This window comes from Scleropages formosus, chromosome 17 (genome assembly GCF_900964775.1).
Source record: "Scleropages formosus chromosome 17, fSclFor1.1, whole genome shotgun sequence".
NCBI classification, from domain to species: domain Eukaryota; kingdom Metazoa; phylum Chordata; class Actinopteri; order Osteoglossiformes; family Osteoglossidae; genus Scleropages; species Scleropages formosus.
Window position 1 is genome coordinate 2,189,188 of NC_041822.1, and position 263,544 is coordinate 2,452,731.

At 41.9% G+C, this 263,544-nt stretch overlaps 3 protein-coding genes across 8 annotated transcripts; 1 reads left to right on the top strand and 2 right to left on the bottom strand.

Annotated features, from left to right (window-relative positions):
- The first annotated feature begins 5,860 nt into the window (after window positions 1-5,860).
- mamdc2a (MAM domain containing 2a) lies at window positions 5,861-33,436 on the top strand. 3 transcript variants are annotated; one of them, XM_018759969.2, is made up of 14 exons: window positions 5,861-6,830; window positions 7,163-7,276; window positions 12,168-12,418; window positions 14,052-14,136; window positions 14,249-14,386; window positions 14,538-14,797; window positions 20,381-20,474; window positions 22,203-22,349; window positions 25,385-25,650; window positions 27,058-27,154; window positions 29,339-29,494; window positions 30,177-30,436; window positions 30,551-30,641; window positions 31,703-33,436. In XM_018759969.2, the coding sequence occupies exons 1-14, from the start codon at window positions 6,614-6,616 to the stop codon at window positions 31,762-31,764; spliced, it is 2,238 nt and encodes a 745-aa protein (XP_018615485.2). In that variant the 5' UTR covers window positions 5,861-6,613; the 3' UTR covers window positions 31,765-33,436. The 3 variants fall into 3 exon arrangements, with proteins under 3 accessions (XP_018615485.2, XP_018615486.2, XP_018615487.2); XM_018759970.2 differs by having other exon boundaries at window positions 14,541-14,797; XM_018759971.2 differs by lacking the exons at window positions 30,551-30,641; window positions 31,703-33,436 and having other exon boundaries at window positions 29,339-29,490; window positions 30,177-30,258.
- A 6,625-nt stretch (window positions 33,437-40,061) lies between these two features.
- Window positions 40,062-43,698, bottom strand: klf9 (Kruppel like factor 9). The gene is made up of 2 exons (XM_018759958.2): window positions 42,905-43,698; window positions 40,062-41,015 (listed from the first exon to the last, which is right to left on the bottom strand). The coding sequence occupies exons 1-2, from the start codon at window positions 43,296-43,298 to the stop codon at window positions 40,735-40,737; spliced, it is 675 nt and encodes a 224-aa protein (XP_018615474.1). The 5' UTR covers window positions 43,299-43,698; the 3' UTR covers window positions 40,062-40,734.
- A 17,077-nt stretch (window positions 43,699-60,775) lies between these two features.
- trpm3 (transient receptor potential cation channel, subfamily M, member 3) lies at window positions 60,776-224,195 on the bottom strand. Of its 4 annotated transcripts, none has more exons than XM_018760069.1 (26): window positions 223,844-224,195; window positions 122,806-122,885; window positions 121,178-121,379; window positions 118,409-118,622; window positions 117,950-118,074; window positions 114,763-114,934; window positions 103,183-103,357; window positions 102,727-102,850; window positions 90,224-90,296; window positions 88,119-88,219; window positions 87,245-87,379; window positions 85,439-85,489; window positions 83,257-83,292; window positions 82,998-83,138; window positions 81,806-81,835; window positions 80,613-80,905; window positions 79,892-80,120; window positions 74,952-75,155; window positions 72,375-72,515; window positions 70,739-70,867; window positions 67,958-68,209; window positions 67,201-67,375; window positions 65,624-65,774; window positions 64,441-64,634; window positions 64,126-64,258; window positions 60,776-63,593 (listed from the first exon to the last, which is right to left on the bottom strand). In XM_018760069.1, the coding sequence occupies exons 1-26, from the start codon at window positions 224,018-224,020 to the stop codon at window positions 62,117-62,119; spliced, it is 5,214 nt and encodes a 1,737-aa protein (XP_018615585.1). In that variant the 5' UTR covers window positions 224,021-224,195; the 3' UTR covers window positions 60,776-62,116. The 4 variants fall into 4 exon arrangements, with proteins under 4 accessions (XP_018615585.1, XP_018615587.1, XP_018615586.1 ...); XM_018760071.1 differs by lacking the exon at window positions 223,844-224,195 and adding an exon at window positions 190,203-190,636; XM_018760070.1 differs by lacking the exon at window positions 83,257-83,292.
- Window positions 224,196-263,544: the final 39,349 nt, after the last annotated feature.

Here is a 263,544-nt window from a genome sequence, read left to right on the forward strand (position 1 = left end):
GTGTGTGTGTGTGTGTGTGTGTGTATGTTTAGCAAACAGCAGGGCTGTTGTTCTTGCAAAGTTCAGTGTCCATCATACCTCTCTACTGCTATGAACAAATACTTTCTTGAAGACAAGAACAAATCAGAAGACTTGTTTTAGTATGATTTTTCGAGCATTTTTTGCTCTTACAGACCTTTGATTTTTTTCTTGGTAACCAAGGTGTTGGGGAATGAGCTCAAAGACACACCATGAGAAAATTACACAAACATTTCCAGTCTTTGGTTCTAAAAAAGTCAAGCAGTCAAAATAAATAAACCTTTGGATCAGAGAAGCTTTTAGCCCCTTAGAAGAGGATGGGGACATTATTACATCAGAAAACACAGGTGAACAAAACAAGTCCAAATCACTGCAAGTTTTTTGCAACAGTCTTGACACGCAATGAATCTCCACAGACATCGAGTGATTGTTTTTCCTTAGACATGACATAACTGCTCCTGCTGCACTGTCCAATTTAAAAGAAGCATTTGTCTGTTAATGGTGGGTGCTGAGGTGATGGTGTAGCTGGAGATGATCAGGAGTAATAGGTGGTTGGAGTGGTCTCCTGCTGGCACCCATAAACCATGGAGTGGCTGACGGGTTTGTCTGAAGGGGATCTGTTATATATAGCTTTTTCTCTCTTTTTCTTTTGTGCTTTATACTTCTCTGGGTCACTTCTTTCTATTTTGTTCTCTTGTTAATATTACTGTTTCACTGATGTTACACCATTACTTTGTGGTAAAATAAAATATATATAATATATATATATATATATATATAATATATATAGAGAGAGAAATTAAACTATTTAGTGTTTCACTTAAAATTACTGCCTGGAATGTCAGTGTAATCACCAGAAAGAGGATGTTATCATTCTTTAAAAAATTCTATTGCACAACTTCAAGAAACACATTCTTGCTCAGTGGGGCATTTTACACTGAAAAGTGACTGGACTGGTCAAATTGACTTTCCTTCTAGGACTTCTTTCCCTGAAAATGACGTTACTTTTGCCTTTGACTTGTGATATTTACTTACATGTATTTGCATGTTTTGGAATTCTAATTCAGTCTCTTACGTTGTGACCAAATTCGTTTTTTCTAAACGAAAAAAAAAAAAAGAAATCACAGTCTATGAATGAATATAATTCAAAATCACTGTGGGAACTCTGAAAATGAGTTACTTGTGCATCCACAGGATGAAAGAGAAAGGAGGCTAAAGAAGCATGAGTGACACCAATATTTTATATATACATCAGCTGGAGGTTTGTTCCTCGCTTGGTGCAGCACTAAAGGAAAGGAAAGGGCTGGAGAACCAGATGGGCTGAATGGACCTAGGCCACAATTTGGTTAGGGAGGAGCATGATGGAGGTCCGCCAAGGGCCAGTAGTTGCAGCTCATACAAACTGAGGGCACATGGGGTTCATTATAGCTGCATAAAGAAACTAGTTTTCTGTCATTAGATCAGTCAGCAAAATGAGGTATAAAGAAAGAAAGAAAGAAAGAAAGAAAGAAAGATAACTGAACTTGATTTGTACTCTCAAACAAGGCTGTATTTATTAATTTGTTCCTCATTTTTTATTTTAGTTTTGCTTCTGCATGGGGAATGTGACAAAGGTTTTTTTAAACTTGGATTTCAACATTTTTTACTAATTTTCTATTAAAATATTTTTTTAGATGTCTTCTCTTTCTATGAACAATGTACCTACTTGGAACAAACTGTTATTTTATTGCCAAAGAGAAAATAAATATTATAGGAGCAATGTTAAGATACAGATGTTTGACAACAATTCTTAACCAAATGAGTTATTCATGTGAACTGTATTCATAAACTGTTTTGTCAAAGTATACAGTGCAACTCTTTAATCATAATTTCCTCATCCTACTTTATATACTTCTGGTTGGGCATCCAGTACTGATACCTCCAATTTTACTGATCCACACCAGACGAGTCCAATATTCCTTGAATGCCTTTACTGGCCTGACCGACCGCTGTGAAGTTCTTCCACTGGGAAAACAATGACTATAATAAGAACGCATCTGTGATAGATCTATCATTTATTAAGACAGTAAAATTCCTTTTCCCAGGAGCATTTTATAATGTCATTGCTATCCTGGTTATATGGTCACTCTGTCTTTCTCATGTAAACTTGTTTATATTTCCCTTTGCTTTTCATTCCCTTGCCTGAGGTACACTCTGCTTTGGACAGTCCTTTTCTGGCCTGCCAAGCCCCTACACTTCCCAATGTTCTGGTGAAGCAGAAGAGTGACATCCAAGCCAAACACTTTGTTACATAAGGGGCGGGTACAGTTAGTGTTAACTGTGCTTCCTGAATGAGGGGAAATTGAAAAACTGGTGTCCAAAGCTGTGCTCCCTGTGGCAGAGGTGATTTTGGCTGGCTGGTTGCGTAGCTGACTCATAGGATTGCTGGCTGATTTGGGGGCAGGCCCACATTTGGCTCATTCAAGCCCCATGCCCTGCATTTTTTACTTAAAAGCAAATAAATGTTAAGAGAACCAGTGGACTTCTAAAAAATAAATAAAAAGAGGATGCTATGCCCCCTTCTCCTCTGTTATATTCCATATAGCTAATATAAAGACTGTTAACTCTGTATTTAATTGTGTTACTTGTCATGATTTATGTGCACCACAATTGAACATGCTGGTAAAATAAATAAAATATATTGTGTTTTAGGGACGAGCAGTTTCTGACGACGTGTGTCTGTATGTGTGTGTATTGTGTTTTATACATTCTATTAATTTCCTAGTCTTAGTGGAAGATTTGACAGTTTTGCATGTTAGATAAAAATGCATCTCAGTACACACTGAAAGCTAAATCTTTCTTTGTTCCTTTGTAAAATGTAATACTTATGGCCAATTACATAAAATCTTGTAGAAGGAGCTTGTACTTCTTCATTCCACCTCACTGTATGTGACTCTCTCTTCCTCAGCTGCTGCCATAGTGCATGAGCAATAATGGAAAATGTCATGGTTTGCACTGATTTATTTATTCTACTCGGACACCCTCAGTTGCTAAACTTGGCATGGAGATGCTGAAAGGAGCTCAGGATGAGCCAGGCGCAGCGTTGCTCAACTTCTTCCGGCTGTTCTCACAAACATGATCGCACAGCTCAAAGCAAATACACTCACACGGAGACACATGAATATGTACACACACTCATGGAAATCTGGCCAGTTAAGAGGCTGTAAAATCTGCAACAGACAAAAAGACAGACATTAAATGCATTACATCATTTCCCTGAGGGAGAATTCCTGAGAAACAGCTTTAAAACCTGTCTAATAAGTGGAAAAGCAAATAAATGTTCGGAGAAGCAGTGGACTGCTCATGTGGGTCATGGTTCTTCTTGGAGTGTCTCACCATTGTTCTGGGGGTGTCTAGGGGCAATCAATCCAGGGCCTAAAGGAATGAAGAGTATACAGCTGCCTTGTGGGAAAATGTCTGCAAGAACATTCTTTTAAAAATCTCATGTGTGTAAGTTAGTCCACCAAGATCCAGGAGGACCATCAGCTGTAGGTCAGCTGCGGCGAGTCTATATTTGTGCCTGTCGGACTTGTCACAACAGCATGTTCATTTCACCTCGGCTGGACGAAGCCTCTGGGCACTGTTTATATTGTCAGAGACAGAAGGCTACAAGCTTGAAACTCAGATAAAACATCACTAATGTAACAGACCTAGGAGCTTCCAGATGGGACAAGGCTAGGACATAAGGAAGACTTATCCCATCCCAAGACCAGAGACATTATAAAGGTCTACACAGGTGCCCTTGTGTATGTCCTTTCGTACTTTCAGCCCACTCTGTCTGAAGAAAGCAGGGCCCAACTCTATAAAAAAGACAAGATACTTAACCCATCATTTCCTAGCCTGTTAGTAAGAGGTCCAGATTAGCATTTAAGTAGTGGCATTTAAAGCTGCAGTATTTTTCCTTGGTACTTTCAACACCTGTTTGTAATTTTTAACAGAAAAAGGTAAATGACTATGTTAAAACCTATACATAAACATCTCAATTATTATTCACACCTGAAAACTATTAACTGACTGCCAAGGTTCTTGGATGTTTAAACAAGCTTCTGATGTACTGTAACAGCAGTACACAGTCACAAGGAGATCATGAACACATTATGCCCCATCAAATAATGAACCTTCATGCCCTATTATTGAGAAGAAACAAAAAAAGACGGAGATGGGCCAGGGCTCATGTAATGTGTTACTTCAGCATGGATCTGGCAGTCCGAAGAACAATCTTTATTTGACAGCATTCACTCGAACACTTTCAGGAGCAAAAAAAAAAAAAAAAAAAAAAAGTGTACCGTGACAGTTTACATAAAAACTTTCTTCTTCTTTCCCTGTAGTTACAGCCAACAGAACCACTTTAAACTGTCCATTTAAGAGTTTCTTTCTGAACAGGGTTAGTCTTGGCAAGGCCATCGTCAGGGTCACCACAGAGCTACTAAATACACCTTCTGGGTCTTACTATGATTGTGCACCGCCCCTGATTGAACGCTTGTTAAAGGAAACTGCATTCTCAAGAAAAATCTTATTTTCTTAGTTTGACAAAAGCATAATGTGAGTAAAGCACACTGGGAAAACACATAGCTCTCAGGTTTAAATTCCTTCTCAAAAGACTCCTTCAACATGGATAAATGGATAAAGCCCTGTATCATGTTCTTTCGGGTAAAAAAATGCTTTTATTGATTTCTTGGAAACCATACATGAGCTGCCTTGATTGAAATGTAGAATGCAGAAATGTGGAAAGGCTCTCAATCGCACTGGCCTTACAGGTTTACTGCAAAAAATGAGATGCAGTTTCTCATTCTAAGCATGTTTTTTGAAGACTGCATTAAGTAAATTGTGCAATAGAGAGTGCACTTTTGCCTCATCCTCAAATGGATCATCTATCTAAGAAAGGATTATAAAATGCCCCCACACAAACCCCCTGTTAAACAGAAGCAATGACGTGGCAGCATTTTTCAATGTCCTGTATTGGTGTATCTGATGATCACAGATATACATAAAAATGGCCTTTTACAGGTGGCACAAAAAAACCCATAGCCATACATGTTGCACATTGTTCATATATTTATTAAAAAAAGAGAAAAAAAAAGATCCCTCACTGGTAACTGTTTATGTTACAGTTGGACTGTGGCAGTCCAGGGCCTATCCAGTAAACACAGAACACTGGGCTAAGCATGGTACACCCCGGATGGGACACCAGTCCATCACAGCATAGTCTTTCTCTCTCTCATGCACACACACTACAGGCAATTTGGAGTCACCAGTCCACCTGAATCACATTTGCATCATTTGCACATTTGAATCATATACATTTGGACTGCTGAAGGCACTTGGAGGAAGCCTACATAAACACTGGTTGAACATACAAATTCGACACAAACTAAGCTGTGCTTGAACCTTCAGCTGGTTGCACAGTCCAGGTATAGGAAGACACACAGCATTGTTTTCTTGTGAACTCATTGGAAGGACAGTCCCATTTCTATGGGCTAAACTTGTCTGAGGGCAAAATAAAATTTCTAGTTTGAGATGCAACTTTTCATTATGTGGTTAATCATAGACATTTTCCCTACACTACCAAAAAAAATTGACCTCAACACAAGAGTGTCTCACTGCAAAAGTATGGCAAGACCATTGACCGCCATTAACTACTGTACTATTTGTTGACTAATGTTTCTAAGTCAATTACATTCATATACTTCCTATTACCAAGAGATATGTCTACTGAAGTGGGCAAGCCATATTTTCTTAAAGGAAAATAATGACATCTTTCTGGTGCTAACACCTGATGATCACAAAGGTAGAAATACAGGCCCAGGCCATCATGGCCTCAGGTTAGTGAACGAGGTCACATATGGTTTTGGAATGGACCATGAAGTGACGGCTGCTTTCCCAGCATGCATTGCGGCGGCACAATCCCGTTAATTATCGCGTTGCTGTTACATTTTCGCTTTATTACTTTATTAACTGTGAATACGGAGTGCTTAAACAGAACAGATTTACACGGTGCTCACTGGTCAGAAGGGCAGTCTTTGTGATTAAGTGTCCCTCCCTGCCGTTACATAAGAAATTTCTTAAGAAAGTCTTGTTTCAGTTGGAGAACCTTTTCTGCTTCTGATGTACAGTACTATTATTAATTTGAGCTGTGTAGTTCGCTGAGTCCACATGTAATGACAGTTAAAGCGACATCCATTGTGTCGCACGATCATATTTTCCATTTCACGCGTGAATAAGTTCTACATCTAGCGAATAAGCGCAAGAAATCCTCCCTGTTCGCCAAATACAGGACAAAGACTAGGCTTGAAAGTTGAAAGTAACCTCACATACAATAATTTGCGTATCATCCTCCACGACCACGTGTATGTGTGGATGTTTAAAAAATAAAACAATAACTCTGCAGACAAGTTACTGACACCAAGAAAGGCGGGGGGTCAATAATCTTTGTTACATGTTAAATAATATGCATCGCGAGAATGGCTTTCTTTGCAGCAGCGAGCGGAGGCTGTTCTGCATTACGAGTTGAGTCCTCCTCTTTTCCCCCGTGTGTTAAACGAGGCCAAGAGCTGCGATGAAACAATGGACCGGTAGCACAAGAAGTGCAGAGGAGCGCTGTTCCCCTGCTGTCACACACAACTGTGCCGGGCGACCGAAGCTGCGGTACCGTCCGCCCGTTTCCCCCTCGTCCGAGTCTCTGCTTCGTTCACTCGAGCTGCCTGTTTCTGCCTTGAGCCTCCCACACAGTCGCGCTCCGCAGATGTCCGCCTTCTGCCTCCTCGCCCTGCTTGGTAAGTCTTCACATTTGTCTCCGAATCATCTCCGTGCTCCTCACGTGTTTTTTTTTTCTTTTTACATTTTTTTTAAACCAGGGAAAGATGCGACAGACACCATTATTAATATGTCGGCGCCGCGTACAGCTTCTCTTTGCTCTTCGCGTTCGCGCAGCCCGTGGACGATGAATTCGTTTCGCATTGCAGACATCCTCGCGCTGGGGCTCGTGGCGACGTTCCGCGCAGCGCAAAGCGACAAGCCGGTGTTTTCACGGTGTGCGCAGTGTCAGTGTGCATGTGTATCTCAGACTCTGTGTGTAACTATGTACATATCGCCGACTTCCACAAAGCGCTGCCGACCGCCTGGGCTCAGCAGCTGCTGCCTGGATCTTGCAACTTCGAGCACAATACATGTGGCTACTCGTCCGATCCAGCGTATGCCAGATGGACCATAAACGAAGAAGGTAAGACAATAAATGATTTAAACCGTAACTGACACTTTCCCGTGTGTAAAAACCTTTTTGTGCTTTTTATTGTGCAGGAAAAGAGTGAAAAGTGCTGAAGCCCCTCCAGATGCCCCCTTGTTTATGTGACTTACTTTGTATTCATCAGCTGACACTTTTCTCCAATGCAGCTCATATATTGAGATAACAATTGTTACAAGCTTACAGTTATATCACTGGAGCACTTTACAGTCAGAACCTTGCTCAAGGGTATTACAGCTAGAGGTAGGATTTGAACCTACAGCCTTTGGGTCCAAAGGCAGCAGCACTAACCACTACATTACCACATTCTGCCCATATAGCTTTATCAAGTCGGTTTGTTTGTCTTCACTGTTTCACATGCAGCTGCAAGCTGTGGTTCTTGACGGGATGCTGCACTTTCCTTGAATAGCAGGGTGTGCTTCTTCTCATCCAGACATTTTTTTTTTTTCCTCAGCAAGTTGTGGAATGAGCTCCAAAAAGCCTGGTGTCTTCATTCCTCGCTTAGCTGAGCTATACAAGTCGGTTGGACCAGCGCTGTGGAGTCAAGTACACAAAACCTCTGACTCCAGTAACCCAATAATTGCTTCCAACTCAAACTCCATGGCATGACTCCGACTCCACAGCACTTCCAAAAAGTTGCACATTATTTTGGGGGTAGACTTATGTGGCGAATATATAGGCCTAAACCTATATTACACCTCTCATTTTTGGGGGTCAACTTATACGCCTGATCGACTTATATGCCGACATATATGGTATATTTTTACCGACTTCAGTAACCCAGTAATTGCTTCGGAGTCCACAGCAGTGTTCAAAAGTTGCACATTATTTTGAGGGTTGACTTATCTGGCAAATATAGGCCTAAACCTATATTACACCTCTAATTTTTGGGGGTCAACTTATACGCCGGCATATATGGTACATTTAGTCGGAGTCGGTACATTTTTACTCACTCCGGCTCCAGTAACCCAAGAATTGCTTCCGACTTTATGACTCTGACTCCACAGTATTAGGTCAGACAAATCAGTTGACAAAATTTCACTGTAAAACTCTTTCAGAAGAGCGCACATATTTTTCTTTCCAGACACATGTAACACAAAATGTTATGATTAAGTTAGCAGATATCATTTGTGTTGTGTGCCACGAACAGCAGATGCCTTTAATTAAAAGAATGGTAAAATGCAGTGGCGAAGCTCTTACAGTGGCGAAGCTCTTTTGCATCTTTAAAAAGTTGATATGGAGGACAGCTTTACACCTTTTTTTGGCAGCTTATAGAGTGCCATTAAAGCAGCGATAACACATATGAGCTTGTTGATGGAAAGCCAAGAAGGAAGGGTCTAGAGAAAGAGAGTAGTCGTTCTGTTGGATTTGATGTGCAAAGTTTTGTGGGTTGACTTCTTGCAGTGTTTTTGTCTGAACGTTCAATGTTAGCTATTGTAGTTAGCAAGAGGACAATTTCCAAACATCAACAGTTAATTTTATCATTCGCTTCCAAAGTCTACAGTGCTAGCTAAAAATAAATGTGTCTATTGTAAAACCTCTTTCCCTCATCGTTGAAAGGTAAACTTTGGCTGTCAGTTTGCCAGCAAGCTCAGCAGGTGGCCATGCTCTGGAGGAACTGGGGAAGACACACATCTGCAAATGGAGGAAGGAAAAGGTTTAGGTGGCACAGCGAGTAGCGCTGTTGTCTCACCATGTCTGGGTGGTGTGAGAGGACATGGGTCGATCTCCACTCAGTCTGTGTGGGGTTTGCATGTTCTCCCTGTGTCTGCATGGGTTTCTTCTGGGTGCTCTGGTTTCGTCCCACAGTCCAAAAACATGCTGTTCAGGTTCACCCATAGTGTGTGAGTGACAGAGAGAGTGTGTTCCACTGATGTATGGATGAGTGACCCATTATAAGTAGTGTATCTAGCAGTGTAAGTCACCTTGGTGAATAAGGTGTGTGGGCTGATAACACTACATAGAGTTCATTGGAAGTCGCTTTGGAGAAAAGTGTCTGTTAAATGAATAAATGTAATGTTCACGGTCAGCTTTAAAACATGCTAAGAACATGTGCCAGATAAATTCCACAGAGGCTGCAGTGAAAGAACATAGTCAGTGTTTGACACCGTTGTGCGGATGTCAAGCGATGGTCCACATTGCTCCCAACAGTTCCATAAATCTAGCTGTCAAGCCACAACTGGGTTAAGGCAATGTTTTCTGTTTAGTTTCTCTAGCAACGCAGGGCTGTCAGCACAAAGGAACTTTGTAGGGAAAAGCACATGAACATCCATCCTTATGGTTATTTTTGTACTATGGAGGTATGACTGGTAAAAGCAAGAACTACATATGCAGAGCTCTTTCATCCCTTGTATCACAAGACACCACCAAAAAAGATTAATTATAAACAGGTGTTGGCCTGTTTTGAACCTTTATTCCTCACTGTTAGGATGAGAGATGGATTAAGTTTGTTGCTGGTACCAACTGGCTACTAAGACTGCATCATTCTCTGGATGGAAAGTTTGGTTCAAAAGCATTTGTGTACATGTTTCCCCACACTAATGTAGGTGTTTTCCTTTTTCCAAAGATCTAACTGCATTGGTTATTCTCATTGAAGCAGCTAAAATCCAGTACAACTCATAAAGATCCACTTAATGCAGTGCACTTCATTTGACTTATTGCCTTTTGTCTCAATAGCATCTAAGTGTGTACACTTTTACAAGCTTGTTCTCTTAGCAAGCACAGCCTGCAAGAAGGACATAAAAGGAACACGTGGAACTATAGAAGTCACAAGCTCACATCAGGCAGATTGAGTCAACAAATTGTAACAAGTTAGTCTTGTTATAGAAAAAATTAATTCCGTACCGGTTTGACAAAGTGGGTAGGTAGGTTTATTTTTTCCATTTTTTCCATCTGTTTTCTGGGTAAGAAAATCAAATATATTATTATTCAACAGAAGAGATATTTACCTTATGCAATCACAGAAACACACAGATATTTCTTTGCAATTTCAGCTTGGCAGTAATTGAGTGTGCTTATGATGGAAAGTAATCAATCTAGATTTATTTTGTTGCCTTTAGCTGTACACACACACACACACACTTCCAGAACCGCTTGTCCCTTACGGGGTCACGGGGAACCGGAGCCTACCCGGCAACACAGGGCGTAAGGCCGGAGGGGGAAGGGGACACACCCAGGACGGGACGCCAGTCCGCCGCAAGGCACCCCAAGCGGGACTCGAACCCCAGACCCCCCGGAGAGCAGGACTGCGGTCCAACCCTCTGCGCCACCGCACCCCCTCCTTTAGCTGTATTCCTCTTCAATACCGCAAATTAATGACTGAAATGGGTTTACTAAGTATTGCTGAAATGCCGAGCCAAGACACACTGTGGCCATAAATAAGCATTCCATTATCAGAGACCTCTGGACAGACATGCATTGGGTGGAACATATCATAACATGGGAACTTAATAAAGGAAGCTGCGTGTAAGAGAATGAGACAGCAAACTATTGTTCCTAATGTGATCATCATTTACAATTAGATTTATTCATCTAACAGACACTTTTCTCCAGAGCAACCTACTGCTCTTAGTAAACAAAAGTACATTTCAGCAACAGACAGAGAGATATAGATGCAGACACAATTATTCCCATCAGAGAGAAAAGTGGTAAGGTACGGTAACCTGTTTTTTTCAATTATTTGAGAAATGGCCTTGCATGGGTTCCCTGGGTCACTGCAGTTTTCTGAAGCCAAGTGATTGCATTTCATTGCTATGGCGTCAGCCTTAAATACAGTGACTAGATTACTACCATACTGCCATCAGTGGGATTAGACCTGTCACACATGTTCCTTTCTGCTTATTTTATCTAATGACTCTGTGGCTGAATAACTTAAGAGCAAGTGTTTTGAGGGGGGATTTCTTCTTCTCCATCTTTAAGACATCTGGAGAGAGAGACCTTGGAAGCGACAACAATATAATAAAACGTTTATGTATTTCCAAACCCTGCAACATGTCTTGCATATAGTGCATGTTGATTTAGTTTTACCAAAAAAGCTTAATAAGCATGCTCTTATTCCATTTTATGTATAAAGATCTCACAACAGTACTAGTTGAAGCTGTTTAGGCTTTTTAAACAACAAATCTGTTAATGGCCTTTTAAAACGGGAGGGATTTTCCATGTAAAGCTGTGTCTGCAGACGGGAAAAGAGTAGGAATTTTTTCTACCACAATAACTTCTTTTTCCACTGACTTCACAGTCCATGGTTTAGTGAAAAGCTAGAGTACATCCATTTTTTTTCGTGTAGCACAGACTCTGGGATTTCAGGTACTAGGACATTTGCCCTCTGCTGTAGTGCATCAGTGTCCATCATTTCCACTGATGGACAATGGATCCACTGTCCACACAAACAATGGTCCATCAACACCTTTTCTGCTTTTACTGCAGTGCAACTGTACTCTGTACCAGTACAAGGATGTTCTGTCTCGGTTTCATTTTTACTCACATTAAATCTTACCCAATGGATTTTTAAGGCATAAAGGAAGTGGTAAATACCTTTTCACTCTTGTGGAACTTTCAATAACAAATTAATTCTTCTGATATGCCTTTTTCATTTCTACCACAGGCTCTGGGGTTTGTAACCAAACTCCAATGAAAATCATTCGATAACTTTCTCCAGCATCTGCCGCACACGAAATGGCTCATGGTATTTCTGTCAAAGCTGAAATCTTTACTGATGTACTTATATGTCTGTGATGTTGTTCATACCAGTTTTGGTTTACTAATAAGTGCCCCTCCTATGTTGGTATTAATATTTGGTGGACTCATAGATGCCATCACCATGTTGATGTCTGCTCCTTATGTTGATACATATGTCCTCTCTCATTGCCAGGTCGTTTTATCACTGTGGACACATCTTTCATGGATGGACAGGAGAAAGCTTTTCTGTTGAGCCCAGAACTGGACCTGGTGGACTGGAGCTGCTTGAGGCTGGTTTACCAGATCACTGGAACAGGCTCCTTGCAGGTGCACCTGCGCCCTGAGGACGAGAGCTTTGATTATACCCTGTGGACTGCCAGTAAGCCTTCTGACAGCTGGCTGATTGGCAGTGTTGACCTCCGGAATGCGTCTAATTCCTATAAGGTATGATGTACAAGCATATGTGTGTCAATTGTAACGCTCCAGTATGCTAATTTGTTACCCACTGGGGTCAAAATTATAATGAATGTGACTGTGTGTGGCTGCCCTGCAGTGGACTGGTGTGCCATCAAGGTGTACCCCGATTCACTGTGTCACTGCGTGAGAAGAGCGCTCTATAAAAATACATTGAATTGAATTGAATTGAATAGCCCTGCACCCTGTGCTTCCGGGATAGGCTCTGGACCCCTGAGATTCTGACATGGAAAAACAGTTAAGCAAAGTGATGCAAATGCATACAGGTACTGGTGAAATACAAGGGGAAAAAGTTACAATTTCAAGCAGGATTTGCAGTACAAGAAGAGTACTCATTTGAGTTGTTTCAGCTGTATTAAGGCATTTCAATGGAGACAGCTGGTTGCAAAATGGTTAGTGTTATTCCCTTTGGATCTGAAGGTTGTAGGTTTGATCCTTCCCTCTAGCTGTAGTACCCTTGAGCAAGGTACTTACCCTAAAATTGATCCAGTAAGATTACCCTGCTGTATAAATGAGTAAGCAGTTTTAAGATTGGAATAACTGTAACCTTAACACTGTAACTTGCTTTGGAAAAAAGCATCAGCTAAATGTAAATATTAGTTTACTTCTGCTTTTTTTCTTGTGCAGAGAAGTGAATGGAACTGCGAACAATAGGGCCACTCAAGATAGATTGGACTGGATCAGCAATTGCATATTGCTAAACACCTTTCTAACATTCTTGTGCAGAACTTTGCTCAGCATTCATATTGATATCCAGACATTTTTGTGTTGAAGTTAGTGCTTTAAAACCAGAAAGTCTCCAAAAAATTCTTGAGGTTTTTACTTAAGATAAATAATTGTGTGGGAAAAATCACAGTCTCTGTGTCATTCATGCATTCCTTAATCATTTGTCTGAACCACCAAGAAATAATTGTCTTAACTTGCTGTGAGGAAGCAGCTCATTCTGAATCACATCCTATTTGTCTCCTTGCTTGAAAGCTAACAACCAAACAACATAGATATAACGTTGGGAGGGCCTTGTCCACCTCATGCAAGCTTAATGTTTCCCTGAATATTTTTTGCTGCTGTACCAGTTACTGCCAAATTAAGTGAAAGAAATCAGGGCATGAAATACAGATTGTCAATGCAAATGTCAGGTAAGAAACTGCCTAAAAAGGAGCAAGAATTTCACAATAGAGTTAGAGTTATTAATTCTCGTCTTGTTGATTTATTGCAGTATTTATCTTAATTGAATAAAATATTCTGCAGTTTCTAAAATTTCTGCAGTTGCCTTGGTAGACAGCTGCCTAGCAGAAACACCAAGACATGAAAAGGACTCTGTCCCAAATGCATATTTTACCTGTGAATCATACGTGGAACATTTAGTGGCGCAAATTTGGAAATACAGCTAGCTTCAACACTTAATGAAGGGAAGGGTTGAAAATGAGATTTGTTTGAGGCTACAGTCTGAGAGTTCTCATTACACCTCCTCTTTGCAGGTTGGCTTTTAAAAGCTGTAAACAGTCCGATCCCAGGAAAACTATCAATAAGATGTGCCCCAGTAGATTTTCAAGAGCTGTGTGCGATCTTCAACATGTTTCCTCTCTTTCTGTCTACTTTTCAGATTTTAATAGAAGGCCGACCTAGTAAAGAAGCTGGAAGCAGCGTGGCCATTTTTGAAATTCATGTGGTACCTGGCTACTGCATAGGTCAGTGAGCTCAGATGTGACAGGCTCTATTAGTTATGTAAAATCTTTTGGTTAATTCTGTATCCATTAGCAATATTTTTTTGCTCAGTGACTGGTGACATTTCTTTACCAGAGTGTAACTTCGAGGAGCACCACCTGTGTGGCTACAGTAACCACTGGAACCCCAATGTAAACTGGTATGTGGGAGGCAGCATCGCCCGGGACCCACGGTCCAACCTGCCTGATGATCACACCCTGAGTAATGAGGGAGGTATGGCATCTCCAGACCTCTTTCACAGACCAGATTCTGCTTATGCTGTCTTGGAATACCTGCACACTCCTGCTGCTCCATCCTAACCTTTTTTACCATTTTTTCCAGTTTACAATCAATAAAATTTACCTCTACCTCTTCTTTCCCCAAGCAGGTCACTACATGTATGCAGATTCCGTTTATGCTAAAAAATTCCAGGAAGTTGCCAAACTCTCGTCACCTATGACAACCACACCAATGGAAGGATGCTTATCCTTCTACTACCAGCGAGACCAGGCACGAGGAAACATATTCTCAGTCTTCACCAAAGATCAGCTTGGTCATTATGAGGAAATTTGGAGGCCAGAGGCCTATGCTGCTTCAACATGGAGATTAGTACAAGTTGACATCAAAGCCCCCCATCCCCTCGAGGTCAGTGTAGTTCCATTTCAAGGATTGTGATTCGACAACTGTAGAGGGTACAGAGAGATTCCATACAGAGTAACAAAACAAAGCTGCAGTGACAAACAAAGAAGCCGCAGTTCTATTTCTATAATCAAAACTGCAAACAACCTGAGGGACTGTGGAAATGATGCTCAAGCTATGGTTCCGCCAGAATACTTCAGTTGTTTTGGTGAAACAAAACATATGGCATCCCGAAATGTTCTCCTCCGAAAAGTCCATATCGGAACTGACTAAAATATTCTATAAACAATGTGGCAGAGATATGAGCTCTTTCCGCTAACTGAGCAGACAGTTTACCTCATTTAAAGAGCTTTGTATCTGTGTTAAACTTGCAGCTGTTTTTCCATCAAGGAGTAATAGGTTAGTATTTTCCTTTACAGTTTCCTGGATAATTTAATTCTATTTATAATGTCCCTTTCCTTTTAATTTTCTTTTTCCAGTGGGTTTTGTTTCTTTGACTTAAAATGGATGCTGAAGCCAATTGTCCTAAAAATAGTAATGAAGAAATGTGTTACCTTGAAACTGCGAGTACAGAGTGGAATCATTTATATCACACTCTCTGCATGCATCTCGACTTGTGTTTCTGCCAAAATATCCTTTTTTGTAAAAGACAGCACTGGGAAAATATGCTGGCACATGTGTATAGAATGTAAAATTGTATTATTGGCATACATTATGTTTTAATAGTACTCAACGTGGGCTTTTGTGTTTCTTTCACAACAAACCTGCAACTTGGAGTGGAGATTAGAGCTAGTCACTAGGATCACTGATGGCAAGTGTGTTATCCTGCTTGTTTTGGAAAACCTGTTCTTTGAGCATCCCAGACCCCTGCTGTGACAGCAGTATTAGCTCTCTGTAACTTTTCACATAAGTTGAAAAGTGCTATAGTATTCTGCATGTTTATCACTAGGCATATGAACCGAACAAGGCTGGAAAAAACTAGCTCTCCTTTACAAGTGTGAAACACCATAATGGTTTGGTTTACATGTCATATGATACAATAGACTGTGATTGTGAACAGGTTTAGATCAGTGTTATCCAGCAACATAGACTATTCGTGACAATGCGAATACCTTAGTGGCTAATTAAGGGTCTTGGTGAAGAAGACTTGATGACATAGGATGCTTTCAGTGAAATGCTTGACCTGTAGCATTGTCTTTACATGCACAGTTGCTAACTGAGCAGTGGAGAAGTGGCAGATCTCTACTGATGTGACACATTAACCCATGCAACTGCATTATATTACCAGCCAAAGGCTGTCAGTTGCATTCTTTCCAGCTAACTGGTATACAGAGCATGTTGCATTTGAAATTCCAAGTGCATTATGGAATACAGGATATTCAATATTTATTAAAAGTCGTAGATCTATTAATCTAACTTAATGTACATCTAATGTAATAACTCACATTATGCTAATATTATGAGTTAGGGAGATTTTTCATGGTTTCCAAACTGCCACATTTATTAATAGTCATTAAAATTTTATGCCGTTTTTTTATTTGAAAGTGCCGTTACAGTTTAGCTGAGATGGTAAGAATAGCTTTTTTTTTGGGATCTTACTTACTGAGGACTCCTCCGTGAACCGCCACCTTATCGTGGTGGAGGGGTTTGAGTGCCTGAATGAGTCCAGGAGCTATGTTGTCTGGGGCTACATGCCCCTGGTAGGGTCTCCCATGGCAGACAGGTCCTGGATGACAGACGAGACAAAGCGCGGTTCAAAAACCCCTTATGACAAAAAAATCAAGGCGTCCGTTTACCCCGCCCGGTATGGGGTCACCGGGGCCCCACCCTGGAGCCAGGCCTGGGGGGGGGGCTCGCATGCGAGCGCCTGGTGGCCAGGTCTATGCCCACGGGGCCTGGCCGGGCTCAGCCCGAAGCCACAACGTGGAGCCGCTCTTCGGTGGGCTCACCACCTGCCGGAGAAACCATAAGGGGCCGGTGCGTTGTGATTTGGGCGGTGGTCGGGGCCGAGTGCCCGGCCGACCCGAACCTCGGGCGCCAACTCTGGTTTTTGGGACTTGGAATGTCACCTCACTGGCGGGGAAGGAGCCTGAGCTGGTGCGGGAAGTTGAGAGATACCGTCTAGATATAGTCGGGCTCACTTCCACTCACAGCTTGGGTTCTGGAACCACTCTACTCGATCGAGGGTGGACTCTCCACTATTCTGGCGTTGCCCAAGGTGAGAGGCGGCGGGCTGGTGTGGGCTTATTAATAGCCCCCCAGTTCAGCCGCCATGTGTTGGAGTCTACCCCGGTGAATGAGAGGGTCATCTCCCTACGCCTTCGGGTCAGGGAACGGTCTCTCACTGTCGTTTGTGCTTATGCGCCTAGCGGCAGTGTAGAGTACCCGGCCTTTTTAGAGTCCCTGGGGGGCGTGCTGGAAAGCGCTCCCACTGGGGACTCTGTCGTTCTACTGGGGGACTTTAACGCCCACGTGGGCAGCGACAGTGATACCTGGAGGGGCGTGATTGGGAGGAACGGCCTCCCTGATCTGAACCCGAGCGGTGAGTTGTTATTGGATTTCTGTGCTAGTCGCGGTTTATCCATAACGAACACCATGTTCATGCATAAGGGTGTCCACCAGTGCACTTGGCACCAGGACACCCTAGGTCGGAGGTCGATGATCGACTTTGTAGTCGTTTCTTCTGACCTTCGGCCATATGTCTTGGACACTCGGGTGAAGAGAGGGGCTGAGCTGTCAACTGATCACCACCTGGTGGTGAGTTGGATTCGATGGCGGGGGAAAAAGCTGGACAGACCTGGCAGGCCCAAACGCATAGTGAGGGTCTGTTGGGAACGTTTGGCGGAGGCCCCTGTCAGAGAGGTCTTCAACTCCCACCTCCGACAGAGCTTCAACCAGGTCCCGAGGGAGGTGGGGGACATTGAGTCTGAATGGACTATGTTCCGCTCCTCCATTGTCGGTGCGGCTGTTCGGAGCTGCGGCCATAAGGTCTCCGGTGCCTGTCGCGGCGGCAATCCCCGAACACGGTGGTGGACACCGGAAGTAAGGGATGCCGTCAAGCTGAAGAAGGAGTTCTATCGGGCCTGGCTGGCTCATGGGACTCCTGAAGCAGCTGACGGGTACCGACGGGCCAAACGGAGCGCGGCTCTGGCAGTCGCCGCGGCAAAAACTCGGGCTTGGGAGGAGTTCGGTGAGGCCATGGAGGAAGACTTTCGGTCGGCCTCAAAGAGATTCTGGCAAACCGTCCGGCGACTCAGAGGGGGGAAGCGGTGTTCCACGAACACTGTTTACAGTGGAAGTGGTGCGCTGCTGACCTCAGCTGAGGATGTTCTCGGGCGGTGGAAGGAGTACTTTGAGGATCTCCTCAATCCCTCCGACACGCCTTCCGTAGAGGAAGCTGAGGCTGGGGACTCGGAGGGGGACTCGTCCATTACCCTGGCTGAAGTTGCTGAGGTAGTCAAAAAACTCCTCGGTGGCAAGGCTCCGGGGGTGGATGAGATCCGCCCCGAGTTTCTCAAGTCTCTGGATGTTGTGGGGCTGTCTTGGCTGACACGCCTCTGCAGCATCGCGTGGAGTTCGGGAACGGTGCCTCTGGACTGGCAGACCGGGGTGGTGGTCCCTCTTTTTAAGAAGGGGGACCGGAGATTGTGTTCCAACTACAGGGGGATCACACTCCTTAGCCTCCCTGGGAAAGTCTATGCCAGGGTACTGGAAAGGAGAATCCGACCGATAGTCGAACCTCGGATTCAGGAGGAGCAATGCGGTTTTCGCCCTGGCCGTGGAACACTGGACCAGCTCTATACCCTCACTAGGGTGTTGGAGGGTTCGTGGGAGTTTGCCCAACCAGTCCATATGTGTTTTGTGGACCTGGAGAAGGCATTCGACCGTGTCCCTCGTGGCATCCTGTGGGGGGTGCTTCGGGATTATGGGGTTCGGGGCTCGTTGCTACGGGCTGTTCGTTCCCTGTATGACCGGAGCAGGAGCTTGGTTCGCATTGCCGGCAGTAAGTCAGACCTGTTCCCGGTGCATGTTGGACTCCGCCAGGGCTGCCCTTTGTCACCGATTCTGTTCATTATTTTTATGGACAGAATTTCTAGGCGCAGTCAGGGAACGGAGGGTGTCTGTTTTGGTGGCCGCGAGATCTCGTCTCTGCTTTTTGCGGACGATGTGGTCCTGTTGGCTTCATCAAGTTAAGACTTGCAGCGTGCACTGGGGAGGTTTGCAGCCGAGTGCGAAGCGGCGGGGATGAGAATCAGCACCTCCAAATCCGAGGCCATGGTTCTCAGTCGGAAAAAGGTGGATTGCTCCCTCCGGGTTAGGGGGGAGTTGCTCCCTCAAGTGGAGGAGTTTAAGTATCTTGGGGTCTTGTTCACGAGTGAGGGAAAAATGGAGCGGCAGGTCGACAGACGGATCGGTGCGGCGTCTGCAGTAATGCGGTCATTGTACCGGTCTGTTGTGGTGAAGAGGGAGCTGAGTCGTAAGGCGAAGCTCTCAATTTACCGGTCGATCTACGTTCCTACCCTCACCTATGGTCATGAACTCTGGATCATGACCGAAAGAATGAGATCGCGGATACAAGCGGCAGAAATGAGTTTCCTCCGCAGAGTGGCTGGGCGCACCCTTAGGGATAGGGTGAGGAGCTCAGTCACCCGGGAGGAGCTCGGAGTAGAGCCGCTGCTCCTCCGCATCGAGAGGAGCCAGTTGAGGTGGCTCGGGCATCTGTTCCGGATGCCTCCTGGACGCCTCCCTGGGGAGGTGCTCCGGGCTTGTCCCACTGGGAGGAGGCCTCGGGGCAGACCCAGGACACGTTGGAGAGACTATGTCTCCCGGCTGGCCTGGGAACGCCTTGGGGTTCCCCCAGAGGAACTGGAGGAGGTGTGCGGGGAGAGGGAGGTCTGGAGTACTCTGCTCGGACTGCTGCCCCCGCGACCCGGCCCCGGATAAGCGGAGGAAGATGGATGGATGGACTTACTGAGGAGCAGTAAGATGGAATACGAGGATTGTTCTTCTAGGTATAGTGTTATCAAAATTATGACTGTTGAAGCCTCTTCCCTCCCTCATTTTTCAGCAGATTTTCCATCCATCTCACACAGACCACCATCACCACAACCATCCCTCCTACCTGCTGCAGTAACATAAACATGCATTTTTCACTCTCCCTGTCTCTCACACACAAGCATACACGCTGTTTGAGTTGCTTCAGCCGTCCTTGGAAAAGCCACTGTAAATAAACCATGTGGGATGCACAGGTCGCCTGGAGTGCTTCCCAAAACAAAATGCTTTATTATTCTTGGTTCATTTCTGAGTCACAAAGATTATTAGAAAGAAGGAGTCATGAATTTCATCAGAATTACAGCAAGCCTTGTACTGGCTATCATCAGAAGTCAGTGATGTGCCACCAGTATTCCATAGCCTATTTCATATACCTTCTCCCCTGTATGGCAACCAAGTGGGCATCATTTAGGTTGAGAATGTGTCATTAAGGTATGAGAATGTGTATGTTTGTCAGTGTACTAGACAGAGTGTACTGACAGTGGTCTTTTGTCATGGATGGTAAGTCAACCTGTCCTCTGTCTTTGCATGTACCAGGTCACTTTTGAAGCAGCCTTCAACAGTCCCCGTGGAGGTTATGTGGCTTTGGATGACATTTCTTTCTCCCCAGAGTTCTGCCACACAGAAACAGGTGAGGGGATGGATGGCAGAGTAATACAGTTACATTCTTATTAAACAAAGTGCATCCTGTTTTAAACAAAGCCTCCACCGATAGTAATTTTGCTGTCATGTCAGAGCTTGAGTATCCCAGGGATTCTGAAATCCACGTTACCTGGAGGCTTGTGTTCAGTGTTGGGACACATTTGACCAATTATTCAAAGGTGAGGAGCCAGACAAAAACTGATCCAAAAAACAGGCTCCCATGAAAGTTTTACGTTGCATTTAGTAACACTTTTCCAAAGCAGGGGGGGCATGGTGGGCAAGCAGGTTTGGCCAGGTCCTGCTCTCTGGTAGGTCTGGGGTTTGAGTCCCGCTTGGGGTGCCTTGTGACAGATTGACGTCCCGTCCTGGGCGTGTCCCCTCCTCCTCCAGCCTTGTGCCCTGTATTGCCGGGTTCAGCTCCAGTTTGCTGCGGCCCCACTTGGGACAAGCAGTTTCAGTCAATGTGTGTGTGTGTTTTCTCCAAAGCGACTTACAATGTTAAGCTACTTTGCAATTATTTACCCATTTTTACAGCTGGGTAATTTTTACTGAAGCAATTTAGGGTAAGTACTTTACTCACTACAGCCAGAGGTGAGATTCAAATCAGTGACCATTGGATCCAAAGACAACAGCTCTAACCATGAGGTGACCACCTTCTAAGTTTCAAATAATAATTGGAATGCCTTGGCTATATTTGAGTTGTTGGGACCTATCCCTTGAGCCAGGCCATTTGCTTATTAGGGTGGAGGCTGGGTGACATGTCATGATTGGTGAGACAGTCTGAAAAGGCTATGGAGAGCCATCTTGTGGGCTTGTCACCTGCAAGGTGGGATCATGAGCCAAATACAATCTGTTGGGCAACATGCAGAGACAGGAAAAATCAGGACAGCTGAGTGTAACGCAAAGGCAACTGGCTCCTGGGACATGGGATGCCACTACACTGTAGGGAAGGAACCAGACTTCTTGATAAGTGGTGATTTCTCCCTTATCTGGAATTGCCCCATGGGAGAGGCTTAAGGTGCAGGGATACTTGCTAGCTCTCACAGTTGTGCAGAGTATTAAGCCTTTCCAAAGAAGGTACCCAGTGCAGCTGTTTCCTGAGTACTTTAGGCCAAAGGTCAACGATCAGCTTTGTTGTAATGTTATCTGACCTGAGGCAGTATGTTTGGGACACCTGTCTGACAAAGGCTGCCTAGTTGTGACTTGATGGCCACCTCATGGTGAGCTGGATGTGACAGCTGGGGAGATCACTGGAACAACAAGGAAGGCCCAAGAAACTAGCAAATGTCTCCAAAGAGGGTATAGCAGAGCCTTTGGTTTGTGATGAGTTTAACTCACTTGTCTAAAAGATGTTTTGTATTTAGAGAAGACACTGGAGGTCAGGAGCAGTGGGTAAGATTGTCAGACCCTGTCATGGCGGTAAATTAACAATCTGTTAGTGGATGGTAATGGTGAAAGAAGCTCTCAGGTTGAAGAAAGAAGCCTATGAGGCATTACAATCACAAAAATCTCAAGGTTTGGTTGAAAGGTACCAACTGCATTCTCTACCATGTTTTTGTGACTGGTCTGATCTACGATTTAAAATCACCAAAAGAATATAAAGCATGTTAGACTTTAAAAAAGCACTGGCATCAATCCAATGTGTACAGTATGTGTACACCTGCCAAGTTAAACGTAAAAGCTGAATATGACTGCTGGATGGTGCTGTTTGTTACAGAGCCGATGTTTGACCCTTCCACTGCAAGCTGTGACTTTGAGGATGGATTTTGTCAGTACTACCAGGAACGTGCCGAAGGATCAGTATGGAACAGAGTGTCAGTGAAGCCCAATGCCTACAGGCTTGGAGATCATACCACAGGTTCAGGTAAGTTAGCTGGAAAAGGCTGCAACAGTATGTATTCTGCTTTAGCTTACATGGTAATGTTGGCAAGTTGGGGAATTGTGGGCAAGTAGAAATACTAAGTGATATCATTCAACACTACAGTTCAGTTTTGATACTTTGGTACTTCAGCTTAATATTGTTACGTACAGTACATATATACTGTGCTGTGGAGAAGTATTTACCCCCTTTCAATTTTCTCTATTTTGCAGCTTTTCATTACAGACATGAGCCGCTTAACGATGGGGCTATGTTCTGAGAAATGCGTTGAAGGGCGATTTCGTCGTTATGTGAACATTATGGAGTGTACTTATACAAACCTAGATGGTATAGCCTCGATCATAAAGTGTACTTATACACACCTAGATGGTGTAGCCTCTATCATAGAGTGTTCTTATACAAACCTAGATGGTATAACCTCAATCACACACACACACACACACACACCTAGATGGTATAGCCTTGATAATAGAGCGTTCTTATACAAACCTAGATGGTATAGCCTTGATCATAAAGTGTACTTATACACACCTAGATGGTATAGCCTCGATCAAAGGGTGTACTTATACAAACCTATATGGTATAGCCTTGATGCAGTCAAGAGACACAGTAAACATGAGATTTATGATGCTGCTGCCGGCGTAACACAGCAAACTGTTTTACAGTAAACTTTTTTATTAGTACAAAGAGTACACTGTAAAATAACGATAAAAGTATAGTATAGTAAATACATAAACCAGTAGCATAGGTGTTTATTATCATTATCAAGTATTATGTACTGTACATTATTGTATGTGCTATACTTTTATATGACTGGCAGCGCAGTAGGTTTGTTTACAGCAGCACCACCATGAACACGTGAGTAATACGTTGCGCTACGACGTTGCTAGTTGATAAGAATTTTTCAGCTCCATTATAATTTTATGGGATCATCGTCGTATGTGTGGTCAGTCTTTAAGTGAAACATTGTCAAGCAGCGCATGACTATTAAATTTGATTAGATCGCTTTGTCAATTTTAATAGTATATGAATGGAATGTCAGAGAGAAAAATTCAAACAAGTATTGTTTTGTGTCATTTCCTTGCTGTGGAAGAGTGTGAAACGTGCAGTCATATGCCTGAAAAAAGTAACCTTTAGTCAGTAAGTGGTTTCTCCGTCTTTAACTCCAGCTAAACGCTTCCTGTAGCTGTTGCCCAGGGCCTCACAGCACTTTGGATCAGCTTTGTCCCACTCATCCGAGCAGAACTGCTTTAGTTCAGCAGCATTTGCAAGTTTTTCAAGCATGAACAGCTCTTTTCAGGTCTCGCCTCAACATCTCAGTCAGGACTTTGACTAAACAGCTCCATAACTGTAATTTTGTTTTCTGCAGCCATTTTTATACTTGTTTCAATGTATGTTTGGAATCATTGTCACTTAGCATGACCCAGCTACACTTAAGTCTTCAGGCATAACGGGGTCCAAGGCATCCAAAAAGTTCTACTTTTGATTCTTCAGACCACGGAATATTCTTCCAGAAGTCTTGAAAGACGTCTAGGTGGCTTCTACATTTATTCATTTAGCAGACGCTTTTCTTATCATCGACTTACAATGTAAGCTACTCACAATTATTTACCTATTTATACAGCTGGGTAATTTTACTGGAGCAGTTTATGGTAAGTACCTTGCTCAAGGGTACTATAGCTGGAGGTGGATCCGAAGACAGTAGCTCTAACCGTTACACTTCTAGCTGTCTCTGGCTTTTGGCAAACTATTGATATAAGTGTGTATCCCATTTTTGTACAACTTGTGAATTTTCTTGTTGTGGACTCATAAACACTGACTAGGGTTTAGGCAAGAGAGACCTGCTTTCTTGGTTACCTCTATGTTGTGGCATTCTTTTTGAGCCCATTAATGTTTTTATGTCTTGCTCATGGAGAAATTTTCCAAGGATGGCCACTCCTAGGTAGGTTCAGTGAAACCCAATGTCTCATGCCTTCTGCTGGTAAATGCTTAGGTAGTTGAAAGTTTTATTGGACAAAGCTGCCCAAATCAGGCCTAACTGTAGCTGATTCTAATTACCCTGACATTTACATTTACATTTTCATTTACATTTATTTATTTAACAGACACTTTTCTCCAAAGTGACTTCCAATGAACTCTATGTAGTGTTATCAGTCCCCACACCTCATTCACCAAGGTGACTTACACTGCTAGATACACTGCTTATAATGGGTCACTCATCCATACATAAGCAGTTCATACCCTCATCATATCCTTGTGATTTGTCTGAGTAAAATTAGGGAGCAGTTGCTTTTTCCTCCCTATGAATGTACATTTAATTGTCTTCCACACTAAGGAAATGACATGAAAACAACACTGATATAATAATCTTCATTCATGTATTACTAGAGGGGATGCGGTGGCGCAGTGGGTTGGACTGCAGTTCTGCTCTCGGGTGGGTGTGGGGTTCGAGTCCCGCTTGGGGTGCCTTGCGACGGACTGGCGTCCTGTCCTGGGTGTGTCCCCTCCCCCTCCGGCCTTACGCCCTGTGTTGCCGGGTAGGCTCCGGTTCCCTGTGACCCTGTATGGGACAAGCGGTTCTGAAAATGTGTGTGTGTGTGTGTGTGTGTGTGTGTGTGTGTGTGTGTGTGTATTACTAGAACTGACAAAAATCTGATCCAATTTAATGTCAAGAAGTTACAAAAGAGGAGAAAGTTGGAAAGGGTTAAACACTTCTTTACACTACTCTATACATTAATTCCTATTAAGTTCTGTGTAGGAAAAGTTTTACCCCTTATTAGGAATTTCAAGGTACAAATGATTTTTTTTGCAGAATCCTTTTTAGTTTCGTGCATGTTCCAATACTCTGAAATACCAGTTCCTTTTGAGAGATGTAGTTTGCTTTGCTTTGACTTTTCAGTTTAATTCATCCCGTATAACTATTGCCCAGATGTACTCAAACTTTTGATGGGTATTCTAGAAGTCTGTACAACTGGAAAGAGGAATGTGCAAAGTGAAAATTGTTGTCCTCCCCAACACAGGCTCCTTCCTATTGGCTAATACCCGCTTCACCTCCAGACCTGGCTACGTGGGCCGCCTCCATGGACCATTCATGCCTGGGAACCTGAAATATTGCCTAAGGTTTTACTACGCCCTGCATGGTTTTGTCAAAATAGACAACGCCCTGTCGGTCTACATCTATGACGAGAACAACATAGCCCAGGAGAAGATCTGGACTGTATCTGCAAGCGCAAAAGATATCTGGTTTGAAGTGGATATCACCTTCCAGAAGCCCATGCCCACCAAGGTATTCAGTCTGGACAAGTTCAATAAGAAAAACACACCAAAAGTTCTAATTATAACAAAAGACTCTGTCATTAGGAGGAATACATTTGCTGCGCATATGTTTTCAAAGATGTCCAAGACAAACTGATGGGGTTTCACATCAGACAGGAATAGAGGGACCCTTGGGGTACACATTGGCAAAATATGATCCAATCAGAAGCAAAATCAAAATCAAATGAAGGTATAATAGATGCCAGATTTCAGATAATATAATAGCTGATCTCCAGCAGCGTTATAAAGAGTTTTATGTTAGGCAATATCATAACTGCGGGTTGGATTCATAACGGCATAGTGGCACAGCACCTGGGTGGTGTGAGAGGACATGGATTCAATCCCCGCTCAGCCTGTGTGGAGTTTGCATGTTCTCTCCGTGTCTGTGTGGGTTTCCTCTGGGTGCTCTTGTTTTCTCCCACAGTCCAAAGAGATGCGGTTCAGGTTCACCCATAGTGTGTGAGTGACAGAGAGAGTGTGTTCCACTGATGTATGGATGAGTGATCCATTGTAAGTAGTGTATCTAGCAGTGTAAGTCACCTTGGTGAATAAGGTGTGTGTGCTGATAACACTACACAGAGTTCATTGGAAGTCACTTTGGAGAAAAAAGCATCTGCTGAATGAAGTAACATTATAACAGGCTGCTTTGTAGTTCAGTATTGTGAGAATGGAGTGTGTGTGTGGACAGAGGTTAAAGCCTTTGAACCGTAAACAAGCAATCAAAGACATGAAGAAACTGCTGTTTCTGGAGTCTGGAGCTGCTTTTCGGCAAACAGCTGGCTTTTGTGGGGAGGAAGAAGACAATAACAAATACTCTCTTACACATAATCTGTTGTATATTTCTGATGTTCTTTAGATTGTTTTCTTCCACTCATGGGTCAGGTTTGTGGTTTACAGTTTGTCAGTGCATCAGTGTGGTGTGGTGTGCATGGGATTTTTGAAATTCAGATTCCCTTTGGTGGAGAACTTGTTATTAATAGCATCTGCTGCTGGGTCGCTGCACACTAAGCTACATATGCAGTATACAATAATTTCTCTTATCCAGATGTAATTGCACATTCCCACATTTTTAAAACAGTTCTTAAAATCAGTTTTTCTCCTCATTTCAACCCAAAGTAGTCAGCTTTGGCCAAATGTTCTTCACTGAGCATTTTGGAGCTATGACTATCACTTACTCCAGGGAATGATGATGAACTGGGTAATGCACAGCTCCCAAACTTGGATATAAAAACAATTATATCTGATATTTAGGTGAGACAGTCACAATACATGAATGATTATGAGCTAATGGAATTAATAACGGAAATTGCAGTGGGCAGTGAAATTTGAAGTGTGTTTTTGGGATTCATGCACAGGATGTCCCCATCCTGTTCTCCAGGTGGTGTTCGTCAGTATATGTAAGAACTTCTGGGACTGTGGACTGGTGGCTCTTGATGACATCACTGTGGCACTAGGGGACTGCCGTATCGCAGCCGGTAGGAAAAATTTTCACCTTTGTGGGTGTGGAGTTCAGCAATGGCACAAAGAAAGCATTATTCAGTTAACTGATGCTTTATCCCCAAACTACTTATAATTATTTATCCATCTGGGCAGTTTTACCAGAACAATTTAGGGTAAGTACTTTACTCAAGGGTAATACAGCTGGAGGTGGGGTTTGAATGTGTGACTTTTTGGTCCAAAGGTAGCAGCACAAACCCCTACACTACCAGCTGTCTCCATGTTTACATTGATCGCTCTTTAGAGGCTCAAGCTGTTCTTCCATCAGAGGCCAAAGGACTGTATTCTGCACCGTTTATCCCCAGAGAACGAAAGGGAACAAGGAACGGCTATTTCAAGGCAGAATGATTAAATACAGGATGTTGCAATGAGTTTCCAAGGAATAGATTTTCATTTCCTCCAGAACCCTTAACAGAGAGTGATTATTTTCTGCTTTGTTTTTAGCGATTAGGTTCAGTAACATTTGAAAGGAAGGCTAAGCCCGTGTGACGTGCACAATTATTATCGTCACAGGCAAAAAGATGCTAAGAAGGGGGTCAAAGGCTCAGCTCAGTTAGAATGCAGAGAAATCAGTGAGCAGTTACTGTGTGTATATTGTGTATATATTATTGTAGCAAGAGAAGGGGCCGACACGGTCTGGTGAGTGGCAGGTGAGGGATTTTATTTCTTTGTGTTTGTCACACAGGGACTAGTGAGGGGAGGGAACGGGGGTGCAGGGAACACGTGCAGATCAGGAGCGGTTGGTGAGGGACGTGAAGAACAGGGTCGCTGTCGCACTCGGCATCAATCGCTGCCTGAGGTCGTCGCCCCCAGGAAGTCCTCAGACTCTCTCTCTTCACTGTTGGAGGCCGGGAAAGAAATAGAGGTGTCGATTATTCTCAGCTGTCCCAGCTCCGCCCCCTCTTCAGATTGCCCCGTCGTGCTACAATTATATTACTATCCGAGTAAACGACAAAGCAACTTATGCTCCAGAATGGGAAGATATGAGTCTGAACATAATGTGTAAAGTACAGTCATCACTTGAGTCAGACTTCAGAAACAATAAGATCAGAGAGAAAAATTACAGTATGTGCCTTGTTACAGTGGTGTCACGAGGGCTGGTGTCACCCAGTGTGGTAACTCATGGTGTCACCCCCCTGCCCATGGACCTCCTCCCATATCAGACCATACAGAATCCTTAGTAATGATTTTTGTACTAATGTTACTTGTAAATCGTAATTCCCCTATATCACTGAATTAAATGGCAATAGTAGTGGCATAAACAACTAGCAAAATTAAAATTACACCTTTAGATTACAATAATAGCACAGCCTAAATGTATATATGTATATACATATATATGTATATACATATATACATATAAATGTATTATACATATACATATATATGTATAAATGTATATATGTTTATGTATAAATGTATATATGTATATAAATGTATATGCATTTACATACTTTCATGTGCTTAAAGTGAAAATTCGGTAAGAAAAAAATAGAATTTAAAGAAAAACGTTTAAGAACTACATCAAAATTATGCTTATTTTAACATTATTGATATATGTTCACAAATACTAATTACCACAATATTGTAGCTAAAACACCAGAAAATGTGACGAAATCAGTGACTATAAAAACAGCAGCGGCGACGAAAACAAGAGCGCGTGTTTGTAGCGCGCGGAGACGAAACCACGTGATTCGAAGCATCACTTAATTGAGTAATAATGAGATCTCTGAGCGGAGCGCATTGGAAGGTTCGAAAAGTAAATGAGCACCGAGTTTTATCCTTGTAGGTATATTGAGACATGTCAGCTGGGCTTTATTATGAAAAATGTTTCTGTTCTTTTGACTAACTACAGGGATATTTTTATAAAAAGTAATACATTTCCCCTGAAACACAGCACAAAAATTTTATAGACAGTCATTTTGGTATCACCCGGTGTAACCCAGACCCTAATCTAACCCTAACCCCCCGCACCCCCCTAGTGACTCCATTCTCTTGTTATACTAGTGCAAATGAATTGCTGTATTTTCACTGGATGACGTTCGCCTTTCAGAATGTTTTCCTTGCTGGTAGCTGGAGAAATTGAGGTCGAAGTTAGCATTGAGAACATGTGACATGGTTGTCAGGTCTCCCACGGTGAAGTGACGCTGGTCTGTTCACAGGTCTGCAGCAGTCCCTTACCAGGCAGTGCAGCTTCGAGGTGGACGACTGTGGCTATACTCAGGACAGGGAGAGCGACGCGAGCGACTGGGTGCGCATGCGAGGCCATACGCCCACCTCGTACACTGGTCCGAGGGGGGACCACACCACAGGGGTAGGTAAGTCAACAACTGGCTCACTCCCCTCCTCTCTTATTGCTTTAAAGCACTTTGAGGCGTGTGAAAACGTGAGGACGACTTCTTCGTCAGAGCCAGAACTTGAGCCTTCAGATCATTTCAGTTCATTTGAGAACAAGATCTCCCTCCTGAAGTGGTGATGTGTCCCATGAGGCCTCTGCTCAGTTATTACATCCGTTATTACTGTCCTGTGTTGCCTCCCCTGGTGCCATTAGTAAAGGACTGATGGGTAAAGGACTGGTGCGACGCTGGGCATCTTAGCAAGAGGCCAGTAAATTGAGTGACTGCCACCTCAAGGACATTTTTACGCCTCTTTGTTGATTTGCTTTTGATGCTCCAATGGAACCTCAAGAAACAATGTTATTTTCCAAATAACTTGCAAAGTTATGTGTTCCTGGTCTTTTGCGGAGTATGTTTTCTGTCCTTTCTGTCCAGCTTCTCTAAATGCCGGCACACTGAATTCAGGTTTAAGCTTCATCCAAACTGTTGGTGTCAGAACATCTTTAAAGGGTTTGTGTGCAAACACAATCATTCTTAAAGTCGTAGATGATTTGCGGAGCCTCGGCGAGATTCGTGCAAGTTAACACATGACGCTGCCAACAGTCTGTAGTTTTTTACCTTTTAAGGAAATGTACTAGATGAAGTTTACATGTGTCTTCCAAAGGCTACTTCATGTACATAGAGGCCTCCCATATGCTCCCTGGTCATTCGGCCCGGCTGCTCTCCACCGAGCTGCGCGGATCCACTGGGCCCCAGTGCCTCGTTTTCTTCTACCACATGCACGGGTCTGGGACGGGCCTGCTGAATGTCTTCCTGCGGAGGGTGGACAGAGAATACGACGCGTTGCTCTGGAGACGCAGAGGAGAGCACAGCATATCCTGGATGAAGGGCATGGTCGAGTATACATGTAAAACGAGACACCAAGTGAGTGACATACTCATTACAGCCAAAGTATAGAAAGTCCAAGTCAAGGCTTTACTAAAACATGATGGGGGGACAGCGCTGTCACACTAACTCTTGACATCTGTTCTGTTGCAGATTCTGTTTGAGGCCATTAGAGGACCATCAATAAGAAGCGATATTGCGATCGATGACATAATATTTAAAAAGGGGCCTTGCAAAAACACAGGTGTGTTCCTCTATACAAGTTTGCTCACTGTGCTCAAAAGTAATGCAGTTTTAACATTACATTTCTTGAAACTGTCTAACAAACTGTGATAAAGTGAGAGTATTGAATTACCATAGCTATCCAGACTGGATACCGGTTATCGTCACCGGGGTGTGAAAAGAGAGCGCGAAGTTTAACTTGTGTTTGCAATGACAACCAATGTTTTAATGTGTAGATGTGATATGTAAAGCAATTGGAAGTGTTTTTAAATATTTGTCATCCAACCCGGACAGTCTCTGGCAGACATACAAGGCCTTTTATAGCCCAATTAACCCTGAAAGAGTGACATCATTTCCTTTTTGCTGATTCAGGTCCCAAATGTGCAGTAGTGTGTGTCTGTTACTAGAAAGGGGTGTAGAAATGTGTGGCCTCAGTAGTGTCTCTTCCTGACACCCTGTAAAAGACCATGTGGCTTTAATCGGTGATGGGGTGTGGACTGGCAAGATGTGCAGATCCTGCCGCTGACTCAGCATCCCCCCTACCCTAAAGTACGCTGATGCCAGCATGTAAACGTCTCTGGAGCCAGAAGAGTGTGTGTGGCTTTCATAAGTGACCTCAGTCAGTCAGTCGCTCGCTCACACACTCACTCACTCACTCACTCACTCACTCACTTACTCAGGCATTCAGTCACTCACTCATTCACTCAATCAGTCACTCACTCAGACATTCAGTCGCTCGCTCGCTCGCTCACTCACTCAGTCGCTCGCTCACTCAATCAGTCAGTCAGTCGCTCTCTCACTCACTCACTCACTCAGATATTCAGTCTCTCACTCATTCACTCAACCAGTCAATCGGTCAGTCACTCACTCACTCACTCCCTCGCTCACTCATTCACTCACTGAGACACATCCAGGACCTGGTTCTGCTGTAAGATCTTCAACAGACCTGGCTTATAAACCCCCATTTTTTGGCAAAGAAGCCATTTGAACCCGTTTGAAGGTGCAGAATTTATGTTGCATATCTAATATTCCATACGGAAAAGGCACTCAAGCCAACTAGCACCTTGTTTTCTCTCTGTGCAGGCGCTGTGGACAACATTCCGTACTCCGGCTTCTCCGAGAACTTGAACGAGGTTGAGTACTGAGCGTGCTGCTGCTCTCGACGTGTCTGCATGGAGGGGGTGGAGATGAAAGAGTTGCACACTAAAGTTAAATAGAGTAAAGCAGTAATTATGTTTATGTTTATGTATGGAGTCTCGTGGGTGGACGGAGACGTTTTTATTACAAGCCAACTCAGACAGAGAGTATCCAACAGTGCACTGGGGTGGGGTCTCGAGGAAGATGCGGCCATTTGAAACATCCCAAAACTCTCTGTTTGGTGCTTTATATTCTAGGGAAAACATCATTTTACGATTAAGGGAAACAATTTAGGGTGGAGAAAGGTCTGCTGAAGGATCGCATGCTTTTCATTGGGTTATAGAAGAATCAGCCAGCTTTCCTCCCACTCATACCGGAGACTCATAGTATGCAAGAATCGATTTGGGGTCAGTAGTTCCCTGATTTCTTTCTTAGATCTTCTTCTGTCAGCATGGATTCCTCTAACGTTGCAACGTTGCAACGATGCCATAGTTCCCTGACTTGAGCAGTTCTCCACTCCCTTCAAAAAAGCCGTGATTGGGGTTTTCCTGGTTTTTATACACAATGTCAAACCACCAGAATTCCGTATCTCAAATGACTGAGTAAGGACTGTATTTATGCTTTGGTGGATGGAGACCCTTGTATGAGATGTGTTCTTCTCTAACGCAGGATTCCTTTGAGTTCAGATATTGTTGGCTCCCTCTTGTGGCCAGAGATCCACATTGCAGGTAAAGCCCAAGCACTGTACATGTGCTATGGGAGCAGCACAGAAAACAATAAACAGTTAACCAATTAAACAGTTAATCAAACATCAGTTTAGAAAGAGCACTGCCTTTATCACTGACTCTCCTGCATCTGATTGCATTAATTATGAATACAGTGTTTCTGTAGAGTTTCCATAATTTCAGTCAAGACCTGCCCAGTTGTGACCAGGGATGTATGGCCAGTCTTAAAGGTTTTAATCTTGTGGATTAATTCTTAGTGAAAAGTGATCATTTCAGATCACTTTGAAGTATTGATAGGTTGACAAGTTAAGCTGCAAGGACAGCAAATGCTTGTGGGTCAAGGCTAAGTTATTGATTAGCTCAACCTCTTTTAAGCATTATAGAAGCAGGTAGAATACTCTGCTACCAGAAGGTTACCAGTTTGCCCCATGTGTGGCCCCATTATAATACCTTTGAGTAACTTACATATCATGCATTCCTCCACTGGCTAGATATTAAGGTTGGCTATGCAGCTTTAATTTCTGCAATCGCAGTAAACCGAGAGCAGGCACAAAGTAACGTGGAAAGAAACAGAAATATCTGTAAGTGGACACATGGGGTTACTGTGGGTAATGAGTTTTTTTGTAATCAAGAATTTGACAAGATGACAGTTTGTCTTCAACATTTTGAGGTATATGTAGAATATTCTGCACGTTTACAGCACAGATATTTTACCGACAATGTGCTGATGCTTGATTTGCGATAAATAACCCTGCTACCCTTTACAAGATCAGCCAGTTTGTACAATTTCACAACGGATCTACAGTGTGCATCATCTTAACCCACTGTGTTCTAGCAGTAGTAAGAAAATTCTTACCCATACATTTATTTTGTTTTGATTTTCTTCTTTATTTTAGCCAACATATACTGCAGTTTGTAGGATTCCTATTTAATAAAAGTTAAATATTGTGGTCCAGCTTGTGTTGTAATTAATGTTCAGTCGACTGGCACAACTGCAAAAGCACAAGAAAAAGGTCATTACTTTTGGAGAAAAAATATACGTATAAACGTCTGTTCATAAGAAACCACGACACTGTACCTAAAAAAGGCCACAGTGGATGAATTTAATTTAAAGGTTATGTTTCTGAGTATGTTTTACCGCAAAACATACCGTGTACTGGTGTTTTACTGTGCCTTGGCTGTGTGTTTGGCTGCAGGTTCGAATGTCTCTTCCGATGTGGATGGTTTACCCTTAAGAGCCTCTAAATTTAACTTAACAAATGTCACCCACACACTGTAAAAAAAAAGTTTATTTTAAACTCGAAATGTTACTTTTCTGCCTTTCATTTAAGCCTCGATTGAACGTATTTCTGTACCGGATCAGAAATTTTATAAAAAACATTAGACACCACTTATATTTGGCTGTACAGTTTTTCACAACTGCTTAAACCCATTTCCTGGATTTACACTACGTTTTCCCCAAAATAAAAAGAACAGAATAAAAACATCACCCTGCACTTTTTAAACCTCAGGCTTCTCAGGCAAAATGGACGACTGATGCAGAAACATGTTAGAGCTCAAAATGAACCTTTGCTTCCAGGTGAGACGCAAAGCCATTTAGCACACAGAATACACACCCTACTTCGGCATCGTGTTTCTGGGCTGGGTCCGGCTACACGACTCCCTCTGCATTACAGGCAATGTTCTCCATTCCCCCTGGCCAGGCAGTGCTGCAAATACCCCCCAGTGTGCCGAACCCACCATGGTTCCACTCCACAGCTATAGTTCCACAGCTGGTAGAAGACTGTCCCTGTCACGGGGTTTCCCTCCTATGCTTTCCAGCACCATGCTGAGAAAAATTCTCCCATGGGCTTGAGGAGAAGGTAGCAGGTGAAAGAAGAGATCTGAAAATCGTGGGCTGTCATTGACTCTTGCTGAGTTGCGCTCCAGTGGCACATGGTGCACTTGTGGTTCTGCTGAGGGATGCGACCAGTGTGGAAATGCTGACCGCATTAATACCTCAAAAAATGTCGTCCTCCATTACTATGTCTCGCAGCTGCATAACATCGCTGGCAAGAGCCGTGTTTACAGTAAGAGTTTCTCACACAAGTCCGACCACCATGCTGAGCTCTGCAGAAATGCAATATGGTTGGCTACCATTTATTTGCATTTACATTTATTAATTTTGCAGACGCTTTTCTCCAAAGCAACTTCCAATGAACTCTATGTGGTGTTATCAGCCCACACACCTTATTCACCGCGGTGACTTACACTGCTAGATACACTACTTACAATGGGTCACTCATCCATACATCAGTGGAACACACACTCTCTCTGTCACTCACACTGTGGGTGAACCTGAACAGCATGTCTTTGGACTGTCTTTACCATGGTCCATTTTCACAAAATATAATTGTCTTTAAGTTCATACATTTTCACATCCCATTTATTGACACAGTGGCATAGTGAAATATACTGCCTTTACATGTATTCATTTTTCAGATTACAGACTACAGAAAACCCCAGAAAGCTCAGTAACCTGTTTTCCTCTCCAAAAAATCCTGATTACAGTCGCTCAGATTTGGTTGGATCCTTTGTCCTTTTTCTCTCATTGTGACACCATGGACAAGAACATAGTGGACTGTCATAGCATGTATCTCGCCAGAAATCGATGTTCTTGCCCTTCGTCTCCCTCCTTCCCTGCCTGATCTCTCCTGTTTTGTGATGCCTTCACTCGTGTGTGAAAACTGAATGTTCGCATGTAAGTTGCATGACCGACACTCAGATAGCAATGAGCATGAAGGACACTGCCGCGATCAGGCTTCCAAACAAGCAGGACTTCTCAGTGGGACAGAATTCCATGGGGTGCTGGTTGGGTTCATCTTTCAGAGAGAAAACCCTGGATTTTCTGTGAACTGCACGGAGTCAGTACAGCAGATCGGTCTTTGTGTGGTATACTAACGGAAAAGGAGGCGTGGGACTTCTTCAACCCGCCTGCAAGGTACCACCAAGCTTGTTGTCTTGGAAAAAGCCATGGCATGTACGCCCATCACTGCATGGGGCAAAGTGCAGGATCATCTGAGATTGGGAATGAAGTCAAATCCCACTTCTTTCCCAGACCCCTGCAGGCTGTAGCCCATTCAGGTATAACTGAGGTGTAACAATAAAGCAGTTTCATTACAATAATATGAGGGTTTTATCTTTTTTGTGTCCATCTCCGAGTTTCTGAACAGCTACTAATGGGTACAAGAAGTGATGTAGTGGTAACACACACACTGTCTACAACCGCTTGTCCAGAGCGGGGTTGCAGTGAGCCGGAGCCTAACCCGGCAACACAGGGCACAGGGCTAAAGCGGCAGGGGAAATGCCAGCGACAGGACGCCAGTCTGCCGCATCGTACCCCAAGCAGGACTCGAACCCCACACCCACCGCACAGGAGGACCCACCGAAACACACTGCACCACCACACCCCTCTAGTGGTAACACTTGTTGCATTATATTCATAGGACCTGGGTTGGAATCCCCACTCCTGTAGTAGCCTGCCTTAAGCAAAGTACTCACTGTCAATTGATGCAGTTGTAATATCCTGTAATACTCTATAAGGGATTGTGAAGTTGATTGATATACAAACCTAATGCTGGTAAAACTCAGAAAAAATGCAGTTCATTGCAGTTGAAGCACCACAATATATTATGAAAATCTGATGTGGAATATTTTATGGCAGTTTTAAGTCTAAGCCACCAAAATTATTTCACAATTCTAAAGGGGAAAAATGTGTCACATTTTCCAATCCCACAAAGCTTCTAGTTGGGAAACCGCTGCCTCCAGCGTGGCTCTGGGTGCACTGGTGTTTCCAGTCAGTAGGTGGCGCTATTTCCTTTCCGACACTCACAGCAGTAAACAGCACAGGGCCTGGTAATGATTAAGTGAAGGACACACAGCACTGGCTTCTTCACTTGACCACATTGTAAAATCTCAGTGTGCAAAGTGATGCCTTGAAGTCTGTATAATTCATTTGCTTTTATTTTTTAAATTTTTCTTAATGTTACTATGTTCATACGGGACTGGGTCCCATTCTCTGGTGGGTCTGGGGTTCGAGTCCTGATTGGGATGCCTTGCTGGTTGTGTCCCCTCCCCCTTTGGCCTTACGCCCTGTATTGCCGGGTTAGGCTCCGGTTCGCCGTGACCCCGCTTGGGACAGGGTGTGTGTGTTTGTGTGTGTCTACTACGTTCATTGTGTGTTGCTATAACTGCACTTTGTTGTTATGTGTCATGTTCAGCTGCTCTGCATGAATTTCCCTGCAGGAATTAATAAAATATTGTCCTATCCTGTCCAATTCTATCCTACCCTGTCTTGTCCTGTCCCGTTCTGTCCTATAGTACCCCATCCTGTCCTACCCTGTCATTATCCTATCATACATTTAAAATCCATCCATCCATCCATCCATCTTCCTCCGCTTTTATCCGGGGCCGGGTCGCGGGGGCAGCAGTCCGAGCAGAGTACTCCAGACCTCCCTCTCCCCGCACACCTCCTCCAGTTCCTCTGGGGGAACCCCAAGGCGTTCCCAGGCCAGCCGGGAGACATAGTCTCTCCAACGTGTCCTGGGTCTGCCCCGAGGCCTCCTCCCAGTGGGACAAGCCCGGAGCACCTCCCCAGGGAGGCGTCCAGGAGGCATCCGGAACAGATGCCCGAGCCACCTCAACTGGCTCCTCTCGATGCGGAGGAGCAGCGGCTCTACTCCGAGCTCCTCCCGGGTGACTGAGCTCCTCACCCTATCCATAAGGGTGCGCCCAGCCACTCTGCGGAGGAAACTCATTTCTGCCGCTTGTATCTGCGATCTCATTCTTTCGGTCATGATCCAGAGTTCATGACCATAGGTGAGGGTAGGAACGTAGATCGACCGGTAAATTGAGAGCTTCGCCTTACGACTCAGCTCCCTCTTCACCACAACAGACCGGTACAATGACCGCATTACTGCGGACGCCGCACCGATCCGTCTGTCAACCTGCCGCTCCATTTTTCCCTCACTCGTGAACAAGACCCCGAGATACTTAAACTCCTCCACTTGAGGGAGCAACTCCCCCCCTAACCCGGAGGGGGCAATCCACCTTTTCCCGACTGAGAACCATGGCCTCGGATTTGGAGGTGCTGATTCTCATCCCCGCCGCTTCGCACTTGGCTGCAAACCTCCCCAGTGCACGCTGCAAGTCTTGACTTGATGAAGCCAACAGGACCACATCGTCCGCAAAAAGCAGAGACGAGATCTCGCGGCCACCAAAACAGACACCCTCCGTTCCCTGGCTGCGCCTAGAAACTGTGATATTCATTGTAAAAAGAATCCACCACCCCAAATAAAAGCTTCAATATCATAAATATTTTTTTTTTTATATTTTACATTTAAAATATTTATGATATTGAAGCTTTTATTTGGGGTGGTGGATTCTTTTTACAATGAATATCACAGTTGATTTAGTTTGTTTTGAAACTCAGTGCAGAACATAGCCAATATTTTCCCACGGATGTGCAAGGAGTCTGCCACGCCCACACCTCCGGGCCAACACGGAACACCTGGGACGCAACGCAGACTACAGCATAAAAGGCTGCGTCAGACCACCAGCTGATGCGGAACCTTGATCTGCCTCCTCGTTAGCGACCTTCTCTAGCCATTTCCTGTTCCCGAACGCCTTCCCCGGACCCGTCCCTTATTCCCCCGATCTACTGCCTCCTTCGGATCATCGACCTCTTGCCTGCGTACTGACTTCGCCTTTTGGATCCTCCCTGTTACGACGTTCGCACCTCGAAGATCCTTTGCCCGTCCTCTGACCTCCTCTCTTGGATTTCCCCGAAGACACCACCACGATTACCGCTCTGCACTTGGGTCCACCGCTTCCCTCAGACCCGACCATGACAGAGTCCATATATTACACATTAATACAGGTATATCTTTTTTAAACTTAAATAAAACTGAACGAAATAACTCATGCATGTACAAAAAAATCACATTAATATTAAGATGGAAAAAAATGTTTAATACTGGTAAACTGAATGGGAAAACAGACATGTCAAGTACTATGAAAAACTACATTTAATCTTTTAATAACAGGAACACAGTGCTGAAAGCAATAAGAGTGCTGAAAGCAAGAATACATGTATTCTATCCCAGTCAGGAACATCTGATTTTTTTTTTTAACAAATCTGAACCATTTAACAGGCTGTCTTGTAAATAATCAAACCTAGTAATCTTTAAAAATTCATTAAAAAATGGCAAAAAACATATCAAAATATGTAAATGTAAACAAAGTTTATATTTACAGAAATGTATCCAGTGGCTGTATGAAAAGGAAGTTGATTAATGGGGTTGAAAGTGCAGTGGAAAATTCTCATCGGAAAGCAAGTCATACAACGATGGAAATTTCTGGTGGAAAAGCTGTAAAACAGAGCGAATTAAACCCTGAGGTGGCAGAGTAGCGGCAACAAATTTCCCACACTTTTAGTGTTAGAATACATCATTTCCAAAAGGCTACACACACACCAGAAAAATGAAACAATCACACTGCTTGTAACATGTCAATAACTGTTGTAACTGCTATACTGCTACACGAGACAGGATACATTAAATTACTTATATGTAAAATAATTAAAAAAAATAAGGCTCAAGGCAAAATAGAAATCTGTACCCCATTTTAAGGCTCAAAGCATTAATAATACATACCTGTAGTGACGGGAGACAGTCTTACAGGTCATGAGCCACAGCTTACGCGGCCGCATCCAGCAGAGGTAGACCGTGTCACCAATTCCTGTGCTTTGCAAGCTAAATTAAGGCAATCAGAATTTTCTTAATTGTTTTTTTTATGGCACATCAGGTGTATTGATTTCCATAATTTTACTCTGAACCAAAAATCTCTAGTTTAGTACAGGAGGCCTTATGATTTTCCAAAAGCTTTATATGATGAGCGCAAAATATAATAAAGATATTTCACCATCTCAAAAAAATATTTGAAAATCACAAACAAAAAAAAAATTTCTAACGCAGCAGGCCAAGGGGATATATGTATATACATATATATCCCCTTAGCCTGCTGTATATATTATATAATATATACGTTATAGACATACATGACTATGTTTGTATGTCGATAACATACTGGGAAACGGGTTCACGCATTTTCTGTTCACTACAACAATTTGTGGCCAGAAGAAATAGCAGCACCAACTAACAGCCATTCTGTGAGCCTTTGGCCACTGCGTCTTCCCAGGGTGAGATACCAGAGATGTGTTATGTACTTCCCACCCTGTTCTGGAGATCTGGGACCATGGTTCTATGAAGACTTTCTCTAAGTGTCTCTGAAGCATTTCCTTACTACACACAATGTCCCAGGTATGCACAACTTGAACCCCTGCCCTCCCCACAGCAACAGCATTCCACATAAAGAACTCATCAGATTAAAAAAAATGAGACACAACTCTTTGGTACCAGTACCGACATTGTCTAGTCAAAAAACACAAGTTGTTTGCGCAATCAGATGCAAAGCTTTGATTGTGACTGAAAAGTATTGCATTTAAATATCCGACTGAAAGCCAAAAGGTCTATTCCCTGAATTCTGAACAGTGAAATTCAATATATCTTCCACGCATCAATATAAAAAAAAAAGGTGTTGAGTGGTTACAACAAAATCAAGTAGTAAGCAAAGTTCTTAGTTCTTTTATATTTGGTTTCCTGTTGGCATAACCATTTTTATTCTTGCAACGTTTTAAGTGATATCGAGCAAGAACGTCCATAAACATGCAACCGAAGTAACAGAAATGATAAAATTACGATAAAGTGCAAGATCCAAAAAGGCCCTGAACTTTTAAATTATGTTAAACCCCTAAATATTACCTCCCATCATACTGTGTTTCTTTGCTTTTTATTTACACGTCAGCTTTCAACAGCGCTACATCTTCAAGCTCTACGGAAATCACTTTCTTAGCCGATCCCAAGCAGGCGCTTCACCGATGGTCTCTGGGTCTAAACACAACGCCTACTCAGGTGTTCCAGGCTGTTTTGTGCTCAGACAAGACAAGATAAAAAATATATGTGCGGTGCAAGAGGGCATCGAGCATTGTAATGAAGAGCTACATCCAGTGTGAATGCATTTATTGTGGCAGGACCCAAGCTGATGCAGTGTGCTGAGCATGATGGGACAGCGCTGTGTGGAGCTCTCGGAGTGGTCTGCTGGGCCGATCCTGGCGCTCTGCCTCCTGACGCGTCTTTCCGCAAAGTCACCCTGGCATCACACAGCCGTGGAGCTCTGGTCCCCTGAATCGGAGGAGGACATGGATGCCGAGGAGCGCTTCCTCCTCCAGCCCGATGTTCTCTCAATCATGCTGGGATGGAAGCTGGCGTGACGGCGGGCGTGCTTGGTCAGGTGGTCACTCCTCATAAAGCACTTGTCACAGAGCGGGCAGGAGAAGCGCTTCTCCCCCGTGTGGGTGCGGTAGTGTCGAGTCAGCTCATCTGAGCGGGAGAACTTCTTTGTGCAGTCAGGCCAGGTGCACTGGAAAGGTCTTTCACCTGAGAAAAGCCAACAGCGGAGGTCAAAAGGTCATGTCATCATTTTCTGCTCAGATATTATTTCCAGTAGGCCACACACACACACATGCACACACCATGTACCTTTTTCCCAAGAACAATACATATACATTCAAGATACACAGGAAATGATGTTATACCCCATGCGTATTTTACAAGGGCTCTACACAAGGACCCAGTGCCAGTGCAACCAACATTGCCATGAACCCACAGAGAAGAACATCCAACATTGCCAACATACATCTTCATGACTCGAGACCAAGAAGCTTAACCTCCTTCCCTACCCAACACAACCACAGGGTACCAACATGGATATTTCATTGAGGTTCTCAAGTGGGCACCTCCCTTCGTCTGTGTTCCGTTGAATTAGGCCCACGACACCTCCGGAAGGCTTAATATATGAATATACTGTATATATGTATTTACTTATATACATTTTTTGTATTGATGTATTTATTTATATACATATATATGCATGTATGAATTTATTTATTGTCTTGTGCTATGTTCTGTGTCGCACCACGGTCTCCGAAGAAGCGACATTTTGTTCCACTGTACACAAGCTGTACAGAGGAATGACAATAAAAACTACTTGAACTTGATATATATATATATATATGACCAGGATAGTTCTATATCAGCTGATGGGTGTAAGTGGTGTTTAGATCTCTTCAGTTGCAATATAAAAGCGTGGTTGGTGTGTGTGCAATATAAAAGTTTTGATTAAATTCCCTTGATCAAGGTATTTACCCTGAAGCGGTACAGTGAAATGACCCTGCTTTATAAATAAATGGGTGAACTGCTGTACATTTATTACCTAACACTGTAATTCACCTTGGATAAAGGTGTTCGCTAAATAAAGAATAATCACAGAGCATTAATTGGTGTTAAACTGGAATGTAACTCCTCCTTTCACATATAACATTTGGACATTTATTTACTTTAATTTAAACCTTTATTGGTTTTCAAAAACGACCAGTGCGGAGCAGTGCTTTTCCAGAGTCTATCCTGGAAACTGGTGGGTCAGTCTCTCATTCGGAAACATGCTGGGGGAAATTCGGAGTCATCTAGTCACCTGACGTCTGGCCTGCGGGAGGAAACCGGAGCAGCTGGAGGAAGCCCAAGGCAGAACAGAGAAACTCCACACAGACTATGGCCCCAGTGGAAAAAAAAAGAGATGAATGAGACCTAAAAGTGGGGCTCCGAGCGCCGCGATCCCCAGGGCTTCTCTTCACAAACGTCATGAGTCATGGAATCACAAAGCATTTCGCAACCACTCAGCACATGCTGTTCCTGACACTCCGTTCGTCAACAAAGTCGTGCGCAGCCCAACCCCCCCCCCCCTCACCCCGCAGTCCAGCCCACTCCACTCCACCCCCCATCGTACCGCGGGGCTGCTCCTCGTGGCCCGTTCGAACCCGGTTCGACCAGCCGACCGCCTCACCCCTCAGAGGCGCGTGCCGCCTACGTGATCCCTGCCCACGCTTCAATTACACAACTTTGTTTTGCAGTCCGGTGTACCTGCCTTTTCACCGTGATCCGTCTACACACGTGACGGGCCTCGAGCTCACGTCCACGCGTTATTATTGGCCGCTCAAAGGCGTACATCACACACGAGTGACAGGAAACACTACGGGGGGGCAGGTAGTGCAGAGGCTCAGGCGGGTCAGTCAGTGGGTGCCCCGCAATTTGAATCCTCTGGGTTCGAATCCCTCTCCTGCTATCGCCACCTTGATCAAGTTGCTTACCCTCACTCAGTCAATACGGAAAAAATAATGTGGGTAAATCGCTGTAAATCGACTCAGACTAGGGCCAGCGGCGCGTGTGTGTGTGTGTGTGTGTGTGTGTGTGTGTCGCTCCGCCACACTCACCGGTGTGCACTCTGAGGTGAGCCTTCAGGTGGGACGACTTGCCGTAGCTCTTGTCACAGCCCGCAAACGGACAGCGGTGTGTTTTCCCCGGCGGACTCTGCGCCTCGGACCTCCTGCGGATCGTCTGCTTCGGAGCCGCTCCTTTCCCGACCCCCCCCGAGTCCCGAGCGCTCCCCCCCGGGTATCCCGCACCGACTCCGCTTCCACACAGCTGTGCCGTGGCCGGGTTGCACTTGTTCAAGTCCAGCAGAATCATCGCAACCATGAGCACGGTGCCCTTCTCCTGGTTCTCCAAGGACACGTCCTGCGTGGACATCACGTCAGGACACCGCTGCGTGGACACCCCATTTGAGATCGAAACCAAGCACTCTGCCGCAAAGTCAACGTCCGACATCGTTCCTGTATCCGAAAAACTTGAATTCCTTCCAAAAACAAAATGTTACGTCCTTTAATAAGAAAGGTTTGTCAGGAATCAACACCGAAATGTTCCGCTAGCTAGGTGATTCTGAAAACATGTGCGTGGCTCGTGCCCCCCACACGTGTTTTCTCCTGCAGCTTTAAAGTATCGGCACTACGCCTATATTTAACAAAACAGACAAATTATTCAAAATCGAACGGGCAAAATAAATAAAAAGTGCAAAGTTTCAGAAGGCTGCGATAAAAAATACTGACATACAACATGCCTTACGAGCCACACGTTACTGTAAGTCACACATGCGCGCCTGCGGTTCCAACTTGCTGAATTTCAGCGTGTCCTTCTCCGAGAAACAAGTTCGCGGAATTCCGGGGTGTCATAATAAATCTCATCTCTAATTGGCTACCACTGTCTATGACGTGTACGCGTCTCCGCCCCCCGCGTCACTTTTGTACTGACTCAACAGAACGTGCCATGATCCAATCAGAATAAAGATATGTAAAGAAGGCGGGACAACATCACCATTAATGTTCAGTTTTGCTGAATAAGAAAGCGCTTCATAGTTCGTGTGACTTTGCACAAAAGAGGCGCAGACTGAGAGCGGAAGAAAGCGTAGCGGCACCGCGTGGTGTCTTATTTAGGACCGTTATTTTACAACGAAATCCCACCCGTGTGGTAACGAATACAGTAAAATAACCTGCTGTATAAATAGGTACAAACTGAAAATCACTGAATACAGGACAGGGCTGATAAGAAAAAGATATGCCGGATGGTACAGTCCCTGGCTGGATTACGTACGAGTACCGTTCCTAAATCCGTCTTTAAATCGAAATTGTACGTAAGTCGGAACAGTTAGGTACCTTTCGTATCTTACCTCAGTTAGTCAAATGAAACATTTGAAACATTAAGACAAAGTCTTAATATACAGTGCTGTAGTTGCTGTACACATGAACCGCTGTAGACATGCAATTTTGATGCATGTTGCAAGTAGAGCATAATGAAAATTGAATCATATGGTTGAAAGAAACAAACTAACTACTACACTTAGTCATGCATCTGTATCTGAGTTTCTCTTCCTAATGTAATGTACACGTTGTATCTTCTATGAGATGTACGTCGCTTTGGAGAAAAACGTTTACTAAGTGAATAAATGTAAATGTAAGAGCCATTGCTTGTAACTCAACTGTTAACATACTAGGCATTACAGGGTGGTTCGTAAATACGGGTTGTACATAAATCGGATGTTCGTAACCTAGGAACTGCCTGTGTAGACCTGTAATGTTCAGAGAAATATCACAAATGAAATACATAATGACACGCACACACACACACACACACATTTTCAGAACCGCTTGTCCCATACGGGGTCACGGGGAACCGGAGCCTACCCGGTAACACAGGGCGTAAGGCCGAAAGGGGAGGGGGACACACCCAGGACGGGACGCCAGTCCGCCACAAGGCACCCCAAGCAGGACTCGAACCCCAGACCCACCGGAGAGCAGAACTGTGGTCCAACCCACTGCGCCACCGCGCCCCCTACATAATGACATTAGTTTGAATATAAGAAATTTCATCTTTGGTTCTGTACAATCAATGCAAAACAGCACATGTTATATATGTAATAGCAAATCATATAGACGGAATTACAGAGAAGATACAGCATTTTAAAAGTACTGGAAACTAGGAGATTTCATTAGTGACCGTTTCCCAAGTGTAGCAATAGTAAGGGGACCCTCTCCTCACATATTGTTACATTTTATTTAATTTTTGTACTGTATATTACCCCCAAACTCGTGGAATATGACAATATGAATAGATATGTTTTGCAATGTTCCACTTCAACAGTGTATTGTTAGTTTTGGAACTTTCTTTAATAAAATATCCTAACCTGTTAAACCTCCTACCTTTCCCAAAATATTTGCCATGTGCTATCTGTGATGCCAGTGTAATTAAGCTGTCACAGTCAGGGACGGCAGGTAGGTGGTTGAAACCCAAGCGCGGGTGAGGTCATCCCGGCTCCAATCCAACACCAAGAGGCAAATGAAATCGGTGGTCAGGGACAGGCGTAGGTCGAGCGAGGTGCAAACGTCTTTTGGAGGGCAAGACAGTACTCAGAACAAGGGAAAGCAAGCAGAGGTCGAAAGCCAGGTAGACACAAGAACGAGGAACAGGGTACAAGGCCTGAACCGCTGAATTTTCAAGCCAGGGCATTGCAAGATTCCGCAACCTTGTGCCGGGACAGCGCTGCCTTTATCCCTGGCCTTGATTACCGTCAGGTATGGCTGCTTTGCTTGTAGGCGTGACAAAAGCAATAAAGCGTAAAGTATTGAAACCTGAATCATCCTTCTTGCTAACACAGCTGTCATATGCTTTGCTATTAATGTTGTAAATGATAATAGCAGAAATTCTTGTTAAATGACAATAAAAAAATCTTGTGGGGCACAGAGGCATTTTCTGATAAAACTGCCGTTTTAATGTATTCGCCCGGTGCTTCTCAGGGATGGTTGTTACAAATGTGAACCATTGAGCGTTTATGAACATAATTCCATCTATAATGCTGGAGTTTGGATAGCGAAGAAGAGATTCCTGTTATTTATGGCAAAAAAATGGGTCCATTCCTGGACCTTCACAGGTTCACATTAAATGACCTAAAACATTCACAGCCATGACTAACATTAATCAACGCTGAACATTATTCTTATAATATTACTTGTACAGTATTCTATGATGCAGTGTCCTCCTCGTACCTCTCAAGACCATGCCTGCACCTCAACAAGCAGCACCTGGCTCCGATTAAGCACCTGGCTTTAATCGGAGCATTTGGCTATAAAAAACACCACTCAACTACTTCCCAGTTGTGGAATCTCACTCGAGACAACTGTACCCTCTATGCTCTCAAACCTATCTTGCTTTGTTTTTCACAAGTACTGTTCCTCATCGGGGGGCTGCGGTGGCATTGCAAGTTTGGCCAGGCTCTGCTCTGTGGTCGACCTGGGGTCCTGTCCGGGGTGTGTCCCCACCCCTTCAGCCTTGTGCCCTGTGTTTCCAGATTAGGCTCTGGCTCGCTGTGACCCCACTCAGAACAAGTGGTTGTAGATAATGTGTGTGTCTGTTCCTCATCGTTCCCCAGTCCTGCTCCACATCTCTTTGGTAACGACTGCCTGCCTCATCCCCCAACCATGACTTCAGATCCTCACCTCTGTTCAGTTTGCCAATCGACTGACCATTTGCTCGTAACCCTTTCGTTCTGAATTAACAATCCTACACTTGTGTCCAGCCTCCTCCGTGTCCTCTGTTCACCATGACAGAAGATTCCGCCTTTAACATGGACCCAGCAAAGATCGAGTAACTGCTGCAGGTTGTCTCTGTTCAAGGAGCAGTCCTCGGATCCTATGAGCAGATGCTGAAACAACTGTCAGACTCCATATGTGAGGTCTTAATTCTGCTCCGACAGAAGAGGGATTCAAAGACCGAGATGACGGCTGTTCCTGTGCCAGAACCCAAGTCATCGTCAGGCGCTGTCCCAGTTCCAGCGAATGACCCCCCGGCTCGCCGCGCCCAAGTCAATGGTAATCTGGAGAAGTGCAAAGGTTTCTTGCTGCAATGTGAGCTGGTTCTCTTGAGTCGGCTGCATGTCTACCACGCTGATTCCAGCCATATAACCTACCTGGTGTCATTGCTGATGGGCTCTGCCCTTGACTGGGTTACGACAATTTGGAGGCATTGTGCACCCGCCTCGTATGAACAATTCAGGAAACAATTTGAGGCCGTCTTCGACCACCCTGCTGCCGGTAACACAGCCAACAGTTGCTTGGTGACCCTGCAACAGGGTGACCAGTCAGACTCTGACTACGCCCTACAGTTCCACACCCTTGCCACAGCAATGCAGTGGAAAACGGCAGCGCAGCTTGTGTGCTTACAACAGGGTTTTGAATCCTGGAATCCAAGCTGAGTTTGCCTACCAGGCTGAAGACTGGACCCTGGACCAGTACATGGAGAATGCCATCGCCCTGGATAACCTTGCCTGTGAGTGCCTGTGACACCCTCGGGCAGCATCAAGCAGCCCTGAAGCCCTCTTGAACACCCCAGAACCCCTGCAGGTCTGCCGAGGGCACTTGACTCCCACCAAGAGACAGCGGCGACTCCTAGAGGGCCTTTGCCTCTATTGCGGCTGTTCCAGCCACTTCAGAGCAACATACCCTGAGCGGCCATCCTCAGGAGCCCCCCAAACACGGCCCTCTGTGAGTGACCCCTTCCATCCAGCCTCACAGCTCACAGTTCCGATTGTCCTGCCTTGGGGAGGGGTGCCAACCAGATAATTGTGTGCATTTGTAGACTCTGGAGCAGCCGGTTGTTTTATGGATACCACTTTTGCTAGCTTGCAAGACATTCCCACGTGAGAATGTGATGTAGTGTTACAGATCAGTGCACTCGATGGGCAACCACTTTAGAAAGGTGCAGTGGTCTCTCGCACCTAGACCCTAGGACTCCAGGTAGGGGCTTGCCATAGGGAGGCTCTCTCCTTTCTTCTTATTGTGTCCCCTGACAACTCAGTTATCCTAGGGTACATCTGGCTGGCCCAACATGACCCTGTATTTTCTTGGAACACGGAAGAGCTGCTTTCTTGGGGAGAGCAGTGTGCCTCCTCATGTTTGCCCTACCCTGTAAAGCCACATCTGTCGAGAGCCTTGGGTCAGCATAGCCTCTGGCTGTGCCGCAAGAGTACAGAGATGTTGTGGAGGTCTTCAGTAAGGCCCGAGCATCTGCCCTGCCCCCATGTGGGACTGTACCATTGACCTCCCCTCCGAGAGGCCATGTATATCTGTTATCACTACCTGAGCAGAGGGCCATGGAGGAGTATGTGACCAAGGCCTTAGCCTTGAGCATTATCAGACCATGTATCTTGCTGGCCTCTGCAAGCTTCTTTTTTGTAGGTAAGAACGATGGCAGGCTGCATCCTTGTACAGACTATTGTGATCTTAATGAGATAACGGCAAAATACCCCCATTCCTTGCCGTTGATCACGGCGGCACTGGAACAGGTTCATGGAACGCGGGTTTTTACCAAGTTGGACCTATGTAGTGCGTATAACCTGATTCATATTAGAGAAGGCGGCAAGTGGAGGGTGCCATTTAGCACCGCCCTGGGTCACTATGATGATGCCGTTTGGACTGGCTAATGCTCCCTCCATTTTTCAGGCCTTCGTGAACCACATATTGGGGGATTTGGTGAACAAGTGTGTCCTGGTGTCCCTGGACGACATACTGGTGTTCTCGCGTTCCGTGGCTGAGCATGTGGAGCACGTACGTCAGGTCCTTCAGTGTCTATTGGACAATAGGCTCTTTTTCAAGAAGCATGTGGCCTTCCTTGGCTTCATTCTTGACCTGGACGGGGTAGCAATATAACCGGCTAAAGTTCGGGTTGGCCCTGTCCTACCTCTGTATAGGCTCTACAGAAGTTTTTTAGGGTTTGCAAATTTATACATTTACATTTTACATTTATTCATTTAGCATACGCTTTTGTCCAAAGCAACATACATCTCAGCAAAAGTACAATTTATGCATTACACTAAGAGAAAGAGACATAGCTGCAGACATGAAAGTCTCAAGTAAACCTAGTTTGTTACCTACCACTTGCTGCACTGAGGTTCATCGTTTGAGTAGGTGCATAAAACAAATCCTGATAATCCTCCCACCAATTTTTTTTTTTAATAAATATTCTAAGATACCCCCTCCGTGAACCGCCACCTTACCGTGGTGGAGGGGTTTGAGTGCCTGAATGACTCCGGGAGCTATGTTGCCTGGGGCTATATGCCCCTGGTAGGGTCTCCCATGGCAAACAGGTCCTGGATGACAGACGAGACAAAGTGCGGTTCAAAAGCCCCTTATGAAGACAATCAAACTAAGGCTTTTGTTTACCCCGCCCGGTATGGGGTCACCGGGGCCCCACCCTGGAGCCAGGCCTGGGGGGGGGGAGGGCTCGCATGCGAGCGCCTGGTGGCCAGGTCTATGCCCACGGGGCCTGGCCGGGCTCAGCCCGAAGCCGTGACGTGGAACCGCTCTTCGGTGGGCTCACCACCTGCCAGAGAGACCGTAAGGGGCCGGTGCGTTGTGATTTGGGCGGTGGTCGGGGCCGAGTGCCCGGCCGACCCAAACCTCGGGCGTCAACTCTGGTTTTTGGGACTTGGAATGTCACCTCACTGGCAGGGAAGGAGCCTGAGCTGGTGCGGGAGGTTGAGAGATACCGTCTAGATATAGTCGGGCTCACTTCCACTCACAGCTTATTAATAGCCCCCCAGTTCAGCCGCCATGTGTTGGAGTCTACCCCGGTGAATGAGCAGGTCATCTCCCTGCGCCTTCGGGTCAGGGAACGGTCTCTCACTGTCGTTTGTGCTTATGCGCCTAGTGGCAGTGTAGAGTACCCGGCCTTTTTGAAGTCCCTGGAGGGCGTGCTGGAAAGCGCTCCCACTGGGGACTCTATCGTTCTACTGGGGGACTTTAACGCCCACGTGAGCAGCGACAGTGACACCTGGAGGGGCGTGATCGGGAGGAACGGCCTCCCTGATCTGAACCCGAGCGGTGAGTTGTTATTGGATTTCTGTGCTAGTCACGGTTTGTCCATAACGAACACCATGTTCATGCATAAGGGTGTCCATCAGTGCACTTGGCACCAGGACACCCTAGGTCTGAGGTCGATGATCGACTTTGTGTCGTTTCTTCTGACCTTCGGCCATATGTCTTGGACACTCGGGTGAAGAGAGGGGCTGAGCTGTCAGCTGATCACCACCTGGTGGTGAGTTGGATTCAATGGCGGGGGAGAAAGCTGGACAGACCTGGCAGGCCCAAACGCATAGTGAGGGTCTGTTGGGAACGTTTGGCGGAGGGCCCTGTCAGAGAGGTCTTCGACTCCCACCTCCGACAGAGCTTCAACCAGGTCCCGAGGGAGATTGGGGACATTGAGTCCGAATGGACTATGTTCCACACCTCCATTGTCGGGGCGGAGGTTCAGAGCTGCGGCCATAAAGTCTCTGGCGGCTGTCGCGACGGCAATCCCCGAACATGGTGGTGGACACCGGAAGTAAGGGATGCCGTCAAGCTGAAGAAGGAGTTCTATCGGGCCTGGCTGGCTCATGGAACTCCTGAAGCAGCTGACAGGTACCGGCGGGCCAGACGGAATGCGGCTCTGGCAGTCGCCGCGGCAAAAACTCGGGCCTGGGAGAAGTTCAGTGAGGCCATGGAGGAAGACTTTCAGTCGGCCTCGAAGAGATTCTGGCAAACCGTCCGGCGACTCAGGAGGGGGGAAGCGGTGTTCCGCCAACACTGTTTACAGTGGAAGTGGTGCGCTGCTGACCTCAACTGAGGATGTCCTCAGGCGGTGGAAGGAGTACTTTGAGGATCTCCTCAATCCCTCCGACACGCCTTCCGTAGAGGAGGCTGAGGCTGGGGACTTGGAGGGGGGCTCGTCCATTACCCTGGCTAAAGTTGCTGAGGTAGTCAAAAAACTCCTCGGTGGCAAGGCTCCGGGGGTGGATGAGATCCGCTCCAAGTTTCTCAAGTCTCTGGATGTTGTGGGGCTGTCTTGGCTGACACGCCTCTGCAACATTGCGTGGAGTTCGGGAACGATGCCTCTGGACTGGCAGACCAGGGTGGTAGTCCCTCTTTTTAAGAAGGGGGACCGGAGATTGTGTTCCAACTATAGGGGGATCACACTCCTTAGCCTCCCTGGGAAAGTCTATGCCAGGGTACTGGAAAGGAGAATCCGACCGATAGTCGAACCTCGGCTTCAGGAGGAGCAATGCGGTTTTCGCCCTGGCCGTGGAACACTGGACCAGCTCTATATCCTCACTAGGGTGTTGGAGGGTTCGTGGGAGTTTGCCCAACCAGTCCATATGTGTTTTGTGGACCCGGAGAAGGCATTTGACCGTGTCCCTCATGGCATCCTGTGGGGGGTGCTTCGGGATTATGGGGTTCAGGGCTCGCTGTTACGGGCTGTTCGTTCCCTGTATGACCGGAGCAGGAACTTGGTTCGCATTGCCGGCAGTAAGTCGGACCTGTTCCCGGTGCATGTTGGACTCCGCCAGGGCTGCCCTTTGTCACCGATTCTGTTCATTATCTTCATGGACAGAATTTCTAGGCGCAGCCAGGGAACGGAGGGTGTCTGTTTTGGTGGCCGCAGGATCTCGTCTCTGCTTTTTGCGGACGAATGTGGTCCTGTTGGCTTCATCAGATCAAGACTTGCAGCGTGCACTGGGGAGGTTTGCAGCCGAGTGCAAAGCGGCAGGGATGAGAATCAGCACCTCCAAATTCGAGGCCATGGTTCTCAGTCAGAAAAAGGTGGATTGCCCCCTCCGGGTTAGGGGGGAGCCCCTCCCTCAAGTGGAGGAGTTTAAGTATCTCGGGGTCTTGTTCACGAGTGAGGGAAAAATGGAGCAGTGGGTTAACGGACGGATCGGTGCGGCGTCCGCAGTGATGCGGTCATTGTACCGGTCTGTTGTGGTGAAGAAGGAGCTAAGTCGTAAGGCGAAGCTCTCAGTTTACCGGCCAATCTACGTTCCTACCCTCACCTAGGGTCATGAACTCTGGATCATGACCGAAAGAATGAGATCGCGGATACAAGCGGCAGAAATGAGTTTCCTCCGCAGAGTGGCTGGGCGCACCCTTAGGGATAGGGTGAGGAGCTCGGAGTAGAGCCGCTGCTCCTCCGCATCGAGAGGAGCCAGTTGCGGTGGCTCGGGCATCTGTTCCGGATGCCTCCTGGATGCCTCCCTGGTGAGGTGTTCCGGGCATGTCCCACTGGGAGGAGGCCTCGGGGCAGACCCAGGACACGTTGGAGAGACTATGTTTCCCGGCTGGCCTGGGAACGCCTTGGGGTTTCCCCAGAGGAACTGGAGGAGGTGTGCGGGGAGAGGGAGGTCTGGAGGACTCTGCTTGGACTGCTGCCCCCACGACCCGGCCCCGGATAGCGGAGGAAGATGGAATTGAAAAAAATTCTAAGATACACAAATAAGCTCCAACTGGTAAGCATCCAGGTCCGATAGAGTTTTGGATTCATGCCATCTTTGCTCTCCAGCCCGCAGTTTGGTACGTAACGTATCAGACAGCCATGAGGTAGCAATGGGACATGCTGGTCGAGAAGACAAGGGAGAGAGAGTCAAGGAAGGAAGATAGGGCAGAGAGGAAAGTGTTAGTCTCATCATCTGTAGATAGATCTGAGAATTGTGCAGCAGAATGGAAAGTGGCCAGAGTAGCAGAGGCAAAGCGGGAAGGTGAGAAAGATTTTAAGTCGTGGCGAAAGGTGACAACGGTTGCAGAAAGAGATGAGGAGTTAGTGGTGAGGGAGGGTTGAAAAGAAATGAAAAAATGGTCAGAGACATGCAGCGGAGTGATAGAGAGGACGGGCCAGCCACAGTTGCTGGAAAATACAAGGTCAAGACAGTTGCCTGCTTTGTGAGTAGCAGGAGATTGGGACAGGGAGAGATCAAAGGACTGTAGGAGCAACAGAAGGCCGCTTGCATGAATGTCATTGACATGCAGGTTGAAGTCACCCAAGAGAATCAGCGGAGAGTTGTCCCCTGGCAGAGAGCTCAACAAGATGTCAAGGTCATCCAAGAAGCAGCCAAGAGGGCCAGGAGAGCGATAAAGGACAACCACAACAAGAGTGATTGGGGCAGTGATAGAGACAGCATGCCATTCAAAGGAGGACAGATCATGCAAGTGAAGAGGAAGAATAGAGTATTCCCACCGGGGAGAAATGAGCAGGCCTGTGCCTCCACCTCTGCCAGAGGAACGGGACGTTTGAGAGAAGGAATAGTTAGTAGAGATTGCTGCAGGTGTGGCTGAGTTGTCTGGGGTGAACTAGGTTTCAGTTAGAGCCAGGAGGCCCAGTGTGAGATGTGAGGCATAGGCAGGCATGAAGTCAGCTTTTCTCACAGCGGACTGGCAGTTCCAGAGTCCCATGGAGAAAGTGAAGCAAGATGGAAGGTTTGATAGGTGAGGATAGACCAGGTTGCTGTAACAGCGAGAGCACCCAGGTCTCCGGCGGTGGCGAAATCGCATTGCTTGCTTACGGTAGAAGACTTTGATGGCCAACATGTTGGACGCATGATCACTTGTGGACAACTGTACTGGTGGGTTCCTTGGGACTCCCACAGGTACACTCCCTTGTCTTTGCACCCCGAGTCTTTGCACCAAGAGGCTGCCGCTACGGATCACCAGCCGGTACTTAAACCAGGCTACTGCCTATCAGCTGACTTCCTAATCGAAACCGAAACTACGCCAACAATGGTGACCAAAACAAACAACCAACCAGACATGATTAATCGAACCACGGAGTCACACCCACTCCCGCTATGGGACACAGAAATGATCCGGAGAACAGTCATCCTAACAAACCACAAAATACTATTTAACAAACAAAATAATTACAGTGCCACGCAACACTACACAGACACACAACCGATTCTATCTATCAATCTGCACAGCTACGCAACACAGATGCATAATGGGAAAACGCAGTACCAAAACACCTACACTTACCTGAAACACCACGAACAGCAGCAACGCACCTCCAACGCAAAATATAATGCACAAAATACACTGCCTGGCCGAAAAAAAAAGTCACACTCTAATATTGTCTTGGACCGCCTTTTGCTTTGATTACGGCATGCATTCGCCGTGGCATCGTTTCGATAAACTTATGCAATGTCACAACATTTATTTCCATCCAGAGTTGCATTAATTTCTCGCCAAGATCTTGTATTGATGATGGGAGTGCCGGACTGCTGCGTAGTCTTCTCCAGCACATCCCAAAGATTCTCAGTGGGGTTAAGGTCTGGACTCTGTGGTGGCCAATCCATGTGTGAAAATGATGTTTCATGCTCCCTGAACCACTCTTTCACAATTTGAGCCTGATGAATCCTGGCATTGTCATCTTGGAATATGCCTGTGCCATCAGGGAATAAAAAATCTATTGATGGAAAAACCTGATCATTCAGTATATTCAGGTAGTCATCTGACCTCATTTTTTTGGGCACATAACGTTGCTGAACCTAGACCTGACCAACTGTAGCAACCCCAGATCATAACACTGTCCCCACTGGCTTGTACGGTACGCACTAGGCATGGGTGCATCACTTCATCCGCCTCTTTTCTTACTCTGATGCGCCATCACTCTGGAACAGGGTAAATCTGGACTCATCAGACCACATGACCTTTTTCCATTGCTCCAGAGTCCAATCTTTATGCTCCCTAGAAAATTGAAGCCTTTTTTTCCGATTAGCCTCACTGATGAGTGGTCTTCCTAAGGCTACACAGCTGTTTAGTCCCAATCCCTTGAGTTCTCTTTGCATTGTGCGTGTGGAAATGCTTTTACCTTACCTTCACTATTAAACATAGCCGTGAGTTCTACTGCTGTTTTTTTTTACGATTTGATTTCACCAAACGTTTAAGTGATCTCCCATGACGATCATTTGAAATTTTTTTCTGACCATATTTGTTCCTCAAAGATGATAGTTCAACGCTATTGTTCAAGGTTTTAATAATGCATTGGACAGTTCTTGGGGGTGCGGTGGCGCGGTGGCGCGGTGGGTTAGACCACAGTCCTGCTCTCGGGTGGGTCTGGGGTTCAAGTCCTGCTTGGGGTGCCTTGTGACGGACTGGTGTCCTGTCCTGGGTGTGTCCCCTGTGTTACTGGGTTAGGCTCTGGTTCCCCGTGACCCCGTATGGGACAAGTGTTTCTGAAAATGTGTGTGTGGACAGTTCTTAACCCAATTTTAGTAGTTTCAGCAATCTCCTTAGTTGTTTTCTTTGCTTGATGCAGGCCAGGAATTTGATCCCTCTGAAACAGAGTAACCTCTTTTTCACGACCACGGGATATGTCTTCCCACATGGTTGTTTCAGAAATGAGAAACTACTCACTGCATCAGTTAGGGTTAAGTAACTTGTTGCCAACTGAAACATATTCAGCACTGCAGTAATTATCCGATGGAAGGCTCTTACCTATTTACTTAGTTAAATCCAGGTGGTGACTTTTTTTTTTGGCCGGGCAGTGTGTAATGTACAAATTTCTACCACTGATTCATTCGTGGCTTCAGTAGTACTGCTGCTCCCCTCACTTCTATGCTCAAGGGAAAGGGGTCCGGGCTTGGTTGGCAGCCAGAGGCCCTGAAGGCATTCCAGGAGCTCAGACAAAACCACCCCAGTTCTCAGGCACCCCGATCCCTCACTGTCTTTCGTTGATGAACTGGGTGCTTCGACCTTGGGCGTAGGGGTGTGTCTTTCACAGAACCAGGGAACTCCTGCAAAGCTCCATCTTTGTGTGTACATCTCCTGTAAGCTGTCACCCACCCAGTGCAATTACAACATTGGGAATAGGGCATTACTGGCCATTAAGCTAGAGGCAGAGGAATGGAAGCACTGGTTGGAAGGGGCCATTCACTTGGTCCTTACAGACAACCGGAACCTGGAATACCTCAGAACAGCTTGTTGATCAAACCCTTGACAAGCCCATTGGGTTCTCTTTTTCACCAGGTTCTGGATCAACGTGTCGTTTTTCCCTGGGCTTGAAAAACACCAAAGCCGATGCCCTGTCCAGACTTTACAACAAGGACCCGGCCCCTGTCTCGCCGGAAACCATTCTACCAAAGTCCTGCTTTGTGGCTCCTGTGCGGTGGCAATTTATGCAGGATCTCCAGAGGGCCTAAGAGGAGGATCCAGGACCAGTGGCCACCCCTTAGGGCAAGAAGTATATCCCAGTGAGGATGCGATCACAGCTGCTCCAGTGGGTACACCATGACCCATTGGCTGGCCATCCAGGGAGCTGATGGACTCTTTCCCTGCTAGAAAAGAGGTACTTGTGCCCCTCCCTTCGTGAGGATGTACAATAATTTGTGGAGGCCTGAGAGGTTTGTATCCAGGCCAACACCCTGAACCGAAAGCTCGGAAGATGCCTCAGTGTCCTGTGTTCGCCATAACAGTATCCTTTGGGTGTGCACAACATGGAATGTACATGTCAGGACAGACTGCAGTATGATATTCCTTGCTTACAAAATTGTAATTTTTTATTTGAATATTTATGCTTTTATGTAAAATGTTTTAAACTGTGCCATCATCAAAAGTGTTTACATTCAATTGTTTCTGTCAATTGCTGGCAAGGCTCACATGCACATTTCTTTATTTAGCTGACGCTTTTTTCCCAAGGCAACTCACAATGTTAATCTACCTGCAATCATTCACCCATTTATGCAGCTGGGTAATTTTTACTGTAGCAATTTAGGGTAAGTACCTTGCTGAAGGGTACTACAGCTGGAGGTGAGATTCGAACCTGCAACCTTTAGATGCAAAAGCAGCAGCTCTAAGCACTACGCAATGGCAATAAGATGGGATCTAATTAGCAACATCATAAGCAAATGGGATCACATTACAGAGCATCTTTCTATTTAAATTATTGGGCACCAGAAGGCCTTTTACTGTAATAATCCATGAAACAACAACATTGTTTATATACTCATTTTTATTTAAAAATGCATGCTAAACAATAGCCTATGCACATTAAATAATACATAGTTGTATTTGCATTCAGATAGCATCATATTAATCCTGAAATAAAAATCTCTGTCACTTTCTTGCTCTTACTCATGTGTTGTTATACAGAATGCATTACAACCCCGGTGGAAGATCTGCATGCATTTGTACACACAAAATAAACTCTTGGAAGGTAAGTTGCTTTATTTAAACTACACTATTATTGCAAAAAACGTGTGCTTAGGCTCCTCATTAGCATACAAGTGCTCACCAACAATATGAATAATGTAAAAAAATTAGACAGAGTTGTATATAGTTCACGAAACTGTATTCTACTGTATAGGAAAATACTTAAAAATACTGTACAGTAAGTTCCATTGTATCATTGGCACATAAATCTAAATTTTTGTGAACAGTTTTGGGAGCATCAGTAAGACCTAATCAGTTTAGTGTACACTCACTATCCTTTTAGGACTTTCATTCTGAGAGATTGTTATTATCTTGCCCTATGACACCAGGAACAAAACATTAACAAAACTTAGAAGTGTGAACGTACTTTGTGTGCTTTTCAATACATTTTCTGTGAATGATTTGTTTAATTGAACCCAGTTGTGCTTAAAAAGTAATATTTCAATATTTTCATTTGTAATATTTATTCAGCATTCAGTTTGGAAAAGTAAATTAAACTTGTTTACCAGTTTACTACTTATTAAGAGCTATTAACAGCAACCAGAATATGGGCTTTTTATTTAGTTCAAAGATCCATTCTCCAGAAAGCCAATCATTATAAACTGGTGTCTTACATTGTCATTGTTCATTAACATTCAGAATGATTTCTTGATGTTTTTCAATGTAATGATAAATTGTCCTTATTTAACATAATGCTTTTCTATTTTAACCAAATATTTCACAGTGTGCTTAATACTAAAATGTTGAGTATGTCTATTTTTAGTTTTAGGAGTACACCTAAGTGCACAAACTTTTATTTGCATTTGAGTGCAACCCTATACATTACAGGCAATTTATTCTTTTAATTTGAAAATTTGGATTTCACAAGAAAGTACAAGTTTGCCACACACATTATTTCATTCTTAAACTGAACAAAATCTGACACAAGTACTGTTCATACATACGCAAAGCCAAAGAAGGTGGCAGAAGTAAATTAAGATACCAGCAGCTGTGCCTTTGTGTATGTTAGGGTTGGTGGCATTAATCACCTTGTAATCAATGCAGAATGTTTTTCTGTCTTTGTGTGGCCTAGGTTCATGCCTTCCCTGGCTTAACTGGCAAAGGTCTAGACTACAATACTGTTTAAGAAATTAGGGCAGGCATAAATAATAACTGGTATGAAATTTTTGTTTAGTTTTCACATGGTAAGTATTCATTTTTAATAAGGAATGCATTGCTGAAAGCTTTAAACTAATGCCCTTTTAGCTGGTATCCTATGTGTCTTTGTACTTTTAAAGAAAAACAAATAACGCAATTCCAAAATAAAGTAATTGACTCAATGCAATAGTGTATATTGGGTATAGTGCACAGTTTTGCTATATCTCTTCACTGCTGTTGTAAGATAATTTTAAAATAATATAATAAATATTTTTGTTTGTTTTCAAATATACAATCAGTCTTTACAGTAAGTACATAATATATGCCTTGAAATTCATAATCCCATCTGTTTTATATACATAGAGCTTCCATTTTATCATTCCGAAGTAACAATGAAAACCGTGTAAAATAGCATACTGAATCAAATACAAATATTTAAACATACAATAAAGCAGATAATTATAAACCGCTAATCATATATAAAATAAATGTAATCTAATTAATTAAAACATACTGAAGTAGAAATAAACATATTTTCCAAGAACCACAGAGTATAAATTAAGTAATTTTTGGAAAATAAATAATTAGTTTGATAAGCCCCATATAAACAGGGCCTCCAAGAAAGACCTCTGAAGCACTAAATTCTGCTTACTGCTATCTCAAAATAAATGCTTTCATTATAATGAAATGTAAAAAACATCAGACAACACGAAGCTGATAGTAAGTAAATATGTACAAAATCTGAACAATATCATTAAAATAACTGAAGACATCTGTGTGATGCATCTGCGACGCATAAGGTCATAACAAGCCTGGGAGGGTAAGGACAAAAAACAAAACTGTTAACAATTGTTAACAAATATCTAGCATGGACAGCATGAAGAGGTTCTCCTGGCAAACTTTTGTTTATTTTTAATTCCACAACTTCATACTATTTTGGTCTCTTTAGCACCACTGCAAGACATAAATTTTCCAGCATTTCAAAAGCTGGTAATCCCAATGTTTCATTCTGATCTCCCACAAATAAATTAAAGATTGTGCACAGTGGTCATAATAAGATTGGATTAATCACTGAATGAACGGCAATTTAAATGTGCATATTTCAAAGAATTTTATGCTCTAAAGTGCAGCAACCTCCACATTTAGCATATGACTACATATAACTTGCATAGCAAGTGCTCATACTATAACAAATTTAGAAGCACAGATGGAACATAATTTTTAGCAATATTATATAATTTACATTTCGTATAGTTTTCAGGCATCAATAAAGTCACAATTATTAAAAAGTTCTAAATGTGGCACAAAATTTGGTAGTAAAAGTTTTAAGACACAAATCGTACAGTTTTGGCCAAACTGGGACCCAGATGTTCTACCTTGTTATCATGCAGTTCATTTGACCTGTGAATTAACACAGTGTAAGATAATAAATACAAAAAGAAATGGTCAGAGTTTGTGAACATGCCTAATGATATACTCCGAAAAGCAAAATTATACACTATAACGTTTTTGTTGATCCGTTGTTTTGTAAACACAAAAATTAATGGGTCAAAAAGTGAGATTATCAGATAATCACTGTGGCTCATTTTGGATTTTGTTATATTTATATTTGTTCTTGCAACTTTGGATATATTTGTACAGAAATTTTAATTCTCAGGTTTCACATGACTGACAACAGTGAACTTTTGGAAAAGTAATAAAACAATTGCTGTAGTTGTAAGCCCTGTTTCCATGGCTGAAATGTAACTGGTTCTGCTTGCATGGTGTGTGTAAATGGTGACATCGTGAATATGGAGCTGCAGTGAAAATAATCAAAGTAAACAAAGCAGAATTCATTCAATATGCTGAATGTGATTATGACTTAATGCCGTTCATCTTTGCAAATCACCCTACAGGACTGTAATAGTTCAGTGCCAAAAAAGTGGAAGCATATCAGAGTCTGAAGAGTAAATAATCTGCATTTTCAGAATGGTAATATGGACGAGAGAGGATCTGGCTGCAGCTTTAACAGTGAAAAGATACATTTTTTGAACGTCCATTTCTCTCAGTTACGTTATTGGATTGTGTGCTGGAAAGCAAGTCACACATGCTTTTAGAAAGATGTTGCATGTAAAAAGCATCTGAAATGTTCAAAGTGCTATTAAGTTCATAGTCCCATCACTACTCTAAAACTTAATAATGGAATGTGTGGAGTTTTCCTTTGCAAAACACTGAAAAGTACAGTATAAAATCACATCAGTATGTCTGCCTGTGTGTTGCATACAAACTTCTAAAGTACATGTGGCAAAACATTGTTGTTTCACAAACATGGGAAGAATTTCAGTTAATATTTTAGAATTCTTTACACATACAGAACCTGAAATAACAATGAGTGAAGTAACAATAATCATATTATTGTTGTCTAGTTTATTTATAATCTTTCTTCTTAAAATGAGCAATCAGAATGTTTTGTGTCTGGTTATAGACAAAAAAACAGTTAACATGAAGTATCATTTCATTGCTCAATGTTTGGAGATCCTCTTAATTCATTTATAGTTTTTACTTGTAACGTTGCATGCAAAAAATGATCATATTAGATCACTTTTTTTTTACACAATTATAGTGCTTCCTTCTAAAAATACACTAATATTTAACTTGGTGTAACACACATTTGAAACAGAATTTTAAATTCATCACAATCTTTCTTAAATCCAAAATTTTGTTAGACTTGCAAAGCATAACTCAAATTCCCTTACATTTAAAATAGAATTTTTAATCCCTGTCTTTTCATCGGAACTAATAAGCACTTTGCATATGAAATATTCACACGCATGTAGGCTTACTGTTTGTCTAACTAAATGCTTTGAGTTTAACATACAAACATTGATTTCTCCTATTCGACATTCAAAGTTAAACAGTAAAGTGATTAAATAAGAAACAATTAGAAAATCTCTTTTTAAAAAGAGAAGAGAATGGCAGACTGTGTTCAATAGCTACGGATTTTTTTTCAGTTTTGAAAACTTTTCTCTAGAATATAATTGTTATGTCTTCACAATACTGCAACTACTTTACAAGCCATCTCTTTTCATCATGTAAGTGAACATGAATAAGTGACATATTTGGCATAAATATTGGATTTGAACATTGTAATTGCCATTTTATTTTTAAATGATCAACATCCGTCGACATTCCTCCATTCAATAAATGCTGCAGTTTATCATCAGCCAAATCCTGTGTTTCTTGTGAAACTCTATTCCAATTAATTCAATCTAAAGAGTGTTATCAACACCATGCAAAAAAGTAGGTTCACAGCACTGAGTGCAGTGTTGTATGTATTGAACACAGCCTTGCTTTTGCTGCAAGGGGACACTGGGCAATTTCTCTGACACAGATGCTTTGTTTGAAGAACTAAGCCTGGTTCAGCTCTGCAAAAGGCATAAAAGACAAGAAGTCCAGTCAATTCTGCTGAAGATCCAAATGTTTATGTTAATGATATATTAAAGTAGCATATTTGGAATTTTAAGTATTCATGGAATTTCCCATATGATCAACCAGTTTGTTTTTACACAAAGACTTTCTAGAGAAAAAACCCCAGGACAAGGAAATGGTTGAATACTTTCATGAGTGCTCTGGTTAAACTATCCAAAAAAAAAACACAAGTGTCTATGGTACGCAACATATTTAACATACATATGACAGATGAAATAAGATGATGTTCTTGAAGGGACGTAATTCACTCAATCAGCAGTGATGCTTATTTTGTTTCACCTAAATATCTTTTTTGGCTTGGTGTCTGCCCTGTCACCAGATGATATGTATCTTACACATTGCAGTTTACAGCAGTGGAGTAAACAAACTTTGGACAGTCCACAGACAATCTAATTGCTTCATTGATGTAAAAGGCTGTTGCCTGAACAGAACGGGGTACAGGTGGAACTATGATTTTCCTTGGAGGACTAATGGAATGACCCACTACGTGTAATTCTGTCTGCTGTCAAAGCTACGGAAGGCAGAGGGCTTAGTCATCTTCCTCGTGGTGAGGCTGTCTGTCTTGCTGTCTGGCTTTGTCGTAGACTTGCTCCTTTGAAAAGGGTTCCGAGAGTATCGCTGTCTGTCCATCTTCTCACTGAAGGAGAAAGTCTTATGGGCATGGGCGTTGGCTGTGTGTGAATCCTCAGACGAGCAACTGTTGGTTCGTTCCAGGCGGGAGAGTGGGGTACAGAAGGGGCCCGTGGCACCTGGCCCCCCTTGGTATGCCAGTGTGGGGCCTGTGGTGGCTCTGCGGGCCTCGGACAGTGCCTCGGGCTCCTCGGGGTCGGATTCGGCATGGCTGAGCTCAGCTTCACGTTCGGGATGCGAGGTGCCTAGGTCCTGGGGCTTGTCGAAGAAGCAGGAGCTAGGTGACTCCGAGCGCTCGGGTGGGGCATGTGGGGCCGAGACACAGCGGGTGTCAATGCAGTCGGTGATGCTTGTGTACTCAGCTGCCTTCACCTGCACCCCCAGGCCACCGTAGTAGCCACGTGGTGTGAACATCAGGCTGTGAGACTTCACCAGAGGTGGGTCCTCCAGGAAGAATGGCCCACCAGCAGATAGGTAGCGACTGCTCTTGGAACGCTCCAGGGGCACAGGTGGCTCCAGGTCCCAGGGTGTCAAGGTGTCGGGCAGCAGGTGGCTGGAGCACAGTGACAGGTCAACAGCGGCACTGTCCTCAAACACAGCCGTGCCTTCAGAGAGCCTGTCGCCTCCAGCTCCTGCTCCTGCTCCGATCCCAGCCCCAGTGTAGGAGTCTCCACCATGCATGGCCTCTAAAATGTCCGAGTGCAGGGAGCAGTCCCGCTGAAAAGGAATCATCCGCAGTGAGTCAGGTTCAGCTACAGGCGGGTGTGCCTCCTCGGATGCCGACACATAGATATCGATGCAGGAAGAGGGCCGGTGCTGGTGGCAAACAGAGAGTGTGTTCAGGGGGATGGGCTTGTGGTCCTTTGGAGTGGCAGAGGCCATTGACTGTGAGCTGTTGGCACGGTGCAGGCTCAGGGACCGTTCTTTGAAAAAGCCTTCGATCCTGTCTGTCCCTCCCCTCTCCCGTGACCCCCCCACATAGAAAGAGTGGCTCCTGGCTCGGGGGGCCAGGATGGTAGGTGAGGTGGGAGAAATGGACTCTTCTCCGCCTTGCTCCAGAGCCTCCTGGATGCGGTATGCATTACCCTCCTGGCTGTTGAAGCTGCTCTGTCGCAAGATGTACGCGGTGTCTGTGCAGTCGGAGGACGTGCGGGACCGGACCTTGCTGACCTCAGCCCGTTCCACCCCCGCCACTCGCTCCAAGGCCATAGTCATGCGCCCGATGAGCTCCTCCATCTGTGCCAGACGGATGTCCACAGTCTGCAGGGAGGCCTTCATGAAGTGCTCCCGCTCGTTTACCTCCTCCAGACGCATGGCCATGTTCTCCACCCTAAGAGGAAGAACCAGAGAAAGGGGCTGAGAAAGGGGACAGAAAATGTAATGGGAAGAGAAACACAAAGAGTTTCTGTGCTCTTCATGGTGTGATCTAGTACTCCTGTTTTTTTCATTGACAAAAATTTTCCTATGCTGTCATAATGCAATAAAAATTGTTGTAAAACCAACAAACCTCTTAATCTCACATCTGTAACAAAGAATCACTTTTTTTTGTACTAGAAGTATCTCAACAAACAGTGTTTTTGTTTCACAGAATGTGTATGTTTACCTGACACTTTTTTCCAAAGGGTCTTACGGGGTGAAGTTACTTACAAATTATTTACCCACTTACACAGCTGGGTAATTCTACCAGAGAAATTTAGGGTAAACAGGTTGCTCAAGGTTACCACAGGCAGTGGTAGGAATCAAACCTGCAACCTTTGGATCCAAACCACCACGCCACCGTCTACCTTACTGTTTAAGGGTACATCTCTTTAAATACAGGCCTGGAAAGCTGTTAAACTATCGACTTGTCTAACTTGCCCAACCTCTCAGATGTTACTCTGATCCTTTCATCGTTGGAAGAGTTGAAGCGGTCATCCTTTTCCCTGAAGTACTCTTCAATGCACTGCTCTTCAAAGTCATGCACCTTCTTCAGCTCATCTTCTGTGATGAAAAGCTCTGTGAAATGGGAAAAAAATATGACATTTCAAATGGACTCATAGGAAAATTACAGTGATTTTCTCTGTCAGTTGCAGAGCTTGTCAAAGTCTGTTGTAAATTCATCGGGTTTTATTGAAGAGTTAATTTATCACGTTTTTCTCAAACATAGAGTTAGACCTCATCAGCCTGTGGGCACTCACTCAGCCCATAGTCATGTTCGTCGTCATCATGCTTTCGCCAGCGACAGCACAGGTGCTTCAGGAGCATGGTCATGTGGCTGAAGATAATAAGTGGCGGGGGCAACACGGGCCTCTCGTGGAATGTCATGATCAGCTGGTATCGCTGAAACTTCCACACTTGGTTTGAGATGGATTTCACTTCAAAAAATGTATTACTGCAAGAAAAAAGAAACAATGAAAGCCACAAAAAATAACATGTGACGTGGGCCCACACAACAGTGGACTATGATCTACACATTCAAGAGGTCTGTCAACAAACAAAATATCTTCTGACCCCCTGAGGAAAGCGTCCCAACAATTTCGGAGATAATAATCATATCAAATGCGCTTTGACAGTTCCAATAAGACTGGTTGGTTAGTAAAGCAGGGGACACTTTTTGAACCAGGTAAATTACCAGGTAATTAAGATGATGGGACTGAAGGTTGTGTATAGAAAGAATGCACTAAACTCCATGTAATACATGTCTAGCTGTGAATCTGAAGAGATAGGCTGGATGCAGGGAAGGGGAACCAGCTGGTGTGACCATCACTCTTTTTACTTCACCTGAGACTGTTTCCTGTTGAAATAGCAGGTCTCCTGTCTATGCTACCTAAGGCACCAACATATTGTCACACAGTGTGCTCTGGGCTCAGATAGGATGAAGGACAATGTTCATTGCAAATGCTTATTAGAACACAGTGAGAGATATTTGCACAAACACAAGGAAATAATGGCCTCAATCCAGGGACCCCTTATCCTCAAGGACCTGCACCTCAAACCAGCATACTTAGTACCCCCAGGCTGTCCTTTCTCTTTCATGCCCCAACACACTCACCCCCTTATAGGCCCCGTGAGGCCCTACAGCGGTTGAACACAATTCCATTTTACCCACAATTCAACTATTTATAATGAACCCATTTTCCTGCTCAAACTCCTAGTAACGTGGGTCGTTACAATATCATTTAGGGGCCATAAAAGGACAGTGCAGTGGACACACTGGGGACTCACAGAGAAACAGTCTAGTATCCTGAACAATTCACACTCCCGCCAATTAAAACAACCTATTGTGTGGGTCTATTAAAGTACATTGGTATACCATAACTTACAGAATTGGAGCAGAATTACAAATCACACCCAGATAGACAGAAACAGATTCCAGCTTACTTGAATACGGCTATCAAGAGGTTCACCAAAAGGATGTTGGCGACTAACAGGTAGCAGGCCATGATGGCAGGCACAATCCAGGCCCCAGTCTTGCATGGCGGGAGGGCTATGATGGCACCATCTTCGGCTGTGGTGTTCTGCCCACATGGAGCTATTCACCAAACGGGAACAAAGGATCTCTGCTTTTTAATTTTATAAATCGCACTACCCAGGCATACATGTTATGCTTCTAAAATGGAAAAAAGCATATGCATTGAAATGAAAATAAAATGTTCATAAAAACATATCTGTATAAATAACTTGCATCCCCAATATATTTAAACAGAAGTTTAAAATATATTGTAAGTGTATGCACGCAAAAAGGAACCTTGTTAAATATGTTGGATATCAAATGAAAAAAAAAATGTATTGAGAACACATCATTCGTTTTTTCCATCTGGAATGGTTCAGTTGCTGTGGTTTGCAAAGAGACAACATTCCAGTATCACTGATTTTGGGGATAAACACTTGGGAAATCTTTCTGCAGCGAAACACACAGGGAAGCCCAAAGGGAGAGAACTGAAACAACAAGTATTACTGTTGGCAATGTCCTGCCTTTTAAATGAACATGATTAGTCCAGAAACTCTGACAACTGAACCAGGTGAAAAAACTCTTATGATGAGGGGACACTGAGGTACACTGGGACTTATCATTCCCATTACCCCATCTCCCCATGCTGCTGTTGATGGGGTAGTCCTGGTAAAAAGGTAAGGATTTTTTCACATGCTCTGACTTAAATGTCTTGGGTGACAGTGATGGCGATGGTTTGATGCTGAGTTTCTATGACTTTTTCCAGTATTTTTGGGGAGAAACGTAACATGGAGCAAAGCAGGAATGTCCAGCCAACACGAAGATTGGCTCTCACACTTCCTTTGAGGCTTTACTTTGTAACGTAAAGTCTGTCATTGATCACAAAATTAAATGTCGTGCAGGGCACTGAACTCTCTAATGATTTGCACATGAATGCTGGGGATGAAATGGCAGTGGAATGATGCAGTTTAATAATTGCTGTGCTGTATGGACCATTGTTACGCCATGTTCCTTGAGTTCGAAAGTTATTTTCAACCAGCCAGAGTTTTTCATTCAGCCTGTGCTGTAGCTTCCTACTATTCATATCTGAAACAAAGAATGACAGTATTATTTCAGTTCTCTTTTTGGGCTACCTTTTCCTAAACACACTCACCGTCACACACATGTGCAAAGCACACACAGTACACACATACAAGTTGAAGTGATCTAGCAATAGCTACTTTTAGACACATACACATACATTATGTTAATTGGTTTAAAGGTCTATTATCCATGGAAGTACAAATTGTTTTCTTTTGAAAAGAAAATTATAATTGCAGTTTGACAGGTTCATCTCATTGTCAGGTATACTGATGGAGCACCTGTAGTGTGTTTCAGAAGAATGTAGGCAAGCCTGAGTTGTGACTGTCTTTATTAAACAAACTGCCCGAGGAGGATTCTACTTCAGTTGAGACAAACATGTAAGCCAACTTTGCTCTTTAGTGTAACTTCATGGCGGGCAGCTTACGGTCAATCTGGTCAGCAAACACCTCTCCGTAGATCATCCAGTAGGGCATGAAGAAGATGTTGCGTGCCAGCATCCATGATGGGTCCTCATTGGGATTCAGAATGGCTTGTCGTGCCACACCAAAGCTCATTAGTACTACCAGCATTATGATGACAAAGTACATCATGTCAATCATCTGTGGACAGAGATCCAGACCAGGGGTGAGATAGAGACAATAAAACAATGAAATAACTGCTGAACAACAAACTGAATGCACATCACATCATCTGCAACCTCTTGTCCCATACGGGGTTGCAGGGAGCCAGAGCCTAACCTGGCAACACAAGGTGTAAGGCCGGAGGGGGAGGGGACACACCCAGGATGGGACGCCAGTCCGTCACAAGGCACCCCAAGCGGGACTTGAACCCCAGACCCACCGGAGAGCAGGACCCCCAAACTGAATGCATTAATTGATAATTTAGCATCATCAACTACCGAGTTTCAAAGGAATTTCTATTACAGTATGAAGTTGTGAGAAAAGTTGTGTAATTGGCCTCCAATGTCTAAAACCAGTCCATACAGTGATCCGGTCAACCAAGTCGAAAAGTAATGATTCATTTGGATGGTGAGATGAGAGACAAATCAAGCTGCAGTGTGTTTGTAGAAAAACTGCATGGATTTGGCTGCATACCTGTAGAAACTTTAAAATTACAATACTGCTCACTTGCACACACCTTATACAGGCTGAATAAGACTCAGAGTTGTGTTTATCACTCACCATCTTGCCTATCATCATGACGTAAGGTCCCAGATACTTGTTGACTCCAAAGATATCCAGCAGGCGGATATACCAGTAGATGATGTTGACACAGTAGATGACCCTGCCATAGCTCATGAATGGCGGGTCCTGGAGGCGCAGAACCATGCCCACAGAGAAGATGAGGATGGCCATGAGGTCAGTGATGTTCCAATACTCCTGCAGCCACACCTTCACCTTCTGCAGCAGCTTGTCAGGCTCTGACATCAGGATCTGAGGTCAAAAAAACAGGCATCAAAATAAGGACGTACCTGGTAACAGTCCGAGCTGGTTGTGAGACACAGCAGTGAAGATCACTACTTGCTAAATGTGTTTCTAATTTTGTATTTGTAATTGCACTTCATTAACCTTATAGTATTTCCATGATCACTTGTATGCATTTCAATGTTAAATCTTAGGATATCTATCCATAATCATTAATAATATAACCATGCTGGTCTGAAGTAAGTCAAGGGGAGCCCATAAAGTGGAATATACCTTTTAAAGGACTTCAATAAAGGTGATTTTACCAGTGAAAACCAAACAGAATTATTTTCACAATGCAGAAACAAAGAAAAAACAAAAAGGACACCGACGTAGGCAAAGAGAGATTATTCAAATTCGGGCCAAGTAACCATGGTAACTGTGGAGACACCAAACCACTTGATTTTATACAAACTTTCTGATCAAGGTTAACTCATATCTAATGAAAATCTTCAACCACAGACAGAAAATTCCCCAGACATGACTACTGGCATATATCTCTTTTATTCTCAACACGTCCTCAGTAAAAATATTCTGTTTTTCTCAGAGTGTAAACAAACAAATCTCTACAAGTTTCTAAACTTGCAAAGCCACAAACCACTCCTTATAGTTTCATTTACGCCGATCAGCCACAACATTAAAATCACTGAGAGGTGAAGTGAATAACACTGATTATTTCGTTCCAATGGCACCTGTCAAGTAGTGGGATATATTAGGCAGCAAGTGAACAGTCAGTTGTTGAAGTTGATGTGTTGGAAGCAGGAGAAATGGGCAAGCGTAAGGATCTGAGCCACCTTGATAAGGGCCAAATTGTGATGGCTAGACGACTGGGTCAGAGCATCTCCAAAACAACAGGTCTTGTGGGGTGTTCCTGGTATACAGTGGTTATACCTACCAAAAGTGGTCCAAGGAAGGACAACTGCTGAACCGGTGACAGGGTCATGGGCGCCCAAGACTCACTGATGCTCGTGGGGAGTGAAGGCTAGCCCATCTTGTCTGATCCCACAGAAGAGCTACTGTAGCACAAATTGCTGAAAACCTTAATGTTGCTCATGGTAGAAAGGTGTCAGAACACACAGTACATCGCAGCTTGCTGCGTAGCCGCAGAGTTCCACCGCAAAAAGCGTCTACAATAGGCACGTGTGTGTCAGAACTGGATCATGGAGCAATTGAAGAAGGTGGCCTGGTCTGATGAATCATGTTTTCTTTTAGATCATATGGATGACTGGGTGCGTGTGTGCTGTTTACCTGGGGAAGAGATGGCAGCAGGATACACTATGGGAAGAAGGCATTGTAATGCTCTGGCCAGTGTTCTGTGGATGTTACCTTGACACATACCACCTACCTAAAGATTGCTGCAGACCATGTACACCCTTTCATGGTAACGGTATTCCCTGATGGTAGTGGCCCTGCAACACTGCAAAAATTGCTTAGGAATGGTTTGAGGAACATGACAAAGAGTTCAAGGTGTTGGCTTGGCCTCCAACTTCCCCAGATCTCAATCTGATCGAGCATCTGTGGTCAGAAGTCTTGTAGAGTACATGCCTCGAGGGGTCAGAGCAGTTTTGGTGACACGAGGGGGACCTACACAATAGTAGGCAGGTGGTTTTAATGTTTTGGCTGATCAGTGTATGTTGTGTAGGCAGTTAGAAATATTAGACAAAAACTATTGTATTTTTCACTGAATCTTATTAACAAAATTACTATATTATTATGAAAACTGAGAATTTAGATTTCTCTTATGCTTTTCTCCAAAGCAACCTATAATGTTAACGTACCTACAAATATTTATCTTTTTATATTGCTTGGGAACTTTTATGGGAGCAATTCAGGATAAGTAACCTTGCTCAGGTGTTCAGCAGCAGGAACCTGTGTCCTGGGAGGCCAAATGTGGCAGTGCTAACAACAATACTGTCTCTAGCTTTTAAGACATTCAGGCTTTATATGCATATATGAACTATATGGGGGGTGTGGTGGCGCAGTGGGTTGGACCACAGTCCTGCTCTCCAGTGGGTCTAGGGATTCGAGTCCCGCTTGGGGTGCCTTGCGATGGACTGGTGTCCCGTCCTGGGTGTGTCCCCTCCCCCTTCAGCCTTACGCCCTGAGTTGCTAGGTTAGGCTCCGGTTCCCTGCGACCTCGTATGGGACAAGCGGTTCCGAAAGTGTGTGTGTGTGTGTGTGTGAAGTATATGCTGCACTGCTGTGAGATATGTATGTCAGAGGGAGAAAGAAAAGCAGAATTTTGCCAAGTTAGGAAAATAAAGCTAGAAGTGAACCTCAAGTTTATAGAATGGAGAGGGCCTAATTATACCTGCAGGGGGCAGTATAAGCCTATTCAAAGGAGACTGGGGCTTGCAATGTTGCAACAAACTAATAAACATATACAGAGTTGAGACAATATAACAAAAGAAATTGCATTCATCTTAAAGTAACCAGTTGAAAAGATTATACAGTCCTTGAGGACGATCAGTCCTTTGCGTGGATCTGTGGGCAACCTACCTCTCTCATTTTCTCGATGCCGTTGGTGAAGATGTATGCAATGACGATCCACTCCTGTGGTGAGGGCCACAAGTCCATCTTGACCAGCACGATGTAATTGAAAAGCATGAGGTATCCGACATAGGCCATCTGGAGAGCACAGGCAGACAACGGTAGAGCGCATCTTTAACCCAGGTCTTATTAACACCTGTTGAGGCTCTCAGGAGGTCCACGGTGACAGTGTGAGGTGTCAGTGGGCTCCATCGTGACACAGAAAACACATTCCATCTGTCACTCCACACTCAACATAGATGCCGCTCAGGCTAAAAAAATCAATTCAAGCTTCTGAGCACTGCTGAACCTCTCCGCACAGGATTTAATATTTCCTGCATTAGTACACCCTCAGAGAGCTTCGAGAAGAAGAATCAGAACAATTCTGCATATGGAGAAGATTGATTTTAATATCAAGCTCTGTCCCGCTATACCTCAGATTGTTGTGTGGTATTATATCTTTTGTTCACCATAGGCAGTAATCTATCAGATTCAGTAAACAGCAAACATTTTTAGTTGTGAAATTCAGTCCCTGGTCTTGGGTGGGTCAGTGTATGTTGCGTTCATTCATTTTTTGATTCAAAATTGAAAAACAAAATGCGAATTATGATGCCTCCATTCATTTTTTGATTGAACACTGAAATGCAGAAAAATTAGAAAAATGGCTTTTTCATTGTTTCTGAGCACACAAACAAAAATAAAAGGACTTGTTTATTAATTTTCTCTTTTTGTTTAATCATACAAAGTGTATAAATCAAAATCTCACAACACCAAAAATGATGAATGCCCTAAAGTGCACAATATTTCCAATCTAACAAGTAGCCTAACCTAGAACTAGAACCTAGAACTTCATGGTGCTTTTAACACCTACGCTTAATTAGTAATAAGATCCTTAAGAAGTATCCTGCCAATTTTTCAGTGGACATGGCATCTTCCCTTACTGTCACTGTCTTGCTGCTTATGAAAACCACCTAGTGATCTATATTAACTTATAGTTCAATCACTCGGAGCGAAGCCAGTGTGTTCGATGAAGCTACTGATGGATTATGCATGGTTTCGATAAGTTTACCCCTGGGTTGTTCAAAAATACCACAAAACGAAATAACTCATAGTGAAAAAATAAGATGGTAAGAAACAATAAATGAGGCAGATTTTAAATATTTTACATTCTGAGCAAAAAATGGTTTTTAAACATAGTTAATTCATAATTTGTTTTTAATTTTTAAAACAAAAAACGAATGAAGGGATCATAATTCGCATTTTGTTTCTCAATTTCGAATCAAAAAACTAATGAGTGCAATATACACGGTGACAGACCTGGGTGGCTCCTATGAGACCTGTAGATGTAGATTAAGGACAGCACAAACTGAGTTTCATACAAAAAGCAAAAATTACTTTATATCTAGCCTTGGACCGCTATCAAAATACACAGTAACTCAGAAAGTTGAAATTTATTTTTATAAGTACCTGTGAAAAAAATCCTACTCTAAAGCGTGTGTGATTCTTTCACACAGCTTAGAGAAAAACAAAAATCAAGTGTGACAAAACTGGGCCGATATTTTCCTTAAATAACTCATAACTCAAGGTGTAGAAGAGAATGACTCACAGTGTGGAACCAAAACTTGACGATTGGCGCATTGTAAAACTCATAGATCTTTCGTCCAAACGGTATAAACCTATGTCTGTTTTGGACTTCTTCCACGTCCTTCTTATGGGATGTTTCTGATGTTACTTTCCCCAACATAGCCTGGAAACAACACAGGGGAAGTCAAACAGAGGGGGGAAAAAAGGGTGAGAAAAGATTACGAAAATTAGTTTTGTCCCGAAACACAGATATTACACAATGCTACCAGAGAGAGGGATGTGAACTGATCTGGGTTCAGTTTACCCGAGACCACAGACAACTCTGACAGACTCGACGCTGCATTCATTCTCATGTCAGGCATAAAGCAAGATCTTGCTGAAAATGTGCTCTCACACTGTTGAACGTCAAGGGCCGAGAAGCCAAACGCCACACAGTCCGATTCACAGTGCAATGCAGTGAACACACATCCTAAAGAAACCATGAGTGGAGCAACAGATCTTGCTGGTGGATATAACAACTCACTCGGGAGAAATAATCTCATTGTATTGCAGTGACCATCTTTGCTTTGCTTTGATCGTGGTGCCGCTGAAAACAGTATGGTTTTGAACAATACATTAGTGTTGTCCACCTGTACCTCCATGCCTCTCTTTCACCTCCAGAAAGTAAATTTCATACGGAACTTAGTTATAAAAATGCAATATTAAAAACAACACATCAGGTGTATTATGTCACGTACACCACTGAAAACAAAATGAATCATACAGTACCTTCCTTTGGCAAACATAATTTTACCTGGTTGACAGCCCTGTTTGGAGGGGCAGACAACACTGTAATTCTATAGATATGATCTCCTTTGTAAATGTCCAGTACAAGAGAAGCTAAAGTTATATTACATTTACATTTATTTAGCAGATGCTTTTATCCAAAGTGTGTTGGACCGGGTCCTCCTCTCTGGTGGGTCTGGGGTTCGAGTCCTGCTTGGGGTGCCTTGCGGCGGACTGGCGTCCCGTCCTGGGTGTGTCCCCTCCCCCTCCGGCCTTACGCCCTGAGTTGCCGGGTTAGGGTCCGGCTCCCCGCGACCCCGTATGGGACAAGCGGTTCAGAAAATGTGTGTGTGTGTGACATCCAATGAACTCTATGTAGTGTTATCAACCCACACACCTTATTCACCAAGGTGACTTACACTGCTAGATACACTACTTACACTGGGTCACTCATCTATACATCAGTGCAACACGCTCTCTCTGTCACTCACACACTATGGGGGAACCTGAACAGTATGTGTTTGGACCGTGGGAGGAAACCAGAGCATCCAGAGGAAACCCACACAAACATGGGGAGAACATGCAAACTCCACACAGACTGAGTGGGGATCAAATCCATGCCCTCGCAACACCCAGACACTGTGAGACAGCAGTGCTACTCGCTGTGCCAGTGTGCCGCCTCAAATGTATATCCCAAATCCTGTTACAATTTAGTCCTTTTTGAAAGAACTGAATGTCCTGAATGAAAGGATAATGTTATACAGCCATGTGCAGAGAGCAGGTCTGATTCTTGTCTGTATTAAAACTTGTTTGACACAAATCTTGTGTCTCCAGCAGCATGCCTGGGGGTGTCTCATATTTGTCTTATCTTGGAAGCTCACAAGCCAGTAGAGCCACCAGTCATTCAGGGTTCCAGGAAAATCAATTATGCAACAGCTTGTTCAATCAAACTTGAGATCAACACAAAGATTTAATTTATTTGATTTGAAGCAACAGATTATGAAGACCTTTTTCAAAAAGCACATAAGCAAAGCAGAGGAGCAATACAATTTCTCCTTGGTGTGAAGTTATACAGATCTGTGCAAGATTAATGTTTTTGTGTGGGTTGTGCAGGAAGATGCAGAGACCTGGGTCTGAGAAGCTCTGACAAATGCATGAGTTTGATTTGACCTGGGATGATGGATGCTTGTTTCTGGTTTTTGTTGCATAGATGGAAGCATTTCTCTGGAAATGAACAGAAGTGCACTGTATGCATATCCACTCGTATACAATACCGTACCTCTGTTGAAACGGATCAGGCTAGAACTTATCAAAAGGAAGAGAGACAACAGACGAAACAAAACTACAGCAAATTGTACAAAGGCATTGCCGTTCCATTCTGATGTTCTGTTGCGGGCGGGGTGCTGCTCTCATCAATAAAGCTGTCTCTCTTGAAGATTCAAAGTTCTCTTCTCACCCGAGAAATGCAGAAGTGTAGCAGTACTTAGTGCAGGTGAAAGGGAAAATTACACTGTACCACGAACACGTGTTTGTGAAACCTGAGGGGGGCGTCACGGTGTTTTAGTGGACCTGGACTGTACATGTAAAGCAGGGTTAACGAGGAACTTCAGCTGGATGGTTGGACCTGGAGCCTGAACGGGAAGGGTTGTGGTGGAAGAAAAGACTTGACAGCAAAGTACAGGGCAGACGGACATAAGGGATTGGGTCACTTTGACAGTCTGTCATAGGGAGGAGGAGGATTGGGTTGCATTGTTCGGAATGAACTGGGTTGATATATGATCCTGCAGGGGCCATGGCACAAGGAGGGGGAGGGGGCTGATGTGGGTGCTCTCACCACAGAGTTGTACTGCGTCCCACAGTAGGACCTTACTGTGAACTCCATGTCCTCCTCCTCTTTCTCCTTGACCGGTTTCTCGGGCTCCTCTACGTCCTTCTCCTGAAGGTAGGTCTCCTGATCCTGGGGCATGTAGGACAGCTCATCCTTGTTCTTAAATTCCAGACTCAGGATGGATGGTGGTAGAAGCAAGCCCAGTATCACCTGTGCAGGTAATGTAACATGAGGAAAACAAAAGCGGGAGTAAGTTGTGTAGCTGTTAGAACTGTGGTCTTCCACTTGAAGGAGCCAGGACTGAATCGCACTTCCTAAAGGGGTAAATCATTATAAGTAGTTTAACAATGCAGGATGGTTTGAAGGAAAGTATCTGCTAAATTATTAAATGTAAGATGAAAGTGTCATGCAAAATCTGTGAAGCAGCCATGTTACTGACAGTATAATTATAAACGTGGTTTTTCAAGAAAAAAATGTACATGTGTTACTAATCGAAAAGTGTAATGATTTAGGGGAAAAGAGCTCATTCTAATTTTTCCAAAAATTTGATTTATGTTCCCTCTTTGAAAGCCTCTACAGTATTTTCATACTCAGTTAATGATGTCTGAATGAATCCACCATAAGAGGCAATTAAAAACGGATTAGTTAAGACAATTGAACTGTGGCGTGAAACAGGAATGATAATGGTTATTGCCACATTGATAAAAAGCTTGCCATCTGACAACTGCTGAGATACCTTAATAAAAAGCATAGCTTTAATGGTTACAAAATCAGAATGAAAGCAAAAGTATTTCAAATAATGTCTAAGGAATTTTTAATTCTGGGGTTCCAAGCTTTTTAGCTTCAGCTCCAGGTTTAATTTCCTTACAGCAAAAGGAAATCATCCACCTGGAAGCATCCTGGGAAGGGAAACGTTGGACTGTTGAATGTTGCACTGCACTAAACAGTGAACCAGTGATGACTATTTTTCAAAAGACATCTTGTTTTGTAAAATCCCAGTGCTGAATGAAGTTCTGAAGCTAACAGAGGGACTTGGTGTTAGATCAGTTGATTTATGGCTGAAGAGTGAAGCACAGTGTGTTTGTTAAAGGGAGCTATGGCCTCTGAAAATCAATATTTTTTTGTATAGAAAGCAGCAGATGGATGGAAAAAGTGAACATGCTAGTTGGTCAAGGACTGAAACCAAAATGTATTTTGTGTCCAGAAAAATACATTTCTGAGCTCTTTCTTACTGAAAGTCAGAGCAACACAGTACCATTTTTTCTTAGCGCTGATGGTTCCCTGTTATGGTCATACCTTTATTCATTTAACTGACCCTTCTTTCCAAAGCAACCTACAATTATTTACCCATTTATACAGCTAGAGCAATTTAAGGTAAGTACCTTGCTCAAGGGTACTACAGCTGGAGGTGGAGATTGAACCTGTGCCCGTTGGGTTCAAAGGCAGTAACTGTAACCATTATGCTAGCAGCTGGTAAAAGACAGGGTTAGGGTAGGTGCCATGATGTGAAAGTTTACGCTTTAGAAATCACCAAGGTGGAGGAGGGTATGCAGTTTACCATTGCTTTCTTATATGCACACTTTTGGATTGTGGGAGGAAACCTACAGAAACACTGGGAGAGCATACAAACTCTACAGAGGTGGTTTCAATCCCAGACCCAAAACCACACAGGACAAGAGCTGTAACGGACCCTTGCTACCTGCCGTACCACGAATGCGTACCTATTAGGGCTAAGAGGTTGTAAATTTGAATGTTTGGAAGGAAGTCTGATTGAAGATACGCTCATTAAAAAGAGACTCTATTAGGGATTTCAACATAGTGCAGAAAAACATCACCAATTTACTGCTCTGTTACTTCACAGTGAGACTGAAATACAGATGCTCATTCTGATAAACCCATCGTAAGTAGAAAAGTCGTAAGTCGAAAAAGAATACAGTATCGCACCTACCGAACATCATAGCCTAGCCCAGCCTACCTAAAATGTGCTCAGAACACTTACCAAAGCCAACAGCTGGGCAAAGTTAAGCAAGAGACACACATGAGCATTTAGTAGACATGATGGGATGCAAAATACAAAATAAAAAAATGCTTTCAACACTGTATTGGTTGTTTACACTTGCGGTTGTTTACACTCGTTGACATGATCACTACAGAGACTGCGAGTGTGGTTGAGTGGATGATGAGGCTCGCTGCCACCGCCCAGCATCGGGGTAGAGTATTGTACTGCATGTCGCAAGTGTGGAAACAGATCGAAATTCGAAGTACGAATTCTACTGAATGCATATCGCTATTGAACTATTGTAACTTTGAAAAATCATGTCGAAACATCATAAGTAGAGGAGCATCTGTAAACTTTAAAAAAATTGTTCCAGAAGTTAGGCATTGAATTAAATAATTTAAGGCCACTGATACTACACAGCTGTTGGCTTAACACCTCTGGAACCTGTCTTAGCTTTGTGTCTGTTGGTATGAAATGCTCAAAGTGTAACACACTTCATGCCTAAACTCTTTTTTGTGGATATAGCAGCTTTCCATAGGTCAGGCTCTTTGTCACCTTTCTGTTTTCCACCTTCTTCAGAGGCGTGCTGGAATCCTGCAGGCCATATAGACTGGCTTAGCTTTTCACTTTTGTGTAAACAGCATAGCAGGGTTCTTCCTCCAACAAGTCCTGACTCTTCTCTGCACACCAGATTCCCCTCAAGTCATGAAGGAGGAATTTGAAAAAGGAACCGACTCACTCAGGGTTTGTCTTAGTCAGTGTGCCCTCACTCACCAAGCCTCCTCAAAACCAACCAGTCAGCTCTCACAAGTGCCCTCATTCTCTCCTATGTATATTGCCCCCAGAAAATTCATCAATCTCTGTAAATTTACATTTATTTATGTAGCAGACACTTTTCTTCAAAGTGACTTCCAATAAACTCTATGTAGTGTTATCAGCCCACACATCTTATTCACCAAGGTAACTTACACTGCTAGATACACTGGGTCACTCATCCACACCTCAGTGGAACACACACACACAATGGGGGAACCTGAACAGCATGTCTTTGGACCTTGGGAGCAAACCCACACAGACAGAACATGTAAACTCCACACAGACTGAGTGGGGATCAAACCCACAACCTCTCACACCACCCAGGTGCTATGAGACAGCAGCACTGTGCCACCGTGAACAAACTCTGCACCTCTATCCACCACCATTCTTTGTCCACATATTGATTAATGCTATACTGAGCACTAATTTTGTGGACTTTTGTGACATTTATATTACTATACTACTACTATACTACTTTCTAATTTCTAATTTCTGAACACCCTGAATGTAATTTTTCAATTTCAGAGTAGAGCAGTTTTTTTTCCACTTTAGTTTGGTCCCTCTGTACAGCATGCATCATTGGAAACAACAGTCTCATTACAGTCAGAATCAAAAAGCAAAAAGTGTGAAAGTGCTTTCATTCTATGTGCTTCTACAGATCATATCTGGTGCTCCTGATTAGAGCTGTTGCCTTGCACCTTCCAGCTGCTAAACTGAACAAATGATTGTAAGTAGCTTAGCCTACAAGCCTGTAAGTTGCTTTGGACAAAGGTTTCAGTTCACTGACTGTCAAAGTGGTCTTTCATTTGTTTTATATGACTGTTTGATCAGTCTAATTGACAATATCAAATTTTATTCCCACAAGAAATTGAATTAATCCAAAAAGATACACAGATGCTCCTCTGCTTACGATGGTTTGACTTATGATTTTTCAAAGTTATGATAGCAATACACCTTCGGTAGAATCCATACTTTGAGTTTTGAATTTCAATCTGTTCCCGCGGTTGCGATATGTGGTACGATACTCTGTCCCGATGCCGGGCTATGGCAGCGAGCCGCAGCATCCACTCAACCATGCTCACAGCCTCTGTAGTGATCACGCCAACAAGTCTAAACAACCGATACTGTGTTTAAAGCATTTTTTTTTTTGTTTTGTGTTTTTACATCCCATCATGTCTACTAAACACCCATCTGTGTCTCCTGCTTAAATTTGCCCAGCTGTAGGTTATGGTAAGTGTTCTGAGCATGTTTGAAGTAGGCTGGACTAAGCTACTATGTTCAGCAGGTGCAGTACTTTTTCGGCTTACGATTTTCACCTCGTACGATGGGTTTATCGGAATGTAAGTTGAGGAGAATCTGTTTTGATGTATTTTCTCCATGAGTTCAAACTGTACTAAAGATTGATAGTGTTTCAGCACTTTAAAAATCCTAATCTGAATCAAAACAACTTGATCCCTGACTTGTTTTTTGACCCCAAATACTTTTTTTTTTTTACTTTGACTTTACTAGTTGAAGAATACTTTACTTTAGAATTAAAACAATGGTTTCACTTGAGAATTGTTTTGGACTCCTCACCTCTGATGGATTTCTACAGAACCCTAATGATGCATATTTTGTAATAACAATGTATGTTCATATTCCTTTTTCATGGTTTAATTCATGTGGGATCATGCGATATTTTTTATTAGTTTTTGATAGAGAGCTGTGTTCCAGGGAATTAGGGCTCCACATGAATCATTATGTGATTTTTAATAATTACATTTGACTTACTATTTGTAAGCATATTACTTGCTCTGGGTTATATTTTTCAGCACTGTTAGCCTGGGTAGCTTTATCCAGCTGTGCACTGATCACACACAACATCTCCCACAGCTGCCTGCTCCATGCCCACTCGTCACAGCAACCCGTGAAACTGATAGGCCTATTTGCTGTTGGAAAAGGTCATCTCGGTAGGTGCTGAGAAATTCACCAATTATTTCAGATCATGCTATGGCACATTTTCTACATACTGTGAGATGAACAGTTTACCTGAAGTTTAGGACTTAACACACCCTGGGTGATTGTTCTGCTGGTGCTGATGTTCAACCTCACAGCAGTAGCTATGAATATGCGATGGCGGGATAGCTGTCACCTTGAGCCCAGAGTTTTTGCGCATGCGCAGGCGTCCCATCCACATGTCGGTTAGCAGCATTTGACTGCAGGTGTGAGCAATGAAGTCTCGGTGCTTGGCAGCAACAGCCAGCTGCAGGCATGTGGCATTGCTCCAGTTCTTCAGCTCGTAGGTGAGCAGCTTCATGGCCATCTGCTCATCTTGCTTGTAGGACTGGTCCAGCAGCTCGACCGCCAGCTGGCCAAACTCTCTGAGGAAACACATTTACACCGTGATAACAAGCACAAATACACACACACACACACACACACACACACACACACACACAAATTGGGTTAAACTGCATAGAGGAATGAGGATGAACTCTAAATCAATATAGCAACATAGTGAAAAGAATGCATATGCATTTACAGATTATAAATTTTTTTCAATGTTTTACATGTACTACAACACACATTGACATTGTTTGTGGAGCACAGACTCCCAATTAAACTTAAATGGCCATGATTTCAACACAGTAAAATTACACATATTTTGATGTCAGTTTTTGTACACGAGTGTAAAATTTCCACAGAGAAATATTATAGCAGAATATTTGGAAATCCAAGCAAACATGGGAGGAATCCATGAGTGAGGGAGAGAAGCATTCAATAGGACCAGTCGGGATCTTCACGCTATCAGTTTTCTGCATGTCAAGACCATTTTGGTCTTTAAGTTGTGAGCAGGTGTAGGATAGAAGCACCTGGAGTTGTGGTTGAGCTCCTGTGAGATGTCGTCCACCATGTCATTCTCGGAGGCCTCATGCGCCATAGCCTTGCACAGCTTGCAGGCCACCAGTGCTTTGGCCATGGCCTCCTCACCATGCTGCCAGAAGAAGAGTGCCATCTTCTGTCGCTTCAACAGAACTGCCCACACCATTAACTCATGGAACGGAAAGGGAAAATGGTTGATCTCAGGATCATCTAGATCAATGTCCACTTCCTCTTCCCTCTTCCTGGTGGTCTTTTGCCTGCCTCTCCTGATTGGCATATCGTCCTACGACCGGATAGAGCAGATCAGAGCAGAATCGTCAGTTCCCATTCATTCGTAGGAATTGCTGTCTGGCTTCATGATAGTACATTTAAAAATGTTAGAGAAGAGTATAAAATATACTGAGCTGATTATTACTATACATTAATAACACAGTATCAGTCATTTACAGAAATCCAGCTGATCCTATTATCTATGAAATTTTATTAAGAAGAGCTTTACGACAAAGTTTAGGGAAATATGACAGGAGATTTGCTATCACAATGATTGTTAGAAGATATCAGAAATACATGTTGCAGATTCTGATTCTGAGAGCAGAATAATGACAATTTGCAGAGCTTATAAGGTTAATTTCACCTGGATCCATAAAAAATGAAGAATAAAGGCAACTATAGTATATGGCATACTGACAGTTCTCAGTTCTGTGTAGTTACAGTACTACTGTCCATTTGAATACCAAACACCATTTGAATGGGGTTTCGCAGAAATTTATTCATATGGAATAAATTTAATTTCTGAAAATTTAATTCCACCTAGTGTCATTTTTCAAAGGATTCAGAGGGAAGTGCTATGTCATTCATTCGTACTCAAGATTATTAAAGCTCAATAGAACTATTGAACATTGAGAAATATGAGAAATAAAAAAATAGTTAAAATTTCAATGTAAATCATATGACTGCAAAACAAATTAAAAATCTATTTTTAATATAAGTAAGTGTTTTAAATTTTAGTTCAATTAATAAATGATACTGCACATGTAATATACTCTTACTCAAACATCAGAGACAACTTCTCTCAAAAGCTTTTTCATATTATTATGGCCATTTACAAAAAACATTTCCTGGCTTAGATACTATAATACTCAGCAGTGAAAGCTGGTGTCAGGTTAATTTAATCATTACCTACCTCCATTCCCAAGAGCTTTAATGCTTTTGGCTAGAAAATGAAAAAGTACAATCAGAAAAAAAAGATCCACAGTGTATTGCACATTCAGAAATTAGTGCCTCGAAGCTACAATTACAGTCATTTTACATGATAACAAACACCCTTTATCTGTTTAAGGGGAACAAAGTGTGTGCTGTTGAACCAAAGCGCTCCATTACTCCATTATTCCCATAAACAGGTAATGGTTTAACTTGGGAAATTAAATAAGGGGATGCTCCTGGAATTCTTGCAAGCTTCCTTAAATCCAAATCTACTCAAAGGCTTGTTCCTGCCAGCAATGGTGTGTGTCAAAATCAAAGTCTGGTTTTAATCACATTAATTGCCATCATTTGCCTGAATTATGTCATATCCGGTAGCATCTCCCTATCTAGTACATGAAGGAAATGCCATTGAGGATCCAGCTTTTCTGAGCTGAAACAGGACACACAAGGTTCTCACAAAAAATCAGTTATTGCTCTCATGAGTCCAAGCCCACTTGTGTGCTCCAGTGCAGTAGCACTGTGGCAGTGAAATAGTCACTGCACTGCTGAACAGCAATAGTAAACCATCTGTGTCCTGAAACATGTGTTTCTCTTATCTTTTAATTTTACTCCTGACCATTATATTCAGTGTAAGCTAATTAGCATTTGTCTGAAAAAGAATAAAGACCTTTTAAGTTCCAAATCAAAGAATACTGGCAACGACCCAAAGTATAATTTACATCTTTGGGAAGTGTAAAATGTACAGCATGGGGATGATTTTTAAAGTTCTGGCCAATACATTGGAAGAATAATTATTAGAATCAGCTAGGGATCTGTTTCCCAAAACCATCATGACATTAAAATGATCATAATTTCTTTTACTTTCTACTGAATTACAATCAAGACAGTGCTGCAGTGCTTTGGAAAAATGGACCTCAAGTCAATGAGGACAATTATTAAAGTCATGCTAGTTTAACTGTCCCTGAATATATAACTGGAAACCTTTCCTACTAAACATCCATAGACACATGCAATGTGTTTATAGTGATAATTATTGTGACTCATTAAATCAGATCATTATTATCAAACAATAATTATCATAATGAAGCAATTATTTCATATAAATCCCACCAATTAGAAGCAACCCACAACTATCCTTCAAACATAGAAAAAAGAAAGCATAACCCACTCACTCTCTTGGGGCCGAAGAGATTGTGATAAAGAGTTCGAAACCTTTTCCTGGTGTAATTGCAGCGGTAGGCTCCTCCCATCAAGTACTCAATCACCAGGCCGATGTCAATCAAACTGATCCGATAGTCTGGCGGGAGGTTGCCCTGGAAACCAAGAGTTCATTCAAAGATGCTGGACCCTCACAAGGGAAAAGTCCAAAGATGAAAAAAATCAAACAAATGGTAAAGCTAATCTGAAAGGAAATGTTATTAGCTGATTCACCTTGAAATAGATCCAACTGAACCCTGGATATTCTTGCTTGGAAAGAACACACAAGGTCAGTGAGAAACAACACATGGTGTGGTAAAAGGAAGGTGCTGAAATCCCTCTAAGATCCCCTGTTTAAGACAGGTGTCAAACATGACTGTTACTAGAGAAATCCTGTGGCCTTATCACTCTACGTAAACAAATGCCCTCCCTTATAGTTCAGGTTGTCCTTGTCAGGATTTCAGCGCTTAAAAGTCAGCAGCCGAGAAGCATACAGGTGTAAAAGATTGATGGATTTTTTCTAACTTAAAACAGTACCTCAATGGTAAACAGCCTTGGCAAAAACAACAAAAAACAAAGAATAAAGAGGTAGACAGCAGAAATGACATGTGATGCCATCAGTGACAATTTCATTTTTCACTAGAATGCTTGTTGTGCCTTTATATGAGTAGAAATAAAAATGCTTTGTTGTGTTGCATCAGTAAAATGTCTTCAGTTAATTTTACCTCACATTAATTCTTGCATGAAGCAGAAGCTTGAAACAAATTGCTGTAATATGCTGACAGTCCCAGCTTTAGCAACTAATTGTACTGGTTTGAAGTATCTACTAAAAGCAGGAATCAATATTTCAGAGATCTTCCTTCCTGGTGGCAAATTATGGAAGTTTTATAATATATAAATTTATACATCATAAATTCGCAAAAAAATAATGTTCCCTTTCAGGGTGAAAATAAGTGCCAGGGTCAGTTTTAATGCTTAACATGTTTTTTTTTTTTTTGTCACCGTTGCATGCTAATAATTGACACAGAAATATTAAACCACCTACTCCACATGACAACTGTAGGTTAACGTAAATTTTTTTACTTTAGATTTGGGCCCTTGTGTGTGGGTCCCTTCTGAACTCTTACTCGCTCAGCCTTGTTTGGGGCTGTGATTACTTTGTTCCATTTCAGTTGTGCCCAATTAAATATGAATTAAGAATTCCAATTTCTAGTACATGCTGGTATATTGATTAAACCAAATTAGTATTAAACAAAGAAAAACTATATTAAAGCTTAAAACGCATGTTTTCCACCATAAAAGGAACATTAATATTCCTTATTAAAATTAATCAGTGGCTGTTTAATCATTCCCAACCCTTGAACAACTCAGCACTGAAAGACTGATGGAAGGAACACTTTTGCAAGACAGATGCACATACCATCAGTCAGAATCCTAAATAAAGGTGAGTAATTAAGAGCTCAGCTGGAATGATAAACAAACATACGCTCCGGCATGTCAGGACCAAGGTTACCTATCCTGATGTAAAAATAGATGTGGCTGAGAGCTTGGAAAAAAGATCAGAAAATGCTGCTTTGAACATCACATTTTTATGCCACAGCTCAAGACATAGTCATGAACCCAAGGCACTACCAACATACCAGTGAATGAGCAGAAAACACCCCTACAGAGTACACACACATAAACCACAGGTAAAGCAAGCAGCTGTACAAGGCAAAAAATGGCAACTCTACAGCAATCTGTAACTCCCACACACAAGTGCAAGGACACAAAAAAAAAAATAAAACAGCATGTCAAAACAAACATCACTGGAGTATAACTCCGAATGTGACATGTGAGAATCGTGATGATGGTGGGGGGTGAGGGGAACCAGGCAGGTTCTGAATCCTCCAATAAGGTGGGACTTGTATGTACTCAGATAATTTATACACTGCTTTCACTGATCTCATCAGGTATGCCGGAAAGGCACTGAATTTCTTTACTTGCCACATAGTGAATAACTTGGTGCACCTTGTTAGACAGGTGTAGACAGGTATTCACATCATTATATACACTTCCAGTATATAAGCATTTCTACATATGAAAGTGCAGAAAAAGTCAGTGAGGTAACAGGATTTAAGAAAAAGATGGTCATGGAGGTCACCATGCTGGGTTTTGAGGTCATGCTCATGTAAGCTCATGAGATATTCCCCTATTTAATGGAAAGAAAAAATGATCTCAGTGCCAAGTAAAAGTATGGATATAACACATGGGATATGAGTTTTCCAGCAGTTTTAGCAACGACCTGAACAACAGTTACATTCAAAGGCAGTCACACCTATAACATCGCAAAAATTTCCCACACTAAAGCAGCAAAAGAAAAACTAAGCAACGCTAAAAGCACAAACGCACAATACAAACGGGAAAATAACAATACCTTTTTGACATCTCTGACCAGATGGTACAATGTGTTTGAAGGTCCATGTCTCTGATGAAGAGAAAAAAAATAAAAATGAACACAGGACTTAAAAACAAGTCTCATCTGAAATAAATCATCATATGTGATTCTCACAGCCCATAAAACTGTTCTAGCGCTGTACATCCAGAAAACATTGCAAGTCAGAGAAATTTTATATATGATAATTAATTGTCGCATGGAATAATTATGCAAAGAAACATAAATTTTAGATTCAGGGCAAGTGTTAAATATGTGATTTGGAATGTAATGAGGTCTGAAAATGTTGTGCTTGTAGACATCACCCTTAACTGTCACTATCAACCTGGAAGAGGGAGAAATAACCTGGTTTAGTTTACACTTTTAAATAGCTCTGCATTTTCATTTGCTAAAAGGGTTAAAGATCTGGTTTTATATTCTTGGCAATTACTAAGTCATTCATTTCTTGTCAGCATTGCATAGCAGTTATGCTAAGTTCTGCCTTTATGAAAATATTTCCAATCAACCAATTAACAAGTTACCGATATTGCAATAAGGCTATTTACAGGTGAACAGAACACACACACACACACACACACACACACACACACACACACACACACACACACACACACACACAGAGTCTCAAACCACTTGTCCCAAGTGGGGTCACAGTGAACCGGAGCCAAACCCAGCAACACAGGGTGCAAGGCTGGAGGGGACATACCCTGGACAGGACACCAGTCTGTCGCAAGGCACCCCAAGCAGGACTCGAACCTCAAACCCACCTGTGAGCAGGACCCAGTCGAGCCCGTTGCGCCACACACCCCCCCAAATTAAAAGTTCAATACAGAGATCAAACCCTAGCCACAAAAACTCAGTTTAAGCTTGGCATTCCTTTCCTCCTCCAAAAAGAGAGAACAGGTAAAAGAGGCTATGTGACATATTCCAGATTCTCTGATTTAAATTTTTTCCAGTCTTCACTGTCTGAAATGAAGTTTCACCATGATGAAGGCCATAGTACAGATGGTGCTTCACACATATCAATTTGTCCATGTCTTAGAGACAGGTAGCACCTGCGTGCAGGAAGCACCTGTGCATGGAAATACTGTAATCATCATTGCAATCTTTAGCACTAGTCAACAAAGGCAATCTGTTTCTTTTAGCTGGACTCTTCTTCCCCCAACTCACACTTTCTAAAAACAATTGAATCTCACATAAGCAAGTTTGCATGACACTGATTATGATGCGCTAATAAAATAAAGGAAGGTGACATTACACTATGTGGTAGCATGGATTTTTATCGGATTCAAGGGTAAAATTTATGAAAAAAAGTTTGTTACATGTGGTGTTATACTGGAGAATAAAGTTATTTTTTTCAGAAAGACGACGGCGGAAGTTTTTCATCTGATTTGGAACTGCAGTTTGATTACAGTAAATTAAACAAGGCAAAAGTTCCTCCTTGAAGTAAAAGTTGCACCTTTTAGTTTATCAAAGTTTTTATCAGAAGACCCAGAATAATAACTGAGATATTCGCAAACACGAGCAAAGAAACAAACAAATAAATGGGAAAAAAAATTAAATTAAAATGCAGAAATTAAAAAAAGAATTCTGAAAACACACAGACACACACACACACACACACACACACATTTTCGGAACCGCTTGTCCCATACGGGGTCGCGGGGAACCGGAGCCTACCCGGCAACACAGGGCGTAAGGCCAGAGGGGGAGGGGACACACCCAGGACGGGGATTCTAAAAACATAAATAACATATTGTTTATAGAATGAAAGTCAAATTTATCTACCGTGTTATAAAGCTCCTCCAGTCTGGAGAGGGTCAAGAAGCGGTGCATGCTGACCCCATTCTCAATCAGTAGCTTCACAAAGTCCACTCTGTCCAGCACCAATGCGTCCAACATGGCCTGCTCCAGGGATCCTACCTGCAAGCCAAGAAAAAAGGAAGGGAAATATCAGTACCCATCAAATGACATAGACTCTTCCGAATCCACACATGCACTTTCAGGGGCAACACCCTTTACTTGCCATTCTGAATTTGTCCTCCATCTGTATATCTCCTGGTACATGAATGTAGTCTGATATTATTATGGGAAGGACTGGAGTGTGCTATAACTGTCTGGTGCTTCCTGTTCTTTGTCAAACTTAATTTTACATGAAATGAAGGTAATAAAGGTTTTTGGACCAAACTAAAATACAAACGGAGAAAAAAGACTTTGTAACATCACTCAGCAAGGCACATTTGTGTTTTCCATTCAGTTTTGTCATCTTGAAAAACATGTGCTTCAAATAGAAACTACTCTGTAGAACAGAGAATTAATAATTTTTGTTTCCAGGGCAGGGGGGGTGCAGTGGTGCAGTGGGTTGGACCACAGTCCTGTTCTCCAGTGGGTCTGGGGTTTGAGTCCCGCTTGGGATGCCTTGCGACGGACTGGCGTCCCGTCCTGGGTGTGTCCCCTCCCTCTCCGGCCTTACGCCCTGTGTTACCGGGTAGGCTCCGGTTCCCCGCGACCCCGTATGGGACAAGCGGTTCAGAAAATGTGTGTGTGTGTGTGTGTGTGTGTGTGTGTGTGTGTGTTTGTTTCCAGGGCACCATTCTTTGCAGTTCTTGGGTGTCTATGGTGACAAACAGTCAGAAAGTGGTATGGTAAGACATTAATTTACCGGCCATTGCTGCCCGTAGATAAAAATCTGACTTCTGGCAATGTCCACCCTATTCCACGCCAAGGCCAGACTCAACTGGTCAGGAGCTGAAGCATTGGTTCCTATGAAGAAATAAAGTGGAGTGGAAAGAATTCAGAAAAAAAGTGACCGGTACTATCCAGATACTGTAGTCATTTTCACTTGGCATTATATTAAGAGTTTTGAAGGATCTGAAAAAAGTCATTTATCCACTATTGGTGGGAGTTTTGGAATTTGAGCTATGAAGACAAATATAAATGTGTATGAAATAAAGTATATACTTTATTTAATCTGCACGGTGAGAATGATTTGGTCATGGCTGAGAACACCTCACACAAGATTTCTGTACTTCACTTGGTTGCTTGACAGCCTACAACTGAAAACTCTGTCTTGGGGCTGTACTAATGAGAACAACCTAATGACCTTTCATATGCTTGTAACGCTACAATTTCATTTTTATGACATTTCTGCTTTTCTCTTGCCAGAACATCCCATCAGTTATAGAGAGCTCAGATCTGCTACACATATTACTGTGAAAGGCTCCCAGTTACAATACTGTATTGCTCATGTGTGAATATTTGTTAAAGAAGTATATTTGAATAAAGGCCCAACAATTTCCTGATTTTTTGGTGATAACTGTCCACCTTTACTGTTTATTTTATACTCTATTTTGATCACCTTTATCAAGGGTAACTCTGCCATTGCCAGTCCTAAGCCTGGATGAGAAAGGAGGAAGGTTGGGCGCAGGGTTAGCAACCCTTCCCTGTAAAAAAATGATCTCGCTGCAGAAACAAGTGCAATAAACTGAAATCAATCTCAGCGGAGGAATGCAGGGCAACTTTTGATGACGGCAGTGAACCAAACCCGAAAGCATGTTCAGCACCTGTTGCGACCACGTATTCTCAATGCAAAAAATGTTAGTTGAATGACGAATGTGACCAGCAGGTCACATTTTACGACTTCCTGACCAGAGACTTCCAAAGGGTGCCACCAAAGGGAAAGCACAAGCAGGGTTGACCACCGAAAACGTGGCTTTCCACCTTTCGAGAAGACCTCAAAATCATAAACATCGAATGGACAGATGCTGAGATCATTGCTGGCAACAGACCCCATTGGAGAACACCCGTTGCCCAATATGTCAACCGATGTGGGAGGAACTAACTTATCAAGGGTGCTAAGAATTGTGGAGGCAACAGTGAATAATAAAAATGTGAACTTTTTATGTTGTGAAAAGCATACAACCATTGAATTGTGAGCAAGGAGAATCAGTCAGTGGACAGGCAGGTTTATCAGACTAGCAGCATTAGAATCAGCTCTGAAAAGAAGTACACGGTGTGTCCAAAGGCAAAACAGACTTTCAGATTTGCAGATCTGTGACTACTGAGATTTTCTCTTTCAGTCAGTAAAAGTCTCCTTCAATTCAAGCTTCATATTGTTAAAATGACTTCGGCTGCCGTGCCCGAGGGATAGTTGGCTGAACATTTATTCTCCATGCCGGTCAGAAGGAGAAGATCTCTGTTATTCTAAATCCCTTGGCTCTGCTTGGCCAAAGGTGGCGCCACAGCCCGATGGACAGGCAGCACGCAGTGGGACCGCCACTATTTGAGCCAAGGTGTACAAGATAAACCCGGTGGGGGGTATCAACAATAATAAATATATTGGTAAGGACACAACCCCAGAAGGCCTCCTTCCTGCACCTCAGTCCTAAGGCAGCTGTCAGAAGTATTCTTTGCTGCAGAAAAATATTAGGAGGGATAGAGGCAAATGCCAGATCACAGCAAAGGATTCCACAGTGTCCTGGGTTCTCTGGGTACATCTCTTAGAGCCATGATGGATTTTAATAGTCATATGGGCTGAAAAGAGTAGAGATGAAGAGGGGGACCTTCAGGTACACTGTACCTTCACTTCATGTGTATATGTGAATGTAGATGGAAAGAGGTTTCAACAACATTTACATAGACAAAGAAAAGCTTTTTAAAGTTTGTGCAGAACCTTCCTCTGTCTCACAATATTTAAAAAGCATTTTTAAAACGCAGTGCGGTATGCAGTTCTCAAGGGAGGCTAAAGAGCTGACTGAAACCCATTACCTTTCAGAAGAGCAGTGAGGATGGCCAAGTCTATGTCCTGATGTCCCTCGGACCCCATTCTAAAAACTGTTATCTGGAATTGCAAAGGAAAAAACGCGATTCATCATACAACACATAACAAAACAGAATACTGGGTAACTGCTGTATCAACCAGAAAAATCACCCAGAATCCTCAGCTGAGAAAGATAGCACGTAAATATAGAGAGTGAATAAAATAACGTGGGTGGAGGCTGAACCACATTTATATTAAATTTATGCTATGCTGTGAAGATGAGTATTTTGAATGAAGTAAATATTATTTATTAAAGCTGCAACGAAATGAACCACAGGAGCCGAGCAGCTGTTCCGATAGCTGATTATGACTGCAGTGGTAATAATGATGATGATAGAAGTGTGTGTGGATTCAAAAGGCAGGTTCCTCTGCAGACTCTAACTGTGCTTTCACACAGAGCCATTGGAGAGAACAAGTAGCATCCAGAACAGTGGAAAACAATGAGATGCCAGAGCTTCTGTCGACTGAGCCCGAGGGCCATGGGTTCCCTGTGAATTAGGGTGCTTTCAAGAGTTCCATTTCCTCTTAGAATTTAGGCAGCAAAATGAACTAAATATTCAAAGGTCTGCTGGAGGAAAGGATTCAGAGAGAAAACCTTACTAATGTGACAGGGAGAAGTCTCCAGTCCTTAAGGCACACTGAGCACTGACATTCAGTGTTTGTCAATTTAAGCTCACTTGAAATAAAAGATTTTAACTGTACTGCTCTTTTGCTTAAAATAGGAGAATATCCAAAGGATAATATTTTTGGTTAATTATTTTTAGTCGGGGGGGGAGGGGGGGGGGGGTGCGGTGGTGCAGTGGTGCAGTGGGTTGGACCGGGTCCTGCTCTCTGGTGGGTCTAGGGTTGAGTCCTGCTTGGGGTGCCTTGCGATGGACTGGCATCCTGTCCTGTCATGAGTGTGTCCCCTCCCCCTTCAGCCTTACGCCCTGAGTTGCTGGGTTAGGCTCCGGTTCCCTGCGACCCTGTATGGGACAAGTGGTTCAGAAAGTGTGTGTGTGTGTGTGTGTGTGTGTGTGTGTGTGTGTGTGTGTGTGTGTGTGTGTGTGTATTTTTGGTCATAAATATGTCTTTCTGGGGGAATAAACGTCATTCATCCACATGCGTTGCCGAAGTGTTAAGAACATGTTATGAGATTGCAATATTGTTTCTGTTCATTCACCCATGCGGCTCACATTTAGTGTGATTAATAGCGTGTGTCTGAATAAAAAAGTACCCACACAAATTGGAAAGTGAGACAAGTAGATGTTTTGAGGGCATCCACACAAATCACACACACACACACACACTGTCTGAACCGCTTGCCCCATACGGGGTCGCGGGGAACCGGAGCCTAACCCGGCAACAAAGGGCGTAAGGCTGGAGGGGGAGGGGACACGCCCAGGACGGGACGCCAGTCCGCGGCAAGGCACCCCAAGCGGGACTCGAACCTCAGGCCAACCGGAGATCAAAACCAGGTCCAACCCACTGCGCCAACGCACCCCCCCTCCACACAAATCGAAATGGCTTTTTTAAAGTTTGTGGGACTTCATGTGTTTTGTGAGACTGTGCATCAGAATGTGTGTCTGGGTGTGTTTTTCCAAGGCTTTCTTTCTTCCTTTTGGCTGGACCACAAAGGACCCAGTATGTAATATTCTGACCTGTGCTCAGTGGAAATCCACATGAAAAGAAATCAATAACATTTAATTAAAAGACCTTCAGAGATCCACATGATCTCGATGATGTTCAAAGTCAATTTAAACTGAAAATGACTCACGGGGTGACTGAAGCATAACCACAATCCCCTCTGCATGATGCACTGCTCACTGTTCACACTTCATACTAACACTGCTTAGCTCTACTTATCCACAGGAATTGATACAATATTCATATTTCTAACTGAAGTTAAATGGTATCTGACAGATCCTTCATAAAATGCCATATCCTGGGATTCCAATTATGCCAAAAGTGAAAATGCAAAAAGGAATTTTTCCAATTTGAAAATGACAAGAGCTAATAAAAGATGACAAGATTATAACCAAAGAAAACAAGTGTAGGTAAAGTTTTACCCGTTACTATCAAAGAATGAATCACAAAATTCAGCTAATTGCAAGAACTTTTCCTTTTTACTGCAGTATCAAACTGCTCCACTTTCCACTGTCTAAGTGCTGAACAATATCTGCCATGTGCTTACACTTCCACTTTACTATCGTCTTTAGTCCTTTTGTTTATTGAAACTTGTCTGGGCCATGAACAAATTATGAAACTGAAAAGTAGTTTATTCTGTATTTGTGTTTGTACAAATTTCTGAAAAAAAAATTGTGGAATTAGAAGAAAGGTTTGGAATAAATTATTCACAGTATTCTGTCAGCCTACAAGTGCATGATGCTCCAGAGCCAACCGGTCCACTAAATCCACAGGGCACTTCAGCTGATCTTCATATCACAGTCATATTCATTAGTCACACCGCTTAACCTCTTAATTTTACCAATATAAAAAATTTTTTCTTGAAATGTCCAGAGACACCATAGTTTCAATATTTAGACCATGAAACAAATCAAACCAGAGGAATCTAACTGTGCCAAAAAAGATCAGAATGTACTCTCTTCTGTAATCCTTGACATTTCATGTAGTGCCAGGGCTCTTGGACGTGTTTGCTGTGTGTCCATATTGTTCAGGCCCTGAGACAAAGGAGAAGCATTACAGCCCCCCCAAGAGAGAAATGGGAGGGTTAAGGTACCTTGCGTCAAACTGCAATGTGACGCCACCTTCAGTGGTCCTTTCCAAGGGCATCTTCACATTTCATGTATGTCTGCCATGTCTCGCTGGGCATGCTCAGAATGAGAAAGTGCGCTTTCATGGACCGGATAAGCGCCGCAATCCAATTTATTCCGCTTCTCTCTGTTCAACCCCCATCCCTGTAGCAAAGCCCCTTGATGTTCTGGCCCCTCCGCAATCTATCATCTCAATGGACTTATGCATATGCATACTTCTGAATATGCACAAGTATGTTTTTTTCCCTCTTCACAACCCAGTTAAACTGAGAAAACATTATTCTACGTGTAATGTAAAATGTGTAGAACTAAACAAATGGTTTCTTCACTCTTTGCAGATTGTACAAAATGACACAACAATGCTGTATTGAACACAATTCACACTCTCCCCTTATTGTCAGTGTCCACACTAAAGCTCATCCCAGGTGACATAGTGTTTCCTGAGCTTCAGATTTTAATTTTTTATTCCTTGCACTGTATAATGCAAGTCACTTTATGCACATTACATCAGATAGACTAAATGTAAATTATCAGAATTAGATATTCAATCAGATACCTTACAGTGATCTAATTATTTGTATAACGGGATCATTTTTGCTGCAATCTAGGGTAAATAGGTTGACCAAGAGTTTTACAGCTGGAGGAATTCAAACCTGGGTCCTTTAAGTACGAGGCACAAGCTGTTGTCATTATTCTAGAAGCTGTTGTTTGACATATCTATTGAAGCGGAATATGAGAAGAATGATAAAGTATCACAAAAAGAGGAGAACATGGGCCAGAAGGTGCTCATCCAGAGGTGAAAATGAGTCTGAGGTGAAGAATAACCTTAGCAAAGATAATGGGACCTAAAGGAACTGACTACCGGGTCATGTGCTCAAGAAGAGAGTGGACTCTCGCCTACTCATGTTTTTGTTTCATACTTCATCACTGCAGTGAGAGTAACTGCCCACAGTGAGCGAAGATGAAATGGCAACTCATTTCTGTGAGCTGTGAATGCTGGGACATTTCTGTACCTCAGAATAACATAAAAAAATCAGTGTTACTCTTGGCCTCAACACATGTAGGCATTCTGTGCATTAGTTCCTTATCAAAAACCAGATGATGGAAAAAAGCTTACAAAAACAGCAATAATAATAATAATAATAAAAAGAATAATAATAATAATAACAATACGCAGAGGATCACATGATGGCACAGCAGGTTTGGCCGGTGCCTGCTGTGTGGCAGGTCTGGGGTTCGAGTCCCTCTTGGTGTGCCTTGAATGCACTGGTGTCCCATCCGGGGTGTTTCCTCTCCCCCTTTGACCCTGCGCCCTGTGTTTCTGGGATAGGCTCTGGCTCACCATGACCCTGCTCGGGACAAGCGGTTGCTTAGATTGGTTGGATAAAATAATCTGGGTGATTCACAACAGCTACATCCAGCAGGAGATCCCTGGGGGTGGAGATGGACGTGTGGCGCTTGAACTTTCTGCTCACTGCAGGTCCCTTACTGGTGATGGGATGCTGAGAATCCTGCAATATATTGCATGTCAATTCATTGCTGTCATATCGCCTCATCTGATTCAAAGGCCACATTAACAGTCAGCCTCTGGACATATCCCCATCACCTACAAACACCCCTGTTACTGCTGTTTAACCCTGATAAATATTTAAATTTTGAGTGCTTAAAATACACAGTACTGCATGGCCTAGTTGGGCTAAGAAAAGCCATTCATCTTAATTTAATTGGAGGAAATTTCCTGTCCCTGCCTCTCCTGGCGGCATGCTGTTATTGAAGGTGCTCGACCCAGTTCAGGGCTCTGCTGTTGTGTTGAAATCGTTTCTTTTTAGCCTAATTGCGTCAACACGTCCCTCGCGCGTAATTTAACTTTTTTTCTTCCTGGAAATCACTGGAGAAAGACACTGATACCGCAAATCGCAGCTGGCACATAGGTGCTGAAGAACATGATTATTATTTATGATACATGGTGATTACAGCTTATTGCTGTGGTTAGGATACGATAACAATTCCATGACTGCTGAAGGGCACTGAATGTTATTTCTGTACAATACTTTCCTTCTTCATCCTTCTACACCAAGTTCCCTGTGAACCATCTGAACCCATAGAGAAAGTATTCTAAGCTGAACACTTTGTCATGTTATGGTGATTCAGTTAAACAATTCTTAGATTTCTTCTCAAATCTTGAGGGAAGAATGATAAAGTATCACAAGAAGAGGAGAACATGGGCCAGAAGAATTGATGAAAAGAAAGCAAAATGCCTTAGGATATTTTAAATCACACATACATGCATCTGAGAAAACGCTGGAAAAGATGTTCATACACTGATGTATGTGTGTTTGTAATTTTCTTTGTGCTTTGTGTATATATGGATGGATGGTAAATATACTTCTATCTCCAGGCTGTTAAACTCTAACAGTCAAGCAGCATCAGAGTTCAACAACTCTTTGGTTTTCCTTAAATAGTTTTACCTGTTTCAGAACCTCTTGTCCCATACAGGGTCACAGGGAACCAGAGCCTACCCGGCAACACAGGGCATAAGGCCGGAGGGGGAGGGGACACACCCAGGACGGGACACCAGTCCATTGCAAGGCACCCCAAGCAGGACTCGAACCCCAGACCCCCTAGAGAGCAGGACCCTGGTCCAACCCACTGTGCCACCACGCCCCCGGTCATTCATCCATTCATCACATATGTAGTATTTAAAATGTTATAAGATGTTCTCTCTGATTCCTCATTATTGAAGTTTCCACCTGAAAAATGAATGGCAACCTGAATAAATTCTGCACCTCAAATTTCTGGTGTCGATCTTGGTTGTATGACCATCTCGGTTGGGTTCCACCTTAGGCACTGTCCTCAGCACATATGATTTGAGTGTGCAGTTTTGTAAGGAGATGCATAGTAATCAAATTCATACATCTTCAAATTACTGTAGAGCTGCACTATGACTCTCCGTATAAGAATTGGACTGAAAATTGAAATTGTGTCATATCACCAAATACATTACATTCATTGCCTGCAGTTTGTAGACAGAGATACACTTGTGACTGAAATAAAAAAAAAAAACCCAAAAAAAGCTGGCATTCCCTTTTCTCCTGAGATGTTTTCTCATTTTAACTGAAATGGGTGGGTTTTGCATTAATTTTGATTTTAAAAAAATGTTTGCAGTATTTTCATAATTGCAATTCTATAACCAAGCAAGTTGGAACATGGAATCACACACACACACACACTTTCAGAACCGCTTGTCCCACATGGGGAACCAGAGCCTACCCGGCAACACAGGGCGCGAGGCCAGAGGAGGAGGGGACACACCCAGGACGGGACACCAGTCCGTCATAAGGCACCCCAAGCGGGACTTGAACCCCAGACCCATGGGAAAGCAGGACTGCGGTCCAACCCACTGCACCACCACACTCCCCCCCAGAACATGGAATCATCTTCATTGAAATATCAGTTCTATTTTTCAATCAGAAGAAACAATGTACACTGCAGGTGAATAATGAATATGTGTGTTTTCACAGCTGTTCCACTCCGACACTCCAACTTCACTGCAAAAACGCAGATGTTTGTGTCCTGAAGGTAACCCTCACAGGTTGCTGTGTCACTCTCTGCACACCACCCGTCATGTCACGCAGCTGTGTAGAGAAATAAAATGACTGTTATAAAAAGACAGACAGGGAAAGTACTAGAAACTGGTGCCTGGAAAACATACAGGTAAAGATGTATAATAATTAGCCTATTTTTAAGAAAGTGTTATGTACGGCAAGAATTTCTTTTCATGTTCACAGCTTAGTAAGACTGTAAACATTGCATGTACCTGAAATTTTTTTTTTTTAAATTATTCAACTGATTCAGCTAAATGAGCCAAGCCAATATACAAACAGAATCAAGCATAGACTGTTTTAAACAAGCTCTGACAGATGAATAATTGCCCAATGAGGATTTGCATGGGCATTACATCAGCTTGTGGAAATCTGAACATCCTGCTAGGTATCCAGCCAAAGACTGATTAAATTCTGGTGTCTTACATTCTGTCTTATCTCAGAGGGTTTCAGATGGTGCACACTTAATGGTCTTCAAAAAATACAGGTTTAAAAACTGCCATGCTGCTAGATATTGAGCAAGAGGTGGCATGAAAAAGCCATTTAAGGACCTACCTTATCGTGCATTGTTTAAACATAAGCTTATCTGCTATTCACAGTTAACCTGAGAAAAAGGTGGGTATCGCTGCCAATAGACTACACTCATTTCATTCAGATAAGATTTATATCGTCTTCATGTGGAAGTGTATGGAAGAGAAATCGGTGATTTGATAACCTGACTTTGTGACAAATGTATCTCGGAAAAATAATTAGGTTGGCAAAGCAGATTAAAGTATTTCAAAACCAATTAGTCCAGAGGTCTGGAGTGGAAGCTCACGCAGAACGAGAGAGATTGCTGTTAACTACTTGACTAACCATTATCATGAGTGGTGTGAGCAGCTTTTACAAGGAAGCACCCATCATTTTACATGTATTTATTTAGCAATAAAAAGAGACTTCCAATGGATACTATGTAGTGGTATCAGCTCACACACCTTACTCACCAAGGTGACTTACAGTACTAGATACACTACTTACACTGGGTCACTCATCCATACATCAGTGGAACACACTCTCTCTCTCTGTCACTCACACAGTATGGGTGAACCTGAACAGCATGTCCTTGGACTGTGGGAGGAAACCAGAGCACCTGGAGGAAACCTTCACACATGGGGAGGACATGCAAACTCTACACAGACTGAACGGAGATCAAACTCAAGTCCACCACCCAGGCGCTGTGAGACAGAGTGCTACTCACTGTGCCAACATGCCACCCATCCAGTCATTATTAGCAAAAATTGATCCTGGTCGAATTCTTTTTCCACGTAAGGGAATAAACGTTCTTTCTTTAACAGTGAACTAGGATAAAGAAGTATGAAAAGGAATGGAAGTATTAAAGAAGTAAAGCACCTTTTGAAAGCCACTTTAACCAATCACTTCCATTAACTCTTTGTCAGGGTTGTGATGGTCTGGAGCCTGTCCAGGAATCACTGGGCATTTGGCCATAAGGGGTACAGTCCATTGCAACATTCTGTAGTCACAAAGACACACATTCACACACTATGGGCAACTCACACACACACATTTTCAGAACCGCTTGTCCCATACGGGGTCGCGGGGAACCGGAGCCTACCCGGCAACACAGGGCGTAGGGCCAGAGGGGGAGGGGACACACCCAGGACGGGACGCCAGTCCATTGCAAGGCACCCCAAGCAGGACTTGAACCCCAGACCCACCACACAGCAGGACTGTGGTCCAACCCACTGCAACTATAGGCAACTCATTGTTGTCTATTCTGAATCATGATGCAGTGTGCCGCTGCCCCACACTTCAGCACTTCTGTTCAGAGCTAAATATAAGTTTATATCTACAGGTTTGCTTAATAATGAAGAATCAAAACATCCATGCAAAAAGATTGGATTTACCTTCTCTTATAATTGCTCTGTTAATTGAATACATCTGCTTGCTCCATTTTAGGGAAAAAGAAATCAATAGTTATAAATGCCACATATGAAAAATTCCTTGAATTAGATGCAGATTTTTTTTTTCTGCTGTTTTATACAGTTCAAGCTATTTATTGAAAAGAGTTTATTCTGACTGATATCACACATTATATGAATGGCACCTATCATATCATGTAATAAATTATGTTGGATGAAAGCTTGCTCAAGATTTAGAGTGATTGTGACCAGCCCTTGCACCATGAAGTGTGTTTGGGAGCAGTCACACTACACACTGTGTTCATTTCCTTCCCAGCAGGCCTCCATGGTTCATGAGAAAAAAACAAATAAGCTGTGATCAGTAATCTCAGCAGCCGCTGAGAGAGCAGTTTCATAGCAAGCAAAGACCTCAGCATTTAGAACACAATGCAGTCCAAGGAACAGTTAATGGGAACAGCAAACAGCAGCATAATGAAATTGACAGATCTTCACAAAAAGACTGCTGATATAATTTTCTTTCACTATTTCAGATTTTAAATGCCATTATACCCAAAAGTATTTGTTACCAATAAATCTCTAATATGCAAGTCAGAGAAAGAAATAGGAAAGTTTAGTTATAGTTACAAAATAAATACAGGTGGTCCCTGACTTACGACGGGGATACGTTCTGTGAATCCCATCGTAAGTCAAAAATATCGTAAGTTGAAAACGCATTTAATACACCTAATACACACCTCTGCATGACAGACTGGAAGATGCAGATCGCTGCTGCTGCCCAGCATTGCGAGAGAATATCACACCGCATATTGTTTGCAGGGGGTGCAGTGGCACAGTGGGCTGGACCACAGTCCTGCTCTCCAGTGGGTCTGGGGTTCAAGTCCCGCTTGGGGTGCCTTGCGACGGACTGGCATCCTGTCCTGGGTGTGTCCCCTCTCCCTCTGGCCTCACACCCTGTGTTACCAGGTAGGCTCCGGTTCCCTGCGACCCCCCTTGGGACGAGTAGTTCTGACATATTGTTTGCAAAGGAAAAAAATCAGAATTCAAAGTGCAGTTTCTACCGAATGTCTATCTCCCGCTCACCATCGTAAGTTGAGGAGCATCTTTTGTCACATCCATTTGTTCAGCTGATGCTTTTCTCTAAAGTGACTTACAGTACTAAGGTACTTACACCTATTTACCCATTTATACAGCTGGGCAGATTGTTACTGGAGCAATTTAGGGTAAGTACCTTGCTCAAGGGTGCTACAGCTAGAGGTGAGGCTGGAACCTGTGAGCTTTAGGTCCAAAAGGAACAGATGGAACCACTACACTCCCAGCTTCCACTGTCATTGGGATACAGAATATTTATTCTCATGCACCTTAAAGGACAGACGTTTTGCTGGTTTTTGAAGCCTAGTCAGTGAAATCATTTCGTAAAGGTTGGTGCAAATGTGGGTGAGGACTCAGTAAATGTGTTACAGCATTTAGAAGTGTTGCTTCTTCTGTAACAGCAGCCTTTAGTGAGAACCTTATGTTGAACATTTGTTACTGTTCTTTAATGTGCTTTTTTGCATATCCTAATCCAGTCTGTGTCACCGATTCTCTGGGGCATTCAGGGAAAAAAGAGCATAATTTTTTTGTTCCTACAGTGCTTTTGCCCACCTTGTTGGTAATTTAAAGCTGAAGGGAGAATACACAGTCTCTGCAACTTCTAAAAATCCAACGATCTTTGTATGTTTATTTGATTTTATATTCAGTTTGGGATGCTTGACAAAATAAAGCACCCCGCCCTCATCCACCCCTGCCAGAATCTATTAGAGTCAAACTCCTGCCATAGAAGTAAGAGGTACCTGAAGACACCATATGTTAACACAATCGCTTTGTAATGGAAGTACATTTACATTTGCATTACATGTATTCAATTAGCAGATGCTTTTCTTCAAAGTGATGTACATCTCATAGAAAATACGATGTGTTCATTACATTAGGAGAAAGAGACATAGCTGCAGATGTGACTCTTAAGTAGAGTTAGTTTTCTTCACCATATAAATCAACGTTCATCACACGAGTAGCTGCGTAAAACTTTATCAGAATATCCATGAATCCAAATCACCTTCCTAGTAATAACTTTTTTTGAGATACATGTAAACATTTACATTACATTACAGGAGTAGCTGCGTAAATGTTTATCTGGGGATGATCTTAAAGTTATAGTGCAAGTATAACAATGAAAGTACACTGAGAATAAACATTGAGTTACATTCTATATCTTGAAATAACTAAAAAACAGACATTAAAAGGGAATATGTTCTTTCGTTGGTTTATATATCATAGAGGTAAAAATAAGATATTATTTTTAACATGGAACACACTGACTGGAAACCTTTTATTGAAAGCAGAGCAGTGAACACTTTACCCTCATAAATGTATAATCTATAGTAATTAAATGATCACTAAGCTGCTCCCATTCCCCGGGAACACTGTGCCACTGAAGGGAAGAGATTTGCATTGCGCAGTGCTTTGGGATGGCGTGAGAGGCTTCTCTGTTGACAGAGCTGACAGCTCCCTCAGGCCCTAATTGTACAGAGACAGGCTTTCCTGCTTCAGTGCCGGTGGCATCGCATGCGCCTTCCGCACCTTGTCATCAAACACCGCCATGAATGTAGGCAGGGCTACAAGTGGCACACCTTATTACGGCAGAACTAGGACTTAGCAACTTCCGACAAAAATTATCCAGATGAAAAGGCTTGACGGAGTGTTTCATTTTGCATTTCAGAGAATTTCCCCAATAGGAGTTCTGGGGCGCCAAGCTTACTGCTGCTTTTAATAAACAAGGATGCTCTTCATATAGACAGGAGAAAGAGGAAGTCAAAGGAGTACATGTTGGAGTTTGACTGCCTTGACTACACACCCCTTAGCTATCGGCATCACAGTGTCATAGTCTTCTTTGAGGTGTTTAAAACACACACACACACACTTTCTGAGCCGCTTGTCCCATACGGGGTCGCGGGGAACCGGAGCCTACCCGGCAACACAGGGCGTAAGGCCGGAGGGGGAGGGGACACACCCAGGACGGGACGCCAGTCCGTTGCAAGGCACCCCAAGCGGGACTTGAACCCCAGACCCACTGGAAAGCAGGACCATGGTCCAACCCACTGCGCCACCGCACCCCCCTGTTTAAAAAACAGTCTCGACCCACCTTGCCCTTACATCATTGTGGCAGCACAACAGTGCGTTTTGTGTGTGTGTGTCTGTCTGGGGTAACTTCATTAAATGTGTGTATAGTGTAAAATATTATAGAAATACAGCACCTAGCACAGCATTTTGTAGAAATGGCTGCCCAGAAAATGTTTTTATTATAGTACAGTCTAAAAGCTTAACATAGAACTGCATTATGGACTATTTTAAGGATTCTCCCCACTCAATAAATGTCATTTGTGCTTAGCAGTAAAAAAGAAGCTTAACTAATTAAAAAAAATAGTTTCAAAGCATACAACATGTGAAAATATAAACAACAAAATAACGCATATGCACAACACACAGAAATGTATTATTCAACTACATGAACCGAAAAAATTATCTGAATAATTAAACAAGACAGAGAGAAAGAAACACAACAAAACAAAGACTCATCAACTATGAAATATATTTTGTGATTTAATGTGAATAAAAACAGGGTTGTAAAATACATTTAAATGGAAAACAAATACTGGCTGCATGAGGACACTGATGTCATTGTAAGTGCAAATGTAAAAGACAATGAATATATCCAAAGACACTGTTTCATAAAAAACTGGGGGATTAAAGGGCGTCTTGAAAAAGTATCACATTTTACATAGTATGGTGCAGTAACTGGCTAAATTCTCTATTTAGACAGTAATTACTGAAATGTAAACCATGCTGTATTCAGAATGGATATATATTGTAGTTCTCCATGATGTAACAGATTATGTATTGAACTGAGAAATAGAAATATGTTATACCTAATGGCAAGATGGAGACGGCTGTTTTTAAGTGAGGAGTTGGTTTTTTTCCCAAAAATTTGTCATTATGCAAATTCATAGTCTACCTGGAACTTAACTATACCACATGTAACACATGAAACTATTCATACTTAGAGTATTGAATTTTCCAAAATCTCAGAAAAACTGTAATGTCACGTGGGAGTTTTTCCAGTAAGGCACAACATCCCACTCACCAGCTCCTTCTTCTTCATGCACTCCATAAGGATGATGAAGAGGTGCTGAGCCTGGGTCCGACTGTAGTTGAATGTCTTCTGGATGGTGACAAGAAGCTGGTCTCTCAAAGACTCATTAATAATCCTGAATGGTGACAAGTGTACAGGGTACAGGGTAGAGTTATGGGTGTTAGGATGACAGGGTGAGGGAAGGGATAGGAGACAGAAGGGAAAAAAAGAGGTCTAAAAAATGAAACACTTTTCAAACAGGAATCATTAAAAGCTGCATTTTCATCCTTCTCACAGAGATTCCCAGGCCTATATATGCTAATAGACAATGGCCATAGTTCATATGAGTTCTCAGTTGTTATGTAAAAGAATAACAGAATTCTGGTAGGACTTTTTGTGCTCGAAATGGATTTTATTTGCACTTTGATTGCTCACTGAAGCAAGTATTGACTTATCTGTCCAACGTACCCGCCTTCCTCCGAGTACTTGTGCCCAAATGCCAGGATGTCTGAAGCTCGGCCACTGCCATCACACACCACAACAGGCACAGGTGGCGTGTCCCTCAGGTACTCCAACACAATAGAGATGACATTGGGCCCACCCTCCACTATGAGTGCAACTACAGGTACCCCCTGCCCGATTCCTGCAGAAGACATGCGAGGAAATACTGTGAGATAGATACCACCCAATACCATCAACACTCAACACAGGGCTTCTTCAAAACACTCCTGCTCTTGAAACAGACCATGGAATAACTGGACCACAACATGAAAATAAACCCTTGGTGGCAGATCTTGATTGGAAAAAGCTCCAAAAAATAATGACAAGAATTTGTACAATTTTTTGAATGGTCAGATTGCAGCAACCAGAGTACTTCATGGATGCATAGAGATGACCAGACCATATCATAAACGTCTGGTCCAAAAGACATCTTACAGTGAATAAAAAGTCTGCACATCAGTGCTTACCTTTTATTACATTATCTCATGAGTAAGAAAAGTTCACAGTGAATAATTTAAAACTGACTTTGCATTCTAATTGATTAACATGTAAACTCAGAAAAAACTGGACTGTGTAGGTACAGTCATTATATTGGGTGTGAAAGGGGTCTAAATTGTTAACAGCAGTAATCAATGATCTATGATTTTTATTCCCACCAGGCACAAATGCAAATCCCATATTTTTCAGGTGAAACAGTTTGACAAAAAACTGGGGGAAAAAAAAAAACATATATATATAGTGAGGACGTTGAAGTCAATATGTCAACGGACTGTTTCAAATTAATCTTTGGAGCACTATAGTACGTGAACACTTTACATAACTAATCATCTAGGGACCACTGTGTGGATTTGGCTTTAGGAAGCTTTCACAGTCATTCGTCTCATTACAGAACCTCAGCAGTGCCAACACACTTATCTTTAACTGAAATAACCAACAGTAATGTACCTAAAATAGTCACAGGACATGTTTTATTACCTTGTTCGATATATTCCTGGGAAAGCGTATCATGAATATATCATGAATGCTGTAACATTTTGAAAATTAAACTGAGCCAAATAATTACTTTTGCATAACCCTAAAGATTGTAAGGAAGTATCGTTTCGTCGCACAACCTAAGCACACAATTTTAAATAGGTACTGCCAGCCACAGCCTCACATGACACTTATCGACACCTGCAGTCTCACTAAGATTCTCTAATGCCGCCCCATCATTCGTTCCTGGTGTAATTGGACAGCAGCACGTACACAGTTTTCCTGTGATTCTACAGAAATGTCCCAGCCAAAAACACCCACTTTGGCATAAATAATTCACTTTGGTGGCAGCTGGAACAAGGTGGGCTGCATCACTTCTAACATGTGCTGTCATTGTGCCTCAGAACACATGGTTATATAAACGGGACTATTCTGGTTCTTACCCACTTCAAAGTTGCGTCATCCTTGAGCCTAGTAACTGGGGTAAAAAGCTCCTGCTCATGGAGGTGAACCTGAGTAATATTTATTTTTCTTTCCCTCTGTATATTTCATCTGTCTGTCCATCATGGTACAGGGACTGTAAAAAATGTGTAATTTTTCTGGTGGTAGTAAGAGCACCTAGGTACTGTACAGTTTTCACAGGGGTGGATAATCAGGAAGCACACAAATAAGCTGACAATTTCCATCAACATGGTTAACAAATCATACCCACATATCAACATCATAACCACTGATCAGTGCTGCTCTCCTACTCTTTATGGGTGCCTCGATATCCGTATATATACAATAAATTTCTGGAATTTCTGTTTCCATTTACTGAAATATTGTGACTGCTACTCTAAACATGGACCTTGATTTATGCTCGGTGAGAACGAGAACGGATCCATGAAATTTCAAGGAAGGTATCGAATGTGCTCTTTAAAAGCAGCCTATACAGGTATTTTAGTCACGAAAGAACATGAATGACTGACGTAGAAACAATACATGATTTTCAGTAAACCCTTGCTTCTATATTTAGATTAGGAATAAGAAGCAGATAAGCAGACACATGTAACAGGATTAAACAAATCTATTTATGCATGGAATGACTCATTAGAAAGACACTCGGGCTGGAGCACAAATGCTTACTTGTAATACTCTTGTATCACCAAATGCTGCCTGTGTACTAACGTAACACCAAATGTACCCACAAAGCAGTGATGACTATCATCATAATGAATGCTACTTTTTCTTCTTTCTGGAGGAGTTGGAACATTAAAACTAATGGTTATATCAATTTCATGATCACCAACTAATCATGCCTTTACTTCACTTATCATCTTTTGTTTCGTTAACAGCAAATTTACCTTCAGTTAATGTTCCATGAAGGAAGTGTCCATAAAAATAGACTCATTAAGAAAATGAAATCCAACTTTTTGTGTTGGGGATGATTGAAAGCTATATAACTTTTGACATTTATGAAGGGTCTAAAAGCGCATATCTTTTGGGCCACTTCTTTCAGGATTTTGTTACTGCTCTACAAACTTACATTTAAATGTATTTCTTTAGCAGATGCTTTTCTCCAAAGCAACTTCCACTAAACTCTATGTAGTTGTCACGCCCCCCACAATTGCGCAACAGGAAACACCTGCTTCGAATTAGCAAGCACAAGCTTAAAAAGGGGCTGCAGAACACAGGCCGATGTGGAACCTTGTTCAGCCTTATTGATCACTTATGCTCCTCGAGCCTCGTTCCTCGCTCCCTGTCCTGCTCCTCGTCTCCGACTCACTGGTTTGCCTGATCACTCGCCTGTTTCTTGGATTACGGTTCTTGGATTTGCCCCTTTGGATTCTGTTTGTACATCGGTGACCCTTTGCCTGTTCCCTGACGATGTCTACTGAACCGCCCCTTGACCAAGCTTCTTGTGCCCCGCACTTGGGTCTGACGCAACCGTACCGGGGAATAACATAACAGTAGTGTTATCAGCCCACACACCTTATTCACCAAGGTGACTTTCACTGTTAGATACACTACTTACACTGGGTCATCCATCCATACATCAGTTGAACACACTCTCTTTGTCACACACACACACTATGGGTGAACTTGAACTTGCATTGAATCAGCTTTCACAATCACCACATTATTTCCTAATAGTCTATAGGTTGTCACTTGTGTAGTGTGAACAGTAAAACTGGCAGTATTGAGGAAACTGTTTCTGCTTTGAGAACTGCATGTCTGTATGTATAACTCTTCGTCTGTTCTGTATAATCCAAGATGTTGAGAGAAATTCATCTGCTATATGAATAAATGTAAACGTCAATGTAAAAGTCATAAACCCAGATGCTGTACAAATACAGTATTCCTTTGCTCTGTTAAAAAAAAAAAGTCAGTCTTTAGAAGGAATTTATGGTGACAACTTTTTAGGATTTGTAGAGAAAAGTACTTGACCTGTTTTTTATGTGCATAAAACCTCCTGTCTAATATAAGTGTGCTGTGTATCAACTGTGTCATTTTAAGACTGGTAGCTATCATTCTAAGATGGACAGGTGTCATTTTAGGGCTGGCAGGGACGCATTTTGAATCTGGGAGGTAAAATCAAAACCAACTGCCAGAATTATTGGATAGGAACAATTTAATAGATTCAGTACTGAGGAGGGAAAAAAAAACAGACTAAACATGTGTAGGCATTGGATTTTGCATTATTTTTAAAAAAATTTAGTCTTAATTAGATGGAATCATTCAGGCAGTACTATGTAACCCTGTTGTCAAAAACCTTCTACGAATGTATTGCTGATATTTTTTCAAGATTGACTGTAAATTTAAATTGGGGTTGCTCTGAAATATTCATATTAATGAGCTGTAGTCTAAAAGGCTTTAATAATAATATAAAATTGTTTAAAAAAATTAAGAACATCAATGGGATGGATTTCATCCAAAACATAACAGCTGGGGATAGCTGATAGAGTAGTGGTTAGCCCTGCAGCCTTTGGATCCAAAGGTTTGAGGTTTGAGGTTTGATTCTCCACCTCTGGCTGTAGTACCCTTAAGCAAGGAACTTACTCTAAATTGTTCCAATAAAATCACTCAACTGTACAAATCGGAACATAATTACAGCTATACTAATGCTGTAAGTGGCTTTGGAAAAAAGCATCAGGTTAATGTAAAAATAACCCATTACTACTGGAGCTATTAATTCAAGTTCCTATGACAGCTGTACATTATACCAAAATATTGAAAAATGCAGATTTTATTAATAAAAGAGTGAAGCAATTGCAGTCCTTAATATAACAATTAAAAAATTAATACTTAGGAGGACTCCACATTGTAAAAACACTGTACAGTCAAACCTTGGGTTTAACTTTCGCGGATTTGATTATTTGCGAGTTTGCCATCAATAATTAAATGGGGTTTTGTGGGCTGCTGTGGAAAATCGCAGACAATGTGCATAGACTAGAAAATGTAAAGAAAATTTTAAAAAGTTTAGTAAGTCATAAATGCATAAAATATACGTATTTTTAATCAATTTTATCATTTACAATCATAAATATATACACAAATTTATTATAAAATAATAAATTTTGTAAAAAGTGTGCTAAAGAACTGCGGACTACGCACTCTGTTTGGGTATGGCCAACATATGACAACAATACTGTTGCAGTGCAGTGTATTGTTTTACTTTTTTGTGTATTAAACAGGGTCAACAGTATTAAGAGTTAAGGTTTGGGGGGCCTAGAGATATTCATGGTTTTTCCACTTTTGCGGGGGCCAGCTGTGTATTTAAAGTACTTAGAAATACTAGTATGGTGATGTGCTTATAACTTCACACTGCTTATAGTATAAGTGAGACAATAGTCTATGCAGAATATCTTGAAAATATATATCTTGAAACACAGCAAACAATAAATCTCATGTTCATTAAAACATGGTATACATCATAATAATCTGGTGTCTTATTTTTTGCCTTGTGTTTCTCAGTGTTATCCCTTCTGCAGCAGTCAGACAAAAAATGTGTATGTCCTTCACTGGAAAAAACTGAGAAGAAGGAGAAAGCTGGAAGAATGAAAGACGGAGGATATGGAGGGAGTGGAGTAGAGGATGTGGACAATGCACATGCTGCGTTCAGAGGTGGAGCAAATGGCTTGGAAGGGGAGATGCTGATGATGGCAAGCAAACGTCCCTTTGCCTTCCCAGCCCCCATTTTATATCCTCAGGCATAGGATGACAAAGGGAAGCCCACAGGCCACATGAGCAGATGGTCAGATTGTTAGCTCTCCTCCTGCTACCTGCTGTTGTCCCACCCGCTGATATATTTCTATAACTGCACTCACACTAAAGACCCAAGGAATGTGGACACGACGCTGGTCATAAAATTGACAGTTTTAACAATGTCAGATATTGTGCATTGCGATTGCCGGAACACATTTTTTTATCTGCTATGAGACCCATGAAAATAAAAATTGTTCAATTTCATGGTCAAACACTGAAGAACAAAAAAATCCCCAAGAGTTACGAGATAAAAAATGGAACTGAGCAACGTTGTTTATGCATGTGACTGTGGTAGTCACATAGTATGCATACTGCATGTGTTTTGGGAGGGAGCCTTTTGTACTGAAAATCTGGATGATTTTCATGCAAATCCAGTGCAAATGTTTTTTGTCTTAATGAGTTTTTTCTTAATGAGGATATACTTTATCTTCCATCCCAAGCACTCCCCTGTCCGTGTCGGGAACACAAACATTACAGAGAGGTACCCCAAAGCCTCTGGCACTTGTCATTACTCTTCTGGCTCAGTGGCTATTCTGATGCTGTTATGCATACAGAAATCACAGCAAACTTTATTACAGCTTCTTCAAAGAGGTTCATACACAACACTGTGGTGTAATACAGTATATCTTCATTTCAGCAGAGAACCATACAAAAAACATTACAGTACAGTTTTTTTCAAATAGATTAATAAGCAATCAATTAAATTCTACAATGTGTACCTTCAGTTAAAACTTCATTTCCTCATTCAAATTATTCTAGTACACATTGGAATAACTGAAATGTACTTAATAGCTACACTGCGTGATCATAAAGAGAAACAAAAAATCTTTTGACTTCTTTTGAATCTGTCAAGTTCATTGCCTTGGTAATACATTTATCATGATCCACACCGAAATTGTAACCCTGTCATTGAATTGGTTAAATGTCTGTGGTGAGTTACACTATGTTTTTAAGTAAATATGTTAAGGTATATTTGGGTAAATTTATGTTAACACTATGCCCAAAAGAATGAGTTTCAGAAGACAAAACAGCAGCACTCACTGAGTTTATACGAATAACTGATAATCTTAGTCTAGATACACTGCTTTGTGAGCTGAGTTTAGAAGCAGGTACACTAATTAAAAAACAATACTCCAATAAACATACTGTTACATTAAAAAAGGTTACTCAAAGTATCTGTCTACAACTCTATTTGAATTCACAGTGAAACAATGTCAGGTCAAAAAGTACTCAAGTAAATTATCATTATTCAAATTTACTTTTCAATGCTGTCATCCATTAGCAATATTAATAACATCAATATATGATTTTAACCCATGGGATAAATATATCTTTACATGTTTTAAAGAAATTACAGGTGGTCCCTGACATACCATGGGGTTACGTTCCATGAAACTCATCATAAGTTGAAAATATTGTAAGTTGAAAAGGACCACAATCGGGTGGCTAACAACCTGGTTAGTCTTAATCGACCACTTGCTTCAGAAGTCACATTCAACATTAACTTACAATAAATTGTAAAGAAGTAAATAGAATCAATATGGAAAGATTATTACAACATTATAATAGTTAACGTTTGACGCAACACTACCCCAGATGCAAGTTTTTCATAAGGGAATATGCAATGTCCCACCCCTGTGAATGAACCAGTTTGTCAAGGATGGATGAAATTCAACACTAAACTCTGATTGGTCAGCATTAACTGTAATTGGTCAACGTTAAACTCTAATTGCCCCTCCGTGAACAGCCACCTTACCGTGGTGGAGGGGTTTGAGTGCCTGAATGACTCCAGGAGCTATGTTGCCTGGGGCTATATGCCCCTGGTAGGGTCTCCCATGGCAAACAGGTCCTGGATGACAGACGAGACAAAGTGTGGTTCAAAAACCCCTTATGAAGAAAATAAAAGCAAGGCTTCCGTTTACCCCGCCTGGTATGGGGTCACCGGGGCCCCACCCTGGAGCCAGGCCTGGGGGGGGGGGCTCGCATGCGAGCGCCTGGTGGCCAGGTCTATGCCCACGGGGCCTGGTCGGGCTCAGCCCGAAGCCATGACGTGGAGCTGCTCTTCGGTGGGCTCACCACCTGCCGGAGAGACCGTAAGGGGCGGGTGCATTGTAATTTGGGCGGTGGTCGGGGCCGAGTGCCCGGCCGACCCAAACCTCGGGTGCCAACTCTAGTTTTTGGGACTTGGAATGTCACCTCACTGGCGGGAAGGAGCCTGAGCTGGTGCGGGAAGTTGAGAGATACCGTCTAGATATAGTCGGGCTCACTTCCACTCACAGCTTGGGTTCTGGAACCACTCTTCTCGACCAAGGGTGGACTCTCCACTATTCTGGCGTTGCCCAGGGTGAGAGGCGGCAGGTGGGTGTGGGCTTATTAATAGCCCCCCAGTTGAGCCACCATGTGTTGGAGTCTACCCCGGTGAATGAGAAGGTCATCTCCCTGCGCCTTCGGGTCAGGGAACGGTCTCTCACTGTCGTTTGTGCTTATGCGCCTAGTGGCAGTGTAGAGTACCCGGCCTTTTTAGAGTCCCTGGAGGGTGTGCTGGAAAGCGCTCCCACTGGGGACTCTGTCGTTCTACTGGGGGACTTTAACACCCACGTGGGTAGCGACAGTGACACCTGGAGGGGCATGATTGGGAGGAACGGCCTCCCTGATCTGAACCCGAGCGGTGAGTTGTTATTGGATTTCTGTGCTAGTCACGGTTTGTCCATAACGAACACCATGTTCATGCATAAGGGTGTCCATCAGTGCACTTGGCACCAGGACACCCTAGGTCTGAGGTCGATGATCGACTTTGTAGTCGTTTCTTCTGACCTTCGGCCATATGTCTTGGACACTCGGGTGAAGAGAGGGGCTGAGCTGTCAACTGATCACCACCTGGTGGTGAGTTGGATTCGATGGCAGGGGAAAAAGCTGGACAGACCTGGCAGGCCCAAACGCATAGTGAGGGTCTGTTGGGAACGTTTGGCGGAGGCCCCTGTCAGAGAGGTCTTCAACTCCCACCTCCGACAGAGCTTCAACCAGGTCCCGAGGGAGGTGGGGGACATTGAGTCTGAATGGACTATGTTCCACACCTCCATTGTTGGGGCGGCGGTTCGGAGCTGCGGCCATAAGGTCTCCGGCGCCTGTCGCGACGGCAATCCCCGAACACGGTGGTGGACACCGGAGGTAAGGGATGCCGTCAAGCTGAAGAAGGAGTTCTATCGGGCCTGGCTGGCTCATGGGACTCCTGAAGCAGCTGATAGGTACCGACGGGCCAAACGGAGCGCGGCTCTGGCAGTCGCCGCGGCAAAAACTCGGGCTTGGGAGGAGTTTGGTGAGGCCATGGAGGAAGACTTTCGGTCGGCCTCAAAGAGATTCTGGCAAACCGTCCGGCGACTCAGAGGGGGGAAGCGGTGTTCCACAAACACTGTTGACAGTGGAAGTGGTGGGCTGCTGACCTCAGCTGAGGATGTCCTTGGGCGGTGGAAGGAGTACTTCAAGGATCTCCTCAATCCCTCCGACACACCTTCCGTAGAGGAGGCTGAGGCTGGGGACTTGGAGGGGGGCTCGTCCATTACCCTGGCTGAAGTTGCTGAGGTAGTCAAAAACTCCTCGGTGGCAAGGCTCCGGGGTTGGATGAGATCTGCCCCGAGTTTCTCAGGTCTCTGGATGTTGTGGGGCTGTCTTGGCTGACATGCCTCTGCAGCATCGCGTGGAGTTCAGGAACGGTGCCTCTGGACTGGCAGACCGGGGTGGTGGTCCCTCTTTTTAAGAAGGGGGACCAGAGATTGTGTTCCAACTACAGGGGGATCACACTCCTTAGCCTCCCTGGGAAAGTCTATGCCAGGGTACTGGAAAGGAGAATCCGACCGATAGTCGAACCTCGGATTCAGGAGGAGCAATGCAGTTTTCGCCCTGGCTGTGGAACACTGGACCAGCTCTATACCCTCACTAGGGTGCTGGAGGGTTCGTGGGAGTTTGCCCAACCAGTCCATATGTGTTTTGTGGACCTGGAGAAGGCATTCGACCGTGTCCCTCGTGGCATCCTGTGGGGGGTACTTCGGGATTATGGGGTTCGGGGTTCGCTGCTACGGGCTGTTCGTTCCCTGTATGACCGGAGCAGGAGCTTGGTTTGCATTGCCGGCAGTAAGTCAGACCTGTTCCCGGTGCATGTTGGACTCCGCCAGGGCTGCCCTTTGTCACTGATTCTGTTCATTATCTTTATGGACAGAATTTCTAGGCGCAGCCAGGGAACGGAGGGTGTCTGTTTTGGTGGCCGCGAGATCTCGTCTCTGCTTTTTGCGGACGATGTGGTCCTGTTGGCTTCATCAAGTCAAGACTTGCAGCGTGCACTGGGGAGGTTTGCAGCCGAGTGCGAAGCGGCGGGGATGAGAATCAGCACCTCCAAATCCGAGGCCATGGTTCTCAGTCGGAAAAAGGTGGATTGCCCCCTCCGGGTTAGGGGGGAGTTGCTCCCTCAAGTGGAGGAGTTTAAGTATCTCGGGGTCTTGTTCACGAGTGAGGGAAAAATGGAGCGGCAGGTTGACAGATGGATCGGTGCGGCGTCCGCAGTAATGCGGTCATTGTAACGGTCTGTTGTGGTGAAGAGGGAGCTGAGTCGTAAGGCGAAGCTCTCAATTTACCGGTCAATCTACGTTCCTACCCTCACCTATAGTCATGAACTCTGGATCATGACCGAAAGAATGAGATCGCGGATACAAGCGGCAGAAATGAGTTTCCTCCGCAGAGTGGCTGGGCGCACCCTTAGGGATAGGGTGAGGAGCTCAGTCACCCGGGAGGAGCTCGGAGTAGAGCCGCTGCTCCTCCGCATTGAGAGGAGCCAGTTGAGGTGGCTCGGGCATCTGTTCCGGATGCCTCCTGGACGCCTCCCTGGGGAGGTGTTCCGGGCTTGTCCCACTGGGAGAAGGCCTCGGGGCAGACCCAGGACACGTTGGAGAGACTATGTTTCCCGGCTGGCCTGGGAACGCCTTGGGGTTTCCCCAGAGGAACTGGAGGAGGTGTGCGGGGAGAGGGAAGTCTGGAGGACTCTGCTCGGACTGCTGCCCCCGCGACCCGGCCCCGGATAGCGGAAGAAGATGGATGGATGGATAAACTCTAATTGGTCTCAATATACAGAAAAATCACTAATCCTTAATTAACACACTGCTTATCTGGTTGTAGGTTACACAGGATTTGTAATAGTGTAGTTCCTAATATATTCAATTGTATGGTTATGGAACAAGGTAGCAGATAATGACATAAACTGCAAATTGTCAGTTCAAACCCTGGTCGTGTCAATGCTGCATTGCCATTTAACAATGTGATTTTCTTGAAATGTTCAAGTATGAAATTCCTTTTATGTAAATTGGTTTATATAGTTACTATGAGAATAAAGACCCGCTGAACAACTAGCGAATGATATAGCGAATGACTAGCGAATGATATTTTTTATTAACATACATGGTAACTCTTCTGTGGCTCTGAATCAATGAGAAAACTGACTGAACACTAACAATAGCTAGTAAAATCTACAGATGAAATCACTTGACAACGATGAGCTATTACTAATCGAAGTTAAAACATGAAATGCAAAAAAATTCATACGTGACCAGAAGTTGGAAAAAATGCATAGGGAATTTTTTTCTTTAAAAATACCGTAAATGTTAAAACATATTGTTGCTAAAAATTCTCTTTAAAAGTACAATTTCTCCAGAAACATTAAGTATAAGTAGTAGATATTACAACGCTAGCATTGTTAACATTTGTTGCAACACTACCCCAGGTGCAAGTTTTTCATAAGGCAATATACATGCAGATAAACTGACAAAGTTGAAGTTAACCTAAAAAATCAAAATCTACACATTGCCTTACTATACTATCAGTCTCATTTATGAGGCACATGAAATTAGCGTGTTACACACACGCACATTTTCAGAACTGCTTGTCCCATACGGGGTCGCGGGGAACAGGAGCCTACCCAACAACACAGGGCGTAAGGCCGGAGGGGGAGGGGACACACCCAGGACGGGACGCCAGTCCGCCGCAAGGCACCCTAAGCGGGACTCGAACCCCAGACCCACCGGAGAGCAGGACTGTGGTCCAACCCACTGCGCCACCGCACCCCCCTTAGCATGTTAATAAACAGATTTATTCAAATTAATTAATAGAAATTTGTGAACTCCCTAGAACTCAGTTTAAATGTGACTGTCTACCTCTGGAGGAGTCTGTGGTTGCATGAAACAGTTCTGGCCTGTGATCAGTAGATTCTGTTCCCAGGATGTTAGTGCAGGCCAGTGGTTGGACACCTATGTTGCCATGGGCTTTTGCCAATGCAACCATACTCACTGGTGTTGATCTTCTGCAGGGAGATGTGTTTCTCCAATTGCCTGCGCAGCTTCACCTCGGCGCCATACTTCCCGGTAGTACCATTGTCAGCCAGGATGAAGTGGGAATGGAGGCTGTTCAGCACTGTGAGCTTGCTCAGCGGGTTTGACATGGTCTGGTACGGCCTGACCACCTGGACCATGAGCAAATGTCACAGTGGCTAAAGAAGCATTCATCACCATTGCCACAATATTTCCTTTTCATATACATTTCTGACACTCTGAATAACTAAGAGAAAGAGACCAATCCTGCTCAAGATTTCATATAGTAATGTGAACATTTCAAATGATGCCATACAAAATGAAATCTACATTTTACGGAGAGGGGGAGACCACTAATACTCACTTTGAGACTGAGTACAGACAGGTGCGGCTGCTGTCCACTAAGCAATTACAAAAATTTAACTCTTCCCTAATTTCTTTTGTGCACCAAAAGTAATCACACATTTGACTGGTAACTTAAATGAGCTCAACTGAACACCATTCCAGTCCCTTTGCAATTCTTTTTGCAATTATGTTTACATTTTCACAGGATTTATTATTATATTTTAGTATACTTTTTAATTGTCTGTATGATAATACATTATAATATATAGTTATATTCTCTTTGATGTATCGCCATGGTCCTGCTGGAACATTGTTTCTTTTCACTGTGTACTGTACCGACTGTAGATGGTTGAAATGACAATAAAGCCACTTTGACTTGACTTTGACTTTGAAATGGGGGTTATAGGCATGGACACCTCGGGGCAAAAGATAATTTCCATCCTTCCACTACACTTTACAAGTTTTCTCAGTACATTTGGGTTTGAGTATGAATACTTGATTTTTCTCCATTTCACTATCTGCTCCACTGCAGTGGTAACTCAATAATTAAAGCCTCAATCAGGGTGAAAGCCAGATGTCTTAAGATCTGAATTTATAGTCTCCTGCTGTCAGTTACACTGCCTGGAAAAAGGACTTTTGACATTTTTTTCTCATTATCAAATGTGACGAAGGTGGAACATGATGTCTTCATGGTGAAGAACTTTTAAAGTTGTAGCAGCAGTTTCTAAGGTGGTATTTATATAAGAATGGATCCAACATTGCTGGACATTGATATTCAGAGATATTACAGGATACCAGAAAAAGAAATATTACACTTTACTGTGTTATTTATTACTGTAGATTAAGAATTTGGTCAGCCTACAGGATAAATCTTTGAGAAAGCAGCAATATTCAAGTCAAGCCTGAATGAAGTTTCCCCCACTGTGGTATGTCTGCTATAAGGGGATGACTACTGAATTCCTTTTGAGTTTGTCCCTGAACTGTAATTAAAATCATTGCTATTATACTATTAAGGTATTTTAAGGATACATTACAAACTCTGATGTGCCCTTTTCTATTTGATTACGGTACATGATTTATGAAGCATATAGTGTCATACTAATTTATTGGGAAATAGTGTGTAGCTGCACTATCAATGTCATGGTTGGTTTTCTATCTTGCATTCCAGTTTAATGACAGGTGTAAGAAAAAAATAAAATGAAACAAATGCAATCGTTTCAATGGAACTGTTGTTAAAAATTAGCAGCATTATTGACTGCAGTCTGTTTATTAGATGCACACTAAAAATGGGCCTAGAACAGATCCCATGTTGATTTAAATGGGTTTACTTTAACTAACAAATAGGGGTGCTAACCAAAATCTGTGGAGTTTTGTACTAGTTACATTAACCCAGATAAACACTTTCCAGTTTGAAAGTTTGTGCATCCTTTGCTATTTTATTTCAGTCTTAAACTTAAAATAGTTGGAAAGGTTGTGACTGGAATAACAACTACTCTTTAAAGTAGATAAACATATATACATTCTAATTTAACTTGTAATGAAGTGGTACAAAACAATGATTAAGCAAGTTTTTTGACTAAATTTCAGAATTTTTTTCATGAAAAGATGTTAAAGGTTGTGAATAGTATACATAATAACATACAGTTGGACAAGTCAATATTTGCATAGTTACAGCACATGAACAGAAATTTTAAACATCTAGGTCCCAAAATGTATCTGAATTATATTATTCATATATTGTGAATTATAGAGAAAGATCTTGCAGCAGATGTTTTATGTAACATTTTGCATAAGTACTCATTACATAATGTCTATTCACAAAACTGCAATATATTCATAAAGCAATTCGGGCTTCCTGCAGCAAGCGTCCCTGTCACATGTCTCCATTTTTGAAACCTCCATGAGGAAATACGGTCTAAATCCCCTTTTTTCATTTTTCACTTGCAACAGCCAGTGAAATGGCTGATGCAATAAAGGGAAAAAGGAAAAAAAAGAACTATGAACAACCGTTCCTTTTTAAAAGAATCAGTTGTATTCTTAACAGTAAACCAAAAAAAAAAAAACATTGTTCATACCACATAAACGATTTCAAAGAACCAGCGAGCAAAACACTGTATACTGTTTGGAATTTGTGATGTTTTGATTGAATTATATATAAATAAGAGTGTATATTTCCCAGACTCTGCATCACTGTAATTACTTATTATTAAGTCATGGATTGCTGCTATATAGTATAGAATACGGTATATAGTAATTTTCAGCCACTAACATACTGAGTCATTGGCCAGCCGTGTTACACTCACACGTTTTTGCAACAACCTACTTTTGTTTCCATAAGCCTTTCAAGGTTCAGAACTGGAGAGGCTGATCTAAGCTGAGACTGAAGACACAAGACTTACATAACCACTAAGTGAGTCAGATATGCCTGGTAGTACATAGTAATGCAGTACATCACGTCTCTTTTATTCATAGAGTTAGTTCTTTTTATTATCTTTTCTTTCCCAACATTGTCCTAGTGCACACAGATATACCATCCATTCTCAATATCATTTTATTCTATGGTGGTAACCAAATGTGTAGCGAATAGATTCAGTAAAATTTTATTGTAAGTATGAAGCTGATTACCTGCTAATTACTCAGTCAATATACATAGTATACAGGATGGAAAAAGAGATTTCAAGTTTCTTATTGTTATAACTTGCTACTTTAAATTCTCTAGAATGTATCAGGTAAGCATACAATTAAATAAAGTGCTATAGTCTTTAATGTAAATGTAAACATTGGAATTAGACATAGAAACCAAAAGATGAACAAACACATACGTCTTTGCCAATGAGGTCATCCTGGTTTTCCACAATTCCCCACGGAGCAATTCCAATGGTGCAGATCTTACCCCTGGATTTGGAGGCGTGGTCCTTCAGTGCATCACCTACATGCCGGATGACCCCTGCAGTGGGCCGCACAGATTTACACTCAATTAAAGACATGGTCTTATGGTGTAAAAGTTCAAGCCCCACTTTCTAACACCAATGTAATACCACTGAGTAGATAGTTACTGTAAAATGTTACAGTAAAAACATCAATTTGTATAAAGTAGTCTAATACTGTGAGTCACTTTGTAGCATCAGCCTGTATGGACATAGAAACTACCCTACATTAAAAATCACTGATTTGATCAGTTTTCACCTTGTTTAGGTTTAGTACTGTAACTATGCATATGTCAGGACATGGTGTCTCCATGTCATTGACTGTAGAGATCTTAGTGAGAACCATTCTTTCACCTGTGTTCACTCCTCCAGTGAAGATCCAGGCACCTGTTGTCATGGCAGCCTTTATGAGCCCCTTGCCAAAGACCTGCTTGAGTTTGGGTTGCAGTTCAAAGTTCTGCAGGCCACCGTGGACGGAAATGAGGAGCTTGGGGAGGTCCAGCTGCCACTCCTTGGTCATAAGGTGCAGGAGGAGGTCAGGTTTGGTGTCATAAGACACCCGGACATACTGCAAGAGCACCGAAACCCAGGAGAACGGTTATATAGTTCTATTTTATATGTCAGCTCTGCAAAGAATTTGTCAAAGACAAAAAAAAATACTGTATTTCTCTATGTGAATGAGAAAAAGACCAATTGCCTGTAATATTCAGAAATTAAACATGAGCAGTACTGTCACATGCAAAATAAGAATAAACATGAATAAATATTAAATTCTGCTTCATTCAGGTTTCAAGCCAACATTTAAGTACCAGGAGGTACAGTTCAGCTATTACTATAAAAACAGTAATTAGAGTAACTATCTGATTGAGGCGCTGATTTTCTCAAATTATCAGTGTCTAATCAGCAAGATTTTATTAGGTAAAAAGAAAAAATAACGTGGTCTTGGGTGACCTCAAGATCAAATCCCTCAATTAGAATTTTTTCAGTATTTAAATTTTGATGTGAATACAAAAGAATAATGTATCAGTATAAGACACAGTAAACAATAAAAAGTGAGCAATAACACCAGACGCGCAAGAGCCCCTTTTACTATGAAACACATAAAATATCTTTATAAATGTCTTAAAAAGGTGAAACCTATTTACTCAATTCTAACTTAGATAAGTCTAAATTATTAAGAAGAGAGGTATTGCAGTACCCCCAACTTTATGTTTTTATTGCTTTATGAGCAGAGGGGGGTGCGGTGGCGCAGTGGGTTGGACTGGGTCCTTCTCTCTGGTGGGTCTGGGGTTTGAGTCCCGCTTGGGGTGCCTTGCAGCGGACTGGTGTCCCGCCCTGGGTGTGTCCTCTCCCCCTCCGGCCTTATGCCCTGTGTTGCCAGGTAGGCTCCGGTTCCCCACGACCCCGTATGGGACAAGTGGTTCAGAAAGTGTGTGTGTGTGTGTGTGTTTTATGAGCACCCTCAGGAAATGTAATTACAGATGTTTGTATTCATTGTGATGTGTTTGCATTCAGCACATTTTAACTGGCTTGTGGTATGGCATCTCATTTACATTGACATGTATTCATTTAGCAGATGCTTTTCTCCAAAGTGACATACATCTCATAGAAAATGCAATTTGTGCATTACATTAGGAGAAAGAGACATAGTTGCAGACGTGTGATTCTTAAGTACAGTTAGTTAGTATCCTTCATCATATGGACTGATGTTCATCACACAAGTAGCTGCATAAAACGCTCATCACTCATGTTCATCACTGTGACCTCAAAGTTCCATAGTTTGTTGCCCGGAGTTGAAACTTTCTTTGGGCAAATGTTACATGTTCAACTAGTGTTCATTCCAGTGTTGTTCCAGCGTTCTACTCAGTGTAAATCCAGTGGCTGCCGGCTTCAGTCTGATTCTATATGGATGAAGAGTTATGAATTGATTACCTTGACATGACTATCAGTGAGGCTTTTTTGCTTGTAGCTTAATGCTTGAGTGCCTTGTTATCATTTCACTCAGTGAAAGGTCTCAGACTTAAATTTCATTGATTTTAGCAATTCTTGGGTTCAGAAATGTTATGTCTGAAAAGGTTGATATGGTTGCATGGTCCATATGTAACCTTTCTCCACAGAAAACAGATTGGTTAACTGTTTATGCATCAAAAAATCCCAAACTAGTTATATGGCCATGTCAATGAGTAATTGACTGAGGCTGTGTTATTTTTAATCAGTGCCTTTTTATATGGCTGTGCAGATTTACAGTTTTTCCTTTATAATCAGATATGGTATTGGCACATTTTTGGCTTAGACTCTCTACACCGGGCTGGTGTAACCTATAGGTTAGGGTTAGTCTCCCTGCACTGAACCTCAGGATGGCACTGTTGTGTCTGGCTGACATGGAATGCGATCTTCATGGCTCACTCACCAGCGGTGTCAGTAGGGGGGTAAATTAATAACTGTCTATAAAATTTTTGTGCAGTGTTTCAGAAGAAATGTATTATTTTTTATAAAAATATCTCTGTAGTTAGTTATAAGAACAATAACATTTTTTGTAATAAAGCTCAGCTGACATGTATCAATATACCTACAAGGATAAAACTCTGTGCTCATTTACTTTTCGAACCTTCCAATGCGCTCCGCTCAGAAATCTCATTATTACCCAATTACAGTGACACTCTTGTTTTCGTTGCCACTGTTGTTTTTATAGTCACTGATTTTGTCACATTTTCTGGTGTTTTAGCTACAATTTTGTGGGAATTAGTATTTGTGAACCTATATCAATAACGTTAAAATAAAATGTTGATGTAGCTTTTAAAGATTTTTACTTTGAATTCTATTGTTTTGTTACCAAATTTTCACTTTAATTACACAAAACGATTTAAATGTAAATACATATTAGGCTGTGAGTATGATATTGTAATTTAAAGGTGTGATTTTAATTTTGCTACTTTGTTTATCACTACTATTGCCATTTAATTCAGTGATATAGGGGAATTACGATTTACAAGTAACATTAGTACAAAAATCATTACTAAGGATTCTGTATGGTCTTGTATGGGAGGAGGTTCATGGTGGGGGGTGACACCATGAGTTACTGCACTGGGTAACACCAACCCTAGTGACGCCACTGCCACTCACCATTGCTTTGTTGGAGTGCCCCCCTCCCTGGAACTCAATGGTGCCAAAGGCATCTGTGGGGCTGATCTGTGTATGCTTGCTGATGGACCACTTCTCCAACAGGCTGTCATTTTTGGTGAGTCGCTCGCTCTTATCATTCTGGCTGGAGGAGATGCTGGGGGGCAAACCGACATGCTGGCCAATCAGGCGTCCGCAGCAACACCTGTGAGAACAGGAGATCGCACATTAGTTTCTTTCGTATCAAAATAGGAAGTGACAGGGCAAGCCAGCTCACTGTGAGATAGCAAGTGACAGACACACAAAAAACAGTAGTCTAATATTTGTGATATAGGTGTGGAAAAGCAGAGTTTGGAAAAGTTAAGTTTTGGTTTGTGTTTGGATCCTTTATGGGGTGAGGCTTTTTGAAATGATGCATGTTTTAAATAATCACCAATTAGTAATTTGCAATTATGGGTGTTTAAATAAATAAAAATTTAATTAGTCTTAGATTACAAGGGATTACATGACTAATTTATTTTCAATTTCATCAGGTTGTAGGATGGGAGTACTGTATGTATACACTAGTTATATACTGTCAGCTACTATGTAGTGGTAGTATCATATTATACATAGTTGAAAACATTAATTAAACAGACAAACATATTAACTTTACAGGTTTTTTCCCTGAGATGACCTCAGTATCAGGTTACACTATAACCGATTTCTTTCAGTTAGAAAGCTAGAGCTATCGTTACAACTTGTAGTGCTCTGCAGTTTTATTTCAAATCCAAGGACTAACCTATGTGCAGACAATCAGTTATGTAATCATGCCTTGTTATTATGTGAGTGATGAACAGTGGGGTTAATAGTCCATAATTTAACAACTAATTGCCCTCTGCTGGTGCTGTTTGCTGTTCAGTGTTTTTACGCAAAAAACAAAACAAAAAAAAAATTCTAATTTTAACAGCAATCAGATGGAACCAACCTTTCAAGAACGCTATCTTCTCGGCAAGATTATAAAGACAACTTGTCAAATGAAGCGTGGACAAAAAATATTCTGCGTGAGGGCAGATGGCCACAGACACACAGTTGATTTCCATTCCGAAGGTCAAACTGTGGTAATTGAAGCTTAATTCAGATTTCGCAGTTCTCTCTATTAACGAGCCTCAAATGAAAGTCTGTCTGAGAGAACATATTACAGGCACACTGTATGGCATTTCAACTAAACCCATCAGAGTACTGTCGTGGCTGTGAGGTTCCTAATGAATATTTTATTGGCTTTTCCTCATTAAGCCGCCATCATTCTGCACGCCATTAATTTGTTTGTGTGGGACTGTTCCTTCAAGTCGTATCATTGCGTCCTTTCCATGCGCAAGGCTTCTTTCATTTTCCCTCCACATTGTTGTTTGAATAATGGAAGAATTGTAGAAGTGATGTGTTAACTGCAACAAATTAATTAAAGTCAAATAGAATATGCTTTGTCTTACATTTCAGTTCTGTATAATTACATTTAATAAAGCAAATCTTCAACTAAGTTTTGTTTCTCACTGTCTCTTTTGCCAGGGGCACAGCATATTTATTCAGGTGGTCCGCTGTGCTGTTCTTTTGGAATCCTTCTAGTGCACCTTTACAGACAACTCAATTCTCACCTGTGGTGGTCTTTCGTGCTCACGATGACATGGACACATTCCCGCTTACTGAACGCTCTTTCTATCCAGGATTTCTGTGCCTATGGACACAAGAGTGATAAAAATTCTCAGTAATTTCAGTTGGGAAAGTGAGATCTGACAAAGGAGAACAAGTCACGAGATCAAAGACATAGAAAAGGACAATAATTAAGAAAGAACCAAACTGCATACACTTTATACATCTCCCAAAAAAAAAAAAAAAGTAAGACAAACTGGTAGTGGAGGGGTTAGAGCTTCTGCTTTTGGACCCAAAGGTTGCATGGTTGAGCCCTACCTCTGGCTGTAGTACCCTTGAGCAATGTACTTACCCTAAAAACTGCTTCAGTAAAATTACCCAACTGTATAAATGGGTCCATCTCTTTCTCCTAATGTAATACACAAATTGTATTTTCTCTGAGATGTATATCGCTTTGGAGAAAAGTGTTTGCTAAATGAATAAATGTAAATGTAAATAATTGTAAGCTTGTAACTGTAATACTTGTAACCTTAACAGTGTAAGTTGCTTTTGAGAAAAGTGTCAGCTAAATTAAGAAAAGTAAATGATCGGTATCATTCTCAGCATCTCATTCATGAATTTCTTTTTGGACCTCTCATGTCTGGTGAATGTAATGCAACTGAGACCCATTAAACATCATAAATCTCAAGCAAAACTGCCATTTTTCTTGTTCCTGCTGACATAAGGAAGCCAAATTATATAAATGTGCTTTGTTGGTGTAATGTTGGCAAAACATGTTCATCAGTGCTGATCCAGGGCCAGTTTAAGTCTTCTAGTATTTGCAAGAGAAGATCATATTAATTTATTTTCGAACAGCATAAAATACAACATTAATTCCTGCTTTTACAGAGGATTTGTTTATTGGTTCTGTTTTTCTATGTGTAAGACTTTAAGGCATCAGCTCACTTTTTCAAAATTTTCTGTCTGCTCACAGTTCCTACCTGTGGACAGTGATACATTTATTATGCACCTGATGGCAAAGCCCTCATCCACAGAGAAAAATAACAGTTGGAAACAGGAGGGGGTTTGAAAAATAACAAAAATATTTTAATGAAAGAAGATTCAAGTCTCTTTTGTATTTTGAAAGCACAGCAGTCATTCACTGGAATTTTCACTCTAATTATTGAAATTCTCAGTGCTGTTGATGGGATGGTTGATAGCGTAGTGGTTAGTGCTGTTCTCTTTCAACCCACAGGTTGCAGGTTTGATCTCTATTTCTGGCTGTAGTACCTCTGTGCAGGGCATTGGATCAAAGTGTTGCTGTATCATTATCAGAGGATGTAGAAGAAGCTAGAAGTAATAAGAGAACTTGTTTTTCTATGGAGTGGAGAAGCCAAAGTCCAGAGCTCCAGCAAGTTAGAGTAGATTACAGGTGATGTGAGTGACTAGAGGTGGTGAAGTGGAAGTTCTGCGATTGTACACTGCTGAATGTCAGTGCTAGTAAATACAGTAATTGGACTAAACAACACAGAGGCAAACAAGTTCAGCAGTCAGATTATGTCTGAGAATATTGAATGCCTCAGTCCTATGAGAACATGATACAGGGCAGCATGCTTTTATTGCATATTTCACAATTAAGACATGGCTTTTTATATCTAAGTTTGCAAAAGCTGTTCAGCTCTGCAAAGGGACACGTAAAGAGTAAAAGAAAGAAGCTGCAAGCTGGTAGCGTTATTGGCCTTTCTTTAGTAAAGAGGCAGTCGGTGGTGTTCTGCTTTTTGATGTGACATAAACTCGTGCTCTCTATGCGGCTCTGTGGCTCAGTCCTGATGGCATCGCATTGCCTCAACACCTCTCCCCTACACTGTTGTGTGCACTTCCGCTCAAAGGAAACTACTGTTTAAAAAAGAGTGACCGTGTCTCGGATCGCCAGGCTTTAGTGACTCAGTGCTCCGAAGCAGCTGTCCTCCACGATGCATTCAAATTGTTAATGCACCAGTGCACACAGGGAAAGTGACAATGTTCCTCCAAAGAACAACAGCACTGAAAGATTCACAGCAGAGAGACAAGGTAGTGACATGATTAAAAGAAAATAATATTTTTTAAATTATTAACTACAAGGATAAGTCAAAAAGTATTTGTGGATAATCAAAAATTTGTCGATGATCATGCATTTAATATTGCAAATTCTAGGGAGGGCTGGTAGTGTAGTGGTTGGAGCTGCTGCTTTGGGACCCAAAGGTTGCATTTTTGATCACCACCACTGGGATAATACCCCTGAGCAAGGTACCTACCCTAAATTACTCCAGTAACATTACCCAGCTGAAGGGCTAAATAATTGTAGGTAGTTTAATATTGTAAGTTGCTTTGGAGGAAAGTATTAGCTAAATGAATAAATGCAAATATATTCAGATTTACCCTCCTACATCACATGGTTACTGTTAACAAATGTTCTGACACCACATGACAAGAACACTGGTGTCTCGCTCTGTTTTCAGTGTTGTCTTTTACATGCATATATCAGACAGTATTAATTAATTTTAATAATGTAATTTGTTGGCTAAACAACATGAGGATATCAAGGAGGAAGATATGTCATGTTCATTGCATTTTAAGGATTAATAAGCTGCTGTAATATACGGTATAAAATAATATATTCCGGAAATATGATGCTGTAAAATGTAATGAGAGGGTTTTTCTGAAAATGCTGAAAAAAATTCTGGCTCTGTCAGCATCTGTCAAGAGCAAAAGACCATGAGAATAAAAAGGCAAAAATTGGTGGATGAATTGGTGGAACAGTACATTTTTCCACCATTAAGTCTTGTTGATGGATTCTGACATAGTTTCATGGTACGAGTACTGTTGACAGCCTGGTTTGTGGTTCAGATTTATCATAAGGGAAGCCTTTTTCATGGCAACCCGCCACGTTGGCAGTGGGGTGCTGCCTTTTGCAGGCTTGAATATGCTTGATTTGTTGCAGAATCTGTATTTATGCTCTTCATAGACACGGAATTATATTAGCTTTATAGTTCATATTAAGAGTCCTGCTGATGGGAAAATATTTGAACTGTAAAAGCTTCAATGCCACTGCCCCTTAGAACTGACTTCAGCCTTATTGAATTGTCCTTTCTATTCTATTTTCTTCTTCCGAGAAGAACGTCTGAGCTGAAGTATACTTCTTTCCATTCTCATGACAGAACTATTTACTCACTGCACAATAATGGCAGCAAAGAAAACATTTGTTTTGGAGGAAGTTTCTCAAATCACTGACCACAGTTTAACATTTTAAACTGTAATTTAATGTTGAAAAGAAAACAATCAATACACCAATACATTTAGCCCAGTGTGAAAGGTCCAGAAATGTCCTCTTACAGCAAACATAATTCCCGTACCAGTCAAAAGTTTGGGTACACTGGTGGAAAGCAATTTTTTTGTTTTCCACATGACATTCTTTCATCAAGTATGAGCAAGACATGTCTTTCCTGCTCTTCTGCAACAACTTTCCCAGAGATGTTGGACACCTGTGGGTTGCTTTGCTTTCACTCTTCTCTCCTGTTTATCTCATACAACTTTTTCCCAGGTTGACCTGGTGAATTCAAACTTTTGAGATATACTGTACCAGCAAAATAAAGTGCTGTAGACACACCCTTCAAGTAAGAGTGAAGTTCTCAGAAGCAAACAAGCAGCTGCAATTTTGCAGAACAATTCATACCTGTCCTTACGTCCCATTCTGCAGGAAACCCTCATTGGCGTAATGAGTGTGTTGCTGTTGGTGCTCCTGCTCCAGGGCTAACTTCACTCATGACTGGACAACCAACAACTTGTCCATTCAGCGGTCTGGCTGGGAAGTTTAAAGCTAGCCCAGCTCTTGGGCCCCATTAGGCACCTGGAATGCGCTGCTGTGGGATTAGCCTCATTAGATGGCCTGGGCGCCCTCACCGCAGGGCCAAAACAACGAAGTCCGGTCCAGGACCTCTAATCCGACGCCCAAACAACAACAAATCCCTTCAGCTCCGATCTCACTGGCACACGGGTGTTGCCAGGTTCCACACTCCTTCTTAGAAACTTGTAAGTTTAATTTCAGCTCCTTTGTGTCTTTTAAATACACTCAAGTACACAAAAAAACTAGCTTCTGAATGTGTATGATAAAATGGCAATTGTAAAAAATTCCATGTTTACATTCCATAGTGAAGAGAAGAGAAACCACCAATTAATATGTGCCAAATACATTTAAGAATGTATGCCGTAAGTGCAGTAGGTGGAAAGGGAGCCTCTTCTCCAGACTCTTTGTACCTGTAACCCTCCTTCATGCTCCATAGACTTTGTATATTTCAAAGCTCAAATTTCAACTCTGGGGAAAAAAAAAATAACTTCAACTATAATTTCTCAACAGTGGCGGAAGAATCATTTGCTTCTGAAATGCAGCTAACTGACATTTCTAAGGAATTTTTAATGTTTAGGAGGTGAGTGAAACTTAGTGAGGTTTTTGTCTGTGAGATGTCAAATGGAGGGTGTTGGACTCACAAATCAGGTTTAAAAACAGTGATGGTTGAATTAAAATCCTCAAGTTAGACACAGTCCCGTTCGCGAGCTGTCCCACGTTTTCTCCTGTATCACAGACAGGACTACTTCTTGAATCGGTAGTGGACACTGATGCAATCTGATGCAAGTGTTGTTGTTAGATTTTTGGCAAGAAGGACACTCTGAAAAACACCTAAAAAAACGTGACTTGGCATAAGATGCTGCTTTTAGTTTTCACATATCTGTGATGGACTTTCCACCCCAAAACTTGCTAAAATAAAACAGCTATGCCAAGCACTGCAAAATGGAATATAGTGTTAAAGTTATTTGGATTTAAAAGACTAATAAGACATTAATAAGAGGCACTTTGGCTGAACACATCACAAGAGCAAGCTCATGAACCAAACATCTATGAACACCAACACATGAAACACACAAAAATACTAAGTGGTATGAAAGCAATTAATTATTAAGGGCACCTGTTAAGTCAAAAAACAAATATAGCTTGCGTGAATTTAAGATCAACAGGGTTTAAGAAAGCTTTCAATATACTGCAATATATAAAGGATTGCAACTGATGAGTGAACATACAGCTCAGTAAGGATTCACATACAGATAGAAATGACTACACATTGGAGTGTAGCAAATGAAAATAGAGTATGTGATGACAAAATTAAATGTAAAGGAATGGATCCAATATAGACAATGTGTATCTTCAAGGAATATTGCATTTTTTCACATGCCACTTATACCATAAAAACATACAGTATCTTGTCAGTTTGCAAAACCTTAAGGAAAAATGTGTGAGAATGAAACAATTACATTTATTTATTTAGCAGACACTTTTCTCCAAAGCACCCACACACACACACACATTTTCAGAACCGCTTGTCCCATACGGGTTGCGGGGAACCGGAGCCTGCCCAGCAACACAGGGCATAAGGCTGGAGGGGGAGAGGACACACCCAGGGCGGGACGCCAGTCCGCCACAAGGCACCCCAAGCAGGACTTGAACCCCAGACCCACCGGAGAGCAGGATCCAGTCCAACCCACTGCGCCACCACGCCCCTCTTCTCCAAAGCAACTTCAAGTAAATTTAATGTAGTGTTATCAGCCCACACACCTTATTCACCAAGGTGACTTACACTGCTAGATACACTGCTTACACTGGGTCACTCATCCATACACCATTGGAACACACACACTCTCTCTGTCACTCACACACTATGGGTGAACCTGAACAGCATGTCTTTGGACTGTGAGAGGAAACCAGAGCACCCAGAGGAAACCCACACAGACACAGGTAGAACATGCAAGCTCCACACAGACTGAGCGGGGATCAAGCTCACATCTTCTCACACCCCCCCGATGCTGTGAGACAGCAACCCTATTTGCTATGCCACCATGCAGAACATGCCACTAGAAGATTATTTTCTGAATAATATTACACATTAACACATTTGCCAGGAGAAATTCTGTTCACCTCATGAAATATGCTAAACCATTAAAACAAATGACTACATAATATATGTCCTTGTCAAGAGAAGTGTATTAGTAAATACCATTTTGTACCGTATACGAAGAAAGGCTATAGTAACAGACAATGGGAGGAGAGTCAGATGGGTAGAGATTTAACTTCAACAAGTCTTATGATGAAAAGGCTGCAAGGAATTACAACTGCAATGTCTGATGTGGTACTTAAAGCTCTTGGGGTTGATTTTCTAGACAGAAAAGTTAGTGCAAAAGTTGTACTAAATTAAACTGTCAGAGGAAATTCTCCATTAAAAATCGTTTTCAAGCTGAGACTAGGACTTTATCTCCACATTGAAAACTGATCCTTTATTTCAGTTGATTTGTCTGCCAGAAATAACAAGAAGCTAATTTAAGTTCTTACTGCCTTGGCCTGTTTTATTCCCTTGTGTTTACTTTTTGTACCAATGAACCAGCGTAACTAGTGTTTGCCAATTTTTATGTGCAGCAATGTAGTTTGTTGCTTAAATGTTATATAATTACCCCTTGTATCTTCTGCTGGAATGCATTGTATTCAAACAGAAAAGTCAGGGATAGTACATAGAGACACAGCCCAGTTAAATGAGCAACGAGACACAGCAGCATTAGTCAAATATTTCTTGGAAAGAACCAGAAACAATTTTTTCGAAGTGGGAAACCCTTCGAGATGCCAGAGCAACAGATAACAAATATTTCCACAACACACTTCCCAAATGGTCTGACAGCTTCTTCCCACACAATTCAGCATTCTTTGTGAGGGCAAAAGGAGAGTTACTGAACCTGTTTGCAGGAACCCCCAATGGACAAGACACTCATTGCGCTAAAAGCTGGATCGCAATTCATTTTGCAGCAGGAGAAGTTGACAGCTGAGAAAATGCCTGGAACATTCAATGCTGTAATAGATACCATGCGCAAATTGAACCAAACATGTCCGTTTCTGTCAGTGAGAAGTTGCAAAAACTCACACTGAAATAACTTCTCAGAAATAGTGTATGAGAGGAAATGGAAAATTATATACAGAGTAAATCTCAGCTTGATCATGCTTTGCAATGTATTAAAAAATTCACAGATATTAAAGGATACTCAGTCAAACACAACTTTAGCAACAGTCTTTTTTTTCTGACGTAGATTTGATTTAACAGCTTTCACAGCTCTGAGAGTTTGTGGTAAAATTGCATGGAAGGAAGAGCCACCCTGCCTAGCATCACTTATTCCCAGAAGGGTTTTAAAAGCTTACAGTGACTTTTATTTGAGCACTATTCTCCATCATCAACACCTTCCTTTTAATCCTATCCTACAATCCCCAAATGACCCTGGCTGCTCTAAGTAAACCATGAGACAGGAGAAAGACATTCACAACTGATATCTATTTCAGTGAGCCTGAGCTGCTCACTGAATTACTGTGATCAGCATAAGGAAAAAATGTGGTGTTGTTAAATTTTTTATTTTATTAGGATGCCATTCACCACCCTTGTCAGAATGACAGAAGCAGGTATCTGACTTTTTAATGATCATCACCACCCATACAAGACCTGTTATAATACTGTCTTACCATGTCATATGAAAAATGTTTGACATAATGAACAATTGAAAGAACACACCAACCAGCCAACCAGAATACTTTCACTGGACACCTACACAAGGTGCTTAATACCTTTTATAGCTCAGCGCTTGTAGTGTGTCCTGACACTTCAGTTATACTTTGCGCAAAAATTAAAATATAGTTTTTATAGGGTTTGAATGGTGGCACTTTTCAGCACTTTTTGTTTTTGTTTGTCTTTGTGTCCATATTCATCTAAATGTCACGTCATTGTCCAAACCACTTGTCCCACCCGGGGAGCCAGAGCCTAACCTGGCAACAAAGTGTGTAAGGCCGGAGGGGTAGGGGACACACCCAGGACAGGGCACCAGTTCGTCACAAGGCACCTCAAGCAGGACTCAAACCCCAAACCCAGCGAAGAGCAGGACCAGGACCAACCCACTGTGCCACCATACCCCCTCTATATTTAGCTACATTTAGAGGGGAATTTCCCCCTTTTCATATTTGACATTTTTAACAATCTTGAACATTTGTCAGCACCTCACTTTCATTTTTATTTTTATTTAAGATGCTCAGGAAATGAAATCTCTCAATAAATGCTGCTTTACTCTCTCATGGGTGTATGCCAGGTATTTTATGCTGGTTTTATTGTAGAGCAGTCTGACCTCCATGCATCGAACCCCTTTCTTTCTGCATAAAAGTATTGCAGGAGGTCTTGCAAACCCAGAGCTGTATTGATATGCTTTCTTTGCTGACTAATATACTGTGAATTTACATTTACATTTATTCATTTAGCAGATGCTTTACTCCAAAGTGACATACATCTCAGAGATACTTCTATACTTTTCCAAAGGCCTGCCTACCTTAGACTAAAAAGTTTCCTGTTTCTTTTCCTTTTTTCTTCTCTTGTTGTAAAAATTTTGCTCCAGCTCTTAAGATTCTTGCATATCCTTCAGCAGAATAAAATCATTTTGAAATCTAGCAAGGAATACTATATCAAGGCATGATGATGTCTGACACAAAGTGCCAACAGACAGGACAAGAGTAGAAATGCAAATCTTTGATCTAACCAACATTTTTGGGACATCTACTGAAATCTTTTACATTTATTCATTCAGCTGACACTTTTTTCCAAAGCAACTTACAATTATTCACCCATTTGCACAGCTGGGTAATTTTACTGGAGGAATTTAGGGTAAGTACCTTTCTCGACAGTACTATAGGCAGAAGTAGGGATCAAACCTACAACCTTTAGATGCCAAGGCAATAACTCTAACCACTACACTGCCTGTTGTCCCTATCACCCACACTGTACTTCAGTACACTTGGAATTTCAAAGAAAAATCTGCCTACTGCAAACTTCTGCTTTTATCTAAAGCTAGCAATTACATAGAGATATTGCTATATTCTTGCTATTTCTTTATTTCCTGTGCTGCAGTCCCTGCTTTATTCCACCTCCTTTTGAGCAGAATATGACAATGGCATGGTGGCATAAGGTAGCATGAAGTGGCCTTGAGATTCATGAGGACTAAAGACAGCTAACAACAATGGACATCTTGCATTATGACAGTAGAGGACAGAGAGAAGATAGTGGAACTGGTTTACTATGGACATGTGGGAATGGTAAGCTGAAGGACCACCAAGCTGGGCACCTGTAGACCAGGTACATGCTGGTGTCCTGGTTTTGCATGCCTTTCTCTGAAATTTCCATTGGAAGGTCTATACTAGACGCTTCATAGCAAAGCTTTCTCAGCAGAAGCAAGTGCTGCCCCAAACAAAATCTAGAGTAAGACATGAGCGGTGTTGGTGGGTATTGGGAGCTGTGTAGAGGAATGTGATTACATGGCATTCCTCTACATGGCCTGCACCAGGCACCGGCAAGTAACACGCTGTGCCCCCATTGCCGGTGCATTGTTTCACTGACACATTCTTCCAAAATTTCATTTACACAAGATTATGTAGTTTTTTTTGCTCACAGCTCTAGATAATTAAAGCTGCTCAAATTTGCTAAAGACTGTTTATCCAACTAGATTAGAACCGAGTGTCACAATGGCTACCAAAGGAAAACACAAAGAGCTTCTTGTGTACTTGCTACTGAGCAATAAATTCTCTCTGTGCTGAACAAAGTTGTTTTACATCAAGTGATCAGCCTGGTTTAAAAGTGATGAAGATTAGGGGCTCCAAAAGAATTCAGGTCTCTTTTTGTAATTATACTGTTGAGGTCATTGATGATTCAAACTGCATGTTAATTTAACAATATTTCCTGAGTATCATATTATATCAGTAATTGTTATATAAATGTTCAGGAACTAATCAATCCATCTTCTGTATCTGCTAACCTAACTAGGGTTCTGATGATCCAGATCAAATCCTAGGACGGAGTGAGTGTAAGGTGAGGTACACCCTGCACAGATGACCATTTTATTTACAGTGCCATCATACACAGAAATGCTCTGTCATGTTGACCAGTCCTCTGAGAAAACTGAATTAAATGTAAAAAGAACCAGTCTGATTTGAACTCATAACCCTGAAGTAGGAAGGGAAAAACCACAACTCAGTGTGTAACCACAGATCATAGAAACATTGTGAGTTTCATGCTGCAGTGACACCACTGTTCATGACAAAAGAATTAATTTTCATTGTTGACTTTTATTGAAATGAGTGACATCAGTGAAAACTATAAAGGGGACAGATGAGAGGGGATAAAGAGGAGGCTTTGTTGGTATGAAAATCGAGTTTGTCTATACACTGACGCCAGTCTGAAAATGCTAGTTAACAGCTGAAATCTAAATCTTTGCTTTACTTTAACATAGAGCCAAAGGAAAAAGTCTTTTATCTTTAAAACTGTAGCAGGGAAAGGACACCTAAACACCTGGAATCCAGATTGTTAAGAAACCAAATACCCAATGTAACCTGCACTATATAAACCGAATATGGAAAACTGCAGCTAACATTAAATCATCTGGTGTGAGACAGAAGCATATTGTGGTTTAAAGGAAATTGAAATTGTAACTAGGCAGTGACAGGTTGAAATTTACTGGAGAGATGCACTGATAAATCATACTAAATTATACAGGCCTCTCGAGGGTGTAGAGGACCCCAGGGCTCCAGCGCAATTTTGCTCTTTTTTTTAAAGCTGCCAACAAATTCCATCATTCTCGCAATTCAATGTGGAAGAAATTGTTTTCATATTTGGATGTGATATTACAGTTTGGAAAGAAATGAGTTCATATGAGTACCATTTGTGGCATTGACTAATTAGCATTGTCTGAAACACACTAATTTTTAAAATATTCAGAATCTGAAATGTCAAACAAGAGGAATATGAGAGTATTACTAATATGGCTGACACTTATGCACATGGGAAGGGTGTATCAAGTTCAAGAGACAGAGAATTCATTTCTCTGTGTTCCTTTTACGCAAAGAATTGCTTTAATGCTGTATCAGAGAGCAGGTGAAGTCAGACATCGTTACTCACCTGAAAATTACAACTGAAAAAAAAATTGTAAATAGATGAATGTGAAATAAATGTAAATGTATATGTAAATGTAAAATACAAAAATACAAATTGAAACTAGCCATGTTATAGCCATCACAACTGAAGTTCATACTTAAACATGCACCGATCAACAGAAAAACACACACATCACTGGTTAATTTCTAAATTACAATTGTCACTTTAAATACTGATCAGTCTCAAAGTCTCAATATAGGGAATTTAGAATATTACTGTAATTGTATTGAAATACAACCAATATTTTCAGTATTCACATGCTGAATTTCAATTGTTCCATAGTCATTTTTAGATATGTTGGATATGTTTTTGATGAAAATGAAAGACTTTGTCCCTGCCATTTTTAACAAGGAACTACTTGTCGTATGATTACATTTTTATATTGCATTTTCTATTGTACTACTACTACTAATGCCTACTACCCCTCTTGGGGCATAGGCCGTCAACAAGGGCTCTCCAGGCATCTCTGTCCTGGGCCAGTTTTTCCAGTTTTCCCCAGGTGTGGCCCATCCTGTTGGTTTCTGCATCCAGGTGGCGTCGCCATGTGTTTTTTGGCCGGCCTCGCTATTTTCTATTGTAATTAAGAAAAAAACCTGAACTCCAGCAACACTTCAAAGTAAGTTCTGATAATTATGAAATTTCAGTTAAAATTCCTTGTAAACCGTAATTAAATGCCTTAAAATGAATGGGCAAGGTATTTTTCCAAAGACAAAAACAGTTGTGGCTGGTTGTGGCGTGGAGGTGAACTTAAAACAGAGTTTATCTAAAACCAAAAGAACCCTTTTGGCCAACTTGTAAAAATCAAGAAAAGCACTTTCAAAACATTCCTCCCCATAGTCATCAGACCAGCTGCTTTAACTTCCCTCCTGATGCCGCTCAACTGCTAGCACCTGGTCCTCAATGAGGTAAGACAGGGGCAGGCAGTGGTGCTTTATCTATCAACTCAATCCCATCCCTGCCAGGGCAGTACCTACCAGCTCACACAATCTTCCATTTCATTTACTTCAAATGGATTTAAAAGCTATTATGCAAACTGAACTTATGTACAAAGTTTAAACATATGCCTCCATTAAATTAATCTGTTCAAAATAATTAGTTTTCTGAATAAAAAGACATGACAGTTCTTCTTAGCTGCTATCCAATTGGGGCTTTTTGGCCTCAAGCATATTTGAAACCTCCTGAAACCTTATGTTAGGCTTCAGACATGTTCATATTTACTCAGCTGACACTTCTCTTGAAACCAATTTACAATGCCAAGTTACGAACACTTACACATTTTTATAGCTGGGCAATTTAGGAGAAGTACCTTAAGGGTATTATAGCTGGAGATCGGATTTCAACCTGTGCGTCCAGTGGCAGCTGCTCTAACCATTACACTACCAGCTTTCTACACTTGAATACTCACTGTTCAGGACAAAAGCTTACATTCAGTCACATTTGTACAGGCATTCTGAAGACCTTTCTACACATTTCAACATGTAATTAGACAGCGTTTTTCCAAAAAATGAATAATTTTCACTTTTTTTCTGGCGTTTTTCTCTTTTTTTTGATTTTTAAGCCATAAATTTATTTAATCAATTGATTATCTGTATACTAAATTCAAGCACTCGTTTTCACTTGCCCTAAGTCTTATGAAACAGCAGCAAACACTCAGTAGTATTACAAGGTCGCTATCAGAGGGGTATTATGGGAAAAGCTGAAATGTACAATAATATTAACCACTTGAAAAAAATTACCTACATAAGCTTCCACAGAGTTTGTGTGTAACAGTACCTGTGTATTATAGATTGTATGTATATTATATTTGTTTATGTGTTCTGTTGTTGCTGATTCATTTATACATGCATCTGCAACAAACTGGAAAGTCGACTTAATCCAAGCCTCTGGCAATATGACAACCAGCATTCACTGGTTCTACAAATCTGCATCAAAGTTTGCCATGTCTGCATTATGCATGAGGCATCAAAGATACATCAGAGTAAGTAAATATCCTTAGTGAGTGTAGAGTTAAGGTTAGTACCAATGAACGTGCTCCTCGATGTCAAATAACTGTACTCTAAGAGACAAGGATGTAATGCATAATGATGTAGTGCTGGGGACTGATGGGAGGTTGGGGATGGCCTTGATATAAGCTAAGAAGTAAATAACTCAGAAGTTGTAACTGGAGAAGGAAGGATTATGTTTTTATGAGTTATGAAAGCAACAAGCTAGCACCATTCTTCTACTGTTCAAGTTATGCAAAAAAAAAAAAAATCTAAATTGCCACTAAGCATCGTCACTGCAAAGGTAGAATGATGGTATGGGAAACACAACACATTAAACACCCCACACATGCAATGCAAACTACTGTCAGCAGTCTGATGAAATACCAAATTATTGATGATTACTACTTATAATTATTTGCAGGAAAAGTAAAAAATTTGATAACACCTGGGCAAACTGGCAATACTTATATGGGATGACCTGGAGAGAGTAAAAAAGTGAAAGCAAAGCAACCCACAGGTGTCCTACATTATGCTGGCTCTCTGGCTAAACTTCAACTTCATTATTTTAGAAATAAATAAAACTAATGCCCAGCAATTGTGTTCCAACTTTTGACTGGTACAATATCTCAATGCGCATACTTTTCTTTAATGGTAACCAGTGAATATGAGGCAAGTTCAGGGTTAATTCACTTGAATTATATTACTGAAAAATGTCACATTTACTCTGGTCTGACAATTAAAGTGGCAAAAGTTAAGCTTTAAAGTCCCTGTCCTTAGCATTAGCCCTGCCTGTCAGGCAGATCCAATAAAAGTGTGACCTTGAATATGATGGTCAGTCCCACTAGCTTCATAGTGTTGATATGACATTAAGACAAAGCAAAACATGGTACTGGCAGTTTTTTTTTTTCTGAAGGGCTCAGGGAAATACGTGGTGTCAAGTGATGTGGAAGTCCAGTCTACACCAAGAAGGTCCAGAGAAGCTGAGGGCCATTTCAAAATGTTACACGAAGGAAAAATCATCTCAAGGTCAAAGTGAAACTACACTGATGTTCTTTGGACTGCCATATTTCCCATTTACAAGTATTAATTTAGCAGACACTTTTCTCCAAAGCGACGTACGTCTCGTAGAAAATACAATGTGTTCATTACATTAACAGAGAGATACATTTAGATGCAGACGTGTGATTCTTAAGTTCAGTTAGTTTATTTCTTTCCACCATATGAACCAATGTTCATCACACATTATGGTTAAGTGAGCCCGGAAGAGATGAGTTTTAAGACCCTTTTTAAATGTGCACAGGTATTCAGTTGTTCTGCGTGAGAGGTTGAGGTCGTTCCACCACATCGGAGCCAGAACCGAGAACCTCAGTGCGTTTGCTTTTGGACCTTTTGTGCATGGGACCACCAAACAGGCAGAGGTGGAGGAGAGTAGCAGTCTAGCTGGGGAGTAGAAGATGATCAGATCTCTAGATATCTGGGAGCAGTTCCATTGATGCTTTTGAGGCCATAACCAGGGTCATATAATTAAACCCTACATACACATCATACATCTATATTTATAATAAAAGTATTTACCCATGACAGAAGAGTTTTCATTTCAAGAACATGATTTACTGTTGAATTTTTGAAATGAGACTTTTGATCAATGTTGTTAATGAGTTATGGTTATTAAGTTCTCAGAACCTGTGAACGTTTTTAATGGGAGAAAAGACCTGCAGGAGTCTTAGGAGTTATTTTAACGACAATTTCCTGAAGCTAATGGAAGGGTTATGATGTTTGCCAAAATAAGGCACCCAGGGTACAGAGCTGTAACTAACTGCCTAACTGAACTTATCCTGTAAACATTGCATTAGAGCAAATACATCAATGGTGGTCATCAAGCGTGATAAGTGCAAATGTTATTTAAGATTTTACATGAATGCACTCCGTTTTCAAGACCTGTCTGTGATGTGATGGCTAGGGATCCTTCACAGAACCACCACTACGAGTCTCTTCAGTGTTCTGTGTTTCTGCCTGTAGCAGCGCCCTTTAGTTCAGCCACCAGGGAACCAGAAACAAGGAACAAGGAACAGGGACACAAGAATGATATTGACCAGAGACTACACTCTTCATGAAAGGCAGTAAACCAGGAGCTGACATACTGAGAAGTCACCTGCACTTAGTGCTGCATATCACTCACTTCTAGTTTAAATAATATATGAAGCAGTCAGAGCTGACTCACTGGAAAATTCCTACTATAAGCACAGAAGACAATGTACATATATTTACTTGCAAATGCATATGTTGGCCTCAGTGAAAAGTGGAGATGATTCATTCACTGAGAAATTAATTTAGCTAAATTAATCCTGTTTCAGATATAGACATATCTGTTAATTTATGTTATATGACAATACGCATAATTTAATTTAAGGTTTCCTAGCCCCAATCGAAGTGATCAATAAAGCCCCTATTAGCCTTGTGACTCAAAATATAATGTAAACTGACATTTTGATAGCCTTGGCTATTACTGTACATCTCCTGTCCTTCTTGTGAATGCTTGCTAATCCTGAGTTGTGTGGGCAGAAATCCACAAACAATTAAACTGATCTCACACCACTGAAAAAGTGACTTCAAAGTCATTGAGCATATACAAAATTTATGCAGCAGCTATAAGGAGCTAAAGTGGATTTAAAATTAGAGCCCTCCCAAATGGTGCCTCTTTATTGATGCTGGGTGGGAAATCCATAAACAAAGCCTCCAAGTTCTCAGTCTGCTTGCCTCAGCACACTTCAGATTAACTAAGGTTTACGCTCCAACGGACAGATACCAGAACAGAGCAGTCACTCCTCTTGTGGAATGCAAGAAGGGTGTAATCAAGGTGAGCACAGACAGAAAGCCATTCCAGCTGAGCATGTTGCATCTTTGAGTGGCTTGGGGGTTTTATTGTGTTGTTTAGATGGATTTTTCATTCTAATTCTGAGCATCTTACCATTCGCCCTTTAATAATACTGATGATTATTTTTACTGGAGAAATTAAGGTTGAGAACGTTGCTTAAGCGTGCTGTGACAAGCCCTTTTATGAGATTATGAGTCTTTTCTCTGAACAATGACAGAGATTTCTTTTTGGAAACAGAAAGAACGTATTTAAGAACCTGTGGAAGGATAACGTAATCATGTAATAGGATTTAGACCCACAACCATCAGGTGCAAAACACACTGTATCTTCCAATGGCTCCAAACCAGTGCAATTTAACTGATTTAATCACAAGTTAATTTGCTGGAGCTTAGCAAACAGAAATTATATTATAGCATATCTAATCATTAAGACAAAACAAATTACACCTAAAGGAGATGACATCTGAAGATAACATACATTTATTTAGCAGACACTGTTCTCCAAAGTGACTTCCAACGAACTCTTTGTAGTGTTACCAGCCCACACACCTTATTCACCAAGATGACTTACACTGCTAGATACACTACGTACAATGGGTCACTCATCCATAGATCAGTGGAACACACACACTCTCTCTGTCACTCACATACCATGGGTGAACCTGAACAGCATGTCTTTGGACTGTGGGAGGAAACCAGAGCACCTGGGGGAAACCCATGTAGACACGGGGAGAACATGCAAACTCCACACAGACTGAGTTCAGACGTGATCAAATCCACATCCTCTCGCACCACCCAGACACTGTGAGACAGCAACGCTATTCGCTGTGCCACTGTGTCACCCACCATGATAGTAATTTTCTATAGTTTGTGCTGCTAGGCATAGCATTATGAACTGGAATTCTTGATGTCCGGAGATATATTTCCAAGCTTGTCTCTTGTACTTAACTTCTACAGCCTCTCTGTAACTGTCTAGGAGTATTGTCTAGCAATGCTGTCTAGCAGTATTGTTCTAATATTGCTAGATTCCATTTTTCTGGCAACCCTTCTGCATTGCCTAGAAATCCAGGTGTGCATGGAGGAAATGTACCTTCAAAGACATGTTGTATTTTGAAGGGATAACAATAGGTTTCCTACAAACTCTTTGTAGTTGTCAGCTTTGGTGTTTCCAAGAAAATTGGTTGCCACTGACCGGAAAGCATGCCACATTGTCTTCTCATTCCTGTATATGATATGGTCAAACTCTTCATATTTCAGAATTTGTTGGGCCATCTGTGATTTTTGCTTCACTAAGCCTTAGGGATTTGCCACCCTTATCCATAGCCTGAACAAAGTCTTTCATGATTAGTGGCATCACTATGGGGGTGCAGGGGGTGCAAATCGCACCAGGTGACACCATCAGAGGGGGTAACACCAAAATCACCAAAATCACACACACACACACACACACACACACACACTGGCTGAAACTGCTTGTCCAGAGCAGGGTCATGGCAAACCAGAGCCTAACCCGGCAACACAGGGCAGAAGGCTGAGGGGGAGGGGACACCCGAGGACGGGACACCAGTCCATCAGAAGGCACCCCAAACAGGACTCGAACCCCAGACCCACCAGAGAGCAGGCAACACCACAATGACTGTCTATAAAATTTTTGTGCAGTGTTTCAGCAGAAATGTATTCTTTTTAATAAAAATTTCCCTGTAGTTAGTTATAAGAACAAAAACATTTCTCGTAATAAAGCCCAGCTGACATGTATCAATATACCTACAAGGGTAAACTCTGTGCTCATTTACTTTTTGAACCTTCCAATGCACTTCACTCAGAGCTCTCATTATTACTCAATTACAATGACGCTTCGAATCACTTAGTTTCGTCTCCATGTGCTACAAGCACGCACTCTTGTTTTCGTCGCCGCTGTTGTTTTTATAGTCGCTGATTTTGTCACATTTTCTGGTGTTTTAGCCACAATATTGTAGTAATTAGTATTTGTGAACCTATATTGATAACGTTAAACATAATTTTGATGTAGTTCTTAAACATTTTTACTTCGAATTCTATTGTTTTCTTACAGGAATTTCACTTTAACCACATGAAAATATGTAAATGTAAATACATTTAGGCTGTGCATATGATTTTGTAATTTAAAGGTGTAATTTTAATTTTGCTAGTTGTTTATGTCACTACTTTTGCCAGTACACTGAGTGATATATAGGAATTTCGATTTACGATCAACATTAGTACAAACAACATTACTAAGGATTCTGTATAATCTGGTACGGGAGGAGGTCCTGGGGTGAGTTACCACACTGCGTGACACCAACCCTAGTGACGCCACTGTTCATGATTCCCACTTTGATATGTCAGGGCGGTACCAGAATCTTTGTTTTGGCTACTGGAGGATACAAAACATTTTTGTTCCAGGTTCTACTGAGCATCTGAGTGGCTAGTCCTTCTTCACATAGTGGGAATTCTTGTCACAGCTATCCCATTCACAAAGCAAACAGCTATACATGGTGGAGCATGTCTGCAGCCCAAGATAGCAACAACTTTCAAGTAATCACCAAACTGCCACTGATGCCAAAGTTGCCACTTCTCATATTTTATATAGTTCAAAAGTAGTTTCATGTTGTTTCCTTAATCTAGGCTGCAAAACCAACTGGAATTGATGGCACCTTGTTGCCAGTATGCAACAACATGGCTTTTACATCTGTCTTCGATGAATCAATGGACTCTCCACTTTTCAGAACTATGATTAATGCCGAGGGTTTCCATCAAACCACAGATGTCATTGTCAGCTACAAGTTCACCTTCCATGATGAAAAAGGAGTCAAAACCTTTTTGATGATCACGAAAATTGCACACTGCAACACCTGAGAAAGAAGATTCTGCTGCTGCAGTCTGGAGGCCGAGACTTTTGCCTTACACTTTGGCAGTTCAGAGTTCGAGGTCATTTAGTTAGTTTTGCGTTGTGTGGTTTAGAAGACGTGAAGTCAGGAAAAAAATCGGGGTCTTTTGAAGTATAAGGCTCACAAGTTTCAGTGGTTCCATCATCCTCCTCATCCTCTGACTCCAGGGAAAATGAATCTGGAGGCTCAGGAATGGATACTCCTGCACTGTGAGTATAGGGCTGATATCAGAGGGTATGTTGGGATACAGTAAAGTCTACATTGTCATTTTGGAACATCCTTTCCAGGCTAGAGGCATAAGGCAGACATGGCAATTCCCGACCTGATCTGATAGCTAAAATATCTCAATCAAAAGTAGTACAAGCATCAATTTCCTGAAACTTATCCTATGCAGAGTCACAGTGGTCCAAAACTAAGCATAGAAATTATAAAATGGGGTACACCTCATATGGGATGTACCACACAGTCACATACATACAAATATACTAAGGGTAACTCACACTGACAAATTTCGCTAAAATACTTTAAATTTTGGGAGGGAACTAGAGCGCTTGCAGGAAACCTAAGCGAATATGAAGCGAACATGCAAACTCTGCACAGACAGAGCTGGATTCAAACCCGGGTCCAGTCCCTCAATCTAGGCACTATGGTGTTGCAGACACATTTAGGACTAAATGTCTTTCATGTCAGAACAAGTGTCTGCAAATACATTTCCTCAGTCACTTAAAATTGATATTGCACATGTTTTGGTTGTTTTTAATCCTAAAAAATCTTTTTGGACTCGAAAACAAACACAAAAAGTGTTTTGATTAGCAAAATTTTAGTCAGTTTTAATCACCTTTAAGCACAAGTTCAGAAGGTGGGTGCAGGGGAGTAGGTTATAAGAAGAGCTTTAAGAAGGTTTTTTTCTTTTTTAAGCGCTTTTAAAAGCAATGCTGACTCACATGATAGATTAAGGTAGATTTATCCCCATGGCACACAGTGTATTGAGCCTCCTACTTCCCTGTATGGAAGGCTAGGACAGGAAATGCTGGCCCAGGTCCCCCCACCCCCAGGGCAGCAGGAACAATGGCACGGTCACAGAAGGACGAACGTACAGGCTGGAGCTGGACTGCCAGGCTGTAGTCACGGTGCTTGTTTTAGCTGTGTCGCTTTCAATGTATCGTGGCCTATGGAGCCATGCTTTTTCTGCACGGCCGCCGAGCGCCTTTTCTGCACGGCCGCGACGCATTGGAAGTGACACGGCTGAAGCGAGCTCGGGTTCCCACAGGCCTCTTCAAAGCCGTCCGGGGCGCCCCCTCATCCGTGGCCTAATCGATTGTGGCACAGCCATTTGTGGCTGGAAAGCCAGCATGATGTTACATTTGAAAACATTAGCGAGGCCTCATCCTGATGGAGTTTTTCTTTTTTAAGTCACAAAAAACTTTTCAGAGTAAGGTGTAACCGTTCTTTCATTTATCTTAAAAATGAAGTGTCCAGAAACATGAAAGTATGATATAAAAAGGAACATATGATACTAAAGCAAACAAGTGTTGAATAACTGCTGCTTGTAGGATTGTGCTGTTATAGTCTCATGCTTGTTCTAGTTTTACGAAAATGACAACAGTCTGGTTTGTTGTGTACTAATTAATAATCTTCGAAGAGTTTCAACATGCTTTCAGCCTTGCTCAATAAAAAATGCACAGCTGATGGAATGGGAAAATAATCTGCACTTGGCTGAGTATCTTGAGAGGTTTAGTAATGCATTAAAGGGGCAAATTGCAATGCCAGTGCCCTATATTTCACATTTTTTAAATTTTTTAATATGTAAAAATATTCTGAATGTTTAAGTGTGTTTAAGTACACAGAATGCTGTAGTTTTGAAGGTTTTGAGTGCTGTTTGTTCAGGGTTGATTTGAATTTTCACTGATGCATTACATGCGTTGCATGATTTGACAGTGTTTTTATCATGCCAAACCAAACTAGACAAAATTTTGGAATAACTAACAGAAAAGAGAAAAGACAAAAAATTAATTTGATTTGATGTGTCCCTTAAAACAAATAATAATATTGGTTATTTTAAATACCGGTCAATAATACTTTGTTTATGAACTTTAATAGTGGAGATCTATTGCTTGAAAAATGTAATCTTTTAAGAAAAATGTGTTTTTTTATTTTCTGCTTTAGTTTATTAAATTACAAAGTATATATTATATAGTTGTATGCAGTTTCATTTAATGCTTTTGAAAATCAACAGAGTTGTTATTAGCCAGCCAATATCATTTAAATTTAACATGTGTCCAGTCAGAATTCCCATCAACACAGACCAGCAAGACCATTGCTGCTTGTCTTGAGCTGCATGTCACGATACTTATTATCCTGAGTTGAAAGCAATTTTTGCATTTTTCATGGTCCAGAGTATGTTGTCATTATTGTTTTTTTTGTAATAAAAGATGATATGATGAGGGTGTATGATTTAACTGTAAGGAGGAAAGGAATGATTTTAGGAATGAAAGAATGTCACATTTCTGAGTCCTTAGGTCAGTCATGTGGCAGCCAGTGAAGAGTTAACTCAAGATGTCAGATAGGGATACTTGTTTCTCTACTTCAGTGCTTTGTAGCCACACTGTTCTGGTGTTATTTTTCCCTGTTATAATAATACCAAAAGGTGTACTTTATCTGTCACACTTTCACTTGCGAAGGTCAGGATGACACATTGTGGGAATAGGTGTAGATCTGCTTGAATGTTCCACTAACATTTTAGAGTGTTGAGATCTAATCCCACACCAAAGAATAAAGCAATGGAACACAGGCAAGCTGCAGATACGCACACGACCAATGCATTACTATAATTCACCTTCCCTACTCCTTGGGTCTGTCTGTGAATATCTGGATGACCATAGGTGTGTTAGTTAGGCCACTTCCTAAGATTAAGTGTTAACCACAGTCAAAGGCTAAGGATTGTGAATTCTAAAGAAATCTGTTTCAGAACAATTTAACCAGTTAAAAAGTGCTGAGATGATACTTGTGATATTGGATTAACATAATCCTAACATACACCAGCACAATGAATTAATGGAAATTACTTAAATTACTGAAACAGTTCAGACATTTGCAGACTATAAGATAGAATTCTGTCTGCGCTGTGGAAGTTTTTGTCATCAAAACAAATTCCTTGTATGTGTAAACATACTTGGCAATAAAGCTCATTCTGATTCTGATTCTGATTTTGAACTGTACATATCATGTCTGGGTATAATTCAGTTTGCAACTGTTTGATGTAGTCATTTACTGGCTCACACGCTAGCCATGAATGACTTAAAAAAATTAAATTAGAAGCAACACGGTGTTACCTGTGTAAATCTAGTAACTGCTCTTGATATACTGCTAATTCCTGCTGTATTTGTGAAATTTATGTCATATTTTTCATCAGCCTGAGATCCAGAAATTGTACAATAGACACACAAAATAATAACACAAAAATAATGTAATAACTGAACAGTCTTATTGGAAAAAACAGAAAATTTTACATTGAAATGCAGAACATACTTTTACTTTATTATTATTATTATTATTATTATTGTTATTAAGTATTAGATTACATGATGTAAAAAGTATTTGTGCTCAGGATTTCTCTAATGTGTTTAACACCTTCTCATCTCAGTTTACTAGAATACTCAAACGGCATTTTGATAAACATATAAAACTGTATGCTACCGGTGCCTGCAGGGTTTGGCAGAAGCTTAAACTTTGTTCATTTCCTCTCTCCAAATTTGAAGGGAAACATTTTAATGAGTCACATTTCACCTTAGGAATGCACACTGAATTTCATACATGTCTGCAACAGAAACAAGACATTCTTTGGATCAGGATGAAAAAGTGACAGGTTCGAACTTGTTTCAAAATTAGTCGACTTCATTAAAAGGATTACAAGCTAGAAACTAAAAAGCTCATTTTTTTCATTTTTTTTAACAAAATTTAACAAATCACTTTCATGAAACAGTTGTTAACAGAGCCATTTACCTCTATACTTTATATCTTAAATCAAAGTGTTACTAAGAAAAACGATGCCTTGCATTTAACTGTGGGCACATTATAATCATGTCAATGAAACAGTAAATATCCAAGATTTGTATTGTTATGGTATACTGCATCCATAGGACACAAGTCTTACACAAATAGATAAACTAACTGGTGAGAAACTTTAAAATTTGCAACAAACTTAAACAAATGTCTGAAATTCAAAACAGAAATGATATCTTTTAAAATTATTTTTTAAATTTTATAAATCAATAATTTATATAATCATACCCCTACTTTCATTCTGCTAGTTAGGTCATTCATGGTTAATGGTTCCATACCCATTTCATAAATTTTAGAAACAGAAACATAAAGCATCATCAAAAATTTTTCTGAAAAAGTTTTAGGTTAAGATCCCATTAGATTCATCATTAGAGTCAAACTTCCTCATTCCTCTAAGGCTGGGCATGTTCTACAGCATATATTTGCTTGGAAATGGAAATACATAACTGCTATAATTTGCCATATTTCATCCTTAAAACCCTTTCCCTCATATAGCTTCTTAGATTCTCATTTGCATTCTTTAATGTAAAAATACTTCTGCTGCCCAGGAGGTTAGTGGCAATGTCACTTGGGAGATCTGATTTCCAGCTGAGAAGAGTCATGGAATGCCAGGCACCAGGACAGAATGTAGCTGCGAAGAAGTCCCTGCACTAATTCATTTCCTTTGCAGTGAAGCACTGAGAATTTATTAAAGGGGTGCTGTTTCCCTCTCTCTCTCTCTCTCTCTTTCTCTCTCTCTCCTGCTCACAGAGCTGAAGTAGCAGCTGCCAGCTCCCCTTGCCTGGCACACAATCAGCAACTGCTCAAATGAGATTCAGCCTTGCAGACATAAAACAGAACCTTTGAAACTCACTCACTCACTCACTCACTTACTCATTTACTCACTCACAGCATCTGGGTGGTGCAAGAGGACATGGGTTCAATCTGCACTCAGTGTGTGGAGTTTTCATGTTCTCCCCATGTCTACATGGGTTTCCTCCCACAGTCCAAAGACATGCTGTTCAGCTTCACCCATAGTGTGTGAGTGACAGAGAGAGTGTGTTCCACTGATGTATGGATGAGTGACCCAGTGTAAGTAGTGTATCTTGCAGTGTAAGTTACCTTGATGAATAAGGTGTGTGGGCCGGTAACACTACATAGAGTTCAAGCAAATAAATAAATGTAAATACATACTGTCATGAAAAAAACACAAACAAACATCTGAAAACAGCCTAAAGTCCAGTAGTCTCTGAGGGGAGATGGAAAAAAGCTCAGTAAAGAATCAGATAGAATGATCTGTCATTTCAATGACTCTTCTTTCTCATAATCTGTGGCATGAAATCCAGTTTCATGTTTACTAAAACAGAATGTGCTTTGTTACATTCATGTCCTCTCAGGTTTGAGGTCAATGTCCTCTTTCAGGATTGTGAGTGTGGTATAAATTAGTTTTGCATATTAACTGTTCTATGAATAATGGACTGAGGTTTTATGTATTACCACAAAAATGCAGAGTCTAAATTTAAAGTACACTGAGTTCTTGAGCGGAAACTTTCCATACTGAGAGAAAGAGAATACATAACATTTATTTCATTCATCACTATTATATTAAAAGGTATCTTCAATAAGAGGGTATAATTCAAATTCAGAGTACCAAAGAATGCAACTGAGGATCATAAAAGTAACCTTCTGATTTGGAAGCATATGCTGTAAAATTACAATCAAACGGTTTCAGAATATTTTCTTAAAGAATGAACAAGTTTCCAATAAGCGAGTTTTGATATATTCCATTCTAGTCTGATATAATTTATTTCTTCACGGCACACTGCAAACTCCTCATGAGCAACTGCCGGGGGCACTATTTACACACTTTTACTTTCAGCCAATGCTATTTCCCCATTTCCTTCAAACATAAAGAGTCAATCATTACTGTGTTCCATGGCATACAAACTGAATTACACATATATCTTGCTTCCACATGCAAAAGCGCCCCCAGTTCAAGAGCTATACTGGGGAAGGAGGCAGACTGTTAGGGGAATGGTTCCCTCCCCACCATCTGCTTGGTAAAGCAACCCTGACAGTTTCACTTCTGATCCATAACTGGGAGTTGCACAAGAGCGGGCCGCGTGCCATCCCTACAGCAGCGCAAAGCCTTATGTGAGACTCTGTCCCTGGCCTTTGTCAAGAAGAGGTAGCGGTGCATCTGTCCGTCCTCAAACAGTGAACAGGTTTGTGTGATTTCTTACAGCTGAGATATGCATTCATGTTGCCGCTATCCATATTTTCATTTGTGTTTTTGTGCAAAATTGTAGAAGACAACAGTTGTTTGCCATGGATGCTAATCTTGGGTAGAAGCAATAAAGACAACAAACTGAAATGAACTGTTTTTTACAGTGCTATGGTCTATAAGACTAATGACTGAAGCGTGTGGCATTCTTTCATCTCAGTAAGACACCCCATGAAACATGGTAAAAAAAAGCCGGTGGACACAAGGAGTCAGGCCGGATTATGTTACATCCTCTCTTATGTAACCCATGGGTGTCTTGTGCCAGAGAGTTGGGCTCCTGGCTTATGTCAGGTTGCTGTCAGCCATTTCCATGCCATGGATTCTAAAAAAATTAGGAGGCACTATTATGTCTCCAGGCTATATTGAAAATGGGCCACTGTATCTCAGGAGCATATATCTTAAAATATAGAATCCCAAATTTAGACTCATCTGTGCAGTTTTTTTGATATCCCAAAAATGAGGCAGAGGATTTGAATATTCAAATTAATTTGCGACTGTAGTTAAAAGTTATAGTATTTTATTTCTTGGCTCCAGATGTGTTTAAATTTAAATTTGAATTATATATGCTTTTAAATTACAAAAATTACAGGTGAATTGGGGTCAGTTAAATAAATTCTATTGCTTGGATAATGCCATAAGGAAATTGACCATATGTTTCGTCAGTGTTTGGTGAAGTATTTATTTTTTGTTCTTATATATCTTACATTTACATTTACATTTATTCATTTAGCAAACACTTTAGTCCAAAGCAATGTACATCTCTGCAAAAGTACAATTTATGCATTAAATATCTTATAAATATATTATGGAACAAGCTCACCCTCTCACTCATAACTGCTGAATCTTTGTCCACACTTGAAAAGGGTCTTAAAACTCACCTCTTCCAGACTCACTTAGCCCATGATCTCTTAATTTCATATAAGATGTAAATGTTCATGCACTATAACTTTAAGTTCATGCCCAGATAAACCTTTGCACAGCTACTTCTGTAACGTTATGTAACTGTTTCTATATATCTCAAAAAAAATATATTTATTACTAGGAAGGTGATCAGTAATCGTCGATATTCGGAAAGTTATAATGTAATGTACACATTGTATTTTCTATGAGATATACGTCGCTTTAGGGAATAGCATCTGCTAAATCAATAAATGTAAATGTAAATATATACCAAAAGAGCAGGACTGATCATGATTATATAGACTCTCAATAAACCAAAACATACACCCTAACCCTCATATATAAAAAATATAAAAGATATAAAAAAAAGTGATAATATATGTATTACAGAACGTTTGATATCAACCCATAGCAAATGAACCACTACTGTCAAACACTGTACAGTTAATTGTCTGAATGGTTGCAATCCATAAAAGTCCAACAAATATTTTATCAGGACAATGAATGGTTCATCCTTGCTGTTGCTTTGCTTTAGTTTAAATAGTGATACGACATTGCCAAAAAAAACGCTGAGCTATAATTTATCATCTGTCCACTGGGTATCAAAGCTGTCACTCCGTTATTGCTATTTGTTTACTTGGACATGGACATTATGCTTTAGTTGCGATCTATTAATTTTTATTGTTCGCCAAAATTCATCATCATCAGCAGTACTGCAGCAAACACATCATCCTGCTCATTTTCTCATGAAAAGTAAGCCATTGCACTTCCTTGCACAGCTCTCATCAGTGGCCTGTTTATCAGTGTGGGCTGCAGAACCGAATGGTGCGCTGACTGAGGTTATCAAGCAGGAGAGAACTGCTTATGATCCACTTTTATTTCCCGTCCACGAGTTATACGCGTGCAAACCATTCTTAGCTCTACTTCCTTCACCGATTACCCAGCTGGAGGACTGCCTGACAGATTGCGAAACTGTCCGCACTTCAGTGACAGCAAGTAATTAAAACATAATGCCATGTGAACGCTGGAAATATCTGTCTAATGAATAGGTAATGATTGAAGGTGCCATTGATTCAACTTTCAGAGCCTTGTTTAGCTAAAAGAATTGGGTATAATTTTGCCCCAGTGTTTGTAATAAAGCTAAAATAACGGAATTCTACACTGGCAGGTAATTGCAGTGCTGAATGATAAATTAAAAGGTAGAGTCAGTCTGAAAAGTTTCAACAAATTCTTGCCTTTCAAATTTTGGATCACAACTATTTCTAACTTTTTAATTATGCTTCCTATGCAAATCGGTAAACAATATTTAAATACACACACACACACACATTTTCAGAACCGCTTGTCCCATACAGGGTCGCGGGGAACCGGACCCAACCCGGCAACACAGGGCGCAAGGCCGGAGGGGGAGGGGACACACCCAGGACGGGATGCCAGTCCATCGCAAGGCACCCCAAGCGGGACTCAAACCCCAGACCCACCGGAGAGCAGGACTGTGGTCCAACCCACTGCGCCACCGCACCCCCCTATTTAAATACAATTTATATTAAAAGTTATTGAAACTGTCAGTCAGTTTCCCCTTAAAGCTTTAAGAGGTTTTTCTTCATTTCGATACCGGCAGTCATACACTTGATGCTATAGCTGAGACAATCCTTTCTGGAAAAAAATTGTCAGCTGAGTGTAAGAATTAGTGCTGACCAGAAAACTGCCAAAAAAACAAATCCAAAAACAGGTGAACAATTCTAATAGAGCTTTTATGGTACAGTTTTTCTTTAAGATAATGGAAGAAAGACATTAATAAGTATAACTGGGTCCTAGATGTAAGGATTCATGCTCTCTGAACAGATTGTTGCTCAGAAAGGATGACAGGCTGCTTGTCCCAAACCTACAATGCCTGGATGAGATACCAGTCTGCTACAGAGGATATAATCATACTTTGCAGTGCTGGGTATGAGAAACAACGGATAATTATGAATTGTACTAAGGCATCCATCTTTTGTTTTCAAGAGCAATTTATCCATTTAGTTTCACGGTATGCCAGAGAATATCCTGGGAAGTGCAAAGAATACAGTTGGGTTCATCCTGGACAGGATAGCACTATCTCAGTCTGACCATTTAATTTTTATTCCCTTGCACACATATAGATAAAACTGAATATTTGAATTCCCTTTAGGAGAGAAACATTTTTTAAAAAAAACCTCACTACAGGTGGTCCGTGACTTACGATAGGGTTACGTTCCGCGAAACCCATTGCAAGTCGAAAATATCGTAAGTCGAAAATGCATTTAATACACCTTACCTACGGAACATCATAGCCTAGCATACGTGTAATGGCCATTATGAGCTTGCCGCCTTCATGCTGGGGAAATATCTTGAGTTTCTCCTCAAGAGTAATTGCCCTCCACTTCTTCTTCTCACCAGTAGCAGGAGACACTGATGGGTGTTTCTGTGACATTATGGATGCACAAAACACAACCACGTGGCAGACTGGGAGATGAGGATTGCTGCCACTGTCCAGCATCGTGAGAGAGTATCGTACCGCATATCGCTTGCCAGGGAAAAAATCAAAATTCAAAATTCGAAGTACGGTTTCTACTGAATGTCTACTGCTAACACACCATTGTAAAGTTGAAAAATCGTGAGTCGAACCATTGTAAGTTGAGAAACATCTGTATTCAAAAATGAAAAAAAAACAGCAGTGAAAAAGTGAAAAATTAGAAGAGAGCATAATGTTACGTAGATGGTTAGTACAAAATGGTAGAGAGGAAATATACCTTTTTGCAGTGTATGGCTTTTTTATGATATGATAGAACTAATGTGCAAAGTGAGTTTTACAACTACTGCCTCATGAAAAGGTCTCCCTGTAGGACTCATGGTCTCGTGTTGACAAAAACTGCAGTACTAATTAGTTAGCAGTTTGACATTTTCCATGTTGTTTCTAACTTTCTCGCTAATAGTGCCTATAGACTTCATGCCAACATTGCCCTTTAGTTATAGTAACCACATTTTCTGCTTTATACTGGACTACTGTAAATCAAATTAGACCATTCTGAGCGTGACGAAAGAAAGAAAGACTGTCATTGATGACCCTTCATTGAGAACATTATAGAATGATTAAATGACAACTGTATAAGTAGAGAATGGGATGTGAACTATTTTGACCAAAAACTGTAAATCAAAGTTTTGTATTTGTTAACATTTTCATGAATAGAATGTGAGTTTTTAATCAAAGGAACAGATTTCCACTGTAACTCCAAATGTCCTATTTTGTATTGGCAATAAAATGACTACAGTACCCCTTATCCTTCCATCCTTACTGACTTTCACAGAATAAAAAAAAACTACTAAACTAGAAAGGTTTCTTTTCCAACTGTAGTGATGATCTGGCTATTTTATGGTCACATCTATACGGACAATTGGTAGCGCAGTGGTTAGAGTTACTCTGTTTGTTGGCAAAGGTCACACGTTGGAGCCCCACCTTCAGCTTTAGTACCCTTGAGCAAGGTACTAACCCTAAATTACACAGCTGTATAAATGGGTAAATAATTGTAGCCTTAACACTGTCAGCTACATGTAAATCTAATGTATTTACTTCCACATTATCCTGGAAACAGTGACTGCTCATGCACATGTAGTATTGAAATGGTCACCGGTGTCTGTTCACTCCTGAATTTCTCAGTCATTGACTGAGGCAAAAATAACTTGCAACTGAAATAGCATGTTTAATAGATTTTAGAAATAAGCTAGAAACATTTAAACATTGATTTTGTAATTTAAGTGTTATTCATAGCTTTTATAGGCCTGTCTCAACAAACAGCACAGGTAAAAGATCCTTTGTGTTTTGCTAGTGCTGTTTCTGCCATCGAAGGTGTACCATTCCTTGTGCTCTATGCTTTCAGGAGAGTCCCCCTGCATTTGGACAAACATAAATCATAATTAATTGATAGATTAATTAATTAAAAATATAACATTAATACACAAGACTTTAGAAACATATTAAGTTATTGGTGTTATCATTGTGGGGGGGTGCGGTGGGGCAGTGGGTTGGACCACGGTCCTGCTCTCCGGTGGGTCTGGGGTTCGAGTCCCGCTAGGGGTGCTTTGCGATGGACTGGCGTCCTGTCCTGGGTGTGTCCCCTCCCCCTCCGGCCCTACGCCCTGTGTTACCGGGTAGGCTCCGGTTCCCCGCAACCCTGTATGAGACAAGCTGTTCTGAAAATGTGTGTGTGTGTGTGTGTGTGTGTGTGTGTTATCATTGTCATACACAGAAAAGATATTTTGACTTTTTGGTAATACATTTTTCACCCTGGAATTTTTTCCCTAAGAAATAATGTCTTCAATTCACCTTAAGCAGGTATTCTCCTAAAGAGGTGATTTCATGCAACAGATTTACCCCAATGTGTGAGAACAAAGTATATATGGAAAGACTGTCTTCTCTATTTAGGACACCATGGTAAAAGCCATTTGTATCAATAATACTTTGTCACCTTTTGCATCAGTAATTCTACTTACAGATATTACTCAAGTATTCAGCATTGTTGCATTACTATATTTTTAAAAAAATGTTGAACATGTGGTGGAGTGACGGGATTGGGGGAAAAATGGCTGCTCCTTCTGACGTTCCACCGCCCAGATGGAAAAAAATACATGCGTCATGCAGCCATGTCAATGGTCAGGTGTTGAGATAAAAAAGAGAAGGAACAGGCTCAGTGGAAAAAAAAAAAAAAAAAAAAAAAACAGACTAGAAGTCTTCATATAAAATAATGTTGTGGCAAGCATTAGAATGCAAGGGCATGACGATATGAATATTCCTAATATTTTTTATATATTCTTTAGTGATTAAATACACACACACACACACATTTTCAGAACCGCTTGTCCCATACGGGGTCACGGGGGGAACCGGAGCCTACCCGGCAACACAGGGCGGAAGGCCAGAGGGGGAGGGGACACACCCAGGACGGGACGCCAGTCCGTCGCAAGGCACCCCAAGCGGGACTCGAACCCCAGACTCACTGGAGAGTAGGACTGTGGTCCAACCCACTGCGCCACCGCGCCCCCTTGCTAGTGATTAAATATTTTTTATATTTTAATATTAATCCAAAAAAGGGCTGTATTTGTTCAAATCGTGGCAAAAGTAAACAAAGTTAGCTAAGAGGCATCACCTTGTGTGTCCTGCAGGAAGCAGTAGTGCTGTTGAGGATGACAATGGTGAACACACACACACACGATCTGAAACTGCTTGTCCCAAGCAGGGTTGTGGCAAAACGGATCCTAACCCAGCAACACAGGGTGCAAGGCTGGAGAGGGAGGGACACACCCAGGATGGGGCACCAGTCCATCACAAAGCACTCCAAGCAGGCTTCAAACTGCAGACCCGTCAGAGAGCGAGAACTGGCCAAGTCTGCCGCACCTCTCCCAGTGGCAAACAGAAGAGAGAATATGCATCTTGTCCAAGCCTATGCTGAAGGGTGAACTACTGTTATACTTATGTAGGCTCCCAGTAGTGGTCCTAGATGGTTACAGTTGTGAAAGGTGCTTATTCCAGCAATTTTTAAAGAATCAATTACATTTAGTTTTGAAGATAATAGTTTTGTCTGAAATGTGAAAAGTGTGTCACATTTCACATGAATGGGGTCAGCTAAAAAGGGCAGAGGGTGGTGTTGTGGCTGGAGCTGCTGCCTTTGGGCCTGCAGGTTGCCAGTTTGAACCCCACCTCTGGCTGCACTGCCCTTGAGCAAAGTGCTTGTCCTGCAATTGCTCTAGTACCTTCATCCAGCTTTGTGCCTAGGTAGCTAGTTGTGGCCCTGTGATGGACTGGCATCCCATTCAGAGTGTACTCCCTACCCCTTCAGTCCTGCACCCAATGTCTGTGGGATTGGCTTTGGCTCAGCATGACCCTGCTTGGTATAAGTGGTTATGGAAATTGATTGGTTGGGGTCAGTCAATATACAGGTCTGTGTTCAGTCTTAGTGGTGACAACAACATAAAGCATAATATCTGAGAAGATATGGGTGGGAACAAAGGTAGAAGATGAGGGCTGGTGAGCACAGCTGTATTTGTCTGCTCTCTTTACAGTAACATATTCTGGTGTTTAATCTATTCCATATTTCATTTCATGAACAGAATTTCTGAGTGTGACTGTAAAATCAGAAACAAAAAGTGCATACAGGACTGGCCACAAACTATTAAGGCTGTTAACTGTCATATTCAAAACACCTGGAAAAATTTTAAAAAATGTTGACTATCGGTAATAAAAGTGAGGACAGGGATGTCATGCTGAACCCTTTTTGAGGCTAAACTCAAGGCTTTTCTTTCATTTTTAGTAAGGTGGTACACATCAGTCTCATACAATAATATATTCTGTTCTTTAAATCCAGGCATTGCAGAATTCTTGAGAAAAATACTCACTCCCACAATTCCCAAGACCACTGTTTGATTCACTGGGCATAGATATAAATAAAGGGAAGTCAATTATTATGTAACTATTAAAATCCTGAGATATTCCCTTATTTTTCTTGTATTTAGATCAGTGATAAAGCCTTATTTGCTTTGTGCAGAAAATTCACAGTGAAAAAGTTTGACCAAATTCAAAATTTACCGTCAGCTATTTCTTTAACAGCTTCATCTGTACAGTTGTCTTTACTGAATTGTCAAGAAACCCAGTTATTGTCATGTATAGCTCTATACTAATGATAATATAGTACAGGCAGTCCCCAGGTTACGAATGTCCGACTTACGTACAACTCGTAGCTACAAACCACCTCTCACAAAGCCTACTACACAAAAAATTTTAGTTACATACAATATTCGTAACCCCTCCGTGAACCGCCACCTTACCGTGGTGGAGGGGTTTGAGTGCCTGAATGAGTCCAGGAGCTATGTTGCCTGGGGCTATATGCCCCTGGTAGGGTCTCCCATGGCAAACAGGTCCTGGATGACAGACGAGACAAAGTGCGGTTCAAAAACCCCTTATGAGGAAAATAAAATCAAGGCTTTCGTTTACCCCGCCCGGTATGGGGTCACCGGGGCCCCACCCTGGAGCCAGGCCTGGTGGCCAGGTCTATGCCCACGGGGCCTGGCCGGGCTCAGCCCGAAGCCATGATGTGGAGCCGCTCTTCGGTGGGCTCACTACCTGCCGGAGAGACCGTAAGGGGCCGGTGCATTGTGATTTGGGCGGTGGTCGGGGCCGAGTGCCCGGCCAACCCAAACCTCGGGTGCCAACTCTAGTTTTTGGGACTTGGAATGTCACCTCACTGGCAGGGAAGGAGCCTGAGCTGGTGCGGGAAGTTGAGAGATACCGTCTAGATATAGTCGGGCTCACTTCCACTCACAGCTTGGGTTCTGGAACCACTCTTCTCGACCAAGGGTGGACTCTCCACTATTCTGGCGTTGCCCAGGGTGAGAGGCAGCTGGCGGGTGTGGGCTTATTAATAGCCCCCCAGTTTAGCCGCCATGTGTTGGAGTCAACGCCGGTGAATGAGAGGGTCATCTCACTGCGCCTTCGGGTCAGGGAACGGTCTCTCACTGTCGTTTGTGCTTATGCGCCTAGTGACAGTGTAGAGTACCTGGCCTTCTTGGAGTCCCTGGAGGGCGTGCTGGAAAGCGCTCCCACTGGGGATTCTGTCGTTCTACTGGGGGACTTTAACACCCACGTGGGTAGCAACAGTGACACCTGGAGGGGCGTGATTGGGAGGAACGGCCTCCCTGATCTGAACCTGAGCGATGAGTTGTTATTGGATTTCTGTGCTAGTCATGGTTTATCCATCAGTGCACTTGGCACCAGGACACCCTAGGTCAGAGGTCGATGATCGACTTTGTAGTTGTTTCTTCTGACCTTCGGCCATATGTCTTGGACACTCGGGTGAAGAGAGGGGCTGAGCTGTCAACTGATCACCACCTGGTGGCCAAACGGAGCGCAGCTCTGGCAGTCGCCGCGGCAAAAACTCGGGCTTGGGAGGAGTTCGGTGAGGCCATGGAGGAAGACTTTCGGTCGGCCTCAAAGAGATTCTGGCAAACCGTCCGGCGACTCAGAGGGGGGAAGCGGTGTTCCACAAACACTGTTTACAGTGGAAGTGGTGCGCTGCTGACCTCAGCTGAGGATGTCCTCGGGCGGTGGAAGGAGTACTTTGAGGATCTCCTCAATCCCTCCGACACGCCTTCCGTAGAGGAAACTGAGGCTGGGGACTTGGAGGGGGACTCGTCCATTACCCTGGCTGAAGTTGCTGAGGTAGTCAAAAAACTCCTCGGTGGCAAGGCTCCGGGGGTGGATGAGATCCGCCCCGAGTTTCTCAAGTCTCTGGATGTTGTGGGGCTGTCTTGGCTGACACGCCTCTGCAGCATCGCGTGGAGTTCGGGAACGGTGCCTCTGGACTGGCAGACCGGGGTGGTGGTCCCTCTTTTTAAGAAGGGGGACCGGAGATTGTGTTCCAACTACAGGGGGATCACACTCCTTAGCCTCCCTGGGAAAGTCTATGCCAGGGTACTGGAAAGGAGAATCCGACCGATAGTCGAACCTCGGATTCAGGAGGAGCAATGCGGTTTTCGCCCTGGCCGTGGAACACTGGACCAGCTCTATACCCTCACTAGGGTGCTGGAGGGTTCGTGGGGGTTTGCCCAACCAGTCCATATGTGTTTTGTGGACCTGGAGAAGGCATTCGACTGTGTCCCTCGTGGCATCCTGTGGGAGGTACTTTGGGATTATGGGGTTCGGGGCTTGCTGCTACGGGCTGTTCGTTCCCTGTATGACCGGAGCAGGAGCTTGGTTCGCATTGCCGGCAGTAAGTCAGACCTGTTACCGGTGCATGTTGGACTCCGCCAGGGCTGCCCTTTGTCACAGATTCTGTTCATTATCTTCATGGACAGAATTTCTAGGCGCAGCCAGGGAACGGAGGGCGTCTGTTTTGGTGGCCGCGAGATCTCGTCTCTGCTTTTTGCGGACGATGTGGTCCTGTTGGCTTCATCAAGTCAAGACTTGCAGCGTGCACTGGGGAGGTTTGCAGCCGAGTGCGAAGCGGCGGGGATGAGAATCAGCACCTCCAAATCCGAGGCCATGGTTCTCAGTCGGAAAAAGGTGGATTGCCCCCTCCGGGTTAAGGGGGGGGCACTCCTCAAGTGGAGGAGTTTAAGTATCTCGGGGTCTTGTTCACGAGTGAGGGAAAAATGGAGCGGCAGGTTGACAGACAGATCTGTGCGGCGTCCGCAGTAATGCGGTCATTGTACCGGTCTGTTGTGGTGAAGAGGGAGCTGAGTCGTAAGGCGAAACTCTCAATTTACCGGTCGATCTACGTTCCTACCCTCACCTATGGTCATGAACTCTGGATCATGACCGAAAGAATGAGATCGCGGATACAAGCGGCAGAAATGAGTTTCCTCCGCAGAGTGGTTGGGCGCACCCTTAGGGATAGGGTGAGGAGCTCAGTCACCCGGGAAGAGCTCGAAGTAGAGCCGCTGCTCCTCCGCATCGAGAGGAGCCAGTTGAGGTGGCTCGGGCATCTGTTCCGGATGCCTCCTGGACGCCTCCCTGGGGAGGTGTTCCGGGCTTGTCCCACTGGGAGAAGGCCTCGGGGCAGACCCAGGACACGTTGGAGAGACTATGTCTCCCAGCTGGCCTGGGAACGCCTTGGGGTTTCCCCAGAGGAACTGGAGGAGGTGTGCGGGGAGTGGGAAGTCTGGAGGACTCTGCTCGGACTGCTGCCCCCGCGACCCGGCCCCGGATAGCGGAGGAAGATGGATGGATGGATGGACAATATTCGTAATAACAAATGGCACTACTTTGCGACGCACATCAAAACATTACGCATCTACAGCAGTTCGTCAGCCTGTGGGCCCGAGGTAGGACTAAGACTTTATTCTTTTCAGTCGGGCCATGTTACAGTTAATAGTGTCTCATGTGTTACTGTATTTGCTTTTAATTTTTTGTTTTAACCTTCGTAACCGTGATACCAAAGCGTAAATGTGATATAAGTGATGGTGAAAATAATCACAACTGAAACTAAAGTGGAAATAATAAACTGATCGGAGAAAGGTGAAACGCCAACAAACATTGGAAAGCAAACAAAGTTTCTTTAATGTTTTTTATACACACACACACACACGCACACACACACACACACACGCACGCACGCATGCACGCACGCACACACACACACACACACACACACACATTCTCTTCCTCTTTTCTTGCTCTCTCTATTATAAATATTGTACATTTATTATTATTGTTGTTCTTATCCTTATTATCATTACATTGTATTATTAAGTTATTGTTATATTAAAGATGTTTTAGTGTATCCATAAGTGTTTTGGTGTAGGGACAGCTGGTAGCATAGGGGTTGGAACTACTACCTTTGGACCCAGAGGTTACAGGCTTGATTCCCACCTGCAGCTGTAGTACCCTTGAGTAAGGTACTTACCCTAAAATTGCTCTGGTAAATTACCCAGTTGTATAAATGGGTAAATGATTGCAAGTATAGAGTAATTGTGACCTTATCAGTGTAAATTGCTTTGGAGAAATGTACAAGTTGAACAAATAAATTTAAGTGTTCCTTCAATGTTTTTATGCATACAAAGGTACACAATATGCTATATTCTGAGACAAACATTTGACTAACTGACGTTAGACAAAAACCGTACCTAACTGTTACGACTTACGTAGAAAGTTACGTAGAAACTTAAAGACAGACTGAGGAATGGAACTCATTCGTAATCTGGGGACTGCCTGTAATTACAGATAAGGGAGCTGATAGAACTGATTAAGAACTGATGTTATACTGGAAAAGCTTAAAGCTGATATTGCCAATGGGAAAAACGGCAAAGTAAATTGATAGAAAAGCAAGCATAAAACGCTAAGTGGAATGGTATTACCTTTCATTATATAGAAACAAAGAATGAGCTCAAGTAGTTTTCCTCACATCACATTTCCCTGAATATGAACCTGCCTTCTACAGTCTACCACCAGCCCTTTGTGATAGTGCGAAGTTTACAGGGTCGCTTCGGTATTTTTGGCTACATGATTTACATCTTTGTGAGGCTACAACCTTGGAGCATACCTATGTATTTTTTCTGCTAAATGAAGTATATCTTGGTTTCAATTCTGAAATACTGATTTTTACATTGCTTGCATTTAACATACTGTGGTCTGTATTTATTTTTTGTATTTATTGTTCAAAATCAGTGGCTGCCACAACCTTTTTTTTTCTGCTGGAAGGTAATAGAATTAGTGCTCTGGGGTCCACTCAGTTCACCCAGCTAAAACATAGTAATGACTTGAGCTTTAAAAGTTTTTTTTTTTTTCCAGGGAGAAGTTGATATGGTATTTGGAGAACCAAAAAATGTCAGCAGTCATACTGAGATGAGTTATACATAGGCTTGCATGAGCACTGGGAGATGTCCTTTTTAATCACCAAAACATTCAATTTGAACCAACTCTGCTGGCTCCAGAAACTAAACTATGTAGGAATTTGGATTAAATAATTAATGTGAGTGTTGATGCATGAGGCCTGCAAGAGCCATGCATAACCCATGAGAGATGAAACATGATTTGAGCTTTATACTGGCCTCTCTGTAGCATCATAACATTGAATACATTGAAAACATATCTGCTCTTACTCTTTAAGGGGAATGCATCCATGCTACATATACTCCACAAACAGCCCAAACACTCACATCAGTTATTTAATTCCAGTTTCATAGTCTAGTCTTTGGACAGTTCGGTGTTGGATAAGATCCAAACCTGGCCCTGCCTGTCAAAGGGGAGATATGTAAAAATAAAGAACTAACATTAAAAAATCATTAATGTCTTAAAGCCAGTTTAAGTTTTTTTGTTAAATTTTCACTGAACATTCATGAAATATATTTAGGAAATCATGGCCTGTCAGCTATTTCTTCTCCATACTTTAAAGGCTTGAAAATTTGGACATATTAGTACGTTGCTTGTATTACTTTTTATAGGCAGTCTGGCAAAGTACTGAATAAAGAGTCTGAATACTTATGGAGCCGAGAGATTTCAGTTTTTTTTTTTAAATTTACAAAAAATGTTTTAAAAATGAGGGGGTGCGGTGGCGCAGTGGGTTGGACCGCGGTCCTGCTGTCCGGCGGGTCTGGGGTTCGAGTCCCGCTTGGGGTGCCTTGCGGCGGACTGGCGTCCCGTCCTGGGTGTGTCCCCTTCCCCCTCTGGCCTTACGCCCTGTGTTGCCGGGTAGGCTCCGGTTCCCCGTGACCCCGTATGGGACAAGCGGATCTGAAAATGTGTGTGTGTGTGTGTGTTTTAAAAATTTGTTATTTTGGGGTATAGTGTGTTGATTGATGGGAAAAAAAAAAGGATTCAGTTCAATCTATTTTGAAATAAGGCCATAACACCACAAAGTCTGGAAAAGTGGAGGGGTCTGAATACATTCTGAAGGCATTATACATATTTAGTCACTCTTTTTAGTTTAAGCAATGTGATTCTTGGCTATACCTTTCAGAGACCTTTTTTGCTTTTACAGCTTTTGCTTTTTCATTTAATTAATACAAAGTGCGGAATATTAAAAAGAAAGATTTTTTCAGCCGCTGGCTAAATTGTCCTTGGTAGCAAAAGCATGGTTTCTATAATAACTCTGACCACTGTACAATGAACACGGCTCTTTTCCAAAGTGACTACTGAACCGTTATTATAGCAGTTCCAATATCACTCAAGCAACTAGACAGAATAACACTTTGAGCCAAAAGCTATATCAGAAAAGAAGCAGCAGCTCTGGGGAAGTTGAGCAATAAATGAATTTAAAAGTTCTCCCGAAGAGGTGTTTGCATTGCATGTAAAACTCGATTTGACAATTAGGAAAACAAAAAGCTTAAATACAATCTGACTGTGTGAATTGAAACAATAAAATGAGGATCAATTACACTGAGGTCAAGTCTTCGGACAATATAAGACAGAAATATCTAAGCTACGCCTACACAGTATCTCACACTTGTTAAATAAAAACACAGTGGCTGTGGATTAAAACGCATGATTTTTAGATGACAGAAAAAAAAGCTAATACATAGTCATTAAAGGTGTCATGTGTCTTCCCACGCTTACAGAAGTGTGACTAAAAGACATTTTTTCTGGGCCAGAATTATAGAATGTGTGATGAAGAAAAGCATAAAAGACATTATTTGAACTTGTAGTTAATTGCATGAGCTGCAACATTCATACACCATGCAGGACAAACAACTAATAAACAATAATAAAATGCACAGTGGCACTGTACACCATTTACCACAGCATGTCAATTACACTCTCACAAGTCATTGGTGTAATCTTTCTGTTATATTTATACTTTTACCCTCTATATCACTGGTTTTTAATGTCTGATCAAGTGTAGTACCAGAAACTTTGCTGTTTAATATAAGAGCAAAGACACTGTGGATTTTGCAAAGAAAAATAAAAATTAAATCCTCGTGAATTTATTTAGCATAAATATTGCATTTGTAAATAATTGTTCAGCATTTTTTTAATCAGATAAAGAAAATGGTAAATGGCTCTGCCTATATCACTGACAAATTAACTTAAAATTTTATACAATTTTCAAATGTATTTCATTTATTTACTTTGCAGATGTTTTTCTCCAAAGCAACTTCCAATGAACTCTATCAGTGTTATCAGCCCAAACACCTTATTCACCAAGGTGACTTACTATGCTAGATACACTACTTACACTGGGTCACTCATCCATACATCAGTGGAACACACTCTCTTTCTACAAGTGAACCTGAACAGCATGTGTTTGGACTGTGGGAGGAAACCCACACAGACACAGGGAGAACATGCAAATTCCACACAGACTGACCAGGGATCAAACCTATGTTCTCTAGCATCACACAAGCACTGTGAGACAGCAGCCCTAATCGCTGTGCCACCGTGCCATGCATCCTCAGTTTCCTACACTTTATCAATAACTAGTTATGTTTTCAGCTACAGACAAATGAACTTATTGCTGTGTAAAGTTCAGCTTTTACTTTTTCGAAAAGGTTATAGCAGCTGGCTCTAACCATTGTATTTCAACCATACCATACACTGGCTTCAAAGTTCTTGTGCAGTAATATTTCAGTGGAAGGGTACATAGTAGTGCCTAGCAAGCATACAGTTAACTTTTTAAACATTTACTAACTCCATGGATTTCTTCCTGTAATTGTGTTGCTGACAAATTAGCAAAAACAAGTTGAAGTTGTTGTGAAGGGAAATTTTCTTGCAATGTAGTACAATTATACAATTATGAATCGATGTTGCAAAAGCAGTTAAAAAAAATCTGATTCATTTTCCTACTGTTACTTTTTTGAAAATGTCATCATAACTAGCCATAAAATCCTATTCTGTCGTTTTTTGCCTTAATGTTTTTGTTTTCTGGCTCGTATTCACAAATCGATCATTGCAAAATAAAGTACCATCCACTTTCCAGTAAATGAAATTGACCCTCCCTCCATACTGACAAAATGTCTCGGCACAAAAAATCCCTTTCTCAGTATGAGCTGCATGCATGTTAAAAGTGTGAAACTGGTTATAACCAGATATGAGACAGGTGGAATGAGTCCTAGACTTGGATGGTTCAGAAATCCTCCTAGGGCTCTCTGGCACTTGCGAGCAGCCCTGGGTGCAGTTGGGTTGCATCCCACAATGACTGTTATGTGACCCTCTCCGGTCTGCAGTACTGGCCAAGATACATGCCTTGTTGTCTCGCTGGGTAGGTAGTTGAAATAGGAAGTGGAAATCTGTCCTCTGATGTATGCAAGTAAGAAAAAACTTTGGATCTATTTAATCTCTATTATATTCTATTTCCATTTAAATTTGAATTAATCTATTTAATCCTGCCTCAAAATTTTGATGGGTCATCCAAACAATTGCCTGATTTCCATTAATCCCTGCAATTTATTATGTTTTTAGTACTTATTCAATAAAAGCATTGTGTAATCTTAAATTTTAAAAATGTGCTGTTATTAAATGATCAGATGTAAATCAGCCTTAGAATATTAACATTCACTATTTTGTTTGTCAATTATAGCACTACTGTGGCACATTGCAGTCTCACAGTTCCTGGGTGGTGCGAGAGGATATGGATTTGATCCCCACTCAGTGTGTGTGGAGTTTGCATGTTCTCCCTGTGTCTGTGTGGGTTTCCTCTGGGTGTTCTGGTTTCCTCCCACAGTCCAAAGACATGCTATTCAGGTTCCCCATAGTGTGTGAGTGACAGAGAGAGTGTATTCCACTGTTGTATGGATGAGTGACCCATTGTAAGTAATGTATCTAGCAGTGTTAGTCACCTTGGTGAATAAGGTGTGTGGGCTGGTAACACTACATAGTATCCACTGTAAGTCACTTTGGAGAAAAGCGTCTTCTAAATAAATAAATGTCATATTAATGTACTGTCATCATCCCATTACTGCAGTGCCATGTTTCCGAGGTTCTTGTGTGAGGTTGAGCAATAGCTGAAAAACACAGTTGGAGTACCGCACGGGGAACTGATTTCACTTGCTGTAATTATTATTTTTTACAAAGAGCAGCTGAAAGGTGTATCTGTTCACTGTCTCTGGATGTGAACTTTGGGTAATGCTCTGCTGCTGAAACTGAATTCAAGCGAACATGTAGAAAATGGTACCCACAAACCTTCCCTAAAATGTACATTAAATCAATAAAAACCAGTTTTTCTTTTAAAAAAAAAAAAATCTGGCACTTCTGACAAATTTTCATTTGCCTTCTGACAGTCCCCATCTAGCCTTGTTCAGGCACATTTTAAACAACCTGTATGTTTTCATGCCTCAATACGCTCAATGAAATTTGCCCTAAGTGCCATGGTATTAAATCACAATTTGCTTATCTGTAGAAAAGACAGTCGGGTGAACTGTCAGCCTATAATCATCCTTCCGTGCTTTTTTGGATTTCTGCCAGTTACTAAGTTACGTTGCCTAGCCTCGCCTATAAGGTTTTCGCAAGGACTAAACAGACTGTCTTACTGATGTGTAAACATGCCAGCCATACATTATTTTCGTTGAAAATTGATTTACATTTACATTAAATTTATTCATTTAGCAGACGCTTTTCTCCAAAGCGACGTACATCTCAGCAAAAATACAATTTGTGCATTACATTAGGAGAAAGAGACAGTTGCAGACATCTGATTTTTAAGTAAACCTAGTTAGTTTCCATTTGATGCACCGATGTTCATCGCTCGAGTAGGTGCATAAAACGCAGGATAGATGAATCCTGATAACCTTTCTCACAATTTTTAATTTTTTTTTTTTTTAATAAGGTACACGAACATGTACATACAATACAGGAGTAGCAGGTGTGTAAAGGTTATCTGAGGATGATCACGAAGTTATGGTGTGTGAACATTTACACCGTACATAAACCTGGGCAAAGTGAATCCGGGAAAGATGAGTTTTCAGACCCTTCTTGAATGTAGACAGAGTTTCAGCAGTTCTGAATGAGAGGGGGAGGTCATTCCACCACAACAGAGCCAGCACCAAGAACCTCCAGGCTCTACCTTTTGTAAACAGCCTGCATCTTCTCAGGCCTCAGTGCACTCAGTAAATTTAACTCTAAATTTAACTCTACACATAGACGTGTATTGGACATCATACAGATTGAAATTCATGGCCATGACATTGATGTAAGGACCTTGATACCATAACTTCCAGTGTTGAGATTAAATCCATGTAGCTAAACTGTATCTTGGACCCAAATAGAAATACAAATAGAAATCCTTGTGGCAGTTAACCAAATAATCACCCGCTGCGGCACAGTGGCACAGCGCATTGCACTGTTGTCTCACAGTCCCTGGGTCGTGCAAGAGGATATGGGTTTTATCTCTCCCCAGTCTATGTGGAGTTTGCATATTCTCCTCGAAACTGCATGAATTTCCTCTGGGTGCTCTGGTTTCTTCGCACAGTCCAAAGATATGCTGTTCAGGTTCACCCATACCGTGTGAGTGACAGAGAGTGCGTGTTCCACTGATGTATGAATGAGTGACCCATTGTAAGTAGTGTATCTAGCAGTGTAAGTCACCGCGGTGAATAAGGTGTGTGGGCTGATAACACTACATAGAGTTCATTGGAAATTGCTTTAGAGAAAGCGTCTGCTAAATAAATGTAAGTGTAATAACCAAGGAAGGAACTGTTTTAAAACCTTGTGTGTGATTAAATATGTGTGTGGAGCCAACCAAGAGCATGGTATCAGAATTTACCTGCTTTGTTGCAGAAATGTCAGAATGTTTTAAAGGCAGAAGCAGGTACAGAAAGACATAGACCCGTCTGGTGTGTTGCAGGTCAAAAGGCACAGGGTGACTTGTTAGACCATGGTCCAACAGCTCTTAACCAAGACAAATCTCACCAAGTCATGTGAGAAATCTGTGCTTTCTGGTCCCATGAAGGTTCTTTGAAATTGGAGTTCCAGAATACTGCAACCATTTTGCCCAGTGGCTTTCAAAGTAATCTCTGGGGCATGTGGTTCTTTGGCTTACTATGAAAGACATAATGTTTCCTCTTTCTTTACCAGAATTTCATCTTCAGGACAATGTGGTGTAATCTGCAGGTAATTTCCATACAGTGTGTCACTATTGCCTACTTTTTATCTTTGCTTCTGCACTGGATGCTTCTGTAATTGGCCTGTTGTAGCTATTCATCCTGAAGACAATTGCAGCAAGCAGGTGCAGGGAAGGAAAGAGGGAGCATGAATTTAAATTTGAATTTGGAATTGCAATTAAGACAGAAGAAGGAATACACTCTCTTTAAGGACTCAATACTGGAAAATATGGACTTTCCATGAATCACAGCAAAGCACAAAAATCGAAAACTTTTCTTTGCCTAATTTTGATATCAGCTTTAATGCAAGTTAATTTGAAGAGACTGCATCCAATGCAATAAAATTACCATGTAGATGGACTGAGGAACACCTCTGGTGATTGTGTCTAGCTCATTTGAGGGAGAGAAAGTATACTCATTTAGCAACATTGATTTCTTCAGCTAGAGTGAAATACAAACCAGAATCATTCTGCAATCATCTGCTGCTGTAATTTCAGTAGAAAGTGAACAAAAATATGCACATAGCTCAATCACCATACAATGTTGCTATTTAGATTCAAGAAAGGTGTAATAAAATATGTCTCCTAGGTTATGTAAAACAAGTTCAGCAATCAATGGCATTTTTGTTCAGGATGGCCTTTAGGGATGTGCAGAGAGGAAATACATGGAAATGTGTATTCACAGATATTTATTTCCAAAACAAAGTATGGTTTTGGTGTATACACACACACTGTCTGAAACAGCTTGCCCCGAGCTGTTCAACACAGGGCGCAAGGCTGGAGGGGGAAGGACGGAAGAACCCTAGACCCACCGAAGAGCAGTCCCCAGCCAAACCCGCTCCGCCACTGCCCCCCCGTTTTGGTGTATAGTGCATAATTAAACCTCTACAAATATCAACCATATAATAACCTGTCGAGAAAATACTGTTTGATTATTTCATCTTTTATAACAGTAAATCTATGGACCAACTGAAGTCAGATCAGTGTGACAGTCTACAATACACTATAATTGTCTTTTCAGTTATAGTGCAGATGAGGGTATTTAGGTATATAGTGAGGGCATTTATCTTGCTGTTTAAAGTCAGAAACAAAAAACGAAAGTTACAAAACTAAAGCATAAAATCACTAATTCGAGAATATAAACATATGTATTAAAGTTGAAAGCAATATTTTTCATCTCTAAACAAAACAGAGAGCTATACCTTGATTTGGCAATGCTGCGCTAATGAAGACTGTGCATGCATATCAGTGGGCTGAATATAAAGTCACTTTGTCATGACCTTTAACTAGGAATATATTCATAATAAATAGCATCTTGTATTTCATTGCCTTTCAGAATTTTATTTATTTATATAATAATAAATAATAAATATATAATAATTTTGTTTTTTGAATACAATGCGGTGGTGCAGTGGGTTGGACTGGGTCCTGCTCTTCGGTGGGTCTAGGGTTCGAGTCCCGCTTGGACTGCCTTGCTACGGACTGGTGTCCCGTCCTGGGTGTGTCCCCTCCCCCTCCAACCTTACGCCCTGAGTTGTCAGGTTAGGCTCTGGCTCCCCTGCGACCCCATCTGAGAGTAGTTCAGACAGTGTGTGTGTGTGTGTGTGTGTGTGTGTGTGTGTGTGTGTGTGAATACAATCTGTATCCTTATCTTAAATAGCTTAGTAGTTTCTACGTCCAATGAGTTACGTAGTATACAGTATCTCCTGGATTTGTATAGCCTAAATTGTTGACAATCTCAAGAAGTTAGTTTAGTAACTTTAGTTTAATAACTAAAGCTGCATTATTCATGCAGTTCACCTGTTTTTATGTATATATTATAAAAGCCAAGTCATTCTTCAAGCCAAGTCTAATCATCCTTAAAAATAAAATGAAATTAAATAGGCTTTTAAAACTTTTTTCAGTGGTTCACAGGCAAACTGAGATCACTTCTCTGAGCAATATTGTCTTGAACTGTATTCACTGCCTGCCATCCATCCATCCATCCATCCATCCATCTTCCATTCCACTTGGCCTAATAGGGTCGCAGTTGCAGCAGGGAGAGCAGAGAGGCCCAGCCGCCCTTGTCCCCCGCAACCTCCTCCAGCTCTGCCTGGGAGAAAAGTGATATTATACATACAATGGTGATCTATGGCTACGGAATAAAAGTGTAAATGTAGAGTTTATTCTTATTCTGGCACTGGAGGGAGAGGGATAAAACATTTTCAGGAAAATAATAACTGTACATACATGACTAAGAAGAAAACTGCAAAAAAGTATCCTTTGTCCTTCCTCCTCATGTTTCACATTAATTAGTTTTTCAATCTGAACCACAAAACTTTTTCTCAATCCATCCATCCATCCATCCATCCATCTTCTGTCCCGCTCGTCCTAAAAGGCTTGCGGTGGCAGCAGGGAGAGCAGAGAGGCCCAGCCCGCCCCTGTCCCCCGCAACTTCCTCCAGCTTAACCTGGGGGATCCCCAGCTGTTCCCAGGCCAACTGTGAGATATTAATCCCTCCAGCAGGTCCTGGGCCGACCTCGGGGCCTCGTCGCTGTTGGCCGTGCCTGGTATACCCCCAAAGGGAGGCGTCCAGGGGGCATCCTTATCAGATGCCCAAACCACCTCAACTGCCTCCTCTCAATGTGAAGGAGTAGCGGCTCTACTCTGAGCTCCTCCCGGATGTCCGAACTCCTCACCCTGTCACGGAGAGTGAGTCCCAGCACCCTGCGAAGAAAACTCATTTCAGCTGCTTGTATCCGCAATCTTATTCTTTTAGTCATCACCCAGAGTTGATGACCATAGGTGAGGGTAGGGACGTAGATTGACCGGTAAATGGAGAGCTTCGCCTTATGGCTCAGTTCCCCCTTCACCACTACAGTCCGGTACAGTGACCGCATTACTGCTGCCGCTGCTCCCAGTCTGTGGCCAATCTCACGCTCCCTTCTTCCTGCACTCGTGAACAAGACCCCAACATACTTGAACTCCTCCACTTGGGGCAAAAACTCTCCCCTTACCTGGAGGGGGCATACCATCCTTTTCCGTGAGAGAACCATGGACTCAGACTTTTAGGTGCTGATCCTCATCCCCACCGCTTCACATTCGGCTGCAAACCGTTCCAGTGCGTGCTGGAGGCAGCCATGTGACGATGTCAAAAGGACAACATCATCTGCAAAAAGCAGAGACGTCACCTTCTGACTCCCACACAGAATGCCCTCCTGACCTCGACTGCGCCTTGATATCCTGTCCATGAAAACCACAAACAGGAGTGGAGACAAGGCACAACCTTGGCGGAGTCCAACACCCACACTGAACAGGCCTGACTTAATGCCGAGTATGCGGACACAGCTTTCGCTCCTTATGTACAAGGACGGAATGGCCCGCAGTAGTGGCCCCGGTACCTCATACTCCCGAAGCACCTCCCACAGAATTTCCCGGGGAACACGGTCATAGGCCTTCTCCAAGTCCACAAAACACACGTAGACTGGATTAACGAACTCCCATGCCCCTTCAGTTATCTGTGAGAGGGTAAAAAGCTGGTCCACTGTTCCACGGCCAGGGCAGAATCCGCATTGTTCCTCTTCAATCTGAGGTTCAACTATCGGCCGGAGCCTACTCTCCAGCACCCTGGGATTGACTTCCCAGGGAGGCTGAGAAGTGTGATATCCCGATAGCTGGGACACACTCTCCGGTCCCCTTTCTTAAAAATAGGGACCTAGTTTGCCAATCCAAAGGCACTGTCCCCGAGGTCCATGCAACATTGCAGAGGTGTGTCAACCATGACAGCCCTGCAGCATCCAGGGCCTTAAACAGTTCCGGGAGGATCTCATCCGCCCCCGGTGCTTTGCCACTGTGGAGCTTACCAACTACTTCAGTGACTTCCATCAGGGAAATGGACTCTGACAGCCCGAAAGCCTCAGGCCCTGGCTCCTGTAGGGGAGGCATATTATTATTATTATTATTATTTTTATTTTTTATAGAGCGCTCTTCTCACGTAGTGACACAGAGCATATCACTTGGGTTTAAGAGTTCTTCAAAGTGCTCCTTCCACCTCCCGACAATGTCCTCATCAGAGGTCAGAGTTTCTCCACTCCTGCTGAACACAGCCTGAGCGAAACTCCTCCGACCCCTTCTGAGCTGCCGGATGCTTCTCCGGAACCTCTTTGAAGCCAACCGATAGTCGTTTTCCGTGGCTTCTCCAAACTCCTCCCATGCCCTGGATTTTGTTTCTGCAACTGCAGCCGCTGCTGCCTTTTTCACCTGCCGGTACCTGTCTGCTGAGTCAGGAGTCCCCAGAGCCAACCAGGCCCTAAAGGCCTCCTTCTTCAGCTTAACGGCTTCCCTCACCACTGGTGTCCACCAACGAGTTCTCGGGTTGCCGCCCTGGCTGGCACCAACAAGCTTTTGACCACAGCTGTACCTGGCTGCTTCCACAGTGGAGGTTTTGGACAGGGTCCATTCAGACTCCATGTTCCCTACCTCCTCCAGGACATGGGAGAAGCTCTCCCGGAGGTGCGAGTTAAAATCAATCCGGACCAGGTCCTCCGACAGTCGTTCCCAGCACACCCTCGTTAAACATCTGGGCCTACCAGGTCTGCCCATCAGTTTTCCCCGCCATCTGATCCAACTTACCACCAGATTGTGATCGGTTGACAGCTCAGCACATCTCTTCATCCGAGTGTCCAGAACACGTGGCCTCAAGTCAGATGAAACGACTACAAAGTCGATCATTGACCTTTGGCCCAAGGAGCTCTGGTACCAAGTACACTTATGAGCATCCTTGTGTTCAAACATGGTGTTTGTTATGGACAAACGATGGCTAGCACAGAAGTCCAATAACATTTCACCATTCAGATTTAGATCGGGCAGGCCGTTCTTCCCAGTCACCCCTCGTCAGATTTCCCATCATTGCCAACGTGAGCATTGAAGTCCCCCAGCAGGACTACGGAGTCTGTAGGTGGAGCCCTGTCCAGAACCCCACCCACCCTCTCCAAGAAGGCCGAATACTCTGAACTGCTGTTTGGTGCATAAGCACACACAACAGTCAAATTTTTCCTCTCTGCGACCCTAAGTCGCATTGAGGTAACCCTCTCATCCACCAGGACAAACTCCAACTGTATGGCAGCCAGCCGGGGCCTTGTGAGTATCCCCACACCCGCCCGGCACCTCTCACCCTGTGCAACTCCTGAGTAGGAAAGAGACCACCCCCTATCGAGGAGTTTGGTTCCAGAGCCAACACTGTGAGTGGAGGTGAGCCCAACTATATCTAATTGGTATTTCTCAACCTCCCGCACCAGTTCCGGCTCCTTCCCCCTCAGTGAGGTAATATTCCACGTCCCAAGAGCCAGTTTCTGTTGCTAGGGGCCGCGATGCCATGCACCACCCTGCCCCCCTCGCACTGCCTGGTACACATTGCACCCGACCCCCGTGACAGACCTTGCAGGTGGTGGGCCCACATGGCCCCCCACGATGCCTTTTCAGACTGAGCCTGGCCGGGTTACGTGGGCTGCCCGGCCACCAGGCACTCGCCTAGGAACACTACCCCCAGGCCTGGCTCTAAGGGTAGGTCCCGGTGACCCTAGTCAGGGCAGGGTAAATGTTCTTCTGTTTCCATTTTTCATAGGGGTTTTTTGGCAGTATTCACTGCCCTCAGTGAGATTGTCCCAGACTGAGGTCACTACCCTGTCTGAGTTCAGCCTGGACTGAAACTAGTGCCCTGACCTGCATTGTGTTCAATTGGCCAGAATATCTAAAAATTGAGGATTTTAGTTTATTGCACTGGCCACTAAGATCCAATCATGTCTCCTGCATGGGAAAGCAGGTTCTAGCATGAAAGGCATGTTTCAGAAAAGGATGTGAGAGTGATAGCATGACACTTGTTCCCTATATCTGGCTTAGGTAGATAAGACTGTGCATTAGGAACAGCACAGGAGCCACACTAGTTCCCTCCATGGCCAGTACCCAGCTGCAAGAATCCACAGTGGCTGTCACACTGAGCACATCATTACATCCAGCACATGCTAAACAGCTTACATTTATTTATTTAGCAGACACTTTTGTCCAACGCAATTTCCACTGAGCCCTCTGTAGTGTTATCAGCCCACACACCTTATTCACCAAGGTGACTTACACTGCTAGATACACTACTTACAACGGGTAATTCATCCATACATCAGTGGAACACACTCTCTCTGTCACTCACACACTGTGGGTGAACCTGAACAGCATGTCTTTGGGAGGAAACCAGAGCACCCAGAGAGACAGAGGGAGAACATGCAAACTGCACACAGACTGAACACGGATCAAACCCACATCCTCTTGCACCACCCAGGTGCTGTAAGACAGCAGTGCTATTTGCTATTCCACCATGTCACCAAGTTTTCTTGCAGATTGTCTTAAGGCACTAGGGTTGCAATGTAACTGAAGTGTGTGGACTGGAGTCTGGGGGACAGAGAGGAACAGTGATAACCCCGTACTGAGTGCAAAGTACTGATAATCTGCAAGAGGGAGAAGAGATCAAAAGAGAAAAGGAAGTGGAGCTTGATAAAAGAGGGACAGTGAAATGCTGCATTATAAAAGCAACTCAAGGCACGTTTTTTAGTGAACGACCACTAGCAGTCAAATGTTCATGTTTTTTATGTTGAGATGTGAAGGACAGACTTTTTTTTTGCGAACCGGAAAGTAAAACTTATTTGAAAACCTACATTCAGCATTTACCTGCTCAGATTGCTTTTTTTTCTTTTTTGCATGCATATTTCCTGTTCATGTTTTTTGGAAACGACACACAAGCATATTTTTTTGTAGACTGTAAGAAAGCAGAAAGTGAAATGCTACTTTTTTTTTGTACTCCGAAATATCAGTCAAATAGGAAATTGTATCTACCTCTGAGTTTCCTTCCTTTCCGAAGCAATGATTCATATGGAATTTAATTTCTATCTTGTTTTCCTTTCTTAAGAAAACAGGGCTGGCCTCAGGGACTGAGGACACTGCACAGAAGGAGGTATGTGTATTCATCATTCCTTTGCTGGAAAGTCAGGTTTACTGTTTTTCAAGCTGGTGAAGAAAATGTATACAGAACAAATAAAAAGCCAGAGGGGTTAGAAATCATTGGCCATGTAAAAACTTTTCTGCTTCTTACAGGACACTAAGTACTGAATCATTTGCATTGAAATTACATTATTTTTGAGAGCCACAAGACAGCTGGAAGGAGCAATTGCTGGAGGAAAGGGCGACCTGTCTACATGAATGACCAGAGTGTGGACATGGACACAGAACCACAGACCTTCAAGCAAATACCAAGGGCACAAACAAAATACTGGAAACAGAAGTAACAAATAATCTATAGGGCCACCTTCTGACTTAAGAACGGTATAATTTTCCAAAATCCAGTCAAGTAAATCCTCAGGTGTGTATCCTAGAAAGGAAAAGATTTTAGTTCTATGATAGATCCGATACCCTTCAAATAAGAAAATTCACTCCAGAGCTTGCCACTGAGGTCAGTGATGTGTACCTCTTGTTACTAGGAAAGTTATCTAAGTAGTTTGTCTTTTTTCTGGCATTTAGTAAAGCATTCTTCAATGTGTTGAGCAGTGTGTCTCTGGGCAATAACAGTTTGACATATAACTTTGTGAAGAAATGGTGTTTTCACTATAGGGTGTGTCTCATTCCGTCTCTATTATATGACAAGGCATTGATGTCAAGGTGGCTGCCCAAACTATTACAGAGCCGCATACCACAGTATGAGTTAAAGACACCCTTTTGATTTCTCTCAATACAAATCCATGCAGATGTAGGCAAAAAGACCAAAGGATGATCCATCTGATCATATTACCTTTTTTCTCTTTCCTCGGTTAGAATATGCTGTTATTTTCAGAATTTTTTCCACTTTTACATTAAAAAGTTTTGCAGTTTTTGTGACCAACATCTCCAATTTGCCCTCTGACTATTTGATGGTAGCTTTCTGTGAGATATCTGCCTGTTATTTTGATTTACATCTTTTCAGTTAGCTGACACTTTTCTCAAAAGCACCTTAAAATGATAGTCTACCTACAATTATTTACCCACTCACACAGCTGGGTAATTTTACTTGAGCAATTTAGGGTAAGTACCTTGCTCAGGGGTACCACAGCCAGAAGCAGGGATTGAACCTGTGACCTTTGGGGCCAAAGAAAATAGCATTAACTACCATGGTACCAGCTATCCCTAGTTAGATTTAGTTACTTCTGAGTTTTTCATTTGATGTTTCTAATATTTTTTCACCACCTTTAATGTAATTAGGTCATATCTATTTTTCATTGCATAATGCTTATATGTCTCAATTTACACCTTAGTACTGTTTGAACATTTGGTGGGATGCTCACATGACCACACTTCACTGGGGTAATGAGGTATGTTTTAAACATTGTCTTCTAATCAGATGCAAGTAGGCAGTAAAAAAGCAAGCCTGCTCCCCTTGTTCACGTATTTTTATCTTTCACCTGGATAGAAATGAATTTGGGGGAAGGGGGTAATCAAGGAAAGGAAAATTTCCTTCGAATTGCTGTCAACCACAAATGGGCAAACCAACTCTTCCCTGACAATAGATTCTGCTTATGAAAAGATCTCGGGAAAAAAAAAATAGAGCAGCGATCCAAGAATAGATAAAAGAGGCAATAAACAGGGCTGTTCCCATGATAGCTACAGTGCATTTACAATGTAAATGTCTCCTTCCTACCTTCACTTGCTTGGAGCCAACAATTCCATCTTAAGATAAAACACCAAACAAGCAAGAAATGAGAGATCACTTTGAAGTGCAGGAAAGTAACGGAACCCAAACACTGTATGTAACGGAACCCAAACGCTGTACGTGGGATTAAAGAGGAATATTAAAGGACAGTACTGAAATGTGGGTCTATGTGCATATGTGTGCAAAAGAGATGTGCATTGCATCCTGCTGCTTGCCTGAGCACAGTTCTTCTGAAAGTCTACTGTAGACATGTGAATTTAAGTACAGGTGGTCCCCGACTTATGATGGGGTTACATTCCACGAAACCCATCGAAAGTCGAAAATATTGGAAGTCGAAAACATATTTAATACACCTAATACACACCTCTGTGTGACAGACTGGGAGATGCGGATCGCTGTCGCTGCCCAGCATCACAACAGAGTATCACTCACACGGTTTATCGCTTGCCTGGGAAAAAATCTAAATGCAAAATTCAAAGTACGGTTTCTACTGAATGTCTATCACCAGCTCACCATAGTAAAGTCGAAAAAATTGTAAGTCGAACCATCGGAAATCGGGGACCAGCTGTATTCTTAGCTTCAGCTGTACATGAAGTCAACTGTAATAGATTATTCAGTCCTAGATTGGAAATTTTCAATTAAGACATAATTGCTGGTTTCTTACAGATTGTACTGGCCCCTCTGTTCATGTTTTTGACGTTCTGTCAAAAGCAGGGAAACTATGAGCCAGATATATGTGTGCTTTTATATGAAAGTAATGGAACAGTAATTGTTAAACAAAAAACAGGACCTATATAATATTATTATATATCTTCAGGTCTTGGATATGTTATGTAACCAGTGGGGATTTGTGAACTCCAGTGACAGTTTTGTCTACTAGCGGTGCTTTGAAAGGATTCTGTTAACACTACAGTAGCATATGCTATCTTGCTGTATTTATTTTGGTCTTTAGTTTGTCCAAATTTGGATTTCAAAAGCATCCTTTATGAGAAAGGATTTGTGGCCAAAACTGTTCAGATAACAGAGTGGGACTCAGCTGTAACTGGTTTCACATATTTTCATAACTCTATGGACTCAGATCAAATTCAACTGCATGCATGTAAAAACAGTGTAACTCTACCACAAAAAAAGCATCTGCTGGACCAGAGGATGAAACAGAAGAAGTCATGATAAAGATGGATTTCCTGAGCTCCTTCTAGCAATGCAGCCTGTACAATGCTGTATTCAAATTTATTTGAGAGCATTTTGGGGAATAAAAAAGAGATTCCTTCACTGCCTTACTTGCCATACATGTTATCTCCCACCTTCTCACAAACATGGAGCCCAGAAGAATCTGCTACCCACCCCCATCCTCTACTCCACCTCCCAACTCTCTTTGCGAGCAGGCTCTGTAGATGAGTGAGAATGTATCAGAGCCGTCACCACAGAAGACAAGGCATTTCAAAGCGCCTGCTCCCTCATGGCTTGTGTAATGCGTCCAATATCTGGAAGATCACAGCTCATTTCTAAGCATGTGGCATTGGATGGGGGGAGAAAAAAAAAAAAAAACGACTTTCTCAAAATCCTGAGAGGACTAGCCAGCATAGTTCTACAGCACATTTAACATTTGGTCATAATGAGGAAAAATGTATATGGCTTTTCAGAAAAAGAGTAATTTTTACTAGAAGTAATAGTGCACATGTTATGATAAATCCCACATTTTAAGAAAAGAGGCTATACTGTACACCAAATACAATATTGTGTGCATAAGATTAGAAAATGCTTGGAAAAACTGACATGTGTCAGAATCTGTGTGTACGTGTGCGTGTGTGTACCCACATCTACACAGAAATGGAAATTTTCCAAAACATTTTGTCTTGCAATGTATCCATTGCAGTTCATTTCTCCTGGAATTTTCATTAAACAATGAAAACATTCTTGTCATGAAAAATTGAGCACCCAAGAGACTTATCTGTGAAGGAACATCTTCTTATAGACTTACAGAAGGAAGCAAACTTGCACATATCCCATATATTATTAACAGGAAGACCAGACCTATGCTCTCAGAATTCTACAAGAAAATGTAAAACATGTACACCAGTGCATTTCTAGCCATATATTGTACAATAACTTACCGACTTACAGAGGCTGCTAAATTAAAATAATTTCCAGAAAGGTGCTATCTGTGTTCATTCACCTTGGAAGCACTCGGAGTGACGTATAGGCCATCACTATAAACTGTATGTCATTATGCAGGACACCAACTCGCCATTAATGGATGATTTCAACTGTGTCTCTTTTTTTGTCACACCATGTCGCCTCCAGGGAATTGCAATAACTGGACTCTCTGACAGCAAGCTGACACCTGTGCTCACGTTGCAGTACAGAAGATTTCTTTAATGAACCCCCTTCCTGCCGATTAGTTTGCATTCAAAGTTAGAAAATATAGAGTCCAAATGTAGGAATTAGCAGAAAGGCACATTTGTTTTCAGTGCAAGGCTGTGGTGGATCAACAGCAGGCACTTACGCACTTCAGATGAAGTGTTTCTGACTCTTTGTGACTCAGTGCTGAGCAATGGTACCACCAGCAGAGTGGTCATAACAACATATGGTCTGAAAATAAGATCGGAGAATCAGCTGGCTCATGGTCTGATTTCACATTATAGTTTCTGTAACTACATGACAGCCCCATGAGCTGAAAGATACCTGTCAAAAGTTTGAGTACACTTGGTGGAAACTAGTGTTTTTCATCACTGTCATAACAATGTTTCTCATCCAGGGAAAAAGTCTGAGCTGTCCTTTACTTTCTTTATTTGAGTTGGGTTTTGGGTCATGATCTTTCTGAAAAAAGAAGGACTGCCAGTTAGCAATAATCCTGACAGAATGCCATGGTTCTAAATAATGCTGTAACAGCTATTCTGGTTGAGATTGCTATAGACTTGGTTAAGACCAGCGACTCTGTGACTAGTAAAACAGTCCCGGAGCATGACACTGCCTCCACCATGCTGGACAGTGGGAATCACACAGGCACAGCTCATGCACTCACCCGCTGAATCTTACAAATACTTTTCAGTTGGTAATAAATATTTTAAATTTTCACTCTTTGGTCTGTAATACTGACTTCCACTCATCTGGCTCTAGTTTCAAGCAGGTGCACTCAGACCTGGACTGCTAGTGTGTATCACCTAGGAAACTCACCTCAACAGCTACTGAAACTGCTATAGCTTTTACATTATCATTTAGCTGAACACAAAAAAAGCTGAATTTTTTTTATTGCTTTCTGTTCGACAGTATGAAAATAACAGGACAAAGTCATGGCCACCCCTTCATCAAGTGATAAGCTAAACATTGACAGAAATAGAATTGTGAAAAGCAGCAAGCCAGCATGATTTAGAAGATCTGTGCTTATTACTATTGGCTAGTGAGAATGCATTATCAACAAAACAGGGTATTGTAAAAAAGAATACAGATGCTCCTCGACTTACAATGGCTCAACTTATGATTTTTCGACGTTACGATGATGACCTGGCAATAGACATTCAGTAGAAACCTTACTTCTAATTTTGAATTTTGATTTTTTCCCTGGCAAGCGATATGCGGTACGATACTCTCTCGCGATGCTGGACAGTGGCAGCAATCCGCATCTCCCAGTCTGCCACGCAGTTGTGTTTTGTGCATCCATAATGTCACAGAAACACCCATCAGTGTCTCCTGCTAGTGATAGGAAGAAGAAGTGGAGGGCAATTACTCTTGAGAAGAAACTCAAGATATTTCCCCAGCATGAAGGCGGCAAGCCCATAATGGCCATTACACGTATGCTAGGCTATGATGTTCCGTGGATTAGGTATATTAAATGCATTTTCAACTTACGATATTTTCGACTTACAATGGGTTTCGCGGAACGTAACCCCATTGTAAGTTGGGGACCACCTGTACATGTTTTGGCTTTCTGTATTTTTTCTTTTCAATACACAGCACTGTTTTTATTTCTTTTTCTGTCTGAACCAGTTTAAGAGAATGATATTTTACAATAAAGACAAAAAAGGAAATTTTGAACAAGAAAGCTAAAACGGTAACATACAGAAAGGAACAAGGTTCAAAGTTCAATTACAGAAGCCAAGCAAAACAAGAAGAGCCCGATGCAAATGACTCACAGTACGGTGGAGGAATGTGTGTTTGAATGTATATTTCCCTTTTCAATTACTCCACTGTACCAATAGTGTGAAGTGATAGGACAGCAGTGCTACATTTCATTCTGTAACAGGCTGAACTGTCTTAAAATTTCTTTATGCAGCCATCAATAATTTGAAGAACTTCAGCTAAGGCAAATCTGGATAACATGGGAAAAGACAAGAAATCGTAAACAGCTGTGTTAAAACACATTCACAGACAATTTTTCTCTCATCATTGCGTTGTTTCTCAACAGGAATTGTCCATTCCAACAACAAAACTAAAAATTATTTTAATAGGAGTGCTATTTCTTAAGTGAACTTATTTATTTAAGTTGTAAATTTCTAACAATTTCTTCTTGTTGAGCATTGTTTCCCTACAGTAAGACCTGAGGAGGCCGGCCGGCCGTTACAAAAACATCCCATGCTGACTGAAGATGACCAACGAGACGTACATTGGTGAACTAGGAAGTCAAGCTACCATACAGCAACAATGCCGTTGCTACCTGTAATCTCACTTAGAAGTCTTGTTTAATCTAGAATGCCCAGGAGGGGTGGGCAGCCACTGGCACTTGGACTCCCAGAGGTTTTTTCTCCCTCGATTTTCAGTTGGGAGTGTTTGTTACTTTCCTCTGTGGCCAGTAGGCATATTTATAGTTTAATAAAAGCATTGATAATGTATTATGCTACTCTGCAATTGTCAACTGTCTTCTTTGTTTCCTTGTCTGATGTATTTGTTTCTTTGCCCTATGCCTGTGTGCATGCGCTCTGTGTTACTGCGTGACAAGAGTGCTCTGTAAAAATAAATTGAATTGAATTGAATTGAATTGAATTGAATTGAATTGAAAAATCCCAATTCCTGTGATGGCTCATGGAATTCAACAGGTGGTAACCAAATGTGGCCATTATAACATATAGTCTTTCTCTATCTTTGTAATGTATTCCAAACCAAGCCCTTAATGTCCCCTGAAATCAATATCTCTGTGGGAAAAGGATTAACACCCTAGAAGAATTCAGTAAGAGGCAATTTACACGGATTTGTATTGATTATAAACACCTGATACAAACAGAAGGCTAAAAGGTACTGAATATTGGATAATTCAGATTTTCCTAAAGCAACAATCTAAGGGACAAATTAATGCATTGAGAACAAATTTTTCAGCCAAGCAAAATAGAACATTTTCCTGCATAGATTTAGAGGGTGTTTCATACCCATAGTGTAAAACAGATTAAACAGAACCTCAATATGAACCTCTGAGGAACTGTAAAAACTAGATTTCTTTACAAATGACTAATAAAATGCATGACCTTAGTGTGACAGACTTATTTCTATATGGGACATATTTTGGTCTCTCTGACTTTTGAACCAACGAGCCATGCAAAGATTTAGGTCCGTTAAGGCTTTTTTGAGGTAGGAAATGGTTATTTTAATCCAGTTCCTCAGCATTGCCTCATTTCATATTACTTATTTTAATTTAGTAAAACACACAGTCCAGAAATAGCTGAAAACCCCTTGTTACAAATTTCAAAAAGATTCACCTATAACTTGAAGTCTAGCAATAGTGTAGGCTAGGGGGAAGTGGATGGTGGGGTGGGGTTGACCAGTACCTTGCTGTTTGGAAGGTATGGGGTTCAAATCCTAATCATTGTGTGTCTCCCCCCTTACATACAGAAGATGGCATGGGCAAGCCTCCTCTATTTACCCCTTGCCATGAAAACCACACAGGTGGTTGCTATGGGTCAAATCTGACTCACCACAACAATGGTGTGTGTTAATACTTTGATTTCACTAGAGCCAGGAAATCAAATGCATTTATAATTGCAGATATATTCTCTTGTATCTATCACATTTTGATCAAAAACCTTCTATAAAAACAAGCTGTATAATAAATAATTTCATATATGATTTGCATTTTGTTAATTCAGCCACATTAAGCAAGATAGAGGATTTACAAATAAAGCAGCATTTTCAACCCAGTTTGTAACTCAACGAGTGAACCAGTCCAGTATGAAAAAATAAAAACATGACTCATTTTACTGTATGATACTTGCTGCTATTGTATGACCCTGGGTCTCAATGTTTGCACGGCTGCTTGTCAGTGTAACTCATATTTGTGTCTGGGATACACAGCGGAGGTTTCCCATCCTTCTCACTCACCTTTCCAGTAATGCAGCCTCTGTCAAGAGCTCTTGAAAAAAGAGAGCAGCCCTTAATCCGTTTATAGTGATTTCCCTTGTCCTCTGGAGTGGTGTGATGTGCTGCAGCTCAATGTGACTTAACTCTTTAAACCGTACGGTGTGTGTACTGTGTGTGTGCTGTGTGTATTGTATGTATTGGGATACTGTACTATGTGCATTCCAGAGCTGAATGCATGGATAGTGTAACTCAAAAGTCACAAACTTGCATTAGATAAATAAACAATTTACATTTATTCATTTAGCTGACACTTTTCTCCAAAGCAGCTTACAATGTTAAGGTTACAATTATTTACCCATTTACACAGCCGGGTAATTTTTTTTTACTGGAGCAATTCAGGGTAAATACCTTGCTCAAGGATACTACAGCACGAGGTGAGGCTCAAGCCTGCAACCTTTGGGTCCAAAAGCAGTGGCTCTAACCACTACACTACCACACAGAAAGTCAAAGCTGATACATAATCATTAATAGTGAGAATTACAAAGGATTAGAGTATGCAAAATGCATTATTTAATAGTCATAACAGTGATATTTAATAAGAATTAAAGTAAAATGGCAAAACATATTGTAGGCTGTGATGCAACAAAATCTTTTCCTATTAAGTAATGAGTGAAAACCTTCTTTGATGTCGCGAGTGACTTTTAAATTGCAATACCCTCCAAGCAACAATTTCATGATTACTTTTCATAAAATTCGGTACAACATCTGTACATAAATGAGAAAAACCAAAGTGCAAAAAATGTAATTTGTCAGTATTTTATATTGACCAAAAAAAAAGCATATTTAAAATTTCACTGCAGATTCTGAAGCTGGAAGGGTGACAAACTGGGAATGGAGAGTTGGAGATGTCAAAGAAACAACTATGTTTTCCATCAGTGCATCTAAAATAATTGTATTACATTAAATTAATTGCCCCATTTAGATTGTCAGTGCCCAACTGTCATCATACTGTGCTGACAGAAAATTGAAGACAAAGCAATAATTTAGTGAAATGTATAATTTTTTATCCTGGATTACAAGATTTAAAGCAGTGCCAAAATTTTTTCTTCAAAAGTAGAAAATTATTTTTTCAGTTTATTTCATGTAATAATACCTGGGTGATATGAGAGGAAATGGGTTCGATCCCTGCCCAGTCTGTGTGGAGTTTGCATGTTCTCCTCGTGTCTGCGCAGGTTTCCTCTGGGTGCTCTGGTTTCCTCCCACAGTCCAAAGACATGCTGTTCAGGTTCACCCATAGTGTGTGTGTGTGTGTGTGTGTGAGTGACAGAGAGAGTGTGTTCCACTGATGTATGGATGAGTGACCCATTGTAAGTAGTGTATCTACCAGTCTAAGTTACCATAGTGAATAATGTGTGTGGGCTAACACTACATAGAGTTCATTGGAGAAAAGCATCTACTAAATAAACAAATGTGAAAAAAGAAAGTTGATGCATTATTTAAGTGGCAATTGCAGGGGCAAAAGGTGGAAATGGGTTTGGTCCATAGATTTGATCCATTCCAATGGCGTGGTGGAAGGAATCAGTGATTTTTGCAGTGCTGTCTGATGTCCTCTTCTGTGTGTAGTTCTAATAGGATAGAGAACAAATGAGTTTTTTTTTTTTTTTCCATAAATTCATTAATTCTCTATAACCACTTGCCCAGTGCAGAACTGCTGTGATTCAAAGCCTATTGTGGAAGCTTAGAACATGAGGAAAGGTATACACCAGCAGGGCAATCACATACACTCATTCACTAACACATACCCACACTACAGGAAATTTAGTCACCAGTGCACCTGAAACTCATCTCTTTACTTGGTGGAAGGAAACCAGAGCACCCAGAGGAAATGCACACCACTATGGGGTGACCATGCTAAGGGTTACACAGACTGAACCAGGTTCAAGACTTTATCCCCCCCTTTGTCATTGTACTGGCTTGTTTCCTCATAAACAATCACAGTAATGAATCTTTGATTGATTAATATTCTCCCACAATTAAATCAAGAAATGATGCTTAATTTCCTGCACAGTCCACTTGCACCTGCTGCCATTCCTTACACATTGCCACACAATTATAAGCATTGCCTTTCCCTTCAATCATACGACTTGAAAGATTTTAGCAATTCCATCAGATTTTGGATCTAGTTTCCAGTCAAATTATGCTCTTGACCTTTTTGTCCCACATACATTTTTATTCACTAGTGTCAAGTGTTTGCCTGGAAAAATGACACAATGCAGCTGTTTCCATTATTAACTGCAACTAGATTGGGCTGACGCTCACATTCATATTCATTCTGTACATCTCCAGCACACCATAACTTGGACTTTAATCCATTGCCTTTTACAAAACCACACACATCCTCATGGGATTAACGCAAATAACTAATTTTTGTGATTCAGCCAATTAACTCGTTTTATGCTGTGCAAAGAAAACCAATTTACGAAAGTGAACTGCTGATATCAAGACGATCATTAAATGACTTTGAGCTTGGCGTTAAATTTTTTATGGGATGTGGAGTGAGAAAGCTAAAGTAAGGCCCAATTAATAAAGTACAAACCACTGTCCATCATAGGCTTGTGAAATTATAATTACATAATTTATTCGTAGGGGGAGCAGTGGTGCAGCGGGTTAGGCCAGGGCCTGCTTGCTGGTGGGTCGGGGGGTTCAAATCGTGCTGGGGTGCCTTGTGATTGATTGATGTCCCATTCTGGGTATGTCCTCTCCCCCTCCAGCCTTATGTCTTGTGTTGCTGCAACTCCACTTGGGACAAGCAGCTTCAGACAATATGTGTGTATGTGTGAGTGAGAATGGGATCATACCATCCCAATGAGCTCTGGGGGCTGGAGGCCAAGGTATCAGCTACAAAAAGCAGGGCATTAGATAAGTCAAAACATCTCGTGAGTAATATGGTAAATCATGTGTTCTTCATTGAATGGTTTTATATGTTTATATCTGTGTGTGTGTTTGTGCTGCGCCACAACTGGCCATTTTATGAAAAGAACAGTTCGAAAAGAAAGAGTTATTCTGTAGGCATTAAAAGGTTATTCATCACATGATAGCACTGATGATCATAGTTCAACAGAATGCCAGCGAACTTACCATCAACTTAATGTTGCAATCCTTCAGGGAAATGAACCCCAGATGAATAAAAGAAGCCCAATTACAGTACCCACAATGCTGTCTTAAAACATTTGGTTGGAGATGACACTTTTGAAATAATTGCACTTAAGAATAGTCTTTTCTTCCTTTTCACCAGCTTACAGCAGAGTCAGCTTTTGAGGCAAAATGTGAATCAAGCAGAACACAAGTGACTGGGAAAGACTTTTTCGTGGCAAGTCTCTAATTAACGTTTTTACTAGTAGGCGTTAATTGCCGACTGACGCTGTTGAGCATGGAGGATCCCTGTCCTAATGAAAACTGGGCGAAGTAAGGAATGAGGAATGTGAAATGGTGCACATTCTTTAGGGCCCCCTTTACAATAAACTGCAGTGTGTTCCAATTTAATTTATGTTAGACCAAAGAATCTTGGGTAAAAAGGCTTACTGTACAGATGCTCCTCAACTAATGATGGGGTTATGTTCCAATAAACCCATTGTAAGTGGAAAAATCGTAAGTTGAAAAAGAATACAGTACCGCACCCACCGAATATCATAACCTAGCCTACCTTAAATGTGCTCAGAACACTTACCATAGCCTACAGCTGGGCAAATTTAAGCAGGAGACACACATGGGTTTTTAGTAGACATGATGGGATGCAAAAACACAAAATAAAAACGCTTTCAACACAGTATCGCTTGTTTACACCTGCCGTCTGTTTAAAGGAAGGGAACGAAATTCAAAATTTGAATTACGGATTCTACTGAGTGCGTATCGCTATCATACGATCGTAACTTCAAAAAATCGTAAGTTGAACAATCATAAGTAGAGGAGCGTCATAAGTTTTCAGGTGTCTTGCCCGAAAACCAAACCAGACCGAAATGTCAGAAGTGCAGGGCTGCAAGTTTTTTTTTTTTTTTCTCTCAGAACCACTTGTCCCATACGGGGTCACGGGGGAACCGGAGCCTATCCAGCAACACAGGGCGTAAGGCCGGAGGGGGGAGGGAACACACCCAGGACGGGACGCCAGTCCGTCGCAAGGCACCCCAAGCGGGACTTGAACCCCAGACCCACCAGAGAGCAGGACTGTGGTCCAACCCACTGCGCCACCACGCCCCCCAGGCTGCAAGTTTTCGTTGTGAATTACAAACTGGCACTTAGCTATCATAAAAGATAAAATTTGGGTGTGTTATTGGTTAAGTGGGTAATACTCTAACCGGGAAGAGCTAATGTTGGTGTCACTAGTGCTTGTCACAAACCCAGCGGGTATGTACACATTCCATCACGAACAACCTGAAGTCCCACCCAGTCCAGGTGATTCACAGCATAGTGTGAAAACACAAATGTGATACTGAGAGAAGTTGCCTAGCGAAGCCTCTAAATCTATGTTAAACAAGTACAGGAACGCTGACAATTCAGCAGCTGGAATCCCGACCAAGTCCTGTGCAAGACACCACATGACACCATTTTCAAAGTTCCTGGACTGGCCATCTATAAAGTTACAAGTTTCCTTCAAAATCCTCATGCAAATTACATATAAATCCCTACAAGACTTCACACCTCCTTCGCTCTCTGTCCTTCCATCAGCCTGTTCCACACCTCAGTCTTTCTCACACTCGTGCCACTTGTTTTTCCTTTCCTTCAAGCATTTCTATGAGTGACCAACCTTTATCCTGCAGCACACCTGAACTGTGGAACTCCCTCCAGAACAATGAACAGGGACCTCCTACTCTGGGTATCTTCAAAATAAAGGTTAAGGCACAATCATTTATGTCTTCAGCTGTCTGCTACTAAAATTTTAAAAATAAAACATAATATAATATTTGGATGTAGTGTAAAAACAGAAGTGACAAAATGGGTTTTTGTGGGTATTCTTTTTTTATTAAATAAGTGTTTCTCTTTTTAGGGGTGCGGTGGCGCAGTGGGTTGGACCTCCGTCCTGCTCTCCGGTGGGTCTGGGGTTTGAGTCTCGCTTGGGGTGCCTTGCGATGGACTGGCGTCCTGTCCTGGGTGTGTCCCCTCCCCCTCTGGCCTTACGCCCTGTGTTACTGGGTAGTCTCTGGTTCCCTGCGACCCCGTATGGGACAAGCGGTTCTGAAAATGTGTGTGTGTGTGTGTGTGTGTGTGTGTGTGTGTGTGTGTGTGTGTGTGTGTGTTTCTCTTTTTACTGTGATGATGGTTATTTTGATCAGCACTGTTAATTTTGTTTTTATCTATTTTGGCAGATCGACTTTGGCACATGGTAAAACTTAAAAATACAATACAACTACTCACACGCTTTCTGAACTGCTTGTCCCATACAGGGTCGCGGGGAACCGGAGCCTACCCGGCAACACAGGACGTAAGGCCGGAGGGGGAGGGGACACACCCAGGACAGGACGCTAGTCCGCCGCAAGGCACCCCAAGCAGGACTCAAACTCCAGACCCACCAGAGAGGAGGACCTGGTCCAATACACTGCACCACTGCGCCACCACACCCCCTACAACTAATGTTTGGATTACTCTTTTTCAGTTCCTTGGTGTATTCTTTAAAAGTCATTAAGAAACACTGTTGTAGTATCCATTATTATTTCTAGTGAACACTTCTATGTTTCACAAATATTTAACAGCAGTAGCCAGTGGGAATATATGCACTTTATTGACTGACGGTAATCTGTGTAATTTGATGCTGTATGACACAGATACATTTCAGTACTTTGTTACAGCACAGGAAGATTTGTTTTACAAGCTTATAGTGTCTTATTAAGGCTTACAGTTATCCTTACTGGCAAAAACAGTGTTAACTTTCCAGTATATTGTGTTATTCTATGGGAATTTTGGTTTCTACAATTAATTTATTATTCTTTCGCTATCTTTACAGTTATTTGTCTCTTCATACAGCAAGCTGTTTTTGTGTCTCATCTCAGGGTACATACTGTGATCTAGGGGAGTACAGAGGGAATAGGAGTTCAAACCTAGAATCTTCAGACCCCGGGTCAACAAACCTCATCACTACGTTTCCTGCTTCTTTTTTGGTGTGAACAGTGTTATAGGTGACAATACAGTATCTGAGTCCAGTCAGATACTTAAAATTATCTTATTTCTGCATGCTGAATTTTTGGTGCGTGAGGTGTGCAGATATATTCAGATACCAATAATTAACTTTTAATAATTAACTAAGCTCCATTATTAAACCATTGATCCTTTCTTTAATATTTTTTTTAAAACTTGAAATTGTCCAATAAATAAAAATGTACAAAATGCTGACTTGAAATGAACTTTCTGTTATGGCACTAAATTACACATCGTGTTTTCTATGATATTGTTTAATGCCCCAATTGAGGGGCTGCAATAGGGACAGCCAGTAGTGTAGTAGTTAGTGCTACTGCCTTTGGATCTAAAAGTTGCAGGTTTAATCCTGCCTCTGGCTGTAGTACCCTTGAGGAAGAGTATATCTGAAATTGCTGCAGTGAAACTAACCAGCTGGGTAAATAATTGTAATCTAACACTGTAAATTGCTTTGGAGAAAAGCATCAGCTAAATGATGACATATAATTTGCCATCATGTGGTACTGCACATATGAAGATGCCAAAATGTCAGTATAGCTTCAATCTGACCTATGACATCATCATCACCATACAGCATCACTTGCCATGAAGGATTAGTAGGGAGCTGGTAATGGATGACTCATAAAGCAAAAAATGGCATCCAGATGAGGTTGTACACTTCAATTAACAGTCTATTTCACTGACATACAGTGCACGTGTCCTGTGTTAACAACACAACTTCAGAAAACTGCCACCAATTAATAAACAATAATTACTGTTTGTGTGCTCATAATTTAATTATGCACATGGTAACTGTGCAGCTGTAATGAGGTTAGGATGACAGTTCGTACACAAGCCTGTGCGAATATGTCCCCAGTGTGAATGTGAACAACCAACCAACCAATGTCAACAACCGCTTCTCTTGAGCAGGGTTGTGGCGAGCCAGAGCCTACTCGCCAATGCAGGGTGCAGGGCTGAGGAGGGACACCCAGGATGGGACACCAGTCCATCGCAAGGCACCTCAAGCAGGACTCGAACCCCAGATCTGCCACTCAGTGGGTACCGGCCGAACCCGCCACACCACCATGCCCCCCAAATGAATACAGTCGTTGACAAAACAATGAAACTTAATTGATTCATTCATTCATTTGTTTTTCATTTTTCTCTTTGAGTTTAAATTAACTGCACAGTGCAGGGTTAAACAATCAATATTTCAGTCAGAGGAACTCTGTACAGTGAAAATGCACTGGTTGCGAAAGTATGTATTTCACATACATTTTGTTCTTTAAAGACAGGATACTGTGTGTTGTTTTTGTAAGCGACACTCATGGAAAGTGGCCCAGCTGTGGTAGTAGGGAGAAGCCCCAGGTAATAAAAATATAAATATTTATTTCAACATTGTCTATTAAGTGCTGATCCCGTATATTTCCGAAAGGGGCTGAACACAGCAATGGCTCTGGCAGTGTGTTTGGGGTAAAGAGGGCCAGTCTTTTGCCTAAGGAAAGTATACAGATGAGGTTAAACAGTGACAGCCGCGATTTGGGAATTGTCACAGATGAAAGTGGTGCGAAGAAACATAAAGAGATGGTCATCCTTTAGGGAGCCTACTGGCCATAGATGAGAAGCTGACCCAGTTCAGCAGTGATCTGCCACTCGTGTGACACCTCACCACAACTCTGCAACTGGCAGAATCATCACCACTTTTACTGAGCATGAACCGGCCTCTCCTTCCATCCTGCGGATATCTGTGGCTGTGCACATGCAGACATTAGGAGGATCTCTATAGCACCCCTTTCCCAGAGGTGATTATTCCACGGTCTCTGAACTGCATCCTCAGCCCCCGCTTGTATCTTTTTATTGTATTTGCTCTCTAGAACCTCTACAGAAAAATCTCCAGAGTGGATATCAGCAACCAAACAGGAAAAGTTTTCTTCATTTTGCAGTAAAAACAGGCAATTATATATTTAACACTTAAAATCCAATTCAAACCCTTTTATATTGTTTTTTTTTTTTTTCCTTTGGAGCAGATTTAAATGGAGCAAGTGCGATTTTGACACACTTCTCCCGAGAGGGTGAGCTGGAGCTAGGCAGGTGTTAAGTGGGGCTCTTAACAGGCATGAGAATTATTATCACAGAGCAATTTTATGCTCTATTGTGTGTAGAAACTCAAAAGTTAGTCATTAAACAGTACTGGTTTTACCGAGATTATCAGAAGAAGCATATTTTACAGTCATAAGGCAGGATAATTAACTGCACTATTAGCAGCAGCTTGCTCAAAAAATCCTGCATGCACAGGTTTATGCATATCATTAAGCACCTGCACACAGACAACATCAGTCACATTTTGGACATATGGCAAAACTTCCAAAGCATAGATATGCAAAAAAGGCTTTAGAGGTAAACCCACATCTATTGCGGTAACATCTGCGAGAGTGAAATCCAACCCGACGCTTCCATGCAATCCGCAAGTCAGAACAATCATAAATGACTAATTTCGGAAAACAAAAGTCACAGAAAATGATGAGAAACCACCAAGAAGCGTAAATTATACAATTACAGCTGCTAGAGACTGTGAATCCTGCGAGGCCCATGTGAGGTGAACTCCATGCCTCCCTCCCCCCTGGCTCTGCCCCCATGCCAAGGATTTGGACCTGGTACCTTGAGGAGCCGGACGGAAGGCAGAAATGCTGCATGGCAGAGTTTCCTGATGGTCCAGTTGAGGGGACGTGGGGCATCCAGTTGATTCATGTCCACCTAATTGTACCCCCCAGCGAGACAATCCCACTTCCAGCACAGGTGCTCCTGGCTCCTGGGACAGGGATGTCGGAATCTCTCCAGTCGGAATCCACTCAAGGCTCGAATCATGACCACTCTCCAAGTGCCGAAGCCAACCTGAGCACCCTATTCTTGCCTCCCTTCTGGGCTCCCCCCAACCCCTCCCCTTGCAAAATCCAATCCAACTAGTTTGACAGGGTCCTGCACGCGGCACAGAACGACCTGGCGTTGGGCGAGCATCCAATCCCACTGCCGGCAGCAAGGCAGCCCCGTGTGGTGTGGAGGGAACGGCACTCGTGCATACCAAAGAGGCACGGGCTGACTGAGAGCACAGGAGCAGCAGGGGAGGGCTTCGCTGTCTTCAAGATGGGCGAGAGAGAAAGAGAGAGAGAGAGATGAGGGGGGCGCGAGAGGCAGAGAAACGAGGGGGACGGGCTCCATCACTGCAGCAGCCCATTTCTGCACACTGAGGTAGACCTATTCGTTCTGCAGCTCCAGGTCCCTCAGGTCAAGGCGAGTCCGACAGCCAGGAGGGAGTCGTCGAGGTGTCACAGACATACCCACGAAGCCTTTCCCCTAAACTGCTTCGTCCCTTTTTTTGGTGCTTTTAAAAATCAATCGGATACTTGGGTAATTAAGAGAACTGAAATGGCTGAACAATGGGGAGGGGGGCTAATAGAAGAATAAATGCAGAATTAAAGCCATTATGTCACTCAGTTTCCAGATATGCGGAGTGGGTTCCTGTGGCACACATTGCGCATCCCTGCCTTCTCGGCATTTGTGTGAGTCAGTAAGCAGAGCTCCCAGTTGAGTTCTGTGTGTGTGTGTGTGTGTGTGTGTGTGTGTGTGTGTGTGTGTGTGTGTGTGTGTGTGTGCGTATGAGTTTACTGCATGTGGGTATTTGCGTGAGTGTTGGGTGTCTCGACGGATTTCTGTCACTTGTGTGTATGCGTAAATCACTTGTGTGCTCAGTGTCTCTAGGCTATGCTAACGTATCAGTATGGCTTTGTGTGTGTGTGTGTGTGTGTGTGTGTGTGTGTGTGTGTATGTGCCATGGAATGCCTTGGGATCAGTACCAGAATTTGCATGATTCTTATTCTTTTCTATTCCACCTCTGTCTCTTTTTTCCCCATTTTAAATAGTGTTGACTTAAAAAAAAAACACATTTCCATTAATCCATATGTTAAGTATTTTCTGTTAATGCCCTTGATTTTTTTCAGTAAACTCTAAAGAATTATTTAAGTGCTGCGAATGACAATATCTGTTCGCAGATCTAGGTAATTCTTTCAGTGTTCAGTATCACTATCAGTACATTATCATTATTTCTGAAAATGTTGTTGAGACTGGATGGAAAGTGCTCAAATATAAAGTACCCAAGACCAGGCAATTAATCAGTAACATTAAACGAAAACTAAAGTGCAGAATAGGGATGGTCCAACAAATTAGTCTAAAATGGTTGCGCTGTTCAGATGGATATATTACTTTGTGATAGTTCTATAAATGGATAATGGTGATTTTCCTGAAAAATCAAAAGATTATTATAAAAGACAAGGACCTGTTTGAGACAAGAACCTGTTTATATCACTTTATTTCAATAGATTAAACCTCAGTGAAAAAGAGACTGAACTGAAAAAAAAGATCATTATAATTCCCAGATGCTTGAGAAGGAATAATACTGATACACTCATTTTTCAAATGACTGGGAACCCACATAACTTGCACCGGTTATAACTTTTTATAGATAAGTACCAACAAAGGCTGCCAGTTGTATGGATATTATGTAACACATCAAATAAACTCATGCAACCATGGCAACCTGTGCATATTGTACAGTATATTCCCTCTGCACTCTGATCTCATGTGTCAGTGTGAGAGCATCTTAATTCAATTTTGAGGCTATACAAGCAACGCCTTAACTAAATCTTCTGATATGTATCACTGCTTATTAGATCTCTTTCACTTGATCTCTAGCAATGTGCATGATTTTTATCAGGCAAACACAGGTTTACACATGTGATCGTTTAGTTTGCGTGTTGTTATGGGTGTGTGTTGCACTGCGCCAGGGGCAGTTACAGTTCAAGCACAACACAGCCAATCTCCCCACTAGATGGAGCTCAGAATTGCATCAGTCAGAAGGGCTTGTTCGAGCCGCATTGATTTCCTGATAATGTAACACGGCAGCGTAATGTAGACGTACATCTGATCGTGCCGTAGCCCTTGCCGTATCCTAATTTCAAAAGAAGAAAAAACCTTCAATTTCCTGTTTGTTTTTATCCACAACCTCAAGCGCTGTTCACTTCCGACATTTTGCTAAATTTCTTCTCTCGTCGGTTCACATACTGAAATTATGGAATGCGATGACAGCATTTCAGTCCTGAGGGTACTCTTTTCCGGGATTATCATGCATAATTCATATAATAGTTGGGCTGTGAGGGTAGCACGGTGGCACAGCAACTAGTGTTGAGGTCTCACAGTGCCTGGGTGGTGTGAGAGGATGTGGGTTTGATTCCTGCCCAGTCTCTGTGGAGTTTGCATGTTCTCCGGGTGCTCTGGTTTCCTCCCACAGTCCAAAGACATGCTGTTCAGCTTCACCCATAGTGTGTGAGTCACAGAGAGAGTGTGTTTCACTGATATATGGATGAGTGACCCAGTGTAAGTAGTGTATCTAGCAGTGTAAGTCACCTTGGTAAATAAGGTGTGTGGGCCGATAACACTACATAGAGTTCATTGGAAGTCACTTTGGAGAAAAGCATCTGCTAAATAAATAAATGTAAATATGAACCTAAAATCTTCTGCACCAAATCTGAAACATATTGGCTGAGTCCTGTGAAAAGGAGCCATCGGCTCTAAAGCTTCTCATTTTCCCTGTTTAAATGGTTGCAAACTTTGACATCTACTCACACGCCAGAAGACAGATAAAGCCATGTAAACCTCTGCACTTGGCTTCCCTTCCACACCTGACAGTTGGGGCACTTTGACATGCTGTCCTGTCACACTGAAAGGAAATGAGAAAACCTCCTGCTAAGGGTTAATAATGGAAGGCGTAATGAGAGCGAAAAGTGTGGAAGTGCAGAAGGAACAGACACTGCATCGTGTTGCAGGGGACACAATGATCATGAAAGGCGCAGCCCCTCCCCACCCCTTTCCACACAATGCACTGCTACTGGGAGCATCTCTAAAACCGTAACATCATGGTTACCCCAAAGGCACATTGTAAGACTGCTCGACCTTTTCGGTCCAGTTTATGGAAGCTGATGAAACAACGGTAACAATGGTGGACATTATAGATCTGTAAAATTGTTCAGTGCGAGGACAGTAAGTGACATATTTTCACAACTTCGCGTGAAATGAGTAGGTTTGGTCGTCACAAACCAACATTTCCGTTCATCATGACAATGCCCTCAAAGAGCTGCGGAGCTGTTAAATATTGCATATTTTCGGGCCTGTCTGACAATCACTAAATTGTGCCAAAAATAGAAGAAGGGACAAAGGAAAAGCAGAAAAGGCAGATAAAAGCGAGGCAAAAATGAAAAAAAAAAAACCGAAAGCAGCAGCGGCAGACAAAATCCTTTTTCAGTAGTGCTCGGTGCCTTTGATGCATGGTTCCTTAACTAAAAGCAGAGTCCTTCCTCTGTCATGGTTGTCCATTTAAATAAAAAACTGATTTCAATGATACCAACTTAGAATACATTTCTCACCTTTCTCCTTGTCCCCTTTCATGAAGATATTACTTGATAACACAAAATGAAAGCAAGTTTGATCTTGAGCGACTGCATAAAATATTAATAAAATACATTTACTTATTTAGCACACACTGTTCTCCAAAGTGACTTCCAATGAACTCTATGTAGTGTTATCAGCCCACACACCTTATTCACCAAGGTGACTTGCACTGCTAGATACACTACTTACAATGGGTCACTCATCCATACACCAGTGGAACACACTCTGTCACTCACACACTATGGGTGAACCTGAACAGCATGTCTTTGGACTGTGGGAGGAAACCAGAGCACCCGGAGGAAACCCGCACAGACACAGGGAGAACATGCCAACTTCACACAGACTGAGTGGGGATCGAACCCACGTTCTCTCGCACCACCCAGGTACTGTGAGATAGCAGTGGAACTTGTTGTCTACCCCGTAAAATGCATATCATCTGAACCGCTTGTCCCAGACGGGGTTGCGGGGAGCCGGAGCCTAACCTGGCAACACAGGGCGTAAAGCTGGAGGGAGAGGAGACACACCCAGGACGGGATGCCGGTCCGTCACAAGGCACCCCAAGCAGGACTCGAACCCCAGACGCACCAGAGAGCAGGACCCGGTCCAACCCACTGCACCACCGCGCCCCCTCCCATAAAATAATAAAGATAATAATAATAAAATGAACTTTTAGATGGCAAATTATAGCTATGAAATTCACGAATCTCACATATGAACATTACTTTGAACTATGCATCATAAGTATACTAAATATTTAAGTGCTGTCCTGCAAGACTAAGTACCTAAAGGCTGTATTAATACCATCAGGTATAACGTTATTCTTGCTGGTAAATGATTTACAATAATTTTTGAAACTGTCTCAAAACCCGAGTGAAAGTGAAAGGCATCAAAACTAATAATTCCAACTGATACAATTTATGAAAATTCTGACTACACTGCACTGGGTCAGCTTTTATAAGACTGGTCAACCTGAGCCTCTCTGACATGTTCCTGCTGGAGGCTCCAGGTGGGCATCTGGCCACTTCTGCTGTAAAACCCAAGGAATCTTGAAGAAGGATGAGAGGGAGACTCAGCCAACAGGCCACAGGCTGCCACTTATCCGTAACCAGAACCGCACACCACGGGAATAATCGAATGACGCACAATTGCCTCTTGCACGTCCTGTCTGGGAGTGTCGGGTGTCTGACCTAACCACACTAGCCACAACACAAAGTCCCAAGTAACAAGGCTCAGGGCAATATTCCACTTTTGTCCATGCTGTTCTGCTGACAGGCTCCAAATTAAAAATTTAAAGGCAGCATCTGCTTGTGAACTAAAAGAAAAAGAAGGAGATGGGAGATTTATAATCTTGGATCACAATGGGACAGAGAAGACAATGTGTTAAAAGCAGTCTCATGGTAAACTGATGACAGAACATGTAAGGATTGTTCCTCTAACTAAATGCAGCACCGCACACGATTATATTGAGGGAATTGTTGGCTCATTTGCTTTGGTGTCAGGCTTCTCATGTAAGAGATTACTTTGAGAGCACACTTTTAGTAACTGCAAATTCAGCACCAGCTCGTGTGAGTAGGCTCCTGGGAAACATGCTCCTCCAGACGGTCAAGTCTCGGCAAAAGCTCGAAGACTACTGCAGTAACCTCCAAACCTACACACGGTACAACTCTTCCAAAGTAGCAGGCCGTGTCAGAATTAAGGTCCTTCATTCATTAACAGTGGATTTCATTTAGAATTACTGCAGCAGCATCTTTTTGTGCCCCTGGGAATGACAGTACTTTCATCACTACTGATACATACACACATTGCCTGAAAACACTTGTCCCAAGCAGGGTTGCGGTGAACCAGAGCCTAACCCAGCTACACAGGACCCAAGGCTGGAGGGGGAGAGGACACACCCAGGACGGGACACTGGTCCATCGCAAGGCACCCCAAGCAGGACTCAAACCCCAGACCCAGCGGAGAGCAGCAGCCGGTCAAACCCGCTGCGCCACCACACCCCCTACTACTGATATATATCTGTCTAAATGAGAAGTGCAAATGCTAGATGATGCTGTTTGTTAGCTGCATATAATTATGTTTCAAGTGACATTTGGTGAGTACTTCAGAAAATATTCAATGATCCAGGTACGACTCCAAATTCGCTCGCTCAGTCGCTCGCTTCCTCACTCACTTTCACTAACTGCTTGTCGTTGTCAGGTAACTATCCTAGAATCATTGATTACTTGGCTATGAGAGCATATCCTCGAAGAGATGCCAAGAGCTCCAAATGTATAGAAAAAAATATATTTATTTACATTTTTATTGCATTTACATGTTTATTTATCAGACACTTTTTTCCAAAGCGACGTACATCTCGTAGAAAACACAATGCGTTCATTACATCAGCAGAAAGAGACACTTAGATGCAGACGTGTGATTCTTAAGTGCAGTTAGTTTCTTTCCACAGTATGAACCAATGTTCATCACACCAGAAGAAGCATAAAACTTTATCAGAATATCCACGATATCTCCATAAAATACTTTTTTTTTTTTGAGATACACAGAAACATTTACATTACATTACAGGAGTAGCTATGTAACGTGTCTGGGGATGATCTTAAAATTACAGTGCATGAACATTTATACCTTACATGAACTTAAGCGATTATGGACGAAGTGAGTCTGGAAGGGATGAGTTTTAAGACCCTTTTTAAATGTGGACAGAGATTCAGCAGTTCTGAATGAGGGTGGAGGTCGTTCCACCACAACAGAACCAGAACCAAGAACCTTAGTGCTTTACCTTTCGTACGTGGGACCACTAAGCTTATTTCCATCAAGCATGGCATGATTGCCATTGAGGGTAACGATGAGTCAATCCCAATTCTCTGAACCATTAAACCATGTCACGGCATTACAGTATATCTATTCCAACTATCCGGAGTGGTGTGCAGAGCACTCAGCCTGGGGACAAACAGTCTAAGCTGCATTTTTTTGTTTTGCTGAACATCATTTTAATTGTAGTCCACCTCCCCATATTGCCAGTGCAGCACTCTCTTGCTTCCTGCATTAACTCCCATTTGTGGCATGCATCCCATTAAAAATCATTTCACTGGTGCACCATTCAACCAGACAAATTAGGTTTTCCTACTTCCAAGCACTCACCAAACCTTGAAGCACAATGTCCTAGTGCTTTGTGTCTTTTACTGGCTTGTAATTACTGCTAATTCATTAATTATGCCTCCTGTCGAGCAGAGGAGGGGATACAGGAGGGTCAAAGGTTCCAGAAAAAGGGTTGCAAATATAAAGCCTGGATCCTAAAAATCTTTGCTATGTAAAATCCGCAAAGGATAAATGAATGAAAGAGGGCAATGGAGTTTACCTTGTAAACATCCTGTTCTGTTTTTACTTTACAATAAACACAACACTACAAAGAATTCCATAACATAAATGGGACATGGCTCCTTTAAATAAAGCAAACATTTATTCATTTTGCTTACGTGTTTCTCCAAAGGAGCATGCAGTGATTTATATTTATAAAGCTGGGTAGCATTTACTGGAGCATTTCAGGGCAAGTGCTTTGCTCAACAGTCCTAGAGCAGGAGCTGGGATTTAAACCTACAACCTCTGACGGCAGAGTTGCCAGACGTCTCCTTACGCATTGCTGCCTGCCTGTCGGACCTCTCTTCATAGATGTATGATCACCACCTCCAACTCAACCTCTCCAAAACAGAGATTCTTTACCTCCCAGCTGGCCTGTCCTCCTGTCATGACCTCTTGATCAGACTGGACAACTCACTCATTTTGCCTAGCTCCTTTGCTAAGAGTCTGGGAGTAACGATTGATGCAAGTCTGTCATTCTCTCAACATATCGAAGCCACAACCCTGTCCTGCAGATACATCCTGCATAATATTCGTAGGATCCGTCCCTACCTCACTACTGACTTCGCCCAACTACTTGTCCAGGCCATGGTGACTTCCCATCTGGACTACTGTAACTCTCTCCTGTGTGGCCTTCCTGCTAATGCCATCAAACCTCTGCAGCTTCTGCAGAATGCTGCTGCACGAGTTGTGTTTGATTTGCCAAAGCGTTTCCATGCATCTCCTCTACTCATTTCTCTGCACTGGCTTCCTATAGCTGCCCAAATCAGATTCAAAACCCTGGTTACTGTCTACAAATGCATCAATAGAACTGCTCCCAGCTATTTACAGGACTTGATCAACCAGTACACCCCAGCCAGGCCCCTTCGCTTGTCTGCTTCTGCTTGCTTGGTGGTCCCGCGCACGAAAGGCAAAGCTCGGAGGTTCTCGGTTCTGGGTCCGTTGTGGTAGAATGACCTTCCCCTGTCACTCAGAACTGCGGAAACTGTGTCTGTTTTCAAGAAGGGTCTGAAAACCCATCTTTTCCAGATCCACTTCGCCCAGGATCTCTTCAGATCATCTATGGTGTAACTGTTCACGCATCGTAACTCCAGAAGCATCCCCAGATACAACCTTTATTCAGCCATTACTCTGGTATTGTACTGCTCATTTGTGTATAGATAGATAGATAGATAGATTTACTTTATTGATTACACAAGCGAAAGTATCTTATAATATTTAATTTAAAAAAAAATTTTTTTAAAAATTGGCACGGGTATCGGGATTTGTCTGTGTCTTATGCACCTACTTGAACGATGAACCTTGGTGTAGCAAGTGGTAGGGAACAAACTAGGTTTGCCTGAGACTATCATGTCTGCAGCTATGTCTCCTTCTCTCAATGTAATGCATGAATTGTACTTTCACTGAGATGTACATCGCTTTGGACAAAAGCGTCTGCTAGATACATAAATGTAAATGTAATGGGTTGGACCACAGTCCTGCTGTCCGGTGGGTCTGGGGTTCGAGTCCCGCTTGGGGTACCTTGCGACGGACTGGCGTCCCGTCCTGGGTGTGTCCCCTCCCCCTCCGGCCTTACGCCCTGTGTTGCCGGGTAGGCTCCGGTTCCCCGTGACCCCGTATGGGACAAGCGGGTCTGAAGATGTGTGTGTGTGTGTGTATGTGTGTGGGTGGCAGAAACATTAAAAAAAAAAAAATCAAAGAAACTAACTGATGTACAACTAACACTCACACAGTGCACACTTCATTCCTTAAATAAGCAGTCATGTTTAGCAGTGAGAACTGGTTGTGTAATAGTTACAGCTGCTGTCTTTGGACTTAAAAGTCATTAGTTCAAATCCCCCCTCCAGGTATAGTACCCTTAAACAAGTGAACTACTTTAAATTGCTCCTCTAGAAATTATCCAGCTCTACAAACAGATACATAAGTGTAAGTAGATTGACATTGTAATTCACATCAAAAAAAGCATTAGCTAACTGAGTAAATGTGCTAGTTTCAGTTGTGTTGTTAAACAGACACCACATGACATTCTCATGGTATCCATGAACACATTTAAATCTTTTATTGCAGTGAAAGTCAAGCACATCTTTTGTTCCTTCTGGCATTTTGTTATTATTTGAATTTTTATGAATAATAAGAAAACATGCAAGAAGATGGGTTGGCATGGTGGTGCAGTGGGTCATGGTCCCATCTCACAGAACCTTGACTTTTTAAGTGTTGGTTTGAACCAAGCTCAGTTGGTGTGGAGTTTGCGTCTTCTCCCTGTGTCTGCATGGGTTTCTTCCCACATTCTGAAGACATGCAGTTCAGGCCAGCTGGTGACACTGAATTCCCCATTCTGTGTTTCACTACTGGTATTTGACAGAAAATAAAAAGGCTTTTTTTTGTCTTTTCAGTAATATACTGTGTGTAATATGACCCATATGTTGGTATTCAAACATTTTCACTAACCACTGGTCCTGGTCAGGGTCACTGCAGTCTGGAGTTTATCCCAGAATCACTGGCAATCATTGGTAATATTTTCATGCATTACATAGGTAAAGGACAAGGGAAAGCTGATAGTGTGACAGTTAGAGCTGCTGCTCTTAGACTCAAATGCTGCAGGTTCGATTCCCACCTTCAGCTGTAGTGTTCTACAGCAAAGTACTTGCTCTGAAGCTGCTCCAATTATAATTGCCCCACCGTATGAAGTGCTAAGTAACTGTGAAATGCTTAACAGTGTAAGCTGCTTTGGAAATAAATTGTCAGCTAAATGAATAATTGTAAAAACACGGTAGGCCCAATATTATGCGGATGGCAGGTCCAAACTTTCTGTTATTGATGAAGAAAGTTTAACTCCAGTTTGCTACTGAGAGATTAACGTAAGTAAAAGCAACTGTGAGAGAAAATAAGTGACACGTCACAGCATACATAGGCCTACTTGGTACTGACTAATAACACTGAATAAAATGTAATTCACAAAGAGCGTGATAAATGAAGGGGGTGCAGTGGTGCAGTGGTGCAGTGGGTTGGCCTGGGTCCTGCTCTCTAGTGGGTCTGGGGTTCGAGTCCCGCTTGGGGTGCCTTGCGACGGACTAGCGTCTCGTCCTAGGTGTGTCCCCTCCCCCTCCGGCATTACACCCTGTGTTGCCGGGTAGGCTCCGGTTCCCTGTGACCCCGTATAGGACAAGCAGTTCAGAAAGTGTGTCTGTGTGTGTGTGTGTGTGTGTGTGTGTGTGTGTGTGTGTGTGTGTGAGTGATAAATGGGTGGCACAGTGGTGTAGCACCTGGGTGGTGTGAGAGGACATGGGTTTGATCCCTGTTCAGTCTGGAGTTTGCATGTTTTCCCTGTGTCTGTGTGGGTTTCCTCTGGGTGCTCTGGTTTCCTCCCACAGTCCAAAGACATGTTGTTCAGGTTCACCCACAGTGTGTGAGTGACAGAGAGAGAGTGTTCCACTGATATATAGATGAGTGACCCAGTGTAAGTAGTGTATCTAGCAGTGTAAGTCACCTTGGTGAATAAGGTGTGTGGACTGGTAACACTACATAGAGTTTGTTAGAAGTCGCTTTGGAGAACAGTGTCTGCTAAATAAATGAATGTAAATTCTACAACATTAAATGTGCTTGCTCACAAATTCTATCACCATTTTTCCATCTGAACATTAATGGGCTACAAGAGCTGGATTGTACTGTAGCAAAGGACACATTGACACTGTTCATTGCGAACATTTGTAACACCGGCACACAAACAAATAATGCTCTTAGTCCGAGTGCCTCTTTTCCTCAAGAACCTACATCTCAAGTCAGCCTTCACAACCTCCCTAGTACCGATCAGCTTTTCTCTTCTTTGCCCACCGGCAAACACAGTCACCTATTATTCCCCGTAAATCCCCATAATGGTTAAACAGAATTCCATTTTACCCATAATTCAAGTATTTACAATAAACAAATTTTCCCGTCCAAACTTACAGTAATGTGGGTCGTTACATTATATCGTCCAGTGAACCCGACTGAACCCATTAGGTCTGATGCAGACCTTCTCAAGTTTGTTATTTCTACAGGACTGTTTAGCTACAAAGATGTTTTGACTTTGCAAATTAGTCACATCTGCGAAGCGCAGCAAAGCAGCATTGTTTTGTAGCAAAAAAGCAGAGTGAAGTCAAAATATCAGGGAGAACAAAAGGGTTTTTGCAACATTTTTGATGGTCTTTGAAAATTAGTATAATTTTAACTTAAAATATTAGGATGAAAAAAATCTTAAAATGATAAAAATGTAAATTTAACTTGTGATCAGTTTAACATGTGAGCAATTTAAAGCTGTGCTGCTTTGGGAAAAGAGAGCAAAGTTATACCAAAAGATCGTGGAAAGAAAAGGGTTTATAACATGAGTGACAAAAACAACGTAGATCTATCAAGCATCATTCAAGGTGTTTTTCACAAAATTTTTTTTTCGCCATAGGTCTCTTGTACTAATTGCTGTATTGTGTAACTTTACCTTTCGACTTTCGGAAATGTGTTTGGGAACCTTTATTAATTTTTCAGATGTTTTTCTCCAAAATGACGTACATCTCATAGAAGATACAATGTGTTCATTACATTAGCAGAAAGAGAGACATAGATGCAGACGTGATTCTTAAGTACAGTTAGTTTGTTTCTTTCCCCTATATGAACCAATGTTCATCACATGAGTAGCTGCATGAAAGTTTATCAGTTATTTATGATCTCAAAGTTATAGTGGATGAACATTTATACCTTACATGAACTTAAGAGTTCATGGGCAAAGTGAGACTGGAAGAGATGAGTTTTAAGACCCTTTTTAAACATGGACAGAGATTCAGCAGTTCTGAGTGAGAGGGGGAGGTTGTTCCACCACAACGGAGCCGAAACATAAGTGCGTTATATCTGGTCTACAGTGTGTACATTTTATCTGTGCAGCACAGCCTTCCTGAGTGCTTTGCTCATTCTGATGTGAGGGGAACCAGTGAACCTCTTTCCAGCCCCAAAGTAGCCCTCCTGATTGCCAATATCAGTCACAGGTCTTTTTTTTAGTCATTTCACTCCTAGGATTACTCCAAACACAAACACATGGACTCGTGCACTGCAGGACCAGTCGTGTGGCTCTGCACAAAGCTTTGTCACAGCTGAGCTTCGGAAATGAAACGCATGGAAGGCACTCATGTACAGTGTGCCATTCTTCTGTTACAGTATAATGAGCAGCTAATCTGTGCCGAGCTGCAGCTGAGGTTTGTATCGAAAGGTTAAAAACGCAAGATTCAGGGCTTCGCTTTATCGGCAGAGCTACAGCGTCTCGTCCCTGGAAGGATTTGGTTTTATCTGAGAAACAAGGACCTGGACCCAGCACAATGGGCTACACAAAGGGAGTGTTTCCACCATCACACACACCCACCCACACATTCATACACATTCCTTTTGCTCAAAGCCCAGGCATATCACCTGAAGTCCTTCTCTTCAAACACATGCATAGGTACACATGATGATGTGTTGGAATGACCTCCCCCTCTCACTCAGAACTACTGAATCCCTCTCAACATTCAAAAAGGGTCTCAAAACTCGCCACTTCTCCCCTGATCTAAGTGCTTGTTAAGTGTGTACGTATTTGCTATGTTAAATAATTTTTGAATTGATACAATAATGTAAAAGCCCATATGCAGCTACACACACATTTTCAGAACCGCTTGTCCCTTACGGGGTCACGGGGAACCGGAGCCTACCCGGCAACACAGGGCATAAGGCCGGAGGGGGAAGGGGACACACCCAGGACGGGACGCCAGTCCGCCACAAGGCACCCCAAGCGGGACTTGAACCCCAGACCCACCGGAGAGCAGGACTGCGGTCCAACCCACTGCGCCACCGCACCCCCTTATGCAGCTACAATAGAGGATAAATGAATAAAGGTAAATGTAAGTGTAAATGTGAATGATGGTATAGAGAGATTTTGAACTTGGACGCTGTACCTTACAGTCTCTTTCCTTTCTGTGACCAAAGCCTCGAAATAAATGTACTTCAGCCGAGCTGGGAGCAGTTTATCTACAGAAGGAAATTGCCTGCTCAAATGCAGTTACTCCTGTTACTCAAAAAATAATCCTAGTCTCTTTTTTCAAATCAAAACTAACTTTTTCCTTTATACTGAGGACAATTTGCAGCTGAGACCCATACGCACCGAAATGGACAATTCCACCTATTGCACCCTTCCTCTCTTTTCACCCTGAATGGCTGTTCAGCTACGGAGTGGCTCGCGTCTGAAAAGAGTTGTGCTATGAATAGTGTCACATGGACAAATGCCATGGCTTAGCAGGTAATTTTATGATGTAATAAAGTGAGGCAGTGGGTTTCAGCCCACAAAAAGCAGTACAAGAGGACCTCTAGGTAGCTGGCATACGGAGAGAGGAAATTGTTTTTTGCAAGCATATTTTTTCCTATTGCGCCCTGGTTGTGCAGCCTGCACCTGCAGTGTGTGTGTTCGCTCCATCAGCAGTGCAGAAACCCGGCCACCCTCCAGACAGGAAAGACAGCGGGGGCCTTCGGGAGGGGAGGGGTTGGGTGCCGAAATACCACTGCCTAATGCTGTCAATATGTGATGGCTATCTGAGCCACCTTCAGAAAGGCTTCTCTGCTGATCTGGGAGCCGTCGCGGTAAACATAGTGACAGATCGACACGTCACTGACACGCAGCCCCATCGAACCCTCGAGGAGTTTGTATGCGAGGCAGCATCTCTGGACGGATGTGAGTAAATGGGCTTTAATAGGACTCGACTCGATATTTAGATTGCACACATGTCGCCTAATTTGGCAGCTGTCTGGCCCACACATCACAATGTCTCAAGCAAACTATTATCATACCAGAGCTTTGTGATCATTATAAATATCTCATTTGGCATCAGTCATTGACAGAAAAATCAAACTCTGTTTATTATGGGCCAATGCCTTCATCAGGATGTTTACAATTAAATGTGGAGACATTGCAATATCAAAAGTGATATGATGTGTGTGCGTGTGTGTGCGTGTTTGTCTGCGCCCGTGTTTATGTGCAGCACAGAATTGCACTGAAACTTAAATCTGAACAGTCGCTTTTACCACGACTACTTTCCACCTGCCTCCTTGCCCGAGGACACACCAACGAAAAACCCATCTCTTATAAGAGGGCATCTAATGTGTGCCCTGAAGCAGAGAACATGTATGTAATGGAGTGCACATGTGTGTCTGTGTTTGTCCTTTGAAGATAATATATAAATAAGTAAACATAATAAGCCTATTTGATGTCAAAGAGTCCACACTCATGTGGTCCTAATGAGGCCCATCTCCCACATGTTCACGGTTATATTGGTTCTGAGTCGTGCCGAAATCACCGCGCTCCCTCAGCACCCTCCCCCCCAACCCCCTCCAACAGAAAATCATCTGCTTCATCAGCACCACTGTTCACATCAGTCTGAGCCCATTCGTGACCACGACTAAACTGTGCTTTTGCTGGCAAAGCACATAGTGATTAATTTATAATCCTCCCAGTAATTAGAGGGCACAAAAGCACGAGAAGTGTGATTGTTTGCTTGTGTTCGACGTTATCTGTTAGGCAGGGTGGACAGCTGCCTCCTGGATTTTCTCCGTTTCTTTAGTCTTGCTTTTTTCCAGCCTCCCTTTGCCATCGCTTTTGATAAGCGTGTCTCTTTCCCGGGGCACGCCGACACACCGAAGGCGCTCTCTTTGACGTTGAATAGATGCACTTTCATGATCTGATGTGAGGGTCCGTTTAATATGCCCAGAATGGACCCGTTTAATGACCACTAGGTGCATTCTCCTTATATCTCTATTAGACAGCTTTACTGAGCTTACACCTTCACCCTAGGAGACTTGCAGAGCTAGATAATCAACTTCACAGTGTTTAATCCATGTGTAGAGCAGAGTATTCTTATGGTACCAGTTGTAGCAAGAGTGCTGTAGCAGGAGGTGGGGTTTGAACCTGGGACCTTTACGCTCTGAGGTCGAAGCTCAAACCCAGACATTGCCTGCTGTCCCTGTACTCATGCGAGAAACATTTTAAATTTATCTGTCACAGTGATTTGACTGAATGCTCAGCTGAAATGCGTCTCATATAATTCAGGGCCAGGATGTGAAGACAGAAAAGTTCATGCTTTCAACTGTCTGCTACAGAAATGTAAACACTAGGTGGCGCTCCTTAAATAGCAGTCTAATTTTAGGCAGCGAGCAGAAGATGAGGCTCCAGTAGGGGGCGCTATTTCTCAGCGTGCGTTCTTAGGAAGAACTGGTCAGTGCAGAGCAGCGTAGCCCTCATTATACTGAAATCACTGCAACACCTTTTAAAACAAAACAATGATGCAAACATGAACAGACAAGATGTGCCACTCTTTAAAATTGTTCTTATAAGATTTTGCGATCAGTCAATTACGCTGAGTGTTTTTTTTTTTGCAATATTAGATTGAAGGTTTGGTTTTCTAACATAATTATGCATATGGTTTCCTAAAGAAAACATAAATGGACATGGAAGATATTACTGATCAATACCTTTGATTAATACTTATTTTGATATTGTAGTGCTGGGTTTTTTTATGATAAAACTATATTCCAGCCTGGTGAAGGAAAGTATGTTTGACTTTGATGTTTTGATTCTTCTGGGTTTTGTTGCACTTAGTAAAATGTTGCACACTGGACACTAATCTAAGTGCCTTTCACTATAAAAGGTAAAACTCCTGAATTACATGAAGCTTTGAATTGGACTACATATAAAAAATTGGTCTGTAACATAAAATAAAATTAAAATATATGTATAAAGACATTTAGTTCAATTTCTGGTTTCCACATAAGACCCACCTTCACATTTTTGCTTATGTTTTCCACAAACAATGACTAGTCAAAACAGAAATGAATGAGCTGTCCATCACTGCTTTCCTTTGAAAAACAGAACAACTGAAAAATAACTTTATCAGAAACATAGAAATAGAATCTAGTTTTATGCTTCAGCAGGAATTTTTATCAATAAGCCTCTTGATTTCACAAATTTCTGTTGGCGTTGCTACAACTTTATTTTTGAACAAGTAATGCAATTTCAAAATACAGTTTCTAACTGAACCTGCATGACAGTATAAAACCTTATTCCATCAAAATGAATAAAACAGCTTCAAGACAAATATAAAAATACGTGTGTAAATTATAGAACCACCTGTTATCTGATTACAAGTGTGATGTCACACCCCTGACACCCTTTGCTGGAGATCAGTGAACAAAGGAAATTGGTTTATCTTCAGTACCACTAATAAATAAAACCATTATAGTGTTCAACGAAGGATTTGATTTGCTGGTTACACTTTGGGGACTTGAATATGACAAATTGATGCACTCAGGTGTGCTCAAATAAACATAGATTTTTAAAGTACAGCGTGTCCAATAGATTTAGATTTATAGACCTCCCAAAATTTCCCATGGTTGACACCAAGAGAATGGTGATGAAGACTACTACTCTCCTGAAGATGCATGCAGTACTGTGGTTACTATGGCAATATTTACAATGTGGGAGCAGATTAAGACCTGAAGCTCATTATAACTGTCACAGTGGGCACAGCACCCTCCCCCAACACGTTTTGTTTCTAAACTAAAAATCTCTTGGCTTCGACGATATTTTCAAACCTCATTTCTCCAGTTTTAATGACTTTGTAAGTTAATGTAACAGCACTGTTTACTTTATATATACAGAAGTACATGCTCAGAAGCACACAAAGGCAATATACTGCATAGCGTCTACTTTTTTCCTCGAAAAATGGGTTTCCCTCTGTGAGGTTAATGCAATAAGGCACCAGGGATGGAACCGCAGCTCCTTGGACCTAGGCAGTTGCTTTAACCTCAAGATCCTCGACTTCAGCCTTTCTCCATCCCTCACCATCTGTTCCAGATCTCCTCTCCCTCTTAGGGTTTGGACATGCCTGGATGAGCTGGGAAGACACATTTGTTGCATTTTTTTTTTTTAATTCTCATGGGGGGGTGGTCTTGCAGAAGGGGATTCTGGGCTCTCAGCATGATGGCCAATCTGCAATCTGCTGCTGTAAACTTCCCTTAAGCAGATTTGCTGTCCCCAGAGGTACCGGGTGAGAATGCCAAGACAGGTTCAGAAAGCCTTAGATGAAATTAGGCTCACGCTGGTCTTTCATCTATCAGTCAGGTGTCTTCCGCTAGCTGGAGAGATATCATCTGGAGAGATAACCCCAGCGGCTGAGCACATCAGCCATCCCACCTACATGTCTGTGGGAAAAGCGAATCCCATCATGATGGAGGTGAAATGTGGGTGGGTGGGGGAATGAGGAGGGCGGCACAGGTCTTTTCTGCGTCTGAGTAATAAAAGTCTTCTTCTGTATGACTAGTGTGCATTAATGCAGTATGAATTCTAGGAAATTTCCGCACACTCCTCCTCTTAACAGTTACACTTCCAGTTACTGGTGCAGAATTACATAAAAAGTGACTCCATACGGATGGATCGGCTCATTGTCCGAACGTGTAACAAAATAAATTTCCCAGAACTGCCATTTCCCATTTCACAAAAGACCCCCACATTCCAAGATTTTGCTCCAAGATAGATAGTTTGAACTGAAATGGATATCAGTCTCAGTACTCCAACAGTAACACATATACACGATCTTGTCACGTTTATCAAGACAAATGAATGAAAGTGAAGGAAAGTGATATTAATGTGCACTTGCAAAATACGAGATATGTTTTATAATATTCCCTTCATAAAGTTCCGTGGCTTGAATTTTTTAACTTTCCTTGCTGTGATCAGGCACAGTGTCTTAGCATCCAATTGTTCAAATTGAACGTTTTTAGTGGGTAGACCCAGTCAGGCAGTGATCTGTGGGAGTCTGTTTCGAAATTCTTTGGGGATTTAATCTCACCTGAAGCTGTCCACACAGAAAACCATTCAAGGGAAGTCAATGTATTTCAGCTACAGCTAAATTGGCATTGACCGTTGCCATAGCAACAGATCAGCCAAAAAATGTTTTAGCTATGTTCGATCCTTAAAATTCTTTTCTTATGTTTGCATTTTAATCAGAACAAGTATCCGCTTTCCCCAGTATATTAATGCTCACATTAATTAATTATATTAATGCTCACAAATTGCTCACACTGTATGAAGTACTGAAGAAGTCTAATAAAATTCTGATGTAAAATCTGTAGATTTCTGATTACCACATTACACAAATCCTATAAAAGAAAGATCAAGCTGTGCAAAACTTTATTCAAAATAAAAGATTTTAAAGATGTATTAATCACATAAAATGTGGTTTATAAATAGAGTGTTTCTAATGAAAATGAGCTCAATTCTAAACTGTGAGAAGCATTACATTGAGCTAATGGCACAATGTGGTTCCTATGCATGTGCTAAATATGATCATTTAACAATCGTTTAACAATAATAATCGTTTCGAAACAGAGACAGCAGCCAAAAAAAGGCAAATTATTCATTTACTGGCAGCAAATAAAGTAAGACTAAAGATTGGATTCGCTCACACATAAGTTTAGACATTCAGCTTCTGCCTACATGCCCACAAAATGTTTAATTAGTTTTTGCATAATGTAGCAGGTTATGAGTCATTAATTATTCTACATTGGCAAGGGAGCAAAACATAGAGTAGCACATAAATAAGACAATCTGATCTTATCTGAATGTTTACACTTACAAAAACATACAAAGACAGATAGTTACAGATTACTCGCCACTTCAAGGTCGTCAGCTTTTCGAATTATTTAGTTGCTTGTGTTAGTCATGAACACCATGACAAATACTACTGTGAGGGTTCATAAAAGGCAGCATATGGCACTTGTTGCATAAACTTACATAAAGTGGTATTACTGCACAAAAATACCATTATAATAAAGGTTAAATGCAGAAACCAGCAATAAATGACTTGAGATCTGAAAGCTGCCTAATGAAATTCCAACTACTGTACACATGGAATAGATAGAGATCTTAACCTGAGCAGCTCCAGCAACTATTCATTAATATTAATGAATGGTCTGTATCACCAGGACAAATAAAATCATGTTGAACTGAAGACTGGGGTTATTGCCTACAAAAGCATCAATAGAACTGCTCCCCGATATTTACAAGACTTGATCATCTGCTACTCCCCAACCAGACTGCTACGCTCTTCCACATCTGCCCGCTTGGTGGTCCCACGTCCGAAAGGTAAAGCAGAAACGTTCTCGGTTCTGGCTCCGCTGCAGTGGAACGACCTCCCCCTCTCTCTCAGAACTGCTGAATCTCTTTCCACATTTAAAAAGGGTCTTAAAGCTCATCTCTTCCAGTCTCACTTTGCCTATGAACTCTTAAGTTCATGTTTAGTGTAAATGTTTATGCACTATAACTTTAAGATGATGCCCAGTAAACCTTTACTCAGCTACTTCTGTAATATAGCATAAATGTTTATATGTATCTCAAAAAAAAAATTATTACTAGGAAGGTGATCAGGAATCGTGGATATTCTAAGTTAAGATAAGTTTTGTGCAGATACTTGTGTGATGAACATTGATTCATATGATGGAAAAAAACAAACTAACTGCACTTAATCACACGTCTGCATGTAAGTGTCTCTTTCTGCTAATACAATGAACACATTGTATTTTCTATGAGATGTACGTCGCTTTGGAGAAAAGCATCTGGTCAATGAATACATGTAAATATAAATGTATGTTACTGGTCAGACTTTAGATTTTAGCAAAGCAGCATTTCAGATGTTATTACATCAACACCTAAATACTGATTTAATGTCTCAACGTTTTAATATAACCATCCTTTTTAGACTGGAGCAAAATGGTAATTGATTTTTCTTTTACTCCCAGTTCTAGGAGTCCCTCTGATGAGCAAACACTAACGATATGGCTGCTTCTCTGCTTCAAGATCTGGAGAATTCTTCATCAATGTTGAGATCATAACTTCAAAATTATACAAAAATATTTCAGCAGAGAACTTCAGGCTCTCCTTATGAACTTTACAGAATATGAGTATGGATACAAGTATTGATGTGTACAAGAACAGTAACCATGACTGTAATTACAGCAATCAGGAATCTTATAGTTATAACGAATAATTATAATGGCAAAATGACTGTAATTATATAAACATAAAAAATCCAAAAAGATCACCGTGGTGCATCAAACTCTCCACTGGCTAAATGTTTTCAGAGTGGCCTCATTCATGAAGGAATCTCATAAATTAATTTGATTTCACACCGTGTTTGTGAATCAGCACTCAATTTATGAACTTATCAAATGACATTTAAAATTTGTCTGTACGTTAGTATGAAATAGCAAGCTGAGTCTTTACTTCTAATCTTTGGTCTAGTAATTAATCTTTGAAAGGAGAATTATAAGATACTGTTTCTAGGCGAGTTTATGACTCACATTGCCTAAGGCTGCATTTTTGCTCAGATATCTGTAAAACACATTGATGGGTACCAAATCGAGTAGCAAGGCTTCTCTTCTAAATCCGTCTATTTTCTTGCTACATCACAAGTCAGTTTCATTGTACATAAAATCACTGAGGGTGTAAAAGCCTGGTGTTGCTATGGTAACCATTCAATTTACATGTATAGATATTGTGCAGTAAAATTAACCCTGAAGGATTTGTCCAAAATAATACAGCTTATAAAAACATGTGTTTCAGTTATTGTATCAGGGTAACTGTCAAATCTCAGCTTAGTGCAAAGATTCACATTATGGGCCATCATTAATAATGATGCCGCCAATTTTGTTCCACACCGGAAGAGACTGGCCTTGTAAATGAGATTAATATATGGATTATGGACTTCATCTTTGCACGGCAAAGCTTCAGATAATCACACTGACCAAAGACTGAAAAATTACCTTTGCAAAAACTTAATAACCTGCCACTTCAACCAGGTGTAATTTTCTTTCTAAGAATCCAGAATATTAAAAAATGCAAACTTGGAAGCAGCATTTGAAAAATATTCTCATTTTGAAAGGTGTGACTTGATTAAATCAATCCTTCAATAAAGCCAAAAGCTGGAAATGAAGGCAAATCTTGAGCACCCTTTCTTTACCCAACTTTCTGCTGGAACACCAGGGTCAACGGTGCTCCTCTTCCTTTTTTGGCAAATTTAAGTCTATTTAGTGCAAAAAATCACTACCACTAGAAGCTATTAACAGATAAGTCCTCCTAGGATCAACAGGCCATTTAGTAGACTTTAAAGTGACAGGTGGAGTCCTCTGCAAAGCCAGGCATATTGTATATGGTTAACTTACAGTTTGAAAGGTCCACTATCTTTAAGCAGCCATGGAATATTTAAAGATGCTTTTGTCATTAGCTATGTGAGTTTTGGCAGATTTACGATAGAAGTTGGCCATGGATGTTTTTTCTTCAAGCAAAAAAGTAACATCAAGCCTGTATTGCTGCCACAGCACTCTGGTGTTGCTATGGACACTCTGCTGCTCTGGAGTTCAAAACTTTCTCCCACATTCCACTAAGATGAAATCTGATCTTCACAACCTGTATCACTGCAGCAAAATCTTGTATTGTTTACATTCGTTCATTATATCGCATCTCATGAGGTTAAAAACTTAAAATTCCTCATGAAATTGGGACTTGGAAAACTTAAATTGTCCATAAAATTTTTGAAATGAAATAGACAGATATCTTTTTCACTCATCAGTCTTAACATCTAAATCTAAAAGAACACTGAGTCCGCACTGATCACCCTTCATTTCTGACCAAGGTTTAATCATGTCTGGAAAGGCTGGGTAAGCTCAATGTTTCTGCTACATTTAATGTGTGATACGGGAGCTGACAAGCACAATAGGGCACTTAAAAATATCTTAACAGAGTTCTACTGAACAAACAATCACATTACTGAGAGTTTATTATATAAGCATATCCCTAGTAACATAAGAGTCTTAAATTCCACTGAGCACCAATTTATACTTCCTTCACATTTCTTACTTTTACACCTAAAGCCTTACAAACTTTAAGCATATGCAGTTTATCAAAAAATTTAAATACATCTAATTTAACAACTTGGGTCTGACATATATATATAATCCTAAACTGGAACATATATAGCAATGTGGGTAGAAAAATTATTTAGCCAGATAAACTGCCAAACAAAAATATTGATGGGAAAGTACTGAATGATGTGTTTCACGCTGTGCTATCCAACTCAGAGATGCATTTTGTAGAAGAGCCAAATTTAAAATGGCTCTTCTGAGGGACTTCCTGGCCTGGCTGAAGCCTGGATGTCCCTTGCTAAGGTTCAGATCCAGGCGAGGAAAGAACAGCACTCTCCACCCCTTTCAATGCTGTTGCTCTCGGGCTTTCTATTGAGCGCATGCTCCTTTTTGGCAGCACCACGTGGCACTGAATATCTCTGGATCAGCATTCTGCTGAGTGTTCTGCAGGGCTTTGCCCTAATCACTGAGCCCATTTCATGGTCAGTGAGTGGGGAACGGAGTGTTCACCCAGGACCTCTAGAAGGACTCATCAACACATTTTTATGCATTGGATTATTTCAGTTGTTCTAGCGTGTTTATTGAATAAGTGTAAGTAAGAAGAATAACTTCATCAGTTATCAGGCTTGTCTCTGAAAAAAAATCATTCATTTTGAAGCAAGGCACCTTCAAGCTTGATGATGAAATCACTACTAGACTATTCTTAAAAATTAGACCATTCTTTTCTCTCTAATTTTGGTGTGAATGATGCACTGATGCAGTGGGTTGTGCTCCTGCCTCGCAGCACCTGGGCTGTTCGAGTGTAGGTCTGAATCCAATTCAGTCAAGGTGGAGTTTTCCTGTTCTCCCCATGTCTGTTTTTGGTTTTCTCTGGGTTCTCCAGTTCCCTCCCACATTGAAAAAGACAAGCATTTCAGATAAAATAGCAGCACTAAATTGGCTTGAGTGTGTGTGTGTGTGTGTGTGTGTGTGTGTGTGTGTGCGTGAAGGGCTGAGATAAACTGGAACCCCAGGCCTTGTGGTCAATGATTCTGGGAAAGGCTACGCATCATCATGACCCTAAGCAGGACAAGTGGTTAGTGAAAGTGAGTGTGAAGTGTTGAGCCCTATTGTACAAGATACCACTCCATCCATCCAATCATCCATCCATTCATATATCCATCCATCCAATTTCAATAACCACTTGTCCTGAGCAGTGTCACAGTAGAGTCTACCCCAGAAGCACTGGGTGCAAGCTAGGATGGGTGACATACCACTCATGCATGTTAATTGTTTACTTATTCTTATGGTTTAAATGATACAGCATAAGGGGACTTTTGACAAGTAGAATTGAGAATTTTTTTTTTATTAACAGATAATGTAGTGAAAGTTTATAAAGCAGATAAGAAATCATGAGAGAAATGGGTCCAGTAGAGATGTGTATTGAATTTCTTCTTCAGCGTTGAGAGGAATACAGCAGTTCTCAGTGAGGGACGGAGCTTATTCCACACTCAAACCAGAGACAAGAACCTTTGGGTTTTTGATTTTGGTCACTGATCACCAAGTAGACAGAAATGGAGAAGCGTAGCAGTCTGGTTGGGTCGGACTGAGAGATCAAGCCTTGTAGGTGTCTGGGAGCAGACCTGTTGATGGTTCTGTAGGCGAAAACCAGAGTCTTGAACTTGATACAGGCAGCTAGACGAAGCCCGTGGAGAGAGATGAGGAGGGGGGATACATGGAAAGGCTTTGGCAGGTCAAACATAGCTCATGCTACAGCATTCTGGATCAGCTGTGCAGGCTTCATGGCAGATGCCAGAAGACCAGACAGGACGGAATTGCAGTAGCCCAGAAGGGATGTCATCATTGCCTGGACCAGAAGTTGCCAAGAAGACCAGAGAGGAGGGAATTGCAGTAGCCCAGAAGGGATATCACCATGGCCTGGATCAGAAGTTGCCAAGGGTTTGTTGTGAGATAAGAGTGGATCCTGTGGATGTTACACAAAATCTGTCTGCAGGACTGGAAAATGACTGTGATGTGTTGAGCAAAGCAAACACTTCAGCTGAACTCTTCATCAATAAAAAAAAAATGAAATGAGTGAGTTGTGCAGATTGACAAAGTTCTCCATAAGTGGACAGAGCAGCTGATACGAAAGGGTGTCATGCTAAGATACTGGGTAAGATCTACCTGATAGATAAGACTTGAACTATTTCAGTGCTGATACTTTGAGTTCAAGACATTGAAGTGGAAAAAGCAGAATCTAGTGGTTGACCAAATGTATCAGAGAAGTTCAATAAATTGATTCTTTAATAAAACTTTAATGCTAATAGATTACTTTTCTATCTAGACAACCACAAGCAAAACATGATTTTACAGGTACAGGCAGTCCCCAGATTACACTCAAGGTGGGGCCAGCTTGTAGGGTAGTGGAGTGCTTAGTACTGCTGCCTTTGGATCTAAAGGTCATGGGTTTGATCCCCATCTCTGTCTGTAGTACCCTTGAGCAAGGTACTTTCCCTAAACTACTCCAGTAACATTACCTAGCTGCTTAAATGTGTAAGTAATTGTCTGGTTGTAATAATTGTAACCTTAACATTGTAAGTCACTTTAGAGAAAGCATAAGCTAAATGAATAAATGTAAGTTCTGTTCCTAAGACTGTCTTTAACTTGGATTTGTACATAAGTCGGAGCAGTTCGGCATGGTTCATATCTAACATCAGCCAAATGTTTATTATAGTATATAGCGCACCTTTATATGCATAAAAAAGATTAAAGAAACATTTCCACATAAACTAAAACATCTTTAATATAGCAATACAGTAATACTAATAATACAATATAATGCTGTAACGATAATAATGATAACAATAACAATAATAAATGTTACTACAGTATTTATAATAGAGAGAGAGGAGAAGCGAGTGAATGTGTGTATGGGCATAAAGAAGATTTGAGAACTTTAATGTTTGCTTTTCCAATTTTTGTTGGCTTTTCAGCTTTTTCCAATCGCTTTTTTATTTCCACTTAAGTTTCAGTTCTGATCGTTTTCCTTTCCTTTGATACATCACCATCACTTGCATCACATTTACTCTTTGGTGCCACGGTTACGAGGGTTAAAACAAAAAAAATTAACGCCAAATACAATAACACACGAGACGCTGTTAACAGCAATGTAGTCCAACTGAAAAGAAGGAAGTCCTTGTCTTACCTTGGGCTCACGAGCCGATGAACCGCTGTAGATGCGAAATGTTTTGATGTGTCGCAAAGTAGCGCCCGTTTGTTATTACAAACCATTGTATGCAACTAAAATTTTTAATACAATAGGCTTTACCAGGGGTGGTTCATGACTACATGTTGTATGTAAGTCGGACGTTCGTAACTGGGGGACTGCCTGTAAAATAAATTTGGAAGAACATGATGGAATTTGCATCTGATAGTACAAAGGGACATGGCAATCCTGCATGTGCTGTCAGTCTTTTTGTGTGCTAAAACCCATGTGGAAAGCAAATTGGAATCACATGCAGATCGCAGAGGTTTATGATGATGACATTGCCTGAAAGTTGATCACTGAACTTGAAAGAGTGGAAAAACAGCGGGGAGGAGAACGATAAGTGTATGAAACAATAACTGTCTTCTGGTGCAGAAAGCTGCAGACCTCTGTGGATGTCTTCCTGCCTCCCACGCCCGCACTCTGCACGAGCTGTCACCCTCCTCTAGATCGACTTTTCTCGACTGAAATGCCAAATTAGAAGAGTGTGCGGCACACATGTTTGGGCACACAGTCTTATTGCTACAATTAGAAATTAAACAAAAGACAGGGAAAGATTGCAGTGTTCTTTTCCCTGCCTTCCCCCATATGCCTTTTTACACACCCAGAAGCCTTGGCAAATCGTGGACAAGCAATGGTGCGCTGTGCATTGAATGAATGACTTTTTTACATCAAAACACACACAGGTCACACCAGCCATTAATTAATCTGGCCTCTACTAGATGAGTTGACAATCCCGTGTAGATTTAGTTGTTGTTTCAGTTTGCTCTGTTTGATGTAGCATGAGTAGAAGATGAAGTATTCCAAGACCTGGTTCAGAGTCTTCTTAATCCTAAACCCTCAGGAAGACTTCAGGTGAAGGGAACTTACTGTATCTATGTCAGTCAGAATTAAAGCAGGGAGAATACAGAGAAAGAGAATGACTGAAAATGAATTTAGGACCTTGCATTTTACTTGTAACAGTACTAAGGATGAGTCTGCAATTTGAGATTAACGAGGAATTAGAAGTTCTTTGTTTAAACCACCAAAAATGCAGCCAATGTTTAGTGCTTATTGGTCTGCTTTAGTGACAAAAGGTGAATAAAGAGGACTGCTGCCCAGGCACGATTATTTCTGTATTTCATCAGCCACACAATTTCAATATTTGTCCCTTGCAAATAATAAGCTAAAATTTTGGATGTATGAAATTAAATGCTGTGCCTTAGCTATTGTCATTATAGATAGAACAATGCCGTTCAAGTTCAGAAAATCAACACGGAAAAATGATTAAAAAGCTGGCATCTAACAGCTGAACCCCAGTTGCTGGTACATGATAGCTGAGATCTATGCCATGAGCTCCGGTTGCTATGACACCACGAGTAAGACCTGTCTCTGATGTTATCCCCTTCAGCCGTGTGAAAATAAATGGGGCATTCTGCCAGGAGGTTTACAAAAGCACATTCAGGGCCAAATGATCTTGTAACCACTGATTGCCCCTATTTCTGACTATTAATCATCTGAGTTTGACATAAACTGGACTATTTGGATAACAATGTTAATAATCCAAGATTTACAGCATCCAAAAGCAGAGTAAAATATACAATATCCAGTTGTTACAATATAGTTAACTCATTTACCCAATTTTGTGTAATCTATCTATCTATCTATCTATTAAAATACATACTGAGATACAGACAACTGACAATTTAGGAGTAACATATACGGCAGACGGAGGGAGCAAGAGAAAGACAGAGATGGAGCTTGGGGTCACAGCCCTTAGAGAGCCTTTGAATGGACTATCAAAACCCTATAGCACGATATTTCCACAATAATAACTTTATTACATCTCTGGATTTCTAGTAAATTAAAAAACTCCGTTATCAATATTGGGTAATGCACTGACTCATGCTCTCTCTTCCTACACCAATTTGACCTGCTGATGCAGTACGAATGACACTTCATGTCAAAGCAGCTTTCTTGTTTATGTCTTGGAACAGTCCTTCAAAGACCGTTGTGTTTACAGAATGAAAGTAGCAAAATACCTAACACAGCACAGGGGGGATAAACAGAACCACCTAATTCAGCAAGCAGTGTAGTGGTTACAGCAACTGCCTTTAGACCCAAAGGGTGCAGGTTTGATCCCTACCTCTGACTGGTGTTGAGTAGGTACATACCCTGAATTGCTCCAGTAAAATTACCCACTTGTATAAATGGGTAACTGCTTAACATTGTAAGTTACTTTTAAGTAAAGCATCTGCTGAATGAATAAATGCAATTTATGTTTGACACCTGACAGAATCAGACATTAGAGGGTGCAGCTGAATGACTCATTTTTACAGTTTTGGTTCCTGACATGACAACAGCCTATAACTGGGCCGTTATTCTGCAAAACTTTGGGAAGCCAAGCGGAGAGGCCCAAGAGTTATGCAGCTGAAACCACAGTCTACCTGAAAGTCTACTGGACTGATACACACAGTTGCCTGAGGAAAAAATAAAACTATCCATTCCTTCAACTTATTCTTTTAGTTTTAGCAACACTGTGGGCTGTGGTACAAAATGGTTTCACCTTTGAAGCTTTGTACAGTGGACATTAGCGTACACTTATTCATTTAGCTGATGCTTTTCTCCAAAGCAGCTTACAATGTTACATCACCTACAATTATTTACCATTTTATAAAGGTGAGTAATCATAGAGCAATTTAGGGTTAGCACCATGCCCAAGGGTACTACAGCTGGAGGTGGGATTCAAAATTCTGTGTCCAAAGGCAGCAGCTTTAACCACTACACTACCAGCTGCCCCTTGTGCAAAACAAATCAATTCATAATATTTTTTCCATACTTCTTTGTGATGTATAGATGAGCGACCCATTGTAAGTAGTGCATCCAGCAGTGTAAGTCACCTTGCTGAATAAGGTGTGTGGGCTGATAACACTACACAGAACTCATCGGAAATCGCTTCGGAGAAAAGCGTCTGCTAATTAAATAAATGTAAATGTGTTCAAAAATGAAATAATTATGCAAATTATGCAAATATTATGATAACCTTTTCTAACCTATATCCTGAGACACTCAACTGTAGTCCATTATATTTTGATTCTTAACTGGTTTGTTGTTGTTAACAAAGATGGATGGACTAGAGTCATGTGTAGAAGTCTTGTGAAAAACATTACACCTTAAAAAGACTTTAATTTTAAAACACTGAACATCCACTTCCACTGAGAGCAATTGTTAAACAAATGACTTCTGAGATTAACAAATCTCAAGGCGAAAACCAATTAAAAGTTTGTCTCTTTAGAATCAACACTGCCTGACTAAAGCAGACTAAAACATCTAAAATGTAAGAGAAGAGCATTGACTTATTTAGTCTGTCTTGATCACTAAGTTCTTTCAGCACTTACTACTCCATAAGGTTGAAAAGAAAAAATGTAATAGATAAATAACACATTCCGTATCCAAGATACTGTTACTAAGGGTGCACAGCTCATATCATAGCAGTAGGGGGAAAAAAAGATGTTAATAAAATGGTAACTGGATTTGAACATAGTTGCGTTGGCATGCTTTGACATTAAGTATCAGCACACACTTCATTGCTTGTTGTTTGCATTGCAGTAATACACTGCGCTCCAGGTCCTCCAAGTGTAAAATCAAGCAGGCTGGATCCTGTCAGGATGCTTGTAGTTTTGAGTTAAATAACTTAGTTGAAAGGATTCCTTAATTTCCAATACTTTCATCCTCTTCATCTCAACAATACCTGCAGTACTTCAAAATTTACAGTATTCAAAACAACCCCCTGAATTTTATCTCAGCAGTTGTCCTGGTTTTTTCTCTTCAGCTCTTGAAGTGTTTGTCTTTTTTCAGTTCTGTGCTTATATAGTACAGTATTGTATACCATAGTAATTCTGCTTAATGTCAGTTTTAGACTAAAACAGTGTTTTCTTTGGATTTATGGGTCACATCTACATATATTATTCAGCATACAGCACAACAAAACACTGGATTGACATCTATGACAACCATAGGAATGGAAGTAAATATTAGTTATATATAAAACTATATCAAGTGAACCTCATCTTGCATGGCGTTAAAATTGCCATGTTTTCATCTAGAAGTAGAAGGCGGACTCAATTGCAGAGTACACAGGAGTTTATTTAGGGACAGGACAGGAACCGTAGTCGGGGACAGGCGTGGGTCTTCTTACTGCAAATGTCATTTACCAGGAAATCCAGAATCGTGGTCGGTCAAACACGAATCAGAACACAGGAAGGTAGAAGTCACAGGAGAAGGACTCAGGGAGGTGGACTGGGAACAAGGATTAGAAACAAGAAGCAGGCTGCCTCCACCAAGTGAGCTGTGTCAGCAAACAAGGTTCCACATCCTTCTCTGTTTGCTTCTGCCTTATATCCTGCCAGGGCCAGGTGTATCTGATTATGGTGTTGGCATGGGTGTGGCAAAAATGTATTAAAGTAGCCAATTTATCCAAATTAACTAGGTATCTAATGTGAAATATTTATTATGACTGTATTATTTTCTTACAGGCTTAAATAATAATAATCCGTATCATAACAGCATTAGGCTAATGTGACTATCAAACCTGCTCTTATTAAATTAGTTAACGTGACTGATTAGTCGAACCCCCCCCCCCAGTGCTTCACATTGACAGAAGCAAGGAAGTCTTACAAAGCTGTTTGATCAAGTTCTTGCATATAAATGAAACATTAAATCTGTTGCAAAGAAAGTTTTTGGATTATATCCAGAACTGGCACCTCTACAATGGCAAAACAAGTCAAATTCATTTGCTCACTTTCTGTATAATCAGCCAGGTTATTACAGTCAGTGCAGGAAAGATCAAGTTCTTAAAATGATAATGAGACAGGCTACTGAGAGAAGAGGCGTCGAATGTGGAAATGCAGCAGGTGACTGCCTAATGGAAATGTTGCCGGTCCACTGATCATTTCACATCAGCAAATCGTGATTATTCTTTTAAAAAATTAAACAAACTCCATCCATCCATCCAAATTCAGTCATTGCTTGTCCTGAGCGGGGTCGTAGTGAACAAGAACCTTTAAATAAACTCTCCTCATATTTATTTGTTAGCAAGCCTAAGTGTTACAAGGTGGCTGAAAAATGTTCCTTACTGTTGTCATGGCTCTTGTCTGGAATAGTTGAAACCTGTATAATGTGGATCAACAAGCATCAGGGCAGACCTGAAAAAGTCTTCAAAGTACGAAATTAAAATGAATAAGATGTGAGTAAAGAGCTCTAGGAGCCATTTCCTCTTTCACAATAATCATATAAAAATGAACAATTCAGTTCTGCTCACTCTGTATCCTCCGAAGTTCTGTACCATGTCAGGGGTCATGATCCCAGTTCCCATCCACCACCAGCCTGCAGTGGTGGAATAACCTGATCGTCAGATCACAACAGCGGGGGTAACTAGAAAAACTCAGTCCTCTCACATTACAATAACTTTAAAATCTAAGGTTCCAAACTGGATTGTTTTGTTTGAATATTGATTGTGTTGCATATATATATCGAGTATATATGTTCGAATCCCGCTTGGGGTGCCTTGCGACGGACTGGCGTCCCGTCCTGGGTGTGTCCCCTCCCCCTCCGGCCTTACGCCCTGTGTTACCGGGTAGGCTCCGGTTCCCCGTGACCCCGTATGGGACAAGCGGTTCTGAAAATGCGTGCGTGCATGTGTGTATAGTTTAGTGATACAGAACCTTTAAGTGAAGGTATTTAATATGTTTATTGTCTAACTACTTGATAAGTGTTTTCACTTTAACAACTCTAATTGCTTGTTAAATTTAATGGCCTCTTAGTAGTTTACAACCTGAACTGTGATTGCAGTACCAAATTAACAAGATTCATTGTATACCATAACTCTCTGTTCTGTGTTTGCTGTTGTGATATTTTTAGGCTGTTTAAATGACCAAATAGGGGGGTGCGGTGGTGCAGTGGGTTGGACCGGGTCCTGCTCTCCAGTTGTCTATGGTTCGAGATCCGCTTGGGGTGCCTTGCGACGGACTGGCGTCCCGTCCTGGGTGTGTCCCCTCCCCCTCCGGCCTTACGCCCTGTGTTGCCGGGTAGGCTCTGGTTCCCCGCGACCCCGTATAGGACAAGCGGTTCAGAAAATGTGTGTGTGTGTAAATGACCAAATAACACTTTTTTAAAAATTAGTTGAGTACCTGAACAGCACAAGTAGATGAACCATCTGACTCTGTTCTATAAAATTAGAAATCTCTCCCGCTCTGTTCAGTGAAACATTCGAAAATGTTTGTTTTTCCACTTTTGACAGTAAGGGTCCAGTCATTGCCAAACTACAGAGCCTTCCATCAAACACCTGTACATGACAAGCAGCGCAGTAAAATGGATGCATCAGCAGCGGATGCTGTGATCCTTGAGAGCAGCATCGAGCATCAAAGTACAAGTGATGTTCCTACAATTAGGCGATTCCCTCAACGACACACTCAGTGGCTGTTTTTAACAATCTACAGGCTGGATCAGTGTCAGTGTGTGGGGGCTGCAGGCTATTGATTTGCGCTTTATGTTCACAGAAGAAGACAGAAATACAAACACACTCAGGCACGTGCTGAAGATTTTTGGAAGGCATGGTTGTCACACATCAGAATGAATGTGGGGATGTAAATCATGCTGTCAGAGTGAATTTTTCACTTTAAAAGGCTGCAGAACAGTAACATTTATAATGTTAAATTGGAAGGTGCTGGAAGGTATTAGTTGCTACATTTAGAAATGTGGGCTTATGTCCTCCAAACTGTGCATAAATTCTGCATGAAAGCTTTGCCAGTTCGGGTCACATGTGTTCCGATGACAAGAAAGGCTCTGTCTGAACTTCGGAAGCACTTACTAGTTATGTGACGCTAAAGTTTAATATTCATTACAATATTGGCACAACTTACATTTATTCATTTAGCTGGGGCTTTTCGCCAAAGCGACTTACAGTGTTAAGGTTACAGTTATTCACCCCTTTATTCAGCTGGATAATTTCACTCAAGAAATTCAGGATAAGTATCTTATTCAAGGCTACTACAGCTAGAAGTGGGGATCAAACCTGTAACCTTCAGAGCTGAAAGCAGCAGCTCTAACTACTACACTATCAACTGTCCCTAGCACTTAGAACAGAAGACAAATAAAGTTCACCATGTCCAATCTGTGTTACATCAGAGTGAACCGAACAGATTGAGAATTTACCTTAGACAGACCATCACTTTTACATAAATGTAAACCTTTCCCGTCAAAGTCGTTCACCGTGTAGCGTGTTTCCTCTCACAGAGCTGTATGAAGAAACAGCATGCAATGCAATATATACCAAATGATGTAACATCTCTCTCTAGATAAACTGCTCTGGGCATTAAGTGTAGTGAGCTGCGGTTCATTTCCAAGCAACAGCTCCCCTTGGTGCATATGCCTTCTTATGCCTTCTTTTAACTTCCCTCCCTCCCTCCCTTTTGGCTCTTGCTCTTCCAGCCTCACAGCAACTCTATCTTCCTTGCTCTCTCTCTGCCTTTTCTCTGTCGATTTCTGCCTCTCCTTGCCAACTCTATGTGATGAGACAAATAGGTAAAATTCAGCTCCCCAGTACCTATGTGCAGAACAAGAAGTGCGTTACTGAGCCACAGTGCAATAATCCCATGTCACAGCCAGATGTGCTGGTATTTTCGTGTATGACTGTGAACAACTGCTCTCGCTATATTGCATATAATGTGATTTTGTCACCTGCTTTCAATTTAACACAATTATATCTGAAAAAAGAAAACTTTGGATTAATCGTGAATATCTACAAGGAATATTGAATGAGTGGTAACAAAGTTCATCATATACATAATGGAGCATCTCTGTTTCCCACAAAGTGAAATGAAAGTAATGTTAATTTACAAAAATCATACTTCTTATTAACTGCTTCTGAGCTGATGCTTTGACTTAAGGTAACATAAAATATTTTAGTTAATTACAGAGCTGGATATTTTTTTGCCGGAGCAATTTTGCACCTTGTTTAAGGGCACTATGAGAGTAACAAGGAGTTGGGCTTGAAACAGCACCCTTCTGGATAAGTTTATGTCCTTAACTTCTGTGCCACCTGCTGCCTCATTATAACTTTGGTCACAGCTTCAGTTCAGCTGCCACAAACTCTTTGTCGTGAACAAAAACACACAGAACTATGTCTCTCTTTCTTTCTTGCCAATGTCTGAACCCCCAGCACCATAGCTGCTCGCCGCAAGCACTGATGAACCTACTCACGTACCGGCAGCTGCTGAGAGGCGAGTCCAGACCTCCTGGTGGAGCCCTGCCTTGAGCTCAGCCTCTTCCAGGACTCGGTAAAACGTCCGCGAGTGGTTCCCCTTCCCGGCCCTGGAGTTTCCTCCCGGGACGAACACCCCCTCTCCAGCTGCCCCCTCTCACCCCATCTTCTCTTCCCCATCTCAATGAATCACAGCACCTTCCCTTCAGGATCTCAGCACTTGAGTCATCTTATGCTGTCTTAAAGCACTGAGCGGTGAGTGAGAGTCAGCAAGCGAATGAGTGCGCCGAGGAAGAGGAGCGCCGACACAGATCCCTCTTACAGCTACTACTGCTGATTTTGTTTTCACTGTTGGTATTCTTCCACCCTAAGAAGTAGACATTGCCGGATCAGGAGCTCTGATGACAGCCACGCCTGTTGAATGTCATGCCGTGCTACTATCCAGGGCTCCCAGTAGCTTCCGACTGTGGAGGCACAAAAGCAAATATCGCACTTGCTAAGTGACTGGCATTCTGAATCCCTGAATCCACACCCCCAACCCCCACCCACCCACCACACACACCACACACACCACACACACACACACGCACACACACAAACGTACACTTGCTCTTGTTTTCTTCCTCCCTGCAGCCGTAGTTTGCAGCCTAAGAACCACCGCTTTGCCTGTTTTTCTTCCTCTTTCGTTCCTGCATTAGAGCCTTTGTATTCGGGGAAGAAGAGAGCGAGGCCAGCCGCGAGTATTAAACCACCGACTCGGTTTCCCTGCTCTCTTACCTCCGACACAGTTCATTACACAGGCATTCAGTGCCACTGGGAACTCTTCTTCTCCACTTTGCATCAGGATGGGGTTTCACTAATGGCCAGAGCACAAATCCTTTTCTCTCCAAAAAAAAGTCATCACATAACAAAAGCACAGGGCAAAACACACAGGGTTTTCCACCTAGCTTTGAACCACTGAGCTTATATCAAACACTTTTTTTATGTAAATGACAGCTGGTAGCAGCATCAAGGACAGCAACCCTTCAGCTGAAAATTGTTCATAATCGTGCGATCATCCAAACATAACATTACTGAAAGAAATTATGTCCAAGAATGCAATACATTAAATGTTTAAGGGTGCTTTGATTTCACAACTGTCGAAGAAAGCAAATTATGTAGAAACTTTGAATAGAACAAAAATGAGATTCTCAGTCTCTTTATGAAAAAGTTGCATACAGTACATTGAACTTGTTCGCATTTAGAGGTCTTGTGCTGTCGTCTTGTGTAGCAGCAATCCCCCAAAGGACAAGTCCCTAGACTGTCTTTCATGACACAGGGTAAATATACCTTATGCTCCACCTACGAGGTGTTTTACACTCAGCAACTTGAAGAACAATGCAAAATGGCACACAGGTGTCTGTATGTTTCTGAGCAGGTACCCTGAACTGATATCATTTCCAGAGTATTCCTTCAGTCTAATCTGGGGCTGCTTTCAGTGAAGGACTTGTTGAGGAGAAGAAATGTACCTTTGAAGAGTGTTACTTGCTCCTGTGTTTCCAAAACACCAAAAAGCAAATGTTCAGATAATTCATTCCATCTTCTATGGGTTGTGTCAAATGGAGGGTACTCAAAGGCAAAATCATTTAAAACACTGTTAAAAGTTTCTGTCCTGTATTGCTAAATCTGATGTTCCGCAAATGGGAGAGTTTACCAACTCATTGGTCATGCTTACACAGTAAAACAGAAGTGTTTTTATGGGTTATGAGTCATCACAGTGAAGGGTATCCATGTGATATTATACAGCATGATGTCTCTATCACTGCCCTAATCATTCTTGTTGTGGTTGTTTTTTATCGCCCTCCTGGCCTTCTCGGCTGCTTCTTGGATGACCTTGACATCATGTTGAGCTCTGTGCCAGGGGACGACACTCCGTTGATTCTCCTGGGTGACTTCAACTTGCATATTGATGATATTCATGCAAGCGGCCTTCTGTTGCTCCTACAGTCCTTCGATCTCCCCCTGTCCCAATCCCCTGCTACTCACAAAGCAGGCAATTGTCTTGACCTTCTATTTTTCCACAGTTGTGGCTGTTCCATCCTCTCTGTCACTCCGCTGCATGTCTCTGACCACTTCTTTATTTTCTTTCAACCCTCCCTCACCACTACCTCCTCGTCTCTTTCTGCACCCATTGTCACCTTCCGCCTCAACTTAAAATCTCTCCCACCTTCCTGCTTTGCCTCTGCTATGCCGTCCGCTCTCCTTTCTGCTGCATAATTCTGGGATCTATCAACAGACGATGCCACTAATGCTTTCCTCTTTGCCCTATCTTCCACCTTTGACTCTCTCTGTCCATTGGCTTCTAGACCAGCATCATCCCATTGGCTGACTGATACATAACAAGCTAACAAGACCAAACTCGGACTGCAGAGCGAACATGGTGTAAATCCAAGACTCACTCGGACCTGGATGCCTACCAGTCACTCTTAGCTACTTTTAACTCTGCTGTCTCTTCAGCTAAAACTTCCTTCTACCACAACAAAATACAGTCTGCTTCTAAAAAACCACACAGACTCTTTGCGACCTTCTCATCCCTTCTGTGTCCTCTGCCACCTCCTCCCTCTTCTCTCATTACTGATGATTTTGCTCTGTTTTTCAGAGACAAAGTCAAAGCAATCACTGACAAGTTCTCACATCACCCTGCCCGGTTCGCGCTGGACATTCCTGCGAAACTATCCTCTCCGAATTCAAGCCACTCTCCAAATCTCAAATCTCTGACCTTCTGATATCACACAGAGCCAACACTTGCTCCCTTGATCCAATCCCATCGTCACTCCTACAGAACATTTCCCCGCAATTCTCCACCTTCATCTCTAAGATCATCAACTCCTGGCTCTCCTCTGGCTGTTTCCCAGTTGCCTTCAAAACCACTCTAATTTCACCTCTGTTAAAAAACCCTCCCCGGATCCCGGTCTTGTTGAAAATTACAGACCGGTCTCTTTCCTCTCCTTCCTGTCTAAAACCCTAGAGCAGGCAGCCTGTGATAAACTGTCTGATTTGCTCACCCGGAACCATCTCCTCGATGGTTATCAGTCTGGTTTCAAAGTTGGTCACTCCACTGAGATGGCCCTTCTGGCAGTGTCTGATGCTCTCCAGGCTGCTAGAGCCACCTCCCTCTCCTCGGTCCTCATCCTCCTCGATCTGTCTGCAGCATTCAACACCATCAACCAAGGGTTTCTACTTTCCTCTCTTAGTCAGCTTGGTTTCAAAGGAGCGGCACTAGATGGTTTGAGTCCTACCTATCTGACAGATCCTATCAAGTGGTTCTGCAGAGCTCCTATTCTTCTCCTCTGCCTCTCTCAACCTGTGTCCCACAGGGCTCGGTATTGGGTCCTCTTCTCAATTTATACCTCCTCCCTCGGCCCGACCATAGCCTCCCGTGGATTCAAATATCACTGCTATGCTGATGATACCCAGATCTTCCTCTGCTTTCCACCTGGAGAGTCAGACATTTCCGCACATATTGCTGTCTGCCTGTCAGACATCTCTTCATGGATGTCTGATTACCACTTCCAGCTCAACCTCTCCAAAACAGAGATTCTTCACCTCCTAGCTGGCTTGTCCTCCTGTCACGATCTATTGATTAAACTGGACAACTCACTCATTTTGCCTACCTCCTCGGCCAAGAGTCTGGGAGTAACGATTGACTCAAGTCTGTCTTTCTCTTGGCACATCGAAGCCACAACCCAGTCCTACAGATACATCCTGCATAATATTTGTAGGATCCGTCCTTACCTCACAACTGACTCTGCCCAACTATTTGTCCAAGCCATGGTGACTTCCTGTCTGGACTACTGCAACTCCCTCCTGTGTGGCTTTCTTGATATTGTCATCAAACCTCTGCAGCTGATTCAGAATGCTGCTACATGAGTTTTGTTTGATTTGCCAAAGCATTCCCATGTATTATTTCTACTCATTTTTTTACACTGGCTTCCTATAGCTGCCCGAATCAAATTCAAGACCCTGGTTATTGTCAAAAAATGCATCAGTAGAACTGCTCCCAGCTATTTACAAGACTTGATCAACCACTACACCCCAACCTGACCCCTTTGCTCATCTACTTCTGCTTGACTGGAGGTCCCTTACATGAAAGGTAAAGCTCGGAGGTTCTCGATTCTGGCTCCGTTGTAGTGGAATGACCTTCCTCTCTCACTCAGAACTGCAGAAACTCTGTGTACATTCAAGAAGGGTCTGAAAACTCACCTTTTCCAGATCCATTTTGTCCAAGATCTCTCCAGCTCATGTGTGGTGAAAAAGTTCAAGCACCTTAATTTCATGATCTTCCCCAGATAGGCCTTTACACAGCTGCTACTCCAGCATTGTATGTGATTGTCTGTGTACCTTATTCTTAAAAAAAAAATAAAAAAATTGGTAGGAGGTTATCAGGATTCATCTACCCTGCGTTTTATGCACCTACTCGAGCGATGAACATTGGTGCATCAAGTGGATAGTAACAAACTAGGTTTACTTAAGAATCACATGTCTGCAGTCATGTCTCTTTCTCTTAATGTAATGCACAAATTGTATTTTTGCTGAGATGTATGTCACTTTGGAGAAAAGTTTCTGCTAAATGAATAAATGTAAATGCTGAAAAAAATAAAATTCGACTTATTTGTGTCACAGTACCCAGAAGTAGTCCTGAACTGGACAAAACACCAACATGCACAACAGCACGTGAGCACAATTAGCACAACGGGAATATAAAGAGCACCAACATCTTCAGCGAAATCTCAACTCACAATATATGTCTCCTTACCTGAGAAGAGAACCACTGTTGACAGTCTCTACCTTGTCTTGCGTCTCAGTGATTCCCCACCCATATTCTGTTCTTATCCAAGTAAGCATCTCCTTGCCTCCTTCATTTTTCGTCGCTGTACCCAGGAATCCACTACTAATACTAGGACTGTACATCATCATGGTGTGGTAGCTTGCGTGTCTCAATGATTCCAAGAGCTGTACTGGTTGGAACATTGCTCCTGGTGGGTTCAACCATATCGAATAGGTCTTATGGCTCCAGACAAAAACAGTCCACTGGTTCCCCAGGTTGGGGGTTGGGCGTGGGACTAACAACCTCACACTGTAAAACACATTTTGTTACAGAAACCAATACAATTGTCTGCTATGAACTGAAAGCCAATGTTAATTTGAGCCAATCACTTGGCAGTGTGACCACCCTTGATGAAAGCCTGCCACAGGAAGTCAGGACTGCGAAATCAAATTTACTTGGAAGCAAAAACAAGAGTTACGTGGGAACATAACATAACCTAACAACACGCGGAGGGCGCTGTGGCGCAGCAGGCTTGGCTGGGTCCTACTCTCTGGTGGGTCTGGGGTTTGAGATCCCGCTTGGGGTGCCTTGTGATGGATGTGTGTCCCATCCCCCTCCTGCCACACCCTGCATTGCCAGGTTTGGGTTCGGCTCCGGCTTGCCCCAACTTCGCTTAGGACAAGAGGCTTTGGCCAGTGCATGGGAACATTGAATGTCCGAACCATGTATGAGGTGTAAAAATTAGCTGAAGTCCTCAGTGTGGAATGCCAAAAAGCACTTAAAGAAGGACTGTAATATCTGAGCTAAAGCAGGTGAAGCTTACATGTGGAGAGGCACAGCATGTTGCAAATGATAAGGAGAGATGGTAACAATTGGTTGAGGTCTTATGTCTCAAGCCAGGGATGAGATGAGAGAGGAAACCTACTGCTCCACATTTCACCTGGTTTATCTTCTCAAGTACCTAAAAAAACTCCACACCTAGGTTCTCAGTACAATGGTCTGCAAGTGGTCCCCGATGATCTGATTGCATTGTTCAAAGTTGCTTACAGTATTCAATCTGTATACTAAGTTACTTAAAGTGATTGATATATTTTGACAGCTGGGAATTTTTATACTGGACTACACACACACACACTGACTGAAGCCACTTGTCCCAACCGGGGTCGCGGTGAGCCAGAGCCTGGCCCAGCAACACAGGGTGTAGGGGCAGAGGGGGAGGGGACACACCCAGGACAGGATGCCAGTCTGTCAGATGGCACCCCAAGCTGGACTCAAACCCCAGACCCACCAGAGAGTGGGACCCAGCTTAGCCTGCTGCGCCACCACACTCCCTATATGGTATACTGGACCACACACACACACACACACACACACACACACACACACACACAGTCTGAACCGCTTGTCCCATATTGCTCCATGATCCATCTTTACTGTATTGTAACGACCCACATTACTGTGTTTTAGTGGGAAATGTGTTTAATGTAAATAGTTGCATTATGGGAAAAAATTAGTAAAGTAGGTGTGCAACCACTGGGGGGAATTATGGGCAGAATGATGGGGGTGACCATGTTTGCCTGTAGGAAAAGAGAGAGAAAGAGCCTGGGGGCACTAAGTAGGATGGGAAGATTGGCTTGGTGCACAGGTCCTTGAGGAAATGGGGTTCTTGGACCGAGTGCATTATTTTCCTTTGTGCCAGTGTTCAAATAAACATTTGAAGTAAATGCTGCTTGTGTGCCCTTCTTTGCCCCATCCAAGGTGCCACGTGCCACAGTATTCATTTGCATTTATTCATTTTGTAGACTTTTTTTCTTTACAGTGATGAAAAATGGAACACATGCATCATATCAACAGATGTAGTATTACTTGAAGCATAGTATTTTTGTTAGCCAATGTAGCTAAACCATACAATCAAATATAACCTGCTTGTCAAATGATAACAATCCATGTCAAAAAGATCCTCTGGCAAGGTATGTTGGAGGACATCTAATAGTGTAGCGAGTTACCCAATGACTGGGACATACAGATACACGGTAGAACAGATTTACCTGACCGGAACATTTGTTTTGTATGTTAAAGCCTACCCTGGTTAGCAGTATACTTTGCAGCCATGACTTGATGCAGTTGTTGCTTCATACCTGCAGCCTTCAGCTAGCAAAAAAATATTCCTTTTTCTAAAAACTGTTTTAGAGAAGTTGTTACTTCTATAATGTTTATCTTAGAAATAAAACGCTCCAGCTGTGGGGTGGAGGAGGCCACATGAGCAGGATTGAGGCACCAGACAGCAGGAATTTAAACAAAACAGGTTTATTATCAACCAAAAAGTACCAAGCAAAGGCAGCCATAAAACTCACACTGTGAGCTCCTGCATAATACTCCTCCCCAAAAAAAAAAAAAAAAAAAAAAAACCCCATCCTCAAAGTCCTCACACTGGCTGCCTTTATTCCCTCTTCATTATCCTTAAGTACATGCAGCCAGCCATCATTATTCACTTAGGGCAGTGGCAGGTCCTGGTGAGCTCTCCATCTTGCAACTCCTACTTCCTGCCCTGGGTTGGACCGCCCACCAACTCACACTACCTGCTGTATACAGTAATTTATTCATGTAGTAATTAATTTAACATGCAACATTATTTACACTTGTTCATTTAGCTGACACTTTTCTCCAAAGCAACTTACAGTGTTAGGTTACAATTATTTACCCATTTATACAGCTGGGTAATTTTACTGGAGCAATTTAGGGTAAGTACCTTGCTCAAGGGTACTGCAGCAGGAGATGGGGATCAGACCTGCAACCTTTGGATCCAAAGGCAGTAGCTCTAACTGCTATGCTACTGGCTGTCCCGGTATAATATAACTCTTATATATTCCTATATATAATTCCTATATATAATAATTGTATTATCATTATTACTTGTAAACTGGCTTAGAATTGTTACTTAATCTAGAATGCCCAGGAGGGGTGGGTAGCCACTGACCCTTGAACCCTCAGAGGTTTTTTTCTCCCTCGATTTACAGTAGGGAGTTTTTGTTCCTTTCCTCTGTTGCCAGTAGGCATACTTATAGCTCTGTGAAAGTATTATATTATGGTAGTCAGTAGTCAACTGTCTTTGTTTCTTATCAGATGTATTTGTTTTTCTTGCCTCATGCCTGTGTTAAAGAGCTCTGTGTTACTGCGTGAGAAGAGCGCGCTGTAAAAAAATTAATTGATTGATTATATAATACAATTATTTGTAAAAGTTTAGAATTCAGTACTGTGTAGCAGCACTTTACTTGCACCAGAAGGTTCTTTCAACCAACCAATTTCAATAACCATTTGCCCCGAGTGGGGTAGCGATGAGCCAGAGCCTATCCCGGAGATGTTGGATGCAAGGCTGAAGGGGTTGGGGGAGCACCAGTCCATCGCAGGGCCACAACTAGGCACACAGCCTGGCAAAGGTACTGGAGCAATTACAGGGTAGGCACCTTGTTCAAGGACGCTAGAGCAGGAGACAAGGATCAAATTGGCAACCTTCAGAGCCAAAGGCAACTGCTCCAACCACAATGCCGGCAGCCATACTGCTCCTCTTCTTTCACAAAAACTAAATGATAATAAAGTAATAAAAATCACTTTTTTACACACTTACACAGTTTAGGTGGGATCAACAATGAATATAAAGGACAATGCATGCCGTTCCGTGGAAAAAAATATTGCCACATGTCGTGGGTATATCTGGCTTGATCCCTGCACTCTTGTGCTATGGACAAGCGTTCTTACATTTCCATGTTCATGTTTTAATTAAGCAGACGCTTTTCTCCAAAGCAACTTCCATCTCATAGAAAATCCATTGTGTACATTGCATTAGCAGGAAGGGAGACATAGATGCAGATGTGTGATTCTTAAGTGCAGTTCTTAAGAAAGCCCAGAAGGCCTAGGAGCCCTCGCAAACTACAAGAACCCCTTCAGCACTTAGAAAACCTGAAGCAACACATTTCAGAACTGTTTGCATTATATTTATGGAAAATTCAAGAACTGAATTTTTAGTAACTGAAGTGGAAAGACAGTTAAACAGAAATAGCAACAATCAGCAAAGGTGAGAAAAAAATGTAAGAAGCTCCAATCTCACCAAAGCTGATGGTTTTATTTCAGTTTGGTCCAGTCTGCAGCCAGATTTGCGTATAGCAGCTTTAAACTGATCAACTGTTTACTTTATTTACTAAACTTTTCAGTTTAAGCCATTGTACATACCAACATGTGCTAAGTATGATGTGCAAAATCATGTGCATGCTCTCTGGGTTTAACACCTCACTTTACACTGTGGCATAAAAAAACAGTTTTAACACTCATTTACAAACACAGGAAGCTCCTTTTTACTGGAGTTGTACTTCATACATAAGATTACTTTTTTATATCCCACCTCATAATGGTTCATTGCTTAATGACTTGAAGGCAGAGCATGTTTTTATTTTCCCTACTAATGAATAATTCATAGGTGACCAATGAATGCAAGAGCACCTACTGAAGAAGTAGCAGTGCATTGCAAGGAATTTTAAAATCTTAAATTTATGTATGCCACCTAAACCTTGGGAGTCCTGTTTCACATCCTAGGCCACTAAGTAGGGCTGAAAAAATCTTGCAGATTTCATTTTTCTGGGTTCGAACTGCACATATATTGAAGAGGCAGCTTAGGCTGGAATTGGATGATTAATGTAGTGTTCACCCTATAAACCTTATGGGATATCTCACCATAAGTATGAATTAACTCAAAGTATTAACCGTTTATATAACAATAATAATATCTGTGAAAAATGCACTGGAATAACAATAATATGCATAAATAATAATTGTAATAATCTCCATACAAAAGATAGCTAAATACAATATCATAAACCATACAGTTCTGTACATAAGTGACACATTTATCTGTTTTAACTCCTTTACACTTTCTTTCACAGAGATGCTCTGTGGGTATCGAGCATCAGGCGTTATCAGGAGAAAGCGGATGTAGAATCACTAGATAAGGTGATGTACCAATGTCTGCAAACTTTTATTTTTTTTAATTATATACCAGGTTTTTAATTCTTATTCTGAAGTACAGCAGTGAACTCCAACACTCAAAGATTGTCTGAAGTAATATTATTTCAGCAAGACACATTAATGCTGAAGAATTCTAGAGCAGAATATTTATTCCTCTGATCTTCTTCTTTATATAATTGCTATTCCATCCATTCATCCACTGTCATTAACTGCTTGTAATGGTCAGAGTCACAGGGGTCTAGAGCCTATCCTGGAATCACTGGACTGAAGGCTGGCTGGGTACACTCTGGATGGGACGCCAGTCCATTACAGGGTAGCCGGGCACACACACACACACTACAGGCAATTTACTGCCACCAATTAAGCTGAACTGAAATGTCTTCTGAATGTGAGAGGAAACACATGCAGAAGCATGCAAACTTCACACAGACTCAGAGTCAGATTCAAACCTACAATCAATCAGCTCAGATACTGTGTGGTTGCAGCAGTACTCACCATGGAACCATCACACACACAGACTATTTGAAACTGCTTGTCCCAAGAGGAGTCACAGCAAACCGGAGCCTAACCCGGCAACACAGCGTGCAGGGCTGGAGGGGAAGGGGAGACACCCAGGACAGGATGCCAATCCGTCTCAAGGCACCCCCAGCAGGACTTGAACCCCAGACCCACCAGAGAGGAGGACCCTTAGAAACCTGCTGCGCCACTGTGCCCCCCCCCCCCCTACAACCATCTAACCATGCAACCATGCTCCCCTTATTATTATTATTATTATTATTATTATTTTTATTATTATTATTATTATTATTATTATTATTATTATGGGGGGCGCGGTGGCGGAGCGGGTTTGGCTGGGGACTGCTTTCCGGTGGGTCTGGGGTTTGAGTCCCACTTGGGGTGCCTTGTGACAGACTGGTGTTCTCTTCGGGGTCTGTCCCCTCCCCCTCCAGCCTTACGCCCTGTGTTGCCAGGTTAGGCTCTGGCTCCCCGTGACCCTGAATGGGACAAGCAGTTCAGAAAATGTGTGTGTGTGTGTGTGTGTGTATTATTATTATTATTATGATGGATTGTTCACTTTAAATTGCCCATAGTTTGTGAATATAGGAGTGACTGTATGTGTGTGGTTTCCTTACAGTTAAGTGGTTTCCTGTCTGGGGTTCACTCTGTCTGGCCTACTGCCCTAAGCATTTAGGACAGGCTGACACCTCTTTTGTTCGACAGAAAATTTTATCTGTCCAAAAGTGATATTTCTTGAGATTCACAATAAGATTGGAGAAAGAATAGAGGTCTTTCATATTTTTGTTCCGGACTACTCAATCAATGTCATCATCTACAAAAACACAGTGTCCTCTTATCCTACAACTCCCATCAAAAAGTTGCATTAATATCCTTAAATCCATATGGAATAACCCTAAACTGGAAAATTCCACAGAATATTGTAACAATGGTCTTGGCTTTGCTTTCTTCATTTGTAGCTAAAATTTCCAGCAATGAGCAGATGAATGACAAAAAAAGGCTGAAATTCTTTCCCTAAAATCCAAGGCACTATCTAACTGCAACATTAAAACAATATAATTGAATCAGATACATTGTAAATCAAACCTACTGTACTAGCCCCGAAAAAGGCATCAGTCTCATCCATTGAGCTGCCAAGAATAAATGCTTTGAAGACCGAAATAATGCACTTACCTTCATCTCTGCTGAGAGAGGTTGCAAAACCCTCCTGTTATGAGGTTTCCTTGTCATGAGGGCCTGTCAGAAAGAAGGATATGAACATGATCTCAGTAAACTGACTATGCTAAATCTATTCAGGTGTATATTTAAAGAGAAAGTTCATAATACAGGCAGTCCCCAACTTACGATGGTTTGACTTACGATTTTTTTGAGTTTACGATGGTGAGCTGGCGATAGGCATTTAGTAGAAACCGTAATTCGAATTTTGAATTTAGATTTTTTCCAGACAAGCAATATGTGGTGCGATACTGTCTCGCGATGCTGGGCAGCGGCAGTGAAATGCATCTCACAGTCTGTCGTGCAGAGGTGTGTATTAGGTGTATTAAATGCATTTTTGACTTACGATATTTTTGACTTACGATGGGTTTCACTGAACGTAACCCCATCATAAGTCGGGAACCACTTGTACTTGCATTATCATAGAGTGCAAGTACATGAAATTGTATAATAATGTCAAATGGGATTTAGTTTCAGTGAGAATTTGCAAACAGCTAGAAATCAGATGTTTCAGTAAAAACAGTACCTGTACTATTCAAAGCATGAATCAATGAACAACAAAAATTTTATTAAAATTACTTTTCAAGACCTTTTCAGTGCCAGAGTGGATTATTTCAGTCACTTCTCCATTTATGTTTGTTTATGTAGATAAGTAAAACTTCTGTTTAAGTTTTCCGTTAAGTTCAGCTACAGTTAAAGAAACTATGTGAGATTAACAAATTAAAAACACTGTAAGACTTTAGCTAGGTTGATATAGTCAAAAATCAAGCCGGCTAAAAGGGCAAATGTGTTATAAGGTGTACAAGAAAGTCGTCAGCTGTTTTAAGACCTTAATACTCAAGTTTCCTATCAGTTATGTTAAGATTAATTTACAGAAAGCCCTTGTTAGCTCATGCCATCCTCTTCACCCCAATTAACCCAACAGTTTTCCTGCGTGCTCAGACAAAGATAACAGAAAAGTCACTAATGACTTGTTCTTGGATGCTGTAGCTTGGCACTAATTGCAGCTGTATGTGGAATCCTTCTCATACCTTTTTTAATTTGGGTTTGAAAAATTAAAATTTCCTGTATAATTTAAAATATTTTACACACATGTAAGGCAGAATAATTACAGGTGTTTTAAATACTCTATATTCTGTATAAATGTAAAATCATGCTCTGAAATCAGCTCCCCCCATATTCTATATTTTTCTATATTCCTCCAGGTGCTCTGGTTTCCTCCCATAGTCCAAAGACATGCTGTTCAGGTTCCTCCATAGTGTGTGAGTGTCACAGAGAGAGTGTATTTCACTGATGTGATGGCTAAGTGACCCATTGTAGGTAGTGTATCTAGCAGAGTAAGTCACCGCGGTGAATAAGGTGTGTGGGTTGATAACACTACATAGTTCATTGGAAGTTGCTTTGGAGAAAAGCGTCTGCTAAATAAATAAATGTAATGTAAATGTATATTTTTTTATTAATTGTACTATAATTTTGTTGTATTGCACAGCATTACAATGACAATAAAGTCTTCAATTCAGTTCTAAGAATGACTCTCTTCACTTGCATCTGACTTTCTCCAGATTCCGACATGGATAAAGGAAGTAGTAATTACTTCTGTCCAATTTTCATTTGTTTTGAACGACACAGTGTTAGAACGACATTTATTCGACCTGTGCTCATTTTGACGCAAAAGGGGTATATTAATGTTTTGGCACTGGATATTAGTATTTATATCTCTTATCTTAGCTTGAGTGTGCAGCTTTGTTAATTTCCAGTGCCATCTCCACTACTCTGCTAACTTATCGTCCCAGTTAGCACAGCATAGTTTTGTATTGGCCGTCATTTTAATTAGCAATTTATGACCACAAGTCCAGATCTAGCTCCATTTTGTAGCTCCGTCAGGTAAGTGACCACCTCAGTCAACACAATAGACTTCAAGCCTGGTCCTTCCAGCACAACAATGTTCATTGCGCACCATTTTTAAGGGTGTCCAGGGTAGCTGACCTGCCTAGCTCTCTTCTGTTCTGATACTCCTTGATTTGCTGGCAGCATTTGTTACAGGGACAGCTGGTAGCGTAGTGGTTGGCACTCCTGTCTTTGTAATCAAAGGTTGCAGGTCTGATTCCCACATTGGGCTGTAGTAGCCTGTAAGCTCCTAGCAACTGTAAGCTTAACATTATAAGTTGCTTTGGAGAAAAGTATCAGCTAAGTGAATAGTTACCTTTTTGTATGCCTAATGAAACTGAGTTACATTTATTCACTTAGCAGACACTTTTCTCCAAAGTGACTTACAATGGATACTATGTAGTGTTACCAGCTCACACACCTTATTCACCAAGGTGACTTACACTTGCTGGATACACTACTTACACATCCATACATCAGTGGAACACACTCTCTCTGTGTCACTCACACACTATGGGGGAACCTGAATAGCATGTCTTTGGACTGTGGGAAGAAACCAGAGCACCCAGAGGAAACAGACACAGGGAGAACATGCAAACTCCACACAGACCAAGCAGGGATTGAACCTATGTTCTCTCACACCACACAGCAGCTGTGAGACAGCAGCACTACTTGCTGTGCCACCAAGTTACTGAATTACAGAAGACTATTAAAGTACATCCTTTTGCATAAAGCAGACGTATTTCTTATATTAAAGGTAAAATTTCTCTTTTACTTTTCAATAGTTTGTCATACAATTGAAATGTCAGGGATAGGTTGATTTCTTTATCAGCAACACATCCACAACGTTTGTAGCCATTTGTATCCTTGAGTGTTTTACTGCTCTTCATTTGGAACCAAATGCAGTTGCTTACATGACTGTTAATGACTAAAAAGCCATGGAATTTTTTTTCCCCTGATGTTGTTGCTTCTTAAGCATCTGCACAATCTAAAGTAATTCGATTTGTGTCGGTTGTAGCAGTACTGATCCAATGTGAACCCCTCACCACCAGGTGCCATGGAATGTGTGGCCCAAACATGTGCTTCTCCCTGTCTGCTGCATTTTATTCTAATATTAGCATCTTCTTATTTAGCTCGTACTATTTTCCAAAGCATCTGACAGTTTTACCAATTTTACAGCTCTGTGTTTTACCAGAGCAATTTGGGGTAAGGACTTTAATCAATATACTACAGCATGGAAACCAGGTTAGGAGTTCATGTCATTAACTGCTCTGCTACAGTTGTTAGTACCTTAATGTTGGAAACTGCCTTGGAGAAAAGTGTGAGCTAAATGAGTAAATGTCACTGTCAAGCATCCTTCAGACATCACTAACCAAGCTGGGCATTACAGATAGTGCTCTTACCTGGTCCCCAGCACGCCTTCCTAGCGATTCTACATAGTGTCCTATGTTTTTCCTCTACATCAACCTATCAGCAGCAGGGGCAACATAACCATGAGGCCTTCCAAAACAACAAGAATTACCATCTCTGAGGAGAATCTCAATGTCAACCATATCCTTTCAGGTTTGTCACAAGGAGGTCTTGTTCATAATTCACTACACTCTCTGTCCATTTACTGATCTACGCTACCCACCTGAACTACAGTAACATCATGTAAAAGCATCATACAGTAGATACAGTAATGATTCCAGCTGTTCCAAAATACCTTTGTAGAATTTGTCTCAAACCTGCCAAAACATTTGCATCACACATCTCTTAGCCACCCTTAACAGGCTACCAGTTGAAGCGTGGATTCATTTAAACTGGGATGTTGACTTTCTGAGCCTACAGAGACACAGCTCAATTCCACCATCATGTTCATATCAAACCATACACTGCTTCTAGATCTTCTGGAGGTCTGACCCTGCCATATCATAATCTGGTCCCTTTTCAGCCCTGAACCCTCAGTGTATCAACAAGCTCATTTCCCACCTCAAGAGATAGAACTCCTGACTCTAGTCCCCTCTTCAGAGAAATACTTGAAAACCATTTCTTCAGGCTGCATCTTTTCCCTTATATGTTGACCAACTGACTTGCATGGGAGGACTGTAAGTGTGATGTTAGAAACACAGATAAGCACTTAGAGTTTTATGCTTCTTTTAATTTCATGGTTCTGTTAGTACTTCATCTATGATATTTGTAGGATGTCGGTTTGGACAAAATAAATGGAATTATAAGGCCTACCTTTCTTCACTACACTGTCTTAAGTGAGGTAATAAACTGCAGTGGTTATTTCTGTTTTTAACAATTTTTTATTTGCATGCTCCAAACCTCCACTTTTGAGTCACTTTCCAGAAAGCGCTTGTTAAATGTATAAATCTCTATAAAAGCATAATTAATCAGAAAATACTGTCATTTCAAAAGAATAAAATGTAAAAGCATTGACACCTTTCTAAATTATTAAAGGAGTAGTTAAACAAATTATATAAAATATATTTGGAAATGACTTTTTCATTTCATTCCATGAGGACATCAACAATGAGGTCTGGATGAAGTCCAAGGCCCCCATTCACTGCATAATTATCATGACCTGTTTTAATTAAGCATTAAATTAATCATTACTTCTGCAAAGAGTTTTTCATATTATTAAAAAAAAACTTTTTGAACAATGCACCAGGAGATAGCTGAAAAAATTTAATATATGTACAAATATGCTTACAAAAGAATGATGAAACCATTTATACAATATTATTATTATTATTACTATTATTATTATTAACACATTGAGAGTCGGACTAGGTGGTTCGTAAATAGATATACATCTCAGAACGTGACCCAAAAAAACGATTTGTTCATTAAAACAGATTGCATTAAAACACCTTTTTAAACCACTCTTAAATCTTGTGTGATACGTTTTCCAAGGACATTGCTATCTAACCTAGAAAACAGCTTTCCTGAGGGAGCACCTAGGGGCACAAACTCTCCATGAACTGGGGCACACAGTATTTCTCCGTTTCTCTGAAATCAGATCTCACACATATTTACAGTTCATAAAGCTCTGTTCATGTAATGTTCATTCTGATCATCTCCCTTCCTACTTCTCTATGGTTCGATTCAAAATATGAGTGAATATATGCAATAAAGGCGTTATTATCCGTTGCACTTCAGTGGTCATAATCTGTGTTTCCAGAGTCAGGCTCTTACCCCAGTGACATAACTAATAAATAACTAAATACACACTCACCAGCCACTTTGGTAGGTACACCTTGCTAGTACCGGTCTGCACCTCCTTTGGCCTTCAGAACTGCTTTAATTCTTCATGGCATAGATTCAACAAGGTGCTGGAAACATTCCTCAGAGACTGAGGTCCATATTGACATGATAGCATCATGCAGTTGCTGCAGATTTGTCAGCTGCACATCCATGATGCGACTCTCCCGTTTCACCACATACCAAAGGTGCTCTATTAGATTGAGATCTGGTGACTGTGGAGGCCATTTAAGTATAGTGAACTCATTGTCATGTTCAAGAAACCAGTTTGAGATGATTTCAGCTTTGTGACATGGCACATTATCCTGCTGGAAGTAGCCATCAGAAGATGGGTACACTGTGGTCATAAAGGGATGGACATGATCAGCAACAATACTCAGGTAGGCTGTGGCGTTCAAACGATGCTCAATCGGTACTAAGGGACCCAAAGTGTGCCAAGAAAATTTCTCCCACACCATTACACCACCACCACCAGCCTGAACCCTTGATGCAAGGCAGGATGGATCCATGCTTTCATGTTGTTTATGTCAAATTCTGACCCTACCATCTGAATGTTGCAGCAGAAATTGAGACTCATCAGACCAAGCAACATTTTTCCAATCTTTTATTGTCCAATTTTGGTGAGCCCATGCAAATTGCAGCCTCGATTTTTTGTTTTTAGCTGACAGGAGTGGCACCCGGTGTGGTCTTCTCCTGCTGTAGCCCATCTGCTTCAAGGTTCCACGTGTTGTGCATTCAGAGATGCTCATCTGCATACCTCAGTTGTAACAAGTGGTTATTTGAGTTACTGTTGCCTTTCTATCAGCTCGAACCAGTCTGGCCATTCTCCGCTGACCTCTGGCATCAACAAGACATTTTTGTCCACAGAACTGCCACTCATTGGATATTTTCTCTTTTTCTGACCATTCTCTGTAAACCCTAGAGATGGTTGTGTGTGAAAATCCCAGTAGATCAGCAGTTTCTGAAATATTCAGACCAGCCTGTCTGGCACCAACAACCATGCCATGTTCAAAGTCACTTAAATCATCTTTCTTCTCCATTCTGATGCTCAGTTTGAACTTCAGCAGATCGTCTTGACCACGTCTACATGCCTAAATGCAGTGAGATGCTGCCATGTGACTGGCTGATTAGATATTTGTGTTCACGAGAAGTTGAACAGGTGTACCCAATAAAGTGGCCGGTGAGTGTATATCACTGTTTATAAATCTATAACTAAACAATATCACTCGCACCAGAAGTGGTGGAAACCTGGAGGAGTCCTGGATTCAGCATGTCAGTTCATTGCCTGGGCAAGGAAAAGCATGTTGAATTTCATGAAGCTACTGGTCTTTCATTTTCTCTGTTAAGGACATATTTCACCTGATGTGGATGACACTTCATAAAATGATGTCTTCATTGCTACTTTGGTATTATTTTTCTTTCTGAAGCTATTCGTTGCTTAAAGAGGAAGGGGGAAATGTGAATCTGTTACTATTCCCTGGGTCTTGAAATGCATGAGGTTAAAATTAAATTTCTCTACCTCTTCGCCGCAGCACATTAAGGCACATTTGTGACTGGTGAGTCACAAATTATGAAGGGGGACAGAGGCAGTTGTGAGAACATTCAATAGTGGAGTTTAGCAGGACTGACAGCCAGCTGAGAGATGACAGGCTCCTGTAGCTCATCCCCTTTCAGACTGTTATTGACATTGAGCGATGGAAAATAAACAGATCCATTTTCCTTCTGAAGAAATTGCTGAAGTAAATAAGTATCTTTGCTTAGGGTAATTTTGCTCATTTTCTCCCATTCCCATTATTAGAAAACACTAATAATTACACTGCGGTCTGAATCGTTCAGTAGCACAAAACCACTGTTGCCCTCCACATCTGTTAAGCTATTTTATAGCAATGGTAACCTTATTATTCATATTTTTATCGTAAAGTACTCGTACTTATGTTAGTGATTTAAAAATGTATTTGAAATAAAGCATTGTAGCAAAAGGGGTGCGTTTACACTTTTGTGGTTTCTCAAAGCCCTGAAGGCAAGAAACAACAAATGTCAAAAATCTGATGTCACTGAACCTTTACATTGTTTACTAAATTAAAGCCAGGACACACACACAGACACACACACACACAAAAAACAATTTAAAATGTTTGTTTTCAGGGTTTCCTGTCTACTTTTTTTTTGTTTTAGACTGAGGAAACAAAAAAAGATTGCATGGCTATATTAACAGGCTATATTTTCCTAATACTGTACATCTGGGGTAGTAAGCAGCATAATGCTTAGAGCAGCTAATCCTCCCAAACAAGGTACACACACACATTTTCAGAACCGCTCATCCCATATGGGGTTGCAGGGAGCCGGAGCCTACCCAGTAACACAGGGCGTAGGGCCGGAGGGGGAGGGGACACACCCAGGACAGAACGCCAGTCCGTTGCAAGGCACCCTAAGCAGGATTCGAACTCCAGACCCATCGGACATCAGGACTGTGGTCCAACCCACCGCGCCACCGCGCCACCGCACCCCCCCCCCAAACAAGGTACTTAGCCTGAATTACACTGGTAAACATTATTCAACTGTATAAATTGCCAAAATCATTGCAATTGGTATAACACTGAAATTCACTTTTGAAAAAAGTAATTAATCAATGAGTCACTATGTATTGCTTTTGTATCTAATGTATACACTACTTTGGATACAGCATATACACACACACATTTTCAGAACCGCTTGTCCCGTACGGGGTCACGGAGCCTACTCGGCAACACAGGGCGTAAGGCCTGAGGGGGAAGGGGACACACCCAGGACGGGACGCCAGTCCGTCGCAAGGTACCCCAAGCGGGACTCGAACCCCAGACCCACCGGACAGCAGGACCGCGGTCCAACCCACTGCGCCACCGCACCCCCTCTTACAGCATATGGTTATATATATTTTATTGCATATGTACTAGGGTGCCAAGTATGGTAAAAATTTAAGCTTACTATTTTGCAGGTCTTACTTCCAGATTTTCTTTTTTTTGACATAAAGATCAACTGGATTTTTTTCTAACAAATTTTCAAATGTCTGATAGTTGCTTACTAATGACATATTCTGTAATTACTACGTCTTTCTCTTAATCCATCATAAATAACAACGCACCCTTCAGGACTGACTTTTGGTAAAATGTTCTAGTTGTGACTTATTTTGAGTATGTTGTTAGTCTGAAAACTTCAGATGTTCTTTGGTTATTCGTTGCTGTCAGCAGTTTTACTGTAAAACAGATAATTGTTTAAACCTTGAATTATTTAAAGTACAGCACTTGCTGCCAGTGTTACAATGGTACTAAATTGAATTTCTTACATTTGGTGAGTCTGAAGTTTAATTTGCGAGCATTTTGGCAGGACTTTCTGCTTGCTTTTACGAAGGGTCCCTATTACTTTCATAATGTCTGCATCAGCTGTGCGCAAGTAAAATACTTCTTATAGTGTGTTATGTGTTCATGAATGTTGTGAATTAGTACATAATGTACTATGACATCTTGCTGAGTGACTGAGCGTTCATTATTCAGTCATATTTTTATGTTTGATTACTTTTAGAACAAGGGGGTGTGGTGGCGCAGTGGGTTGGACCGGGTCCTGCTCTCTGGTGGGTCTGGGGTTCGAGTCCCGCTTGGGGTGCCTTGCGACGGACTGGCATCCTGTCCTGGGTGTGTCCCCTTCAGCCTTATGCCCTGTGTTGCCGGGTTAGGCTCCGGTTCTCTGTGACCCCGTATAGGACAAGTGGTTCAGAAAGTGTATGTACACACACTTTTAGAACAATGTTTCAGAACAATGGCAACTTTAAAAAGGATTAAAATAAGAAAATTTCATGCTGTCAGCAAGTTTTAAATATAACTTTACAGCAATGATATTTTCACTGTGTCAAAAGGAACAATTTGTTGGGGTAAGATGTGAATTTGGAAATTAATTTTTCACTGGTACCCTAATGTATACTTTGTACTTAAAGAATTTTACTATTGAACCAGCATCACAAAAATGGAGAAAATGAATAGTGGTTTAAAAAACTAAAAGTTTAAAGTTCTCTAAAGCCTGAATATGAAGCTGTTACAAGGCATTTTATTCATATTTTTAATTTCGCCTTTACCTACATCCTCCTAAAACACTTGCCCCCTTTGAATCACAGCTTTGCTGTCATGTTGGTTTTCCGAACCCTGATCTCCCTTTTGAAAACTGCATCTTTCCTTTCCGAAACTTTTTCAGGTGTCCTTTGTATGTCTTCCTATGGTCCCCAGAGTCAATCTGATTTGCTGCACTTTCCCATGTTGTTTATTGTACATTAGCAGCTTGATCAGGGACAGCTGGTATTGTAGTGGTTAACGCTACTGCCTTTGGATCCAAAGTTTACAGGTCCCCCACCTCTGGCTGTAGTACCCTTGAGCAAGGTCCTTACCATAAATTGCTCCACTAAAGTTATCCAGCTGTATAAATGGGTAAATAATTGTCACCTTTACACTATGAGTTGCTTTGGAGAAAAGTGTCAGATAAATGTAATGCAGGTGAAATTATGATTAATTTAATACCATTTTCTGATTCATGTCCTATGTTCCAATACACACATTTCTGGGCAGTGTCATTAATGACCTCTTTTATTGGCCAGTGTTTTCCAGCCAAGAGAACCTCCCACGGTCAATATAAGGAAGGTGCTCAGAAAATGCATCTATAATGTACCTGAAAGCCTTTTGATACCTCTTCTTAGATTGAAGGGCATCTGTGTCAACATCCCTATTGACCATAGTGTAATATCAAGTGGGCCAGCTATGTAAGTCTGGGAATTCATGTTAGAAGTTGAAATGTTAACGTATGTTAATGCTTCTACATTATAACTTATACCAAGGACATATTTCGTTTCAACGCAGAAGATTCTAATTACTGCACTACATTCAGAACAAGGTATGTGTTAAAAATGCATTAAGAAACTTTTTTTCCACTTTCCATTTAGGTGATGTACGTTATATAGCACGTGACCTAAAATGCAAGAATAAAAGATAGCGTTGAGATTTTCCTTTTAACAATCCAGTCTGTGCAGCTAGGTAGGGACAAGAAGGAGCAGTGACCTTTGAAAGTATATCAGTAAAAGTTAAATTAATGACTTTTGCAGCAAAAGCTTAGCAGCCATGTCTGTTTACTTGGTAATTATCGTCTGTCTTTTTTGAACTGCAACACTAATTGGCACTTCCTTTTATTGAATGATAAAAAGGTTGTGGATGCATTTTTAAGCAGGCAGCCATATCAATAATTCATGGATTGTGGTGAAAGGCTATGTGTGACTGTACTCCCCATATTTTGGAAGTAGTATTCTCAGATTTTGTATCTGTCTTAAATGTCATTTGAATATGTGTGCTACCTTTATGCATCACCTTAAGAAAACATTTATTTACTCTCTTCATCATCTAAAGCACTGCTGTATTTGGCTATATCCTTCTTGGTGTAAATATTGTACAGTCAGTTTTCATATGGATGTTACAGTAAACAACACATAATTGGATTTTCTGTAGTAACATTTGCAAAGTCAGTATTATGAAATCCTAAAAGTTCCTACACAATACATTAAATATGTTAAATCACTAAATATTTTTTAAATTGATTATTATTATTATGGGGGGTGCGGTGGTGCAGTGGGTTGGACCACAGTCCTGCTCTCCGGTGGGTCTGGGGTTCTAGTCCTGCTTGGGGTGCCTTGCGGCGGACTGGCGTCCTGTCCTGGGTGTGTCCCCTTCCCCCTCTGGCCTTACACCCTGTGTTACCGGATAGGCTCTGGCTCCCCGCGACCCTGTATGGGACAAGCGGTTCTGAAAATGTGTGTGTGTGTGTGTGTGTATATTATTTCTGCCAAGAATAGAAAAGATTTAGTTTTCTGCTTTTTTAGTTAGATATTTTCATTAGTGTGATTAAAGTATGCCAGGTATCACTTTCTGCCAGAGCTCTCTGACCTCTTATAAAGTGTTTTTCCTTTTTATGTGTAAGATGGGACAATATTACCAGGAAAAAGGAAATAGCTGTAGATAATAATAGGACAAAACAATAAAAAGGTATGTAACAGGGAAAATAAGACAGTACATATTAAAAATAATAAAAAACTTGAAACACTGCATCAACACTAAATTTTTTCGGCCTTCAGAAAGTAAAAATTTTACCCATTATCGGAATTGTTATTTAATGGAGGTCTCCTTAATCCAATTAATTCTATTTCACTGAAGTCTTTAAAAATATTATTAAAGTTAACTGAAGCAGAACTACTGCTATCATATTCATTTGAAAGAGCCAGTATTATAGTTCTTTTCATCTACAGCCTAAATACCATTCTGCTTGAAAATGTATTTTCCCTGATACAAACAAACTTTACAATAACTCTCTTCTGCATTTCAGTACACCATGGGGTATTGTGTTGTAATAATCAAAATAATATACCATAAAGATCTATAAGAACAGAAAAGGTACTTTTTCATGTTTTTTCAAAGTTTTACGACATAGTGATCCATTTCTAACGTCTATTTAGCAGCAGTGAAGACACAGTTCCAACTTCATCACCCCTCATGGAGTCTTCTATTTCTAGATAGAATCACAAATCTCAGTGAATTTGCCCAGATCATGAATTACAACACAATGATAAAATGAAATATCTGTTCAACACAGTTAGTGCTAGTGATTCTTTTTTTCCCAGTCTGAAGTCTACTCAAAGAAAATGTGCTTCCAACTAAGTTCATGAATAATCGAAATTGGAATTATAAGCAAAACACTTTATCAGCTGTGTTTGGAAACAGAATTTTTTTCAGCATGAAAAAAAGGAGGAGACAAAGTCTGATAAAATTTCTCAAGGGGACATAAATGCCAAGGGCATGCTCAATGCATGTACTGCAAATACCAGAGTAAACCTTTCAAGAATAACAGACATCTCTTGATCACAGGTCAGCTGTGTTTGTAACATATAACACAATCCAGTTAATACTTCTCATCAGCTTTTTGTTTCACCATTTCTCAGTTTCTGAATCATTTATACTTACAGACCATATGGTATTCAATCCCCTCCCAGATCATAACATTGCCAGACCACAAGCAGATGGCAAGAAAGCTTTCAATATTATTAATTTAAAATGCCACAAGTTTTAAAAAAATGTATCATGCAAGTTTCCTACTGAGTTTTTACTCAACATAAACTGATAGTGGCTCATTTTGGCTTCCCTGTAAGGGTTCAGGTCTCAGACTGTTTACAGGAGAGATATTTTTGCAAAGCAACCTGCTGTACAAAATTTTCCTAATTAATATCAATCAAGCAAATACTTCGTTTTTTTTAACTGTGAGACCAGTTCATCTTAACTGAATTACTCTCATAGCTAATGATTGGAGTCAAAAGTCATCATTATAAAGAGTTCTTCTATCTCACACTCAGTCGTGAAGAAACAGCATTCATGCCAAAAAACTAGTCTCTTACCATATTGACAGTCTCCCTTCTTGCTGTCCAAGCTCTCCTTCCTATAGCTGTATGTTCAGGAGTTCTAGAAGAACTCTCCAACTGTTGATTGAAGAGAAGTGGCCTGGTCTACAGGAAATTGCCTTCTGGGTTGAAGGCACAAAGAAAAATCTCTGCTGATGACTGCTCCAATGCCTTTGTCTTGATGGAAAGGTTAGAAGCCGACTAAGCCACTTCAGCCACAGAAGCCATGTTGTCTGCGAAAGTTGAGTAGGATGTGCTTTGGTTCAATAATTTCCTCAGTGTCATGCCTTCACGCTGGGGCTAGAATCTGGATCTGTCTGTCAAGCGCACGTAGATTCTAATTAAGACACAGAGCTGGCGATGGCGAGGTTAGCCATGACAAAACCAAATGTCTCCTCTTTCCCTCACCGGTTGACTTGAGCCGAGTAGACGCCCAGCATGGTTGCAAAAAAAGGTTAGAACCGAAAGAGGAGCTGCAGCCACTGTACCAGTGCTGGACAGCACACAGAGTTTGTGTAATCGGGGAAAAAACAGCATAACAAACATCTGGCTTATTCACTTAGTTCAGGGGGCTTGAGGGAAGGTGTCTGTTGCATCTGAGTATGTGATTGAACCCTCCTCAGTGTGGGTTGCTAGGTGAGCTTGTAAAACCCCGATTGGGGCTAATGATGTCAAATAAAATAAAACAAACAGTTGGAGGCTAACAAGCTCTAATTTAGCTTGCTCTCTGGCATGAATAAATGACGAGTCTGTGCGCTCGGTGCGCCGGCGTCCTGGTGGCTCAGCTGGCTGAGGGCTGCGGGTGCTCACGTCTGTCCTCTGACGTCATGCCATGGGTATCTGTCTGTTGTTTAGATACAGTGGCATGGCGGACTCCCCCCGTCCCCCTATCTCCTCTCTTTCCGTCTTCCTGTCTTCTTCCCCCCTCAACCGAGTCATTTCTGCTTTTACAGACTGCTTGTCACTGTCCACCGGTGTGACAAAGCTTGGCAATTCAATTTACCTGATCTTAGAGCTGTCATGGGAGGTGAAAATCGAAACCTGGCATGAATTGTTGACGCTGCACCATGCCAACATCAAAGGGCTAATACACCCAACAGCTCAGAATCATGTATAAAACATTAATACCTTTCTACAGGATCTGCCTTTCTAAATGGAACCCTTCATCTACAACAGTAGCTCCTTCTTGAGCATACAGCCACTTTTATTTTTTATAGCTGCTCTTTTATTTTGTGTTGAAAACTGGTTGGATTGATTGGTGGCTCTAATGGTGTATATTGTATAGTGACTTATTAGGTCTGCCCCTTCAGAAAGTATACTGCATTAGTGTATTGCATTAAATTTAGTTCTCAGACTGAAGTCAGCTTCAGCTCTTTAACCTTTATCTGTATATCAAGCATATACATTATCTAAAAATATATATCCAGGTATTCCCTGTTATATGGACCAAATTCATTCCTGAAAATAGTCCGTATACCAAGAGTCTCTTAACCGGGAGGTTCTTCCCCATTATTTTAAATGGAGAAAAAATTATGCTCTCTTGGGCTTTACAGACGTGCTCAAATATTTCCATAAACACCCTCCAAACATTTAAAAGTTGTCTCAGAAATGGTAATAAAAAATCAGGATGACAAGACATTAAAATAATCAAGAAGGAAATTAATTCAGTTCAAAGGAATTTAAGAAAAGATTTTTTTTTACTAAACTACTCTACAGTAAAGTACATGTAAACATACAAAATATGTAAAGTACATTTATTCATTTAGCTGACACTTTTCTCAAAGTAATGTACATCTCACAGAACAACACAAAAAATGCAATATATGAACAGAAGGAGCAATTTGGATGCAGACACATGATACTGGAGGACAGATGATTTGTTACATACCGCCATACGAATAATAATTTCCATTATTAAACTAATTTTTATTACAAGTATTCAACATAACAAACACACATTTATCTAGCACTTATGAGACTAGGGAAACAAAGTGAAAAAGAGATGTGTTTTGAGACCCCTCTTAGAGCTACATGAACAAAGAACACAAAAAAAAAAGGAAAACATTTCTCAAAACCATAATTAAACAACATGAAAAGCAATGCAAAATTAAGAAGAAGTTATTATACAGCACATTGTGGGAAAGTCTGCACCTCATTGGTTCATGACTCTACATCACTGAGAAGTCTGACTGAAATACACAAAAAAGTACATAAGTATTACCAAGAGCAGTTGGCATGTACACTGAACGTGGATACAACTTTTCTAGGACTGTTATATTGAAAATCTATAAACCAAGAGTCTGTATACTGGGGTATACCTCTATGTATATATATATACACACACACACACACACACACATTTTCAGAACCGCTTGTCCCATACGGGGTCACGGGGAACCGGAGCCTACCCGGCAACACAGGGCGTAAGGCCGGAGGGGGAAGGGGACACACCCAGGACGGGACGCCAGTCCGCCGCAAGGCACCCCAAGCGGGATTCGAACCCCAGACCCACTGGAGAGCAGGACTGTGGTCCAACCCACTGCGCCACCGCACCCCCATATATATATATATATATATATATATATATATATATAAAAATAAATATATATGGATGTAAGTATATAAAATGTATATATATATATACACACACACACATTTTCAGAACCGCTTGTCCCATACGGGGTCACAGGGAACCATTTTATATATATATAGGGGGGTGCGGTGGCGCAGTGGGTTGAACCACCGTCCTGCTCTCCGGTGGGTCTGGGGTTCGAGTCCCGCTTGGGGTGCCTTGCGACGGACTGGTGTCCCGTCCTGGGTGTGTCCCCTCCCCCTCCGGCCTTACGCCCTGTGTTGCCGGGTAGGCTCCGGTTCCCCGCGACCCCGTATGGGATGAGCGGTTCAGAAAATGTGTGTGTGTGTGTGTGTGTGTGTGTGTGTGTGTGTGTGTGTGTGTGTGTGTGTGTGTGTGTGTGTGTGTGTGTGTGTGTGTGTGTGTGTGTGTGTGTGTGTGTGTGTGCGCGCTTTTTATTTCAGGGGGGTGTGGTGGCGCAGTGGGTTGGACAAGGTCCTGCTCTCTGGTGGGTCTGGGGTTCGAGTCCTGCTTGGGGTACCTTGTGACAGACTGGTGTCCTGTCCTGGGTGTGTCCCCTCCCCCTCCGGCCTTATGCCCTATGTTGCCGGGTAGGCTCTAGTTCCCTGTGACCCCATATGGGACAGGCGGTTCAGAAAATGTGTGTGTGTGTGTGTGTGTGTGTGTGCTTTTTATTTCACTCAAAATTCAAAGATTTTATGCATTTAGCTGAAATAAGGTAAACTCCTGTCTTTTTCTGTGGACTGCAGAATTCAATTTCCACTTCAGGACATTCTGAAAAACTGATATCAATTTAGCCATTATGTAATAACTAGGTTCAGAGGATTAAAGAAATTGGAGCTTAAAAAAAATGCTAGTTATGCAGTATTTATCCACAAATAAGGTACTCTAATTTCATTCTACAATGAATTTGTTGCATTACATCTGTCTCATTTCATTAGTCATAAAATTAAAAAATAAAGAGAGATTATGTGATTTAGGTCTTAGAAAAACAGCTTTTTATACATTTATTTATTTATTTATTTTTATTTGTATGTGATCTAGACTAGAGTAAGTGAAAACCCTGAATGTGATGGGCCAGAGTCTGACTGTGCCCATCCCTGACCACACATAGCCATGCCTGGAAAACCTTTCTACACTCAAAGACTTTATAAAGTAAGTATCGAAGACAGGCAGAAGAGGGTTTTTTGAGAAATTGTATTTTGAGAATGTGGAGATAAGTCTAATGGCTTGAGGTTTCACTTTGATTCTGAGTTCATGCTGCCTGCTGTTTTGATTTTCATTTTTGGGGTTAGCTCTGATTCATTCCTTTTGCAGCCAACAGGCTATATCTTTCATTTGGGCAACAGATTTTAGTATTGTTTGATTCTTTTGATATGGAAAAGTGTAGTAAAAATAAAAGCCCACCCACTGCCATGCCTCATCTGGTCAAACTCCAAATCTGGCATACCCTTCAGTGTGTCATTAAACCTTCCTGTACCTACAGGAAGGTACAGTAGCTGTTAGAGATATAGGCAGGAAAAATAATCCCTGAAGTTATTGGGCGTTCCTCTTAAAATGTCTAAAATTCTTTAATTGCATATTAATTTGGAAATTAATTCAGCTGTCAGGTGAAAATCAGTAGGAAATCATCTTCGTACCATGCAGATAGTTGCTGGAATAGATCAAAATACAGAGATGGTAGTTTGTATTCTGGACATGACACACACTTCAGTTGTACACAATTGTACACAAACTGCTGTGGAACGCTCTGTTTTAGCTGGATAAACAGATATTGGTAATCACTTTGAGAACCGATTCTCTACATGTTAAAATGTAATTGACGTTCAGAAGCCAGGAAGCGGGTACTTTACATTTACATTTATTCATTTAGCAGAGGCTTTTCTCCAAAGCGATGCACATCCCACAGAAAACACAATGTGTACATTACATTAGGAGAAAGAGAGACATAGTAGCAGACGTGTGATTCTAAAGTGCAATTAGTTTGTTATTTTCCACCATATGAACCAATGTACATCACACAAGTAGCTGCATAAAACTTCATCAGAATATCCACTTTTCCTTATTATATACTGCCTGTATAAACAGCTAGTTCCCGACTTAGAATGGTTCGACTTACAATTTTTTTCGACTTTACGATAGTGAGCGGGCAATAGACATCCAGTAGAAACTGTACTTTGAATCTGGAATTTTGATTTTCTTTCCCAGGCAAGCAATATGTGAAGTGATACTGTCTTGCAATGCTGGGCAGCAGCAGTGATCCACATCTCCCAGTCTGTCACGCAGAGGTGTGTATTAGGTGTATTAAATGTATTTTTGACTTACAATATTTTTGACTTACAATGGGTTTCGTAACCCTAGTACGTAACCCCATTGTAAGTCGGGAACCACCTGTATATATTAAGATCCAAGCCATCATCGTTTACCTCCTACCAGTCATCAGATACCCAGATGGTAGGATGTAAGTTGGCCCTAGTAGGAGATAGATGCTACAGATGTCCAGACACAAAAATTCCTCATAATGCATGGAGGGTTCCACACAAAGACCAGCACCTTGAAACTGTATGATAAACGAAATAAGGGGTTGAGGGTGAGTGAGTGTCAGAGCCACTATCCAGGATGAAACAAGGAGCATCCAAGAGTACATCAGGAAGATGGCACCCCGCGGCACACCACTAAGTGACTACCTCAGGCAGCAGAAGACAGAGGGTGATGAAGAAGAAGAGGAGACATCGTGGAAGACCAAGATCCTCCACGGGCTCTACTATCGGCAGATAGCGAGACTGGCTGGCATCAAGAAATCCTACCAGTGGGTGGAAAAGGCTGGTCTGAAGGACAGCATAGAGGCTTTGATCATGGCGGCACAAGAACAAGCTTTAAGCACCAGATCCATAGAGGCCAGGGTCTACCATAGCAGAGACGATTCCAAGGTGCAGGCTGTGCAACGATGCCCCTGAAACAGTTGAGCACACAGTAGCAGGGTGTAACATGCAAGCTGGGACAGTGTACACTGAGAGGCATCACCAAGCAGCTGGGATAGTGTACAGGAACATCTGTGCAGAATACAGACTGGAAGTCTCCAAGTCCAAATGGGAGACACCACCAGAGGTGGTTGAAAACAGCAGAGGTAAGGTTCTGTGGGATTTCAAGCTCCACACTAACAAGCAATTGCTGGCCAACCAACCAGACATAGTGGTGGTGGAAAAGGAGGAGAAGAGGGAGATTGTGATAGATGTGACAATCCCAAGTGATGGCAATATCAAAAAGAAGCAGCGTGAGAAGATTGAGAAGTACCCAGGGCTGAAGGAAGAATTGGAACAGATGTGGTAGGTGAAGTCCAGAGTGGTCCCAGTGGTACTAGGAGCACTGGGGGCTGTGACCCCCAAACTGGGAGAGTGGCTCCGGCAGATTCCGGGAGCAACATCTGAAGTCTCTGTCCAGAAGAGTGCAGTCCTAGGAACAGCTAAGATACTTCACAGAACCCTCAAACTCCAAGGCCTCTGGTAGAGGAGCCGAGGTTGAGGAAGACACACACACACACCACCCCATGTGGGGTAAGAAGGAGATTCGATATATGTAAACATTTACATTAAATTACAGGAGTAGTTGCGTGAAGGTTTATCCATTGTTTAAGAGGCATGATCTCAAAGTTATAGTGCATGAACATTAATACATTACGTGAAGTTGATAGATCATGTCAAAGTGAGTCTGGAAGAAGTGAACTGGCTGGAATTAAGAAATGTAACAGTTAGGATTCTGCATTTCAGTGACAGTACCTTCAAGAAAATAAATAATAATCACCTCCTTATACAAATTTGGACATTGTGGGGAACACAAGTGACGTAAAAATAATCCTCAATACCGCATCTAAAAACTCTTCAACTTAAACAGTAGACAAGCAATTTAATCATTATGCCACTTTGTGAAGTGTTAATTTTATGAAGACAAGGAATACTAAGTAATGTACTATTACTAAAATACCATTCTTATAGTTGCACGTTAAGTGAATATTTCCTGCATAAAAAAGATAAAAGTGTAAACAGGCGGGTTTTTGTATTGAACTAATTATAACTTTGTCATTTGTTTTCAGCTGCAGATTAAAGGGGAACAAGTCTGAGACACAGTTTAAGACACTGAATATTTCTGGATTTTTTAACTTTTCCTTGCAAAGCAGGCTCGTCTAACACTAAAGAATTGTGCTGTGCGAAAAACCTTGAAGAATATTTACATGTCGCGGGACGTGTTCCGGGAGTATTCAGGGAAACGTACAAACGATGTCTCGAGAACAACAGGAGGATCGCAAATAGTCAACATATTCTGCACAGTGAATGGTTCTCATGTCCTTACATTCAGCCATATATGTAACTATAAATAAAAAAATTAATCTACAAAAGCATGAGGGATGAGATGGCTTGTGTGCAGTTTACCGTAATGCATTAATGTAATGAATTCTCAGAGAATTGAGTTTGATGGATTGAAGGTTAGTATCACAGAGGAGCTGATTATTTTTTGTGACAGCCTCTTATTCTATTGTCAGTGAACTCTACCCATATAACACCTTATTTACGGAAAATCTATAATTCATCAACCCCGACCCATGATAGCAAGTTCAAGATATTCACACTACGATGAAACCAAGCTGAATATTACAACGGAGCAGTAAAGTCCAGTGTTTCTCGAACATCACAAAATAAAGTTATCTGGTTCATCTGTGCCATCCAGTCCATTTTAGATAAATTAACAATAAAAATTAAACAAAGTGTCGGGTGTGGTGGCACAGTGGGTTTGACTGGGTCCTGCTCTCTGGTGGGTCTGGGGTTCAGATCCTGCTTGGGGTGCCTTGCAATGGACTGGTGTTCCGTTCTGGGTGTGTCCCCTCCCCCTCCAGCCTTACGCCCTGTGTTACCAGGTTAGGCTCCAGCTTCCTGCAACCCCGCATGGGACAAACAGTTTCAGACGATGTGTGTGTGATTATACAAAGAACATATTCACATGCAGAAAGGAGATTAAATGGTATAGGCATAAAAAATTGTTGTGTAAGGTTTCGGGAGTCCAAAAAATATTAGCGATTGCACTCAAAGAAATAACATAGGCTTGGATACTGGGGTCCCACCGTTCCCTCATGTGTTACTCCTATGGATGGTAAATGACATTTTCTTGGCATGTTTTTCTGTTTTTAAATAGAGGTGCACACATACACACACACGCACACTTTCTGAACTGCTTGTCCCATATGGGGTTGTGGGGAGCCAGAGGCTAACCCAGCAACTCAGGGTGTAAGGCTGGAGGGAGAGGGGACACACCTTGGATGGGACGTCAGTCCGTCGCAAGGCACCTCAAGCGGGACTCGAACCCCAGACTCACCGGAGAGCAGGGCCCAGTCCAACCCACTGCACCACCGCACCCCCCACTTAAATAGAGGTATTATTCATTGAAATCACAAGCAATCAAAATTTAACAGAGGCATGATTCTTTCTTCATCACTGCATTTTTTTCAGTACAGCTTCATATGAAACTTCAGTCAACTTTCTTGTGCTCAACCATAGAACACAATCCTGACACTTTTGTCTGGCTGTGTTACGTCCCTCTACAAATTTTCAGTGTGTTTTGTTATTCCTTTGTGTTTGTGTATTTTTCCTCCCTGTACAGGTCCATTATCTATCATTGGTTTCCATCATCATCAGACATGCTGTCAGTTCCTTCATTTGGACCGATCACCCTGAGGCTCCACCAGCTTAAAAAGCCCATCATTTCTATTTATTAATTTAGCAGACGCTTTTCTCCAAAGCAACTTCCGATGAACTCTGTTATCTACCCACACACCTTATTCACCAAGGTCACTTACACTGCTAGATACACTACTTACAATGGGTCACTCATCCATACATCAGTGGAACACACACACTCTCTCTCTGTCACTCACACACTATGGGGGAACCTGAACAGCATGTCTTTGGACTGTGAAAGGAAACCAGAGCACCTGGAGGAAACCCACACAGACACAGGAAGAACATGCAAACTCCACACAGGCTGAGCAGGGATTGAACCCATGTCCTCTCACACCACCCAGGCGCTGTGAGACAGCAGCACCACTTACTGTGCCACCCAATGTTTCCGAAGAATATCAGAAATTTGCTCATGCTACTTGTGTTTGGCTTGTTGATGCTTTGTGTGATTGTTCTATCTTTGGTTTGTTGCCTATTGACTTTGTGTTGTTCTGGGGAAAAAGTGGACAGGTAAGCATGTCATATAACCTACATATCCAGCATGTAGGTTTGAGCCACCTGTCTAGAGTCTAGACACATTAGGGAAGAGGAGGGTGTCACCCTCTCTACTTTTGATAGATAGATTAGGTTATTTGGGGCATCCTAGATGCTGAAAACCCTTTTGTTTTGTTTCATAGCTAGTGTAGTCTACCAACTTCAGTTTGTTTAGTTTTCCTAAGTTCTTTGCTTTGGAATCATCTTAGTTCCTTTAACCCCTGAACAGCATCTTTGTATTCTGTAAATATTGTACACACACACACACACACACACACACACACACACACACACACACACACACACACACACATTTTCAGAACCGCTTGTCCCATACAGGGTCGCGGGGAACCAGAGCCTACCCGGTAACACAGGGCGTAAGGCCAGAGGGGGAAGGGGACACACCCAGGATGGGACGCCAGTCCACTGCAAGGCACCCCAAGCAGGACTCGAACCCCAGACCCACTGGAGAGCAGGACTGTAGTCCAACCCACTGTGCCACCACACCCCTGCTATACTGTAAATACTCACCTGAATTTCTGCACCTTTTTGCAAAATAAAAAGGACTTGCACTTAAGCACTTCCAAAAATGTCTGTTTTTCTCTGACCTTGTTACCACTAGGTCACCACTCACCTGATATTACACCCAGTCGCTCCAGGACACCTGGGCTCATAACATTAAAGGGAGCTCGTCCAGGATGTCCTCTCATCCGGGACATGAGGTCTTTGAAAAATTTTCCTTTTGTTCACTATGAGATTCAAAATTCCAGAGGGTTTGGCATGAACTGTCCTATACATAGGGGACACAGGGGTGTGGTAGTGCGGTGGTGCAGCAGGTTTGGCTCGGTCCTGCTCTCTGGTAGGTGTGGGGTTTGAGTCCTGCTTGGGGTGCCTTGTGATAAACTGGTGTCCTATCCTGGGTGCGTCCCCTCCCTCTCCAGCCTTGTGCCCTGTGTTGCCGGGTTAGGCTCCGGCTCACTGCGACGTTGCTCAGGACAAGTGGTTTCAGTGTGTGTGTGCTATATATATATATATATATATATATTTTTGTATTCTCTGGACCAAAGGTAGGCAGAGTAGTCAAAACAGTACTGCAGGAAGAGTACTGTGGCTGTGAAAAATAAAGAGGTAAAAGTATTATCAAAAAATTTATTTTAGCTGTAGAAGGGGGTGCAGTGGCACAGTGGGTTGGCCCACAGTCCTGCTGTCTGGTGGGTCTGGGGTTCAAGTCCCGCTTGGGGTACCTTGCGATGGACTGGTGTCCTGTCCTGGGTGTGTCCCCTCCCCCTCTGGCCTTATGCCCTGTGTTGCTGGGTAGGCTCCGGTTCCCTGTGACCCCATATGGGATAAGTGGCTCTGAAAATGTGTGTGTGTGTATTTCAGCTGTGTGCTTTGCATATAACAGGAAGCCATTACTCTGTTCATTAAACAATTTCAGTCTTTGCATGTATGATTTTTTTTTTTTGAGTCAGAAGAGAATTTTCATCCTCAGCCAGCAGAGTTTACAGAAGTAAGGCTGTGAAGTGGGCTAAGGTGGCTGAAGCAAAACACCTTCCAGTGACCCAATTGTCAAGCCAACCAACCAACACAGGGCATAAGGCTGGAGGGGGAGGGGACAAACCCAGGACAGGACACCAGTCCATTGCAAGGCTTGAACACCAGACCTACAACACTGCAGGCACTGCCTGAACCTGCTGTGCCACCACACCCCTCCGGTAGCCAAGTGCACTTCTCAGATCTCAAAGAAGGGGGTCTTATTGCATTCAGGCAGATGTGACAAGCTGGTAAGTCTCGTGTTGTAACAAATGAAGGGCCCAGAAGAGGGGGGTGCAATAAATTTGTCAGGTCCTTGCTGGTTTCCTGCGCTATTGCCAACTTTTACCTTCTCGAGAACCATAGCTCTGACATTAACAAGAGATGGCAAGTGTATTAGCCCACTGTGAACCCTTCCTGGGGGGTCTGTCTTGTCATGGTAACACTTCCGGTGCTCCTGTCAGATGTATTTAATTATTCACAGTCAAGCTCTGGTATTCAAAGGTAGTATCATAACCGGTTATATACATATATATATATATACATGTATTGACTCCAAATAAGACCAACCAGTAAATACAAAAGACATAATACCATACAAATATAATGCAAAGGACACAAAAATTAATTACATTTTAATGTCAGCCTCAGTATTTGACATTCATCAGCTGCCAGACAGCAGAGGGTCTGAGTGTCTTCCTGGACATGTTCTCTTAAAGTATGAAGTTTCACTGATTACCATCATTAATCTAACTCTTTGGTTCCTGATTGCTGTTCCTCATCTTGGAAGTTTATATGGTTTTAAACTTCCTTCTCATGACCCTGTGGAGATGTTTGGTTCCTCTTTGTCATTTCCTTCCCCAATGCCTCATCCTGGAGCCCTACACTGTCTGGACCTTTAGAGATTTCACCGCAAACTGTCTGTGTAGAAGTTCTACTGGTACACATTTCCAGCCTAGAGAACTTGGAGGTGCTGATTCTAGTGGAGCAACACATTTACATTTATTTATCAGACAATTTTAACCAAAGCAACTTCCAACAAACTCTGTGTGGTGTTATCAGCCCACACACCTTATTCACCAAGGTGACTTACACTGCTAGATACATTACTTACACTGGGTCACTCATTCATACATCAGTGGAACACACACTATGGGGAAACCTGAACAGCATGTCTTTGGACTGTGAGAGGAAACCAGAGCACCCCAAGGAAACCCACACAGACACAGGGAGAACATGCAAACTCCACACAGACTGAGTGGGGACTGAACCTACATCCTCTTGTACCACCCAGGCACTGTGAGACAGCAGTGCTACTCACTCTGCCACCATGCCACCCATCAGCCCATCATTACGATTACCATTAACACCTCCAGTTTAGACTGTATAACTGACGTTGATGCCCCTGCAAGAGTTGGGTATTATTTGCTGAAGATTCCGAAAAAGGAAATGTTCTACTTACAAAATAACATGGCAACCAATAAAACAATGAACAGACACAAAGAACATAACAAAACATTCCAAAATCAGCCCACGCACGCCATTGCTAATTTCTCACGTGCGGATCTGAAAATATTTTCACATCTTCCCAATTTTAATTAATCTAATCTTAGTCTTTATCCAAGTGTGTTTATTTATATAAAACAGTGAACTCAGAAAAAAACATGACGTTACTCCATTATTTGTCAGACTATTTTTTTCCCCCACTGCCACAAAGCTGATTGTCATATTTATGTTCAGATACATTATTTGAGTTTTTCTCCCGCCACAGAGGTCCCTTATCAATAAATGTCATAACGACATGCAACTAAGTGACTGTCAGTAGGATTGTGGCTTGTGCCACCTGTCAGGGTCAGCTCCGGACCCGCAGGACCACCTGCCACAGTGTGTACCCATTAGGAGTGCCAGTTTCACCTGTTACTAAATAATTCAACATTTACACTCACTAAATCACACCTCAGCTGGCAAGAGGAAGAATGAAATGTGGCACTGCTGAGAGTTTCACAAGAGTTTCAGTAGCAGATCAGTAGATCCCCCCCCAAACAACGGTAAATCTGAGTAGAATTTGACACTCCGCTCTAATGGTATTGTCTGTCTATTCATTAGCTGTCACAGCCAAGGCAGAAATAAAAAAGCGAACTATGTTTGAAAGGGTCAGGGTAGCCGGCAAGTGTAGCAGTTAATGACATGAACTCGTAACCTGGTTTCCATGCTGTAGTACATTGATTAAGGTCCTCACCCCAAATTGCTCTGGTAAAACACAGAGCTGTAAAATTGGTAAAACTGTCAGATGCTTTGGAAAATAGTACAAGCTAAATAAGAAGATGTTAATAATAGAATAAAATGCAACGGACGGAGAGAAGCACATGTTTGGGCCACACATTCCATGGCACCTGGTGGTGAGGGGTTCACATTGGATCAGTACTGCTACAACCGACACAAATCGAATTACTTTAGATTGTGCAGATGCTTAAGAAGCAACAACATCAGGGAAAAAAAAAAAATCCATGGCTTTTTAGTCATTAACAGTTATGTAAGCAACTGCACTTGGTTCCGAATGAAGAGCAGTAAAACACTCAAGAATGCAAATGGCTACAAACATTGTGGATGTGTTGCTGATAAAGAAATCAACCTATCCCTGACATTTCAATTGTATGACAAACTATTGAAAAGTAAAAGAGAAATTTTACCTTTTAATATAAGAACTATGTCTGCTTCATATTGAAATGTGAAAGGATGTACCAGATGCTCCTGGACTAACGATGCGGCTACGTTCCGATAAACCCATCATAAGTGGAAAAATTGTCAAAAAAGAATACAGTACCACACCTACTGAACATCATAGCCTAGCCTACCTTAAACGTGTTCAAAACATTTACCATAGCCTACAGCTGGGCAAATTTAAGCAGGAGACACACATGAGCGTTTAGTAGACATGATGGGATGCGAAAACACAAAATTCAAAAACACTTTCAACACAGTATCGGTCGTTTACACTTGTGGTTGTTTACTCTTGTTGGCGTGATCCTTACGAAGACTGTGAGCGTCGTTGAGTGGATGCTGCAGCTCACTCCCATTGCACAACATCGGGAAAGAGTATCATACCGCATATCATAAGCACGGAAACAGATTGAAATTCAAAATTCGAGATACAGATTCTACTGAACGCGTATCGCTATCGTACCATCGCAACTTCGAAAAATAAGTCAAATCATCGTAAGGAGAGGAGCGTCTGTACTTTAATAGTCTTCTGCGATGTGAGGTCGTAACTCAGTTTCACGAAGCATACAATACGATAACTATTCATTTAGCTGATGCGTTTCTCCAAAGCCACTTATACTGTTAAGGTTACAATTATTATAGTTACAAGCTAATAATTATTTTCCTATTTGTAAAGCTGGGTAATTTGTAAAGACTCTCTCAAGGGTACTAGAGTCACAGGTGAGGACTGAACCTGCAACCTTTGGATCCAAAGAGCCTAACTACAGTACCACCTGCCCCTTCGCTTCTCCATTAACGACAGGGACAGCACTTAGTGAAATGTTTCATAATCTGGAAGGTTCCTGGCTTGAGTCCCATTCCTACTTCAGAACCTTCGATCAAGATACTTACCCTGAACTGATGTACCAAGAATACTGCATAGTATTAATGGATAAATTGCTGTGAAGCATCTTGTCTTGTAAAACACGTTGAAAAAGAGAGTCAAATAAAGAGATAATTATATGTTCAGTACTTTCGCTCCATGCTCGATGTTTGTCTGTTTGAAGCGTATTTCGTTCGAAACACATATTTGGTATCCATGTGCTTCCGTTTTCAAAAATCCCATCTTCGTGTATAAAAATAAAGCTGGGCTACATGTGTATCTGATCTTCGAGGCAAATAGCTGCCATTTTATTGTGCTTGATTGTTAAATTCAGAGTAGTGCAAGTGAAACGGCAAACTTTGTGGTGAAATGTGGCGGGCAAATTCAGAGGATGAAGGCCGGAGCAGCATGAATCCGTTGTACTGACGGTTGCTTTGACCTCAGGCTTCTGCTGGAGGATAAGGGTGCTGGGCGAGTGGGCGTTGTGCCCCCCGCTGTCATTTGTTCTCCATCCTCACACACTCTTTAGTCAGGTTTATGACCAATAGCCCTTTATGCGAATACCCCAAGGCCCCCAGGACTGCCACATCATGCCAAAAGAGGGTAATTGTGCAGATTCGTCACTTAGTTAGTCACGACAAAATGTGCACAGAGGGATGCTTGTGATTAACAACACTTGTGTTAATGTTTTGATGCGCTAGTGGCCAACATTCACTGCTTTTGGCATATAAAACTTCTTTGAAGGTTTTTCTTCTGTTATATTATTGATGCCATAGTCCTACCTATTATTTATAAAGTGTACACTTTCTTCTGTGATAAAGGTCTTCCTATATTTACGACTAAAATGAATTCCTCTGAGGGGCAAAATGACACCCCTGAGCTCGGTATGTGTTCTATGCACATAATCACATTTTGTTCAGTATAAACTCCTTACAATTTTTTTCAGATATGTAAAAACATTTATTTTATGAACATAATCTTCCTCTTGCTTTAATCTTGAACAGTGGTTCAAATGCAATATTCTATTAAAAGGCAAATGTATGCCATGCAGTAACAGAAAAAAGCCACAATCAACAGCGAAATTGAGTCATAAAATTAAAATGCACACTCCTAATTGTGACTTTCTAAGCAACGTCTAAGAAAATTTATGCACCATTCAGGATGAAATGACCTTTACAAGCTCCATGTGAAAGTGAAAGAAATCAATAAAAATGTGAAGAAAAAAACTGATAGAAAGTTTTATAACTTTGTCATTATTAATGTCGAAAAACTTTGCATAACAAAAGTTTAAGGCAGTGCTACCTTAACAGTTAGAACTGCTGCCTTTGGATGCAAAAGCCATAGGTTTAAATCCCAACCACTGTTGTAGTATCATTGAGCAAGGTACTTAGCCTAAATTATTCCAGTAAAAACTACCCAGCTGTAGTAATGGGTAAATCACTAAGTAGCTTAGCATTGTAAGTCGCTTTTGAAGGAAAGTGTCAGATAAATTAATATCTATACAACACGAAGAGTTGGGAAAATACATCACGCTCTGCATAACTTTGAGGGAAACAAAAAACTAAATATTACACAAAGTGTAATGTTAATGA

Coding starts and splice junctions, on each gene's coding strand:
- klf9 (XM_018759958.2), bottom strand. CDS start 43,298: ATGTCGGACGTTGACTTTGCGGCAGAGTGCTTGGTTTCGATCTCAAAT. Junction 41,016..42,904: donor TCACCTCAGAGTGCACACCG/GTGAGTGTGGCG, acceptor GGCTTTTCTCAG/GTGAAAGACCTTTCCAGTGC.
- trpm3 (XM_018760069.1), bottom strand. CDS start 224,020: ATGGGGAAGAGAAGATGGGGTGAGAGGGGGCAGCTGGAGAGGGGGTGT. Junction 87,380..88,118: donor TCTACGGGCAGCAATGGCCG/GTAAATTAATGT, acceptor CTTGGCTTGCAG/GTAGGATCCCTGGAGCAGGC. Junction 80,906..81,805: donor TAAAGCTCTTGGGAATGGAG/GTAGGTAATGAT, acceptor ATCCGGTCGTAG/GACGATATGCCAATCAGGAG.
- mamdc2a (XM_018759969.2), top strand. CDS start 6,614: ATGAAACAATGGACCGGTAGCACAAGAAGTGCAGAGGAGCGCTGTTCC. Junction 7,277..12,167: donor ATGGACCATAAACGAAGAAG/GTAAGACAATAA, acceptor TCTCATTGCCAG/GTCGTTTTATCACTGTGGAC. Junction 22,350..25,384: donor AGATCATACCACAGGTTCAG/GTAAGTTAGCTG, acceptor TCCCCAACACAG/GCTCCTTCCTATTGGCTAAT.